A 204047-nucleotide genomic window follows, 5' to 3' on the forward strand; every position below is an offset into this window, starting at 1 on the left:
GAGGGAGGAAAGAAAGGAAAGTGGGAGGGAGAAAGGAAAAATACAATTAGCTTATGCACTGAGCACACAGGAATTACTCTTGGGAGTGACTAGTGACTAGTTAAAGGCTATTGGAACACAAACCTTTAAGATTCTAAGGTAGTTAAACAAAATCGTCTCCAAGTACACACCAGGTCCCAAAACAGAGGTATTAAGTATGTCTATAAATGCATGTATCTCATTTCTCTTCCCATCTTTGATGCAAGTGCCAAAGAACCAAATTTTTTAACTCACAGGGCTGGATGCACAGTAGGCATTCAACAAAAGTTATGACTTGCTTCTCAGAGCAGCAAAGATAAGCATCTGTAAAAGGAAACTCTTTGCTCTCTGAAAGGAATAAACTCCTGTCTATCCCATAGGCAGGTTGCTTTATTTCCAATATCTGCTGCCAGATCTACTGAAGAGTTTCAGTAACAACAACAACAAAATGCCTGCTGGGCATCTACTGTGAGCAGGTGTTCTTTGAGGCAAAGCAAGGGAGGCAAAAAGCACCAGCCTCCCCCTCCAGCCCCACCAAAGAAGCGTGAAGCCCAGTTTAAGCTAAGCAGGACAATTCAAACCTCCAGAATGGTAGAGACCAGCCTGAAATACCACTGTGTTTTAGAATTTAGCATACAGTCTGCAAGCTTTTTCTGTAAAGGACCAGATTAAGAGGCATTTTAGGCTCCACAGGCCACATGGTCCCTGTAGCAGCTACTTGACTGCCACCAGCACACAACCAGCCACAGACAATACATAAATGAACAACCTGGTGGGGAATCCAAGAAAACCTTATTTACAGAAACAGGTGGCACTCTGGCCCACCAGCCAGCTTGCCAACTCCGGATTTAGCACAATGCCTGGCATATCATAGGTGCTCAGATATTTGCTGAATGAATGGATGGATGAATGTATGAGTAAATGAAGATTTTCCTAAGATTACAGCTTGGTGATTTGTCTTAAAGCCCCGGTGTACCATCGTTAGCCATGAACTACAGGGAGTGCAGTGAGTACCTCCTGACCAGAAATAAGCTTGATAGAAATTATCTGACAGTCTTTCCCACTCCGAGTGGTGTGTGTGCATGGTAATTGAACATATACAAACCGCTAACAGCTTTCATAACAGAGATGAGAGCTAGAAGAGTGGTTTAAAGAAGAATTTTTTTCAATCTGTAAATCGTGACTCACAAGTAAGTTGTGGCCTCCATTTTTTTTTTTTTCAAAAAAGGATAAAAGATTTCAAGAGAAAGGAGAAGAGGGCACAACATCAGAATCTATCCCCTGTAGTCAGCATAAGAATTAATTTTAAGGAAACTGCCTGTCAATTACAATGTACTTGTATGTGAGAGTATATTGGCTTCTGAGGTAAAACCTATTTTAAGAAAAGTTTGAAAAACATTCTAATTATTATAATGTCATTCTTGAGGAAATTCAGTGTTTTTGTACATTTGAAGGGGGTTTACTTTGAACAAAAAGATAGAGTGTAGTAGTTACAGGCAAGAGTCTGGAGCCAAAGTTCCAGGTTTGAATCCTGACTTAATAGCTGTGTGATCTTGGGCAGGTTACTTAGCTTCTCTGGGCCTGTTTCTTCAACTGTTAAATGGGAATGTTAATGATACTACTACATAAGGTTATTATGAGAATTAGTGCTTAGAGTAATACCTAGCACATAGTATAAGTTTTAGCCATTATTATAGTGTCACTAACCAACAATGTGACCTTGAGTATGTGACCTAACATCGCTGGGCTTCATTTTTGTTGGTAAATAATCTCTAAAGGCCCTGCTGGCACCAACATTACAAGAAAAGGTAAGAGGCAGTTTCCCAGAGTAGACCTTGAGGGATAAAATAGCCAAATGCAAATCATCCATCCTGTACAACAAAGACCTCTGAGGTCTCAGCAAAGCAGCCTGTTCCAAAGAAACACTCGCAGGCCAACTTGTTATTACCTCTTGAAACTGCATGCAAAGGTGAATTCATGATGGTGAGAGATTGACCGTATCAAGGAAAATGCTTTTTTTTTTCCATCCATCAGACCCGTCATGACTAGCATTGGCTTCCTGTCTCTCCCATTGTCGTGTATTTTATTCCATATACTGGATAACCACAGCGGGGGGTGAAAAGGAAATCTGTTCCCATGTTTGTTTGGCTTTTTATTTCCAACATTCCTGAATGTGAAGTACAATGTGAGGCTGCCCTGCAGTTGGTCTGGTGTTGGTCACAAGTCACCATTCACTGTGGAATTTGAAGTCACATCTAGCACCAAAGATTATGAAAAAAAAAAAAAGTTCCATTAACTTTCACACACACACACAAAACAAGCCAACAGAAAGATAGGTGAAGTTATTACGGATTATTCACAAAGAAATAAAAATGGTCAGTAATAAGGTTCTGTTCAGTGTCATATGTAATTAAAGATATACACAACAAGACGCTGAAATATCTTTTTTTCACTGATAAAAGAAGCAAACTAAAGTTAGGAAATAGCTAATGCTGAAAAGGATGCGAGGAAACAAGCATTCTCATACTCCAGGAGTCCAAATCGGTGAAACTTCTTTGGAGGACAATTTTGCAATAAATAGCAAAACATAAATGTTCACAACTTTTGACCAGCCCTGAAACAATGAAGACATTGAACCAAAGCAACCTATATACAGACTTCTCATTTGGGAAAAATAAGGTCCTATTTGTTTAATCTTTTGTAGTCTTAGACGTGCATAAAATTATAGTTAGGTGTTTTAGTACTTGCAACTTAACACATTCCTAATCGACAAATCTAACAAAGAGGAGGCAGGTGAAGGAGGATGTTTCTGCACTGATTTTAATGTAAAGGTTTTTACTGTTACCCCATTAAGCACGATACTGGCTTTGGGCTGAACTTCACTCTTCTTTTGTCATACTGCAGAAGTGTTTATCTGTATTTGGATGCTGAATTTTGTCTAATGGCTTTTAAGCATGTATGATAATGATCTTTCCATTTTTCTTTTTTGATCTACTTGTGATATAATACTCTTTTGATGTGCAGCTGGGATTCTGTGTTAATTATTTAAGATTTCTGAAACAGTATTCATAAATGAGATTAGTATGTTACTTTTCTTTATTTTCCCCTTTTTAATGAATTATTTTATTGGAATTTTGACTAATACATTATGACTGACTTAAGAAAAAAAGAGTTCCAACCATTCAGGGCTTTTTTATGCAAATGACTAGACTTTTTATTTCAACATATTGTATTTGTAATTTTTCAAATTTGCCTATTCTTTTTTCTTAGTGCTATGGCCTATCATTTTGTCTCTGTAATTATGTTGAAATAACTATTTTATGGTCTTTTTCAAACTGTTCTATTGTCTCAGGTTCTTCAGGGGCTAATTCTCCCGCTTTTTACTGATCCAGTCCCTCAGGTGGTTCATTTCCTAGTTGGGTTTATAATTCCTTATTGTAAGTTCATCTTCAGTGGGAGTTGTTCTATCAGTCAGAGAGCAGAATAAACAGCTGTGTTTTGCATTTGCTCTGACAGGACCAAGGGGATTCATTACTTTGGAACCAGCCTTTATTTTCTTTGTTGAGTTCAGGATTCACCTCACCACATGGGTAGTATAAACTGGGACCTCACACCAAAGTATGGCACAGGAAGCCTAATGGTTTCAATTTCTATAGCAGACACTTTTTAATTCATCCATGGCCCCCAGACAAAGCACAGCCTTCCTTGCTGTGGCCCTGGACGAGTGGGAAACTTTCTTCCTCTGTTATCCAGACATTAATATCCTTCCCAGGGTGTCAGCTTTAGGCAGGGGTCTCAAGTCCAGATTTCTGCCTTTGTAGAACATACAGCTTGAGTAGGTTCCAGCCCCAGTCCTTGGCCATTTGTGCTTATGTTCATGTCAAATACCACTATTTGCCTTTGAGTTCCTTCTTCCTGTCTCACACCTACTGATCCATCTTTCTTCCAATTGTTGATATGGTTTTTCTTTTTTTCCCCCAGCATTTCTGTGTTTGAAGCAGAGGTTCCCTGACTTTTTGGCCTCTAATGTTCCCAGAAGTTTAATCTTTGTATTTTCCTGTCTTTTAAAAACACTTTCTAAATAAGCACAAGTTGCTATGGAAACTAAATGGGAGGGGAGGATGAGCAACCCAGGCATGGGGGTTTGAGGAAGACTTCCTAGAGGAGAAATCGACTCTTCAGAGACCTTAAGACTGAGCACACATCAGCCAGGCAGAAAAAGTGTGTGTGCATTAGCAGGGGGTGACAGGTTGAAGGAAGAGGTGGGGTGAAGGCTGCAGGCAGGAGATAGAGCCCATGTGAACATCCAAGGGAGTGAAAAACAAACCTCGTATCACATTCTGAGAAGCACAAGTTCCAAGAACTGCAAGAGGTTTGGTGTGGAAAATGGAATGAGAAACGCAGTTGGTGAGATAAGTAGAGGCCAGTTCAGGAACGGCCTAGATGCCCAGTTAGGACAGTGGACCAAGTGCCAAGAACAGAGGGGAGATAAAGGTGACCATCAGGTCACAAAGAATGAAAAGAAAAGCAAATTTAATAAATGCTGCTTGTATAAATAAATATACACAGCTGGTCAGAAAATGCTGAAACAGCTTTGCATATTGAATGACGATACCAGAAGGCTTTCAGACGTTAACCTTGGCATTCCACCATGAATAACCCTTAATTCTTACCCTAAGGATTTTATGGAAGCGTAGTGGTTATCAGTCCCCACCTCCCTGGAATTTCCCTCTCCTGCTTTGGGTGGGTGACACCCCACCATCCAACTTGCAGACATTTTGGAAATACACAGACCGTTCAAGAATGTTTCCCCAGATCTCCCCATTCCCAAACTCTCCCCAACAGCCCCCAAAACTCCGTCATAACTGTCCTTGTGTAAGGAAAGAGCTGTGAGCAGCAGCAAACGCTTGAAAATAAGAGTAACCTGGGCCAAGGGCCAGGGGTTCTATTTTTAGAACTTGTTCTCATTGCCTGTTTATCTTTCGGACTCAGCCTAATGTCTTCCAGGCGAGTGTTAAAGCTATTTCGCTGGCTTGCCGAGGAGAGGAAGAAGGTGATCTAACACCAAACATCAGTGGCAATGGTGATAATCATTCGGACAGTGTGTTCTCATAATTTCCCCCAAGGCACTGTCACTGGCGTTTTGAAAGCCGCAAAGCCACTTAGGTACGATTTATTCAAGCCCTTCCCAGCCACTTCTAGTGGCTGTGGAATTTGGGCAGGTCACAAAGAAAAGATAATAGGTTACGGATTTCATAACCCATCAAGAATTACCAGGGTGCTGCTGTCCCCTCCTGGCCTCAGTTCGCTCCTGTCTAAAATCTGGCTCTAACGAACATCCCAACCTTAAACAGGCTTTGGACGCTAAAGCGCCCTCTACAGATAAAAGCATTTAGTCATCATTCTCCTTTGTGTCTGGTTACTCAGGAAAAGGCCACGATGCATTCATTTATCATAAAACCTGGTGAGTTATTTTAATCCATTCACGCCGCAAAAGAGTAATGGGCCGGCGTTGTGTCTCGATTTATATTTTCCTCCAGAGGACAAAACACTTGGCCTCTGGAAATTCCACCGCTTGTAAAACGCGCCGCGGAAAACGCTCCGGAGGCGTGCAGTGCTTTAACCCCTTCTGTCCCGCCCCCCGAGACCGACTTTTAAGGGCGTCCTCCCTGACTCCCCGTCCATTCGCCCCAGGTTACTCCAGTAGCCAAATCCCGTCTCGCCCAATCACCCTCCGGCTCTGTTGTCCCCGCTGGAGTTTCTGGGGTGGCCGATGGGAAGACCTCTGCGGCGGACGCTGGGTGCAGCCCCTCCCTAAGTCTCACGGTCCACCTTAAGGAGCCTCGGCGGACGCGAGTAGAGGCGGGTGTTTTGTTCTTATAAGGAGGAAAAGTTTCTTTGACATCCAGGAAATGAGTAACTCCAAAGCCCTTTAGAGCCCAGCCGACCGAGGCCAGAAGGCGGGAGCGGGCCGGGGTATCGCTGCCCCCGTCCCTCTAATTGCCAGGCGGGACGCTCGGCCGCAATCACCGCCAGACAGCTGATTCGGGGCCCCCGGGACCCGCGTGCTCAGCCGGGGCTCGCGCGGTCCTTCTCGCACCCGGGAGCACGGACCAAGGCTAAACGTAAGTCCCGGGCCCGCAGCCGCCAGGCTCTGCGTCCTCCCTGAGCATCTCGTGTGTTGGAAAAATGAAGGGGGGTCGGGGAGCTGCACCCGAGATGGCGGATTGGAGCGGGATGCCCGCTCGGCCCCCCAGATTGGGGCTAACTTGGGGGACCCTGTTACGGCGCCAGAGCAAAGGCAGGGAGCCTGTCCTCTGCGGTTCCCTGTCCCTCCTCGCGCCACGCGGGGACTTGCACCCCAGCCTCTCCGCTCCAGCCTCTCCCGGGCCGCGGACAGCCGCGGCGCTTTGCTGCAGCCCCAGCGCAGCGGGCAGCTCCTCCTCCGGGCGCCTCGAGCCGCGGCGCCGGAAGCGAGACCACGTTGTTGTCTCAGCGGCCCTGATGATCCGTTACTTTCGATGGTCTGAGCAGAGGGCTAAGGCAGAAAGACTGGTCGGGTCGCCCCGCTCCTTTGCCAGCTCTTTACCCTCCTTCCTTCCCCTTCTGGAAGGAGGGAGTAGGTGTGAAGCCTGTTTTTTTCTCGGTTTAACGTAATGAACCTACTAGGTTCCTGGGGCCAGATGAGGCCCCCGCCGCTTCCTCTTTCGGAGCTATTAGTAGAGGAGACCCCACGTGTGCGGAACTTTCTCTTGGGGCTGCAGTTAGCCTCTGCCACCTGACCCCTAAACTATCCCCGACCCCTTCCCAGTGTTTCTGCCTTCCTGGCTGCCGAGTAGAGAGGGACTCAGAAACCCTAGGGCTGGGCTTCCCATCCAAAAATACTCCTTCTGTTTCAAAACAAAAATGCTGCCGCCCAGGAAGGGAAAATATTTTACTGAACCTCTCAGGGACCGCACTTTGTCTTTTGCTCCTCAGCCTGGAATGAGAACCATCTCCTCACCCCCCTTCAAAGCTAGAAGAGCACCACACTGGGGGATCCTGGGCCCAGGGCTTTTGGACCTAAATTAGTTGCCAAGTCTTATTCTGTTTTTTGGTTCCTCTTTTGGATTTGACCCAGGGCCCTTCCCTTTTACAAACCAGTTGGACCTCGGAAAGGCTGCCAGGTGAAGCTAATCTGTGCTGGGTGCACTCACAGGTCCAAGTTAGCCTTGAAAATGGCACGTCGACAGGTAGAATTGCTGCCCTTCACCTTTTTATTAATGACATAATAGGCTGTGCTTTTGAGTCCTCCTTCCAGCCAAAGTGCCTAAGTGGCTTTCATTGTGTTTTAATTCCCTGTGTGCTTCTGCTGCTCCAGGCCATCCTGCCCTCATACTTTCCACTTGTGGGTAACCACACAGTGGTTATACTGACTCTCCAAGGAAAAGGCTTTGGTTTCAAGTGCTATCCTCTAGCTCCATAATTTTCAAAGATGCAGCAGTTTCAAGCTCTGGCTTTCTGGAGGCAAGGGTCTGAACTTTTAACCTGATGCCATCGTCCCAGAAGTTGTTACCTTACCAAGAAGGCTTCCTGGGCTCCTGCAGCACCGTCCTGCTGCGCCCATAAGGGAAACAAAGAAAAGGGTGTGTGAGTGAACTTTTTTATCTGAGGGCAAGAACGGGGAGAAACTTCTGGTAGAGGCTTCTGGCAAAATTGCTCACCTGAGAAGGTATCATCTGGGAGGAACTTGGTTTTGTATTTTTTTCCTTCTTGGACCCTCCAGGGTGAATAAAGAGAAGGAAGATGGGGGTCTCTGTATGAAGGAGAGGGTGCACGTCTGTGAGGGAGGCTGGTGTGCACAGCGCTGTTCTCACTTGTCTGCAGAGGAGGGGAGGGAATGTCATGGAGGGTCTGAAAAGTGCTTCTTGTGAGGGATAAGGGAATGAAATGGCAGTATTTCCCCCAGGGATGAGAAGCCTAGGGGGACGGGGCTGTGGCCTTCAGGAATCTCCAACTTGGTCACTTGAGAGAAGGAGAAGACTTGCTCTGTCTGGCCTCAGAGACTCACTGGGTGCAAGAAGCAGGAGAAAGATCCTACTCACCCAGGAATAAGGAGGAACCTGCTGACCAGGGGGGCTCCTCTGTATGTAACGCACCACCATCACTGTCAGCAGACACATGGCCATTGACATTTACAAAGGGACGATCCCTTCAGAGTCCAAGACTCTGCGGCTCTGTGTTTCGGGTGGAGCCTCCCCTCAATTGGGATGAGGTAGTAGGGCAACCCCGGTGGGGGGGGGGCGGTCCTGGGGAAGGCTTTACCCGATAAGCATCCTAAGGGAGGGGCTAGTGCTCCAGGTGTAATGGGCAGCTGAGAAGCCGGACCTTACTTGTGGCTGGGACTAATCTAGTATTGCTGCGCAGGGAGGGGGACATAGCCATGAGAGCTGAAAGCTGATAATAATAACTTCCCAGGCTGCTGCTAGCCTGTTCCATCCTTTGTGTGAATTAGAATAAAGCGCTTCCTCTCAGTAAGAGGTTGGCATCCTGGTACCATTTAGAAAAAGGGGCCTCATCTGGGTGGACAGAGCCAAGGCACATAGCTGGGCATGCTGCCCGTGAGCTGGATTCATCCTCACCACCCCCCGAGGCGAGCCCGGTGTTCTTGAGCAGTACACCACCCGTACAACCATACACAGCAGTTGAATTATGGATAACCAGCAATTACTGAGGGCTTAACATTTGCCAGGCTTTTTTTTTTTTCCCCAAAACCACTTTGCCTGTATTAATTCATTCAGTCTTCATGGTCGCCCAGTGACATAGGTATTGGTATCCCCATTTCATAGTTGAGGAAACTGAGGCACAGAGAAGTAAAGTGTTCAGAAACTTAGAGACTGAGCCCCAGTCACTGAGCATTCATAGAGCAAGAAGCAGGTTAAGCTTCAAAAGCTAGTTAGTTTGGGGGCCCTTGTGGGAAAGAGAGGAGAGTGGTTGCTCTTTTATTTTTTTGTCAAATGAAGTCATACCCGCTCTCAGGTCAGAGAGAGGAAGATGGAAAACTCACGTGGCAACTAGAAGAAAGAAAGAGGCAGGCCTGGCCCTGGTGGCTGATAGGAGGCCTGGCCCAAGCCTCAGATGGCTTTCCTTCTTCATCACTGGGCATGTGAGGTGGCAAATCCAGTTTAGGGCCTGGCATGAGGGTGATGAGTAAATGCTACCAGGGCGTGGTGCAGAGGAAAAGAGCCATGCAGGGCCTCTGACCTTGGCAGAGAACGCCCGCAGGAGTGGACAACGGAAGAAGTATCCGGACAGGCTGTCCTGACACTGGCAGCCCCACAGCCCCATCCCTGTCCTGTGCTGTTCACCTGCATACGCCCGCCCCACGCTCGTCCGGGAAGCCTTTCCAAACTCCATTTCACAGCTCCATATATATGATCACTTATTTTCCACACTGTGCACTTTAGTGCTTCATGAGCTGAAACAGGGTGTTTTACTACATGCTGTCCGTAGGTAGTATTTTTAAACAAAATAGGCCTCTCAGCCAATGAGAAAGTCATCATGTCTTCTGGAAAGGGTCGGCTGGTGCCCAGCAGATTGCCTGGAAGGGTGGCGTTTACCTGCACTATGTCACCTGTCCCAGGGGCTGGCCTTTGGCTGTGCCCACTCAGAAACTCTGTCTCCACAGTTTTCAGAACAGTTGGGACATAGGCTACTGAGTCATCTCGAGAGAGCTCCCAGAAGTGGATGTACAAATAAGATTACTAGTGTATGAATTTGAGAGAAAACGGAGACTTTGTGACCATCATCAAGCCTGGATGATACCTGCTTCTTGCATCCTGGCAAGCCATGTGGGAAACCCAAGATCAGAAGGCAACCTGTGCTTGGCAAAGCTGGATTCAGATCAGGGTAGGGGAAGGAGGAGGGGAGTGATGGTCCAATACCATGGGGTCTGTTCCCTTCTGTGGCCCCCTCACCAACAGAGAGCGGGGGGAGGGAAGGAAGGAAGGAAGGAAGGAAGGAAGGGGAGAGAGGGAGAGGGAGAGGGAGAGGGAAAGGGAAACAGAGACCGACCGACCTGCCAGGTAGACCAGTACTCTTGTATGTTGTATGTCCCTCCTTGGCCAGTGCTTCAAGGGCAGTATTTACCAGTAGGGTTTCTCCCTGTCCTCTTTTATTTTGTTTTGTTTTGTTTTACTTATTTCTTTCAGGGCTTTATAAGCATTAGCTCCCATCTACATTGAGTTGCTTTTGCATAAGTTAAATAATTACTGTAAAATTTCAGGGTTGTAGGTTGAGGCCACAGGGGTAAATGCTATATGCGAAATTAGGATGACCCCTCATAGGGCCTGCTTGGAATGCACTCAGCACAGTGCCTGGTGTAGATGGGCTCTTAAAAACAGTAGAGGTCAATCAAGGATCTGCATTCTCTGCCACATGGGGACCCTGGCTTCCCCATTAGTGCCACTGCTGCCTCTGAGGCCTGGGCTAAGGGCAAGGCCACAGGGACCCAGACTGCCCCCATGTGGTGAGAAGGAGACCATCAGGGCTGTTGCATAAGTTCACTCAGAGCCAAGGGCAAAGCTGTCCGTTCAGACTTTTCGACCGACACTGCGAGAGGGAAATTGGGGTTTGAGGCATGGCCGGAACAGGCACCCAGCGGGGAAGGAAGGATGAGCAGGTTTTCTGGGAAGGAAGAGGATCATTTGTGGAGCCCAGGAGGTGTACAAGATCCTCCTGAGCAGTTTGGGACCCGTGACATTTTCCTGTAGGAAGCGCGTTCCCCCTTCATCCACGTGGCCCAACCCATGACATCAGCGGAATGGAAGCACATCACAGGTGACATCACTGTTGCCCAAGGCAACTCCTCCACCTTAAGTTAAACTGGGAGAAACGAGTACCACCCAACTGTAAGACACATATTGAAGGGAAGGCCCCCTGGAGGCGGAGGCGTAACATCCACAGGTGTGTTTCTTGGAGGATGGGTTCGGGGGAGGGTGGCAGGGCTGCAGGTCAGAGGGCTGGGCTGTGAGCCAGCTGGTGGAGAGTCTTCAGGCCTTGGATTTGGCCTGAGGGAACTCACTGTGCTGACAGCTGCCATCTGGTTTAGTTCTCTGAGCTGCAACTCGGAGCAAAAAGCATGACTCCTAAGTGGTTACTGGTGGCCTCCGTGACTCTGGGCCTCCCTTCTACAGCCTGAATCTATCCCTGAAGTGGGTAGGGCAAGAGCAGGCCAGAGCAGGGGTGGGGAGATGAGAAAAGTGGCTTTCCCTTCTTCACCAATGCCCCCAAAGGAAAGTGAGAAACACGGATATCCACGTCTTTCCTATGGGGCTGACTTAAGAGGGAACTACTGTTCATTAATGGAGTGAGTATGTACTTATTTTGCGCCTATGATGTGCTGGACACTGTGCTGGGGCTTCTGTGGCCTCAGGGAGCTTTGTGATCAAATGCACACAGAGGCGGCATGTCCAGAATCCACTCCAGCAAGAGTCTGTAGCAGCTGGAAATAGAAGCAAGGTCTCAGAGTTCACCTCTCACCCATCTGGCATTCCTCATGGACTTCTGGGTGGGCTAAGTAAAACCTGTAGAATCCCTTCCTCCTCAGTAGTTTGTACAGGAATTCAGGGATGTCTGAGATATACCAGAGATTTGGGGAGTGGTATTAGAGGACAGCCATGGGTGTCCACAGAGTCCTGCCAAGGGACAGAGTCCCACAAAGTCTGAGGGTCAAAGGTGAGAAGACACCAAGCAGACCACCAACCTCAGGTCCCCTCTTGCTGTGACTTGCTTTGTGATATTAACAGGCAGGTCTCAGTTTCTCTGTCTGTTTAATGGGGACAGTAACAGCCAGTACAAAATGCTATTCAGAGAACTTTGAGATCCTCAGATGGAAGTCCCTAGAAAAAAAATCAAAGCCCACAATTTTCAAATGACTCACTTCCAGATGAATAACACAGAGGGACACTTAATTTCTGCCCAGGAGGAGGGGCTCCTCATTGAGGCTGTCCTGGAGTTTCCCCCTCCGGCTGCAGCGGATGCAGGAGGGTCTCCTACCAACCTGCATCAAACCACAGGGAGGGCGTAGTCATAATTTTGGCCCTGCTTGTTGGTGCAAAACCACGTGCTCGTAACAAACTGTTCTCCTGGGAGCCTGTTTCAATAGCTTTCTTAGTAGCAGTCAGGAGACCCGCCTGAAGTTCGTGAAAAGGTCCTTTGTTTGCTGAGACTTTGTTCCAGAGTCGCTGAGGAGGCAGGACGGCAGCATGCCTGGGCTGGAGGGGAAGAGAGTGGGGATGCTGGCCCCACCCTCGTGTGCTGCCCCAGAATGCACCCACCCTATGTATCCATGCCTCTTTCTCCCCACTGCCTCACCCCAAAAAAGCACCGCCCAGGGTCGGAAGGGCCTCCACTCTCTTCCTAATCCACTTCAGAGGAGGTTTCCTGTCTTTTCAGCTGAAAAGCCATCTCAGATATCCCTGGTCACACTCCCAGAATCTCTGAGTGGAAGGAACATCATAGATTCCTTAAGTCTAACTCCCGACCTCAGATTTCACCTAAATTGTCACCTGCTTTTCCCAAAACAGTACAGAGAATGAAAGCCCATAAGTGCGTGTCTAATATTTCACAGGTACCAGGCCACTGAGCAGCAGGGTACCATGGGAACACTGGAGGCTTGAAAGTTGGACAGCCCTGGGTTTGAACCCCAGCTCTGTGATGTTGTCGGAGTGGCCTCACCTCTCTGTGCCTCAGTTTTTTTATGAGGATAGTGCCTCCTTCAGAGGTTTATCATGAGGACATTACAGCAACATAAAGCATTTTGCACAATGCTCAGATCTCAGTGAATGCAGTACATTGTTTGCTATTCAACCCTCCCATGGGTGTCAGGGCCATGTGGCTTGTCTGGTGTTCTCCAGAAGGGGAGAATTGCTCTGTGTCACTCTACCAAGGTTCCTTCTCTTCTTCTTCTCTTACATAATTTGCATCAAATCCCGTCATCCTCCATTTATCTACCATTTCTATAGGGATCTCCAGCGAGGAGGTGGGTGCCAAGGGGAGGGGCAGCTGGGGGGTCAGATAACTTACATCAGGGTTCATTCCTGGGTCGTCATCTTGGTCAACGTTGGTGATGAGTCAGCCTGCAGTTAGATGAAGGCTGTCCAGCCAGACCTAATGTGGCTGTCATCTGTCTCCAGGGCTGTGTCCGGAAGGGTTTTTGCTCAGATTTCCCAAGGCCCTTACCACTGTTAGCACTTTGCTTTTCTGATAGGGTGCCGCACGGGAAAAAAGCTTAGGAAGGTTACTTCATCCAGAATGCTCCGCTCCATTCCCATCTCATGCCAGTAACAATGGCTTTTACAGGGCACGACCGTGTGATGAGAGTGCCGTGACGTAGGTGCTGCTGTCACGCAAGTGGGAAAGCCAGGATTCAAACCCCGGTCTCTGATTCCAGAGTTTGGACCCTTCACTACTAAGCTTCTGCAAAGTGTTAAGCTCTTCTGAGCTGAAGAGCTTTGGGATGTTTCTTTCTGGGCAGCCTTGGGGCGGGAGGATGTCTGGATGAACTTGGCAGTATTATCGGTAGCTGCTTGCAACCCGCCCAAGCCTGACCCGTGTGTACCTGCCATTGGTTCAGGGATACCTATGTGCCAGCTGCAGCCTCTGGCAGAAGCCAGGACCGAGCATGGGCATCCACACATTCTCATCATCGTTCCATCCCTGGAGCTAGAAAACCATGTGGTTGTAGGTCATTGTTCTGTGTAATTCCCAGGGAGTCTGATGATTCTGGGGGTCATTTTTCTAACTTCCTGGCCTTACAGTCTAGGCCCACTGCTAACCCTGTGGGAGGAGACCTTTGCTGTGACAGATGCAGCCCTGATGTGGGAGGATGGGCAGACGCCGGCTCTGTTTTCAGCCCAGGTTCCTGCAGCAGAGAGCACAGCCAAGAGGCCAACCGCAGGCTCTTAAGTTTTTTACAGCTGGGTTGGCCTCCCTCTTGCCTTTGTGTCTCTTGCTGTTCCCCTTTATTAAGATGAAAGGGGTCTTTAGATCTTTGCAGGCATAGAGCGTTAGTGACTGAGTGTGTGTGTGTGTGTGTGTGTGTGTGTGTGCAGAAGGCCCAGAGTGCTTCCGTTCCTCCCCTTCTCTCTCCCTGTCTCCCAGCCCAGCTGGGGCCCAGGCATTGTGTCAGGTACGCCCAAGCCTCGGGACCAGGGTAGGAGCACCGCCTGGGAGTCTACCGTGTTGGGGCCAGAATCCCTCTGAGCCAGGACGTGAGTAACAGGAGTAAGGCGTGGGTAACAGGAGTAAGGCAATGGGTGGGGAGGGAGAGAGTGGAGAATCTGCCTTTCTGTGGCCACAGAAAAGCCCGGGGAGCCCACCCCCCAAGCCTGAGAGGCCAGGAAGTCATCCTGGGCTGAGCTCTCCGTGTTCCTATCCGGGGATCGCAGGGAAGGTGGCTGCTGGGCACTGGCCATTTAACCTCATCCATCCCCAGCTCAGCTCTGAGAAAAGGAGCGGTGGCATGTCGAGGGAGGCCCTTGTCTTCCCTTTGTTGTCCTTTGTGTTTACTCTCTGCTTCCTGCCCCACCCCCTCAAGTCCCCTCCACAGGAAGCCCGTGTGGCTGCTGGGGTCTGGCACCCTCTTCCAGACCGCCCTCCCTGCCCCGGGGCAAAAGTGGGGCTTGTCCTGAGCATTTGCCCCTCTGCTTGGGGGCCTGGCGTGTAGCAAACACCGGGTGAAGGGAGAGATGGGGACAGTTTGGGGAGCCCTGGCACACCTGCGCAGAGGTGGGTTTGTGTTCCCTCCGTGTAGCCGCTCTTGTGGGTGAGACGGGGCCCACAGGCTGAGGGGAAATTCCGAGAAACAGTAGTTGGAGCCAAGCCAAGGTCTGACAGTCACGAGGGCTGCTTCGCTGTGGGAAATGGTTAGCACTGTGCTTCTGTTGTTAAAATGCACCCTGTGGTTTCAGGTTTAGGAATCTGACCTGGGAATTGGGGTCAAGGGAGGCCCTTGGTGCACACTCGCTATAGGAAGTGCATCCTTCCTAAGGATGGAGGGCACTGATAGAGGCTTTCTTTAGAAAGTGGGCGTCTCCCATGTGCAGTGTGTGAGCTGGTGGGTCCCCAAGGTTGCGTGTATCCTTAGTGAGCAGACAACCCTGTGTTTGGTCTCTGCCAGGCACTCTGCAGAATATCATGGCAAACAGGCCCACCCGGGCCCTAGAGGAGCTCACAGCAAAGAAGGCAATGGAGTAAGACCAGAACTCAGGCAGCACAGGATACACCGAGGAGCCAGTGGGGTCCAGAGCCACAGGCCCAGCAAGGGGTCTGGCTGCTCTGCTTTCTTTCTACTTGTGTGACCTTGAGCAACTGCTCAACCTCTCAGCGCCTTGGGATCCTGCCTGGGAAACAGGGCTGCTGCACCGGTAAGATGAGCTAAGAATAGAGGCCTGCGGAGCCAGCCTTTGTTGGGTCCCTGCTACGGACACTTCTGTGGAGACACCATCTACAGGAGACACCTGCCTGCACTCGGGTTCAATAAAGATGCTGTCTCCCTCCCCTTGTTCTTCTAGCCCTTTCAAGAAAGAAGGATTTGTCTCAGGAGTTGGGGTGGGGAGATTGGAAGACTTTTGGAAGTGATTTCTTATTTTTATTTATTTTTTTTGAGGAATTGAACCCAGGACCTTGTGTATGTTAAGCATGTGCTCTACCATTTAAGCTGTATGGAAGTGATTTCTGAGTTGGGCTGGCTGTGAGGACCGTTGGGTGGGGTTCTGGCAGCAGAGATGTGAGGCATGGATGTTGCAGGGAATGGTGGGGAAGAGTAGGGGCTTCAGGGCACAGTAGATAATCTGCAGTGTCTGGGCCAGGCAAGTGGGAACCAAGGGGTCCCCGAGGCTGACTGGGACCAGGCTCTGAACATCAGACTTAGACTGTGTCTTATGGACAGGAACTCCCTGAAGTAGGGAAGGGAGCCCTCCAGGGCCAGGGCTTCCTGAGGTGGCTGGGAATTAGGGAGAGCTCAGAAGAGCTGATTCCAAAGGTCCACACCAGGCCAGGAGGGAGAGCCCCAAGAGTGTGGGGTCTCCAGGCTTTGGTGCAGAGCAGAGGCTGCATCAGCGATGGCTCGGGACACTGGAGAGGCCCAGCAAAAATGGGAAAGTCAGTGGGAGAGCTGGTAAGGGAGAGGAGGGTGCATTGTGCTTTGAGGCTGCATTGGTCTCAGACCTAGGGCTGCCATAGCAGAAGATCACAAACCTGGTGGCATAAAACAACAGAAATCGAACCTCTCATAGTTCTCTCTGGAGAACTCTCTGGAGGCCAGAAGTCTGAAATCAAGCTACTCTCGACGGCCCATGCTCTAAGGAAGAATCCTCTTTTGCCTCTTCCAGCTTCCAGTGGCTCCAGGCCTTCCTGGGCTGGGACAGCAGCACCCCAGCTTCTGCCTCCATCTTCCATCACCTTCTCCTCTTTGTCGGTCCTCCACTTTTCTGTCTCTTTATAAGGACACTTGTCATTGGATTTAGGGTAATCCAGAACTGTTTCATCTTAAGATCCTGAATTATATTGGTAAAGACCCCTCTTCCAAATTCCCATTCATAGGGTCCAAGTATTGGCACCAGGGCTTGTCTTTTTGAGGGCTGCCATTCGACCCCCTGCAATGACTGTTGGATTCGAGGTTCCTTGGGAAGTATGGATGAGAGAAAGGGGGGTGTGGGCCTCGACTCAGGGCTGCCAGGGGAGCCTTTCCTTGTCTCTGTGACTTACAGGCCTTCTCATCATCCCTTAGCCTCTGAAACCCCAGGCCTCAGTGTAAGTGTATCTGTCTGTGTCTCTGTCTGTCCCAAGATGCTATGATTTTCCATGACACCCTGTGGTGTCACCCCCCCCCCCTGCTGTGGGGAAGTCAGGCAGCATGCCTGGACAGAAGGACGCCGTGTCCTTCCTGGGAGATTGATGGCTTCCCTGCCTTTTCCATCCCTTGCCCGCCAAGTGACACACGTGAGCTGTGCTGGAGGAACAGGAAGGATGTGGGTTCTCCCACCCTGTCGGTGGAGTCCAGGCCACTGTCCTTCCTGCACCTCGGCTGGCCAGCTGCATGACCCTGGTCCAGAGGATGGGGCTGGCATCATCCTGGTGACTTTCAGAAACCCTTTCCTTTTCTGAGAGTGTCCTTGAGAAAACTTCATGCTTTGGCGAGTGTGACTGGTCACCCTCTGTGAGTCTGGCCAGTGTGGCCACATGGGGGGACAGCTGAGCTCCCCTCAATGGAAAGGCCGCTTCCCTTGCAGTGGACACTTTCCCACGGGCCCATCAGTGGGTCCACCTCCCTGGGCGTCAGGGCGGGGCCTCTCCGCTCTGCTCTCTCCCTCATTCTGTCCTGCTCCCTCACCCTCACCAGGGCCCAGTCTTGACCCCTGGGTTTCCCCTGGGTTAGGGAGGGGCGGAGGGGGTCCAGCTCTTGGTCCTGGCGACCACAGGCTCTAGTCTGTAGTCTGAGTTCTGCTTAGTCCACACCCATTAGGCCAGGTGATCTTTCTTCTAGCTCCTGGAGAGGCCGTGGGGAAGGCATGTGCAGGCATGTGTAAGCATGTGGAGCATATGTAAGCCTCTGGCGCGGACCTGGCACCTAGTCAGCACTCGTAAATGCTGACGATGATGATTCTGAGTGTGGCTGCTGGGGCCGACTGGGAGGCCCCGGAACAGAGTCAGGACTGGGCTCGGAGAGAAAAGTCTAGCCGGTGGGGTACTGGAGGGAGCCTTAGGTGCCAAGGACTAGCAGGTGGTGGTCTGGCTGAGGGGGAAGACTGAGGAGAGTCCCGGGGCCAAGGGCAGCCTTGAGGAATGCTTGGGGTGGGGGCGGGGGGAGGTGGCAGTGGGCAGGAGAGAGGAGGCACATGAGGGGCTGCAGACCAGGGGCCCGCAGGATCTGGGTGGCCCGCTGACGTGTTTTATTTGGCTCCCATGGTTTTTAAAGTATTTTTGAAAGAATAGATGACATTGTAAAACTGGGGGATTTGGATAAAATCCAGATTTCTGGCTTCTCTTTTGGGGAGTGAAAAAGAGGTGTATGGAGCATGCAGTGTGGTAGCTTTCCGCTTAGATAAAGCCTGTGTCACCCAGGTCCCAGCACCTGCAGCCGAGCTCGTTTACTCTGGGGAACTGTCCCCTGCCCAAGCCACCCCCACTCCAGGCATGTCCCCCACCACCTCTCCTGCCCCCAGGAAGGTGAAAGGAGATGAGGGAGGGAGCCCAGAGGCATAAGGGTGACAGGTCCCAGGAAAGTGAGGCTGGCTGGAGGACAGGACAGAGGTCCTGTCTAGTGGGAGGGGTGGAAGGAAATGCCAGGGGCCTGCAAAGACACTGGGGGCCCAGAAGCACACCCTTTCTACCCACTTTCTCAATTATTATGTGTCAGTCCTCTTCCTTCCTCTTTCCTCATTTCCTTTCTCGGCCGGCCTGTCCCTCTCTGCCCAGGCCTGAGGCCTGCCAGCACCCAGCTCCCACCCCCAGTGCTGCTTAGCCTCCCCCTCTCCTCCCCTCTCTGCTAGATCTCCTCTCCCATTCCTGTTTGGGGTGCAGGTGAAGAGAGACCTTAGCCTGAGATGCCCCGGTGGTGGCTTTATGGCCTTGCCTTTGCTGCGCCTTTCTCTCCAGCCTGTGAGCCTGTCCTGGAAGGGTGGGAACTACTGTCTGCAGAGCTGCCCTGATGGACCCATCCGTGCTCAGTCTGTCTGTCCCCTGGCCCTGAGTCGGGCAACGAGGAAGGAGTGTGTGGAGACCGGCCGGCCCCTCGCACAGCTGGCTTCTCCTCCTAAGTGCGTGAGAAGCTAACTCCCACTGGCACACAGGGTGCCTGCAGGTGCCCAGCCCCGTGCCTGGTGCCTGGAGGAGGCGAGGGGGGCTGGCGGTGATATTCAGCCTCGGCTTTGGGACCTTGCCCAAACCATAGTTAGGAAGTCAGGGATGAATGGGTAAACTGACACAGTAAAGAGCAAGGAGGTGGCCTGACCCACAGGGGTTCGGAGTGAGGCTGGCCTGCAGCAAGACCTGGAGGAGGAGCCCCTGAGCTGGCCCCGACTGGTGGGTGCTGTTGCTCTTGGCCGGGAAGGTGGTCAGATTCCAGCATGGGGTGTGGGCTCTGCTTGAGAGAAGTGTGGAATTGGGGATGAGACAGGCCGGACCACAGGAGGAACAGACTGCTCCTGGGCCAAACTCCAAACCAAGACTCAGGGTCAAACTCTGGCTCCGCATTCAGCCTCTCTTTACTTACAGTCCTGTTCCTCCAAGGCCTGGGAAGCTTAGGGGACAGCCAACCTGATGGTTTTGGTCGTCGCCACTGGCAGTGATGCCAGGGAGGTGCCACCGGGCAGGGGGAGGTGGCTGGGCTCACTCAGCTTCCCATCAGCCCCTGGCGGACGGAGGGAGGCCGACTCTGTCGCATACTGCAGACCAGAGAATCTTACAGGCTACCCAGTGAACCTCTCTGACCATCAATCTCTTCACAAGATAGGGATGTTGCAACTACCTAACTGGTGTTCTGAAACTTAAATGATAAAACACGTGCAGAGTACTTCCTGTTGGCTGTTAATGAAAACATCACCACTTTTCACTACTCCTCTCCTGTCTATGAGGGTCCACAGGGTGATATCCAGCCTGCCTGGACCACTTTGACCTTCACCCTACCCTTCCAGTCAAGTGTGTCTCCCCTTTAGGCCTCGGTTTCTTCATCTGTAAAACAGGGCTTTGATTAGTCCAGCTCTAAATTCTGACTTTCTTAAATGTGTAGGTTTATTTCCCCAAAATGATGTATATCTATCTCATTTGCCAGGACTGTGAAACTCTAGCACAAATCCGAGGCACACAGGAGGGGTTCAGCCCACAGTTATGGACAGTGTGGCTCTCCCCTGGCCCCTTCTTTCTTGAGGGGCTCAGAACCTAAGCAATGGAAAAGGGATTCAAGTCACTCCACGAGGCCTGGGCTACAAGTGCCCTCCCCTGCCATCAGCCCACCTCCTATTCCATTTCATAGGGACATCCTTCAGCTGTGAAGATGACGCCAGGGCCTGAGCTACTTTTGCTGTTGTAATTAGTAGAGCTAATTGCATCCGACGGGCTGGGCGTGGGACAAGCCCTTGGCAAGCTCCAGGATCTGGGCTGCAGTGACACTGTTGGAGCCCCACCCTCCTCCTCCCTGGAGGTCTGCCTGGCTTGGGAAGGGTTGGTTCTCAGACTGAAGTGGGCTTTAGAACCACCTGGAGATGCTGGCCTCTTCGCTGGAATTTCTGATGAGTAGGTCTGGGATTCCACCTGAAAATTTGCATTGCTAACAAGTCCCCAGGTGACATTGGTGATGCTGAGCTGTGACCACATTTTGAGAAGCACTGTCCTGGAAGCTGCCCGGGCTGCTGAGGCCACGGTCAACAGCCAGCCCTGGGTGGGGGCAGGTGGGTGACGGGCAGAGGGGTGTTGATGAACATGTGGGTCTGGACACAGGCTCCTGCTGTTCTCAGTTTGTTGGAGGAATTCAGTCTGGAGGAAGGAGAGGGCGTGGTGGATGTGGAGCCAAGCAGGTGGGCGCCGAGCAGGTCTACAGACAGGAGGGGCCCCCAAAAGAACAGGAATGAAACTCTCATGCTGTGACCTTGTAGCCTGTTGCTCACAGCTCATTCTGTCCTGTGAGGGTTCTTACAGGCTATCTGCTTCCTATGTGGATTGTAGTGTTTTTACCACCGAGGATCATGCCCTGCTCATCTTTGCGGGCCCTGTAGCCCCCAGCATGTTCCTTGCACATAGTAGGTGCTCTGTAAACAGCACAGTGGGAAATACTTGGGCTTTGGTGGAGGCAGACAGAGCAGACTTTCTCAGCTCAGCTGTGCCTTTTCTAGTTGTGTGGCCAGAAAATTACTTCTCTTGGGCTTTGGTTTAACCCACCTGTGAAAGAAGGCTAAAACCTACCACCTAGAAGTTTTCAGGGGTCACTGTGTGAAGTGCCCAGCACATCCTAGTGAGGGCGTGATAAACAGAAGCGTGTTGCTATTAGCCAGCTCTTAGTGGCATTCACTGGATTAAGCTGTAGTGGGGGTTCTGGGGGGATCTGGGGGACACAGGAGTGAGGGACCTGCAGAAATGAGGAGCCATCTGGGATTTCTCTCCCAGGGCCTGGGGCTTCCGGCCAGGCTCAGAGTCAGTGTCTCAGTAAACTGCTGGTTGGGGCCGACCACCTGCAACCCTCTGTCGCCGCCCCGCTGCCCTCGTGACCCTGGCCCTTTGCCAGGCTAAGTTTAGCCGTGACCTGCATGGGCTGCCACACTCTGTGGGCAGGGGCGGGGGTGGAGAGGAACTTGGCAGGTTTCCTGCCGACTTCCTGGCAAGCAGACCAACAAAAGCCCTCCAAGTGACCCAGGTTTATTGTCAAACTGGATGTCTCAGACTACAGGTGTGGGGCAGCCTTGTAGAGGTGACAGCTTTGGGCCAAGGCAGAGGTAAAAACCCTTGAAATTGGGGAGAAAGGGGCCCTTTGGTGAGGAGTGTGTGTGTGCGTATGTCTATGGTTTTTTGAGGCTCCCAGCTTCTGTCCTGTCCCTGTGGTCTCCAGGAGTCCAAACACCTGGATTCTCTCCCCTCATTCTTCTGACCCCCACAGCCCCCAGGGTAGTGTTCCCTGTGACTTGGTTTGAGGAGGGGGAGTAGTGGAGGCTTCAAACTCGGTCCCACCTTGTGGGCACTGAGCAGCCACCACTCTGTTCCCCGTCACTTAGGCGCTGCAAGCAGAGCCAGCCTGCACAGAGGGTATCAGGAGCAAAATGACGGGCCGGGATCCCATCCCTGGGAGGGAGGAGGTGGTTTAGGCGGGGAGTGAGTCAGAGGGAACTCCACCTGCAGGAGGAGCCAAAGCTCCAAAGACTTCTCCCCCTTTGCTGGGGGGCAGGGTGGACAGAGTGGCATGCCAAGGGACCGCAGTCCTAGGGGAGCATTTTGTGCTTTCAGAGCGCTTTTGAGCATGTGTTCCTCCTTGGGCAGGGCTGGTGTGTGTGACAGATGAGAAAACAGGCCCACAGAGGCCAAGGGGGAAGCAGCTGGTGTTGTAAGGTGCCTGCTGTATGCCAGGCACCTGAGATGCACGGTCTTGCTTAACCCCTACTTCCCGTGAAGGGGGGCCTGCAATTAGCTCCATCTCATGAGTGAAACGGTGGAGCCCTAGAGATGCCAAGTGACTCACCCTGGACCCCTCAGCAAGGAGCAGTCAAGGTTCAAACCCAGGCCTGTCTGCTTCTACAGCTCAGGCTCCTTTCTGCTTCCCTTGTGTTCCTGTTGTCTTGCCTGTAACCTACTATTGTCAGTGTGCTCGTGGCTGCCTGCATCGTGCCCAGGTCCCTTGCAGGGGCATCTGCCTGGCCCACTGCATTACCAACCCCTGCAGGCGGGCGCGTTGGCTATTCCCATCACATCAAGGCTTCCCTTTTATAGGAAAACCAGCTCAGAGGCAAGCATTTGCTGAGTGCTTCCTCTGCATTATTTCCTTTATAACAGCAAGTATTACTATTCCTATTTTACAGATGAAGAGACAGAGGTTCTGAGAAGTGGAATGATTTGTCCAAGGTCACATACCTAGTAGGTGGACACGCTGGGTACTAACCCAGTCTGTCTTCTCCAGAGTCCATCCTCTTAAGCCCCCATGCACGGTGTCAATTGCTCCAGTTTGCTGGGAGGTTCTGAACCTTGCCTGCCCCAGTACAGGCCATCATCTTCCAGCAGGCATGAGGGTGTACACAGGTAGTCCTGTAGAAACTACTGGTCAGAGAGGAGTAGGACTTCCCAGTCACAGGACTTGGGGATGGTACCGCTTGCCAGCTGGTGGCATCCTACCCTGAGTTGGCATGGAAACTGACCTCTGGAACCAGGTGTTGCCAAGGGCTATTACTGTGACTTGTCCGGGCCTGCTGTGCCCGAATGTGGCTGCCTAGAGCACAGGGGCCCTGAAGGGCCTCACAACCCCCATAGTATCTCCTAACTGGCTGCTGCCTGGTATTCTCCTCGCCTTTATCTTAAAACTCTGATCCACGTTAATCAGCCCACCTTACAGTTTTACTCTGGATCACCCTGGCCAAACTTTCCACTGATGTTTCTCTGACGTCGAAACCGGGGCTGATCTGTTTCTGCAATTATCCAGCAAGCTGCTCCTTGTCTCGGGGAAGGAAAGCTGGCTGGCTGCCCCCTGTACTTTCTCCTCACGCCACCTCCCTTCTGGTCTGAGACTTCCTCCACTTTCTCCCATCCTCCATTTCCTCCTCGAGTGAGTTCACCTCTGATGCCTGAATGTGTCTCCATGCTGAATGCTGCTGCTGGACCTTCTTCCCCACAACCCTTTTCTCTCCTGCTGACATGTGCAACCGGGCGGAGTCACATCTGAGCAGCAGGCCTTGCCCCAGTGTGGCAATTCAGGCCATCTGTATCGTGGCACTGCAGATAGCACCTGCAGAAGTGTCCGTAACTGGTGACAGACACCTGCCTCTTGGCACCATTAGGGTAAGAACTAGAACAGGTGGTTTTCATGGTGCAAAGTCAAGGTTAGGGAATGGGGCTTCTGTCAGGGTATTGGCATGTATTGTGGGGGGAACCCCCTCTGTGTTCTTTGTTGTCCAAAAATGACCTCCTTTGGCCATTTGCTTTCCTAGCTGAGGTCCCAGGCAGGAAGCAGGTGGAGCAAATGTGGAAAAAGCCAGGTGTTACTTCCCAAGATTCCTGCCAGGGAGAAGAGAGGGTATAATATAAGGCTTACAATGTGAGACTGTAACGTGGATGGTATTAAAATGCAGATTCTGGTTCAGTAGGTCTGGGGTGAGGCTGAGAGTCTGCATTTCTAACAAACTCCCAGGAGATGTTGCAGCTGCACAGTCTGAATAGCAAGTATTGTTAAGGGGTTGGTTCTTCCCCAAAAGTCACTTGAGACCTAGAAATCCATTTATCCTGGAGGAGTGGCGTGTCCCCTCTCACAATTAAGAAGTCGGATTTGAAGTTCAGATGACTCGTGAGAGGAAAGCCACGGACTGAGTCAGTCTGGTTGTCTCCTAGATGGTCCTGTGAAAGACCTAGGAGTAGCCAGGAGATCAGTGTCTGAATTTGGGGTGGGGTCTTCCAGATCAGAAGTTTACAGTAGGGGAAGAGCTGCAGACTGCTTCAAAAACAGCGGCTGTTCAGTGAACATACGCTGTGCACCATTCCCTGTGCTGTGTGTGCAGTTTTCATGGATCAGTGCTTCCATCAATACAATGACCCTCTAGGTGCTACGACTTTCCATTTGTACAGTAAGGAAACTGGGGCTCAGAGAGATGAGTTAACATGCCCCAGGTCACACAGCTAATCAGTAAGTGGCAGGGCTGACTTTGGAACCCAACTGTCTTGTTCCTAACCACTAGGCTATTCTGCACTGAGGAAGCAAGCATTCCCTGGAAGGCATTCACTGTAGGGAGAGGGGATATCTTATTCAGGACTATTTGGTTTCAGGTGTTGGAAAACAACTAAAATTGACTTAAATAAAAAGGGAATGTATTGATTTATATGACTAAAACGTCCAAAGGTAATCGCTTCAGGCATGGCTGGGTCCAGCAGGTCTGCTTTCCTCCATGTTGGCGTCTTTCTCTGGTGGACACACACACCTCCGCCCCTACTTTGTGGTAGCTAGAGAGCCACCAGCAGGTGTAATCCTTATTCCCTCAACAACCCTAGGCAACAGAGTGAGTCTTTCTCCCCATTGGTCCCAACAAATCCTACCTCCGTCTCCCACTGACCAGAACAGTGAGGGTCATAAGCTCATCCTTAAACAGTCACTGTGGCTGGTGAGGAGGAGCAGGGAGTAATCTTGGGCTTAGGTAATACCCATACTTCTGCAGCTGGGGGTGGGTTCATCCCAACCGGAGCAGTAAGGCCTGGGAGTAGAAACGGTTTGGTTCTCAGGGAAAGTGGGGTGCTGCTACGGGAAAGAGGACTGTCTGGGCAGCTAGGAACAACTCCACGACTGTGGGCTGTTCACCCAGGACTGCTGTTGAATGGTTCCCAAGGCTAGACCGTGGGTTGGGTGGGTTCACTAGCCCGGTGGGGCAGAGGTCGGTGGGAGGGACCCACTAGGGAAGAAGTGGCTTTGAGGGAAGCTCGGTGTGACCAGCGGTCTCTCTCCCTGTTCCCAGGAAAGCTGCTGCCATGGCGCTGGGGCTCTTCCGGGTGTGCCTGGTGGTGGTGACGGCCATCATCAACCACCCGCTGCTGTTCCCGCGAGAGAACGCCACAGTCCCCGAGAACGAGGAGGAGATCATCCGCCAGATGCAGGCGCACCAGGAGAAGCTGCAGCTGGAGCAGCTGCGCCTGGAGGAGGAGGTGGCGCGGCTGGCGGCCGAGAAGGAGGCGCTGGAGCGGGTGGCGGAGGAGGGCCAGCAGCAGAACGAAAGCCGTGCCGCCTGGGACCTGTGGAGCACCCTCTGCATGATCCTCTTCCTGGTGATAGAGGTGTGGCGGCAGGACCACCAGGACGGACCCTCACCCGAGTGCCTGGGCACAGATGAGGATGAGCTGCCCGGCCTGGAGGGCGCCCCGCTCCGGGGCCTCACCCTGCCCAACAAGGCCACGCTCGAACACTTTTACGAGCATTGCATCCGAGGGGCCACAGCTGACGCCGCCCGCACCCGGGAGTTTGTGGAAGGCTTCGTGGATGACTTGCTGGAAGCCCTGAGGAGCCTGTGCAGCCGGGACTCAGACATGGAGGTGGAGGACTTCATCGGCGTGGACAGCATGTATGAGAACTGGCAGGTCAACAAGCCACTGCTGTGCAACCTCTTTGTGCCCTTCATGCCCCCGGAGCCCTACCACTTCCACCCAGAGCTCTGGTGCTCCAGCCGCTCCGTGCCCTTGGATCGCCAGGGCTATGGCCAGATCAAGGTCGTCCGGGCCGACGAGGACACGCTGAGCTGTATCTGCGGCAAGACCAAGCTTGGGGAGGACATGTTGTGTCTCCTTCACGGCAAGAACAATGTGGCACAGCCCAGCAGTGAGGCAGGAGACCCCCTGTGCGCCCAAGACTCCCCTTACCTGGACACGATGCGAGTCATGAAGTGGTTCCAGACGGCCCTCACCAGAGCCTGGCACCGCATCGCCCACAAGTATGAGTTCGACCTAGCCTTTGGCCAGCTAGACACCCCAGGGTCCCTCAAGATCAGGTTCCGCTCAGGGAAGTTCATGCCCTTCAACCTGATTCCTGTGATCCAATGTGATGACTCCGACCTGTACTTTGTCTCCCACCTTCCCCGGGAGTCTTGCCCCGGGACCTCGGCATCGAGCACCGATTGGCTCCTGTCCTTTGCTGTCTACGAGCGCCACTTCCTCAGGATGACATCGAAGGCGCTGCCGGAGGGCGCCTGCCACCTCAGCTGCTTGCAGATTGCCTCCTTCTTGCTCTCCAAGCAGAGCTGCCTGACCGGCCCCAGCGGGCTGAGCAACTACCACCTGAAGACCGCCCTACTGCACCTCCTGCTCGCCCGGCGGCCCGCCGACTGGAAGGCTGGGCAGCTTGATGCACGTCTGCACGAGCTGCTCCGCTTTCTGGAGAAGAGCCTTCTGGAGAAGAAGCTCCATCACTTCTTCATCGGCAACCGCAAGGTGCCCGAGGCCACGGGGCTCCCTGAGGCCATGCGCAGGGCCGAGCCTCTTAACCTCTTCCGGCCCTTCGTCCTGCAGCGAAGTCTCTACCGAAAGACGGTAGACTCCTTCTATGAGATGCTCAAGAATGCCCCAGCACTCATTAGCGAGTACTCCCTCCATATCCCCTCAGACCACTCTAGCCTGCCCCCAAAAGCTGTCATCTTGTAGAGCATCCAGGACCCAGAGGGCCAGGACTCGGGGCATCCTGCATGTCCACTCCCCTGGGGGCATCTGCAAGCCCTGTCCTGGGAAAATGGCAGGCGTTGTAGGGTGCCGTGGCTCAGCCTGCAGGGGAAGCCAGATCCTATAGCACAGAGGAAATGAAATTTCAAGCCGAAGCTGGTTTGCTTTCATGCCACTGGGGCCTGTTGGTGAAGCTGTTATCTGGATCTGGGGACTGATTCTTTGCAGCTTACTTTTGGATCACTACCAGTGGCCAAGGTGATAACAGAACTCTTTGGACACTGAGTTGCAGACAATGCAGACATAATTTGGGTGTGATTCTTTTTACATCCCAGATTCAATCTCTACTTGAATATCAACAGAGGAGGTACAGGAATGCTAACAGGAACCTATGTTAACACCTGCACCCTGATTTCCAGTAACCCTTGGCCCCAGGCATCTGCAACCAAATGATGGGGACCATTGTGGGAATTTGCAACCTTCCACCTGCAGCCTGCACAATATGGGTCCCCACTGTGGCTGCCATTTTTATCCTATTTGGAGAACAGACCAAGAAAGATTCAAAGCCCCAAGAGGCTAATGTCTCTGTTGCACAAAAGTGGATACTCGGTGGCAGAGAAAAGTTTAAATTGACCGCTTTTCCAACCACAGGTCTCACTCAAGGTGCACCCCCCCCCCGCCTTCTCCCCCAGGATGCTGTGTCCTGAACCCTGTGGGTACCACACATCATGCTAGGTGCAAGCTCAGCGGCCCCTCACCCCAGGTTGTTCTCCCCACAGCTGGTCTCTCTGACCACCAGTATGTTGGGACTTGGAGTCACACACTGGAGGTGGAACATGATAGAGAAAGAGGCAAAGGGCAGAGCCTGGTACCCGGGTGCTGGGGTCTGGCTTGCAGCCTGGCTTCTGTTCGGAGAAGGTCGTGGAGCTGCGAGGTGAGGGGTGCCGTAGCCCTGAGTTTTCCTCAGGGCCCCGATCTTAGAGCACAGTGTGCCCGGAAGCAAGACCTGCTGTAGAAACCCAGCCCCACGCGCAGGCCCCCCGATCCCCTCGGCTCTTTGCTCTAGTGGGGCTTCCTCACGGCACAGAACCCCCTCTTTCTGGTAGGCCTTGCTGGCCACACAGATGGCCATCACCCAAAAGCCAGACAGAGGCCCGGTTGACCGGGACACACAGGGACAGACTGCAAGCACAGCACTCAGGCCTTGGAGAGGCCGCCTTGGCACTGCCGGGCAGAAGTCCCTGGGCAGCCACCAGAGCCTGTGGTCAGAGCTGGCCTTGGGCTGCAGGCCTGCTTCAGCGGTGCTGGGAGGCCGCTCCCTCCTCCATTTGTGGCTTCACTGGCCCTTTGGGAGTGCCTCTCTTGGCATTGCCTCGGTAACCCTTGCAGAAGACCAAGGAGGAAGCAAGAACAGGCGCTCCTTCAAGACCAAGGAGGAAGCAAGAACAGGCGCTCCTTCCCCAGGACTCCCTCCTGGGCTGAAGCTGGCCGTGCCTCCCAGAGGGCATCCAGTTCCTCAGGGGTGTGGGGCTCACCGTGAACTGAAGAAAGGATCCTGTCTCTACTCCAGGAGTGCTCTCACCTGGCCTCAGAGTATTCTAGAAGATGGACAGTTTTGCCTGACAGGGTTGATTCACAGCGGAAGGCTGGTCTGTGATGGGGCCCTGAAGCCCATAGAAGGCCCTCCGTTTGAGCTGGGGTTCGACTGAGCAGCACCTGGGTCTGCCCCTTCCCAGGCCCATGTGGTCCTCCAACCATAGCCCCAAGCGCCCCATTCCACAGGGATTTGTTTCCAGAGTCGGGGTGAATTTCCTTATTTATTGTCACCTGTGCCTTTCCTTTCCCATCTTCATCCTCATTTGATGGCTTTGAAGAGACCCCAGCAACCAAGAATCAGCTTCCAGAAGCTACAACCAAGCCTAAATCTCCCCCCCCCACCCCCAATTTCCCCTCTTTGCTTCCAGGAGAAAGTTCACTGAAAAATTACCTTCTGGCCTCTTGTTTATCCAGTGGCAACAACTCAGAGGGGAAATGGGGATCTTTTATGCACCAAAGCTGCTTCTGAAGCAGAAAGCAGTGGGGCTCTTGGCCTTTCATGCTGCCCTATTTATATTAAAGGACGAATTAAATTCTTGCAAGGAGAAGACACTGGTCACGGTGTTTGTTTTTAACTTCAGGAAATCTGTGAGATTCCCAGGGCAGAGCTGGCGAGGGGGTGGGTTTCCTATTGACGAGCGGAAGCTTTCACTCCCTTTTTATTCTTATGCTTTCAGGAAACTTTAAAACATAGCAAAATAGAATATTTCTGGCCCATCTTTGAAGCAGCCTGCAGAGTTCCAGAAAGGGCCTTTGAAAGCCAGCTATAGGGTGGATTCTGGCACAAAACCTTATTTCACAGAGAGCTGGTGTGTGCAAAGAATGTCAAGCCTGGGAGTAATGTGAAGTTTTGGGCTTGAAGGAAAGAGGTTGTCTTTTAAACAGAAGAAGTTCTAGTCTTTTAGGACACGTTAAGCCTTTCCACTGAGGACAACTTTCTCCGAGGAATCTCTTTCCTTCCCAAAGATGCTAGACTTTACCCAGCATCTGCTCACTTCCTGTGCCAAACGTCCCAGGACTTTTGCTGCGCCTCTTGATAAATGAAATGATTAGGGCCAGCCTGAAGCCACAAGCTTGGTCAGGTTGAAGGAGGGCCCCACCTCCTCAGAAGCCCCAGCCCCTCTCTCGGGCTTGTCAAAGTACAGCCTGGGTTGAGAACTTGGGCCCAGCACTTTGGCTCATAATACAGGGTGTCATCAGAATCATGTGGAGAGTTGGGTCAAATGCCCAGACCCCACCTTGAACCTACGTGGCGCCCAATATGACTCTATTTTTAAAGCTCCCTCAAGTGATTGATGACACTCCTGGTGGAGGATGGCTTTTCACTTCCTTTCCAAATGGAAAGTTAAAGAAAACCGAAGTGGACTGTTTTCCCTACCAAACTGCTGGAAGGTAGGCTCGGTAGAAGCTGGTGAGCCTGCTTGGGATCCGTGGTCCAGGTGGCATCAGCTACATCACAGGCATCCGTGAGCACACCCACACTCACACTAATGGTCTGGGAAACAGAGTGAGGATGGCAAGGTAAAAGCTGGTAAGCATGCCTTTCTAGCAGGTCATGTGTGGTATCACCTGGGTCCAGGTTCCTGGACCAAACTGCAGACTTCAGTGGAATCTGAAGGAGTCGGGCACCGGAATCAGCGTTTTGCCAAGTTCCCTAGGTGATGCTGAGAGTCCAAGAACCCCTGGTACCTGGGGCACGAGGCAGGGCACTGCCAGATTCTGTTTTTGAAAAATGGGTGGGACTGTCCAGGAAACGCATCTCAGCCAGAACCGTGGAGTGAAGGTAGGAGAGCATAATAGACGTAGGCAGCATTTAAGTAGCACCCACTGTGTGCCAAGTACCCAGAGTAAGTTGATGGCATCTGTGGCAGCAGTCAGTGAATGTCCCAGAAATCTTAAGTCACTCTGAAGACTGTGATTCAGAACCTCCTAATGCTCCATCCGGTCTCGTCCTCATGGGATAGAGCGGGAAGTTTGGTTTGGCCAGTGGACCACAGGCAGAGGGAGCCAAGAACCACACGGTGATGGGAGTGTCTGCCTTCAGCTCACTACCCCCCTGCCCTGCCCACTTCACCCTCCTCTGCCTTGTCCCCATCCGCCACCCTGGAGGGACATCTCAGAGTTAACTTTTCTTGTTGCCATCCAAAGATAGCTTGTTTTTCTAACCCTTTTTAAACAAAAACAATACAGTCATGATAAAAAAATTCAACCACTCTCAGAAATATTAAGTAACAGATAAAAGCTCCCACTCCTGATTTCTCAGCTCATTCCCCAGCATCAACCAACAGGAAGTTTCTTATGTATCCTTCCAGAATTTTCCTACGTATGTATCACATGTGTGGATGCATCCCTTTTGTTCTTTTTTATATAAATTGGACCATGCTATCTCACTTTTCTTAGCTATCTTTTTTGAACCTTTGGCTCTACCTTGTTCTTTAAAAGAGCTGCTTACTATTCCTGTGTGATAAATGTACCCTAATCTACCCCTCCTCCCCTGAGGAACACTTAGGTGTCTTATCTTTTTTTTTTTTTTTTTTTTTTGCTATTGTAAACAACCCTGCAGTGAACATCTCTGAAGGGAAAGCCTGCTTTGAAGTGATTCTCCTGGTCAACGCTGTATTATTCTGTACTTGCCAACTTGCTGTCTATGCATTCACTACCAAGCATTTTACTGTAAAAATAAGAATAATTCCTTTATTCTGGGATTTATTCAATCATTACGACTCCAGAATGAAGAAAAGGCATTATTAACTAAGTCCTGAGCAACACAGCTTGTGTTCCACCCTGGGTCAGTGTTATGTGGGAGACAAGTATAAGACAAGGAAAGGGTTCTGTCCTTGGGGAATGGGGTCTCTTGGGAAGACGCATCCAATGGCCACAAAGTAAGCTAGAGAACAATGAAGACTGGTAAGTAATTGGAAGTGGAATCGTGGCTCTGAGGCCTGTGGGGGAGCAGGGGGATGTGAGAGAAGCCAGATCAGCTTTGGATTTGAGCTGTAAGTTTCTACATCATCCAAACATCCCTTCATTCCGTCATTCATCCAATCACACGTTCACGTGTTTGATCTTTCGCAAAACACTGAGTGGCTCTCACTGCTGTATGCCAGCCACTGTGCCAGCTGCTCGGAACACAGAGTTCAAGTGAGACGCTTTGTTTCTTTTGTTTTTTGGTGGGGGGAGGTAATTGGGTTTATTTATTCTTAGAGGAGGCGCTGGGGATTGAACCCAGGACCTCATGCATGCTAAGCATATGCTCTACCACTTGAGCTATACCCTCCCCCCTGAGATGCTTTGTTTTTATATACAGCAAAGTGTGAAGAGCCTCCCCAAAGAAAATCAAATCATCACGATGGTCATTCTGTCACCAGATGCCTGTGTTCCATTCACCTGAGCCCAGGGGTGGTTTATTTCCTCCTGCACAATGTGGGGCCCCTGCTTTAGAGGTGAGAGTGGCATCTTCTATTCCTTTGATGTTCCTCTATAGCCCCACAAAGAAACCAGAAAATAAAACTCAACCACAAATTCTGTCCCAACAGGAGGGAACCATATACACCTCAGAGATGTTCAAAGATACTTCTTTTCTCGATGGTAAAAGGTAGGTCTTAAAAGTGCAAGGTGAGATTGGCAGGACAGGGGTCGGGTAGGGAATTGGGAAGAATTCAGTCCCATCTGTTTCTTTAAAACCCACCGATTAATGATATTTAAGGTTTCTCTTAGGGTAACTTTGTTAAAAATAGAAAAAGAAAGCACAGACCCACTTCCTGCCACTCCTCACAAGCTGTCTTCCCAACTGACCAGAGGTGACTCACAGCCCCCATGGCCTGTTTTCTCACCTGGTCCTGGAGAGTGGACTGAGCTGTGCTAGACCAAAAGTCCCTCGGGACAGTGGTCGGGCCTCCAAAGGCTGAAAATGGCCTCAGCCCTCTCCCAAAAGGCACAATTAGTGCTGAATCAGCCCTGCCGGGAGCTGAACCTGAAGGACTCCCAGCCAGAGACAAGCCTGTACAAACCCCAGATTCCTGAAACCCAGGAATCAGGACCAACCAAGGCAACAACAGAAGACTTATGTGGAGCCAGATTCCAGGTCAAGGAGGTTGGTGGTGTTCAGCCCTCTTGAGAGCTCAGCTTCCACCAAAACAGTTCCTAAGAAGCCCCCTCACACGTTTGTTTCCTCCTCACAGCATTTTGTAATCCACCAGGCAGAGAAGCTACTGAAGCCCCATCCCTCCAGGATGAGACAAGACCCCAAGCAAGACTGCTCAGCCTGGATGTTGAAGGATCCAGAGAGAGGCGAGGAAGGAGGACTCCCTGCCTTGTCTCCATGTGCCCACTCAAAACTGGAGGCGCACCTGTGAGGCTCCGCCCACTGGGGGCCCAGACTGCTCCTACGACAAAGCTGTGCAAAGACCAATGAGACTCAGATTCCATACAGGTCAGATGGCACAGGGGCTAAGAGCTTGGGCTGCGTGTTCACATCCCAGTGTGCCGTGCCCTAGCTCAGCAAGTCTCATATTTCTACGAGCTTTGGTTTTGCCTCGCCTTATTCTGTAAAATGGGAGTAATGCTGCCCGTCTCATAGAGCCATTGAGAAAACTGCACAAGAGAGCACGTGTGAGGCACTTAGCTTGGGGCCTGATGAATAATAAATGACAACAAGATGACAGCGGCTATTACCGCGCTCTAGGAGGGCTCCTTACGCCAAATTCCTGCTTCGTGGATCCCCCGTCAGTGATGAGGCTGTCTCTCAAGTAACTCCTCCCACCACCCTTGACTGAGTGAGTCTGTCTTCCCTCCGGGCTCCCTCAGCGCACAGCGCAGGACCTGCAGGAATGAATTCCTCCCCGCCCAGGGCCAGGTGCATGCGTAGGAAATGTGCACCTAACCAGAGTGGGCCTGGGGCACTGGCTCCAGTTGGGGAATAAGGAGGGGTCTCTTGCCTTGGCCCCTCTGACCCTTCTGCTCTCCTAGTCCCTTTGTGGAAGAGCCAGAGCCCAGACCAGCAGTTCCCATAGCAGCAACAGAGCCAGAAAGAGGGTACCAGGCAGGGCATCCCTGCTTCTCAGGCAATCAGCTGCCTCTTCTGGACAGCAAAGCAGGGAATTAGCTGTGAGAGCTGCCTCACAATGAGCTCCCTGGAAGGGGTCCAGATTTCTGTTATCCGTACGCCCCTTCATTCCATCATTCATTCAGTCATGTATTTATGTGTTCACTCCTTCACAAAACACTACTGAGTAGCTGTCACTACTGTATGCCAGGCACTGTGCCAGGTGCTCAGAAAACAAAGTTCAAGTGAGACACTATCCCTTATCCCTGCCTTAAGAGAGCTCCCAGACTAGAGAGGAAGTACAAGGGGAGGGCAGGAGGCAAGGGGGTTCTGGTGAAGGGGAAGCAGAGGAGTGTAGGGGTTAAGAGCACAGCCTCTGGAGTCAGCTGCCTGTGTTTAAACCCTGGCTCTGCCCATTACTGGCCATGTGACACTTGGGCGAGTTACTGCATCTCTAAGCCTCAGTTTACCCACCTGTAAAATGGGGGTAATTAGTACTTCCCTTAAAGTCTGTGAGGTGTAACTAGTATATGTAAAGCACCTGACAGACAGCAGACACTCAGTAAACAGGTTTCCTATTGTTCTGACTCTACCCTGGGATTCCCTCCACACACTCAAAGCCAGTTTTATTTTTTTATTTTTTTAATTGGAGTCTAGTTGATTTACAATGTTGTGTTCATTTCTGGTGTACAGAACATTGATTCAGATATATATATTCACATATATATATATGTATGTATGTGTGTGTGTATATATATATATTTCTTTTCATATTCTTTATCATTATAGGTTATTACAAGACACTGAATGTAGTTCCCTGTGCTAAACAGTAGGACCTTGTTGTTTATCTGTTTTATATATAGCAAAGTCAGTTGCAGATTAGAGACCTCAGCAGAGCCCCAGCTAACTCTTCCCCTGGCCTCCAGGTTAAGCAGCCCCCTGTCACTGTACCTGGGACATCTGTGTGTGCCCCAGCCCCTGCTGCCATCAGATTATCAAAACAGTGTCCAGGTAAAGTCCTCAAAGGGGGCCTTTCTGTTTAGCACATGAAGTACTGCTTGTTTCAGGATGAAATTTTTTTTTTTAATGGAGGTACTGGAGGTTGAACCCAGCTAAGCACATATTCTACCACTGAGCCATACCCACCATCCCAGGATGGAATTTTTAAAATACCTCCTGCCCTGATCATTTACAGGGTTCCTCCTATGGGAGAAATGCCCAGAAACATGCGCGTGCGCACACACACACACACACGCAAACACAAACACACCGTTGAGAAGTTTTCTATACCCCTGATAACCCAAATATTCCACAGCTTTGGAAGTAGAAGCCCAGATTTAGCAAAGGCTGCTCCTGCTAACAAACATGCACCCTCCTGGCTTCCCAACCCCCAGGTCCGGTGCTGCTGGGAAAGGGCGGCCACTATTCAGGCCCTCCCCAACCCCCCCCCCAACCCCACCCCCGGTGGGCAGCACAGTCAGAGTTTCAATCTCTTAGTCCCTTGGCCTGTAAATGGCTCTTTCCTGCTGGCTCCCAGCCAGGAAGCTGACTTTTGCTCCTCACACCCTCCAAGGGAGGCTGTCTGCTACTGACAAAGTGGGCTGGGACCCTTGCTGTCTGCGAGGGAATTCTTGGCTGTGGTGAATCCTGCAAAGAAAATGACAGGGCAGAGCTTCCCCCAGTTCTTTCCTGAAGCATGTCTGTAATCCTGTCCACAAGCCACAGGGTCCCAGGAGGTTTTGTGTTCCCTGCCGCATCCTAGCTGCCTAGTACCTGGGCAGGCCTGCAGACATTTCAAATCCCTCACACTTGAACCCCCTGATGGCAATAACATGCTCCAAGAGGGCAGAAAAGCTGGATTCCGAGTACTCCTCCATAACACAGGAGAGGATACTGATTTTACCGTCATCAACGTGGCAAGCTTCCAAGATTCACAATATTAAACTAGGCTTGGGGTGAAGAATGCAGAGTAGGGGAGGGATAAAAGTCCCAGCTTCCAAGGCTCACAGGTGATCTGAGACTAAACCCACACACACAAGGCAACCAGAAAGCAACTCCAAATCATGGATTAGGCTGTGTGCAATTGTGGGACATCTTGTTCCACAAAGTGATGAGAGAATAAACGCAGGGTTCAAGTCTGATCAACCGCAGAAGCCTCACCGTGGTAATAGGTTTGCTGGCCATTCACTGAGCAGTTTCCCGGCACGGGCTGAGTCCTTCCATGGATGGACCCATCATTCTTAAACCACCCTATGCGATAGGTACTTAGTGGTCCCATGTTACAGACAAGAAACTGAGGCTCAGAGAAGTTAAGCAACTTGCCCACGGGATTTGATGCGTGTCAGAGATAGGTTGTGAACCGGGTACCTCTGACCACACAGTCCTCTTCTTATCTATGATGGTACACTACCTCTTGGCGCAAAGAAGGATTCTTATCTGAACTTTGCAAGGAAAAAATTGGTTGGAAAAAAAACCAAATAGGAGGCTGCCCTGAGGAAGATTAGAGAGTGGAGGAAACAGCATTTGCAAAGGATCAAGAGCTCTGACAAGCTAGATGCGAGCAAGATATTTGAGAAGACCAAACGCCCAGGCTTCCTGGGACTCACAGAGGTAGATGAATGGGAACTGGGGCTCCTGGGTGGGCATAGTGTTCAGTGTGTGTATGGGGTGGCGGGAGGCCGAGGAGGAGCTGGAGGCTAGTCAGTGAGAATCAGCCTGGGCTGGATATTTGGTTGTTTGTGAACTTTAGATAACACACTTTGGATACACACTTTAGATAAGAGACTTTTGATAACAAAGGGAGCCAGGCTGACATAAACCATGGGAGAGGCCAAGGCAGAGCAGCAAAGTTCCCCCTCCATCAAGAAGGTCATTGACTTTGACAAAGGAAATGCAGACCAGGTGGGACAGGAGGTGAGAAATTAAGGGAGAAACACACCCCCACCCTCACCCAAGCTTGGAGGAGCAATATGGCGGTACGCACGGGACGTTCCTGCAGCAGGGAAGATGCACTGTCTTGGACTTGATCGTTCAGGTTTAATCCGCTCTGATGCTCACAGCCACTCTGCTGTCTGCGCTCAGAGAAGTTTGGAGCTAGAAGGAATCTCAAGTAACATTGAGTCACCACTCCCCCTACACCCCACCACCGCCACTGCCAGCTGTCCTGGCCATCCCATCCCACCCCACCCCATGTCAGGATGTAAGTGGACTCAGCCCAGGTGGGCTCCAGTCCAGGACCTCTATGGAATGGAGTTCATACCACCTCTGGTCATCAGTTTTGATGTTAACATCATCTGGGACAATGAGGCTCTCTCAATGCTGTGGTTTAAACTATTTTTCTCTTTTTCCTTATCTGCAGGACATAGGGGACAGATTTCACCTCAAACCCATAGCTGAACGTGCTTTTGTAAGATACACTCCAGTTGTTAACAGTGGTTATCTCTGGGACATGGGATGATGGAAGACCTCCTGTTTCTCTTTCTTGTATTTTTTTAACCCTTATGTATTATTTCTGTACCCTCCCCCTCAGATAAAAGAGGTGGTATTTTGAAAGCTCCTCATGCCTCTTTTCTCCAGGCTAAATGCTTTGAGTTTCATCCAGAGGTTGACAATTCAGATTCCTCTGTGGCTCAGACGGGTGACATAAAGGAATGAGAAGGAAGTAGAGGAAGGCCCTGCAGGTGACACTGGCCAGCTGCAGAGAGCACATCTGGCCAAAAAGCTTTCAAATCCCAAACTGGGCTGGGGCCCCCAGCCCGCAAACTCCCCATGAGCACTTCTCTCCATCCTTTATTTCCTGGTTCTCCAAGCTTCCTAAATTAGCATGCGGAGCCCCGGAAGAGAACATCTCAGGATTTGGCCACCCAGAGACACGCTTTTATCTGTTGGGTCAACAGCAGTCTCAGTCCCATGCCAAACACTGGCCAACATACAGGATTTACACCTGCAAAGATGATCAGTCCCCGAGTCCCAGGAGAGGCCGAGCAAGCATCCCAGGGAAATGTGACTAGCAGACCTCCCTCTGCATTGGCTCGGGTGCCATGGCAACAGAGAGCTCCATCCCGAGCAGATGGCACGGCAGACTGCCCCATCACGTGGCGCCTGTTCTAGCAGACCAGGCTACCTCCCCAAGCAGGCTTGCTTTGTCCAGCTGGCACAAAGTCACACTGGTAACTATTTACATGAGTCAAAATCCTCCCAGAGGCAGCAGATGGCTGGGCCGGGCTGAAACGTGGGGAGAGACCAGGCTGGTTTGGGCTGGGTCAGAGGCAGGAGCAGCTGACAGCTCCTCTGTGGGCACCGACAAATCCAAACATCACTCCTGCTGCTGCCTGGTCTCTCAGCACAGCTGGAGGCTGGGAAAAGATCTAGCGTGAACAAAGCTGAAATGATCACAGACTGATCCCAAGACCCTGAGATAAAATGGCATTGGACTGGCCTGTCCCACTCCTAAGGCATCTGCTGGCATGCCTGGCTACCCTTTTGGGCTCTTTGTCATCTTCAGTGGTGGGCACTGCCAGATGAACACAGCCAAGGTGCCACATCAGGCCAAGAGAAGCATTCCTGTAATTTGGTGCAGTCCCCATGGAGAACAATATGGAGATTCCTTAGAAAACAAAAAACAGAGTAGCCATCCCAAGCTATCCAGCAATCCTGCTCCTAGGCATATATCCGGTAAAGATGAAAACTCTACTTTGAAGATACATGCACCCCAACATTCATAGCAGCACTATTTACAATAGCCAAGACGGGGGGGGGAGGGTGTAGCTCAGTGGTAGAGCACGTGCCTAGCGTGCACGAGGTCCTAGGTTCAATCCCCAGTGCCTCCACTAAAATAAAGAAATAAGTAAACAAATCTAATTACTCACCCCTAAAAAAAAGTTGAAACTACAATAGCCAAGACATGGAAACAATCTAAATGTCCATCACAGATGAATGGATAAAGACGTTATGGTATATACACACAGTGGAATCTTACCCAGCTATAAAAGAAGAATGAAATACTGACATTTGCAGCAACATGGATGAACCTAGAGATGATCACACTAAGTGAAGTTAAGTCAGACAAAGACAAATATGGTATCACTTACATGTGGAATCTAAAAAAAAATACAAATGAACTTATTTTCAAAACAGAAACAGATTCACAGACACAGAAAAAAAATTTATGGTTACCAAAGGGGAAATGAGGTGGGGAGGGATAAATTAGGAGTTTGGGATTAACAGATACAAACTACTACATATAAAAAAGATAAACAACAAGGACTAACTGAATAGCACGGGGAATTGTATTCAATATCTTGTAATAACCTATAATGGAAAAGAATATGAAAAATAATACAAATATATGTATATCTGAATCACGTTGCTGTACACCTGAAACTAACACAACATTGTAAACTTACTATACCTCAATTAAAAAAAATATTTTTTAAAGGGAGAAGCATTCCCACTGCAAGGCAAGCAGCTTCAATGCTCTAGGTTTAAAACCTCAACCACGACGAGTGGAGAGAGCAGGGGCCCCTGTGTCTCTGTCATCTTTGTCATCTTTATCACCCACATGGACCAGGGCTTGGTACACAATAGAGCAACCAGAGGCATGTGTTGGGATGAACTGAACGCATGTGTGACGCAAGTCCAACAGAATGACCTTTGCCCGTGCCTGGGTTTGGGGCGTGTGTACTTTTTTAAGGCAGGATGTCGGCTATAGAACATTTTGTGAGCCATCCTGAGCCCTGAGAGTACCAGTGAAATTCTGACGTCATTAGTCCAGGGTGATAACGGGTGTTTCATTTCCGGCTTTGGAATTCTTTTAGTCACAAGACCCTCGGCGTCTCCCAGGCCCACGGCCAAAGTTTGAGTGAGAAGGATTCTCATGCACGCCCACGGGGCCTGCAGATTTAATTTGGCAGCTGGAGAGTGTTTGGACTTGAAGTGTTTTCTTCCTCCCCATGTCTAGCTGTCCTCTCTCCAGGAAGTTGTGGAGGGTGCCAGTCTGTCATGACAAACATCAGCCACGGGGAGGCCTCGTACCTCCACGTTAGCGTCAGCATCGATAACCTGCAGGTCCAGATGGGCTGAAGGCCAAGTTACCAGCTGGCACACAGGCTCCCAAAACGTCCCTGGACAGTAGCACTGGGCACTAGAGATTTCTAGAGAGTCATTAGAAGCCATGGCCTAGAGGATTCATACAAATGATGATCAGAAGAAATACATTTTCTGGCTCCATGTTTATTGGGAACCTCAATGAAAATGAACAGAGATTGGCTGCCCCACCAAAACGAGAGCTGACACAGAATTACGACAGGCTTGGTACTCCTGGCTGGTGAACGGGGCGGGCTAGGAGGCGCAGCAGCTTAGCCCGTAGTCAAAGGCATCAGGGTTGTTCTGAAAATAGAGATTCAAGAAGCCCAGGAAGATGTTCTTATCTATAAGAAGAGCGCACACTGTGGGGTCCTGCTTCATGGCAGCGATCCAGAGCCGGAGCGCGGGGGTGTGGTTCACGCAGCTGCAAGACAGGGAAGGAGCGAGAAATGGGCTTACTGGGGCAATAAAGTTATCTTAGGTACCTTATTATCACTGGCGACAATCACTTACTAGAGGAAAATCTCATTTCGGGAATAGCCGTGTGTGCTTTTGAATTGCAAAAGTTGCTGCCTTTAACCTTAAGAGGATTGATTGCTCTAGGGTAATTGGTGTCTGTGCTTCACTGTTCACTAATAAAAAAAAAAACAACCGCCTGAAAGAGACATGCTTCTGTCATTCTCAGATTTTACTTTATGGGGCTTGAAAAAAGATAAAGACGTAGTTTCCAAAAACACTTGTTTAAAATGAGAAAAACAATCACTCAACCTTGAAATAATGGTGCTGACTGGGCCATTTCAAAGACCGGTCAGGATGTTTAAAATGACTTGCTCAGACAGTAAACTGGTTAGTGGAAAACTCCAGGAGTGGAGGTGAGGGTTCCTAACCTGTGGTTCAACCCTCCGTCCCCAGAGGAGACAGGTTCTTGTAATGTCTATGTTGAGACCTAGCTTAAAATATCCAAGTATGTTCTAGCTGACCCTCCCTAAGTGGGAAGCACAGCTCACTCCTGGGTAGACCCAAGCGTGCGTTATGAAGGTACAGACGCAGTTCCACGTCAGCAGGACCGGCTTCCCAAACACCAGATGGTCCGGCACCCACCTCGCGACTGGCTGGGGTTATAGCAGAGCCGGCACAAGTCCCGCTTCTCTGAGCATCGTGGGAACAAAGCACACGATCTTCCCGGGGACCCTCTGCTGTCTTCCTGAGTCTATCGGGTCACTCCTTTTACTTGGAACATCCCTACCCTTCCATGGCGTATGGCTGGCCATTTTGTTTGTTTGTTTTAACATCAAGCATATATTACTTTTAAAATCTTTTTTTTTTAAGGTATTACTATCTGAGGGAAGATTCCTCGGGGAACTCAGGTGTGAGTAAGGTGTGTGATGTCCACTGGGTGACTTGGCAGGACCAGGTGGAGGGCCACGGAGGGGGCTTCAGACAAGGCACCAAGACCCTGTGACTGAGACCTTCCATCTGCTTCTGTTTTTACACTGATCCCGACCCGCGCTGCGTGGGCCGGTGAGGACAGCGGGCTCTGAACCACAACAGGAAGCTTTTGGACACGGTCTTTCTTGCCAAACTCTATGGGTAGAGTTTGGGTCCACAGTGAGTGGCAAAAGAGCTCAGATGCATTTTGAACAAGGAAACACACAGTTTAAAACCTGATCGCATTTCACCTTCACGTGAAACACGTCCAGTGGAGGATCAATTCCTCCACACAGACCGTTTCAAGCACTGTTAACCCAGTGCCCTAGGAACTCACAACCACACGGTTAACTGTCTTACTCGGCTATTCCATATACATCCAGCCGCTCAAACCAGGGCCAGAAGAGGTAATCAATCATGGTTATACAGTCTCCACCAAAGAAGATGGTGTTCTGATAGCCAAGAATCTGAAAATGTAAACAGAGCAAAAGCATGTTAATTTACCTATTTACCTATCAGCTAACATATTTATAGACAGAAAATACAAACATTAAATTAACTCCCAAAGAGGGAGAACCAAGGCTTTGCGTCTCCTTCCAATTTGTTAGGTGAATGCTTCCCCCTTTTTCCTGAGGGTTCTTCCACCTCCTTTAGGGTCATACTCCTGGTCACACTTAGCCCTCACCTCCTTTCAACATTGGAGCCAAGGTGCAGCTCATCTGATTAGAGAATTTGGAAGGGGACAACCCAGGGATTGGGAGCCCAGCTGCTCCCTCTCAGCCCAGAACAGGCTAAGCTTTCCAGAGACAAGCTCAGCCTCTGGAGAGAGGGACCCTGCCTCTGACCAGCACTGCCCCTTGCTGGGAAGGAGGGGGCAGCATGAGGAACCTCACCTGTGGCAGCTGATCCCCATTCTCCAGGATCCTCTTTATCTGTGATAAAGGAGATACTCTAGTCTCCACACATCTTCCTCTTTGGTCTTATTTCTCAATCAGTTCAAAATGAAGGCAGGGGAGAGCAGGGCTATTCAAAGGGCTCCCTCAAACCCCAACACGATCTTCCTATCTTATTTTCTTTTTTTATTTGAGCTATTTCAACAACACTCAATGCTATCAACTTTTCAATTTCAAAACTTCTCGTTCCCAAATGGGGCAAATCAACCCAGACAGATGAACTGTCAACGAAAACAGATAAACTCTTAATAGACATCCAAAGATAGTGGAGAGAAAAAAAAAAAAGGTGCTTGAAGATCTAAAAAGTAACAGTGCTTATCAGAGATTATTCCTGGACCAGGTCTTCCGAAAGAGAAAAGAGGCAGGTTATCTAGCTAAATCAACAAAAGACCCTCTTCGACCTGCCTAACTCATAATCAACTAAATGCTTCCCTGCAACTATAGATCTAGATTCCTAGGTCCTTTATCTAGATTTCAGTTCTTTTCTCTATCACTCAGGCTTGGCTCTGGACTCCTGACCATCTTGCTGCCGCTACGATGCAGTCTAGGGTTCCAGCTGAAGGTGAGCTCTGGAGCTGGCAGACCTGGTCCTACATGGGGCTATGCCCCTGATTCAACATGGAACCCGGGGCAACTTACCTACCTCCTCCTCCAAGCCTCAATTTCCTTATGGTGGTAATGTGCATGCCCACCTCAGAGGTTATGGTGAGGAGTAACGGAATCATGCATGAATAAACGTGAGCTCTTGTGATGAGAAAGCACAGAGACACCAGCCCCCAAAGGTTACACCTACAGAAAGCAAACCCTTCCCGAACAGAAAAAGAAATCAATGGGATTCCCCCTCCCATCACCCCTCTCAGAGGAGAAAGCAAATCTTACTGCCTTAAGGCCTGTGTCTTCATTACCTCCCTGTGTGGCACAGAGGAGCACCCTGCCTAGTGCCCTGGAAATCTGAAAACATGTTAGGTGGCACCACTTGGTTCAAAGAAAGTCTCAGGATGGTACTAAAACAGCAGAGTCCGGACAATGAAACCTCAAAGTAGAGGCTATTTTCAGTTGTGTGTAAATAAGACCTGATTTTCAGGGGAAAGGAACACCTTGTTCATCCTGCATGGATTCCAGAAAGCCCCAAACCTTCTTTATGTTCAGGAACAGAAAATAATTACCCAAACTTTTATCACTGGCTTTAAATCATATACCTCCAGCTTATTATTGGCCTTCATGGCACAAATCAGAACTGAACCTAAACTGAGCAACTCTGGAACTTCTGTATCATTCCTCTGTTTCACAGAGAAGAGGTGAGAAAGTCCTTGTCAAAACAAGCCATATGTGGACACTTACTAGAACCCCGTGATGAGTGCTTTGGTAAAGCGATGAGATATTTTGAAAATGAATAACTGCTTAGTAACTGATGTTTATTTAGTATATATTTTTAAAGCTTTTCATCTACTCAAAGTAGGCGTATCCGTTTAAATATATATGATCTTGTAGATACAATCAATTTTTATATAAGCTCTCATAAAGTAATTCAAGCCTTATCAAGGTGCCCAGTACAATGAAAAGTCAAGATAAGCATGTGGACAAAATGGATGAGGCATCAATGATCTGCCAGCTTCTCCCTTGCTCCTGATACATATGTACACATTCCCTCGGACTTCCTTAAATCCAAGTGTGACACCCAAATTCCTTGGAGTTCTTGATACAGCTGCAGATTCTTGAGCCCTGCCTCAGACAGGCATTTCTCTACCAGATTTCATATGGAGCAAGTCTTAAAAAACCCAAGAGAAAAGCAGTTTTCCTGTAAACCAGCACAAAGTTCTGGCTCCTTTACAGACACATCACAGTGACACAGGAGCACATCCTGGCCAGGTCTCCTTGGAGGTTCATTCCCGTCTTCAGGACCTTCAATAGGAGAGCTCCCTTCTCTGCAAACCTGAGACCTTCTAGACATGTCCAATGACTTGTCCCTTTAGAATCACAGAACTTCAGTACTGGAAGGGACACTGTGACTCATCTAGGGTGAATCCCCTCCCATCTTTTCATCTATTTCTACCATGCTCATTACACAAAGGATTGGAGGTACAGTGTACAAAAAAATATTAAATATGAAAAGTAATATCATGCTAAGATCAAGGAAAACAAAAGTTAGAACAGAAGGTCAAAATAAGGAAGGGAAACGGTATCAAGAGATCAAGCCAAGGCTCCTGCAGGGTTCCTTAATAAATAAAGCTTTGAATTTGACTTGAGTTTCCTGGCAGCTCAAGTGGAGAGGAAAACAGGCTGGTGAGTTGATTCTTGCCTCTCTTGTGGAAGCAGAAGAGCCTCTGGCTTACAAAGGAGGAAGAACTGCCCCAGGGAAGTAAGGGGCTCTCTGGTTAGTGCCAGAGCTAAGACAGAAACACCATTTCCCTAAGCCCCAGACTAGCATCAACCCCGTATCATTAACTTCACCACAGAGGCTTCCCCAAGTCTCTTGTGAATTCTTTGCTTATTCTTTAAAGTTAAGTATCAACAGAAAGCTTAGAATCAGCAAACTCTGAAAGCCTCCTTCCCCTACAGCCAAGGACTGGCCCAGCTCTGAGCTTCCCTGTGAGAACTGCCCCCTAACCTTACTCCTTCTCACTGTCTCTCAGCAAGGGGCTTTGCCAGAGCACCTAACCAACCAGGCGGTGAGACACAATCATGGAAGAAAGAGCTTTTCAGAATCCTCTCCTTCCTGCTTCATTCCATGGATAAGAAGGTCACCTTTACCTGAAATTGCTCTTCTGTGTTTATACTAAGTCCCTTGCTTAGAGCCAGTTAGCTGCTTTGACAACTTTTAGGATAGTTAGAAGCAAAATAAACCGGCAGTCTTAGTGTCCAGTGTCTTATCTCTCCTGAGTGTTCTGTCACCAGAAACAGAACAGGAAGCTGCAACTACACCTCGACACATTTAGCAGCAGTCATGTTAATATCCAATTGTCATTTTTTAAAACTCCATTTTATTTCTGTCAGCCACCTGCCACATATTATGATACTCACCATTCTTCATGTCAGATAGGTTTTCTTACAACGGACTCCATCACTCTTAGAACTATTGTCCTTGGTACGGTCAAGCAAGGCAAACAGCCTGCTTAGAGAAGACGCTTTCCCATCCAGGACTCACACGGCCAGGGGAGGGAACTGAGGCTCGAGCTTCAAGCCCTCACTTTCCTTAATGTATTGACACACCTTCAATTCAGGCTTAAGAATTGAGATATTTTAGGGAAAGCCACTGGATGTTCTGGAATAGTAGAAAGCTCTATATTTAAAACTTTGTTTTCCAGTTCACTGAAAAACGGCTACAGATCCATCCTTTGTTTTGGGGAGTGACAAGGAATAAGGAGTGCGCATGCAAATAAAGAGGGAAGCACTGTTTGGTATGCCGAGAGAGAACACTTTGTCCGCCTCTGAACTTCAAAAGCATGGAAGGGCCGCTCATCTACTGCGAAGGCCTCTGGGGCTCCCCCAGGAGGACGAAAGGAGGTTCGCACTGGAGCGCGGAGAAGGAAGAAACGCGCGGGGCTCCCCCTTGTGGCCATCGTGGTGAGGCGCACAGGCCTGGGCTACGCAGGAGGTTCGCCGAGGAGGAAAAGGAAATCTGCAAAAAATTTTATGAGGCCTAAGATCATCAAGAGACACGAATCCCTGACTTTCTCAAACCAGGCATCCTAAGACGCTTCACTTCTACAGTCTTTGACTCTCAGGTGCAGCTTCAGTAACTGCACTTCAAACCTTGACGCGGCCACCTGCCCCGCATGGGTCATTTACACACCTGCCGAGAAACCCCGGGCCTCTAATCAGGACAGCGTGGTGGCTTTCAGCGGGCGCTGCTGACCTGGCTGGAGGAGGAAGAAAGAGGTTTTTCTTGACGGAAATAGTTCTTAAGAAACAGAACCCCATCGCCCCATCTGCCAATAAAATACACAAAGCCACCTGCCGGTACATCAGCAATGCAGGCCCTTATCCAGAAGCAAAGGAAAGCACTCAACTCCTGGGCAGAAATCTTTTGAGTTCATAAAAGATTAGGGGAGATTCTCAATATTTCAAATTCCACGTCCCTGCTACACTGACATACTGTAGCTGAGGCTGAGTTAACCAAGAACGAACAGATTCCCTTTAGAACAAACTAAGGGAATGAACAGAGTATAGACAAAACCACTTCTCTAGAAAGAAGCCTGAGAACAGGGTGTATGCAGAACACTCGCCTCCTGCTGGCCATCGCTCACAACCTAGAGTCTCCTGTGAAGATTCAGAATGTGGCTTGCCAGCATTTGGGGAAATCAAAGGACCACCCTGAAATTTCTATCCTGGAATCCTTTTCATGGGCTTAATTCTTTTGTCAAAATATATTTGTAAGCAGCAAGAGAAAAAAGCTAGTAGGGCAAGGCTTGATAAATCAAATATCTTTTAAGTGATGGGTAGTGAATGAAAATATAAATGAATATTCATCAAATCTCTGAAGTGGGAGAGGATTTCCTGTGTATAAAAGCAATGGAAGAAATTACAACAGGGAAGGCTTAGAGCATAATATTTTTTAATGTTATATTTCTATATGTAGAAAAAAAGGCAAATTAAAGTTAAAACAAAACAAAAACTATGTCTTAAAAACAGGCCAATATCCTTTATATACAAGGAACTCTTTAAAAAAAAAAAAAAACAAATCAACAAGGAAAATCAGCAATACCTTGACAAACAGATGGGTAATAGACCATTTTCACAAATAAAACACAGAGAACCGCATAGTTTGGGGGAAATACTCCACTTCACTAGCAATCAAACAAATACACATTAAGTCAACAACGAGAAACTACTGTTTCTTTCCAAAACAGGCAAATATCTTTTTTAATGGAATTTCCCAACAGTGAAAAGGGGATGGTACAAAGGGCATTTTCACACACTGTGGGCAGTGGGTAAACAGCACAAGTCTTGGGGGGAAGCAATTTGTCAACATCCAGCTCCAGCCTCTAGAATGTTCATACCCTTTGATCTGGTAATTCCATTCCTGGAAGTCCAGCCTAAGGACATATTCTAAAATAGAGAAAAGGCTTTTTTATGCAAAGGAGCCACTGTTCCCAGCAGCATCCTTCATAATGGTAAGCAACTGAAACAATCTAAATAATCTTAATGAGTGTGCTGAATAAATAGCTATGGCTTTTACATATGGCAAATTATGCAGAATGAAAAGTGCTTTCTTTCCATCTTTAAGAATTACATATGTAATGGAGAAAGGCATTCTTGCTATTTAAAAAAACTCTAACGCAGAAAACAGTATAAAAGGCAAAGATTCTCCCTCCCCTACCCCTGCCCTCAACCACTTTTCTTTCCCATCCCAGTATATATGCGCATATATAGTTAAGTTTTGTTTTCGTCTACAAAATTGGATCATACCACTTGAATTACTGTGTAATTCATTTAACTGTTTCTAGGCAATTTTTTCATCTCAGCACATGTGGACCTACTTCATTCATTTTTATTTGCTCTACAGAATTCCACAAGATGAACATAATTTATTTAACCATTCTCTAACATATATTAAGGTTTATCGTTTTTCACCATAACAAATAATGCTGCTCTAATAAACAGCCTTATACATATAAATAAGTATTTATAGGGTTTATTAAAATACGGGGAAATCCTTATGTCATTAATGGTAATCAATCTATACACAGTACAATTTCAACTACATAATAATATATATAAGAAAGGGGCAGAAAAATAGTAACAGTTTTGTTTCTGGCTAGTGGGATTATAGATTTCTTTTCTTAGTTTCTATATTTTTCTGTGTTTTCCAAATTTTCTCTAATGAACAAGTATTACTTTATAATTGAAGAATAAAATTAATTTTTAAATAAGAATAACTATTATTCTATTATTTACATGGTGGGAGAGGATATAGAAGAAGGTTATTAAAAGAAATGCAGCAAATAGTTTATCTAGTAAGCAACTGTCAGAATTGGACAACTAATGAAGTTACCAAACTAGCAACAACACTAAAACTACTCAACTAGCCATCATGACTGGAAGATCACCAGCTCCCTAGTGTGGAAGAATGGTGATTACAACCAAAAAAAGGGCACGTGGAGTGGACACACTAAATTAACTAGCAAATCCTAAAGAACTGACAACATATATCCAACCCCAAATCTCATACATGAATGTTCACAACAGCATAATTCATGGTAGCCAAAAGATGGAAACAACCCAAGTATCCATCAACTGATGAATGTATAAACAAAATTTGGTGTATCCATGCAATGGAATATTATTAAGCCATAAACAAGAATAAACATCATGCCAAATTAAAGAAGCTCATGAAAGGCTAACAGTAAATGATTCCATGTACATGAAATGCCCAGAACACCGCAATCTATAGAGACAGAAAGTAAATTAATGGTTGCCTATGGCTGGTGGGGTTGGGAAGAGATGGGGATTGACTGCTAATGACTAAGGGATTCTTTTTAGGATGATAAAAATATTCTGAAATTAAATGGTGATGCTGATCACATGACTTTGTGAAAATTCTAAAAGCCACTGAATTGTACACTTGAAAGGGACGAATTTTATGGCATGTAAAGTATATCTCAATAAAGCTGTTATAAAAATAGCTAGTAACAACTAATTTAGTTTGTTGCTATGTTAAATTAGTTGATAAAAAATAAATTTAGATTGTAAATAGTTTGCCACATGCAAAAGGCTATGGAAAATTATTTTCAGTGAACAATTAGCCAGGTGTAAACTTTCTTTCCTTCATGTCCTGGTGACATCAAAGGAGAAATAATTAAACAATATATAAATAATTTCATTATTGAAATTAATAAAAATTTTAAAAGAACAAAAGAAAAACTTAACCAAGACAATATAATCTAATTGAACAAAAGTGTATTATTTTTGGAGAGGAGACAGGACAGATTAAAAATTAAGATGGGTGAAATTTTGAGTCAAGAAAATATTTAATTACAGATGCTCCTGGCTGATGTACATACAACTTGTGCAACTTTGACTTCATACAAACTGCTACCCATATAAGACATGTTATCCAATTTGGCTGCGTGGGAAACTTTGCATGGACATGCAAAGTAAAATACAAGGCAGGTTGGTGAACACCAAGAATTAAAAACTTAACGTGTCCTATGGCCACCAGAAGCTGAAGGCCTCAGTTACTGAACAGGTTCTCACTCCGTCAGTGTTAATCCAGGGTTATCTGTGCGAACCCCCTTCACACTCCCCTTCACTGACTTCTGATGATAACTAGTAAGGGATCAAGCAATAGCCAGGATATAGAATCCCTAAGCACAGGAACACTGAACTAGAGCAAACATCCAAAGCATGGAAGAAATCTGGTCAAATCCCATTCTTTCTTGGGCTTGACTGGTCTACTTCCACAATAAAAATATTTAGAATGAAGGGACTGGACCCCCCGGAAAAGAACCAGCGAAAGGTCTGCCACATTCATGTCTACAAAGTCATAACAAAGGTGCTATTTTGAAATGAAAGCCAATAATAAACATAAAAACAGAATAAAGCTTTAAAAAAGTATGCTGCTAAGATTAATGATTCAGTAACAGGATAGAAAATCAGTTCGAAGACAGAGAACCATGTGGTTAGAGGAGGGCAGTCCAGCAGTTTTAAAACTCATGAAAATGCTATTCAGAACAGGGAAAGCAAGTGGGGAGGCTGCTGGTTTGATTATAAAAGCAGCAGGTATGCATCTCAAAGAACGGTAAAAATAACAGAAAAATGTAGTTATATAACAAGCACAATAAATCTTTAATTTTGATGAAATTGGGTTTTTTAAGAAAAAAAGAAGTCAAACAGAACATTTATTTCAAAAGAAGAAAGTGTCAAAGTTTCCAGCTGCAAAAGTTTAACTGAGCCTCTTGCTTGAGGATCACATGGTAGAAAATTATACCTTGGTATCTTGAGTTGCTTATCACTCAGAAAGCCTGTGGATGTTTAAGACATTTTTAACTCACAGAAAATCCTGATTGTACAAAACTATGGGAAAAAGCTGTACGCCTCAAGGGATCATCTCTTCTATGTCCAGAACTATGGGAAAAAGCTGTACACCTCAAGGGATCATCTCTTCTATGTCCAAAACTATGGGAAAAAGCTGTACACCTCAAGGGATCATCTCTTCTATGTCCAGAACTATGGGAAAAAGCTGTACACCTCAAGGGATCATCTCTTCTATGTCCAAAACTATGGGAAAAAGCTGTACACCTCAAGGGATCATCTCTTCTATGTCCAGAACTATGGGAAAAAGCTGTACACCTCAAGGGATCATCTCTTCTATGTCCAAAACTATGGGAAAAAGCTGTACACCTCAAGGGATCATCTCTTCTATGTCCAGAACTATGGGAAAAAGCTGTACACCTCAAGGGATCATCTCTTCTAGAATTATTTCTGCAAGTTTCAATTTCACTAGAATCTCCTAGAGTCAATATACTGATATTGAGAAGAATGAATCAAATAATTCAGGCTCAGTGGGCATGTTTCAGATCTTGATATTACCTATGACATAGTCATAGTTCCTGCTAACATTTTACGGGATGAAAGCCACATTCAAATCTGGTGGAACAGTGCTGAACTCTCAGTGGTCCTTAACTAGCCCTGGTTTAGGTAGCTCTCACTGATGCTGTTTATTATATCGGAGAGGGTTGTTGGCAAGATTAAATGAGAGGGTGTATGCAAAGCACCTGTAGCATCATGCCAGGCACAAAAATACAGGTTCACTTCTCCTGGAAGAACTCCAACTAAAGAACTGTGTTTCCATCATAACATTTTACATTTGTTGAGCAATCTGTGATTTACAAAGTTCATCCATCATCCAAATGTAGGGCAGGAGGGAGACAGATCAAAATGTGTTTTCAATTATCTTTGAATTCAAAGGGTTTTGTTTCCCAGCTCTTTTCCCTGGCCCAGCATTTATCTGTAAGAAGGTAACCAGGCTTGAAAATCAGTTCAACTAATCTTTGAAATAAAGACCTTAAAAATTCTCCGTAGGCAAGAGCTTTCAAACTTCTTTTGGAAAGCAGAGGGCCCCCTCACTCTCCAAATTCGATCTTGTTAGATGTCTTGTTAATTACACTGTTAAAAGCAGGGCTGGCCTGGGTGAAGCAGGATCTGAAACTGCCCACCAGACCTCCCCTCATTAAGCAGTCCCTCTGCAGTACTCAGAAGCTCTTTGGACACACATTTTAAGACATACTCTCATTCTATAAATGTGGACACCAAGGGACAGAGAGGTCCAGAACTTTGCCCAAGGTTCTGGAATCTGGTAAAGCCAAGCCTAGGATCCAAGACTCTTTCTACCTCATCCTATTTGCCTCCTCAGAGTCCAACTTCTTACACATGACTATTCATCATCCATAAAATACTGCATCTGTATAAATCTAAGATAGGGAGCTGGAATTATAAATAATTTAACTGCTTCCATTGGTCAAATCAAAGAATACTAGTAATCAGCCTTCCTGCAAAGAGGTAAAAAGAGCATTCTCTGGCCACCAACAGAATTACAACCCACCCGTTAAAGGAACTTAGTTTCTAGAACAAAGATAATGGAAGTCAAAGAACCACCTTCTAGATTATTCTAGGGGTACAGGGTAAGTAGCCCTATTACTACCAGATTAATGAAGAATCTGGTAACCTAGATTGTTCCTTGCTTACCCATAGACACTTTCCCCTTCTTTGTTTTAAAAAAATTTTTTTTAATATCATGGGTTTTTTTTTCAGCTTGCTTCTAACTTTATTTATCTAGTTATTTTATTTTGTTTGTTTTGGGGGGAAGTAATTAGGTTTATTTATACATATTATATATATTTTAATAGAGGTATTGGGGATTGAACCCCGGACCTCAAGCATGCTAAGCAGGCACTCTACCACTGAGCTATACCCTCCCCCTCCCCTTCTTTCTTAATTACAGAACTCTGATTTTATGCAGGGTGTTCCCAGCTAAAAGACTCATTTTCCCAGCCTCCTCTGCAGATACTTATGATTCTACAAGTAAGTTCTAGCCAATGAGATTTAAGTAGTCATTGGGTAAGACTTCTAGAAAAGGCCCTTCAAAGGGGTATGCCATTTTTTTTTTCCTTTCTGTTATCCTTTCTGCAACCTGGAACCTGGATGTGATGGCTATAGTTCCAGCAGCTATCTTGCTATTTTGAGGCTGAAAGCTTTGTTGCTAAATATGACAGACCAGAAAAAGAGAAAAAGCCTCAGTCCCTGATAACTCCATGAAGAAGCCATGAAAACACCTCTGAACTCCAGGCTTGTTTTTGTTTGTGTGTGTATGTGAAAGAATAAATCCTTATAAGTAAATTTACAGTAGTTAGGTCCCTTTTGCTAGCAACCAAATACAACCCCTAACTAACACAGACCACAGACTCAGTAGCAGAAGCTTCAGAAGCCGTGCAGTTACTTAAGGAATGCGGTGGTTCTGGGAAAGGAAGAAACTCATCACATGCCCTCCCCAGCTCCTTGCCAGATTTTCAAGAATAATGCCAGAGCAGGTTAATGGAAGGCAAGCAGAAAAAGAAGAAGTCTGTGAAAGAAGAGGGTGTCCAGGTGACCAGGGTAGGGACCTGCATCACTTCTTCCACTGCCTCTGACCAGGAGAGGGGCCCCGTTGTGTACCTCTTCCAGTTTGCAGAACTCCTGACGCAGGGCTAGCTTCAGATCAGAGCATTCTCTCCCGCATCTCAATGCTACCAGACACTCCTTGGTCAAATGTGGGACCTGATCAGAGGACACAGGTTCTTAGTGGAGAAGTCTGAGGGCACTCTGTGCTCCTGCCCTGCCTAAAAATGCAGCCAAAGCTTTGTCACTCCAGCTTAACAGGCCACCACCCACACCCAGGCTCCCCAGCTCCCTCTGAAGACCATGTCTGTGGTTTCCGGAAGCCACTTATCACAGCAGCCTGGTAAAACAAGGTGCTTTAAAGGGGGCTCTCCAGTGTTCCTTACTCGAACAGCTACTTCCATGCTGTACAATCTTAGGTAGGGCACTTACCCTCTCTAAGCCTCAGTGTTCTCATCTGAAAAATGGATACAATAATAGTACCCACCTTAAAGGGCAGTGGTGAGGATTAAATGAGTTAATCTTTATCAAGTAGTTAGAACAGTGCTTGGCATGTCATAACTGCTCAATAGATGTCAGCTACTAATAGCCTTTCATTATTTTTATTTTTATTTTTTTCAAAGAGAACTATCTGAAAATTTCTCCATCATTTTCTCTCCCAATATCAGCATGTGCCCCTTTTCTCTCTTCTTCACATTTCCTGGACAGTCGGCACTCTTGTTCCCCATAAAGGAAAATCCCTTTCTGTGCATTACTTTTTTCACACCCCAATATTTTTTTTACCAGAAAAGTTATAAGTAGTCCCTTCAAAGTATCATCAGTTTTCAACTCTTTCAGTATTCTGATCTCAAGTTACAGTCATAACTATGCTGTAACCATAACTCTTGAGACTGCTAGTTCAAGTGGAAAAGTACCTATCAGCTAAGGCTTTAACCTTTCATATCAGAGGTCCTAGCCCTACTATAATTCCACACCAGTTATCCTTCTAAGGCACACGTGCATATTAAAACAAATCCATTTCACCAATGATTGGGCTTTTTAAGTGGACTGAAGCTTGGGAAAGACATACAAAGCAAAATAGCGTGTAAATCTTTTTTTAAAAATTGGCCCTACCTTATAGAATAGCTCCAGTAGCATCTTCTGGCGAGCTCGCTCATAAGGGTCGTATGGATACAGCTTCTTCCCAGGATAAGCGTCATCCAGGTACTCACAAGCGATGACAGATTCGTAGATCAGCTGACATTTGCTGTTCTCCAGGACAGGAATTTGGCCAAAAGGGTGCTTTGTAAAGTACCATTCAGGCTTGTTTCTCAGGTTAATGTTGACAACTTCATGTCTGACAAAGCAAAGGGAAAACAAAACAGAATAAAACTGAGAGGCTTAGGCAGGCAGATGCTCATCTTGAAAGCAGAAGCAATCAATGCATAAAATTAAAATTTGCAGTAAGTGTTTAAATTTAGGTTTTGTACAAAGGAAAACAGGTAACAACATCAGTATCCTCATCCCTGCAGTAAGATGGGTTAAATGTTTCCTGTGCCTTCTCCCAATTGTTCCTCGTATCCCCCAATGAGATAAACTGGGGAGTCATCATGAGGAGTAAACAAGGTAAGGCAAAGAGAGCATTAAAACCCCCTATGAGAAATAACACTCCTTGAGGTTGAGTCCCTGCCCAATATCACTCACTAAGAAGTGGCAGAGCCAAGATGGGAGCCCAGGCAGTCTGACTTAGAGCTCACAAGCTCAACCCGGGACACCACAGATTTTAGTACATTTTATAGTTTGAAAATACAAATCTGATTTCTGGAGACGTATTTTTGGTTGCCACAGCTGGGGGAGGGAGATTCTACTTCCATCTGATGGGTAGAGGCCAGGAGGCCAGGAATGCTGCTAGACACCCACAGGACAGCTCCTCCCCCTCACCAAACACACAAAGCAAAATGTCAATGGTGCCAAGGGTGGAAAACCCTGTCCTAGAGAAGTATTTACATTGGTTCCTAAGCTGCCACTTCATCACTCTGGGTAAAACATCAGTCTATTGTTATTTTTGTTTAAAAAAAAAAAGAGGTAACCTTGGGGCCAACTAGAATTGAGCAAGAGAAAAGAAACTGGAAATATAAGCCATATACACTCAACAAAGCAGAATTACATAATTTTATTTAAAACATCTCTGTATTAGTCTCTGCATCTCTTTGCCATAAATTGGAGACTCTGAAGTCATCCCCTAATAATGGACTTTCTAAGCCCAGAGTCCAGAGGCTGGAGTAACACTTTCTCAACACTTTAGCTTTGAAGCAGTTGCATCCAGCCATCCCCATTCCAGCAAAGTTGCACTGCCTTCCAAATCCAAATCTCCTTTGCAGGAGCTAGTCTTACAAAATTTCTTCTGGAAGGATATGTACCCATTTCTCAGGTATGTGGGAAATTTCAAGACAAACTTTTACTGTTGATAGTAGTTCCTTCCATTTCATTGTTTGGAATTATTCGTTCATTCATTCAGAAATTAGTTTCAAGCACCTACTATGCTCCAGGCTCGCTTCTAGCCCATGAAAAAAGAGACAAAGTCCCTACCCTAGAGAATTTACATTTGGAGGGGTGGGGAGGGTGGATGAAGGGCTAGGAGTTGTGGAAAAAAGACTGATAAACATTAAAAAAAAAAAAAAAAGTTAGATGTGGTAAGCTCAGTGAAGAATGAGAACAGAGTTGAACTTGAAGATGCCTGTGGTGGGGTGGGGACTACACTCCACGGAGCAGTCAGAGAAGGCTTCAGTAAGCACTAGGGAAGGAACCAGTTTACCAAAGCCATCGTTCAGTTTACTCTGAGTTGTCCTAAAAGTTTCCTGCACAGACCCGCCTCTGCATTTCAAGACGGCCAGTTTTGCTAACCTGCCCTTTGCTAACTCTTTATTGTCTCTGCCTCAGAAGAAAGGTCCAGGGACCCTCTGAAATCTGAGCAGGGTGCCCCAGATTTTAAGCAATCCCGCACGCCTGTGGGGCGCTGGCCTTCGGCTTCTCACCTGATGCCTTTGGCCCGGAGGACCAGGCGCGTCCTGTGCGCGTAGGGGCAGAACCTCATGCTGTAGATGCGGATCAGGCCCTCTGGGACCGGCCCTGGGCGGACGCTCCCTGCGGGCGGAGGCGGGTACGGGGAGGCGGATTAGCCCAGTGGAGAGAGGGGTTCACTGGCCTCCCCAGGACCCCAAGACGGCCGCACGCACTCCGCCTCCCGGACCCCAGAGAGGACACCTTTTTTTTTTTGCACGTGGCTTTTGTGCAGAGGAACTCTTCAAGTCCCTCCTCGCCACGCTCCGCTAGTCTGGGGACCAAGGCCGGGCAGCCCATTCTCCAAAGCCAACACCCAGCCACGCGGCGCCCCCGGCCGGCGGACAGCTGTCAAGGGGACTCACCTTTCCCTAGGGTCCTGGTCGCATCGTCAGACATGTTCTCCCGGTGCCTGCGCAGTGTCCAGCGCTCACAGAGGCTGCCGTGTGGCTTGCTGCAGCTGCCGCAGGGTGCAAGGACAGCTGAGCTCCGGTGCGCCCCTCTTGCCCCAAATTCAACTTTGGAGCAACAGAGCCCTGGCAGGGCAGAGGGAAAGGGATCCAGGATGGCAGCTGGGGTAATTCCACCTGCAGAGACATCGCCCCCAGATTCAGAAGCCAGAGAAGTAGGAGTGGGGAAAGAAAAGAAAGACAAAATTTGAAAAGTACCCCTGGCTTTGAATGCGGGGGCACAACATTCAGTGGAGTCTCTTCTCCACATCAAGAATTGGTGAAGAATGGACATTTAAACTCCATGTAGTTCAAGGGAGTTTAACAAAAATTGACCAGGGTAACACTAACATTTTCTTTCCCATTCTATGCCATCCCTCTTGCATATCTAAGACAATTGGTCATGTCCTCTGTATGAGTAATTTTCTTTTTAAATAAGGCCAAACGTTTTCATGCTGTAGCAGATAAGAAGAAAACATTTATTAGTGTTGAGATCTTACACAACTCTTGAAACAAGTGTCTCAGATTTTGTGGCCTCACTTGCCTCACACTAATTCTGGCCCTATTTATGAGATTTTACCCAAGTGATGAAAAATTGGTAATGAACAGAAACAAGATACCTAAAGGCAAAACCAAATTTGTGCGTTCTCTCCAACCCTCAATATACATTTCAGAGAAGACCCTTTTTAATTACTAAGGACCCACTGCCAACAGGCCAGCAATCCAGGGTCCATTTGGATAATAGCTCTTCCATCTACATGAGGTAAAGGAGGTAGCTAGCCTTTGCTTTGACTCTAAGAAGCTGAGATCTTGAAATTTAGCAGGTGGAAAGATAATTCCTTTAATTTTCACAGGACAGAGCTGAAATGGGAATTGCTTGTAAATGCATTTTATGGGGTTGACAGGTAAAGAAGGAAAAAAAGTATTACATGTTTCACTCACAGTGACTAAATGATTTCCATGGATTCTCTTATTCGATTCCCACAACTACTCAGTTAGTTATTACCATTCCTGTTTTACAAGATAGAGCATAACCTCAGAAAAACAAAATTACTTGCCCAAAGTGAGCAGCTAGAAGAATTAAAGAACTTTAAAAGTTTCAAAGCCTGACTCATTGTCTTGGCCTCTACAGCTGGTAACAGTGTGGAAAGGACATAAATCCCAGAAAAGATATAGCACATAATAGCCACTCAACAACTGTCTGCTGAATCTAAATATCTTTTATTAAAATGATAGAACCTAATCATGGAGCTTATGAATGGGCACCTTTTGGCCTTTGGAATTCCAACCTATCCAGAAATTCTTAGCTAACAGTGTTACCTTTTTTTTTTTCTGAATAAGAATTTTTGAAAATTTTCAGAACAGTAACTCAACTACACTCTTTGTTAAGTCATTCAGAGTGATTTCATGTGAGCTATGACAAGTCACCATTGTTTTACAAGAATTGGGAATGGAAGAATATTTGAATAAATGTTCTCGCAACAGAAAATGCATATATGTCAGCAAGAAATCTGGTATTGGAAAAGGCAAATTGGTTCTTGACTTGCCTTTTTGACAGTTTTGCATCTGGAAGACAGAGAAAGGAAGAGGACAACTACTATTCTGGAGTTAATTTTGATCAAAAAGGACAAACTGGATGGTAAAATGGAAACAACATAACCATGTCATGTGGGAGCTACTGGTAGACAAGGAGCTGACTCCTGATGAGACAAATGTAACACTCACATAAAGAAAGTACATTTCAAATAGTTGAGAGAAAACATACATAGATTCTAAAAGGGAAAGCCATATGTGGAATGTGAAATTCTCAAAAATCAAAATAAATTATTACTAACATGTATCTGGTGCTTTATGTGTATTAACTCAATTAATCCTTAAAATAGTCCTATAAGCGTTCTATTCTCATCTCATTTTAAAAGATGAGTAAAGTGAGGCTAGCAAGGTTAAGTTACTAGTCCAAAGCTTCACAACTAGTAAGAGGTGGAAGAAGGATTATGGAACCTGGAAGTCTGACTCCAGGGAAAGTACTCTAACCAGGATCTTAGTCTACACCAGAGGTAGGCAAACTTTTTCTGTAAAGATCGAAACAGTAAATGTTTCAGGCTTTTCAAGCCATCTTGTCTCAACTATTCAACTCTACCCTTATAGGGAGAAAACAGCCATATATAAATAAATGGGTGTGGCTGTGTTCCAATAAAACATTACTTATGAGTACTGAACTTGAATTTCATATATATTTTTAACTTTATTTTTTAGAACAGTTTTAGATTCACAGCAAAATTGAGCAGAATATATAACCTCCTACCCTCACACATGCACAGCCTACCTCACCATCAACACCCTGCACTAGAGTGGGACATTTCTTACAACTGATGAACCTACATTGACACATCATCATCACCCAAAGCCCATAATTTACATTATAGTTCGCTCTTGGTGAGTTTCACAAAATTTTCACATGTCACAAATTGTAATTCTTCACTTGATTTTCTCCCAATCATTCTTAGCTCTTGAACTGTATAAAAACAAGCAGTGGGCTGGAGTTGGCACACTGGCCTTAGTTTGCCCATCCCTGGTATACATTGACCATGACTGAATTAGCAACGGCCAAACTGAGAAATTTACTTGTAAAGTCCAAGGGTCCTGGATCCACATTTCTACTATGCCAGAAGGGAACATATTTTCATGTGTCTCCTCATTCCCACTTTTTAAAGGAAACCAACTCTGAGAGTTGGAAAATATTATTTATTTAAATATTGTTTATTGTTACATTGTTAAAATACAGTTGACCCTTGAACAATTAGGGGGTTCAGGGAGCTGATCCACCACACAAAAATCCAAGTATAACTTTACAGTCAGCCCTCTGTATCCAGGTTTCTGAACCTGCAGATTCGACCAACTGTGGATCATGTAGTACTATGGTACATATTTAGTGAAAAAATAATCCATGTATAAGTGGACCCTTGCAGTTCAAACACATGCCCTTCAAGGGTCAACTGTATACCTGTATATGGGAAGTCACATTCTGAAATGCAAGTCTACCCGGTATAGTCATGGGAGAATGGACAAAGGGATGGAAACAGTTTTTCCTCTGAAGAGAAACAATATAATGTCAAGGTTCTCACTTGGCACTACATTCAAACCCTAGTGTTGGCACTTAGGCAAGCTATCCAACCTCTTTGACCTTCATCTTCCTCACTTGTAAAATGAGAACACTAATAGTACCTACTTGATGGGTTTTGAGTACTGAATGAAATTGTGCAGGTGGTCATCCTCAGTAGAGTAAGAGCTCAGTGTACTTCAAGATTAATGACTAATACTGGTGAACAAGAACATAATTTTAATAGCATAGTGCATTCTGATCTTGTATCCATCCATACAGATAAAATACACTGCAACTCAGCATTGTCAAGCACATCAGAATTAAAATTCGACCCAGAATACTTATTTCACCAGTTACCAGTTTAATGCCCATTGAATGGGTTGAATGCCACAGGCAACATTTCAGAAATGTAGTTTTTAATCTTACCACTGAACACTATTGCTTCCCTAGAAAGATTTTAATTATGACCTTTAAGTTTAACCCTATTTTCTGTTTAAAACCCAGTAAGTACCTCTTTGAAAGCCTCTTTGCAAATTTTCCTTGTATGTTGTTATTTCATGTTTACACCTTTATTATACTGGTTTACTCAAGCAAGAAATGAATGGTAACAAGGCTATATTAAACCTACTCCAAATTGGCTTCCAGCTACCTGAAATATAATCAGATCTATTTTGACAATGTGGGGCTCTTAGTCATGGGTGATAATGACTTAAGCCTTCTAGGAAAAGAATGCCACCACAGAAATAATCTCTTCACTCTATTTATATGAGTCTCTCTTTGGGGAAGAGGAGAGAAAGTGGGGTTTGCATTTTGCAATTTTTCAAAAGTTTTTAAAATCATACCAATCACTGCTGTTGGCTGAACCTGGATTAGATTGGCTGAACATTCCTCTTAATACTTCAGAAGCCTGATTTACATGATCATGTTACTGGGTGTTCCAGTGTTGTTCACCAAGTTCAAAGATTTAGACAAGTGAGGGAAAAGGTTCTTTTTCAAATGGACCTACGTTTAAAACTTTTTTCCACGAAGTTAGAATCATAGAGAATCTTGTGTTCTAATGTATCTGGGACATTAAATAAGATTACTAAGTTGTCAGAGGAGGAACTTCATCTTTCCACTTGGGAAAGCAGGGTCAAAGGAGATTTTCTTTCTAAGTATTTGATTCTGCTTCCCTATCCCTACTTTACAGCTTTTCCTATCCCTCTTTTACAGCTATTTTACAGAAGGATTCAAAGAAAAAATATTTCAACAGGTTTATATAATAACATTTGAATATGCAAAGGCAGACTTTCAAGATCCTAAAATAAGCCAAAGCCAAACACTTGTAAAATCAAACAAAACACATTGTGTTTCAAAAAGGAACATCAACACTTCCTGTGGCACCCCAGGCATAATAGTTGTGTGTTAAAAAGGTGCACACAGTCTACTTCTGGCTCAGCCTCTAAATCCTAAGAGCTGATGAATAAAGAGATTGGGACAGAGGTATATGTACTCTTATCTCAAGAACTGTCTGAATGACTGTAAGAATGCAGGCTGGATCTGAATCTCTTCTCCAGCATCTAGCTGGGAAGACCTTGGACAAACCACAATTTTCTATGCCCTGGTGTTCTCATCTATAATGTGGAGCTAATGGTACCAACACAGCATGTGGTCTGGGGAGAATTAATTCAGATACTGGATGAGAAGCATTTAATAACCAGAATCTATTACTCAGTAAGCGTTCAACATTAGTTATTATTGTTATTATTTGAATATAGCAGGGAAGACCCACAGTTCCGACAAAACAGAACATTCCTGGGGACCAAACGCCCCTACCTGCCAGTGCCTGTAAATGTAGCTAAACTAGTGGTGCTCAATGCAGGGCTGACAGTTAATGATCTGGGGTCGTCTTCACTTGTTTCCAGTCAAATCAGAAAATGGGAACAATGACTTCTTTTTTTTCCCTTTCAGTTAAAGGCATTCGTTTTAAAGACTTGTTCCTTATTCTTAGATTATAGTCCTTGTGCTCTTTTTTTTCTTAATGTTAAAAATCTTCGATGAAACTCTGATGAAGATAGTTGGGCTTTCTCACGAGTTTTAGGCAAAATTAAAAGCTGGCAATCCTATTCTGGGCCCCCAAATTCGTCAAAAAAAAATCCTCCAATTTAGAATTGACCGCAACCTCCTCTTCCCTTCGAATGCTACCCAGGCCGCAGCGACCCACCCGGTGCAGGTGAAAAGTGAGACGCCCCGAGGAACCTCCAGGTGCGTGGCAGACGGAACCGGATGTGGAGCGGAGGGAGTGGCAGAGGGGGCGGCCGAGGGAGGCGGGGCCCAGGCGGAACCCGCCCCTCAGATAGCGACCCTATCCGCCAATTGGCCGCGGCGCCCGGAGCTTCAGCCAATCCTCGAAATCTTTGGAAGCTCTCTGGCCAAGCAGTGCCGAGCTGAGCCAACCGGCGGCCGCCTTACAGGCTCCTGGGTACCGGAATCGGGTGCCCACGGGTGTCTGTTGCTGGCCAAAGTGGAAGACAGGTAGTGGCTGGCGCGTCGCACTTCAGCTCCCGGGTCTACATCCGACCGAAGTCCGCCTGCAGTCGACCCGGGCCTGTTGGGTGGGGCAGGCGGACGGGTGCAGAGATGGGTCCGCCCGGAGCCTGGGCATTGGTGGCTGCCGGGGGTAGACGGCGGGAGGCCGTTTGTGAAGTCAGCCGGTTTTGAGCTGCCTTTCAGGGCGCGGCTCCCAGGGCGCCTGCATCACCGTGGGGCGGGGGGCTTGTTTGAAATATGGACTCGCCGGCCCACCTGGACCTACCGAATCGGAGAAACAGGGGTGAGCCTTAGGTGATTGTTATGCGCCCTTAAGTTTAAGAGTAAGTATCGGAAACTAGACTGTGTGGGGGCGGTCGACAGCCCCCTAGTTCTGATATAAGAGCCAGGTGCTGGGTGCGCTCTCCAAATCTTTCTACCAGCACCTTAAGGTCTCTTAACCTAGGGACCTTAGTTGATTCGTGTGTAGAATGATGCCCTCCGACCTACCTTTTCACAGAGAGGTGATATGATGATAAAAAGTAAGTAGTGCGACGCCTAAAGGGCTATGGAAGTGATTAGAAGATGACATTAATATTTCTGAATTACTCATCCAGCCTTATATACTTACTCGATGGATGAAGTCTTTAACAGTATTTAATTACATATATGGGACACCTACTGTGTGCCCATCACAGGACTTGGTAGGAAGGATCTGAAGGGGTTAAATGACTGGAGACCAGGAAAACAAATAGGAGGACACCTAGTCACCGGGCTTTAAGGTGATGTGGGTCTGGTCTTCAGTGGCAACAACAACGGGAACGAGAAAGGTAATGATGATACAAAGGAAAGAATGAGGAAAGTTTCTCAACTCAACTTTCAAGACAAACTGAAAGGGCCATCTCTTGAAACACTATATCCAAGTACAAATGTCTTACGAGCAGTTAGAAATCCAGATTGACGTCCCACTCTCACTAGGGACGATTTAGAGGTTTTCAGCACGTACTATGATAGAACCCACAGTCATTTGAGTATCCTGAGACAGAAAACGTGTTTACATTTCTGCAGGAGGGCCTTGAGGAAAGCTCACAGGCCATGGTGTCAAATCAGAGAAGGTGATCCAATGAGGCGTGAGAGCATTTGGTAAAATAAAAGCATGTTATTATTCAGCATGTTATTATTCATATTAGTGAAGGAAAATATATCTCCTTTTCTGACTCCTGTCCCCATCAGAGCCCACAGTCACAGGCCTCAGGGCTGTCCTGCAAGTAGAGGCGGAAAAATTGTTGATGGGTGCTCGGTTCAATGTAAAGTGATGCTACTGCGGGATCTTTCATCATGGCTGCCATCCAGAGCTTAAGATTTGCAGTGTGGTCAATACACCTGTGGGAGATGGAAAGCATGAAGGTGTGAGCGAGGCTAAATAGGAAGGCACTGCAACGTCTCCTATGCCTTATCATTTCCGCTCTGCAGTTTCATTTTGTTTCCCTCTAACCTTTTATAATATTTCTTTTAAAATACTTATTTAAAATGCACATAATCATCAAACATGAGATTTGGAAGATACTGTAGAGGTCTTTTGTCTGTGGAAGAGGAATCTTGAGTGAAGTGACTTGCTCAGCATGAGAACTTATCCAAAATGAGAGACTGATAACTTCTAAAAATGAGAACATGAAAGACTATGGAGAATGTTATATATTTATTATTCTATGGTCAGATTGTGACTAAACATAACCCTGAGTAGCTCTAAGCTCTAAGAAGTTGGAATAAGCCATGGTGGCTGCTGAACTTCAAAACATGGAGTTTGGAAAATAGTGTGGGACTCTCGCTGGTGAATGGGAGGTAGCATTGGTCATACAATCCTGCTTGTTATATTGTTAAGGGTTTTTAACGGGGAGGGAAGGAGTATATTAGTCTTAAAACATTACATATCACAGAACTCCTCAGCCCTAGGGATGGGGAAGAGTGCTGAGTAGGTATATGACCTGCCCTGGTAAGTCCAAGACTCCTCTTGTCTGCTTGTTCCTATTCATGCCAGCTGTATGAAACATTTTAATTTTTCTTCAGGAAAAAAGGTTAATATATACTGTTCCAGTTATCATTATCCCAAATTATGCACAAAATATTCAGATGTCTTACTCATTTAACTCCATGGCTTCCAGCCGTTCAAACCAGGGCCAGATGAGGTAATCAATCAGGGAAGGAGAATTACCACCAAAGAAGGTTGTCTCCTTATTGGCCAGGACCTGAACATTAAAGAGGATAAGAGTACTTCTTACTTATGCATTTGATAAGATTCATCATCAGAAACGATGAAGGCAAGTTAAGTTAAGCAAGTGAGATCAGCAGCTTTTACCCTGACATATCCAAGCTGGCTTTTTTCTCTGATCAGTTTAAGCTTTAGAATCTCTTGTTTTGGGATGAAGCAAAACAATCAACAAAATAAACAGAAAATGAAGAAAAATAAAACAAGCTACGGCGTAAAAGATCTTTGTAATACATGTATCCAACAAAGGACTGGTATTCAGAATATAGAAAGAACTTCTGGGACTCTGTAAGAAAAAGGCAAACAACCCATAAGAAAATTGGACAAGACTTGGCCTTCACAAAAGAGGAAATTCAAATAGTCAATAACCAATTGAAAATGTGCTCAACTTTATTAGTCATCAGGGAAATGCACACTAGAACCAATATGTCATACCACTTCACATCCATGAGATTGGCTAAAATAAACAAGACAAAGTAAGGGTGTGGAACCACTGCTGACAGGAATGTAAATTGGTACAACCATGCTTTAAGAGTGTCTACTAAAGCTGAGTGCATGCATAGTCTATAACCCAGTAATTCTCCTCCTTGGAAATGTGAACATATATTCACCAAAAGATAGGTATAAGAATGTTCGTTGCAGCACTATTTTGTAATAGCCCGAAAGTGGAAATGTTTACTGTCCATCAGGAGTAAAATGGATAAACTGTGCAACAGTCACGTGTTAGAAAACTATCCAAAGAACAGGAATGAACTACACACAACATAGATGAACCTCACAAACCTAATACTGAATGAAAGAAGCCATACCCAAAAGAGTGCACATTATATGATTCTACTTGTATGAAGTACAGAAATCAGCCAAAACTAATATTCTGTTTCTTGAAACGGATGCTAGTTTTATGGCTGTGTTCACTGTAAATTCTTCAGGCTGTACACTTCTGCTTTGGTTACTTCTCTTCATATAATACTTTAATTAAACATTTAGTTCAAATATACTGGAAATAATTGGATTAACTATTAAACAGATGCCAAATAAAATTCTTTGAAAACCAAGCACAAATAGTATATTTCTGAAATTTAAGAAGGTGAATTGGTAATTATGGTTTTGCAAGAAGGAGAACTGAGAATATTATGTGGCTAATGAACACCAAACCATTTTACCCTTTATAAAACGTCCAAGGTTTTTCTCAGGTCTCTCGTAACATTCTGCATGTAGGTAGACTATATTTACCTGAGTATTTGGTTTTGGTCCTCTACCAAACTTACCATCTGAACAGAATGGACCACGTCTCACTTTCTACCTCCCATATCATCCGGCAGAGTGCATTGCAATTATTAGGCACTCAGACTTGTACAATGAACTGATATTATTTGGGTCTATCCTTAAACTAGTGCCTGGTAATTATATTATGCATAAATAAAATTAAGCATGGAAGGTTCAGTCAGAATGAAATACCCTCTTAGCAGCCTGAAACATGGAAGTGGTACTACTCACTTTAAAGCATGACTTAACCTGGACTCTGTGAACTTGGGAAAAAAATTATATGCCCCCACCTAACCCCCAATTTAACAAGTAGTATGCATATTTTCTACTGCTCTGGGGATCGACACCCCTAACCTCCACCTTGCTCAAGAGTCAAATGTAGTTGTATATAGAGATTTTTTTTTAGTTGGGTAAGATGATCATCTTCATGTCTGTATATATGAAAACTTAGATGAAATAGGTAATTGTCAAGAAAAACATAAATTACCAAAGCTGATTCAAGAAGGAATATAAAATCCCCCACATTAAGGAAACTGAACTACTAATGAAAAAAAAAAAAACTGTAAAAGTCAGCAGACTCAAATGTTTTACAGAAGCAGCCAAACCCTGTCAAATGGTTTCAGAGATTAGAGATCCAGACAGTTACCCAATTTATTTTATGAGGTAGAATGTCCTTGATATAAAAACCAAATAAAGCCACTATAAGAATAAAATAATCTACTTTAAGAATAAGCAAAAATCCTTTAAATATTAACTTAAGTCTAGAGTATATATGAATATCAATTGAAAACAAGCAGGTTTTATTCCAGTAATGGTTCAACACCAGAAAAAATCTCTCAATGACACTATACTCACTAGATTAAAGGGGAAAAAATTCTACAAATATTTCAATAGATGAAACAGATGCAGACAAAATATTTAATAAAATGGCACACTCATTTATGACTTTTAAAAAATTAGCAAACTAGTTACAGAATTTTATAAATTAAAAAATTATTTTTCTGAAAAAAAATCTACAGCAAACTTAGTAGTACTTACTGATAAAATGTTAGGATGCATTCCCATAATTATGTAATAAACATTTTAACATAATTGTATTTATATAAGTTTACTATATATTAAGTGGAAAAAATACAGAATGATTTATGTTCTGATTACAGTTGTTAATTTTTTTAAATATATGATCAAGGATTGAAAATAAGCATGGAAAAATGGAAATGGGTGACAAACTGAAAATGGGGGTGAAATTTTTCCTTGATATTTTAATGTCAGTGTATCAAAATGTTTGAAAAGCAAGCCCATGACAAAACATTTTTAGGTGTTTTGGTTTATATCTTAAATGCAACAGCTTACAGCTATCTGTTGCAAACTAAAATTTCCTATCTGATATTATTACTAAGTGATATTGGAGATGGGAATAGGAGGAAACCAGTAGAAGATGAGGGTGGATACAGTGTATGACTGATAAAAGCAAGAAGAAAGGATCGATTACCTCATCTAGCTTGCTGAATTCTTTACGCAGTTCTTCTAAGCCAGAGATGTTTTCCTTCTTTTGCCATCTAACAGAGTCTTTTACCAAAGGTGGTACCTAGAGAGACAATAATTTCTTAGCTTATCAGTGTGAGGCTAACTGTACCAGCCCACTCTTATAAAAGCACAATAGAACCCTGTGGTCCCAGTGTCAGGATGTTCTAGAATCCTCAAAGGTGCACCAATGCCTGTGCTCACGGAGGTCGGGTACTTAGAAACAGTTTTGTGGCCTAAGATGCTGTATTGGTCAGGATTTTATAAATTTCAAATAAAAGAACCCCTTTTGAGTTTGGTGAGTCTGAGTCAAAAATGTCCTAAAAGGACACTGAGTGGCTCATAGAATTGTTCAGAGTCTGAACAAACAGGCTTGGAACTCAGCTGGAACATTCCAAAATCATGCTCGGAACTGACCCGACGGAAAGCACCCACTGCCACCAGTGAGCCAAGGGCTAGATGCTACAGCTTGTGCCGCTACCAGAGTTGGACTCTGAGGTAACCAGTGCCACTCTGGAATTTAATCTTGCAACCACTCTGGCTCCTGAAAGCCAGGAGCTCTACCGCCAGCCACTTTCACCAGCAGAACCAGCGCCCCACACCAAACCTGTTTCCCCACATTGCTCAGGTCTGAATTGAACTCTACCACGTATGTGTCTGAGAGGAAAAACCTAGGGCCCAGGCCTTGGCCCCAGCTGCAAAGGGAGCTGGGGAAGAGGATTTTCCTGATTTCTACCTTGGGGAGGGCATGAGAAGACAGTTCAAAGTGGCTAACTACCTGAAGACTTGTCACGTGTAGTGTCAGATGCTTTAATGCTTCTGGTGGAGGTGTTGGTGTGTTTTACTAAACTTTGGTCTTTGATATTGTCTCACTGCAGGACAGAAGTCCACTCATCCCCAGTAAGTAAACATGCCCTTGTGTACAAGGGAATGTCCTGAAACCCCGTGCATGTGGGTACAGCTTGCCTTCATTAGAATTGAAGGTGTGCAGCCAGCCCTTCCTTCCACATTTCCATCTGCGCCTGCCTGGTCTTTCATCTCTGCTTCTCCTTAATTGTCTGCTCCATATTATTTTCCATGTATCAGTTCCCTCTGCAATGACCTTATTTCCTTGCAATGCTTATGTGGCTTTGGTTTGTCGTGTCTCCAGTGATATACACATGCAGCCCCAAAGCCTCAACACATTTACTGTCTTAGTCTCTCTATCTCACTTCCAAGTGCCCAGGAGAGATGAAGATTGGGCAGAAAGTGTGGGTGGGGACGTTGGTTTGCTGGGCTGTGGCCAGGAGGGCAGGGTCATATGGTACGTAAGGGCACCTCTTCCGTTAATGTGAACAGGCAAGTTATCTGGGCAGCTCCAGCTTTTAGCTCATTTCCTTTCTACACAGTACAATGAATCTCAGTTGTTTTTTTTTTTTTTTAATTCTCAAACACACTTGTTCGAAATCCTATTCCCTGTCCATCATCTTTGACAGCTGCTGTCTCTACCATTCTTTCATTCTCATTCTGCTCAGCTAGACAACGCCCTCTTCCTTTCCAATTGGTTTCCCCTTGCCTTAAGGGCAAAATTTCACCTTAAGATCATGTATCCTTAATCAAAATGTTCTCCCCACAAGTCTCATTTTCCAGTTATTTTTTTCAGCATTTCTTTCTCTAGAGATAAGATATTTCGTTATATGCTTATGTATATCCTGACAAGGTAACAGGATTACAGAGCTATAACCTGACATTGCTAATTGTCTATTGTTGGTCATTTCTTTGTTAATACTAATTGTTTGAACTAATCTGCAAAATTGGTGGTATTAAAACAGAGACAGTTCTTCCACAAGAATACCCTTTACTCAGTCTGCAAGTAGCTACTGCCAACACACTGGAGACGCTCACAGCTAGACAGTGTGGCTAGAACAACAAGAGCTAACACCGAGTATTTACCATGTGTTGGACTCTGCTGTTTGGTGTTTTATATTAACCAATCTTTATCTATGGAGAAGGAATAATTATTATACTCATTTTACAAATGATGAACTGAAACCAGAAGTAAAGTAGTAAGCAACTTGCTCTGACTCACAGTTAGGAAGTGGCAGAGCTGGTCACAAGCCTAGGCAGTGAGCCGACAGTGATGGAAACACAGCCCTCACCCTAAAGGAGCTGGAAGTCCTGGTACAACACAAAAGCAAGAAGATGGGCAGTCACCACAGGGGGAGGCTAGCACGTGTGGGAACACAGAGCTGGGCATTAACCCAGCCTGGACAAGCTTCTGGAAGACAGCAGTATCTGGGCAGAGGTAGTTGTCCCTCAGTTCCTCAGGGGGTTGATTCCAGGACTCCCAGCAGATACCAAAATCCACTGATACTCAAGTCCTTTATATAAAATGACCCAGTGTAGTGGGTTTCAGTATCTGAGGGTTCTCCACATATCGGAGCACACACACTGTATATGAAAAAGGATTTGGAGATAACTAGGCAAATCGAGAAGAGGGAACAGTCTTCCAGCAAGAGTTGAGAAGAAGGTGGCAAGTTTGGGAAAACTGACAACATTCAGCATGGCAGGAATATAAAGTGTCAGGAGAAGAGTGAAGAAGAGGTGTAACTCTGGAGACATAAACAGGATCTGGACCATGAAAGGTCTTGCAGGACATGTCAGAGCTGACAAGAGTATAATCCTGTTTGTTTTCCACTCCCAAATCACTGGACCATAAGTGACAGCGCTGATTTAGCTTAAAAAACAAAGTTGCTTTAAATAGAAGCTGAAATGTCTTAAACACACACCTTAGAAAACAACTCAAAGACCATCTTTTGGCAAGCTTTCTCATAGGGATCATCTGGCAACAGCTTCTTCCCCGGATATGCTTCATCCAGGTACTCGCAGGTGATGGCAGATTCGCAGATCACTTGACCCCGACTGTTTTCCAGAACCGGCACCAGACCAAGGGGATTCTTCTTGAAGAACCACTCAGGCTTATTTTTCAGGTTGATATTGATGACTTCATGCCTGAAAGACACATAGAAGACAGTGAAGAGAGTAACTTTTTTTATTTTTTTGTATGTCTGAATAAAGTCTCATGGGTCCTATCATCCACTTAGCTGATCAGACCCTCAAATTTAGGAGTCAACCGGGCCTTGTTTTTTTTCCCCCACCCTCTCTTCCAGAAATCATATGGATCAGCAAGACCTGTCCGCTAGACCTCCAAATCACATTCTGGATTTATCCACTTTTCAGCTTTAATTCTACCACCTTGTCTAAGACATTATTAGCCACCTGGACCTCTACAATAGTCCCCTGCTGGCCCTTCGGCTTCCACTGTGGCCTCCCTATAGTCCATTCTCCACACATAAGAAAAAATTGGATCAGACCACCATCCTACTTACTTACAACCCCTCTATTGTTGTTCATTGCAATGAGGATAAGCTCTAAACCCCTTTCAAGCCATTTGATCAGGACCCTGCTTACCTGTTACATCTGTTACTGTGACTTTCCCCCTGGTCATTATGATCTGGCCACACTGACCTTTTTTATACACTTTGAATTCCTTCTTCATTGAACTGATGATAAGTATCTGAAATTACCTGGCTCACTTAATTACATGTTTATTATGTCACCTCCTGTAGAATGTAAGCTTCATGAAAGCAGGGATATTGTGTGCCTTGTTCATATTCATAAACAAACATGCAAACGAGCAAAATTTTTTAAGAATTTAAATGCTGTGAAGAAATATAAATAATTTCAGATAGGTATGCAGTACATATTTGTTGGATAAATGAGTGGAAATGCTCCAAGATTATCAGTAAGATACTCCATTTGGGGTTTCTTAATTGTATATTATATGAGGCAATAATTGAATTGTGTTCACACCCCACTTTACGGGGATCACGTTGATAAAGTTCATTTCCTTTTGTTAATTTTAATAGAAAGTTCCTCCCTTTTTACAAGAATATTAGGAAATCCAAAAAATCAATCCACAAAATAATCTTTCAGATTAAATCTCTATGCACTGATTTTTTTTTTTAAATGTTACATGGATGAGTCACACTAAGTAAACCCCTAAAAAAGAAAGCAGGTGAAGTCCAGGCTATGTTAAGAATGTCTTTAGATCTAACTTGCATCTTGCCTGAGAGATTTTAGGGGAAATAAGAAAAAGGAAAGTTTCGCATAATTGTTAAAGCCAGGTCCGTATCATCGTCAAAGCTGAGTAAGTGTTCAATAGAACAGATTAATTACTCTTTGTTTCTTATTTCCCCATCCACTTCAGTAGCTAGAATAGCATTTATCTTGTGGATTTAAATATGTAACCCCCTCCTGGAACAAAGGAATAGCAGAGTAAACATTGGTGTCTGTGTATAGAAAGTTTCATGTGCTGACAGATTACTGGACACTCCGATACAAGCCACTGCAAGAAAAATGAGTCTTCTTGCCAAGGAATTATCAACATTTCTGAAATTTTATACTATGAAAAGAAAAGGTAAATCCTTGGTGTCTGTAATAAAGAGGTTTCTCATAACACTTGAATTTTGGTAACCTGGCATGGTGAGCCAACAAATCAATATACCTTGCCACAGTTTTACAGAAAATCATGCTTGCTTATATTTTGTCATGTGGTAAAATCAAATACCTCTCTAGTCAAAGTCTCCTGGGACTCCAACTTACAACTAATCTATGAACATAGTAGACCCCTGTTGTTTGCACAGCTGTTACCACTCTTTGCCCACTATACACACACTTGTATGGTACAATCACTCAATTTTCCTTTGGAAAACTGTCCCAGTAAGTAAGATAGGATTGTTTTCAGCACAGAGTTCCAGAGGGGCACTAACCCAGGACTTTGTGCCCCCAAATCTAGCTGTGTCTTGATCCTGGATTTTTCAATCATATGAGCAAAAGATGTATCTTTTTCCAATCCAATTAAATTGGATTTCCCTTAAATTCAATAAATGAATTCTGACTAACACAGTCTATATTACAGTATTTGACAAAAATAATGTTTTGGATAAATGTTACTAAATGTTGATTATTTTGTTATGTGTTCAGACCAGTTTCACCCAAAAGAAGATGCAAAGCTTACTGAAGTGATGGCTAATCCAAAAATAGTTTTTTTTTTCTTTAGAATATATCTTACTTTTCTTTTTGGGAAAAGAATTATCTGCCTAATTCTCCCCCTAGAAGACTAAAATTCTTTTATAAACTCTAAGCACATAGATGGAAAATTTCTTCAGATTGAGGGCTATGTTTTAAACTTCCACACTACAGTTATCTAATGTCTATTCAACAGATTCCAAAGGTCCTTGACAGTGGGCAGTTCCAGTGGATATTCAGCTCAGAGAAAAGCCAAATGACTTGCATATTTCCTGTGGATCATCCATATGTCAAAATTTATACTAGTTTCAATGAGGCTTCCCAAAACACCTAATTTTTAGGTGCAGACAATGTGACTCAAGCAACAACTCAAGCAATAGGAATATTCACAGTAGTTAATTCAGCACTCTGCCTTGAGGGTCAAATCTGGACTCTACAGGGGTGAATTATCAACTGCTCAGGAAGAGACCCTATACTTAGAATAACAGCAAAAGGTATTAGATAACCCAGACATGAATGGAGAAGTGGGGTGAAAGCAAAAGAACAGGGCACCTGCAGCAGAGATCTACCAAGTTAAAAGAGCCTTGGCCTGCGAATACCAACCAAGTGTTCTCAGTGTATCATTTACTTTACTAGAGCCCCAGCATTTCTAACGCACAAATCGTTAGGCTAATCTAAATAAGGTGTCCTAGACAGGTGGAGTCTGTGCCATTCCCCCAGCCCCAACCCGGTGGAAGGGTTCGAAACTTTCTATCCCCCCTACCGCCCCCTACCCGAACAAAAATACGGCAGAGAATAGTTTATTTCCGCAGTAAAGGAATTTGCGGGGACCCTACAGGAGATTCCCACCCGTGCCGCCCGCAGCTGCAGCTCGTTCCCGGCTGGGTGGGGAGCTGCCCCCGCATTGGTCCTCACCGAATTCCCTTGGCCTTCAGGACCAGGAGTGTCCTCTGGGCAAAAGGGCAGAATCTCATACTGTAGACGCGGATCAGGCCCACGGGGACCGGCCCTGGGGGCGCGCTTCCTGCCGAGGAGAAGAGGAGGTGGTCACAGACCATATATCGGCGGGGACCTAGAGACTCCTGCCGCCCCGCGGCGGGGCGCGGAGAGGTCTCGCGCTCGGCGGCCCTGGCCCGTTCCCCTGGGTGGGGGCCTTCCTTTGCGGCTAAGCTCCGGAGCAGCAGCACCTGGACATGTGGCCGTAGGGTCGCCCAGATCCCCACACCCTCGGATCGCGGCGGGCAGGTCTTACCCTTCCCCAGGCTCCTGGCTGATGGTCTAGACATCGCGGCGCAGCACAGGCCGAGCTCCCACTCCGGGTTGCGGAAGATTCAGGGAGTCGTTCGCCCCTCCCTCTCTCTTTTCTCCCTCCTATTTATCTCAGAAATGCTAGCCCGCGGCGGCCACCGGCTTGGCCGGGTTGGGTGCCTTAGGGCCGCCGCTGCCCTGTAGCCGAAAACAAGTAGGCGCACAGAATCCCCGTGGACCACCTGACCCCGCTCCCAAGGCCGGATATCCCACCCTATGCGAAAGGAAGGCGGTGCCGTCGCCGATTGGGCGCTAGAAGAGAGATCAGGGCCAGAAGCCCAGCCCATGCACCCTGACCCAGGATCGATCTTCCTTGTTTGTTGAGGGTAAGTCTTAAAACGCCACGTTGAACTGTGCCAAAGTTCAACGTGCTGGCCAAGAGGTGAGCCAAGTTGAGATACACAAAAGAAGCTTGAAATCCCCAGAGCCTTTCCTGGACTCTGACAGATGGTGGTCTCTGGTCAGCTCTGCACAAGGGTCCATGCCTCAGCCCATCCCTGACTCTAACACTGACTCTGACGTCCCAGGCCCGATGCAAGGGCAGGAGTGAGACAGGAGCTCTCCTGCCTCAAGGTTTCCCTAACTTAAGGACCTGTGGCCCAGGGCTCAGTGCTTGTTCAGTGTTCTAGAACATGCTCTCTGAAGGCTCTTTCCTATGGCCTGGGGCCAGGTCGCTCAACCACCTGGACAGCATTTTCTTTTTCTGTCAGAACTAGCTTAATGTGATTACTGGGAGGGCCATTTTTCCTCCTGTCAATCATAGGGTTTTAATTTTAACCTAAAGGAAACAGCACAACTCTAGATATTGTTAACCTCAAAATAATGGTCTTCTTTCAAAAACATATTAAATATGCAGAGTTTGAAGCCCTAGTAGGGGCACGGGCTCAGAGTCAGGCAGGTAGTCTGAGTGAATTTAGTCCCCAGGTATATGAAAAATGTCTGGCCAGACTATGGGCTCCATCAGGCTGTCTTAATTAGGAAAGAGGGGGTTCCAGGGCACATAGTCCAGATACTGGAAAAAAGTAGTCAATGTTTTGTTTGCGTAGATAGCCGGCTGATAGCTCCTGTGTCATTTATTGGGTGAGGAGATGTGGTGTTTTTATTCTGACTAGCTCTATTATTGGATAGGCAGAGTAATAAGATTGTTATGGAAATGACAGGCCAGCCAAGAAACAAGCAACACTCGGAGGGTTGGAGTACTCAGATTTATTACGCTGGCAGGCTCAGAGGGGCTTCTGCTCCGAAGCTCTGAGCACCTCCAAGACATGTGCATGAGGTTTTATAGGGTTAATTACAAGCTTGGGGTATTCGGCCAATAGGCATGAAACAGCTTTAGCAGCATCATTATCACAAAAGTAGAGGCAGGGAGGCAGCAAACCAACATTTCAAGGCCAGCTATGTCTCTTTGAAAATCCAGCAGGCTAGCAAAAAAAAACATGAACAGGGAATCAGCAAACTGACAATTATTAACTTAGATTTACGAGTTAGCCCAGCAGAACTCAGATCAGTAATGCGACACTTGTTATACTTAGATTTGTGACTTAGCTTGTTAGCCCAGCTGGGCTTTTCCTTCACAAGATAAGCACACAACAGCTCCAACAGTTCTAAGTCCTGGTAACCAGCATGTAGTTAACTTCTTCCACCTGGTCGGGGTTTAGCATGTGCAAAACAACTCAAGGATATGGCTCTGGATATTATGTATAGCCCTTGATGAGGAACTAAAGGTCTTTGACCTTATGGCTAAACTATCATTATTTTGTCTTGTTTGACTATTTTGTTGTTGTTGTTGTTTCTCATGTCCCTTCTTAAACTTGCTCTTTGGAACTGGGGGAAAGCCTAGGAGGCTAGCTTTTCTACAAACAAGAGGCAGGAAATATGGGGGAGTCTCCCTGGGAAGGCTCCACAGGGTCCTGCTTGGTTTCATGTGACTAAACCCTTTCCCACTCAGAGTTCTCTGCTTTTGCACTTTGAAACAAGACTGCTTACTGTGTTTGAATGCTGTGAGGTTTGTACTTAGTGCCCCTGCTGACATCGGAGGTGGACACTAGGGAGTGTGGGGAAGATCTGAGTGGCGAAGTGTTTGGATAAGGGAGAAGGCAGGTTAGTGAATTTGTCCACCCCATCCTTTCAGAAAGTATGAATGTATTGCTTCTCTTATAACTAATTATCCTTTCCTAGTGGAATCAGTGAACTATTTTCTAACTTCTCTTGGGTTCCAATTTGTGGTCCCAGAGGTTCTTATGAATTAGTGTAGTATTAGCAATAGTAACACAAGAAGGCTGAGGAATGCTTTCAATAGAAAACAAATCTTATTAGCCTACATTTATTTGGGTATGTTGGTCTAGATGAAACATGTTGAAGCCTGATACCAATTCTTTACTTTTTCAACTAGAATTACACTCTTTATATAAAATATTTTTAAAGATCAAAAATCAAAATTGAAATAAAATTTTTAGCTTTAAACCGTTTCGATCTGTATTTTCACTCTTTCATTCTTGTAATTTTTATTTTGACTTTTAAATTTAAGTAAAGCATTCAAAATAGTTGAGTAAATGGTTTATGGATCTCTTGCCCTGGAATTAGGAATGGGCTTGATTTGACAGTCTCCCTCTCCTCTTCAAACTAACTCCCTCAGTCTCCTTCTTTGAAGCATTATCCAAAACTGTATGTTTAGTGTCTTATTTGCTTGGATGTTGGTTACAAACCCTTTCCATGTTTAAATCTGTTTAAACATATTTCAGCATCAAGATCAAGGTAGGCAAACTTGGGACAAGAAATGAAATCATAAAGCTATTTTCCACATACATATTCAAAGTTAGAAAATAGTTTGAATTGCTTAGATTAAATGCACAACATAATAACATTCAGTCATTTTTACAATCTGGCCCAGAATCTCCATAAAAATGTGACCTCTTCCCATACTGTTTATTCTAAAACTTTCAGGAATTATGAAGGATTCCTTATTTTTTTCTTATTCCAAAAAAATGGTCCATTCAAGTTAAATGCCCAATTCAATTTAAAATTTCAGGTCTGCACATCTCCTAGAAGGAAGGATTCTTTAGATACTTAAAACTACCTAGGTTCAAATCCATTTGAAAGTTGGGAGAATTTGGCCAAAAATCTTAACTTTTCTGAGACTCAATTTCCTTGTCTATACAATAGGTTTAAAATAATCCCTAAGTGTGTAAGACCCCGGGCACAGATAGCAGCTTTCTACAAGTTAGCTCTATTATCACAGCAGAGCAGAGAGGAAATCCGTGCTGGGCACACTGAGACTCCAGAGGAAGGTGGACCCAGGTCTGAATCCAGCTCTGCCACTAACTAAATATGCAAACTGCAGCCTCATACTTCCCCTCTCTGAGCCTGTTTCTTCTGTGGCATGGTTGTTGGAAGGATCAGATTTTATTAAGTTCTTGACACATAGTAGGAGCTCAATAAATTGTGATTTATTGTCACAATTATATAAAAGGGGTCAATTACCAGAGAATAAGTAGATACTTCTAATTGCAATTGATTATTCATTTACTGTAAAAACATTCATTATTTCCATCTTTTTACCCACAGAAACCATGCTCACTTCTTGCTTTTTCTAACTTTTATAAACATTGCCACCTGTCACAAAAAGCAAATAATTGCCTTGTGAAGGAAAAGGCAGGCTGGGCTAACTCATAAATCTAAGTTAATAAGTGTCGGTTTGCTGATTCCCTGCTCATGTTTGTTTTTTTTTTCTAGCCAGCTGGATTTTCAGAGAGACATATCTGGCCTTGGAATGTCGGTTTGCTGCCTCTCGGCCTCTGCTTTGTGATAATGATGCTGATAAAACTGTTCCATGCCTATTGGCCAAATACCCCAAGCTTGTAATGAACCCTATAAAACCTCATGCACACATTTTGGAGGTACTCAGAGCTTCGGAGCAGATGCCCCTCTGATCCCACCAGCATGATAAATAAATCTGAGTACTCCAACCCTCCGAGTGGTGCTTGTTGCTTGGCTGGCCTGTCATTTCCGTAACATTTCTGTAGGTCCCAGTGAGACTCAACCACGCTGGCCCCTTGAGCCACTGGACTGGTGGCTCCAGCCAACTTGGGGACAAGACTCTGATAACGAATGAAGTGGGGCTACCCGACGGTATTCCAGGTTCTCTTTTATGACAGCGACTTGGCACCCCCCTCCCCGCCCCCAGGTGGCTGGGCTACAACCAGAGCCAGACTTGGTGGAGGGACGGACAGACTCACCAGGTGGCCGTCTGGACAAGTTAGGAACCCCTGGGGAGTAAATCAAGTCCTGTCCCTAGTGGACAGAAAAGGCTGATCCCCTCCTACAGGCTCCCCGTCTGACAGTATTCTGGACAGGGAGATCAGGTTAGATTAGGGATGCCCCAGTGATAGGGAGGGGAATGTGCAAATAGCCTCTGTATGTTTGTGTGAGTGAATGTGCGGCCTGTGAAGCATGCGGTCAGGCTCGAGTTTGTAGCGTCAAAGCATTCTGCTACGGAGTTTGACCTCATATAGCTCAGGGTGGTATTGACCCCTTGGGGTATCAATCTGAGTCAGCGGCTTGTACCGACCTGCCAAAGCTAAGAGGCACCTTCATCCCCACAAGGGGAGTGGCCAGGCAGACGCAGCGAAAACCCCCCCTTGTCTTGTCTGCAACACTGGCACAGGGTGGCTACACTGGGAGGGAAAGGGACATAAAACAGCATATAAGTAAACGACCCCTGTGCCCTTGGGGACTAAAAGGAGGCTACTTTAAAAAGGGATGCGACTTTGTCACCAGTCCCCCGGTATATCCTGTCGCGATTAATAAACCAGCCTTAATAATACCCCTCTGTCTAAAATAAAGCCGACAAGACCTGAGCCAGAGGGAGCTACCCCAGGACTGACTGGAACCCTCTTCTGAGGTCCCCTTTTGGTCCATTTATTCTGCCACCAGCCAGCCATCCTGGCCTCATATTTTGTCAATTTAGGCTATAGAGAAGTCTTTGTGCAGGGACCCCCTAGAGCTCATCCAGGCCCAGGAGAGCCTCAGGGACACCTGCCTATCATGGAACCCTAACTCATTGGCAGCACTGACAGCCAAGCAGATAGATATTAGGCCCAGCGAGGCAGCAGAGTTTTTGAGAACTCCACTGTTTTGAGAAGTGAAAACAAAAACAAAAACAAACAGAGATACTGGGATCATAGTCCTCGGTGACAGGAACACACCCACACCTATAGGCCATAAAATCTGTTAACTAATAATAATGGGAACCTCAAAATCAAAGCCGACAGTTCTGGACTGCATGATTAAGAATTTCGAAAAGGGGTTCTCAGGAGACTATGGAGTTTAAATGAGCCCTGGAAGGCTCCATAATTTGTGTGAGCTTGAATGGCCGACCTTCAGAGTCAGGTGGCCCCAGGAGAAACTCTGGACCTAGCGACAGTGCAAGCAGTCTAAAGCAGTCTATCGAATAATCACCAGAACCCCAGGCCACCCAGATCAATTCCTGGCTGAATATCACCCAGACTCTACCCCCAGGGATTTGGTTCTACTCAAATGGACCTGGACAATGCAAGATATTAACAGCTCAACCAGTCTAGGCCAAAAGACAGATAGAGAAAAGCCTATTTTCCAGGGAGACACAGAGGACGAGATGTGCCTGCTCCCTCTGTATGCCCCTAGGGCACCAACACCTCCGGTCCCACTGGAGACACCGCCACCCTCTGTGTTACCACTTCCCCAACCTGAGGACCCAGAGGCAGAGCCCAGCCCCCAGCCTGAGCCAGTAGGAAGGAGACTTCGCTCAGCACAAACCGGGAGACCAATACCTCCAGTCCTCCAAATGCCGCTGTGGGAGACACAAGGGCTGCAGCAAGTTGGGGGAGACGGGACTCTTCAGCCTGGGCACCCCGTACTCTGCTACCAACCCTTTAGCACTACAGCCCTTCTCAATTGGCGCCATCGTACTCCTTCCTACTCTGAAAAATAGCAGGCATTTCAATCACATTATGGTCTGAACATAATTAAGAAGAACTTCCACAATAATAGCAGATGAAGAGCCACTTTACCAACCGGTCAGGATTTTTGGCCTGCCCTCCAAAGAAAAGGAGCGGAAAGAATGTCTGAGAGGTCCACGGATGACGTCATGGGGAGCTGTGCCAAGCGGCGGCAGCAGGTGGAGCAGCGGCCACAGCCTCCCGGCACCACCTCCACCTCAGCCACTGCCCTTGCCACTGCCGCCGCCGCTGCCACCACTGCCACCGCAATGGCAACTTTCAGGGAGTGCCAGTCCCCGCCCAGTCCCGAAGCGATGCTGGGACAGTCATGGAGCTCTGTCATGAAGACATGCCAATATTTGGTCTCTGTCCAGCCCACGATGATTTCTACTTGGTGGTGTATGACGACTGTGATCAGCTGTCAAACCGCAGGCTATGACTGACCTTGTAGAGTCTATCTTTCATTCTCACCGGCCCACCTGGGAAGATGTTTGACAGCTGCTTCTGACCCTTTTCAATACTGAGGAAAACAGACACATTCTCATTGAAACATGAAAATGGCTGCCGGGCCAAGCCCCCAGGGACACACTGGATGTTGAGGGATGGGCCATGACACGGGCCTCTGACACCAGACCAGATTGGGACTTTCTCTCAGAGTCCTGACTCAGAATGTGGGGCCATGGCATTACCCTGTGGCCTATTTATCTAAAAGACTGGACCCTGTGGCATCAGGATGGCCACCCTGTCTGCGGGCCCTCGCTGCCACAGCCCCCCTGGTCAACAAGGCAGACAAACTCACACTGGGACAGACTTTAAATGTAAAAGTGCCCCACTCCGTGGTGGCCCTGATGAATGGCCCAGGTTACAAATGGATAACTAACACAAGGATGACCCACTACCAGGGGCTCCTATATGAAAATCCAAGAGTCCATCTAGAGACCATGCGAACCTTAAACCCAGCCACATATTTACCTGAAGGGGAAGGGCAGCCTGACCATGACTGTGAGGAAATAATCGAAGAAGTTTACGTTAGTAGGCCTGATCTAACCGACAAGCCTGTCAAAACCCAGACCTGGAACTCTTCACAGATGGCAGCAGTTACATGCAGGATGGACAATGGCGGGTAGGATATGCTGTAACAACAACTTGAGAGGCAATAAAGGTAGAGTCCCTTCTCCCAGGATGGTCTGCTCAGTGAGCAGATTTAGGCACTGGTCCAGGCACTAAGGGAAGGGAAAGGAAGACGAGTCAATATATACAATGATTCCAAATACACATTTGCAAAGTTACATGTACATGAAGCCATCTGTAAGGAGAGAGGACTCTTAACTGCTGGGAAAAAAGAAATTAAAAACAAGGAGGAGATCCTACAGTTACTAGAGGCAGTATGGGATCCAAAGGAAGTAGCTGTTATTCATTATAAGAGACACCAAAAAGGAAATGACCCTGTGAGCCAAGGGAACAGGCTGGCTGATCAAAAGGCAAAAGAGGCAGCTGCCTGGAAACACCCAGTAATTAAAGTTATGGCAGCGCCAGAGCTACCCGCTACCCCAGAATATAGCCACAATGAAGACAAGTGGGCACAGGCTGAAGAAGGGAAGAAAGAAAAGGACAGATGGTGGATCGTGATGGATGGAAGGGTTTTCGTCCTGGAACGACTAGCTTATCACATAGTCCAACAACAACATGAAGCCACACACATGGGAAAAACGGCTTTGGAGGCCCTCCTAAAGTGATGTTTCCTGATTTCTCGTCTCCCTACTCTGTGTGCATCAGTCTCCCAATGCTGCTTGCTCTGTGCTCAAAACAATCCAAAACAAGGGCCCACTGGGCCAATGGGAGGACGACGATGCGGATTGTCTCCCTTCAAAGATTTAAAAGTGGACTTTACTGAACTTGGGCCCAGTAAGGGATATAAGTACCTGCTGGTTTTCGTCTACACCTTCATAGGGTGGGTAAAAGCCTACCCCACCGGGACAGAGAAAGCAAGAGAGGTAGCAAAGGCTCTCCTCAGGGATGTCATCCCTCGGTTTGGAATGCCTACCTCCATTGGGTCCAACAACGGACCCGCCTTTGTGACAGAGATTGTACAGCAAGTGGCAAAGACACTGAGAATCTACTGGAAACTATACACAGTATACCGGCCTCAAAGCCCAGGGAAGGTAGAACGAATGAATAGGACTCTAAAACAAATGATAGCTAAAATCAGTCAAGAAACTCAGCTCCCCTGGGTGGACATTTTACCCCTGGCTCTGTTGCAAATTAGATGCATCCCAAGATTTAACATTGGGTACTCTTCCTTTGAAATCCTCTATGGGCAATCGCCACCTTTAGTCAAGATGGGAAATCCCAACCTGGAGACAGGAAATTTAGGGCTCCACCAACAACTGTTGGGACTAGGACAAGTACTACAGGAAGTTTGGGGTTGGGTAATGGAGAGAATCCCCATTTCGTTAGGAGTCCAGGTGCATCCTCATAAGCCAGGCGACCAAGTATGGGTGAAGGATTGAAAAAAGGAGCCTCTCAAACCAACATGGAGAGGACCATATTTAGTGGTATTAACTACCCCTACAGCTGTTCAGGTTGCAGGAATCATCCCATGGATCCACCACTCCAGGGTTAAGAGAGCGACTTCACCTCAGACAGAGGGTCCCTGGAGAATTGAGAGCTTCCTGGGAGGCCTGCTCAAGATCAAGATCAAGAGCGACCAGAGAAAGATCAACAAGCCCTGCTCTAGCCACACCCTGAAGCTGGCTAGTCAACACACAGCCAAAGCTTGAAGAAAGCTCAACAAAACTGTTAAATGTATTCCTCTTGTGCTCCCTTGCCTCTTTCCTTGTTTGCAATACTAGCCTGCTTATTGGCAGTGGGGCTGGCCAGCACTGCCCCACCTGACTGAAATATAGGCCATAAGATTCTGATACCTATTTTATACCTTGTTATAACTGGTGCCATCACCGCAGCATCATGTCTAAGATAATCCTAAGGCTGATGTTACTGATGCTAATGCCCTCACTCCCCTTGCTAGTGGGGCTCGGAGTGGCAACAGGGGTGGGTACAGGAATCGGTGGCATAGCCTCATCCTCTTATTACTATTATCAGCTTACAGGTGAGTTCAGCCAGGATCTCCAATGAACAGCAGAAACCCTGGGAGCTCTGCAAAATCAGACTGACTCTCTGGCCGAGGTGGTCTCACAAACAGAAGGGGTCTGGACCTGCTCACGGCCAGAGAAGGGGGACAATGCCTCTTCCTTAACGAAGAGTGCTGTTTTTATGGTGATCAATCAGGAATTGTCAGAGGGATGGTCCAAGAGTTACAAGACCGAGTGGAAAAGAGAAAACATATTTTAGACAAGGGCCCACGGATGGGCCCCTGGGGCTGGACCTCCTGGCTGGCACCAGTCATAAGTCCCTTGCTCCTAATTTTTGCAGCTCTGCTATTTGGGCCCTGTATCCTAAACTTCCTAACCTGCTTTGTCAGTGAGCAGATAGAGGCTATAAAACTCCAGATGTTAGCCTCCAATTATGAGCCTCTGCAACAGGTCAGTGATGATGCTTACTCCAACAAGGGTTGTGAAAGCATGAAGAGAGGGGAATGTGAAGCCCAGGCTGGGCTAACTCGTAAATCTAAGTTAGTAAGTGTTGGTTTGCTGATTCCCTGCTTTTTTTTTTTTTTTTTTTTTTTTTTTTTTGCTAGCCAGCTGGATTTTCAGAGAGACATATCTGGCCTTGGAATGTCGGTTTGCTGCCTCCCTGTGTCTGCTTTGTGATAATGATGCTGCTAAAGCTATTCCATGCCTATTGGCCAAATACCCCAAGCTTGTGATGAACCCTATAAAACTTCATGCACACAATTTAGAGGTGTTCAGAGCTTTGGAGCAGAAGCCCCTCTAAGCCTGCCAGTGTAATAAATCTGAGTACTCCAACCCTCCGAGTGGTGCTTGTTTCTTGGCTGGCCTGTTGTTTCCGTAACAGGCTAATACACAGGAGGACATTTATTCATCTTCTAATGAACTATATCCTAATATGCTGTAAAATCTTTTCCCATGTTTAAGTGATCCTGGGAAACCTACTGAAAGGGTGAAAAATTTAGCGAAAATTCATCTTTCAGATATGGAGTTTGGCTGGAACTCAAGAGAGGCTGGGAGTGAGATGAACTCTTAGTGGAAAATAAATGTTTCTGTTCTGTGGGTGGTTGTGGACAAGTTTTGGTTTGGGGCTCAATAAATTTGAATTGACAACTGCTCTTTTGGCCTTTAGGACAAGCAGAATTCCCCTACAAAGGTATAAAACCTCATGCTGAGGATTAGGCTCATTCTGTCAGGACTGGTCTAGTGATGGGGGGGGGAGATTTGCAAGGAGAGAGGGAGCTGAGAGGGGTAGACTGGGTTTAGGGGGCTTGGGCACTTCCAAAAATGGTGGAACACACTGGTTTTTCACCTTAAAAAACTCAGGGCTGTCCTTTGGGTCACTGATTAGAGAAAGAACTTGTGGGTCTTAGATTTTGTTTCCAGTACTGGTAAGTCTTTCACAGTGAGAATTGGAACTCATTTTCCTGATTTATCCCTCCCATCCCATTGCCCTTCTAGATTAATAAAGGCCACTCATCTTCTTGTGATCTGCATGGTGCAGAGGTCAGGGCATCTCCTCCTGAATACCAGTCACAGATAACCCCCAGAAACCAAGGTGGAGACCTCGGTTTTCATTTACAACTCAGTCAGGGTTTCAAGAAGTAAGACAGTCCCAAGATTACTTTTTCAATTTGATTTTGTTCAGTTTCTCTTTTGCTTAAGCACAGGGCAAGTTCAGCTTCCCTGAGTCATGGCAGATTCCACCTTCCTATGGCAGCATCTCCTTACTATGTTTACACTTCCTGCCCAGATGACATCCTCTACCTACTGTTTACTCTGGGAGCAGTGGCAAGACTTGCCTTATCACATTTGTCTCTAAAATGCTCAGGTTGTAGTTAAAGGGAAGAAGAAGGGCAGGGAGGGCTTGACAGTAACACAAATAAGCAAACTAGGGAGGGAATGGCAACAGAAACTGCCCAGGGCTTCGAAAGTACTAGAGGAGAAAGCTTGAGTGTTGTCCAAGCCACTTCTCCCTGTGACTCAGCAATATGGGCTATGAAAACAAGATACCAAGAAATACATGCACTCTCATGTTTAGTGCAGCATTATTCCCAATAGTCAAGATATGGAAGTAATCTAAATCTAAACTTCCAGTTAAAAGATGAATTAAGTTCTGGGATTCTAATATATAGTACAATGACAATAGTTAATAATACTGTTTTGTATACTGAACATTGCTAACAGAGTAAATCTTAAATATTCTCACCATACAGCTAAAAATTGTAATTATGAGAAGTGAAGGATTCATTAACTAACATTATGTGGTAAACATATCACAATATATATGTGTATCAAATTATCACATTGTACACCTTAAACTTACACAATATTATATAACAATTATATCTCAATAAAGCTGGGGGAAGAAAAAAGAAATATGGGAGTTTGTCAGCCAGTTTTGTGCAGTCCCTTAATACTAATCACTGCCTGTGTTTGGCACTCACATTTCAGCAAAGAAACTCTTCCAGGAAGAAAGGACTCAAATAGCTCCATTCCTTCCTCACCCTGTCTCAGCAAGGGCACCACCGTCTCTGACTGTGAGCATCCTGGATTCTTCCTTCTCACCCTTCTTTATCAATCTATCAACAAATTCCGCAGAGTTTTACCATTAAAATAATGTTTAATACATTGTCTCATCAGTGGCTTTCAAATGGGGGTGATTTAGCCCCTGAGGGGACATTTGTCAATGTCCATAGACATTTTTGATTGTCACAACTGTGGAGGTGCTTATTGGCAGCAATGCTGATAAACATCCTATAATGCATGAAACTCTCCCCCACCCTCCATCCAGTCCCAAATGTCAGTAGTGCTGAGCCTGAAAACTCTGCTTTGTTTCCCTTGTTAGGATCCAGAAATCAACTAACAGATCTTCCTATTTCTATTCTCCTTACTCTCCATCCCCAATTGATAATCTTCCTGAAGCCAGAATGTTCTTTTATAAACATAAATCTGTTCATGAAATTTCCCTGTTTAAAACCACTTAATGTCTCTCCATGGGTTTTCAGATAAAGACCAGAATTCTCACCTTGGCTGTTACCTGGCCCTTGGCTCTTTCTCTAGCCTTCAGTATGTTCTACTGGTCTCTGTCTTCTCCAGTCATAATGCCCTGCCCAGCTCATACATCCTGTTGTCCTTCCTTAATACCTTTATAAAAACTTCCCTCTGCCCATTTCCCATCCTCTACCCCAGCAATCACTCCTCATCCTGCAAATCTTAATGAAAATAGTGCATGCACTCAGAAACCAGCTCCTAAACTGCACATCCAACTAGGTGAAGACCACAACATAAGCCCTCAGAATATCATGTTCCTTTTTTTCTTAATTCAATCTGTGACTCTACATTTTTGTAATGGAGTGGATGCCTATCGCCCATTCCCTGGGCCCCACCAAGAAGGAAGTTCTAAGTTTCATGAAGGAAGGAATTGTATCTCGTTTGCTCGCTGTTTTGTTCCGAGCGACTAGCTAGCACAATGCACAGGGGACACTTGGTAAATATTTGTGAATGAAATGACGAGAGAAGGTGGCAAGATGGGAAGGAGAGACCTAAAGAAGTGAAGGGGAGAGGACTGGAGGAGAGGGAAGAAAGGGGGTGGGGGAGGGGCAGAAGGCTATGAGAGTGAAGGGAAGAAGCAACGACAAACTGTTGACCTTTTGATCAGTTACTTCCAGACGCTGTCTGCTTCCTTGAAGTAGCGGAGGGTCATTAGAGAGTGTCATATAGTAGTTAAAGGCTTGGAGCTCTAGATTTAGATTAGACCTGGCTTTAAGTCCCACTCAGATTTGTAGCCTTGGACAAATTACTTCTCTTACTCTGCTCTCCTTTTTTGTAAAATAAGTCTGATGGCGGATTTGAATATTAAATGAAATAATATATGGACAAGGCTTGGAACAAAGTATGGCATGGTCACCACTAAATATTAAAGTCTGTTGTTGATATATATTGATACCGCAATTACTTGCCTGGGTCTGGGCCAGTCCAGCACCCACCCCGAAGCCCGCCCCTCGCTTTGCTCGCTGCTCTCCCATTGGTCGAGACTCCCCTGTCCTTCCGCCAATCCGCTTGGCTCGAGCCGGAGCAGCCGAAAGGGCGAAGCCAATGGGAGCAGTGGTTACAGTCTCCCGGATACGATGTAAACTGTGCAGGCTTTGTCCGCGGGGCAACCAGGGGCCTCAGAGTAACCGTCGTAGACCCCACCCGCGGTCCCGCGTTTGTTGCCCGCCGCCCGGCTGAGACTCACACGGCCCATGGCGCAAGGCCGGGAGCGAGACGAGGCCCACAACGTCGCTATCGGCTCGTCCCTGTCCGTGAGGTGCGGCGTCCACGGGCCCGCGACTAACTTACTCATGCGGAAATTCTTCCCTCAGAACTACATCCTCTCCCCACCCTCAGCTTCCTTGCATCCCGTAGACGTGCTCTCCCGCCAACTTCGACTTCTTCTCCTTCACCCCACCCCCACCCCACCCCGTGCCTTCCTCTGACGTCCTTTCTGTGTGACTTCTCTCCATTCCCCCGTCCCCATATTCAAGGACCACATTTCCAGCTCTTTCCCGGCCCCCCTCGGCGCCTTATTATCCCCAACCCCTCGCTCCCTTACCCAAGATTGCTCTCCTCCATTCTTCATTTCTGCCTCTTCTTTCTGGCTCAGTATTACCTTTAGTGATCCGTTTCCTTTCATATGTATTCCCCACCCTCCACCCCCATCCCAACGACGGCCCTCACCCCAGGCTAGTGATCCTTGGTAATTTTCCCCACAGTTAAGGCCATCAGTCCCTCCCTTGTAACTCCCGTCCACTGACTTTGGATTTATTTGCACTTATAGTGGACTTTGAAAAGCTAAAGCGTTGCACAGATGTAAGTGGTATTTCATTCCTTCCACATTCTAGAGTGTTACCTGCACTCTGTCCACACAGCCTTCCCCGCGGGTCCCGGATGTACTCTCCAGTCTCTTGAGTTTCTCTTCCTTCTCTTGAGTTCTTCACCGTCTTTAAGCATATTTTTAAATTGAGGCAGAATCTCCTCTCTTCTCAGACTCCCTCCTTCCATCTAGCATACACCACACACTCTTTACTTAAAAGTGTGTTCCTTTTATTTATTTTTAATGGAGGTACTGGGGATTGAACCCAGGACCTTGTCCATGCTAGGCACACACTCTACCACTGAGCTATACCTCCCCCTCAAAGTGGGTTTTGTTTTTTCTTTTTGTATTCTAACCTTTTTATTCGTGTTGACTTATTCCTTTTTTTTTTCTGCATTTATCTCTAGTTTTAGATCTAAAACATGACTACACAGGCTCCATCTTTGTAAAGAAAGCTATTTTCCTACTGGACTTATAACCACAAAGCAGGCTGCCCTGTTCAAAGTTGTTTTTTTAAGTTTATTTTTAAAATCAAAAGAGTTATAAAGGAAAGGCCCAGAATGCACCTTGTGTTCTATTAGGATCAAACTCTTTTTCTCTCTATGTTGTTTTCACTTTTTCTTTTCACGTATACAAGATCCCAGAATTCCTTCTGAGATTTTCTCAGGTTTGAACAGAGGCTATGCTTCACTAGAAAAGTTCTCAGAAAAAGGCTCTTAGACTTAGGGAACTTTAGGTCTATATTTAAGCTTCTCTATAGTGCCTGGACTCAAACTGGTCTCACAGAAAGTATGCGTGTTCTCTTATCTTGAGATTGTTTTGGGCAGGAAAGGGTTGAAAAGAATAGATGTGTTTCAAAGATTTTTATGATCTTTTTGTTTGCTTTTTAAAAAAAAAAAAAAGAACAGAAAAGTATTTGAAATTCATTATACTGATGGTGACATATCTTTTCCCAAAGATGGGTGCAAGGATTCCCTAAGCAGAATGTTCATTTTGTCAACGACAGTACCATTTGCTACCCTTGTGGGAATTTTGTGATATTTCTCAATATTGAAACCAAGAAAAAGACTGTACTCCAGTGTATGAATGGAATTGTGGGCATCGTGGCAACTAATGTTCCTTATGAAGTTGTGGCTTTTTCTGACCGGCGGCTAAGACCCCTCATCTACATATACAACTTTCCTGGATTGACCAGAAGGACCAAATTAAAAGGTATCCTGCAAGACCCTTCCTCTGCCATAACTGAAGGATTTTGTTTTAAGATGTGAACAGATCTAGTTCTTATAAAGGAAGGGTTTTTTGGGGGGGAGGGTTGGTGAGTTTTTTTGTTTTGTTTTGTTTTTTGGGTTTTTTGGTGGGGAGGTAATACGCTTTTATAAGAAAGGAATCAGACTGATCACAGAGAATTTAATTAAGTAGGCTGGAGCCTTCATACTTAAATTGTGGTCTGCTTACCTTCAACACCGCATCACCTAGGATGCTTGTTATAAATGCAGAAACTCTGCTCCCATCCCAGACCTACTGAATCAGAATTTTCATTTTAGTGATATTGTCCAAGTGATTTGTATGCACATTAATCTTGAGAAGCACTGGGCTAGAACATTGCATTAGATCACTAAATACTGTTTGAAATCCTTTTTCAGAACAATTTTTTTTCTTTCCTGATGGTTTATTGAACATCTAGCTGAATGGATGTTGTATAATTTCTTTTTTATTTATTTCTTAAAAATATTTTTTATTGAGTTATAGTCAGTTTACAATGTTGTGTCAATTTCTGGTGTACACCACAATTCTTCAGTCATATATGAATATATATATATATTCATTTTCACATTCTTTTTCACTGTGAGCTACTACAAGATCTTGAATATATTTCCCTGTGCTATACAGTATAAACTTGTTTATCTATTCTATATATACCTGTCAATATCTACAAATCTCAAACTCCCAGTCTGTCCCTTCCCACCCTCCTCCTCCTTGGCAACCACAAGTTTGTATTCTATGTCTGTGAGTCTGTTTCTGTTTTATATTTAAGTTCATTTGTCATCGTCATCATCTTCCTCTTCTTCTTCTTCCTCCTCTTCCTCTTCCTCCTCTTCCTCTTCCTCTCTTCCTCCTCCTCCTCCTCTCCCTCCTCCTCCTCCTCCTCCTTTGTTTCCACATATGAGTGACATCATATGGTATTTTTCTTTCTCTTTCTGGCTTACTTCACTTAGAATGACATTCTCCAGGGACATCCACGTTGCTGCAAATGGTATTATGTTGTTGTTTTGTGCTAAATAGTATTCCATTGTATAAATATACCACGACTTCTTTATCCAGTCATCTGTCAGTGGACATTTAGGTTGTTTCCATATCTTGACTATTGTAAATAGTGCTGCTGTGAACATTGGGGTGCAGGTGTCTTTTTGAATTAGGGTTCCTTCTGGATATATGCCCAGGAGTGGGATTGCTGGTGTATAATTTCCAAGGACAAGTCTCTGAGCCTCAAATTTCTTATCCATGAAATGGGAATAATGGTATCTACTGTTAAGCTGTGATGATAAATTAAATTATAATATATAAGATATTTAAGTATATAACATATATGACATATGTTGTATATACAATGTCAATCATTGTCATATACACAATATGTCAATCTGTGTTTCCTACCATTTACGTTATTAGTGACTCATTCATAGATACAGCTGACCCACACTGGGCTGCTGCACATCTGTTGGAGCCTCCATATACCCATTCCCTCATTTAACACATCACAGAGAGCTCAGGAGGGCTTGAGGTTGGTCTTAGGTCTTTGGATCAAAGAAGTGTTTGGGTCAAGCCTGGGAACTTCACTGTAATTTAACATTTTATTTGTGGGGAAATTTACCTGTGTTCTCATCAGATTAAAACAACATTTAAAACATAACCCATTCATCACTGGGAACTGTCTACAGGCATATATCCTTTTATTGTGCTTTGCTTTACTGTGCTTCATAGACACTACATTTTTACAAATTGAAGGTTTGTGGAACCCTGCATTGAGCAAGTCTATTGGCACCTTTTTTACAATAGTATTTGCTCACTTCAGGTCTCTGTGTCACATTTAGTAATTCCTGCAAATTTTCAAACTTTTCCCGTTACTATTATATTTGTTGTGGTGATAAGTGATCTTTGATGTTATTGTTGTATTTGTTTTGAGGTGCCGCAAACTACACTCATATAAGATGGCAAACTTAATCTCTAAGTGTTGTGTATGTTCTGATTATTATACCAAACAGCTATTCCCCTGCTTCTCTCCCTCTCTTCAGGCCTCCCTATCCCCTGAGACACAACAGTATTGAGATTAGGCCCATTAATAACCCTACAGTGGCCTCTAAGTGTTCAAGTCAAAGGAAAAGTCGCACCTCTCACCCTTTAAATCAAAAGCTAGAAATGATTAAGCTTAGTGAAGAAGGCATGTCAAAAGCTGAGATAGGCCAAAGGCCAAGACAGGCCACAGGCTAGGCCTCTTGCACCAGTTAGCCAAGTTGTGAATGCAAAGGAAAAGTTCTTGAAGGAAATTCGAAGTGGTACTCTAGTGAACATACAGATGATATGAAAGCAAAACAGCCGTATTGCTAATATGGAAGAAATTTGAGTGGTCTGGATAGAAGATCAAACCAGCCACATCATTCCCTTAAGCCAAAACCTAACCCTAACTCTTCAATTCTATGAAGGCTGAGGGAGGTGAGGAAACTGCAGAAGAAAAGTTGGAAGCTAGCAGAGGCTGTTTCATGAGGTTTAAGGCAAGAAATTATCTCCATAACATAAAAATGTAAGGTGAAGCAGCAAGTGCTGATGTAGAAGGTGCAGCAAGTTATCCAGAAGGTCCTGCTCAGATAATGAATGAAGGTTACTATACTAAACAACAGATTTCCAATGTAGAGGAAATAACCTTGTATTGGAGGAAGATGCCATATAGGATTTTTGTAGCTAGAGAAGAAAAGTCAATGCCTGGCTTCAGAACTTCAAAGGACAGGCACAAGACAGACTGACTCTCTAGTTTGGGGATAATGCAGCTGGTGGTTCAAAATTGGAGCCAGTGCTCATTTACTATTCAAAAAATCCTAGGGCCCTGAAGAATTTTACTGCATTATATATAAAAATATATTATACTATACTCCACCTGTGCTCCATAAATGGAACAACAAATCCTGGATGACAGCACATCTGTTGACAACATGGTTTATTGAATATTTTAAGCCCACTATTGAGGCCTACTGCTCAGGAAAAAAGATTCCTTTCAATATATGACTGCTCATTGACAGTGTCCCTGGTCACCGAAAAGCTCTGATGGAGATGAACAAGATTAATGTTATTTTCATGTCCTGCTAACACAACATCCCTTCTGCAGCCCATAGACCAAGGAGTAATTTCTGCATTCAAGAAATACATGTTGATTTTTCTGATAGATCTGGGCAAAGTAAATTGAAAACCTGGAAAAATTCACCATTCTACATGCCATTAAGAACATTCGTGATTCACATGAAAGAGGTCAAAATATCAATATTAACAGGCATTTGAAAGAAGTTGATTCCAACCCTGATGGATGGCTTTGAGGAGGTCAGGACTTCAGGAGAGGAAGTAATTGCAGATGTAGTGGAAATAGCAAGAGAACTAGAGTTAGAAGTGGCGCCTGAATGTGTGATTGAATTGCTCTGATCTCACTATAAAACTTGAACGCATATGGAATTGTCTTGTGGATGAGCAAAGAAACAGGTTTCTTGAAATCGAATCTATTCCTGGTGAAGATGCTGTGACCTTGTTGAAATGACAACAAAGGATTTAGAATATTACGTAAACTTAGTTGATAAAGCAGTGGCAGGATGTGAAAGGATGATTAACTCCAATTTTTAAAGAAGTTCTACCACAGGTAAAATGCTATCAAACAGCATCGCATGTTACAGAGAAATCATTCATGAAAGAGAATCAAAGGATGTGGAAAACTTCCTTTTGTCTTATTTTAATAAATTGCCACAGGCACCCCAACATTCAGCAACACTACCCTAATCTGTTAGCATCTATTAACACTGAGGCAAGACCCTCCACCAGCAAAAAACATTATGACTCTCTAAAGGCTCAGATGATGCTTAGCATTTTTTTGTAATAAAATATGCTTAATTAAGAGATGTACATTTTAAAGACATAATGCTATTGCACACTTAATAGACTATAGTATAGTGTAAATATAACTTGTATATGCACTGGGAAACCAAAAAAAATTTGAGTCACTTGCTTTACTGTGATATTTGCTTTATTGTGATATTTGCTTTATTGTGGTGGTCTGGAACCAAACCCATGGTGTCTCCAAGGTATGCCTGTATATGGACTAAAACCACTCTACATCTTTAAAATTTCCCCGACTTGATTATTTGGCTGTAGCCCTGTCCAAGCAATTGATAGTTAATTCAAACCAATAGCCAACATTATTATTGAATAATGAAACTCTAAAGGCATTCACAATAAAACTAAGACAAAGTCATTAAGGATACCTGATGTTACACTAGTGTTAAATATCAACCTGAAAGTTCTAGCCAATGCAACAAAATATGAAACAGAAAAATTATAGCTGTGGGAAAGGAGATAATGGGCAATACAATAGTCTACTATGACTGATACAAGAATGCTCTGTAAGATGCTGGTTTCAAAATAAATGTCCACGCAATTAGAAGATTTAAATATTCAGGACTACTCCAAAGAAGAACTTTGATTGTGATGAAGAAAACTACAAAAATCACTGATATAAACATATAGAGGCATATTCTTGCATGGAAAGCCTGGTTATTATAAATGCATTTCTGATATTCTTCACAGAATATAATTCACAGGTTTATGTTTTAGAGAGCCAGGAGAACCTAAATGAAATGAATGTTCTTTCAGAACAAAAAGTGGAGATGGAAATAATTTGAAAGAGATTGATGACAAGGCAGAGGGCCTCTTAGCATTATGGTGCTCTAGTAATTTATGGTATTGGTGCAGGGATCACCTGATCAGTGGAAGAGCTGAAGGCTGAAGACAGACTCTAGATATATAGAGTGAAGTATATGATGAAAGGCACTCCCCTCACCACACAGCAAATAGATGATATGGATTATTCACCAATGGTGTTAAGAAAAGTATTTGGACAAAAGTATCAAGTTGGTTACTCACGTCATACTGTACATCAAAACATATATCCAACAAAAACAGCCAATATAAAAAAACACATTGAAAAGTAGAAGAAAAATGTGGTAGAAAATTGAAACGATTTGAGGATGAGGAAGAACTTTTCAAAGGAAAAAATTAAAAATAGTAAGATTAATATATTTGATTACATACAAATTTAAGCCTTATGAACATTATGAAAAATTAAAAGGCAAATAATAAACAGGAAAATAGTTTGGAACAAATATGGTCAAATATTTTCAGAATGATTATGAGACAGTAAGAAAAAGTGTAGACATCCCATTAGAACAATGGAAAAGGAACTTGCCCAAAGCACAAAACTACCAATGACCAAAAACATCAAAAAATGTTCCATGTCAATATTCTTTTTAAAAAGTGTCATTTAAACCAAGATGAGATTTTTCTGCTTATCAAGGTAAATTTTTTAAAGCTCATAATTGCTAGGCAGAGTACAGTGAAATTGATAGCATTCTTTTTTGTTGAAGGTGGGAGTAAAAATTGATACAAAACCATGAAAATAAAAAGACAGACAAAGGAGAAGGCAAAACTTGGATCTATGGACCACACTGCAAAACAGCAGATAAAAGAGGGAAAACCAGAGTCTCATACAAGGAGGCAGAAGCAGACACGTTCCTGTTTTAGCATCCTCAATACATATTCTAAACATACTGTTGCTAAGACATCTAAAGTCATGTTTCGTTTCTTCAACTGTAGGTGCAAATGAGAATAGAACTTTTTATAGTCTTTCCAAGAACTGGAAGATACTAAGCTGAGATATGTCTAAGGTACAGAGAGATGGAAGTAAGCTAGGATTATTACAACTTTTCAGAGTGTTTCAAGTTGTTTGAATAACTTTTCTAATTACCATGTTTCATATTTATGGAACATCTAATGGTTCTTGGATCATTTCAAGCCATTTGGGAACATACATGATGCAGTGTGCTCAGTTCTGCATTGAAGTGTTGAGTCAGTGACCTCATGGTCTTAATTGGCTCTAAAATATTTTAAAAATGGATCTTAACCTTGCTTTTAGTTTTCTGGTCATAGTTTAGAAATCAGCCAACATATCTCTTATTCCAGGAGCTAAATGCTTTTGAATTACAGAAAATTATTAGATAAGGGAAATTGAACTATAAAACTATCATTAATCTGAACATGATGATGAAATCCTTGTAATGGATTTTATATTTTAGGCAATGTTCTTCTGGACTACACTTTGCTTTCGTTCAGTTATTGTGGCACCTACCTGGCTAGTTACTCCTCCCTCCCAGAATTTGAACTGGCCCTCTGGTAAGTTGCAGGCTCCTGCAGAATTCCTTTCATTGAGTCGCATTTTAATCGTGTCCTTCTGGATTTCATCAAAGGTGATATACAAAGAAAAATGGAAGGAATAAGAGTCCTAATCATAAGGTTTAACATAATTGCTACTTTTAGGCAGAAAACTGGCAGGGGAAAAGCTAAAAGATTAATTACTGCCTTTTTCTTTTTATTAGTATGTCTCAATATTTCCTTTGTCAGGTAAAGAATACACGGATAAATACATAAAGTTTCATCTTTTCTTAAAATAATTGATATCTTTGAGTTATTTTCATACTTTCCACTAATGTTGGAATTAAGATAGTCTCTATATTAGAGCTCAGTTTGAATTAATTATTTTTAGAGACATTAGAACAATTGTATGTTCAGAGGGTAGAACATTAATACCCCATTTGACACCTGTATATGTAATACTTGTGAAAAAGACACATCTGTGGTCTTTGCTGGGTCACTTCATGTGGCCAGCTTCAAAGCTGCACTCAACTACTCCATCCATGATATAAACTCCTTCGGGGGAAATATATCTTATTATAAGGAAATACAGAATGTTCCAGGAATGATTGAGGATACTCTTTATATACCAGCATTTCTCATAGAAAAAGGTAATCTAGATTCAAAGAGTCACATTTAGTTTACTCAGTTTCTCTTTAAAAAAATAGTTTTATTGAGGTATAATTGACATATAATAAATTGCACATATATATATATATATATGCACACACACACACACATACACTCCGATGTTTTGATTTATGTATTATACACCATGAAACCATCACCATAATCAGCACAATGAATATACCCATCATCCCCAAAAGTTTCCTTGTGCTCCTTCAGATCCTTCCTGATTGGCTCTTGCCACACGTACCCTTACATCATCACTGCCCTGCCCCTCACCCACAGGCAACCACTGAGGTATTTTCCCTTACTCTGGGTTAGTTTGTGTTTGCTAGAATTGCATGTGCATTATATACTCTTGTGGTCTGGCTTTTTCCATGCAGCACAATTAGTTTGAAATTCTCTCATGGCAGTGGAGTGGTGGGTATAGCTCAGTGGTAGAGTGCATGCTTAGCATGCAGGAGGTCCTAGTTTCAATCCCCAGTACCTCCACTGAAAGAAAGAAAGAAAAATTTTCTCATGCTTCTGTATTTCAATAGTTTATTCCTTTCTATTCCATGGTATGAATATACCATAATTTGCTCACTCACTTGTTGATGGCTCTGTTAGTTTGCTAGGGCTTCCATTAACAAAGTAACACAAACAGACTGGTTAAAACACAGAAATTTATTGTCTCACAGTTCTGGGGGCCAGGAGTCTGAAATCAAGGTGTCAGCAGGGTTGGTTCCTTCTGAGGGCTGTGAGGGAGAATCTGTTCCAGATCTCTCCTTGGCTTGTGAATAACTGTCGTCATGTTCACATGATGTTCTCTTTGTATGTGTGTCTGGTTCCTAATTTCCCCTTTTTAAAATAAGGATACTAGTCACATTGGAGTGGGGCCACACTAAATGACATCATTTGACTTAGTAAAGACCATCCTTCCAAATAGTCATATTCTGAGATACTGAGGGGGAAGACATCAACGTGTGAATTTTGGAGGACACCGTTCAACCCATAGCAATACTTAAAGGATGAGTAGGAATCAGCCTTGTGAAGAGGAGAAGGAAGGGGATTTCAAGCAGAAGAAAGGCATGTGCAAAGGCCATGAGGTCAGAGAAAACATGGCAGATTAAAGATTTAATTAAAAGATCATAATGATGAGAACAAGAGGTCAGCCCTGAGAGGCAAGCCTGGAGGGACAGTCTGAGGCAAGCTCATGAGAAGCCTTGTAAATAAATTACTGTGTATTTTATCATCCAAATCAGGATACTTGTGAGAGTGAAAGGGAGATGTTATTAATAATTAATACAGAAGGATACTCACCCTATGTACAAGCCATGCTAGTGAGCACATCCTTTATCCTAAAGCTGACGGATGGGATTCTATTAAGCGTTTAAAGCAGGGATGTGACTTGATCAGATCTGCACATAAAGAGACTCCTAGTCATATCACAGAAGGATATTAGAGGGAAATAAGACATGAACATTGCTTTGGAGGGTGTGGTGGTCCAGAGGAGAGACGACTGTGGCATGGACTAGCATGGGAAGGAGAAAAGTAGAGATATTTGGGAGGTGTTTGGGAAGCAGCACCATGGGACTTGGTGAATGACTAAATGTTGGGTGTGGTGCTGAGGGAGAGGGGCAGTTGGGGGTTAACCCAGAGTTATGAGTTGGGCAACTTGGGAACATTATGGTACTCTTCAGGAAGATAGGAGGTCATGGCTGGAGGGAGGTTGGACGAGGCAATGGGAGAAGATGAGTTGGGACAAGCTGAGTTGAGGGTGCCTGAAATAAATAGATGGAGATGTTTAGTCAGCAATTGATGTATGTTAGGATTTAGGTTCATTTGCTGTCACAGAAACCCAAATCACCCTAGAAGTGGCTTAAACAAAACAGAAGTTTCTTTCTCTCAAGTGCAGCAGTCTGGGTGTGAGCAGCCCATGGCTGGTCTGGTGGTTCCCCAGTGTCCAGGGCCTAATTCTCCTATCTCGTTGTCCTACGACTCCTAGGAGATGCCCTCATCTCTATTCTAAAGTGCAGCACCAGCTGTGCATTTTTGGGGAGCCAGTATGGGAAGGGCACAAACCTTTGTTGGAATGCATAGCCTGGGAGTTGCACACATCACTGCCACTTAGTTCCCACTGTCCAGCTTAATCACAAGCCATATCAAGCTACAAGGGAGTCTGGAAATATGGTCCTCACTGTGGGTGACCATGTGCCTGGCTGAAAACCAGGGGTTCTGTTAGTTGGAGGGAGAAATGGAGAATTGATGTTGAGAGACACAATTTGCCTATGCCCCAGATAATCAGGACCAGAGCTCAGGAGAGAGGGGTGGAGACTGGCATCTGGAAGTTGTTAAATTAGATTGGTAATCAAAGTGCTAAAAGTGGATAAAAGCACCTATACAGGAACCTCAGGCAGAACCTAGAGGAACACCAATAAAAGGGACTGAAAGAGGAGGAGGAACCTCATAGGACACTCAGAAGGAGTAGTCATGGAGCGAGATGGGACACTGGGCATGGAGGGTTCCAGAATATGCCTCAGCCTGATTTCCAAAGAAAGCAGAGCCTGAGGCAAAAGCTCATGAGCCACTTCTTTAGAAGGGAGTGAAGTCCCAGGAAGGAGGTGAGCTGGAAAAGGGGAAGGAGGCGGGGAAGGAGGAGAACCAACGTGAGCACGCATTAACTTGCTGGGCACCACTTGGCTGCTGTGTCTCGCAGGTGGACTTCTGAGAGGCTGCATGACGACTGTGAACATGGACAGTCCTCGGGCAGTGACAGACAGTGGGGTGGGAAGGCGAGAGGAAGAGATGGAAACTTACCTACCAACTCCTGTTACCCCGTCCATCAGAGGTTCCCTGCACAGGGTATTCAGTCCGCCACACTTTCAGATTTATTGCAACCCAGGGCCTACAAGATGCCCTGGGCATGTGGGACAGGCATGAAGTGAGGCACAGGCAGTGTGTGCTCATGAAGTTAGTCAAAGCCTACACAGTTGTACCACCACCGGGTCCGCTAGGACAGCTGATCAAGTTCCCAGAATCCGTGTGAGACAGAGGTACGGCGTGTTTCAGAGAGTCCAGGGGTCACTGTGGTGAGCAGGGTCCAATCCTGCAGAAGTAAAATTAGACAAGGACTGAGAAGTGCCTGTTGGATTTAGGATGCAGGTGGATATCAGTGGATCTTGGAGAGAACAGTGTCAGTTGAATGATGGTGACGGGATACAGATATCCCAGAATGAGGAGAGGGCAGGATCGAGGAAGAGGAGACAGTGATTTAAAACAACTCACTCAAGAAGTTAGGCTCCAAGGGGAGGAGAGAGAGACATGGAAGGCTGAGATTGAGGGAGGCCTTTTTTTTTTTTTTTTATAATATAGACAAGCACTTAATTTGAGTGTTGACAGGAAGGAGTCAGGAGAAAGGGAGAGTCTGAAGACGCAGAAGAGAAGGAATAATGGGTAAATTAACAATCCTAAGAAATCAGGACCTGTAGGATCCAAAGCACAGGTGATGAAATTGGCCTTAGGTAGGAGGAAGGATATGCCTAACATTGTAACAAAAGAGAAGGAAAGAATGATACAGATCCTAGCAGCTTGTTTCACCTGATAGCAGAAATTTGGAGAAATTCTCAGCTGATGGCCTCTATTTTCTTCATGGAAATCGAGGCCATTTACTAACAGTAAGAAGGAGGTGAAGGGTTAGAGGTTTCAGAAAAATGGAAAGTATTAAAAATGACCACCTTATAGAACAGGAGAGAGAACCAACCAGAAAGACATAGCAGGAGTGGAGGTTGTATTGAGGGTCCAGGGGAGTGGTAACCACAAATTTATAGCATCACTGACACCATAGTCCTGTGGTCTTTATTCCTATGTCTCAGCAGCCCAGGCTTTCAGTCATATCCACACAGGGTTGATGGGTTTTCCCAGGCCCCTGAAGCAGAAAGTCAAAATATCCAGGGAACTGACAATACCAGCAAGAGAATGATTGAGTGACAGGACCTTTGTCATAGGGTTGGATGGAGGTGGGAGCAGGAGGGAGCCAATAGACAAGGCAAGCTTGACATCTTAGTTCCAGTTTCCTAATCACAACCCTGAATGGAGCACTGGCTCCTTGTGTGAGGGGACAGCTCACATTAATTTTTTCCTGTTCATTTCATCTAGCAAAAGACCTTTTTCATTGTAGGCATTCAGGATATTCTCTCAAATGGGTAAATGAATTATTCCATTTTTAAGATACTAGAACCATGATTTTAAAAACTCAGTGAGTGATCAGTTGGCATCTATGTGTACAGCATACCTAGATCTATGTGGAGTACTCATGTGTAGTACTTAGACATTTAGATACCTACACTTATTTTTCAGCAAATGTGATGATTTATTCCATTTTCCAGATTTGAATGGGTCAAATCCAAATTTAATAAGGAAGATAAAACAACCTTAGTAGCATATGACTAGTATTTTAAAATAGTTATTTTGCTTTCCTAGAAGGATACAGCATAATGATAAGCATAATTATTTATAAATTTGGTATTAAGACCATAGATTAATTAATGATATAAATTATCAATTTATGTAAATCATTTTCAAGTAGTTAGAGGTAAATAGTCTCAAGATATGAAATTCAAATTAATTATTTTTCACCAAACTCAATTTTCGTTTAAGGAACTGGGAATTGGGTGTCATTTTGTGCAAAAAGTCACAACCTGGGACAGATGTGAACCAGATGACTTTTAACCCCATGAACTGGCACCAGCTGTGCTTGTCAAGTCCAAGTGCATTGACTGTGTGGACCATTGAAAGAAGTAACCAGGAGCATTATCTCAAAGCAAAGTAAGAGACATCATTACAACACAATAAAGTGGGCATCTTTGTTTGCATTCATGTAATGTGATTGGATCAATTTGATGAATTAAGTGGCTTTATACATGGATCTTTCTTGGAGTGGTTGTGTTTTGAAAGGATTCTCTGTAATTTGATTTCCCGCTGAGTCTCTTTTAAATATCAAGCTTTTTCCAACATAGTTTAATTTTCCAAAATTTTATTTGCTCTATTTCTAAACATGCCTATTGTATATTTTAAAAAACATCATGTTATGACTTTTTTGCTCCTATTTTTTGATGCCCAACTGGAATCTCAAAAATAAGACATTTTTAGATAGGAGAAGTGTGTAGATTATACTTTCAGCCACATTATCTAGAAACGAAAGGGTAGTTGCACGTACTGAAGTCATGAGAATTACCTGTTTAAATAGAACTGAGTCAAAGAGAAATTCTATGATCAGTGTCCTGGTGATAGTTGATGATAATGGTACCTTTGTTGTAAAGAATTCAAAGACTCAAGGTTCCCCTGAGCTGACCATTCTCACCATACTCCCCAAAGTCAAAGACTAAGGAGACGTTGAACATGCATATCCTTGAAATTGCAGTTTTTGAAAAATTTCCTTCTTAAGAGAAATGTAACACTAGTAAATAAAGTTATCGAAGTAGAGAACTGTAAGAGAGGCACTTTTTTCTTCTCAATATTCTTTATGTCTCAATTGCATTTTTGTAAGAACCCATTGAATAGCCAGATCTGTCTCTAGGCAGAATTGACAATACTGTACTTTTTCATAAAGTGGGTAATGTCTCTATCAGATCATTCCCAGGACAGGCAAGTAATTTATCACATCTTTCTCTCATTTTGCTTCCCTTGAATATTCTTCTCTAGTTCTGAATTTTGAGTTGTGATTTTTCTGTAAGCAAATGAAGTGGGAAGCAAAGTGAGTGGATTGTTCTGGTTCAGAAAACAAGCAGGATTTGAAAACACTTAATTAAGCCTTATATTTGAGTAGTAAGTACTGTTTTTACATGATCATTTTTCAAAATTATTCATCATTCATAAAACATAACCAAAGATGTTTTGGATTTAATGCATAAAGCCATGAATTCTCCAAACTAATTTTTGTAGCCATTTTATGGTTTAAAAGTAAATATATGGTAAATTTGAAAGTGAATTCTTTTTTTTTTTTTTTTTGGTATATATCTTTTTATTGGAGTATAGTCAGTTTACAATGTTGTGTCAATTTCTGGTGTACAGCATAATGCCTCAGTCATACATATATACATTCATACATACATACATACATTCATTTTCATATTGTTTTTCGCCATAAGTTACTGTAAGATATTAAATATAGTTCCCTGTGCTATATAATATGAACTTGTTATTTATTTATTTTATATATATTACTTAGTATCTGTAAATCTTGAACTCCCAATTTATCCCTTCCCACCCTCTTCCCCCCTGGTAAGCATAAGTTTGTTTCCTATGTCTGTGAGTCTGTTTCTGTTTTGTAAATAAGTTCATTTGTCTTTTTTTTTTTTTAGATTCCACATGTAAGTGATATCATATGACACTTTTCTTTCTCTTTCTTGCTTACTTCACTTAGAATGACAATCTCCAGGTCCATCCATGTTACGGCAAATGGCATTATTTTATTATTTTTTATGGCTGAGTAATATTCCATTGTATAAATATATCACAACTGAAAATGAATTCTTAATACTAGAGGTTGTAAAGGTAGCTGAAAACAACCTACATATGTGCTTATTTTGGTCCATGTATTTTAAAATTTGAACCACTTGCCAATATTTAAAATTTGAGAAATTTCTTATAAATATCCAGATTATGATATTCTTGTGAAATTTTGGAACCAAAATTCTCACAAGCTAACAAACCCTCTTGGCTGGAACTAAGTGATGCCTGCCAGCCTTAGGAGGCATGTACAGGGAGAAAACTCAGACTTTTTTTCTATATAGGGAAAAAACTAATTCTCCTCTCCTGTATTTTTCTTCCCAGTGAGTCTTCTATTTTTTAATGTTTTATTATTGTATTACTTATTTGTTTTTATTTTGGCAGAGGGGTAGGGGCAGGGAGGTAATTAGGTTTATTTATTTTTAGAGGCAGTACCAGGGATTGAACCCAGGACCTCCTGCATGCTAAGCACTCACTCTACCACTTGAGCTATACCCCTTTCTCCCCTACCCTGCAGTGAGTCTTCTTTTCTTCTGAGATTTGTGGTAGATCTTTTTCCTCACACCAAGCAATTCTCCACAATAACAGCTAGATGTCATACCTTTTAACTCAATTCTGACACTATCTACCCAGAGATAGAATTAGATTCCACAGACTAAGGGTTCAGTCCTACAAGACTGTCTTCCCCCCTCCTCTTCACCTGTACATCTGACCAACCGGCTGTAGATGGGAGGTTTCAAATCCCCTCCGTGGGTTCCATTAATTTGCAAGAGCAACTCACAGAACTCAGGGAAACACTTAAATTTACCAGTTTATTAAAGAATGTGATAAAAGATACATATGAGCAGCCAGATGAAGAGATACTTAGGGCAAGGTCTTAGAGGTTCTCAAATGAGGGAACTTCTGTCCCATGGAGTTGGGGTGCATCACTATCCCAATGTATATGTTCACCAACCTGGAAGCTGTACAAAATCCCTACCATTGGGATTTTATGGAGACTTCCTCATGTCGCATGATCAATTATTGGCTCCATTTCTAGCCCCACTGCGCTCTCTGGAGGTTGGGAGTTGTGGCTGAAACTTCCAAGCTCCTAGTCGTGCCTTGATCTTTCTGGTGACGAGCACCCATTCAGGAGTCATCCAGGAGCCCACCCAGAGTCGCCTCGGTAGAACAAAAGAGGCTCCTAATGCTCTTGTCACTTAGGAATTTACAAGGGTTTCAGGAGCTCTGTTTCAGAACAGAGACCAATGTTTACTTTTTATATTTTTTCTGTTGTCTCACAGGAGGGAAAACACTTTCCCATTTGCCACAATCCCACCTGGCCACACATCACCTGCCTGACCCCTGTCAGCCTTCAAATCTACAATTCCTGCTTTAGATATTAACTTCAAAAAATGTGAAAAATCCCTATGTACTTAATTTGTAACTGTGTGTTACTTATCCTTTTATGATATATATGTTTAAATCTACTATTTGGCTTTTATCTGTTTTTTGTTAGTTTTTTTAATGAATTATGACACCTCCCACTTTGCTTACCACTGATATGCTGCAGTTACATCTGTGACTAGTTTCTGTTAATCTAATTATTCTCATGTCTCTTTTTTTCCACAGGTCAGTAAAACTGCCTATGGAAGATGGGTCATTCTTTAATGAAACGGATGTAATTTTTCCCCAGTCATTGCCCAAGGATCCTATCTACGGACCTGTGCTCCCAGTGTCGGCCATCGCCGGGCTAGTAGGTGAAGAGGCAGAAACTTTCAGGGTAATGACCTGCCCTTCGCCTTGTTTGCCTGTTTGCTTTCATGACCATCCCATGAGACATGCAGGATAGGGAGTCTCACCCTGGAGGCCACAAGAGATGAAGACTCTGGAGTTTGGGGTTCAAGTGACTAGATGGTGGCAGTGCTAACTGAATCAGGGGCCCAAATGTGATTTCAGTTTTGGACATACTGACTGTGGAGTGCTGGGACGGCATCCAAGTGCAGATGCAAGGTGGCCACATGGACCTAGTGTCAGGGGGGAGAAGACAGGGCTGGAGACACGGAAGTCAGAGTTGTTCACACAGAGAGGTTCGTGGGAGCACTGGGTGCAGGGCAGGGGCGGGGTGGTGAGGAAAAGGAGAGAAAGAGTGTTAGAGAAGAGAGCCAGAGAGGAAAGTGTCTGCCAAGAGACAGGAGGAGGAACAGGAGCCTGAAGAGGAACAGTCACAGAAGGAGGAGCAAATCCAGGAAAGAATATGCCATGGAAAACAGTTTCAAAAGGGAGTTTGCCAACAGTTATACACTCATTTTTTTTTTCATTCAACAGGCACTTATCAAGCTCCCCGTATGCAGTAGGCACTGTTTTAGGCAACAGGGTCACATGGTAACCAACCAGGCATAATCCTACATCTTGGAGCTTACATTCTATCAGGGAGACAGCAATAACACCAACACCAAAAGTAAAGAGATACAGTAAATCATCGCAAAATGTGACAGTGATTGTAACAGGATAAGTGGGAGGTGGGGGGTAGAGGTGAGGAAGGGATTAACACCTGCTGGTCAAGGACGGCCTCTGGGAGGATGATTCTAAAGGACAGGGAGCAGGGTTAAGAGTGTTCAGGCAGAGGGAACTGCATGTGCAAAGGCCCTGAGGGAAGACAAGAGCTCAGAGTGTTTGAGGAGCTGAGAAAAGACTCGGGTGGCCTGGGCTCAGTGAATGAGAGGGAATGAGGTGCAGTGATGGTCAAGAGGGAGGCAGGGAGCAGAGGGCAGCACATGCAGGGCCTTTGGAATGACAGTAAGGGGCTTGATTCTGCTAAGCCTCTGAGCCCGCATTATGCTAATACTTGTGTGAAAGCTCCAAGCCAAGGAGAAAGAAAGTACAGGTTCCCAAATGTTTTTGACCACTGCAGAGAATTACGCTATAGATATTTAAAATAATTCCATGTGATAATTAATTTAAAAATCTCTGGCAAGGAAAAGTAAAGGTTGTATGCTCTTAGTATTTCTTCTAAAGGATGGCAGTTAATTCACTTCTTTAAATTACAGAAAATGATTAATTCCTTGGAAGCCACACTCAGTCACAGTGGGGCAGCAAAGTAAAAACAAACAGATCAGCCATAGAGGTTTGCAACTTGAAAGAATGTTTCTATGCTTAATATTTGATGCCAAGGAACCCATATATTCAACTGTATCAAATCTGTGTGTGTGTGTGCGCGCGCACGCGTGCCCGTGTGCAATAAATTTCTGTGGGAGCCTTCATCATTAACCCTTTGCACCAACTTGATGGGTCCTACATAAGACATTTAGAATTCAGGCTATTGTTCTTGTCATTTGAAATATGCTATGAAATGCTTTCTTTAAATACTTACATGTGGAGTTACCATTTTTTAAAATGTCCTTAAACAGACATCTTTATTTCCTAGGACTTTTGTAACTCAGAGCATTTTAACCTTTTTCTGAAAACAAATTTAATGTTGAAGTTGGACATCTCTAAATTATACACTGAGTATTAGTAAAGCACATACTTTAAATTTAATTAGAAATTAAATTTCCCAGTATTTACTTTTTCATCTTATAGATAAATACAGTGAGAAAAATTGCTGAAACATTGATTAATTTGTGTACAATAAGTGAAAGCATAACCAAAAATAGATCTCGAATGTCTTGATTCTGTTCCTTCCTTTGAATGACATTTCTTGTGGCCCAGGTACCAATGGCAAAGAAATCAGTAATGACTGGACCTATTTAAGAGTCTTAAAAATTGACAAGCTGTGGGCTTTTATAAAATTACAAATATTAAATACTTCCATTATCTTTCTTATGGCTAACACTAGAAAGGCACACAGTAGACCTTTAAACAGGCCTGTGTCACATTACACAACTTATTTAGGGCATTAGAAAAAGTACCCAGTAGTAGCATGGGGGAAATCAAAGGCAGATGTTATCTAGGCAGAAACTGGATCCAAGATAATGAATTTAATCTCAAGTGTCAAGTTTTCTTTTTCCATCTGCCTTTTTTTTAAATTTAAATGAAGTTGCTAAATAGAAATTCCTTTTATAAACTCAAGTATTATGAAACATATTCAGATGCTTACATTTTCTAAACAATATTAAGTTAGACTTGAATTTTTTCATGTTTGATTCCAGAGAACTGAACAAGGAAGTGGTGTTATCAACAAATACTTTTAATCACTACTGGCATATTTTCTTTTAAAATTCTCAATTTCCAGAATTGAAAATTAGTGTTCTGCTTGCACCACATAATATCACATTAAATGGTATAAAACATATTTATTGATGAGAGAAAGTAATAGGAAGACAAGCCTATCTTTAAGTAAAGCCACGCACAATGCTAGTTTAATATACTAATGCAAAAAAAATCCAACTTTTAATCCTCTCCTTCTGTGATATACATACAAATTCACTTGTCTTACGAGAACCAGATATGCGTGGTGGGGTTTTTTTGTTTGTTTTTTTTACGATTTTTGAGCCCATAGTCGTACTAGGTAAGAGTCTGTCTTTTGTGATTTATGGTCTCAGGTTAGATGTCATCAAGACAATCCAGGGAACTTCTAAATAATGGTGATTATATAATGAGTAACTCTTTCCTATGAGTTAAATCTCAGTTAAACACCCCAAAAATGTCATTTATCAGCAGCGGTTTAATCCTTTTGAGTGGTTTTGCCCCTTTGTTTTGGCCCGCTGGATGGCCAGATTGTTACTCAAGTATTTATTTTCTAACAATCTAAGGCTTTGAGGGCATGAAATAGACCAATTGTACAATTAAAAACAATCTATCCTTAAAAAAAATTATCATGATGAGTACTCCTATGTATGATTTCTACCTTAATCATATTTCAAGGTCCATCCCAAATGATAATTCTCTCTCCACTTCCTTCACTCCACCAAGAAGAACCAGTTGCTTTCTTGTAAATGCTCTCATAACATTTAAGTACCCCTCTCCTATAACCTACTGTGTTTTCTGATTCTGATATTTGTTGATACTACTTTTTCCCTTAGTGGGTGATTATCCTATTGAGAAGAGGGATCTCTTAGGAGTTGGCACGATGCCTGGTATATAACCAACACCCAATAAATGTTTGTGGAAATGTCAATTATGCAACAAATTTGTACCAATTGGGAATCCAGTAGAGTAGTTACTTTGGCAGTACCACACCTGCTTTACCTTGAATCTACAAACCTTTCCTAAATTAAAAGAGCAGTATATAACATATTATTCAAACAACTGAGTATTTAATAGAATGGTAGCTTGCATTTATTAAAGAGTTTTGAATGGAAAAAAATGGCTATTTATTTAGATGTACTGTATTTCCCAACTGTGAAACCTATTCCAACTTCCCCTGCTTTATTTTTCTCCCACAGCGCTTTCAACACATAACATTCTATACATTTTTAAAATATTTTCATTGAAGTATAGTCAGTTTACAATGTGTCAATTTCTGGTGTACAGCACAATACTTCAGTCACATAGGAACATATATATATTAGTTTTCATATTCTTTTTCACCTTAAGTTACTACAAGATTTTGAATATAGTTCCCTGTGCTTGACAGTATAAACTTGTTTATCTATCTATATATTTAACTTCTTAACTTATTTTTACTCTGTTTCCCCTTACCAGGATGTAAACCCCATGAGGGCAAGGATTTTTTCTTGTCTGTTTTGTTCACTGCTATATCTCTGTGTTTAGAACATGCCTCTTAATGTAATTGGTCTAATAAATATTTGTTAGATGAATTAATAAAGGAATGAATGAAACAGTGAAATATTGAACTCTCAAGGAATTTAAGAATTCTATTAATTTGGCCATTAGCTTATTAAAAATGTTTTCTGTTCCTATGGCTGTAAGGATGCCTAAAGAAAACAAAGACATTATGTTGTAGCTAATGCAATTCTAAATAATAGAGCATAAAAAACTCAAATAGTACTAAATGTTATGTTATAAAGAAATAAATACATAAATAGATAAATAAAAGTAAGGTAGTATGTTTGACTTGTTTAAGTGGAAAGGAAAGAATGCTGTGTTACAGTATCTTGAATTTAGAATCTTAGTCCTGTGGGGGGCATATGCCTAGAGTAGCTGCCACAGTCATTTTGATGTCCAGGAAGGGGAGCAGGTAGTCCTGGACTTAAAGATCAGCTCTGTGCCAACAGAAAGGGGAAGCAGCCTCTCCCCAGCTGGACAGAGTGTTTAAGGCTGCAGGGAGCATAACACCAAGATATTATTATCCAAGGTACAGATCAACAAACTCTCACCTTCTTTTATATAGCTTCAAGCTAAGGATTTTTTTACATTTTAAAAATTGTTTTTATAAAAAGAAAGAAAAAACAAATTTCTTCTGTATAGCACAGGGAACTATATTCAATATCTTGTAATAACCTTTAATGAAAAAGAATATGAAAACGAATATATGTATGTAAATGCATGACTGGGACATTATGCTGTATACCAGAAATTGACACATTGTAACTGACTGCACTTCAATTTTTAAAAAAAAAAGGAAAAAAAAAAAAGAATATGTGACAGAGGCCTATATGGTCCACAGAGCCTAACATATTCTCTACCTAGTCCTTTGCAGGAAAAATTTGCCTTAGACCCCTGGTTCATTATTTTTAGTCCCGAAAGACTGCTTTTCTTGTAGGTATACATTCCCTACATTTTCTGCATTTCTCTATGAGTTTTCCATGGAATCAAAGTCAGGTAGGATGTTTCATGAACCAAACTAGAGAGGCTGCCAGAATCAGGTCCTCTTCTCATTCCCCATGACAGCTAACTAAGCAGAAGATGGAGACCAACCTCTCCATAGCTGCTCTAGGAAAATAATATTCATGCGCCCTGTAGTATCAGGAGGGAAATTGTTGACAAAAATCTACCTCAAAAGGGGTGATTTTAGCTAGACAATGGCTTTCTTAGATCCAGGATACCAAAAAGTCCACAAAAATACTATGTAGAAGTTATTACTCAAGACTTTCCCCAAAACCCGCAACCCTAGAATTCTGAACATGTTGGCAAAAACACCTAATTTTTTCCCTAGTGAATTAAAAATGTAGAGAGAGAAATAGATCAGGAAGGAGTTCACTTAGTTCTTGGCAGAGGGCGGGGCCAGTTAATGTGTGTAGGCTCATACTCATTTGTTTCTTCTTGGAAATTTTTTTTGCTGGGTATTTCTCTGGCTCTTCAGCTATGACTATTGTCTTAACATAAGGTTTTAAATCTTTCCCTGAAGCCTAAAGATGATCTATATACTTTGCTTCACCCGACTATGCACTGCTGGACTCCAACAAGCGACCTGTACGTTGGCTGTGAAGAGGGTCATCTTTTAATGATTAGCGGAGAAAACTTCAAGGCGACTGTGCTTAACAAGATGGAGGACGAGCCACCAAGGGGTGAGAGTGCTTTGCTTCGTTCTCCCACAAGTGTAGCCACTGGTGATGGTTTTGCACTTGAAAAATTGATGTTTTGTTCCCTATTTTTCTGTCTCTTTCTAGAGATATCTTTGATTCCTCCTTCTTCTTTATCCTCTAGTTAGTTACCAAGTCCTGTGGATGCTCCTCATAGCCAGCTAACGTTTATGGAGTGTTCTGTGCTCTAAGCATTCTGCTATCACCCTATATGCATATTTCACATAATCCTCAAAACAACTTTGTAAGGAAATACATTTTTAATTTTCATGATATAGATGAGGAAATGGAGGCATTGAGAGGTTAAGAAACATGCCTAAATTCACATAACTAGTAAACTGTGAAGCTGACACCTGAACTCAGGCGATAAGACTTCAGAGTCCAAGTCCTTAGCTACTATACCGTATCCTTCCCTGTACATATACCTGTTCTGTTAAATTACCTAATTGTGCCCCTTCCTTCTCTCCACCCCTCTCAACCGCTTGCTCCATGATGACCTTCCTTTAAGACTAATTTCCATCTTGAAAATTACTTTTCTGTTGCTTGGTTAGAATTGCTGCGAGAATCTGGTCTATTCTTCTTAGATCTGGTGTCCATTCCTGGTCTCATCATCTGTGATCAAGGTTAAGCCTGGGTCAGAGAAGCCAGTGTACACCCTGTGAGGGCTCCCTGGAGACATTTTGTGAAGGGAGTCTTGCCAGGACAAGTTCTCCAACCTGACTAATGCACTCTCCATTCCAATTCCCCTTGTTATTTCACAATTTGATTTCTTCAGCAACTTTAGGACTGACTTCATTGACCTTAATCTACAGCTGACCCAAATCAGGCATCTCATTCCTGCCAAAATGCCCTTCTTGAAGACCATTTCCAACACATAACTCAAACACTACTCTGCTTTGATTTCAAGCCCTCTAATCTGATGTTACCTGTGCCATTAATGTTATTTCCTACTACTACCCAGTATGAGTTTTCTGATCTAACCAATCATTTCTTCCCATCATTTCACAGACATGCTTCCCAGCTCTTTCCCTTGCCACCCTGCTCTCTGAATCTTCCAATTCCCAGCTCAAAACCTCCTACAGCAGGTTTTCCCCAACTGCACTGTCCTTCATCTACACCCTCTCCTGTTCCCTGACTCACATTCCACTGATAAAACTAAAGCCATTAGGTTTAGCATTCCTGCCCCAGCCCTCCCTCTCTTCCCTTTACTCTCACCTGTACCTTCAGGCCTGGTCCACCCTCTGATCTCACATCCACAATGCCATCCCTAACTCTCTAAAAAATAAGCCTCTTTTCTGGCTCTCCCACTTGAGACTTAGAAGTTCTCATCATTCCTGTGCTCCCTCCAAATTCTGCCCACTGGCATTTATTTGTATTTACCTTAGTCTAGGATGCCCTTGTCTTCCTAGTCTACCTGAAGGAATTATCCTTTGTGGAGCCTTTCCTATCTTCACCCCAACTTTCCAGCAAGATCAGGAACCCCTTTTGGGGTTCCATCAGACTCACTTCTCTGTTACAGCCTCATCCTGGGCCATTACAATGCCCCACATGCATGTCTGTCTTTCCCACTAGTCATCAACTCTTTGAAGTTAGAAACTGTGTCTTACTCATCCTTTGGCTCCAGAGTTTTAATAGCAATTCAGGGATTGCTAGAGAGTAAACTGGCACCTCTATGTGTTTGTAAAATGGATTATAAAACAATGTTTCTCATTTCCAAACTCCTATCACACTTGCAATATGTTTTACATAATTTAGGACTTAGTGGTATGTAATCTTATATTGTTCACTATTTTCCTCCTGTATACTACTTTGTATCATTTTCACAATGTATTATAAATACTTTTAAATAAGTATTTATCTACAATATGGAATCTTATATAGTGTGGAAGACACTAAGCAAAGTGCCTCAGAGTTGACATAGGTGGCAAATGTATAATCTCATAATCAACACCCTCAAGGGATTTATATTTTATTAAAGAGAATAAGACAAGTTGGCAAATAATTACAGCCAGGAAAATTAAGATGTGAGTAGAACTTCATAAAGTTCTATGGGAATTCAGATGAGGGAAACAGGCCAAGTTAAGCCATTTTGTAGGTGGCATTTGAAATGACCCTTGAAAGATGGGTCACAGGCAGAGATGAGGGTAGGCGGAATTTTGGGCAGTGGTATCTGCATAAGCAAGAAAACATGGGGAAGGTTGAGAAACAAGAAGTGGTCCAGTTTGTCTGGAGCATCGAGGGTCATGCAGGAGTAGTGGGAAACAAAGGGATATCTATACCATATCTGACCTTGAATGTCCTACTAAGGCATTTATACTCAATTCAGCTGTCAGTTGACTGACATCAACTCCTGAATGGGAATGTGCTTAAGGAGATTAATTCAGCCATAGTTCAGGAAAGGACAATCCTGGAAGCAGGTGGCTATAAGCAGTAGGTACCTAGACTAGGCCAGAAGTCATAGCAACCTGGACTCTGTTGGCAGTTGGATTGGAAAACAAGGGACTGCTGGGATGTGAATAGTCTTTGGAGGAAAGGACAGTAAGCTTCTTAGCACCTGGCAAAATGCCAAGCATGTTGTATGCAATAAATAAAAGTTTGATGGATGTTTCTGAGCCTTTGATCTTGTAGTTCTTGTGGTTTTTCTACATAAAAGGTAATATGCTTTTTGTTATTTTCCCCCAGGACAATATTTTATTAATAAGTATTTTTATAGAATATTTTTTCTTTTTACTTTTCTTAATTCACTGTGTTTTATTTATTGATGTATAAATTACATGCTATAAAATGTACAAACTTAAGTCTACAGCTTGATGATAATACAGTTTTGGTCTTTTTTTTTTCTGGCCCCTTAAAATCTCTGACAATGCTTTCCTAAAAAAGAAAATATATTTAGTATACAATTCTACAGTGTTAGTTCCATAGATCTGATGCTACAGAACATAAAAAAACTAGTGTGATTCTTATCAGTGATCAGTGCCTCATTGAGAGGCATCGTAGCATATATTCGGATGTGAAGTTGATTTGTGGAAAGAATTACAAAGAAACGAATAGTCCTAGAAAAGCAAATGAGATTAACTACTCTGTATGGCACTTTTAATTATGTGTCACTTGTTTCACCTTGTTTTTCTTTTCCAAAGTTGGAAGAAATCTTATCAGTCCAGTCACGATGGCATATCAGAAGGGAGGCGTGCTTGCTTCTGGAATTGTAATGTATTTTTTCCTTCAAAATTAATTGTTTTCAAGAAAATATACAATTTCCATTTGCTGCAGTTTACTATGATGAGCCATAATTTGGTATGTCAGACTATGTCAGATTATTAATGAAAATTCTTTGCTTTGGGGATACCATTTTAAAACTTTTCATTATGAAGAATTTTAAATATATACAAAAGTAGAGAGAACAGTATAATGAACTACCATATGTCTATCTTATTGCAAATAAGCAAAAACAATTAAAAAACCCATGCCCCGCCAGAAAACCACACCTAATATCTATCACCGAATTCCATGCCTGTTTGAGCACTTAATGTATCAGGTTCTCAGACCCAAATGGAACCTTCTGTCTAAGCCTCAGCTTAGCCTCTTGTGTGTGCGCCCATTTATCTTACGTGTACGATATGGCTATTGTTCATTTTAGAAGCAGTGTTAATAGCCTTCATTTTCTTGGCGCTTACTTTGTGCCAAGCACTGTGCTAAGTGTTTTGCTTGCGTTATCTTATCACAATAACCCTCTCAAGTAGGAACATCCTCTTAGACAGACGGAGTCAAGTCTTACAGCGTTCTCCAGCCAGTAAGTGGAGAACCTGGGGCTTGAACTGAGGAGTGTCAAACTCCAAAGTCCTCGCTCTCACTTATCAGGGCACACAGCTTCAGGAAGTATGAAAAGGGGCCAGACCATGTTACTTTCCCATGCTGTTGTAGTTGATGCTAAGGTTTGGAGAGGACCTACACTAAAATCTCAGATCCACTGTAGCTGTCCCGAAACACTACTAGTTTTATCTTTTCTGTTGCCACAGATCACATCTCTGGGAATCTGAGGGCAGCTAGCCAATGATGTCAGGGTGGGAGATGTAGTTCCACCAACGAGAAGCAAGCAAGCTGGAGCTCATAAACCTACACTCAGCTCGTAATCTCCTCTCCTGAACCTTGCAACCTCTACCTCCCACCTCCTACATTTGTGGCCTTTTGACTATCACCATTCTCGAGGCCACCCTTGGTGTTTTTTTTTAACCTAGTTTAAAGGAGAGATTGGAGCATCCACCCTGGTGAGAGGTGGAGAACGATGATGAGCTTGGAGGAAGCACCTTGCACGTTTTTCCTCAGGTCCCCCCAGCCATCCCACAAATGCCTACTCTTAGTTGTAATGGGGTCTAAGAAATGATGGGTGAATTTTCCCAAAGCCTTTTCACTAGTGTAAGAATAACTTAAGTTCCCCCTGAGAGTAGTTTAATTACCCTGAATCTGTTTACAACTAACTGATTAACCAACCAACCAGCCCATTTTTGCTTGATACTTGGCCATGTTTCTAGCACTGTGTGAAAAACTGGAAAGGAGGATACAAAAGAAATACACCGCATACTCCCTACCTTTGAGTCATTTATGGAGATAGGAAATGCACATAATAATGATTAAAGAACATACATTAAGGCTAGGGTCCTTTGAAGTCAAAAGACTGCTATATGCCAGCCACATGATAAACTGCCTCATCTGCCCCACCACTATATAGTGAAGAATGTGGGAAGAGGACAAATGCTAAAGAAGTTCAAAGAAAGGAGAGATCAGTAAAATTTTAGGTAATTGAAAAATAAATCACAAAAATAGATAAAACTGAATATTTACCAGGAAACATAGTTAAAGGTTGGCAAAATAAAGGTAAGAAGACAGGGCATTCTAAATAACGTAAACATAGATGATGATTCCAAAATGAACAGTGGATGATAATAATTCTTAGCTTATCTGATGAGGAAAGTGTACTGTGCATTGACTGAGATTGATTTTCTGCATTTATCTCATTGTTTTTGGTCTCTAGGATGGCTTTGTGTATTCTTTTCTTATTAAAGATACAAATTACAAAGTGGAGGATTTTCTTGAGGTTGAAGGGCCCGTGGAACATTTGATGTTTTCTCCCAGTTACAGAATGTTGCTGATTCAGACAGACAAGGTATGCTAGATAGTGATTTCTTGATATGCAATTTTCAGATATTGTTATTATCATCATTGCATGACAGAAATGAAGGGCAGAGTGTGCTGCATAATGATACACTACTAGTCAGGACTCTTTAGTTTGTAAACGAAAAAATACCCAATTTAAAAGACCTAAATAGCACAAGGATGTTTGTTTTTGTGTGTTTAACTAAAAGTGCAAGGAATTGATATGAATCCAGGAGCCTCCATGATGCTACTGGCCTTGTTCTTCTGCCATATCTTGGCTCTGTTTCCTCCCTTTCTATATAGACTCTCCGCTATGATGTCAGAAGAGCCTCCTGCAGCTCTAGTTTTGTGTTTTTATCCTCTTGGTGACCCTGGTGGAAAGATAAACAGCTGGGAAAAAAAGTCCTGGAATCTAGACGCATTGTACTAACTTGGGTCACCTCTCTACCCCGGGTCAGTTACTTTGTCCGGAGGGATTCTAAACTCTTACTGACCAGGCCTAAGTCGCATACCTACCCTTAGACCCTGGGTAGAGTCAATCCACCCAAACATGAACTGAGATTGGTGTCATGGATGGTTCCCTAAGGAAAATAGGGGTTCTGTAAAAGAAGAGAGAGAAATAAAGAATAAAATCATTTTCTGCCTAAAAGAAATTTAAATTTAAATATGGAAAGACTTAAGTTTCTGGTAATTACCAAAAGTTAAAACAACTGTGCTAACTACATTTTAATAAATGACATACTTAAAATGTCTATGCAGAACAGGAAGAAATGAAAAATGCAGCATAGCAGAGGGGAGAAAGTCATAAATAGAAGTTGTATAAGAGAAAACTATACTAATAAAGTAAAAATTAAATGAATATGTCTGACAGAAGACTGGCTACAGCCAGAGAGAGAACTAATGAACTGAAAGATAGATCAGGGGAATTACCCAGAATGTACCCAAGAGACAAAAGTATAGGAAGTATGGAGAAGTGAGGTAAGAGAAATGAATAATATAGTGAAAAGATCTAACATATATTCGGTTGGAATCCCAAAGAGGAGAGAGAGCGGAACAGAGGCAATATTTAAAGAGATATTTTCCAGAACTGATTAAAGATAAGATTTTATAGCTTCAAGAAGCTTAGTGAATCCCAAGCAGAATACATGAAAAGATATTCACACTTAGACGTAAACTAAAATTTTTGAAAAACCAAAGACAAAGAGAAAATCTTGAAAGGAGTTAGAGAGAAAAACAGATTATTTTAGTGGGGAGGCTATGGCTAAAGTGGTAGAGCACATGCTTAGCATACACAAGGTCCTGGATTCAACCCCCAGTACCTCCTCTAAAGATAAATAAATAAGCAAAACCTAATTACCTCCCCCCAAAACAAAAAAACAACAACAAAAAAGAAAAAAAAAACAGATTATTTCAAAAGACTTTCAATTAGACTAACAGCTGAGTTCTCTAGCAATAATGTAAGTAAGAAAGAGTGGAGTGGTATCTTCCATGTAGTGGAGGGGTCAGCAAACTGTGGACCCATGGACCAAAACCAGCCTGCTGCTTGTTTTTGTACATAAGGTTTTATTGGAACACAGTCAGACTCACTCACTTATGTACTGTCTATGGCTGCTTTCACACTACAATGGTAAAATTAAGTAGTTGTGAGAGACCACATGGCCTACAGTGTCTAACATATTTACTGTCTGTCCATTTATAGTAAAAGTTTGCTGACCCCTGATTTAGTGAAATGAGGTTGCTGTCACCTGAAATTGTATATCCAGTGAACATACGTTTCAGTATAGGGGTGAAAAAAGACATTTTTTTAGACGCTCCAAAAATGAGAGTTTGTTAGCAGCACATCATCATTAGAGAAAATTCTAAAGAATGTATGTACATCAGGCAGAAGGAAGATGATACCAGATGGAAGGACTGTGATGCAAAAAGAATGACAATCAGTAGTAAATGTGTGGAGAAGTGTAAGTGGACACTGACTATATAAAACAGCAAAAATAATGTGATGGTGGGTTTTAAAATAACACTGAGTTAAAATCCTAGACAACAAAAATACAAGTTGGAGGAGAAGGAGTAAATAGAATAAAGTATTTCAAATTTATTGTATTTCCCAGGAGGAAAATAAATGTTTTAAGTAACTTCTGACGTTTACAAATTAAGTGTGCATGTTCTGACCTCTAAGGTAACTGTAAAAGAATTGAAACAGCAGATGAAATTTCCACATTATAGAGGGGGAAAGTGAAATGTTTTTTAAAAAAAAAAGCAGCCCAAAACAAGGTAAGAGAAGAGAGAAAAAGAAACACAAAGCAAGTGAGAAAATAGAAAGCATAAATTAAAATGTAATGTTTAAACTCAAATATATTTTTTTAATTGTAAAGAAATTACAGTTAAAGCAAAACAGAATAATTGGTCTAGTTAAAAGTAAAATTACCATATTGAATTTAGAAAAAGCAAAACCCAACTATGCACTGTTTACAAGTGACATATCTAAAGCATAATAATGAAAGTAAATTTAAAAAAATATAGTAACATTGAAAGTAAATTAAAACACAACAGCCAAAGTGAGCAAAGCATTTTTCTCTACTATGCAGAGCCCTCCAGTGATTTCCCATGTTATTCTGAGTAAAAGTCAAAATCTTCATGATGGCCGTTCATGATGTGGCCTCCACTCCCTACCCTGGTCTCATTCCCCTAGTCTTCTTCTTGTTCACCCTGATTCCATCATGCTGTTCATCATGCGGTTTTCTTGTACTCACCAGGCATGCTCCTCCCTCAGAGGGTCTACACTGGCTGTTCCTTCTGTCTAGAATGTGTTTCCCACAGAATCCACATGAATCCCTTCTTCATTTCCTTCAAATCTTTTCTCTAAGGTCATCTTCTCTGTAAAGTTTTTCTTGGACACTCAGTTTAGAGTTTCATCCTCTTGTTTTGCTATGCCATGTCCTCTTTCCCTGCTTAATTATTTTCTTCTCACACTTACTACTTTTTAACTTACAATACATATTATTTAGATATCTTATTTATTGACTGAGTCCACAGTAGAATGTAAGCTTCATGAGGGCAGGGAACTTTTGTTTGTCTTGTCCTCTGGTGTAGCCCCAGCATCCAGAGCTGTTCTTGGCACAGAGTATCCACTCAATATTTGTTGAAGGAATGAGTGAAAGGTAAAATCAGTAAATACCTATCAAATTTTAGACTTTACAGAATTGTATTTTTTAGATAAATAAAAATATTCATGTTTAACTCAAGTAAACTTGAAGAACTTGTGGTCAATTGAAAGCAGACTTCTAACTGCTAATTAAGTAACCATACCATATTACAGTTACTTGGCAGAGATGCATAACATATGGAATAGATTTTTTGGAGAGGTGAATTTGGGAGCTGGGAATGATAAGCAAATCACAGCTTCAGCCACAACTCTACAATTTTCACAAATGGTTATTTAAAAGTTTTCATTAGTGCCTGCCATGGTCTAGTATATGATAGGATTTAGTTCATCTTAACAACTTTTCTGGTTTTCTACATTTTCTAAATTTTCTGCATAAGTAGACATTATTTTTTGAAGTCAGGAAAGAAGTGCTTTGTTATGTTTTGTAACCTAAAAAAACAAAATGCCTGGAAAATGGAGGAAAGAAGAAAATCCTATTTATTGATCATTTTAACTGATGTGTGAATGAATGAATCAATAAAAAAACAAATTAAGCATCTAGATTTTAAGCTCCTTCAAGGTCAGGGCCTTCCTGTGGTTATCTCTAATTTCCCATCACCTATTCCCACACACACAGCGCCTTGTTCTTAAAAAGCTTTTAATAAATATTTATTTGTTGGACTGCACACACAACAGTTGCATAATTTTTTTATTTTTTGATATATTTAACAGGGATCTATTTATATTTACACTTTTGGTGAGGAGCCAACCTTTGAAAAAGTCCTCGAAGCTTGTGATGGGAAGTTTCAGGCAACAGACTTTATCACACCTGGAAATGAATACTTCATGGTAAGGAATATTTTATTGTTTCACAATAGGATTTAAATATGAGATTTTGAAAGTTCATGTGCAACCTGTTGCAAATAAGAGGCACAGATTAGTCTTCAAGATGTGGTAGAAATGCCAACGACTTCCATCATCAACTCTAATCCCTAGTTAGAATGTCATCATCATATTGTGACTTCATGATATTAAATCTCTGAACATGACCAAAGCAATTAAAATCTTAGGAGCCATCCTATTTGTATTCGCCATCCAAGCTTCCCAAGCCAGATCTTTAAACACATTCATTGCTAATGAGTTGTCAACACCCATTAAACTATTAGTGTTTCCCTTCTTTCTGAATGATGCAGCCCTATCTGAGGATGAAAATGAAAGAGTTGCCATACACAGAACATGTATTCAGTCTCCTTAGGAAAAAAAAAAAAAACAAATCCACCCTCTACATTTAGAAAAGAAACGTTTTTTCCTAGTATTTTAACTTTTTACCTTTTCTTGGTCTCAAGAAACATATTTCACTTTTCTTATGATTCATCAACAAATCCATTAAGGTTTTGGAAGTTCTAGCAAATTAAAAAATACATAGAGTATAGAATAGGTAACTTAATGTTTTCTTCCAATCTTAAGATTCTGATTATGTGATTTTTCTTCCAGATGTTCTCTAATAAGAATTATGCCTATTCTTAGCATTGTTTCAACTCAATAAAAAAATTTCATACAAGATTTTCCTGTTTAGGATTTAGATACTTCATCCACATTTTCACATTACCCACTCCCTAGTATTAAAGGAACAGAATTTAAATTGTATTATGTTGCAGTTACTTTAACGTGCTTTTAGTCTTGATCCTGTGAAAAAGTAAAAATTATCTGTAAAAACAAACAATATGAACTTTGGGTTTCTACTCTAGCATGTAAAGAGCCTTATAACAAGAAAAAAGCTGAATAAATTTAAAAGAAAAAATTTTTAGACTCAGCAGAGAATTTAGGTCATAGGGAAAACCACTGCCCCAAAAATTATGGAGACAGACAGACAGATGCAAAGAATACAACTGAATAATCTGCACATCTAAGACCAAAAACAAGAACACCAGAGGAAATTTTAGTTTCTGACACATTGAGCTACAGTAAACAGTAAACATAGTCTAACTCCTAGCCAGATAAATATAAAACCTTACACTACAGCTTATTTAATTTAGATCTTTTTGCCCAGTACATCATGTCCAGGTTTTAACAAAAATTATAAGACACACTAAAAGACTAAAACAACAGAAGAGACAAGCAAGCATCAGAACTAGACTCAGATATGGCAGAGATGTTGTAATTATCAGGCCAGAAATTAATTAACTAATTAATTAATTTATAATACCTATTAAAAGGTATTGAATATAGTTCCTTGTGCTATACAGTAGGACTTTGTTGTTTATCTATTTTATGTAGTAGTAGTATCTGCAAATCCCAAACTTGAATTTATCCCTCCATCCCCTGCTTCAGGCCAGAAACTTAAAACAACTATGATTAGTATACTAAGAGCTCTTATGGAGACAGTGGAAAACATACAAGAATGACTGGGTAGTATGAACAGAGATATGGAAACTCTAAGAAAGAAAAAAAAAAGAAATATTAGAAATAAAAACCACTGTAACAGAAATGAAGAATGCCTTTGGTGGGCTTATCAATAGACTGAATATGGCAAAGAAAAGAATCAATAAGCTTGAAGAAATGTCAGTAGAAACTTCCAACACTGAAACATAAAGAGAAAAAAGAATGAAAAAGAAAGAACAGACTATCCAAGAACATTGGGCAATTACAAAAGGTATAACATACACGTAATGGGAATACCAGAAGAAGAAGAAAGAGAGGAAGGAATAGAGGAAATGTTTGAAATAATAATGGCTGAGAATTTTTCAAAATTTGTGACAACACCAAAAATGCAATCCATGAAAGAAAAGATTTCCACTCTTTAAATAGAAAGAAAAGACATAGGAGAAAAACCTTTGCAAAATATATATCTGATAAAGGACTGGTATCCAAAATATACAAAGAACTATTAAAATTCAACAATACAAAAACAAACAACCCCATTGAAAATGGGCAAAAAATCTGAATAAACACCTTAACACAGAAGATATACAGATGGCACATGAGTATAATTAAAAGATGCTCAACATTATTCATCATTAGATAATTGCAATTTAAAAGAATGAGATGCCACACACCTATTAGAATGTCTAAAATCCAAAACCCTGACAATGCCAATTGCTAGCAAGGATATGGAGCAACAGAAACTCTCATTCACTGCTGAGGCAAAGTGGTACAGCCACTTTGGAAGACAACTTGGCAGGTTCTTTTAAAACTAAACATCCTTTACCATATGATTCAGCAATTGAGCTTCTTGGCATTTGCCCAAATTAGTTGAATCTGCACTAATCTGCGCACTAAAATCTGCATGTGAATTTTTATAGCATCTTTATTCAAAATTGCCAAAACTTGGAAGCAACCAAGATGTCTTTCAATAGGAGAATGGATAAACTGTGGTACATAATACAATGGAATATTAGTCAGCACTGAAAAGAAATGAGCTATAAAACCCTCAAAATACATAGAGGAACCTTAAATGCATGTTGCTAAGTGAAGGAAGACAATCTGAGAAGGCCGTACAATTCCCTCTATAAGACATTCTGGACAAGACAAAATTGTGGAGACAGTGAAAAGAAAAAAATCAGTGGTTGCCAGAGGTTCAGTGAGGAGAGAGAGAGGAAAGAAGAGGTGGAGCACAGAAGATCTTTAGGGCAGTGAAACTATTCTGTTTGATACTGTGACAGTTGGTATATGTGACTGTATGTTCGTCAAAACCCATAGAATGTATAACACAAAGAGCAAACCCTAATGTAAACTATGGGCTTTAGTCAATAATATTGTATCAGTATTGGCTCATCAGTTCTAACAAATATACCACAATAATGCAAAATGTCAATAATAGGGGAAATTGTGTGTACGTTGGGAGAGGCAGGGAGGGAATGAACAATTCTGTACTTTCTGATCAAATTCTCTTGTAATCCTGAAACTGCTCTTAAAGCAAGATTGATTAACTTTAAAAAAATAACAATTATAATTTTCTATTTCTAGACTTATTTGCTAGGCAATAACCTTACTGAATTTCCTAGTAACTTTTATTTCAATTATGTTACACACACAAAATATTCATTTCACTTTTCTAATTCTCATTAGTTATTACATGTTACTCAAATTGTATTAAAGATAATAGTTAATATTTGTTCAAGTCAGAAGTATTGACGCTGAGATTGGAAAGTAATTATAACCCACATAAATAAAATAAAATTTTATGCTAAATCATCAGAGTGATTGACATGCTAGACAGGAATTTAGAACATGCTTCCATAGCATAGTCTTGTTTTCCATTTGAGTTTTATTTTTCTTTCTTTTACAGACACTCACACAGTCAGGGGAAGTTTGTGTTTGGGGTATAGATGATGGTGTTTGTGTCAGCAGGATTTGTCTGAATATGCCAGTAAGTGTGCCTTATAAATGGATATTTTTAAGAACATTGAATTCTACTCCAACTTACTTTCTCATATTCATGTTTGTGGAGATACTCAATGAAGATGACTTATTGCATTTTTACCTTACATACTTAGAGTACATTCCATAGCCCAGAGGGTGGAAAATAAGGTACTATATTAGTGTATAGGAAAGAACAAGTTTTTCTGTGGTGGCAGTTGTTTCTGAGATCTTAGTGGTTTGTATCTCACGCATGCTTTGTGGACTGACAGGGTCTCTCTCTACATGGTCTCTCAGGGAAGGAGGCTGATAGGGGCTCCACCAACTGTCCTGGAGAGTCTTGAATTAGCAATTGAGTGCTTTTACTCAAAAATGAAACATCTTCTTGGCCATAACTAGTTAAATGACCCCATCTAACCTCAAGAAGTTCAGTTAGAAATGAAAGAAAATTGCCACTATAACCAACTTGAGTCAAAAAATAAAAAGTGGGGGTTATTGACTCAATTGACTATAAATTATAGAGTTTGCCTGGGCTCATCTGTGGCTTGATCCAGCAACTCAAATGATACTACCAAGGATCTTGTTTTTCTCTCTGACTGTATACTATGTCTTTAGTTTCATCTTAGGCTTCATTCAGTGGTACCCAAATGCCACAGGTGCCAGCCTCACATCAGATCATCAGGGCAGAAAGCCTCCTACAGTGGGAGGAGGAAGAGAAAAGAAGTTTCTCCTTTTCAGAAGGCTTTGTAAATTTCTCCTAATGTCTTAATAATACCCTGAGCTATCACAGTGGACAGGGGAATGAGAAATACTAATTGGCTTAAACTCAGCCCTGGAAATGGGAGTCAGGTCTATTCCACTCAACCCTGAAAATAGGAGATAGATGGTTTCTCAATGGATATTCAAGAAATTTTTGAGAAAGAAGGTGTATGGATGCTGAGAGCAAACCACAATTACTCACAACACCTACCACAAGGTGTTGGCATTCTTTTCACGATGTTCACAGTGCATTTTACATAAAATAATATTTAAAAAACATGGAAAGACCAAGAAACAATGAAAATGCTATTTCTTCTTAAATTTTCATCATTTTCTATATTACAAAGTTCTAGATGTAATATAGATCTTGGTAGTAGTTAGGGAAGTTACAATTCTGCCCCATTAAAAATTAAAATATCAATTATAAAACAAGATGATGGTGTATAGCTTGTAATACCACCCGACACGTGCCACTCTCCTCATTCTGCAGTCTTTTCAAATACACTGTGGAATTCTTATGTGTAGGAGAGCAGGCTTCATCTTCTGGGAGAGTGAAGTTGAGCATCTGAGGGTTTATTTTTTATTGTTGTGTAGTTGATTTACAATGTTGTGTTATCTTCTGGTGTACAGCATGTGGAATTCAGTATTTTTGCAGATTATACTCCATTATAGGTTATTACAAGAATCAGGGGTATAATTCCCTGTGCTACACAGTATACCCTTGTTGCTTATCTGTTTTAAATATAGTATTTTGTGTCCCATACCCCTAATTTGTCCCTCTCTACTCCTCTCTCCTTTTTGGTGACTTTATTTGGTGAAGTTTATTTTCTACATCTGTGAGTCTGTTTCTGTTTTGCATTTATTTTAAACAGGGAACAGTTCTGGCTTGCTCTCCCTCATCCCTCTCTGCGGCCGTGGGCACCCAGGGTGGCTTTGTCCACTTCCTCGATGTCCGGGATGTCGAATCCCCTCAGGCAATTCACAAGGCCTTTCTCTCCAAATCACCAGTGCAGCACCTCCTGTAAGTATTGCCTGCTTCTGGCAGCAACTTTGTCAGGCCTGTCTGCTGAGAATTCCAGTGAAGCCCTAATTTCTTTTAATTTTAAGTTTTACATGTGTTGTTTTGAAAATTAATGTATTGACTTGGTTCAACATTCAAGAAGTACAGAGGGGTGTATAGTGCAAAGTTTCCCACCTTTGTCCCCAAATACCTAGTTCTCCTCCCTGGAGGCAGCCTATTAGCAGTTTCTCATGTCTTCTTTCTGGAGATATTTTATACACAAACAGGCAAAGAGATAAGTACTTCCTTTTATTATTGTATTATTTAATTATTTTATGTTGTAGGGGAGAGATAATTAGGTTTATTTATTTTTAGAGGAGGTACTGGGGATTGAACCCAGGACCTTCTGCATGCTAAGCATGCACTCTACCACTTGAGCTATACCCTCTCCTGATAAGTACATCCTTTTAATTACACAAATAATTACCAAGTACTTAAGAGTGTGCCAGGCACTTCTGTTGTATTAACTTCATGAGATAGATAGTCTTATTGTCTCCATTTTACAGACAAGGAAGATGAGGCACAAAGAATTTAAATAATTAATATTACACATGTAGTAAATGGCAAATGTCAGGATTTGAACCTTGGCAGTTGGGCTCCAGAGTCATTGCCTTTGCTCTTAAAGGGCAGCAAGCCATATACAACGTTCGGCACCTCAATTTTTTTCGCTTAATGGTATATCTTAGAAAAAGTCTTCTATCCACACATGAAGACCTCCCTCTTTTTTACAGCTACATAATATTCCATCATATGGATATACCATAATTTTAAAAGACAGTATATTGATGGGCATTTAAATGATTTCAAATTTTTTGAAGCTATACTTTTAAGAAGACAACGTAGAGACATTGGATTTGGATGCATGTGGTTTTTTTTCTTTCTTTTGTTAATTTATCATAATAGTAAGTTTAACAAAAAAAGACTTTTATGCCCTGCTTTACAGCTTGAGGTACCATTATATATTATAGCTTATTGAATTTGATACTTGCCACACATTTGGAAAAGAATTATGCTTGTCCGTATTCCACAAGTGAGAAAATCTAGGTTCAGAGAGGTTAAGAGAAGCATTTGCCCAAGATCACTCAGCTAGCACCTGAAGGAGTTGGGTTTCCACCATTTGTGCTATACTGCTTCCAGCCCAGTTGGGAAGGCTCTGTAATTTCCCTCCATTTAAATTCTGCCCCTCTGTACCATATTTTTTGGTGCCTCTCTTTTCTCAGATCCTTCTCTCTTACCCTAATTTGCATTTCCCATTTTTTCTAATTTGATAAAAACGTAGAAACATTTCACTACATTCTTCCTCTTCCTGCCAGGACTGGTACTGAAGGGCATTGGAATGTCCCACTCATCACTAATTTAAGAATTGCTTATTTCCACTTGAAATAGCAAGAAAGATCTGCTGTCATATTTCATTCACTTATGATGAAATAGTTGCCCATCTTTATTGAATCTTCTTGACTGTATACTTGTAAGTTGCAATTTGGAAACAGCATTAGCCTAGAATGTAATGATTACCTTTATATGTTAATCATTTGCCTTTTATAAGGTCAGATAATATTAAAAATCATAAACTATAATAACTGGTTTTGAATGTATCTCCATGCTGTCATTCAATACATTTGTTTACCATCTTATTAGTGGAACAAGTAGACTCTGATAATCAGATTTCTTCTTTTCTAGGTATGACCAGAGAGGCTTATATCTATTAGTTGGAACATCAGAAGGATACATTTTTGTTATCAATGCCAAACCCTCAAGCTTATTTCAGATTCTTGGATTCATAGGTACTACATAGAATGCTTATTAACTTAAATATTGGTCACTTTATTCCAAAGAATTTAAGGTTGTAAAAATGGGGCTATGGTGAAACAGTTATTGAAGCATGTTTTCTAAAAGATAAACATTTAAATAGCTATTAAAAGTTACTTAGGAGGATTCCCACATGGTATTTAGAGGTTTTATTATTATCTTCTTGGTACATAGTTGATGTTAAATAAATCTGTTTTTAAGATTTTATGTTATTTGTTTTGGGGAGGAGGTAGTTAGGTTTATTTATTTTATTTATTTATTTATTTTTAAATGGAGGTCCTGGGGATTGAACCCAGGACCTCATGCATGCCAAGCACATGCTCTTCCACTGAGCTATACCCTCCCCCTAAATAAATCTTCTTGAATTAATTAATGAATAATGAAATTGCAAGTGTTTCTGATGTTACAACAAAGAAAAGTTGGGTTGGTTTATCCCTGAAGTATTTTTAAACAATATTTTATTTTTGTTTAATTATAAAACCTAAAGAAAGTTTTATTACATGTATCTTTAAAGTTTCCTCTTTAAACAAAATGATACACAGCTTTTTCAGTAATGTGCATCCAAATGCCTAGGTAAGCCACCGATCTGGTAGGTAAGGTGACACTTAAGTGATGCATAGTAAGAACTAATACTTTTCTCTCTAGCTTTACATACCAAATATGTATGTATATTTTCCCGCAAAATAGATTGTAAAATCCATTTATTGATTTTTAAAAATTGAGTGCCTACTAGGTGTAAAATGCTGACCCTAGGCCCTGTGGAGCATGGAAAGGTCAAGCAGACAATTAGTGGAGGAGGAATAGCAGAGTGCTGTGTAGGCTCAGGGGAAGAAGCAATTAATTCTGCCAGATGTGAGGAAAGGAGTGAGGTGAAGTGGCAGGGAGGGCACAGAGGACTGGGGGAGAATTTTCCAAGGATTTAAAGTAGTGGAGGATGGGGCTTGTTAGGATTCTAGCTCAGGACAAAAGTCTGAGCAAAAGGTGCTTGGAATGGTCAGAAGTTTGGCATAACAGGTAAATAGAAGAGTTTACTAGATAAGGATCATGGTGACAAAGTCTGAAAGAAGATGGAGGGTCTTGAACATCATTCCAAGGAGTCTGGACTTTGTTCTGTGTTTAATGACATATTGTCAGCTGGGACTGGTGTGATTTGACTTGGTTTTTAGAGGAAGACTCTGGCACTGCTGTGAAGGCTAGAGTAGAGAGGCAAAAGAATGCAGTAAAAAAGATGAGTTAGGAAACTATTATAGTAACTTAAGCAAGAAATGATACTAATTGTAACAATAGCCAACATTTATTAAGGGATTCCTTACCATGGGATAGCCAGTGTTCTAAGTATGTGGCATGCGTTAATTCATTTAATTCTTACAAAGTTTTAGATAGAAACTACTGTTATGCCCAACTGAGGCACAATGAGATTTAGTACTTGTTCAAAGCCATGCAGGTAGGTAGTGGTGGAGCCAGGACTCAAACTCAGGAAGACTGGCTGTGGGGCTTGTGCTCTTATCTACACTGTACAAGGCCTTGCAGCAGTCATAGAAAGAGAAAGGCGGGGACAGCTGTTAGTGATGGAACTGGGAGGACTTGATATTTGATTATATGTGAAAGGGAGGGATCAGCAATGACTCCAAAGTTTCTAGCCTGGATGGTGGAAGTTTATGCTGTCACTAATTGAAGTAAAAACTCAAGAAAAAGACAGTTGTGGAGATTGAGAGATAGGGTGAGCTGACAAGCTCCATAGATTTGAAGCCAATAAGCTCTTCCCTTGGTGATCTTTAGTATAAGTTTGGAATTGGAGATTTGTAATTCAAAGTTTAATGACAGAATTCTGATCTTGAAATCACAGAAGCTGATGAGATGGCTTAAGAAGACAGAGTAGAAGCAAACCCAATTGCTTAGTGTGGTCAAACAGGTAATATGTAAATTAGATGGCATGGAGTGTGGTAGGACCTATTGCTGACCTCAGAATGGGTACAAGCCCAGCCTAAATATTTCATTTTTTAATGTACCTGATTGGTCAGAGTGTGGAATGGGAAAAGCTACTTACTTTGATGTTGTGGATGGAGGAAGATGAGGCAGTGAAGAAAACTGAGGATGGGCCGGGGTAATGAGAGAAATGGGAGTCACCCACTCCAGGAAGAGCATGAAGAAGGAAGGCTGGAGAAGGCAGGGACTGTGGCAGAAGTGTGAGTAGGGTGAGGAGGCATCAGCGTGTGAGCCCTGGGAAAGCTACTTCCCTGGAAAAGAGATAAGGGTTTAAGGAGGGAGTGGTGGTCAGAAAAGGAAGGCAGTAAGCAGCGACGTCTGTTCTGAGAAGTTTGCAGTGGAGGAAAGAGAACTAGGTAGTAACTGGTGGGGAAGTGAGGTTGAAGGAAGGTCCTAATTTGAAGATAGGGGAGTCACAAGAAAATAAAAAGAAGTAATTGATAGCACTTGGTGTAATAGGACATTGGAGGTGTGGGTTCAGAAGCACAGGTGGAAAGGGTTATATTTTGTTCCTACAATAATGTCAGGAAATGAAGGGGGAGGATAGAACAAACAGAGAGAAAATATGAGATTCGGGACAAGAAAGTTGAGGTCAAGTTTGTGTCAGATGTTCTCTGTCTTCCTTGTTAAGTCATAGGAAATGTCATCCACTGAGGGGAGGGGCTGAAATGGGCCTGAGAAAGTGGGCATGCACAGAACAGCCCCTGTGGAGAGTGGCAGTAGTGAATCTGGAAAGAGTCCAAGGTGTGCCCCAGGCAAGGTGCCTTGCCGAGGTCAGATTACCTGGGTTTCTGGAGGACAAACTCATAGAGGCATGTGTATTCCCACCACACTTAAAATACTTTGACTATAGATGCAAAAAAACATCGATACCTGGGTTTATCCAGTTTGGCAAGTGGGCAAATGGCTGGGGTGGACGTTCAAGTGGCCAGAGCAGGTGCTACTGAGTGGGGTGGACAGGGCAGACTCTGGAGGACTCCCTGGCTGAGAAAGAAGCTGGTTGGAATCCGCCAACCCAGACATTTAATGGGGAAAATCCCCTGTCTATTCATCAGAAATGTTTCCATCACTTATGTTTAAAGATCACTTAAATACCCAGTAAATAAATTTGGATCTAAAGATTTGGTGAAGGCAGTTCTATAATTTGATATCTTACCTGGGAAAAGAAAATATTCTATAAATGTATCAATGACCACTTGTGTTGGTTTTCGTTTGCTTTCAGAGGTGGGCAAAGACATTTTACAAATATCCACAGTTTCTCTTCTGGAAATAGACATGGTGAAAGTGATGGTGCTTTCCCCACTTCCAGGAACGGGAAGAAGCAGGCTGGAAATACTTACTTTGCCTAAAAGACTTCCGCAAGGTAAAGAAAAAATAAGCAACCAATTCTGTCCTGAGTGCCCAGTTGAGTGGTTGCTATAGCTTCCTTTTTAATTTTTTTCTTTTCTTTTTCTGGTGATAGCATTGTTTTTCTTTTAACATGTGAAGAGGTTAAAATGGCCACCACCTTTGTGTATCTTACAAAGTGAAATGGCTGCTAAATAATGTGAAATGTGGACTTTCCCCTAGGCCCTGTCATTCATGTGAATCTGTCTTATTGCCACAGAAAAAACCAGAATTGACTGTCACTTTTGTCAAATTGATTTGTCGTTTTATGATCTCTTTTTCGTACCTTTAAATATATGTAGTCAAATACAGATAGGTTACTGTGTAGTCACTTTCACTGATAAAATTATAAAGAAAACTTTCCAGATAAAAAGGTCTGATAAAATAGACACTTCCTTTGTTTTAGATAACAAATATATCTAGGTAGCTATTTTGCAAATATATAATTATAGCATATAAGCGAGTCAAAACCTCAAAGTACTTTTGTGTCTTTTTTTGTTTCATGGAGGTACTGGGGATTGAGCCCAGGACTTCCTGCATGCTAATCATGCTCTTTACCACTGAGCTCTACCCTCCCCTGGTTTTGTGTCTTAAGACTCTCTAGACTCTTATGAGTTTCTCTTTTAATGCTGTCTCTACTTAATTGATAAAATTAACCAAGGCCTTATAAAGATATTTTTACTATTCGTCATTTAATACTCAAGTATTTCTAATGGAGCCAAGTTGTTTTCAAATCATTTTTATCCCCTAATAGCCTCTGTATTAACTGAGCATTTAAGTTTTTTATTTTGCTTTTCATAACAATTTAAAAAATAAAATCATTATATGGTGCAAGTAATCTCTCTTCTTCCTCAAATCTTATAGTTTCTGCAAGCTTTGCCGATCAACGAGGGAGGCTGAGAGATGAATTCGTTCCTAAGTCCGTGTATGAGATAGAGCACACTCTGTCCTCTGCTGTCTTAAGCTTTCGAAGCAACCAGATATATGGCTTCTGTAATCAAGTGCCATACATCTGCAGCTATCTTCTTCCTGAAAAAGTATGCTAAAACTTAAGCATGCTATTATTTATCTTATTAATCAAGATTTACACATTGTATTACCTAGACATGATCCATGCTTTAACATTCTAGTCCAGTCAACAAATGTCTTTATTATAGTAATAAAATTCTTTGAATTGGATGTATATTAGCATGATTCATTAATTCATCATAAAATACATTTGAGCAACCTCACACTTGTGCCACATATATCATACTTGTCAAATAAACATGCAGATGACCGTATTAGTTTAGTGCCTTTAAAAAATATTTTTTAAAAATCTATCATTAGAAAATCTATTCCACAAGTGTTAGGAGCCACAGGATTATTGAATTTCAGTAGACTTCTGTACCTAAGCCCTAGAGAAAATTGCACAAAATACTTGAACAATGTTTCTGGCATCCTTTCATCACACTCTCTTCAAATTTTTCCCATAGTGTGTCATTTCCTACATACACTGACCCAATTATCTACCACCCTTCCTTTCTAAACCTTTTAATCAAAGGCTTTCTCTCTCATTGTCAGCAAAGTATGAGACAGACATTCAAACACGGAAGAAATGATTTATGGTAAGGAGTAGTCAAGAAAAACTTCCTGGAGGAAGTAATAGTTGAACTGGACTATGAAGAATAGGTCAGATTTAGACATGGAGAAATATTGTGTACAATCTGGGCAGAGGAGTGAGTTTGCCAAGGATGAAAAGGATTAATGAGAAATAAAGATTGTCAGTTGTAGGCTGGGATTTTTAATGGCATCTAACTTTTCTCAATTGGCCAAAAGGAACTTTTATTTGCAATCAAAGATGAAAAATGCGGTGCAAATACAGGTACCCATTTTGTCACGTATCAATGTATTTCCAATGACAGTGTTTTCATATTTTAATCTGACTATATGTGCACAACTGCAAACTCCAAGTTACTGCTCCCCTGATCTCTTCTCTAATGTGGTCATTTTCTTTGATTGGCAGGATCATAGCGGTATTTGCATTCTTAAGCCATATCAAAAAGTGCAAAGCAAACAATATGGACCTGGAATGCTCTCTCTGTCTCCACATGGATTGTGGCTCATAACAATAGCTAAATGTGGATTTCTATGTATCCGAGATATTCAAACTTTGGTAAACTCCCTTTTTTTCCTATCATGGAATGTCTGTCTTGATCTCATTTGAGGAACAAAAGCCCTTAGGGAAAGATTTGGAACTCTTTCTTAAGTGAATTAACTCATAACTTACTTACCAGTGATGGTGTTATTGACTTCAACATTGGGTGTATTGATGTGCCATGGTTTGAGTCTCTAAGGGAGGAAACACCAATCCATAGACTTGAAATCTGCAAAGAAGGAGCACTGTGCAGGGATGCAGTAGGGGAGCTCCAACCCAGCTCAGTCACCCCTTAGCTGTGTGTCTTGGAAATTCACTGAGCTTCACCGAGCTTCAGTTGCTCCCTTGTTATGTTAGGGAAGACTTGCTTGCTGTCACTCTGTGGGATTCTGTTAAGAGCCAGTGAGAAAGTATATTCAAAACTTCTTTGAAAATAGTGAATTGCTATGCAAACCTAGGAATAATTGCTGCTAGCTCCTCAGCCTGGGGGACCTCTTGGCTGATTGCTGCTGCTTCCCACCCCCTCTTCACGTGATGCTGGAAGAGCATAATGGAGATGGATGTGGCCTCCCCCATCACTTGCAGACCTCAGTCTTAACAGTACCACTACCGTCTCTGATTTCCACTGCTCTCAGATCTCTGAGAAAATGAACATAGTTTCTTCTCTCCAAAAAATGGAAGATCCTTTTCTACGTTTTGAGACCAAGTTGTTCTGGTTATCAGTGTAATTTAATGTGGTCATTTATTTTTTCCCAAGTTTCTACCCCACACACCTGAAGCATCACAATCACCCACATGACACTCTTCCACAGGGCATGGATAAACTGGGCCCTTGTTGTGCACATCCAGCTCTCCTTGCTCACTGTGCAAGAAAGTGTACTTGGAATACAGTTGGGCAAAAGTGATATTATTATTATTATACCTGAAAAATCTTAAATCCCTCAGAAGTTATTTTTAAGTAAACAAGGTGCAAACTCTGCTACATTGTCTCTTATTCAAATGATTTGTAATGTCCATTACAATTAATAGTAGCATGACATGGCAATGCGTCAGAGTTTTTCTGGGTGATTCTATGCAAAGTACCTCACAGAAGAGGTTATTCATGGCAGTATTGCTTGTAAAAGCAACCCAATGTCCATCAACAGAGGACTGGATAAATAATGGTACAGAACATAAATAAAATAGGGAATATTATGCTATAATACAGAATGAGGAAATCTTTATGCAACAATATGGAATCCCAAGATATGTTGTTAAGGGGGAAAGTCAAGGTGTGTAATGCAAGTATTATGTTATAATTTATGTTAAAAATTGTATAAAAATTTGTTTATATACATTAAAAAAAACTCTGAAAGGATACTGAAGGTATTAATTATACTGATTGCCTTTGGGAGGTGTTGGGGAATGGGGGCAGGAAGATGTCACTGCAAACTCTTTTATAGTTTTTTAATACTGAAATATTTGAATGTATTGCCTATTCAAAAATGTAAATTTTTTTAAAGCATCACAGTTGATAACTAGTGTGACACAGAAATCCCAGTTTTTAGTCAAAGAATTTAAACTTTTGTCCTGTGTACCAGTTAGTGTTGTGTCCGGATTCTAATGAAACTGGTTTAATTGGCATCCGCCTTCATTCTTCACAGTGCCCAATCACTTTCTCTCAGCACACTCAGCCTCTTCGCACATAAAAGGAACTTGCCTAATCCTGGAAGTCACCTGAATTTGCCTGCACTGCTTGTTCAAGACCCCTCCCCTAACTTCTCATAGCCTTCAGCAAGTCCATTCACTTCTCTGTGTCTGATTTTAATATTATAAATTGGTGATAATAATCCCTTCATCCATGTTATACAAATGGGAGAACAAATCAGTACTGGTGAACGTATTTTGTACTAGGAATTTTCAGTGCTACATATTACTAAGAGGCTACTTCCATGCCAACTAAAATGCTGTTAAAAAATAGAAAAACATTTATCCACAAGCAAAAGTGCACATAGCCCCCTTAGAAAAACTGTGTAGTAGAACTGCATTTGTAATTTCTGCACTTTGTTTCTAAAACTATTAAGGAAACATTTGCTCGGTGTCGGAGTCATTCTCCCCAGGGGCATGGGATTCAGCTGGTGAGAATTTCCATGGATGGACAAAACATTCTAGTGAATGGGAGAGATGACGGCACCCTTGTTAACCTAAGATGGAGGTATGTGCAGTATACAGTAAGTGACCTCACATGATACGGTGTTTTAAAATAAAGATTTTGATATTATTTAGGTACAGCAAGTCTAACATAACAGGAGACAACTACCATTGAAAAGATTATTATACTGATGATCCCAAGAGGAAGAGATATGCTATGCTATGTGGGGCCACATGGGGAAGCACCAGGGAGGGTAAGGAGGCAGAGGGAGCAGGGAAAACATAGGCAAGAGTCTTTATTATGTTTTCCATGGGAAGGAGCAGGCAGGTTTAGGATTGGCTAGTTTGGGTAATTCCAGTGGGTTCTGGACCACAGGGGCTGCCTCTGCTTCTCTGGTACTTGACCCAGGGATGATTAGGACAGGGAAACAGTGGCCCCAGTATGAAAGCCCAGTAGAGGAGCTGGTTGGGGGTGTGGTCTCTGGGTTGGTGATTTGCATTTGAAAGGAGAGCTCCAGGCAAGTTGTTTACAATCTCTAGAAATTGCTAGTCCTTGGGGGGGCAGTTCCTCCAGGGTTATTAGCAAGACCCCAGATGTCAAAGCATCAAAATACAAAAAATAAAAAGACACAGTTAAGACCTATGAAGTGATCAGTACTCTCTTTCATAACATCTGTTGGAGGAGCACAAGGAATGAGGACAATTATGAACAGTAGATAACTTTAAAAACTCCTATTTATCCCTAAAAAATCTGACGTAGGTGTGTATATATGTATACACTCATACAGATTTACTTTCCTAATTAGACAATATTAGACAATATTAAATTATTTAGACTTTGCTTAGACTAAAATTAAAATTCTAAATGAACAAATATTAGCCAAACATACAGATGATGGCCAGGGTGTAGGGAGCCCTGGACTTGAAATATTGCCTTGTTTGATCTGTCAGTGATGTCGCTAGTCAATATGCAATTCATTTTCACAAAAATACTGTTTCATGGTGCCTTCTTTGAGTAAAACAATAATAAAGGATGGCTCTTCTCAGTGATGTTGTGAAAATGCTACATATTATGGAGATTCTATATCATAGAAATTTTGTTAGCCACCTATTTCAAAGACTCGTTTGAAGATTGTATCATCATGCCCACTTTATACGTGGAATCCTGAATAAAATATTAACTTGTATCTCACTATATAAGTCCTAATGCATCCTTTATAGTAAGTGCATCTCAGGCAATAGCAAACATATGCTGGAACCCTATTTATGGAAGTAAGCATATTTCCATCCATTGGCAGCTAATCTTGTGGCCCTCTGACTGAAAACAAAGTTGAGTTTGAAACCTTGGTCCAAGACTTAGGCTCCTGACAACCTCTCTAAATCATCCTTAACCGTGTTATTCAAGGTCGAGTCTGTAGCACCTATGAGTTTGTTAGAAATGCATATTCTTGGGCCTCAGTCAGACTTTCCAAATCAGAATCTCTGTGGGTGGGGCCCAGGAATCTGTTTTAACAAACCCCCCAGGCCATGTTGATGTGCCTTGGGTTTGACATGCCCTGTGTATTGAGTGCAAGTAATGATACTTCCATCAATGGGGGAGTGAGGACTGTGAGGACTGAATGTGGTCACGTGACAATGTATGTGTAGCAGCACAGCACCTAGTACACTCTGAGGGTTCAGCCAGAGCTGTGGCTCTTCTGTGCAATGGCCAAGGTGGGTCATCACCCGAGGACATGTCAGGTAAGGATGAGGAGAGCATGAGGAGACATCACCCCAGAGAGGTCAGGATTCTTGTCATGTCCTAGAGCCCATGAAAGGGCTGTGCCCCAAGAAGCAGAGTCCTAACAAGTACAGGGCACTGCAGAGAAATGTCCACATATTTCTCTGTGTAGAAATGGTTAGGTATCTGGAAATGATACTGCTAAATATGTCTTTTTTAAATTGTGATTTTGTAGCCTATGTGTTTTCTTCTTTTATTAATATAGGCGGGTTGGAGGAAACTTAACTAACGAAATTCTTGAGCATAGCCAGCAACTTTTAATTTCTTTGAGGAACACCATGGATGAAGAGAACAATTATTTAAGTATAACACGAAGAGATTCCTTGGATTCAGGGTCAGAAGCTGAATATGCAGTTGAGTTTCAATAGTTTTCTTTCTCCTTCATCCCTTCCTCCTTTCTTCCCTTCCTTCCTTCCTCTTTCTTTCCAAATCAGATATTGGTTTTCAGTTTGTGGTTTTCTTTTAGCAGATATTTTGGTAACATTTCTCTTTATCCAGTTATGTCATGATTTTCAAAAAGAGCATGCACTGCATCTAAGAGAAAATATTCAGCCTTTCTCAAAGCAATCACAAATATTACATCTCAGATCCTATTTAAACCATAGTACAAGGTCTGGGCTTGCTTAGAAAAAAAAACCTTACTACAGTTCTGGTGCTTGTTCAAACTAGTCTCTTTATACTTTTCCATCACATACATTATTTAGGATATGTTTAGCTAGAGAACATTTATTCACTCAATCATTTAACAGATATTTATCGATTGCCTACAAAGTGCTAGGCTTTGGGGGATACAGGCATGAATAAGATAGAAAAAGTTTCTGTTTTCATGGAGCTTACATTCTAATTGGGGGTTCGGGGTAAGCAGAGAGACAGAGATAAATAATCAAATAAATAAGAAAAAGTTAGATAGTAACCAGATCTGTTTACCAAATAAAAATGAGTTGATGCGACAGTGTTTGGATGAACAAGCCTCTCCAATGAGAAGACATTTAAGTTGTGATCTGATTTAAAAGAGCTTGCTAATTTGCAGGGGAAGGGCCAGTACTAGGGCAGAGAGAGAAAGAGCTTGGTGAAGAACTAAAAAAAGGCCTGTGCAGTTGAAGTCAGCAAGGGAGAGAATGATAGGAGATGAGGTCCTTGAGGTCGGAAAAGACCAGGTAATGAAGGGCTTTGTAAACCAGGTAGAGTTTGGATTTAATTTTACATGTAATGAGAACCTATTAAAGTGTTCTGAGCAGAGGATTTACAAGATCTTATTTACTTTTTCAAAATAATTACTTCTGCTATGTGGAGAATGGTTCCTGTAGGGGACAAGAATGGAGGCAGAGAGAGGAGTTAGGAGGCTCAGGTAACAGTGATGGAGGTGGATGAACGTAGTGGAGAAGAGAAGTGGCAGGTTCCAGCAGGTTGCAGAGATACAGCTGGTAGGACTCGTTGATGGATTGGACATAGACAGAAAGGGAAAGAAAGGACTGGAGGATGACTCTTAGATTTTTCACTTGAAGAACTACGTAGAAGAAGGTACCATTTACAGAGATGGGGAAGACTGTGGGGAGGGGAGCCACTGTGGGAAAAAAGGAGGGAATCTGAAATCAGTTACCGGGGTTGAGCATGAGAATCCCATTGAACATCCAAGCAAGAAACCAAGTAGGTGGTTGGATAGATGTTCTAGAGAGAGGCCAGGACTTGAGATGTTGATTTGAGAGTCAAGGGAATATGCATGGAATTTAAAACCATAAAACTGGGTAAGGTATTCATGGAAGAATGGATGGTAAGAAACAGAAGGGGACTAAGACAAAGTATTTGGTCTACAGTAACAGGAAGAAGGCAGAGATTGATTTGGTGAACATGTGGCCTGTCTGATCATTGCTGCTTTCTCAGGGAAAAATGTGGCTAATAATAAGGACAGACTGGAAGGAATTAAATTAATAAGACATTACATCTTGAGCAGGCAAAATGCTTGATATTATTTTTAAAAATGCAACACATGCAAAAGGGATTCAAAGCAATTAAATGGTAGGAGAATTCGATGAATTTTTAATTTAAGCAATGTCTGTCTGTCTTCTTTAAATGAGAATATGAAGTCAAGCTCATCGCAAGAGGAATTAGTCCACGTTGATAATATGGAAGAAATTCCCTGGATAGAACAAAAAAGCCAAGAGGTAATTTTTTTTCCTCTGGGGGGAGGTAATTAGGTTTATTTACTTCATTTTTTAATGGAGGTACTGGGGATTGAAGCCAGGACCTCTTGCATGCTGGGCATGCACTCTACCACTGAGCTATAATGTACCCCTCAAGAGGTATTTATAAAACATGAGAGAGGTTTGAAATAATGCTCTGTAGGTGTGCCAAATAGATTAGTTTCCTATGAAAACCCATTGGAAAGTTAGAAAGTGGAACGAAATACTAAGCAGAGCATTACATTGTGTAAGTGTAACTTTCCTGAAAGCAAGCAAACACGCTAAACACAGCTCAGTCTTTTAGATTAATTTATATGAGCTTTAAGTGCTATACTTAGGCTAATATGAAACCCAAGAAAAGTGTCCAGATAAGCCAAGGAAACAATGAACTGTGATACCTCATGTTGAAGTACATTTGGGGGATGCTGCAAGGTTGGCGTAAGTAAAACAGGTGGGCCAGGAACAGAAGAGACATAGTGGTTTCAGGTATGTCAGAAGGTGACGTAGGTGGCAGCTTGTGTCTGGATTTAGCCTTCTTACCTAGTCTCACTCAAGTTCCCAATAAAATAGCAGACTGGTTTTTCTTTGTCAATTATTCTTTATTTAATTTTTTGCTTGATTATTTTCTTTCTGCTGGCCTTATAATTGACATCAGTTTCAAGCTGCTTCAGTGGTCACTTACATGCTAGCAGCTTAGACATAAGCAAACTACTGCAGTGGTATTATTTCATGTATACTTTATATTATTAGTCTTTAAATTTTTCCTTTATTTCTGTTTCTAGAAAAGTGCTATATATATATGTATGTATCTCTCTATCATCTATCTCTCTCTATCATTGTTGTTTAAATGATATACTTGTTCTATTCCAGGCCATCAAAAAGGAGGTTAAATTGTTTTCCAACAAAAGGACAGAGATAAAAAGAGGAATCAAAGCACTTGTTAAAACAGTAAGTGTTGTGATTTCATATACTAATACATTTGGTCCTCAGTCTAAAATTTCTTTTTGAACTTTTTATTGTTCAACAGCATAAGGAAGTATACCCCATTTTTGTTTGTTTGTTTGTTTGTTTTCTTTACCTGTAAGCTCAGTTTTCTGGGACACTTTAACAGGATATAATTTTATCATATCACACGATATAGAAACAGTGGTTTTCTTCCCTGTCTTCCCCAGTACTGTCTTGTTTAATACATATTTTTGTCAAAGTTATACATCTACATTTTTACAAATTAAATAAGACAGAGTTGCATAATTAAAAATAATGTTTTTAAAGCAGCACTTGCCCTGCTTTTCTTAACTATGATTCCTACAATCCTGAGGTAAATGTTTTCAGTTCTTTCAGCTTTTTTGTTTGGATATCTACCTCCACCTTTGTAATGGTCTTCTTAATACTGTTATTTCTTGATATTTCTATTTTGACACTAACTATGGGCTTCCAGGTATGGAAGATAGGTATTTACGTTCTTTGATACCCTCCACCAATACTGTATATGCATAAATCCATACTATTATATAGATATTTTTCAAAGCTGAGCCACATGGTATATATTATGATTACATTTCTATTTTTACAAAATAGATGGCATTTGTGGGCTCTCTTGCCTCTGGCTTCCATTTGGGTTTAGACAATAAGTGGCATCAGCAGAAATCGGGGGCAGGAGAAGATAAGGCCAGGATTCTTATTCCTCCAGCTTCCTCTCTGTGGTTGTGTGAGTTGGCAGTGACTGCCAGCCCTCTCCTACAGCTACTGATCTCCCCAGGTTCCAGTAACCACTCCCCACACTTGCCTTTCAGACCCGGGAGTGGTGATAGCTTCCCATGGCTGCTAGCCCAAGATGCTTTATCATGCCATGCTGATTTTGCCTACCATGCCAAATCTTTTTTAAAGGTTCCTCTCCCCACTTACCCAATTTGAGCGAGTCATATGTTATATACCAGGATGCTAGTTTGTTTGGGCTTTCTTTTCTCTTTGATGTGCTAGGGGTTGGAGTACTTTTAACAAGAAATCCTTCTCTCTCTCAGGTCTGAGAAATGTTATTAAATTATTTCCTTCCCTTACTTTTTATTTTTCTGATTACTAAATCGGTTGAACATCTTTTCATAATTCTAAAGACTGAATTTCCTCTTCTGTAAATGCCCTGTTCACATCCTTTGCCCATTTTTCTATTGGGTTGCTGGTCTTTTTCTTGTTGATTACAGAAGTTCTTTATTTTTGTTTTTAACCTATATTTACTTATAATAATTAGGGTTAGCTAAGCTGTGATAACAAATAAACTCCAAAAACATAATGGCATAGGAATGAGAGTTTTGTTTCTTTACTATACAGCAGTTGTGCGTGGGTGTCCGGGTCAGCAGGTGCTCTGTTCCATGCATATATTCAGGTTCCCGGGCTGACGGAAACTACTGTCTCTTGCACATGGCTTCTGAGGTTGCCTTGCTTGATCTCATCCCACTGAGCTGGCAGAGGAAAAGAACATGGAAGCACACATGGGGCAAATCTAGAGGTGGCCTTTATTATTAGGTTGAACCACATGAAACTGTTGTTTTATATGGTTCAGCCCAATATACTACAAATATTTTGTTTTGTCTCTTTTATAATGTGCCTTTTTAAATGAGAAAATTTAAAACTATTATCCAAGTGTATTGATCATTTTATTTAGCTTTTGCTTATCTGTATTTTAAAGGCTTTCCAAATCTAATGTATTATTTTCTAATACTCCTTTATTTCACCAGTAATTTATTTTCATGAATGGTGTGAGGTATAGATTTAACTTTATTTTTCCTGATGAATAGCCCATTTACCAATGCTTTTTATTGACTATACCATCCTTTCTCCACTGATTTACAGTGCCTCCTCTGTCAGTCCTCGGATTCTCATGAATATGAATTATTTCTAGACATTCTATATTCTGAAATTGAGTGTTGATCTTTTCCTTAGCCAATTCTAAACTACTTTGATTGCTATAGCTTTATAAAATGTTTTCATATCTTGAAAGTAATTCTTCCTTTGCTCTTCATTTTCAAAATAGCGTTGGCCTTTTTATGCTTACTTTTTCATTAGAATTTTAAAATCAGCTTGGCAAGCTCTGTAAAAAATTGATTTGATTTTGATTGAGAATATTTACAGTTTGATTTGGTGAAGAATTTATTTGCCATCTTTGAAATTTTATATATATTTATAATGTAAATCTTATATGTTATATATTATATATAAATAAATATATATCTTTATTCAGATTTTTAATAAGTTGTTTAGTGAAGTTTTATAGTCCAAAAGTGACTTTGTATAAATTTCTTCTTGGGTTTATTTTAGATATTTTATAGTTTGTTTTGCTTTTGTGAATGGAATATTTTTCTATTACATTTTCTAGTTGGTTACTACTGGATATGAATGTTACTGATTTTATATCTGATCACCTTGCTGAATTCTCTTTTTAGTTCTATTGCTTTGTCAGTTGATTCTCTTGGATTGTCTAAATAGACTACATATCTCTTGAAAGTCACACTTCTTACTTATCAATCTTTATATGTACTTTATTTCTTTTCCTTATCTTATGGCAAGAGCTTCTAACATAATAGTGGCCATGACAGTGGACATGCTTATCTACTAACTTTAATAGAAGTGCTTCTAACGTTTAAGTGTGATGCTTGCTATAGTTTTCATTAGATATCCTTTAAAAAGTTAAAGAAATATCTTTCTAGCCCTTGTTTCCCATGAAATTTTGTTGTAAATTTTATTGTGATATTTATCAAATGACTTGTATTCTTTGTATTACTTAGAGAGACATTGGTTATTTTAAGGGGTACAGCAGATTCAATTTGCTAATATTTTATTTAGGATTTTTGTGTATCTAGTCACAAGTAATGCTGGTCTAATTTTCTCATACTTTGTCTAATTATGGTATCAGAATTATACTACCATTATACTCTGGAACAGTTCGTGTAGAATGGGAATTCTCCTTTTCTTTAAGATTTGATAAACAACCCCCCCACCTACCTCCCTGCCACACACACACACACACAAATAAAACTGCCTCGGGCTGATGTCTGTTGCAGGAGTTGATTCTTTCCTATTGTTTCAAGTTCTTCTATGGTTATTAGTCTAATCAGGTCTTCTATTTCTTTTCAGGTATAGATTTAATAAATTATATTTTCTCAGAAAATTGTCCAACTAAATGTATTATATAAAATTATATAATATTCTAATTTTTAAGTCTCTTCTGATTTTTCAGTTATAGTTCTATCTTTATTCCTAATGTTGTATGTTTATGCCTTTTATCTTTTTTTTGATCACATTTTCCAACAGAATTTCTATTTTATTAATATTTTCAAAGAATCAGGTATGATTTGATTTGACTCTGTTATTATAAAAGAACATTATACATAGTTTTATACCTATGCATTGGATAAATTTAGGATTTGATCAACTTAGAATTCTGTTCATTCTTCCTTGCTTTGTTCAGGTTTATTTTTCCTCATTTTGTTACTCTTTTTAGTTGAAAATGTGATTTATTTCCTATTTTTTTCTATTATGCATGTGGCCATGAATATTCCTTTGAGTACCACTTTGATTATGTTGCACTGATTTTGATATGCAATTTTCTCATTATTGCTTAGTTGTAAGTATTTCTAATTCCATTTTGAACATATCTACCAAAAGGTTTTCTACAAGAGTGAATGTATTTTTCTGTTTTTAATTTCCAGATTGTTTTGTCTATTATTTATAGATTGTTTTGTTTACCTTTCTGTTGCTAACTATGAACTTTATTTCACTATGCTCAGTAAATAAAGCTTATTGAGATTATCTTTGTGGCCTTATATCTGGTCACTTTTTATAAATGTTCCATGTGTTTGGAAAGAATATTTTATTCTCTGGGTTTTTTTGGTTTTTTGGGGGGCGGGTAAAATGTTTTTAAATTCCTACAAAGCAGTCTCTTAGTAAAGTTTATGTTTTTGCTCTTTAAACTGTTTTCTAGACTATGATTGGTGGTTTGCCAGTTTATTCTTGTATTCCTATCATGTTAGGTACAAAAATGTACATGACAGATCACCTCAATAGGTTATTCCTTTTATCTTTATGAAATATTTATCTTTGTCTCTTTAAATGTTCTTAACTCTACATTTTGGGTTTTTTTTTTAATTGAAGTACAGTCAGTTACAATGTGTCAGTGTCTGGTGTACAGCACAATGTCATTTGAGGGAGGTTTATAATGATTTTTTTGCTATATTTCTTTTTGTTAGCAATTGTTTATATGTCTTCTTCCGTTACAGCACAATGTCATTTGAGGGAGGTTTATAATGATTTTTTTGCTATATTTCTTTTTGTTAGCACTTGTTTATATGTCTTCTTCCGTTGCTTAATTTCCAACTTTCTTCTGTCCTCTAGTCAGGATACAGCTAGATTGTTTTCTGTAAATCCTATCTAAGAGTTTTAATAGATGAGTTTAGCTACATTTATTATAATTATTGATATGTTTAAGCTTAATTTCAATCATTTTGTTTTAGGTTTTCTATTTAACCTATTTTCGAGTTTTTTCTTTTCCCCCTTCCCATCTATTTGGATTTCTTTTGCACTTTTTGTTATTATTATTATTTATCACTTGTTCACCATTTTGGGAGTCATAATTTTATTTCTTTTTAAAAATTCTAGCCCACATGCTTGACCTTTTTTTTTTTTAACATCACCTGGTGCCTTCCTACTCAGTGGTACAGCACAGAGAAGCATTAACAATCATCTGGATCTTGACCCCATCCCAGATGTAATGAATCAGAATCTGCATTTTTGACAAGATCCCCAGGTGATTAATAGACACATTAAAGTTAGAGAAACTCTGGTTTAGTGTGACTCATACCTTATCTACCCTCCAAATAAGACAAGAGCCCCAGAGTGCTTATGTTGTTCTTACTTTTTACTTTTTCATTTCTCCTTCTGCTTCCCCCACCTTCTCTTATTGATACTCATTTAGGATTATAGTTCTAAATTGCTATTTTAAGAAACCCTTTGTGTAAATCTTATTTAGACTTAGTCTTCCTACCTGCCATTCCTGCCATTCCTTTGGCTTCAGTACATCCTTAATACTCCTTTCAGAGGGGTAGGTATTAGTGAAATTTCTGAGCCCCTGAATTTTTACAAATGACTTAATTCTCTTTGACCTCATACTTGAATGATGGTTTGACTATAGAATTAGAGATTCAAGGTTTTTCTTCCATTTAAAACTTTGATCCAAAGCTATTGATCCATTGTATTCTTGCACTCAGTGTTGCTGATGTGAATTCTTCTATTACTCTGATTCTTCTATTTTTGTGGTACTGTCTTCCTCTTTGGAAATGTTTTAGGATTTGGTTTTTAAGTTTCACTACATTTCTGTGTCTAGACCTGAGCTGGCTCAACACTTGTTATACTCTTTGAATCTTGAATATTCATGCTTTATTGTGTTTTAAAAAAATTCTCCCTTATTGTTTCTTCAAAGATCGTGGCCCCTGTTCTCTTTATTAGCTCTTTCTAAAAGTCATATTAGAAATAGGTACTTCTAGATATATCATACATGTGTATTAATTTTTCTTTTACATTTTTCATCTCCTTATCCTTTGTTATACCTAGGTAGAATACTTAATTGACTCTTACAGATCATTAATTATCTTCAGCTGTGTCCATTTTGCTATTTAGACCATCTATTGAATTTTTTGTTTCAAAGATTAAACTTTTAAGTTCCATGATCTCTTGATTATTTTTGTGATATAATATTTGGCATCTCTAGTTACTGTAAAATTCTGCTCATCTTAACTTTTTTTTTTTGATAACTAGTTTTCTATTTGTTGAATTTATTGCCTCTCTTCAATGGTCTTGTTCTCTAAATATTTAGTGATTGATTTTTATTTTTATTATTGTAATCTCATCTTTATAATTGAAATTCCCTATTATAATTCCACTACACATATACAAACAGCTCATACATCTTAATATCAAAAAAAAGGACAGAAGACCTAAATAGACATTTCTCCAAAGAAGACATCCAGATGGCCAACAGACACATGAAAACATGTTCAGTATCGCTAATTATTAGAGAAATGCAGATCAAAACTACAATGAGGCCATCATTAAAAAGTCTACACATAATAAATGCTGGAGAGGGTATGGAGGAAAAGGAACCTTCCTACATTGTTGGTGGGAATGTAAATTGGTGCAGCCACTATGGAAAACAGTATAGAATTTCCTTAAAAAACTAAAAATAGACTTACCATATGATTCAGCAATCCCACTTCTGGGCAGGTATCTGGAGAGAACTATAATTCGAAAAGATACATGCACCCCAATGTTTAAAGCAGCACTATTTACAATAGCCAAGACATGGAAAAAACCTAAATGTCCATTGACAGATGACTGGATAAAGAAGATGTGATATATATAATGGAATATTACTTGGCCATAAAAAAGAATGAAATAATGCCATTTTCAGCAACATGGATGGACCTAGAGATTATCATATTAAGTGAAGTAAATCAGACAGAGAAAGAACAGTATCATATGATATCATTTATATGTGGAATCTAAAACAACAATGATACAAATTCTATTTACAAACCAAAACAGACTCACCAACATAGAAAACAAACTATAGTTACCAAAGGGGAAAAGGCAGGGGAGGGATAAATTAGGAGTTTGGGATTAACAGATACACATTAGTATATATAAAATAGATAAACAGCAAGGACCTACTGTATAGCACAGGGAACTATATTCAATTTCTTATAATAACATATAATGGAAAAGAGTCTGGAAAAAATCTATGTGTATGTATATGTATAACTGAATCTCTTTGCTGTATGCTGGAAACTAACACTGTGAATCAATTACACTTCAATAAAAAATAAAATTTAAAAAAAAAAGTAAGTGAGTAAAATTGCACTTGACTCCCCCCCCCCCAGTATAAGTGGAATAACTTCTCCTGAAAAGGAATGAAACAAAAACATTAAAATAAAAATGTTTAATTCTACCCCCTCCCCCCAAAAATAATTCCATTACACCTGTTAAGCAGCTTGGGAGGAAGTTGTGTAGGAGATGTGATTTCAGCAGGTATTCCAATTTTTTGCTGAGTACAGTTTGGGGGACACCAGGGGCTATGACCCATTATTCAGATCCACCTGATTTTCATCTTTCAGATGTTACAGTTTACATGCTACTGAAGGATCCTTTTTTCCCCTTCTTAATGGCAGTATTGGATTTATCTATTTATTATACATTTCTTTCTTTTAGTTTTATGGATTGGGGTAGGAAAGGAAGATTGTAAAGCCCATTCTCAGTCCATTCTGAAACTGAAGTCCTCATCTTTTTTCTATCACAGTGTCTTCCTTATTTTTTTTAATTTGTAAGGGCTCTTTATATTGTGAAGTTATTAATACTTTTTCATATATATTGCAATGTGTATCCTTTAACCCTGAAATTTTTGAAGCTATAAATTTTTAAAGATATTTTTGTTATAGAAATGTTCAAATATATATAAAAGTAGAGGGAATAATAACATATAAATCTAATAACCAGTTTTGTTTCCCTATACCTCATCCATTATCCTCTCCCTTGATTGTTTTAAAATAAATCCCAGATGTTAGATCATTTCATCTTTAATTATGTAAATCTCTAAAGGATAAGAACTCTGAAAACACATAATGGTAACACCATTAGCACATCTAAATATCAGTAATTCTTTAATATCATTCAATGAAGTGATGAATTTACTTTTTGTTGTTTACATATTTTTGTTGTTTTACATATTTTATGTCATTTTAAAACATAATCCATGAGCTTTTATGGATTAAACCTTAAAACTTAAATAAGCCTATAACCTAATTCTTTACTTGATAGTTACATTTAGATAAACAGAATATGTCTTTTTTTATTGATTACTATCTGAAGAGACTCAGAAAACCATCTCTTTAAAGTTTAATTCTTATACTTGTCACCATCCTTTCCTATTGGAAAATTCAGGTTCTGGACATGATGAAAGAAAACAAAGCAGTAGATAATATCGCAAAATTAGAGCAACAAGAATTTGGCCTGGATCTTGAGGAACTGGAAAGGCTCCATGATGAAAGTGAGGAAGAAGTGGCAAAGGTATGAGTCAAGCACTGTAAACATTTAATAAAGTAAAAAGAAAATAGGAAGCAGAATTTTCCCAGGATAATGCAAATAAAACGAAACTTTCCCAGCATGGTGCGAATAAAGCAAACTTAGTGCATATAAATGGAATGAGTCAGAGAATTTCTGAATTTGGGGGAATAGGGGAAAGAAGAGTATCTAGACCAGCCAGGCATCTGTGTTTGTCTCTCCCCCATGACATTCGTGCCAACCATCTTCTACCGTATACTTGAACATTTTTTAGAAATCTCCTCAGCCACCTCGTGCCAACTTTGAGCGTTTTTTGTTCGGTAAGCTCTTTCTTAATTAGAGTTGGAATCTTTATGCCTGTACTCACTGATTGTTGTACTCTTTGAGCACCATCTACTCCATAGCCACTCTGAAAATGGTTAGAGATTAGCAATTACCACATTACCTGTGTATCTTCTCTTATCTAAGCTAGCTGTCCCAGCTCCTGTGACTGTCGTATACTGTACTTAAAATAGCTTCATCGTCACCATGTAGTTTTCCTCTAATTTCATTTTATTTCTTTATGGCACCCACAAAAGAATTCCAATTATTATCTTTCCAGTTTAGAGAAAAGCATAAACTGAAACCTCCATTTTTCTAGATACCATAATTCTGTTAATTTATCCTTTACATCTTTTTGTGGCAGTCACATCACATTGCTTACTCGTATGGATTTTATTTTAGGTAAAAGCTCTAACTGTGTTTTACACAGGATGTTCTTAAGTAACCTCTTTCTCAGTCTGCACATTTGATTTTTTGAGCATGCAAGTATAGAAATATTTTTCCCTCTTAACAAGAGGATGAAATACAGCTGGATTCAAGGACATTTAAGTGGATTATAGTTGATTAAACAACTACACCAAAAAGAGGCTGATTATTTGACAGATGTTTCTAGTAAAGAGATTTCCAATCATGTGCCCCAAGACTCTGTCCTGTTAAACATGTTTATTAATGACTGAAGATATAAAAATGAGGGAGATCTATCAAATTGGCAAATGACATGAGGCTGCGAATGAGAGGAAGTATATTGGATAACAGAATCAAGACCAAAAATACATCAAGGGACTAACTCAAGAAGGTAAAACTTACCTGGATGATCATTCATCCATCCATTCATTCATTCTGCAACACTTACTGAACACCTGTTACGTGCTAGGCACTATTTTAGGTGCTAGGAATACAATGACTAAGACAGACAGGTCCCACCCACATGGGGCTAATCTAGCGGAGAACACAGACCATAAACAAATCTCTATATATGGTATGATGGAAACAAACTGGATATTATGATAGATGTGAGGGCTCTACTTCTGTGATCAAAGAAGACAACTAAAGAGCTGACATTTCAGTTGAGAACTAAGAGAAGAGAGGGAGCTGGCTATGCAAAGATCTGAGGAAAGAGTGTCAGGCAAAGGGAGCAGCAAGAGCAAGGGCCCTAGGACAGAAATGGCTCAAAGCATTCCAGGAACAGAAAGGCCAGGAAGGCTGTAGCACAGTGAACAGGAGAGAGCCTCATGGAATGAGATGGGGGAGGTAGGCAGAGGGGGGCACTGAAGATTTTACGTATCGTGGTAAAGAATTTGGCTTTTTTTATTAAATATACAATAGGAAATTATTAGAAATTATCCCTTTTTCTTATTATAAAAGGTAGGCACCAATCTAGGGGCTTTTTGAATGTTACTTGATTGTTACAACAATCCAAAAAGGTAGGTTATTGTTTTCCCCACTTAAAGAAACTAAACTTTCGGCACTAGAGTCACTTAGCTAAGAATTGACAACTTGAGTCTGAGCCAAGAAGCTCTCCCTGTCTGCCCACCAGGCTTCTGGCTCATCCTCCTTGGCCCTGGCCTCACTCAGGCCTGGAATGCCCCTCCTATTCTGGCATCAGCTTCTCCCAGCCCGTTCATCTTGATTATTCCAAAATGAGTTTGGGGTAGGTACCTGCCCCATCCTTACCCTGTCATTGCTTTTCTCTCCATGCTCAAGTGCTAGATTGGACATGATAGTGGAATCAGACAGTCCAGAACAGAACAGTGTTAGCAGATGGCACCACAAACCCAGCTGGGAGCAGAATACTGTTCCCTGGGAAGAGTTAGGGATCCCAGTCCTAAATGGACCAGGTTACTAGCCAGCCTGTCCAGAATCTCAACAATAGGGACAAAACCAAACCCAGTAATGACCACCTGGACACAGTACTGGTATTTGTCTGGAGGGATTGATCAAATAGCCTCAGGAATGGCAAGGGGAGGTCTAGGGGAGGCTGGGAATCAAGCAGGTTCTGACAATTGATATGCCAAAATAGCTGTTTAGTTAAAAAAAATTGTATTAGCCATTAAGTCAATGGATAAAATAAAAAATAAATGTAAATCAACAAAGTATTTGTTCAGACAATGGATAAAGGAAACATAAATAAATGAATAAATGAATGAATGAATGAATGAATGAATGAATAAAAGATTTTCTAATATGGGAGATATTATTTTTAGCTGATTTGCTAATAATTCTGCCAACAAAGTGAAATGCAAAAATACTTCTGAAGAGGACCCTAAAGACTGAAGATTGTTGAGTGTCGCTTTCAAACCAGCTCTTTGTGCAAACTTTATTAAAATAGGAATACTTAAGGGACAGACTGGGATTTCAAAATGTAGACTAGATAAACAAGATTATACTGTATAGCACAGGGATGTATATACAAGATCTTATGGTAGGTCACAGTGAAAAAAAATGTGACAATGAATATATATATGTTCATGTATAACTGAAAAATTGTGCTCTACACTGGAATTTGACACAACATTGTAAAATGACTAACTCAATAAAAAAAGTTAAAAAAAAGGAATACTTAATCAATTAAATATTAAGCAATAGAATCACTTAAGGAGATAAAACTGATTGAGGTAACACATATGCTTCTAAATGGGAGAAGGTACATCATCTGATCCCCAACAACAGTGGAACATTCATTTCCTGGTGGACATAAATAATAGAAGAATTAAGTGTAATAAAGACCCCAAGACAGAGGTCACAAACTGGCACCTCAAATATACACTGACAAGACTTAAGACAACATTTAGATATCTGGCAGTTTCATAAAATTAAAAATTTCAAACTTTTCTAATAAAACAGGAAGACTTGGCACAGTGGGTTTGCCTCACTGCCCTCCACCAACCAGCCAGGTCTGTGATGATGTGTGTGTTAGCTATCCAACCACTGCAGCCACACAACTGCCTACACACCTGCCTGGCTCCTGTGTAGAACCTGCCTGCCCTTCATGGAGTCTGTATTGGCACCATGGTTCTCAAGGAAGGAAACCCTAAACCTTCAGACTAAACTTTAGCTTCTCAAAGACAGAGAAGTCCTCCTCCAAGTGCATTTGGTTAATGAATTTACAATTGAGATTTTTTTTTTAAGAGGCCATATTTTCATTTTTTTTTTCTTTCATTTGCACTCTTCAAGATAAGAAAGGATGTTGAGATGCAAAACCTAGCCAAGAGATATTTGGCTGAACTTATCAAAGAAGAATGCTGGAATTCGATGGCTGTGAAAGGCCGAGCTCTTAAGGTAACAGATAAAACTCCAGGTATGACACCTTAGCCAATTAGAATTTTCATGGAAAGTCTCATGGCAGAAAATTTTAAAAAGAAAAAGTTTAAGAAAATCTATACATAGGAAAGCATTTGAAGCATGCTTTGTGCCTTCCTGTACTGAATTCCACCTCGATATGTCACTTTCTCTTGTCTCATTCTTCCCTCCCTGCTCAGTCCCCATGTGCTTCTAAGCCAGCATCTCTTATGATTTGTCTCAGCACCTCTTTTCCTCTTTCCTCTATGATGCCACCCATATCCGGGTCTCAATATCTGTTTATTCCAAAAGGCCACCTCACTCACATTCCACAAAGATTGAAAACAAGACATAATATTGTTCACATTTCAACCCGGTGCCTGCCTCCACATTTTTTAAAAGGCTGTTTTTCATGCCTTTTTATTGAGATTCCTCCCAACACAATTTCCCTCTTTGTGTAGGGTGACCAAAAGTCACATTTTATGCCTGTGGTCCTAGAATAACTATTAACAGCATTTTTCACTTTCAAGTATGCTCCCCTGTTTAGATAATGAAGTATTGGTCACCCTATATTTATGTGATTAAGTATTGCTCTAAAACAGGGTTTCTCAAGAGCAGCACATTTGGGGCTGGATAATTCTTAGTTGTGGGGGCTGTCCTATGGATTGGAGGATGTTTTTCAACATCCCTGGCCTCTAGGCCCCAGTAGTATCTACCATGCTGGTTAGTGACAATCAAAAATATTTCTAGACATTGTCAAATGTCCCTGGGTGGCTGGAGAGGACAGGGACAGGGGCAAGCAAAAATCACATCTAGTTGAGATGCGCTGCTCTAGAAATAAATCTTCTGCAAAAGCACGGTATTTTTATACAAATTTTACACCAATACTGATGGAATACATTGTTTTAATTTAAAGAAAACTTCCATCTGCCATTTCACTCATGCATGATGATAACCTATAAATTAATTTTAATCAGGGAAAACATCCTCCACTATGCTCCGGCTCCAAACAATTAACTAAAAATGAATTTATTTCATCTTGCTTTTCTTTTTTTCTCCAAGTGCTTTCACATCCCCTATGTGGTCGAGAACTTCCCAATGAAAGAACGCACAGATGAAGAGTTGAAAGAATTGAAGAGAGTTGTGCAGCAAAAGAATATTGAAGCAGAGTGTCTTAGAGTACAATCTTGAATCTATATATGTTTATCTAAGTGATGTGTTTTGTTTCCAGGTTTCCTAATACATGTTTGAGTTGAAATACTGCTTAAGTTTAGATATTATTTGTATTTATGTTTTTAGTCCATGTTTATGTGTAGAATATATTCTAATGAATATGGGAGCCTATATCCTAACACACTGGCTAGCTGTCAAATACGATGCTATACTTTAAAAAATTAGATTTAGGACTTTGTTCTTGTCGTGGTCAGACATTCTTCATCCACACATACGCCTTTTTATCATGTTATTATCACTAGCAATTGTATTTTGAGATAACTGGCCAAGGATAAAGTAGAATCTGTCTTGATGCGATTTATGGTTTTCCTAAAGCAATCCCAGCTTCCCCCTCTCTGCCCCCAGCAATCTCTGTCAAACCGTAACCAAAACACTGCCCAACGGGTGTAGTTTCATTTTGGCTAGAACTCTGCATCCATTCTTTTTCTGAAACATAAAATGAAAGCATGCTTGATTCTTCTTACCTATACCCACCAGTCCTATGTGAATAAGTGCCTTTGTACAATATGAAGAGAAGGTATATTTTTTAATGCTTAAGTACCAAGAAATACTCAAAATATTTACAAGCAGCTGTCATTCTGACAGAAAAAGATGAATATTACATACTATCCAGAACAATTTTTACTCTTTTGATTTAGTCACAGTTTATCAGTTTCTGAAGCTTTCTCTTCAACAGGTTCAGGAACTATCTATCACTTTAAATTCAGCTGTTGGCGACACAATTAACATCTTAAAATAATTGTTGAAATAAGTAAGTTGCCCCAAAACTGTCCTTTAGAGAATTCTTATTATTGTATAACTTTCATCTTTTTCTATATTTAGCTGCAGAAGGAAATTGTAGAGGCTCAGTCTGGAATTACCTTGGTTAAAAAGCATAATGAGGAGGAGGATGAAGAAGAGGAAGATAAGACAGTAAAAGACAGCAACTTGCCCAATTACCTGCTTGGCAGTCTGAGTACTGATTTTAGGGTACATACTTCTTTGCTGTCCAGCCAGTTGGAGCTTCATTCCAGAGAGGAGAAAATCAACCAAATTATATTACTGAAAGTGAGTGAATTTTTTCTTTATCCTTGAAAATGTCTAAAATTTTCCATGAAGTGTCTTGCAAAGGCTTAAACTGAAATCTAATGCCAATCAAATGATGTCTTTGAAGTACACAGAGATATATCCAGATGGCTAGCATCCATGTTCTTTAAACAGAGTTTGTAGACAAGAGTTGCTTTCATCCATTTGGAGTTAGTTCTGTGATACCAGGTTTTCTAAAAAGCACCCTCCACTGGCTAACACCACAAACCATTTTCCTACTTAGATCTTCAGGAAACTCAAAGATAAAAAGTTATCCTTGAATGACACCTGCTAGATAACCCAGACGTCACTAAGGACCTCCTTGTCAGATAACGATGATTGCTTATCTATCCCCTGAACCTGGGGAAATGTAATTTCCTCTCTAAGATTTCTGTACAGGGGCCCAGGGTTAAAATATGGGGTCCTTCAGGCTTTCAACCAAACAAGTCAGTTTCAGAACACATCTGTACATGCCTACTGAAGGTTTTTGAAAGTTCAGTAACTGAGATTACGCCAGTGCTGATGGTTTGAAATTTAATGTTTGGCCATTCCTATCCCTGAAAATCCTTCAGTCATGTCTGCAATTTGAGTTCTAGCCTCCTGCCAAATCACACTGCTCTCTCTTGCTATCTTTTTCTCTTCTTCATGTCTTCCAATCCCTGAAATTCCTGTACATTTGTATTGAGAACTGTTATCTCTTTTGTTGCTCAGCTTCTGATGACCCATGCCCTCAGTGTCTCACCTTCCTGCTGCTTTATTAAGGCATTTTCCAACAAGATAATTTCAGCCTAAGAGGAATTCTGCTGCCGGCTGTTAAGATCATTTCTCTACCCTGCTTTAATGGTTTTATGTTCAGTAGGCTAGATATATAGACTGAATGCTGATGGTAATATAAAGGCTACTTTTAGCTGACTCACCATTCTGCTCCTCAGCAGAGCTCGGGGCGATCCAGTTGGACCCACAGCCACCTTAGTAACTGGCTGATCCAGCTGGCCAGCCTGGGTTCTCTTTCTACTTGAAAATGACCTGTCCATAAGAGGAAGAATATTGTACATGGTTGTGATTCTTTGGAAGATTCTTCAACCTCACTAGGCCGTCTTTTCCTCACCTCATCCCCCCAAACAAGGATCTAAAGAAAAGACATTTCCTAACTTAAATACTGAATGTTGCTTTTTAACTATTTCATGATGGACATTTTTAAAGAACATACACAAAAGTAAAGAGAATTGGCCAAAGAGCTTCCAAGTATCCATTTCCCACTTGAGCATTTATCAACACACCTGCACACTGAGTTACAACTTACATTTCTGGAAGTAATTTGTGATAGAACAGTTATGCTGTTGCCTTAATCCGAACTAAGAAAGGACTTAATACAAACAGTATTTTTAGAAAGATTAATTTGCCTACAATTTGTAAAATGAGTTTGGGGGGAAAGTAAAACTGTGGGACCATGCCAGTAAAGATAAGATATGTGATGCATTTATAATAATGTATTGATATTTCAGGATATTATTTATAAGGTAAAAACTGCTTTCAATAATGAGTTTGATGCTGCGTATAAACAAAAAGAGATTGAAATTGCCCGTATAAAGGAAAGAAATGTAAGAATTCACGAAATTATTTTAGATCTGGACTTGCAAGAATCAGTCTGGCAACCAGAATTTGAGGACTGTGAGAAGCCAGAGAGAACCCTTGTTGTGGAAAATGCTGAGGTATGATCATCCATACATCATCCCTTCCCTAATTTCCCATGACATTTTTCCAGGCTCTTATGTAGTCATCATCTTGTTTCCTCTACTAGAAGCAACTGTATGAGGTAGCATTCTCGGCTACAAGTAGTAGAACTGTTAACATAACCTGAGAAAATAATGATAATTTCTTTTATGAATCCCATGGAGTCCGGGGACTATGTGGACACTAAGCCTAGAAAGAATCAGGAACCACATGCTGGAGCCTTGTAGGGCTTGTTGGGAGTCTGGAAGTGCTTTTTCTTCATCTCTTGACTCTCTTCTCTCTGCATTTCACCTGCCTCTAGCAGTTTCTATGTTATATCTCCTACATTCAAGAGAGCAATTGGTCCAAGCCATATTCTCTTGACCCTAGTTCTGGATTTTCCTGGGAAGGGGCTCCTTGGCCTGCTTGGGTCCAGCACCTGTACCCAGGGAGATTGGGTCACATCATGGGAGCAGGGCTGATTGAGCTCCAGTAATTAGGTCATTAGAGCAGTGTGAGTCTCAGAGAATGGGGCTCACTGGACAGCCTTCTTAAAAGGCGTTTGGCACAGAGGCAGTTACAGTAAATGCTTAAACAATTCAAATATAACCATATTTCATTTATAAAAAGTAAGAAATGCTAGAGAATACTCAAAGAAAATAACCTTGCTCATATGAAGCCATCTTGATTCCTTTGGGGCAAAAGAAGTAATAGCAAACACTTGCTGTTGAAAGTGTTGAAAGTAACCATCTATTTTTCCAACTCTCTCATTTTAGAACTCATCTTCATTCCAAGATAGGAAATTGGTTGCAAAATCCGGATAGTCCCTCCATGCCCTTAGTCCCTTCTAGCGTCCTGCCAGTGTGTGAAAGGAAAGTTTGGTTTGAGTTTTGTAAGAATAATAGCAGGAAACTATGTTTTCTCTTTCAGATTAGAACTCTGAAACATGTTACTGCATGGCAAAAAGCCAAAACAGAATTGCTTGTGACCCATGAAATGGAGCAATGGCTTGTGTCACAGGTATGCAGTTTTGCCCAAACTACCTAAGACCCTTTTCCCTTTAGGGATACTTGTTCCTAACTTGGTTGAATAATCTTGTACTAATACTGCACTACAGAAATACATCAAAGCATTTGTAATGGTCAGAGGTCACTGGAATCTCAGCAGCCTCCTCTTCTCCCCTCCATGCCACTGCCTACCCTCCCTAATCCTAAATGCAGTCATTCTAACATTGGGTGGGGGCTGCCCCTAGTGCCACTGTCATGTCAGATCTCTAGCTCAGTGACCGTTTCTGACCCTGGCTCTTTCCCAAGGGCTCCAACTTAAGACGCCAAGCCCTCATGGACATGATGGGAGGAGTTCTGGAAGTTAAGAAGGAAGACATTTTGAGAATGGTAAGATTTCTGGCCATCCTTATAGAAGGTGGAATTGGGTGGGGAGAGCTACTTAAATATGACCATTTTTTTCGCATGTGAACCTGAATTTTAGAAATTCTACAGCAACAAATATACAACCTCCCAGTACCTAATAAACATACCACATCAAGCAAATAAGAAGTTTGAAACCTCAGGCTTGCCTTCCAGTCTGACAAAAAGAAAACAAATGAACAAAAACAAGCAACCACAGTGGCTTTGGTCTCTACAGAAAGCAAGGATAGAACTGCACCTGTAATTCTGCAGCTACACCAAGAAACATTCCCTTTAATACCTGACATAGGCATCCCTGAAGCTCAGGCATGGTTCTAGCTATGAAGATATCAACTTACACTTCTGACCTGTCACCTAACAGTCAGGGCACATCCCAAAATGCTCACCTTGCTCAACTCACAGAAAAAAGTTGTAACTTTTTTTTTTTTTTTTTTTTTGATATCCTTTGGTCTAAGTGTTAGGTCATGTGAAGAACTGTCCTTTTTAAAGCCCTTTAAAGGACTCTTTTTTTTTGAACTATGACAATAACTCTTGAGTTTTACTGTACTTCTGCATTTATGTTTGACCTAGACTACATGCTTTCCTTTATATCTTCAGGTGATTCCTCAACCTGCTTTCATGGCAAAACCTGAGACTTTGTGGTCTGAAGAAGAAAGGAAAAAGTTCAAAGAATATGAGAAAAAAGTCAAGGAGTTAAATGAAGAAAGAGATAAGTACAGAAAGGTCAGAAGAGCAAAGAATATAACATACCTTATCAAGGGTTTTGTTTCAGTATCTTTTCAAATGAAGTGTTCTTTATTTTCTCAGTGTGTCAGGATAGTGTTTCAGCTTAAGTTTTCACGGAAATTTGAGGAAATGAGTAGAGATAAATTTAAAGACTTACAACATTTAAAACAGAAAGAACATATAGCAATTTTTAAAGTTCTTATTGATTTCAACATTTCACATCATTAAAATTCATTTGGTCCTTCATTCATTTTTCAAATGTTTAATGAACTCCTAGATGGTATGTTCAAGGCATTGCAAGGTACTGCTCTATATAATCTAGTCAGTTTGAGCAGTATAGTCTTGCTTGGTTTGCTCTCAATTTGAAGGAAAAGACTTGAGAGAAGAATGACACAATCAATACAGTTCTAATTTGAAATTTTTGCAGTGCAGTTCTCCTACTTTTCTTTCCATTGCAAAGAAGTATTCTCACATTAAAATTGCTTACAATTATAATAGAAATGTAAAACGTGATGGTATACAACCAAGTAAATAATATTTATTCTTTTGTGAAGAAAGTAAAATCATACTATCATTTGAGGCAGGACAGTTTGTCAGCTTTGTAGTGGCTTTATCTCTTCGAACCTATTGTTAACCTGGCCCTGTTTAATTCGCTGCAGCCATCTAACAGTGCCCCTGCATTTTATCCTAAGATAGTACTTACCTAAACACCAAAATGAGTAGTCCTGAATGCAGTAAAGATTTCAAGGAGTTATGGAATATAGATGCCTAACGTGGCGGCATTTACCCATGATCTTGCATTGTAAAATAGCCTGCTGCCGACACCTTCACCTCCTCGCTCCTTGGCCAGGCTCACCTGGTAAAACCCCAGCCTTGACCCTCAGCCTTAAACCAGGACTCTGTCTTCTCTGCGCCTGCACCACACAGTGGGTAAAGAAAAAATACTGACTGGTTTCACTCTGATGACCTTTATCTCTATTGGGTCCTTAGAGCTGCTCAATGATGCTATTCCCCCTAGCTTTCAGTTTCCCCTACCTTAATCCACAGCCCCTGGGGGATCTTTTTAAAAATGCAAATTCAGCTTCTGTCATTCTGAGGAAATGGGAGAACTCTGAGATTGTGCATTTCTAACAAGTAACCACACCGTGCAACTGCTGCTGGTCAGTGGACTGCACCTTAAGCAGCAAATCCTAGAGGACCACTTCGTGTGTTTTCTTCTAACAGCTGACCCTCAGCTCACTGTCACCTTATTTTCTATTTCACTGGGAGAAGAGAAGCAGCTGGAAGAGATTTTCCTCACTCTTCTACCACTGCATCTGCTGCTCACCCACACTGCACCCATAGATCCTCCCTGCCTTTCTGTTTGTGGTGGGTGAAATCACATCCGCCCAAGCCTAGACAGATGGAAAAGCATGGAGAAGGGCCTGCCATGTGAAGAGTGTGGGGCATTTGAATAACAGAGCAAAAGGCAGTTTTGATATTATAAAAAATTCCTTTCAGACCAGAGAGCTTCAAAAGCCTGAAATCTCAGTGTTTTAAAGATGGGTGGGTTGGGGACCCTTGGACAATCTGGCCTCAGCAGGCTGAGTCTTTGACCATTTGCCGTATGATGGTGCTCCCATAACCCAGGAACAACTGAGCTTGATAAACAACTACTAGGAGGCCACAATCCATGGGATTTTTCCATTCCTGTGAGATAGTGTCATTATTAGAAGCAAATTGGCCCAGAGGTGTGTACTTGTTTGTTTTATTTTTAATACTTCCTCATTGCTTAATTAGCCTAATTTAGATGCTGTTTCTCCTTGCATCATGTTTCTATACATTTCGCTCAACTTCTCTTTCCATAATCTTCCCAGGATTAGTCTCTTCCTTTATTAACCAGCATAGAGAGAACTTGGTTTTTAAATAAATTTAAAATAACAGCATTATACTATCATAGTAATAATTGATTCAGGTAAGAATTATCAGTGGATGCTAAAACTGGCAGATAAAAGTTTGATGAGGAACAAGATTTTTACATAGTATCAACATATTTTCCCACAAATTAATTACAAATGAAAAAAATGTAACTGTACAATAAAGAAACTGGCAGACACTACTTAAGCCAGTGATCATAGAGCACATCAGCCAGGGTGAAATAAAGCAACATCATGTCCTGGTGTGGTGCATTGAGAAGGATGCAGTATGATTTATGCAGTGTTCCTGCTAGAGATGTATACGCCGGTCTAGCATGAGAAAACACCAAACAGACCTAAACTGAGCAGCAGTTCACAAAATAACTGACCTGTCTTCCAGTGTCTGCAGCTTATTCTCAAATGGTTGAGACCAAAGATGGGGTGAGGGAGAAGGAGGGAAGGAGAATGAGCAAGCAATAAAGCAAATGGGGAAGAATATTAAGAATTGATTAATTTGGTGAAAAGTTTATGGGAATTCTTTGTCCTGTTCCTGGAACTTTTTGGTAAATTTTGAAGCTTATGAAAACTTTTGAGTTACCAAAAAATTTTAAGGTAAAAATAGTTTGTAACACTGTGTCTAGGATTTATCTGCAGATGTTGTTCTCCTTAAAAATGTAAATTTATAGCTTTCCACTTACCTACTGTGTGCTTAGCTCTAAGTCTTGGTAGAATTTTGAAAAAGGAGATAGGACTTTTTTCCCCCTGATGTAGAACTATTTGGAGGGACAAAACATAAGGAAAACAGGAGAGAGTATATATATAGAGAGAGGGAGAGGGAGAGGGAGGGAGAGGGAGACAGAGTTCACCCTAGAACAACTTGAGGGTTCAGGGCACTGACCTCCTCAAAGTCTGTATAACTTTACCATCAGCCCCCCACATCCATGGATTCAACCATCCGTGGGTGGTATAGTACTGTAGTACGAATTTGTTGGAAAAAAATCTACATATAAATGGACATGCACAGTTCAAACCCATGTTATTCAAGAATCAACTGTACTTATGACTTAAAAACAAAAATCAAGATTTCCCTAGGCCAGATTGTGTGCCTGTAAATTTCCATCCTATATAGAGGGTCAGAATTTTCTGGAAGGATTTGCTGCAGTTTGTTTTACTAGGCCTATGTCTGCTTGCACCATTGGCCCTGATCAGTGATTTTAATTTTTTTCCAGTGTAACCTTTTTCAAGCAAAAATCTCAGATTTACAATATAACAGACCCAAGAGTAACATCTCTGGTTGAAGAGGGCACCCCGAACATCTCACAAGACCTGCCCTCTACCTGTTCCTTTTGGCAAAATGTGAACACCACTTCTAGGAACATTTGATATTCTGAAACATTAACTTTGCTGTTGATTTCCTTTCAGTCGTTAGAAGCAGAAATGAAGAAGCTTCAAAATGCTATTCAAGAAAGCACACAGAGTTTTGATGAACATCTGAAAAGACTCTTTGAAAAGAGAGTGAAGGCAGAGATGGTTGTCAACCAGGTAAATAAAAGCTTTACGTAATATGACTTATGCTTTTAAGGGACCTTCAGGGCTTCTCATTGTTCTCAGGATAAAAACCAACACCCTGTCTTGCGCCAAGGTCCTTCACTCGCTGGCCCTGACTCCTGCTCCACCCACATCTGGGCCCCCCTCCCCCACACTAGCCATACTTACTTCTCTGGCACCTGGTTCACACCAGTGTCCTTCCTCCTCCCAACTCTGCCAGTAACACTCTCTGCTGACTTCTTTGCTTCCTAGGCTATATCCACTCATCTGTCAGGCCCCAGACTGGGTTAGATCTTCTTGTTACATACTCTGTTCTTTTACTTCTATCACCTATTACAACTGAATTTTAATTTATGTGAAATTGCTTTTTAATACTCCCAATACTGTAAGCTCCATGAGGGTAGGAACTGAGCCTATCTTGTTCATCCTTGTGTTTCCAGCAACCAGCAAAGAGCTGGGCTCATACTATATGTTAAATGAGTGATTAATCCACAGGCCCCAAAAGATCAGATGAAAAATCTGGCCTAATTTGATTCAGCAGTAAGAATATAAATGAAGTGTGCAATAACTTAGAAGCAAGTAGACCAAGAGTGAAGCCTGTAAATTCTGAGGGAAAATTATTCCTAACATTAGATTCTGTACCTGGTCAAATGATCAATTGAGTGTAAGAGGTGAATAATGATATTTTGAGAAACAGAAGGTCTCAAAAGTTTATATGCACCCATTCTCTGGAAGCTGTTGAAAGATGTGTCTCACCAAAGCAAGGATGGGGAGGTCAACCAAAAAAGATGAGAGAAGTTAAAGAACCTCCAGGAGGATGTTTATATCGTCAGGGTCCCAACAGGAATGGTATCCTAAAAGAGTTAAATGTAAGAGAGGTTAATGCAGGGACTCTTTACTAAGATATTGGCAGAGTTAAGGGAAATAGCAAAGAACAGTGAAACACACAGGAACTAGAAACCAAAGAGGCAAGGATGGACACTACTACCAGGACCCAGCAAGACCTGTAGACATGGGAGAGGGGCTGTTCCTCAGGAGTCATGGCCACAAATAGGTGAACATAATCACCAGCCCAGCAGGGAGGAAACGTGTATATGGTAGTTGGGTAGGGAGAGACTGGGAATGAAAGCTCCAGCATTAGTCATATGAGCACATTAGTTACCAAAAAGTGGGAACAGTCCAAAAGTCCAATGACTATGAATGGATAAATAAAATATGGTTTATCCATATAATGAAATACTATTCATCAATAAAAAGTACTAATGCATTCTACAGCATGGAGAACCTTGAAAACATATTAAGTGAAAGAAGTCAGACACCCTAGGCCACATATTGAATGATTCCATGTATGTGAAATGTTCAGAAAAGGCAAATCCAGAGAAACAGGAAGTTAATTAGTGGTTGCCTTGGGGCAGAGGCAGGAAGGCCTCTAGGAGATGTGAGAAGTGGGAAATTACTGCTAACAGATTTCTTTTAGAAGTGATGAAATATTCTAAAATTGTGATAATGGCTGCACAACTGTGAATATAATTTTAAAAACCATTGAATTACAGACTTTAAAGGAGAGAAGTGTATGTATTGTGAAATACATCTTAAAGCTGTTATTTTAAAAAGATGCTTAGAGCATCTTTTCATATAAGACAATGAGGAAACTATCAAAGACCACTAAGTAATATCAAAAGGACTTAAAGGACAATTTTAAAAGCTTCTGTAAATGGGACAACTTAAGATTCAACAATGATAACAATTACAATTAACTGAAACCCATCAAATTTGTTTAGAATAATGAATTTGTGATATTTTTAAAAGAAAAAATGCCTTCAGAGGATAACAACCAATTATCCAAAAACTAATAAAATGAAAGCCTCAAGTATTTACTCTGCTTTCCTGTATGAAATATACCAATAGGTAACCAAACAGCAGACAGGGAGAAGCATTCCTTTATTAAAGGATTTCAACTTATAAGAAGTGAGAAAGGGATGATATAAATAGAATATCACCATTTCGCAGCTTTCAGTCGATTTAATGGAGCTGGGCATTGAAAATCTACAGCTGCTAACATCTCAAAAAGAAAGTCAACTTGATACTATATTATATTTCCTGATCAAAAAACACAGTATCACATATGATCTTGCCAAAAGGATCCAACATGGATGTGATCAGTCCTCAGACCCAGCTGCTAATTTTCAGGAAATATATGGGATAAAGGACTATGATGAACTCACCATAAGTATGCAGTTAGTACAACCCAGACTAGATGAAACTAGAAATAACTGCAAATACATGTAAGGAAAAGAAAGAGATAGAAGAGAACCGTGGATCATAAGAGACTTTTAAAATGTGATAATTTTCAATGGACAAGTTATACAATAGTACCTAAAGATATATATTTGAGTAATAATACTACAAAGAAACAAAAGGAAGTGGTTACTGTAGAAGTCAGGACAGTGGTTATTTTTGGGGTTGAGATTACAATGGGGACAAATGTAATGGGTTTCTGGCAGTGGTAAAGTTCTAGTTCTTGAACTGAGTGATGATTACAAGAATGGTTTGCCTTTATAATAACTCATTAAACTATACATTTGTTTTACATATTTTCCTATGTATATATTTTATCTTACAATGAAAAATTGAAAAAGATAAAAATAATGGAGTAATTATTGCAACATTTTATATTCCCTTTTTCTTAAAAAGAATTTCTCTTACTTGTATGGCATACACTTGCTTGATAAGTACCAAGTGCATGACCCTGAATAAAAAATCCTTTCTTAGGTAGGAGTATTGATCTTCCCCCCCTTTTTTTTTTAACTATTTCTACAGGAGGAATTGAAAATAAATAACCTTGTTTTTTCTTTACTGTTGGATGAAGAAATAAGCTCCAGAGAAGCATTCCTGAACAACTACCTTACAAGGAAGCAGGAGGAGAAAGTAAGTATAGTGTCTGATAAGTGAGCACAAGCATTTCTGACAAAGGTGCTCTCAGCTAACAAGAGCCCACACGCCTAGACTCTTCCTTCCTTCTCTATTATTACTCAACAGTGTGCATTCTTGGCTCCCTGTCTGGGACCTTGCTCCAGTGAAATTGCCCACTCCAATCTGTTCATAAAGTTATGTGACTCTGCGTCTGCAATCATTCAGTCAAACAAACCGTAACTTTCCTATGACATATGTTTTATAAAACGAGGTCATGTGGCTTCATGGTTGAAGGGGCCTGCTTTTAAGCACTGACTGGCTGGGGGACCTCGGGCAAGACATATAACCTTTAAAGCTAGTTGCAAGCTCTTCTCTAGGGAATGTTGTTCTCTCTGGACCATTCAGCACCGTGTTTCACTAAACATGTAAGTAATGGGTTAGCTTATAGAATGAAAGCTGTCATATTCTGAAAAACACCATCTAATAAATAGAAGCACAAATGGGTATGTTTCATTAAAGAGACAATGAATACAAAATGCTTGTCACGTAATAATTTTCAAAAAATGTCAGCTTTTATTAGTATTAATAATGGATATTTATGAATGAATGATTTGAAGTATTATGTGACATATGTACTTACTTTTGCTACGAGTCTGTTAAAGAGCATATACAAAGCACCTTCTAAATACAGTCCTACTCATAACAGCCCTCAGGGTGTGGGACTTCTTTCACAGATGAGGAGGCCATCTTGGGCAACCTGTGTGATTTGTTTGAGGAACATATTTGGCTTTCTCTGGTTGGTCCTAAGTTGGAAACGATGGCAGAATTTAGGAAAGCTGAAAGTTATTGGCCAAGTGCTGACAGTTTATGGTTGATTCCTGCAGAGGATGTGGTTTCACTTCCTGGCTGGTTGCTGCAGGTTGTGGGTCAGAGTTTTATTTTATCTATACATGGTCTGGCCGTCGTCCATTTATATATTCAGAACCCAGGTCCATGCGATGCCCAATCCCGTGCAATTTCATCATCCATACTGCCCTGCCAAGAATGTAGTGTGCTCCCTAGTCACTTACACACTCATACAGAGCTGGCTGTATTCAAAACAGGTATTGGATATTTGTTCTTTCGAAGTCTCCAGTCAGTTTACTTTCTTCTATAAGTGTTATCCATACTTCACATTTATCTTGTACTAGGGAATTCTTTGTTCTTTTTAGTATCCCAATAGTTTTCTTTATCCTGAAAAATCTCCAGTTCCAGTCTTCTATTCCTGTTGTTGTTATAGAGCCAGACTGCAGAGGCCATCCGGAAAGCTAGAGAAGACCTCGATGTGTACAAGGAGCACTATGACAACTTAGTGGCAGAAGACAAAGTGAGTTCCATTGTCTCACTCACTCATCAATGCAAGAGAGTTGCTACTGCCAGAATTTGGGGAGATAAAGAGGATAGAATTTAATTTCCTCATAGATTTTTCTCTTGCAATAATTCTCAGTTATGTGTGAACTTCACTCTATGTCACTGTATATTTTTAAAAATCACTGTGTGAAATAAGTTTTTGTAAACTTCTCTGGTTTAAGCTTCCTCTTATACAGAAAAAGAGAGAGCTCATCTAGACTTTAAGGCTTTTCAAACTTCAGTTTGCAGGCACCATTAGTTGGTCATGAAATCAATTTACTAGGCTATGACCAGCTAACTTATAATGGAAAAGAATAGGGTAGAAAAGCAAACAGAAGAATAGAACAGAATGGAATAAAATAGAGGTACCTTGCATGTTTTACAGGTAAATATTCTGTGAAACTTCAGTTCTAAATGATTTCTAAGACCTCTTATATGAAATAACATTTTTAATTTACTGAGGTGCTTCTTATTCAAAGTAAGTCTTTGTGAAGTCCTTGCACAGTGAGTGATCACCCTCTAACAAGTCTATGTTATAAACCAAGTTTTCATGGATTTTTTATATTTTTTATTGAAATACAGTCAGTTTACAATGCTGTGTCAATTTCTGGTGTAAGGACTTTTTTAAATCAAAGTGATACAACCCTATATTTTGAAGAGTACTGTCAACAAATAAAAGGTTTCTGAACAGAGTTTCAACCCTGACAATGATATGTTTGTCCTTAGGTTTTGGATCGCAGTTTTAAAAAGGAATTTTCTGAAATTCCCAGTTATCAAGTGGACATACTCTACAAACTTTTTAAACGTCGACCAAGGTTTGTTTCTCCTTTGCTATCATGTTTCTGAGAAAAAGTTTGTAAATGAAAAGGAGTGTTATTAGATTTTGGTTTTTCTCCCAATTAGTTAGTAATATTCAATGTAACATCTTTTTTACATGAAAATGTTCAAATGTCTTGATCATAACTCTATTTTTTAAAGATTATTCTTACATCTTACAGTAAGCAATGCAGACTAAATATTTCTTTTCATTATTTAAAAATAGTTAAGTATCTAGGTAGGTATAGTGCTATTATAGGTTCTATTTTATAAATGAAAGTAGTTCCTTGTAAGTCATAGATAGCATACAGATTTATAAACCGTTTTTCCCAAGATGTGTTCCAGCATGTATGTGTCCCTTGTGGCATGAATTGGAATTACACATAAAAGGGTTCCTGGACAAAACAAGTTTAAAAAAATATTGGATTGAAAAAGAAAAAGTCAAATAATTTTCTTTACTGAAGAACTTTTCGGAAATTGTTTTTAGCCTTTGCATCTCCAAGTATAAGAAATAGAGTAAGCAGTGTTTTCCAAACTCATTTGACCACAAATCCCTTTCCTCAGAGCATCTCATGTAATTGTGTTCAAAAGACAGTTTGAAAAATGCCAGTGTAAATGATTGAAAATAGCCATTATCAAAAGAGTTCTAAAGTATCTGATTTTTATACGGACAGTAGCATCAGAATTACATTTCACAGATTTCCAAATTTTTATCAATTTAGATTTCTATAATTTTTACTCAGCCATAATGTAGAAATCATGGAATTTGTCACAAATATGTATAGACTTCTTTGTGTCTGAGATACAAACTCATTCTCTCACCTTTGACAGGTTACGTGCAACTTGAGGAATTCAACCTAGAACATGCCTCATGTCTTGGCTTCCCTATTTTTAAAGGAATGAGTTATATAAGCCTGTGAAGAAAGAAGTGAGACCTCCCTTATATTGGGAGGCAGCAGTGGAAAAAGCATAAGCTTTCTGTCCAACAGAATTAGCTTTAAATCCCAACTCCACATCTATCAGACTTGTGGCTTGGTCAGTCCCTCCCCTCAGAGCCTCACTTCCTTCACCTAAAGGAAGATGGTAACAGTAGTAACTTCATAGCATAACGTAAAGCACCTTGAGAGTGAGGGCCCGGTACAAAATCTCTGTGCCCTTCTTCTCCCAGTTGCAGGCCAGGGAGACAAAACTAATCTATTAATGCAGATAAAAAGAGGTGCTTCCCCCATTTGCATATATATCTGAACATATTCTAGGCTACTCACCTGCAACAAGGATGCCAGCAGAGAATATATAGGACAGAACCAGGGAACATCCACGCTTCTCTCAGGCATTTACTTGCCTGCTTAAAACACCCAGAAGGGAGATGTCTTCTAGTGCAGGTAAAGCTGCCAGTGCTGACAGCTGTTGGGGACATTGATAGTCCAGCCAAGGGCATGTCTGGTGATCCAGAGAAGATGTAAGGTCCAAGTGGGTGCTTTTCTCTTTGGGGTAATCCACCCACCAGCCCCTAAGTGCTACAGGAAAATGTTATGCAGTGGCACATATATGCCAAGGGTCGTATTATTTAACAGTAATTTTGTGTGCTTGTGAAAATGTGAAAGTTTGACGGGCTTTTATTGGTAATACCAGGATTCACAAACAGAAAGTGCACTCAGATACGAACAGTCTTGTGCCTTTTGGAGAACGACCAGGATCTGGGAAATTGAATAAGGATGCCTTCGCCCAGTTAATGAAAGCCATGGATGACTTGGACAATATTAATAACATGCCAGAAGGTTTGGACCCCTCGGTCTGGGATCATTTCTGCATGACCAGACGAACGAAAGTGGAAAATGAACAGGAAGTATATAATCATATTTTATTATTCTGTTTTATTCATTTCATTTCTTTCAGTGTACTAGTATAAAATACATATTTTATGGGGGTCAATGCTTCCAGAAAAGCTAATTAGATTTTCCTGATAGGAATAGTATTAGTAGTGTTAATAACGATGATGAAGAAATAAAATATTAACCTTAGTGCTACTGAGGGCTAGGTACAGGCCTGTACTTGTAGACCCACATTGTCTACACATGTAATTAGTTTTTACTTGAAATAAATGTGGACAGTCCTAATTAAGATGTACTGTTACTAGAAGACATAGTATGAAAAAATGAATGGAAAATGTCTCAATATTTTTTATATTCTTTACAGGTTGAAATGACAATGTTTTGGATACACTGTGTTAAGTAAAATAAGTCAAATTAACTTTTATAATGTGGCTCCTACCAAATTTAGAATTATATATATGGCTAGCATTGATGGCTCACATGACATTTCTCTTGGACAGCACTGTTTTTAGACACAACCCTTCTCCTCTCTGCCCTGATCTTGAGTAGTCCTCATTTCTTTTTGCATAGATTACAATTGTATTTCACCAGAACCAAGAATATTTTTTTAATGTAACAAAGGGTAACAATTTGAAAATGTGCTTAATTGAGAAGAGAATCCTTCCTCTTGTTGCTTCTTGATCATATGCTGCTTCCTGTCCCCTAGATTCCCTAAATTCAGTGCCACGTGCATCAAGCTGGCATATTCACTAAAGTGTCTATGATTTTAAAATTTTATCTAGGATGACAAGATTTAAGAAAAATTCTAGTTGTTTGCATATTGACTTTCAGCGAGAAGCAAATGTACCATGTAAATTTTATGTTTCTTATATTACATAATGGCAGGGATTTAAATTTTTATTAATGTTTTAGAAAGACGGACTTGTTAAGGCTTTGTACAAAGTTAAAAGATGTATATTTTCTAAAGCTCTTTAAAATTAGTTTTTTATTTTTAAAGCTTGGTATGTTCTGAGATGTTTGTAGTTTGGTTTCTTCAGGTAAAGCAGAAAGCAGCTGGTTTAATGGAAATGGCGGCTTTCCTCCGGAGGAGAACTGACGATGATGAGAAGGTGCAACATGAAATAGAAAAAGTGTTCCATGAGCTCATCCTGTAATTTGAACCTTTCATTCGTGTTCATTTATTCAAAGTCTAAGCTAGGGCTAAGTTAGGTTGTGTTATTGCAGCTGGCACAGACTTACCTATTCAGACTTTATAACTTCTCTTTGAAAAAGTGCATTTTGTTATAGAAGACCTTATTTCAGAAAGGAATTTATCTACATGTTCCATTGTTCTTATTGCACATGGTCAAATTTTTTTTTCACTATTGAATTTCTTTTTTTCCCTTTTTTTAAATTGAGGTATAATTGACTTACAGTATTCTATTAGTTTCAGACACACAACATAGTGATTTGATATTTCTGTACATTATACAGTGACCTCCACAGTAAGTCTGGTTGTCAGCTAGCATCATACACAGTTATTACAATATTATTGACTCTATTCACTATGCTGCATGTTACATCCCTGTGACTTCTTTAACAAATAGGCAACTTTGGGGGAATCTCCTTTCACATGAAATACAAAGAACATGTATCTGCAAGTAAGTACTTTTGGACTCAAGCCACACAAGCAAACTGCGTGGAAAATTAAGCAGATATCCAAGAATTTCCATGTAGACTCCTAAGCAGCTAAGATGTTTTTCTTTAGGGGAGCTTTTTGAATTTTCCTGAGTGATTGGGACACAGTTTTAAGTCCTTGCTTCACTTTTGGCCATATTTACAGCCATGTTGATAAATATTCTTCTCTGATGTTCCCAAATTCATCATTAAACATCATTTTCAGATCTAGGCTAAAGTAGGAATGGGAACTGCTCAAAAATATATTTGATAAGTAGCTTGCAGATTAAACACTGTTAATATAATATCAGAGGTCAATACATAAGGTCAGAGCTTTAGTAGATTTGTTATTTGGTAGCATCTCTGTTTTCTCCCACTTACATTCAAAACCATATTAATCTTTTCTTAATAATAAAGTAAAACTTTTTGAGTGTGTTTCTGTCCATACTGTTCTTTGAGCAGCCCAAGTATAATTCCATATCAGTAACAGGAGGTATCATAGAGACCTCTAGGAAAGCTTGTAAGTGGGAGAATATTTTCCACTTTAATCTCCAGCATGTTTTCCTTTATCGTAAGGAAAATAAAGTCTGAATTTCATATTTAATTTTTATATCAGATATATTAAATTTTATTGAATTTATATATCAGATGATAGGTGAAATGTGGAATATAAATATATTACAACTGCTTACTTTTTGAAGTCTTTTTCAATTTAGATTACAAGAAGACAAAGTGAAATTCCAGCTGAATTTGACAATTCAAATCCTCCTTAAACAAGGACAAGTAGAACTGGAGAATTTCCAGTTACTACTGGATTATTCTGATGCAGTCCTCATCAACAGGAACATAATTGAAGACTTAAATTCTGTGATTCGGGTAATTATCATGTTTTAAGGAGAAAAAAAACAACATACCACCTGCTGTACCAAGTATTTTTCATAATCTCCCATTTCTATGATAAATCACTTTCACTCAGTTAAATCAGTGGTTCCTAACTCTGGCTGTACATTAGAACCACCTGGAGAAGTTTACAAATGTGTCTAGACCCCGCCCCTAGGCATGGGTATTTTTTCAAAGCTTCCCAGATATTCTAAGGTAAAGAAGTCTAGACCACGGAGTTAAACGTTCATTCGAATATACATACCACCATTTTATTAGGCTCAATCTACTCATAAGCTTAGATAATTTATTTCAGACCTTGCTTGTTTTCTAATATAAACACTTAATGTTAGAAATTGCCTTCTAAGCACTATTTTAACTGCATTCTGCAAATTTATACTTTGTATTTTTATTTTCTTTCCATTTAAAATATTATCTAATTTCCTTTGTGACTTCCTACTAGAAGTTACTATGGGTTGTTTAGAAGTGTATTATTTAATTTCAAAATATTTGGGATTTTGTGCTATTTGGGAATTATGTGCTAATGTTGATATATGTTTTACTTTTATAAATGCTCTGAAACCTCAATATGTTATTATTTTTGCTTTAGATAGTTATCTTTGAGAGTGATAAAAATAAGAAAAAAGCATTTTCTATTTCTCTTCAATTTCAGCATTTCAAGAGATCTTTCTTTTTGTGGGTTGAAGTTTCTGTCTTGTACTATATACCTCTACTTAAAGAACTTCTTTTAATTTAACCGAATTGCAAGTCTGCTGGTAAAGAATTCTGTTTTTCTCTGTCTGAAATTATCTTTGATCTACCTTTATTGTTGAAAGATACTTTGTTAGATTCCCTGGATTGACAGGTTCTTTCTCTCTCTCATTCTTTTCACTTTAAAGGTGTTCATCTTCTTCTGGCTTACAGAACTTCTGACAAGATGCCTACTGTATTTTTTAAATCTTTGTTTCTCTTAATGAAGTGTGTCTGTCTTGGAGATTTTCTCTTTATCTTGATTTTTCAGCAGTTTCAACATTTGTCTGAGTTTGTGTGTGTGTGTATATATATGATCCTTTTAATATACTATTGACTTTGGTTTGCTAATACTTTGTTGAGGATTTTTGCATCTATGTTCATCAGTATTGACCTGTAATTTTCTTTTCTTCTGGTATCTTTGTCTGACTTTGATACAGAGTAAGTTGGCCTCATAAAATGAGTTTGGAAGTGTTCCCTCCTTTTCAATTTTTTGTTAAGTGTTTCAGAAGGATTGGTATAAGTTGTGGTATGTTATGTTTTCACTTACATTCATTTGAAGGTATTTTTTAATATCCCTTGTGATTTCTTCTTTGACCCCTGATTATTTAATAATGTGATGTTTAATCTCCACATATTTGTAAATATTCCAGTTTTCTTTCTGTTATTGATTTCTAGTTTCATTCCCTTGTGATCAGAGCAGATACTTTGTATGATTTTCATCTTTTAAAATGTATTAGGATTTGTTTAATGGCCTAACATGTTGTCTATATTTGAGAATGTTCCATTTGCACTTGCAAAGAATGTGTGTTTTGCTATTATTGAGTAGTGCATTCTGTATATGTCTCTTAACTCAAGTTAGGTTATAGTTTTGTTCAAATCCTCTATTTCCTTTTTGATCTTCTGGATACTTGTTCTATCCATTATTGAAAGTGAAATACTAAAGTCTCCAATTATTATTATTAAAATGTCTATTTCTGCTACAATTCTGACAATTTTTGCTTTGGATATTTTGAAGCTCTGTTTTTAGATACATATATATTTGTAATTGTTATATCTTCTTGAAGGATTGGCTTTCTATCATCAACTTTTGTGTTAAATTTTATTTTGTCTCGTATTAGTATAGTCACCCCAGCTGTCTTTGGTTACAATTTACATGGAAGATGTATTTCTATTCTTTCACTTTCAAACTACATGTATCATTGGATCTAACGTGAGTCTCTTCTAGACAATAATTATTGGACCTTTTTTTAATCCATTGTGTCTATCTTTGCCTTTTAATTGTAGACTTTAATGCATTTACATTTAAAGTAATTACTGGTAAAGAAGAACTTTCTGTTGCCATTTTGGTATTTGTTTTCTGCGTATCGTATTTTTTGGTTGTTCATTCCCTATTGCTTTCTTTTGTATATAGTTTGATATTTTTTCCCTTGCAGAGTACTATTTTGAGCCCCTTCTTTTTTCCTTTTCCATATGTTTTCTTAGTGGTTACTCCTGGGAATTACAAGTGACATCTTAATTTTATAACAGACTAATTCAAATTAACATCAACTTAGTTTCAGTAGTATACAAAACGCTACTCCTATGGAGCTTTGTTCCTCCCCTGGTATGTTATTATTATCATGAATTACATCTTTATATACTATGTGTGCATTAACATAGATTTATAATTATTATTTTGTGCATTTTTCTTTTAAACCACACAGGGAAAAAAGAGTACTTAGAAAAATATCAAAATTTAAAAATTTTTAGTTTTTCAAAAGAATACTTACAAACGAAAATGCAATAAATATTGGCTTTTATACTTACCTATATAGTTACATTATTTATTTATTTATTTATTTTTAATTTATTTCTTCTTCTGGCTTTGAGTTAGTGTCACCTTTTCATTTGAGTTTGAAGGAATCTCTTTAGCAGTTCTTATAGAGCAACCCTATTAATGATGGACTCCCTCAGTTTTCGTTTATCTCAGGATGTTTTAAATTCTCCTTCAATATTTGCTGTTAGGGTAAGAGCAAAAATCATCAGATTTTCTGATGGATTGAATGTTAAGAGTAAGGTAAAGAGAGGGATCAAGAATAAATCTTAAAATTTTGGCTTTTGAGCAACTGAGAAGATGACAGTGTTACTGACGTGATAAAGAGTACAGAGGTGTAGCCTTGGCTGAGGGCATCAGATGAAGAGTTTTGGCCTTCGTTAAATCTGAGATGCCTATAGAACACCCCAATGGAAATATCAAGTAGGCAGCCAGAACTCAGGGTTGGGATATATACAGATCACATATATTTAACTACATATGTATTATTACATCTAGATATCTACATATAGATAATTTATGCCATGAGATTGCTTGAGACCACCTAGAAAGTGGGTAGATAGAAGAAGAGGGAGTTTGGGCAAAAACCCAAAGTCCAACTCTGGAAGATCTGAAGTTAAGTAAGGAGTTAAGGAGACTGAGAAAGAGCTGCCAGTGAGGTAGTAGGAAACCTAGAAACTATGAAAGAAATAGTTCCAAGGAGGAGGGAACCATGCACTATGTTAATTACTTAACAAGAGCAGTCTCAGTGGATGGTTGGGGCAGGAGCTTAATAGGTGATGGCTGAAGAGATAATATGAAGTGGGGAAGTAGAGTCTGGGACTATAAATAAATCTTACAAAAATGTTGACTGAAAGGAAAGCAGAGAGGAGATATGGTACTTCTATAGCAGTGTTTCTCAGCCTTGGCACTAGTGACATTTTGGGCCTGATAGTTATTCGTTGGGAGGAGATGTCATGTGTACTGTGTGAAGTTAATCGGCATCCCTGGTTTCTACCCACTGGATACCAGTAGCAATGCCCTCCTTCAATTGTATCAGCCAAAAATGTCTGCAAGCATAGCTGAATGTTCCCTGGTGGGGCAATATTTGCCCCATGTGAGAGATACTGCCTCAGAGAAATGCTTGACCTTAAGATTTCAAGGCTGGTGATAACAAGATCAAGGGTATGATCATGAGAGTTAGGTGGCTGAGCGAGATAGAGAAAAGATCATCAAAAGTGGGAAATTCAAGGAGCTGAGGCCAAGCAGGGATCAGAAGATGAAAATAATTTTTAAAAAGAGTAACAGTTGTTATAGTCTAATGGCATGAACTTGAAAAAGCTAAGTTTTTTAAGGAGGACAGGGGAAAAATATAAAACATTAGCTGATAGAACTTATGTACAGATTTATTTTAGAGATATAGTAGTTTCACTGCTAGCAATCTGCGGGAACAACTTCATGAAAATATTCCTGAACTTCATGCAGGCAATTTGAAATGAAGTACAAAACATTGGGTGTTTGAATATCATATTTAACCCATTCAGTTTTTTGGCTTTTCTGCTAGCTATCAACCAAATACTGTTGTGCTTATCTGCATTAAACCACAATCCTTTATCTGTAGTGTTAAGAAGCAGGGCAGAGTAGGGGTACAGATGCAATCAGATTGGTAGATTGGTGATGGCAAAAGGAGTTCCTGCCTAAATCATTGACAAAAGTAAATTGGTTATGCCATTCAAATGTATTTTATAATCCCTTCTGTTTAGTAACTATTGTGCTTTATAGTGATCAGATTTTGCCCATGAAGTAATTTTTTAAATATTTGCTACATTTTTAAGAAGATAGAATTATCTCTGTGTTCCAAGTGTTTTCTAAGAAAAGCTTTCAGCTTTAAATATTCTGTATTCTATACAAAGAGTCATATTATATGAATATCAGAATGTACTTTTTTTTAGACTCAAGGACAAAAGAAGGTTGCTAGCATGATGGAAAGTAAAGAGGTCCACAAAGGAATATTTCAGATTGAGTGGGAACATAAGAAAATGGAGATGGAAATGGAAGATCTAAATCAGAAGGCTTGGGATATTCAGATGCTGTTTTTTTCAAGAGATCATCAAAAGGTAAATGCTCTCTGTCTGCCCCCCCAATGTAGTTTTATTAATGTATTCATTCATTCAGCCAATATTTAATAAGAAGCCTCTGTGATATCAAGCATATTCTAAGCCAGTAGTATTTCATAATGTGACTATGAATTCTTTTTCTTCTGGTAGTTTACATTTGCTGTCTCTGGTTCTTCGTGACACATTCCTATTTAGCACATTCAGTAGTATAGTTCTGTCTTGCAATTCTCAAGGGTTTCCTAATTGTCAAATCTAGTGTTCCCTTTCCCAGTCATCACTATACCTCTGTAGCATTTGACCATCTTAATTCTTAATTGCCCATTCTTTTGGCTTTAATCACCCCTGTTTTCTCCTGTTTTTCTTCCAACATGTCAGACTACTCTGCTTCTTTTACCCATTTCTCTTTTGCTTCAAAATGTTAAATACAGCTCTTCTTTTAAGATTCTGCTCTCAGCTCTAGGTTTCTTTCCATGCCTCTCCTTTGATGATCTTTTTCTGACTTTCATGATCACTGCTAAAAGACTCATCCAAGGTCTCTGGATTCCAGTTCAATTCCACTTTCAGTTTAAGCTCTCTGACCCTGACCTCTCTTAAGCTCTATTTCTGTATCCCCCACCTCCCAATAGCTCCTCTTATTTTGCTTATTTCTGTTCTTTCAGTCACTCATTTAGGCTTACAGCTGTTGTGCTTCTTGATTTCTCTCTTTCTCTTGTCTTCTAAGTCTTGCCTAGTTTATCCATTTATTCCCTTATTCTCCCTGCCTACAGTCTTTACCATGCTTCAGTCCTTCCTTTTCAATGGTTTAGAGTATTTTATAATAATCTTCTAAGTGGTCTCTTGTCATTGGGTCTTTCTTTTATCTACTTGATACCATATACAGCTATCAGATTAACATTCCGATTTAGCTCCATTACTGTAACATTACTGCACTGCTCAAACATTTTAAACTGCCTCTTCTTACCTGGCAAATGAATTATGAAATCCTTAGGTGGCTTTCAGTGTCCTTCAACCTATCTTCTCAAATTCATTCCTCGTGTTCCTCTTGCACAGCAGTATTCGCAAACCAAATTGATTTTATTTTCTAGGATTCTACCTCTGTGCCTTTGCTCGTACTGGTTCTTCTGCCTGGAATATCTTTCCTCATTTTTTTTCCCACTTCCCAATCTATCCAGTCCAGAGAAACCACATCCCATCCCAGACCACTTTTATTTGCATATCACTATACATATCTTCTGGCAACTAATCATACTACATGTCCTCTTTTTATTGAAGGCTAGTCATGTTATCTATCTTTGTTATCTACTTCAGTGTCTTTAACTGGGACACTGTTAATATGAGACTTATGTGAGATACTCTCAAAAGAGACACAATAAATATTTGGTGAGTTGAATAAATGAATGAATGAGAAAATAAACTCAAGGCATTTGCAATTATTAATATATAGGTGAGTGTATCAATAGTTAAATAAAAGTAAATATTATGACACAAAAGTCAAATCAATCCTAACTTGGATGGATAGATTTTCTTTATGAAAAACAGCAACTTTCAAAACTAAGATAATCTTTACAAAATTATCTGTTGAAAGAAATAGAGAAAAATATCCCTACATATATTGTGGTTTTTTTTTTCTCTCGAAGTACCTAAATGAACCAAACTATGACACTCTGATTGCCGTTCAGATTGGAATAATGGAGCAAACCATTGCTGTTATAGATAAGGTAGGTCTCAAAGATATTGATCATTATAATCCCAATAGTTGTGAATCATTTGAACAAAGTAATAGTTTTCAAATCATCAATTCAAGTAGAACCTACCAAAGTCTTGGTCTTTTATACTGATACTCAGGATGTAATTAGAAGTCCCTGAATAGTGTCTTTGCAACCATAACTAATGTGGTAAACTGAAACAATTCTTTTAACGTTTGAATTAACCCCTTGGGAGATACCTGAGTGTAGGTAAATTTCCTATTTACATTAGGTTATGATTTATGTAGTAGAAGTGTTGATAGTCTTTCCTTGGCATTGTAAAGGCTTTGTTTTACCCTAACTACTTAACAAATGCTCAGTTTTTAGTGTGTAGCATGTATAAGATGAAAACAAAGTAATCTCAGGGCTGTTTTTAAATTTTTCTCTCATTTTTAAGAATATACAAAATTTCTTCTAAAATGTGATATTAACATACCATTCTATCTTTTAACAAATAATTTAAGTACCTGCTATGTGCAGGCATTATGCTAGGCACTAGGGATATGGTGGTAAGATATCTTAATGATAGCAATGTACATAAATTTTAAGAATAATGTCTTTATAAAATATTTTTTTCAAAATTATTTTTGTGGGATGTCATGGGAACAAAAATTTCAGACCCACAAAAAGAATGTGGAAAACTGCAAAAAACTACTTAAAAAGTTGGGAAGGTGCAGCAATCAAAAAGATATAGCAAATTATACTCTAAGCTGCAATTTACGAGAAGAGTTGGTGGCTGTCTCAGAGAGAAAAGACATCTGTAATGCAATGGGTAAGATTTTTTTTTCTTAAATCAATTCTCAATTTCTTTAAAAGTAATCAGAATGCCTAAAATCTATACAGTGGTTATAAAGCTACCAGTATTTTTTCCAAATGTTTAATTGATTCTGAGTGCTATTTCTGTATAGATAATAATACAACTAATTCCTTTCTTCTTCATTTTTGGGATAGGGTCTAAACTGACTTGTGAAAAGATTGCCAAAGAACGCTATGAAAACATGATGCAATACCAAAAGTTAACAAAAATTTCAAGAGAACAAGCTGAGCAAATTTCAATACTACAGGCTGAAGTTGAAAGATTAAGGATGAAAACATTTCCTGCTCTTGTTCAAATGTAAAAATGCTGGCGGGAAACACAAAGCCAAATCAATCACTTTAAAAATAATTTCATTTGGTTTAATGATTTCTTTTTCTTTAATATCAGGAAATTTAAGTAGAGTCTCCTTTTAGTTGCATACTTTTGATGACAAATTGATTTTAGCCTTAATCATTATAAAAATGTTTATCCTGCATGAATAAATGTCTAAAATATTATGAGTTATTTTTATCCAAGAATGAACAAGATTTTTTTTTGCTTTTTTTTTGAGTTATAGTCATTTTACAATGTTGTGTCAAATTCCAGTGTAGAGCACAATTTTTCAGTTATACATGAACATACATACATTCATTGTCACATTCTCTTTCACTGTGAGCCACCACAAGATCCTGTATATATTTCCCTGTGCTACACAGTACAATCTTGTTTATCTAATCTACATTTTGAAATCCCAGTCTGTCCCTTCCCATCCCCCATCCCCCAGCAACCGTAAGTTTGTATTCTATGTCTATGGGTCTGTTCCTGTTTGGTATTTATGTTTTGTTTTGTTTTGTTTTCAGATTCCACATATGAGCAATCTCATATGGTATTTTTCTTTCTCTTTCTGGCTTACTTCACTTAGAATGACATTCTCCAGGAGCATCCATGTTGCCGCAAATGGCGTTATATTGTAGGTTTTTATGACTGAGTTGTATTCCATTGTATAAACATACCACTTCTTCTTTATCCAGTCATCTGTTGATGGACATTTAGGCTGTTTCCATGTCTTGGCTATTGTAAATAGTGCTGCTATGAACATTGGGGTGCAGGTGTCATTTTGAAGTAGGGTTCCTTCTGGATATATGCCCAGGAGCGGGATTCCTGAGTCATATGGTAGGTTTATTTCTAGTCTTTTGAGGAATCGCCATACTGTTTTCCACAGTGGCTGCTCCAGACTGCATTCCCACCAGCCGTGTAGGAGGGTTCCCTTTCCTCCACAGCCTCTCCAGCATTTGTCATTTGTGGACTTTTGAATGATGGCCATTCTGACTGGTGTGAGGTGATATCTCATTGTAGTTTTGATTTGCATTTCTCTGATAATTAGTGATATTGAGCATTTTTTCATGTGCCTATTGGTCATTTGTATTTCTTCCTTAGAGAATTGCTTGTTTAGGTCTTCTGCCCATTTTGGATTGGGTTGTTTGTTTTTTTCTTATTAAATCATGTGAGCTGCTTATATATTCTGGAGATCAAGCCTTTGTGGGTTTCATTTGCAAAAATTTCTTCTCATTCTGTAGGTTGTTGTTTTGTTTTACTTATGGTTTCCTTTGCTGTGCAGAAGCTTGTAATTTTCATTAGGTTCCATTTGTTTATTCTTTCTTTTATTTCTATTGCTTGGGTAGACTGTTCTAGGAGAACATTTTTGAGATGTATGTCAGATAGCGTTTTGCCTATATTTTCAAGAATGAAACAAGATTTTAACTCAGAATGTATTCAACATCTATTTTATTAAGACTTAACTCAATCAAAATTTATTTTCATGATAATAGTATAGAAAGTCTTAAGGACAAAACAAAAATATCCTTAGCCATTACTGGTATTTCTAATTTTAAAAAATAACCAGAAAAGTTATGAGGTTATGTATGATTTTTATCATTTATACTTTTCTGTATTTCCCTTTTTCTTTTGTAAGCATTTCTTTACAACCAGAAAAAAATTAATTCAATATTTAAGATTATTCTCTGTCCTACCGATGAGAACAAGGTGAATTGTTTTATCGAAATCATTTGTAAGTTACAACATATTTTCTTCTGCATAAACATAACACAGTCTTCTCTATTTCATATGTATTGCAACAGAACTTAATTTTGTGCCCTGCTTAATAGAGTTTAGCAAGCAGAAAAGAAGTGTTTTCTCATTTTGTGATATTATGATTTATAATAAGAAATACATATTTGATCTTCAGCCCCATTCTTGGCACAGAGATCCTAAAACCCTTGGAATTTCCTAAGTGATGATAGTGTTGTCTTGTTATGTTAATGAGATGACTATTTGATTGCTCCTAAGGATGGAGTCTGGTTGCCAGAAGAACAAACCACATGATTAGAGGGCTGGAACTTTTGGCCACACCACCCACCCTCCAGGAGGGGCTGAAAGTTGAAGTGATCACCAGTGGCCAATGATTTAATCAACAATGCCTATGTAATGAAGCTTTCATAAAAACCCACAAGGATGAGGTTTGGAGAGAGCATGCATATTCTGAGCCTTTCTTCATACCTTGCCCTGTGCAGCTTTTCCATGTGGCAGCTCTGAGTTATACCCTTTTCTAATGAACTGGTTTTCTAGCAAGTAAAATGTTTCTGAGTTCTGTGAGCTGCTCTAACAAATTAATTGAACCCAAGGAAGGAGGGGGTCATGGGAACTTCTGATCTATAGCCTGCTGGTCAGAAGCACAGATAACAACCTGGGCTTTTGATTGGCATCTGAAGTGGAGGGTGGTCATGTGGGACTTAATTTGAGGAATCTGACACTGTCTCCCGATAGTGTCAGAATTGAATTGAATTGTAGGACAACCAGATGGTGTTCAACAACTGTTTGGTGTGGAGAAACAGACATATACACGAACTTGGCAATCAGAACCCTTACATTTCCATGAAACAGTTTTATCACTTTATTCATGTAGATGATGATAATTAAGTAGTAATGAGAAGATTAACTGGTCAGAAAACTGCTTTGCCTTTCCACAGCCTATGGACTGGTAGATTCCAAGGTGATGCCATTGGAATCATTGACCACAATCTCCAAGTGATGTCAATGTCTCATTGTTCTGCAATTTGCGAAATTGTTAAGTTTAATCCACAGCACCATATCCAATGTACCTACCACTGGTGTAGGTAAAGGAAGACAGCTATATAAAATATTCCATTTAGAAAGAAATTTTTAGAAGATTTAAAATCTTCTATTTAGAAATTGCCATAACTGATCACCCATATAGTGATCAGTGCTGGATGGGAATGGTAAGGAAAATAAAAGAACCGATGTCATTTTTGATAACTCTCCTTAGTACTAGAATGATTCCTGAAGTAGTCAATTTGGTTGATTAAGCAAGGGGTACCCACTGGTAACATTTCCTACATCCAAGGTCCTTCAAAATTATCTCTGACATTGGCTTGTAGGAGGTGCGAGGATGGACCCAAGGGTGGGGAAGTGTACACTGAGGGGTGCAAATACTGTATACTTAGATGGAACATCAGAAGTTGTCCGTCCTGCTGGCTTGAGTCAACCATGGTTATACTAGGCTTTTTTCTTTTTTTTTCCTGGTGATACAAATTCCATGTCACCTAAATTAGCTGCTAAAGGATCCATGTGCTACTAGCCAAAGCCACAAATTCTACTGGACAATGCTCTGTGGATTCCCAGGTCTTAACAAACCAGTGGTTTCTGCTTCCTAGTGTCCACCCTAGATGATTCTGGCAATGCTCCTTGCTTGAATGCCTCAGCTTTGAGGCATAGGTAGAGTGGAGGTTAATAGGAGCTTCTTTCCCCCAAACTGTATTCTGGTAACAGGATTTTCAACAGGAGAGTTTGGGGATGTTAGCAGGTGCTTTGGAAGGGCACATGGGTCATGCACCCCAATCCTCTCTTGATATGTCCATGGTACTGATTCCTCTCAGCTTCTGCTGAGCTAACAGCAATTATATAAATATAATTTAAAATATTATCTATATTATCAAGGAGTAACATAATTAATTGGGTCAAACATAACATGGCTTTAAGGATAGGACTTAAGAGTATGGGCTCTGTTGCTGGGTTGCCTGGGCTCAAATTATAGCTTTGCCCACTTAAGTTTTACATGACCACTCAGTTTTTAAATAACTAAATCTTAAATTTCCTCATCTTTAAAATTGGGGTGTGGATAATTTCAGTATTCAAACAAGTTAACATACTTTTTTTTCACATAATTTGTCTTTATTTGTATTGAAGTATAGTTGATTTACAAAGTTATTTTCTGGTGTGCAGCATAGTGATTCAGTTACACACACATATCTGTACTTTTTCATTGTAGGTTATTACAAAATACTGAATATATAGTTCCCTGTATTATACAGTAGGACCCTGTTGTTTATCTATTTTATATAAAGATAACATACTTTTAAAACTGGCAGAAAGCAAATGCTATGTTAAGTGTTAGATTTCATTTTTATGAATTTAAAATATGGTATTCAGTAGTTCTTAATAAATGTATACTATTAAATGGAGGTGAAATTCAACAGAATTAAAAAGGGGACTGCCTCATGGGCATCCCTAGGTCCCAAACTTTCCCATAGCCCCATCTACATTCCATGACCTACCTTCTCTTGTGGAAGTGCCCACTGAGCTGCTGGAGCCCTAAGCATCAAGCTAATGCCTTGGAAATCTCCATTACTGTAACCCCAACTGCTCCCCAACTCTCCCAGAATCAGACTCCTAATGATGCTTTCGTTCCCCCAAGTGGGTATGTAAGAGGGACACCAGGCGACGTGCTAGTTAGTCTTGAGTAGCTGCAGTCAATTTCAGTACCATCACCAGGGAGATTGCTTCCCCTCCACATTTAGGGCCTCTGGCTGAGTAGCAAGAAGCAGTGGAGGCTGGTCAGCACAAAACGGCACAGCTCCCCAGGGATGCCCACTGAGGAATCCCAGAGCCAGGGAAGGCCCACGTGAGAGCTGGGCCAGTCCTCTTGGGTTCATAGAAGCCAATGACAGTGGCAGTGTCTGGAAGGCAAGACTAGGGGGTGAGGAGGGGTAAGTTACTGGCATGAGCACTAATAACTAGAATGTATGCAAGTGCAGGGTCCTGATATGCTGAACATTAAAAGTTTGTTAGACCGTGGGAGGGGACTGGGCTGAAAGTGAGGAGCACCTGGGGGAGGCGTGGAGCTTAGAGTAGTGGCTGTTTACCAAGTAGTAGGGAAGTATCTTTTTTTAAAGATTGAAAAACACAAAAACAAAAGCTAAGGAAAGCTGTCTTAACCCTTTAAAGGACCCAAGAATAGAAATCCAGAAAGCCCTCACTCAGGAAGATTGGAAACTGGAACCAGGAAGTCACTGATCCACAAAGTTCTCTCTCCATCTATGATCTCTGCCTTTCTCTGTAAGGGCACACACTGCCCTTCTTAAGCACACCAGCTTTTCTGCTTCCAAGTTTACATACAACAGCTCCAGCCACAAAAAGAGATGGGCTTTCTTTTCCTGAGCTTAATTCCAAATTCTCAGGGGCAGCTTGGGTCATATATGTCTATCTATGACCAGGATGACAGATAACGTACAACATGGCAGCCAGAACCCCAACCCAGTGAAGATGGATTTCTGGCTGAGGGGTCACTGTTAATGGAGCAGATGCTAATCTGAACCTATTTCACAGAACAATGTAAAAGGGCTTGTGTGCCATGATGCCTTGAAGTTGGAGATGAGGATATGTGGTTTTATAAGAAATAGATGGTTGTTTCATTAGATGAGATGAGGAATACAAGTAACAAATATTAAGAGACATAAACCAATATAATTTTATTTACCTGAATTTAATTACCTGCTAGGCCATCCAGATGGAAATATATGGTAAATGGATGGAAACAAGGATCATAAACTTAGGAGAGGCAGGGATTTTTAGGCAAGTTCAGGTTTAGACATTCACTAGATGGACTGGTTTTTTTTTTAACATTTAAAACTTTTTACCACAATAAACCAATGTATTAAAACTCATTTCCAGAAATGTCCAAATTATTTTTTTAAACATAATTTAATTTTTTCACATTTGTTTAACTTTTAAGTTTTCTTTGACAAATTTATTCAAAATATTAAATTTTCATTTTAGAACCAAGTTTACATAACACAGGGCCTAAACTGATCCAGGTTCACCAGGATACTTTTCTCTAAGCCCTAATGGTTTATATCTTCCCTTTAAAATGTATAAATGTCTTTTAATTAAGTTGTCATTCACAAAGATATTCTGGAGAAAAAATTATGAATTAAACCCCTATAAACTCTTCCTCATTTCTGTTATAGTGTAGCAATTTGTCGTCTAACCCATAGTGGTCTATCAGCTGAGTAAGGCTTAGTTTCTTGTTCTCCTCAGACATAGCTGACTGCAACTCACAAAGCAACAGCTGGCTACAGCTTCTCCACTTCTTTATTAACAACTGTAACTGAGACAGGTCGTTCTGAAATAGGAAAAAGAAAAACATATATGTATGTCAACTAGATAGTCATCCTAATTTAACTTACTTAATACAAGTTGTTAAATCAGTCGATGAGTAGTAGATTTTAAAGGGTAACACACTTGGACATGAATGGGACTTCTACCCAAGAAAAAAGTAGGATGGTTTTAAGTAGAATGGTTACAGTGTCACTAAAATTTTAAGCCAAAATTCCATAGCTATTTTGTTTGGTCCAATCTCTGGGCCACCCTTAATCTCCAGGAAAAATCAAATCATTAAATAGGGTAAAACAATGTAAAGAAGCAACAATATAGGGGAAAAAAAAACTTTAAAAAATGATGATATTCAACTTAATATTTTTCAACATTCACTATTTCATAAAACCCAAGTCGTTATATTTAGAAAAATCCTAAAAATTCAAGAAAGTAAATAAAACATAGTTTCCATAATTTATTCCACATTGCTGGGAAAGAAGAAGCAATTATAATATATGTGAATGATCCAGATAAGTAAGGGTTACCTTCTTCCAAGTGCCCAAGTTCTATTTATTTCAACCTATCTGGATTGAAATCTAATATATATTTGTTGTTTTCTTAAAGAAAATGCTTGGAACATTTCAGTAACTTGGAGGAACAAAAGATCATTCCTAAAAATACTTTTTATTGTACTCTGTGGCCCATTTTTAGCTTTTTTACTCATTCACTGTCAGCTGTCGCTTCTGTTCTCATTGCACTTGCAACTAATATTTGAAATTTCTAATACTGCTGTGGACTGGAAACTAGAGAGAAAAACTTCAACTGTATATTAAATGAGGGCTAGGACTTTTAAAAAGTTGTATCTGGTGTTTAGAGGCCTCTTCTAAACTATGACTTATATTTGAGTTAAAGTTGCTGGAAGCCAGGTTTCTGGATACTTATCTCTTACTGTGCTAAAATAAACTCATTTTTTTTCTTTTTGAAATTACTTCCCTACCATTTGTCTAAAACTGAAAAAAAAAAAAAAAATCAGGCAATGATTCTGAAATTCTTCCTACCTTTGACCTATACATTTTGACTAGTTTTAGCCTCCGAAGAAGGTCTTCTTTCTCCTGAATCTGCTTCACCAATTTTGCTCTTTCTTTGTTTAATTCTTGTTTAGGAAGATTCTCATTCATAAAGTCATTTTGGAGATCAGTGCATGACTCAGTATCTGGTGATTTAGATTCACACACATTGATATTCTTGAAGGTATTTTTCAAATATGGACTTGCTTCAGATTCACTGTCTATGTGTTTAAAATTTTCTTGAAATTCCAAACAGTTTTCTTCTGTTGAAGATGCTGGTCTCTCTGAAAAGGTCTGATCATTTTCTTCACTCTCTACTTTAAGTCGTTTCACCACACTGTAACAGGAATTAAATGAAGATCTAGCTTTCCTTAATCGTTCTCTAAGGGTTGCACTCATAGGCTGAAAAAGGCACCAAAAGTTAATACTCTTAATCAGGAAAAACATTCTTAAATATACTAGAAATCAAGACGTTACATTTCTATGGCAGACACCACTAGATGGCTTTCTGTCTCCATATATCTCAAGTAATCATCACAAAATGCCTTTAATTCCTGGAAACTCCACTAAGTTTTATTCTTTTTATTTCAATTAGTCAGCACCCTTCTAAAACAGTGTTGAGACACTCATCCCAGTAATCACAAATATTTGTTCAGAAATTAGCCCATACCTGACACTGTTCTAGGTGTTTCGGAGTTACGAATTAAGGAAAAGTCCTAGATCTTTCCACAATAGACCTTCATGATATCACAGATTCAAACTTCCTGTTGGAATGTTGTAATAACTTGAAATTAAATGAAAATAATTGAGTCAAGAGAAAATTAAGGGGAGGGGAGGTCTAATACATTCATTATCTTAGGGGAAAGACCTAAATTCTTTGTTAATAAAATTACTTATTAATCTACACATTATGTTAATTAACAATCATCAGTGGGCTTAAAACCACCACTGCCACAATACTTAGAAATACAGAATAGAAAGAATTAAAAATTTCATACTTGTTTTTTTGAACTACTTGTTTGGGGAGGTAGTGGATTGGCACCGGCCTGTGGAGTGCTAGGTAAAATCACAGCTGAGTCTGATGGGCTTCCCATCTTGATATCTTGGCTTAATTCTACGGGGAAAAAAAAATCAAATTAACCCACACTTCGATATATGCCTCAATTTTTATCAAATAATTTTTTATTGTACATAACATCCACAAGTAATCCGGAGACTTCCTCTTTCACTTAGTTATGATTCATTCTTGCACTTTTTGCAGTTTTCCGTTTACCTTTTAAATCATTGTGTTGGTCCACATGGTGACTACTAATTTTTTCATAACTAGCTAGCACCTCATATAAACAACTCCCCTATTTGTTTTTATCAATCAAAATATCCTCAAAAACTGCGATGTGGAGGGGTCATTACTCAAGGATAACAGTGAAAGGAAATGTAACTGAAACCGTGACTCAGAAAAACCTAATCAGACCTCTCACACTTCTCCAAATCCTAAAAGCTGCGTCACTAGAACGAATGACCCTCCAGGCCTGAGGAGTAAGGCGCTCAGGCACAGATAAATTTACTCCAGTCCGCATCGTTTCTGTGGTGAAAAGGAGAGTCAACTGAAGCTTGTTCCTCAAACAAAGGCCATCGACTTTACCAGAGGGGAAAAGGAAAAAACAAGAGGCAGGAGTCCTCTCTCCCCTCCCGCCACTGCAGAAAACCCGCACGAGCCCTCGAGAGACCCCAGCCCTGAGATGGAGTGGAGCGGTGCCCTGACCGCGGAAAGAGAGCGCTACTCCCCTCCCCATCATATCCTCGGAGTCCAGAGCTCAGCCACCCACGCGCCCACACGCTACCTCCCTCCGCCATGCCCAACGCTGCCGAGCGAGCGCGCTGCCGGAGCCGGGAGCCGGGCGTCTCAGAGGCGGGCCCGCGCGCGGGAGGCGGAAGAGGCGCGCGATTGGCCAGGTTGACTGACGCGCGCAGCTGGGCTCCGCCCAGCGCCAGTGAGCGGCGGGACCGCGCGCGCGCGGCCGCGGGCTTTCGCGGGTGTCGAGCGCGCGCTGGACTGAGCTTCCAAACGACGAACAGATCCTGAGAAGGGCGCTCTTCTCTTCGCGGCTTCCCCCTCCCTCCCCTTTGCGTGCTGCGCCTTCCCTCCCTGTTTCCTGGTTTTTGTGTGGGAAGGACTCCTGAGAACGCCCCTCCCGGTCTGGTAGCTCCCGTCAGTCTCGCCTTCGTGCTCCCCACAGCAGAGACCCTTCTTCTGCCGCTACGGGACCGAGGGCCGCGAGGCCGCCTGTGTGTTAAATTTACTGCTTGTAAACTCCAAGGGCAGAGACCGCAAAAGAGCAGCGCCGGGCTAAATGGCCTGTTGAGAATCAAACAGGTTAGAAATCCCTCCAAGAGTCCCGGCGGATGCAGTTGAGCTCATTTCTAGTCTTTGCTGCCGCAAACTCCACGGTCCCGCCGCGGCTTTTCTGCTGAATCTACCTGAAAAGTTAGATTCCTTAGGTTGGCTTCGAATCTTTTCGTCAAATCTGAGAGGAAATGTAGCCCAAGGAAACTTGTAGTGGTGCCACAATAGGAATCAGATCAATCTCTAAATACGATTGGGTTGGTCCAGAACTGGGGTGTCTGAGGCAGAGAGGGCCCTTGCTGAGTAGTGGGCAGCAGCATCCTTCGTCTAAAATAATCCTGGTTTCCTGTGTGGTGAGGTTCCGTTGCTGTGCAAAACAAAGTTAACTCAGTTGGGTGGAGCACTGGGTTTAGGAAAAGACAGTTGAGTAATTTCTGAGTCACATGGAAGTTGGGAGTTTTAAGGGGCCCGTGTTTTGAATCCCGGGGAATGGCCATTTTAAACGTTGACGCTTTTTACTAACATCTGGTAATTATGGCTTAGAAGTAGCCAGGACCCAAAAGAAATGAACTGAGCCCTAAACAGTGGAAAGTAGTTACAGAACCTGAAGACAGCCTAATGCGGTGATTAAAGACGTAAATGTTGGAGTCAAAGTGCCTGGGTTCAAATCTCAGCATCATTATTTTATGTGCTTTGTAATGTAGTGTCTCTGTGCCCCAGTTTCCTCATCTGTTAAGTGGGCATAATAGTATCAACCTCCTAGGGATTGAAAAATGAAAATTCGTGACAGGCAGTGAGAATGGCTGTAGGTATCTAGGAAGCACTCAATAGTTTTCACGTTATATGTGCAGCTATATTCACCACTCATTTGATTTAAAGGAATGCATTATATAATTCTTTCATGCCTTCACTTATCTCCCCCCGCAAAAAAGCCACAGATTTTTTAAAGATGCTGTTATCTGTAGGATCCCTCACAATTTAAGCTATAAATAGCAGAAAACTTGGAGCCTCCACATACAATTAATAATATATTCTCCTAAATTTTTCAAAAAGTATATAAATTAAGCTCAAAGAATTTACAGAATGAAAGTGAGAACTTACAATTTTGTGATACAGGTGTTACTCACCTCAGCAAGCCACAGGTCTCAGTCTGTACATTTGTTTCTCCATTTACTTATCCATTAGCACCAGTTTTTCATACTGAAAAAAGCGGTGATTTGTCCTGAACTAGAAGCACAGTGCACACTCTGCATATTCTTTACACCTTGGGGCGTAAAGTTGGGTTGTTTTTATGATTCCCGAAAATCAGCTGCTCCAAAAGCCTTTTATCATTACAACCTAAGCTTAGAGCTGTGTTTTTACTGGCTGCATAAAGGAAAACATCTTGCCTTGCAATTGTTCTGACTTGCTTACATGAACTGGTATACTAAATGGGATTGTTTTGGCCAGATTTTCAAAGAACTTCAGAACAAGTACTCAGAAGAACCAGTATTTCAGAAATGTGCATTTGGTGACCTACATTTCTGACTTCCATGTGTTGTTAGAATTGAATGATTTTCCCATATACAAGTTTGCATTTTACTTATTCCCGTCACATGCTAAAATGGAAACATACATTTCACTCTCAATTTAGGTAAGGGATCTGGAATATAGTTCCTATACTTTTCGTTGTACCTTTAGATAAAGCCTAGCAACCATTTCCATGTCTTTAAGAACTGAAGTCTACTGGCCTATAAGGAGTTTGTTGTTTTCGATGCAGGACATTGTGTGTTTCATATGAAACTTTTCAGTCTGGGAAAAATACTGCCCCAGAGAACCAGAAGGCAAGGACTCTACTCCACCATAGAGAACAATTTGAGCAATAGAATTCAATGATAATAGTAATTAATACTAATCTAAGGCAGGCTTTCTCTGTGTTTTTAAATTTATTCAATACCCAAGGCTACTGTTAGACGCTTTATTATTCATCAGGGAGTGGTAAAGTGCTTCCTCCGTTTGTTCTTGTCTATGATTATTGTTGGTGGGATGATGACATAAACCTAAAAACCTTTATGAGGTTTTTTTTTTCCTTGTTTAATAGCAAGAAGAGAATAGTGAATAGTCCCTTTCTGTCTCTGTCTCCATACAACCAAGGGCACACACACTTTTAAGCCACAATTTAAAATTTTATTGCTGTAGATTTTTTTAAAAAAATTCTTGGCTTTTGCATTACTTTAAAAATCTTAACAGTAATCTCAGGGTGACCTAAATTTCTTTCCATTGACTTTTCGGTATTAACAAAAATGTTCGTATCATGTAGACATAGTATCCACAGGTATTCTTTAAACAAAATATAAATACACACTTAAAACCAGAATTAAAATCCACTTGAGTGAAGAACTTTATAAAATCCACATGATAAAGTTGATAAGTCCATTAGGACAAGTTAAACTAAGTGTATAACACTTAAAAGAAAGTCTAGTAAATTCTCTCAACTGGCTTTCAGTATTTCTTATGACATTTGTATATAAGTTGAAAATCACCTTCAAAATCTCTCCTCTGGGTTTCTCTTGTCATGAATTCAAGTCTCAATCTCATAGACCTAGCCATGGTGAAGAAGATGTGTTTTAGTGCTCCATCATCTCATAAATTTTCCTTTGAGTAATTGACAAAATATTTCTGTTTCTTTTTTCTGTTACCTAAATATCTCATATGGAATTCTGTAATGTGTGATTGATTCATCTGTAGAGACTACTGAAGACTTTGATATCAAAGGGTGACCTTTGAGGGTAAACTGTATAATCATCTTTAGGATTTTATTTTGAACTTCAAGATGAAGGAGCCCTTTACTTAGCTCTTAGGCATGCCTGAGAGGTTGCCTTACTGAGTAGGATGACTACTTCAAGCATGGAGATATGGGGAAGGTCAGTAGTATTAATGTGATTTAAAAAAAAAAAAACTGTTCACCACGAGGCAACCAGAAAATTTATCTGGTAATTAATATTGAGGGTAATATGCTGAACAAGAATCGAAAGAGCTCCTTTCACCTGAAGTTCCTGTCCTTTTATTCTATTAGCTCTGGCATTTTGTCAGGTCCATTAGAGACTAGGGAAGCAAGAGTGGCTGTGATTCACTGCTGTTAGTGGGGTGTGTTCTCTTGAAGAAGAATAGAGTGATTCACATGAAATTAATAATGGTGAGGAAGAGGGTAGGGTGTGGGTGAGTGGGAGGGTCATGGCAGAGGAGTTAGATTGTGGAAAAGTAATGGTAATAAAAGTATTGCTCCAGGCCACATCTTTCTTAGATCCTTTATTAACTCAGAAATGTCACCCCTGCATTCATTTGGAGAAAAAAAAGGCAATAGATGTCAGCAAATCCTTAAGCAACAGAACATGTCTTATAATCATCTTTAACCACCTGAAGTTTGAGAGATAACAACTGCCAAGATAATTTCACAGTATTGAAATCTGTTTGAAGTGCCGGTGAAGTCAACTCAGTTTTCTACTCTTGCCTCTCATTACTGTTTTAGTTTTGAGAATATAAAAGGTTTCTTTTTGGTGATGCTTTTTTAAGATGGGGGGGTAAGAGTGTCTATGAGTACGAGGAAAATAAGGAGTTAAAAGACCATTCTGCCATGTTCTGTTGAGCTTTGGCTTCTGCTCTTCCTCCCCTTGGCAAACTTTGATGCTAAGTATAGTAAGTAGAGAAAATCTGTGAATCAGCCTATAACCAGGAATTTTCTGGCCCAGTTCAGGATCTGAGAGCTAGACTGACACTTAATCCCTTTCCCACCACTGTCAAAGACAACGTAAAATGTCTTAGATTTTCATCATGGACCTTTATGAACAGTACCATACCCACTGAATGCAGAAACCCTGACAGAGAGGTCTGAATCCCCAGGGAGGATCCCTTGGCGAGGCATGATCAAAGGTGGGGGAGGCAGCTTGAGCAAAGTCATTTCTTCCTTGATCCTCTCCATTCCACCTCCAAGGTCATGCCTAGCGCCCATGTCTCCTGCACTGTGTCGTCTAAGTTATACTGCTTGTCAATAACGTCAACATTACTCAGCTCTCCATCTCTGCCACACCTCTATAGCTGCTAAAAAACAATGTGAGAAGTTTAATAATGATTCTGGTGGCCCACAATCAGCAAATGATATCACTATTTTTTATAGTGAAAAATATCTTTCCCACGGATAGGATCCCGGAAATGAAACATACAATACAGCCTACATTCACCCTGACGTGGTTCTCCAAGATTTCACCCAGCTATTTAGACTTTAAAATTAAGACAGATAATACTTTTCCTTTAACAGTGTACACCTTTAGCTCAAACTCTTCCCAACCCTTCCACCTCCCAAAATTTCCCCTTTGTGCCACTCTGGTTATTATTATAGCAGCTCTCAAGTACCTAATCATCTCAATTATTTTTCACTTGATGTAAGTGACTAGCTCTGAGTCAAATTATCCATTTCTTACAGCTGCTTTCAGACTTTTATTTTTTTTAATCAAGAGAGAGTTACTTAATTGTTTTCCAATACTCCATAGTACATGGGAATGATGGCTTACTCTATCCCCATTGTACTGTTAACTCTCTTCTTTACACTCTTTTGTAACCTGTGAATCGATGCCCTTTTATAAATGCTGGATATTGAAAACTCAACCTTTGTGTTGCTGAAGATCTGCTGTAAGTGCAGTTCATACCAAGTGCAGGGATAACATTTAGCAGCAAAGATGGTCTTGAATTTTGAAAGCCTGTCACTTGGCAGATAGCAAAGAACACAGATTTGGGTTTTGGTGGCAGGCAACTAATCACATCCACATTTGTTAAGCAAATTTCTATGAAACTATAAATTATAAACCACCCATACATTTGAAAAAAAAAACAAGCATTACTACAGGTTGGCAATATCTGAAATGCTTTCCTAGCCTAACACTAGGCCATTGAAATAGGGTATTTTGAACCTGCATGTACAAGTTTAAGATTTTTGTAAAGCTGCCAAATCTTTAATATAACAATAATTAGCATAAAGCTTGTGCAATTAAGCTGCCCCAAAAGGAATGAGTTTGAATCTTTGGCAAGATGTTCCTCTTTTTAAAAAAGCAGTTTCCCAGTACATACTATTTTCACTTAGAGCTGTTTTATTCAGGTTTTGAAAGTATGTAAAGCTGACCTTGTTTCATTCCAATAATCGTGAAGGTACTGGGTATTGACCCAGGACCTCATGCATACTAGGCTAACACTCTACCACTGAGCTACAGCCCCCTCCCCCAAGCAATTTGTTTTTAGGATAAATCAATCAACCAGTTTCACCCAGCACTACAACCCTGTCTGCTATGAATATTTTCCATTTTTATAGTTTGAAAGAATCAGGCTTACTGCTCCCCTCAATCTGGATAGACTTCTTCTGTACTCAGAATGGGATTAAGTCCCCAAATTAAACTCTAGAAAGAGAATTCATTTCAGAAAAAGAAATCCATAGATATCAAACAGTAGATGCAGTGAGCCAGTACCTGAAGTGACTTGATTTTAAAGAGTGAAAAATAGCATGTTATCACAGATTTGAAAGACTGCAGGTGAGAATTATGTAGACTATTGAGAATACCTATGAGGCTGAAATTGGACATTTACACACTAATTAGCAGCTCTCAAGGCAAGCCTTCCAAGCCCATCACCTTTCAATCAATAACTGCTGAAGCTAAGATTACAGGAAGCTTTCCTGGACCACTGCGTTTGTAGCTGAAGCTAAGATTACAGGAAGCTTTCCTGGACCACTGCATTTGTAGCTGAAGCTGTCCTCAAGAGCTCAAAATTCACAGCCAAGAATTATGTAGGAGAGTAAGGGAAGGGAGGGAGACATCTTTACTGTATGTGTCTTTCCCTTAAAAAAGCAAAACAAAACTTGTATTTTAAAGCACTATTTTTTATAATGAGATTTCTGATTATAGGCTTGTTTACTCCATACCACAAATTATCCTACAGGTTTAACCTGGGTTTTGAGGTCCAAATAGCAGATCAAACACCACAAAAACTGAGCCCATTTAACTGGGGTTGAATTCTGAGCATATCATGATTTCTTAACAAGAAATGCATTCTTCATATTCTTAAGACCCTTTGATAGAATCGACTACAAAGGATTATGGAAGTTCGAGATTTTATGATTAATGAAGATGTAAACATGCATGATAGACATAGGTATACTTTCTTAGGACTGATAGAGTATTGTAATAATCAGGTTAAATTTGATTATATTTTGTAAGTGAGATAAGCCACATTTTACAGTTGGTGAAGTTTTAAATGAGTAAGGCTGTAAAGCCACAGACCTCACTCACTTGATCTTTCTTTGGCCTTCCAAACCTTTTCTTTGCTGATTTTTGTTGCCGTATGCAGTGACCCTGACCCACCACTTGCCAGTTGAGAATGAAATGGGCTGTGGTCACAAATTGTGAAGGTGAGGTTGCTTAAATCTGTACTAAACATGACATAATCACGGGTTAGTTTAAATTGGGGAAAATGGGGAAGCCATTTGGGATTTTTATTTGAATACAAGTTTGGTGAATACAAATGACCCACATTGATGTTTACAACTCTTTTTCTCTGATTCACCCATTTCAATGGAAATTATGGCTGCAGCAGGGGTTCAGACTGAATCAGAGCAGCGAGTTCTTTATTGACCCTACCACTGACAATTATCGAGCTATGTGACTGGCAGGTTCAGTTAAATTCTATGGCCTCATTTTTCTCATTTATGACCTTATCAAAACTACCGTTATGATGATACTGTGGAAGATGTACTGGTGCTGAAGATGGAAAAGTAAATATATATTTTTAGGAGTTTACAAAATCCAAGGACACGTAAATTCAATCAGTGCCAACCCTGGGGAAAATTGTTACATGGAGGACTTTTTTCTTCAATGACCTTTCCTTCCTCTTAGCAGCCCTCCCACATCAGCTGAGTCTCACTCTCCCAAGCCCAGGGTAGGCTCACTCCCCTGACCCACCACTTGCCATTGCAGGACACACTCCTGCTTTACTCTGCTTGCTTTTACTGTCATCTTCTGGAACTCAAGCCCTTGCCTTTATTAACATTTGATGCTTACCTGTAGATACTCAACAAATGTGTTTTTAATGGATAAATGTAAGGGTGAATGGGTTAATTATTTAATTAGTAACCCAAAAGGTGAGAATTCCAAACAAGATAAGAAGAGTGACAATGTAGCAGTCTAATACAGGGAGGGACAGAAGGAGTATTAACAGGTGTCAGACCTTTTATTGTGCCCTTCAAATTACTGACAAATTATTCAATGTATCCCTCTTTAAAAAGATAAATGATGATAAACTAAATACGGTCAATACAAGTGAAATGCCTAGTGACTTTAATGACATGGTGAATGAAGACTGAGTTTTGGGAAAAGCAGTTGTAAACCCCCCAGGCAAAATCCTGTATTTTTAAAAAGATCTTGCATTGGTGGTGGGAATGTAAAATGATACAGCCACTGTGGAAAACAGTGTGGTAGTTCCTCAAAACACTAAGCATGGAATTACCATATTGTGAGACAATAGAAAAAAATGTATGTTGGTCTCTGCGTACCCCCAGACCCTCATTTCTCTAGAGAGGAGAGGAACTGGAAATGGTGTTAGTAACTGATCAAGCCTACATAAGAAAGCTCCATAAAATCCCAATTAATAGGGGGTTCATAAAGCTTTCAGGTTTATGAACACATCCACATACCAGGAGGGTGACACACCCCAACTCCACAGGGACAGAAGCTCCTGTGCTCAGGACCCTCCCAGATCTCACCCTATGCATCTCTTCATCTGGCTGTTCATCTGTGTCCTTTATCATATCCTTTAATAAGCTGGTAAACTTAAGTGTTTCCCTAAGTTCTGTGAGCTACTCCAGCAAATAATCAAATCCAAGAGGAAAGAGGACATGAGAACCTCCAATTTGTAGCCAAATGCGTCAGAAGTTGTAGGTAACCTGGGGGCCTACTAATAGCAATTGGCATCTGAGGTGGGGGAACAGTCTGGTGGGACTGAGCCCTTAAACTGTGGAATCTGATGTTATGTCCAGGTAGACAGTGTCAGAATAGAGTTAAATCATAGGACACCCAGCTGCTGTCACTGAGAACTACTTGGTGTGGGGGAAAAAACCCACTGTTTAGTGACTGAAAGTATTGTGTGCACGGTAAGGTGTGAGAGTAAGGAGAGACACAGGCAGAAAGGTTGGATTTTTTTTCCTAAAACACATATGATCCAGCAATTCCATTTCTTGGTATAAACCCAAAAGAACTGAAAGAAGGACTTGAACATATTTGTACACCAATGTTCATAGCAACATTATTCACAAATAAACAAAAGGTGGAAACAACCCAAATGCCCGTCAGCAGATGAATGTATTAAACAAAATGTGGTATATACATACATGTATTACTCAACTTTATAAAGGAATGAAATTCCAATATATTTAGCAACATGATGAACCTTGAAAACATTATGCTAAGTGAAATAAGGCAGACACAAAAGGGCAACTTATATAAATCTATTTATATGAGATACCTAGGAGAGTCAAATTCATAGAGACAGAAGGTGGAATAGTGGTTACCAGGTGCTGGGGGGAGAGGAGAATAGAGAGTTTTTGTTCAATGGGGACAGAGTTTCGGTTTGGGATGATAAAAAAAGTTCTGGAGATGGATGGGTGTGGTGATAGTTGCACAACAATGTGAATGTACTTAATGTTACAGAAAATACACTTAAAAATGGTGAAGATGGTAAATTTTATTTTATGTATATTTTACCACAATCTCAAAAAAAATCTCCAGAGAAGAATATTCTCTGGCATAACTAATATCCATATTGAACAGTGTCTCTTTCGGGAAAACTCAAATCTAAAGCTTTCAACTGCATGTCGTATGATTTCTTATGGTTGCTTCTGTCATTGGACCGAAAAAGGCTACTTTCACCGTGGTGGAAACAAGCACTAAGATGGTCTGCCATTCTGGTTGATGCCACCAGCCCTCTGGAAGTGGTACTTTTGAGTTGCTTTGTTCACGATGGGTTAGGTTTTAACAGGTTTGTCTTTTTTGTCCTTTACCCAATCCTCGTGTGAAAGACAGCATAATTTTCAGTCTATGTGGCCAGGGAAGAGAGTAAAGGTTAAATCAGGTCCATGGAAATCCAACCATAACTTCAGCTTCAGGGAAACAAATCAAGTAGTTAAACAAGAAGTGAGTATATGTTGGGCTACATTTAAAGAACGCTTTTATTTCCCTCCTTTGCGTCTTCTAGCTACAGTTAAATGATTTTCCTTTTCTAAAGCACCTTGTGAGTATCATAATACATACTTTGCCATGGGCTGTTTGAGAGCAAGGACTGTGTCTTTGATCTCTGTGTCCCCAGCATCTGCACAAAAGGCTTAGCAGATTTGGGGGATTCAGCTGGGAGATAAAGTGCCAACAGTACAGGGAAAGTGCTTACAGAGTCCCCAGAAGCCTAGGAAAGCTTCATGGGGAAAAAAGCTATATTAGAGCTATATTTTATTGCCTTCACAACAATCCAAATAGACTCTTCCTTCTTCCTTTTTGATCAACATCTTTTTTTTTTTAACAACTAATTCTGTAAAAAAAAAATATATTCTGTAAGTATATAGACCTAATTACAGGACAGAGATACTCCTTGGGTAATACAGTGATAGATTTACGACTGAGAAGTTTTTAAACACCTGATTAAAGGACCTAGGGACAGGTTTGCAAAATACAATGAGTTGTTATTTTCCACTCTTGTTGCTGTACATTAGGTCATAAAGAAGGAAGTATAGGTAGCAGTTAAGAGAATGGACAGTGGAGTCAGACATACCTGGGTTTAAATCTCAGCCCTGTCTTTATAAGCCGTATCAGTGGTGGCATCACTTAAATTGTTTCCTTATACTATCTAAAATGGGGTAATAATATCTACTCCATTAAATGTAATGAAGCAGATAATGTGCTCCATATGGAACTCAGCAGGTAGCAACACTCAACATAATGGTGGTGAAGGTGGTGATTACCTTAAGCTGAGGATAGAGGCACGTGGCAGGCACAGGACAAGAGAGCTACTTGATGAAAGAACTCTTCTCCTCTCTTTCATTTAGCCAAAATTTCTCAAATTGTGCTTTAATATTACAATGGTATTCTGTGAGCCACAGATAAAAATCAGATTAGGGTGATATTTTCTAAATGTGTAGGAAAATGTAAATAAGAAGTAGAATGCTTCCAATTATAATTTTTTTCTATATACTCTTCTGAAAACTTTAGTGTCTGCTAATGGATGACAGATAACAGAATGAAAAGGTAGAAATAAATATTAAGAGGAAACATTGATAAACTGATATATTTGAAATGTTTATTCAACTTTCAACAAATATTTGTTTTATGAAAGGTTTTCTTTTTTGTGTATGTGTATAGACTTGTAAACATGTAGGTTGGTCACTTTTCTTGCTAACATTCTTGCTCCCAGTGACAAAATTAAATGTGGCTTTGTTTCATGCTGTTCTGCAAAGAGCACCATATCATCTCCATGCTCCAGCACTTGCAGAAGCACATGGTCTGTTAGTGCTAGAACCCCATCTTCTGAAGCTTGAGAGTCCTGGTTTTTAGGGCACCCTTAAGATTTTACTGAAGTATCCATGCAGAGCCCAACTCTTCATCTCCTAACTCCTCTTATATTAGAGGAGCAGTGCCTTACAAATACAGAATGTATCTTTAAAAATCTCAGTTGCTATACATTTCTGTTATTTATGATATATACTATGAATGAGTGCATCTGTACCTCCTGGAGTCACTGTATATGAGGATAGCCCAAAGAGTGGGAGTAAGAAATGGGAAATGTGGAGGAAACATGTCCTGCTTTATCCTGTGCTCGTCACCAGTCATCCTCAAGGAGACACATTGGTGAAGCTCATAGCTTCAGCAATGAACAAGGTAGCTATTCAAATTTTGGAAAACACAGATGATTAGATCTTGACTCATCTCTGTCTCAGAACTCCTCTGAGGCTCAGAGTAACTTGTCTATTGCTTGTTCTTGACAAGTAGGTGAGTTAGCACATTTCTAGGTATTGACTGTCATGACTGATCTCTGAGGACTACAGGAAACCAATCCGCTGAGTAGCCTTGGGCAGCCCTCACCTCATGGTGTGGCTGCCGTGTTACTTCTTCCATGTTTATCCTACTAAGTTTTCCATGTTTATTTAGAGGCATGGAAGAAAAGGATTTGGAAATTTCATTATCCAGACACAAAATAGCTCAAAGAATATGGCATGAATTTTGGAACCCAAGTCTAGGTTTCTCCAGGTAGTCTCCTAGTGTTGAAGGCCTGGATGAACACTTCAGTTCAAGTTTCATTGTTGCAAGTCACGCTTCACATTCAAGCACCTGTCATAGTCATAATTTTAATTATTTGTATTTGTACTAGTTGCTTATCCCAAGTGCTTGTTTCACTGCTGTGAAGCGGAATCTGAAATGCTAAAAACAATTAGGAGGAGCAATCTCTCTTCTAAAGGCTTCTGTAACCCAGACCACAGTTTGATTTATAAGAAAAGCTTGATGGTTAGCCCTAGTTTTAAGGTAACAATAAGCATTTCTACGTATTAGCCATACATACATGTATATGTATATGTATATATAATTTTTTTAAAAATCCTTGTAGGAATAGAGCTATTCTTAGAGCACTTTTAGGTTTACAGAAATATTGAACAGGAATTACAAAGAGCTCCCATACACCTCCTCATTTCCTCTTCCCACCAACCACACAGTCTCCTCCATTATTAGCATTTGTGTCATTAGTGTGGTACATTTGTTACAGTTGGTGAATCAGTATTGGTACATTATTATTAACTAAAGTCCATGTACATTCTATGGATTTTGACAAATATATAATGACATATATCCACCACTACATTTGAATGGATTTTTAAATTTATTTTTAGTTTAATTTGTTATTTGGTTTCTTAGCTTCATGCAGTTTCCATGATATTTCTTTCCCATTACTGATTGATTTTGTCTTCTTTACAATTACAGCTACTTCCCAGTTATGATGTAAATTTCCTTTAATGCCATTAGCCAACGTTTTGAATCAAATAACATCAAGTTAAGGATTTAGGGCCAAGTATTTGGGCAAAAGAAGTTGCTTCCCCAGCCTAAAATTTTAAGGATTGCCTACTGTCCACTTATCTTTGGCAGCTAGAAGATGCATCAACATTCTGGTGAAAGATTCTATTATGTTTCAGGGAAGACTGCTGTGGGCCATTCTACCCTCAGCCCCCACAGTGAGGAGCACTGAGTCACTCTGAATCAACACAAGGTTCAGGACAGGATGTGCAAGTTCTTACTCCTGGAACAGTCATCTCAAAAGGCTTAGTACACCCTACCACACGAATATCAATCATACTCCACCTGGAGAGGGTCTGGACAACAGATTTCTTCTCCGCTTCTCCCTCTGCATTTCTCAGGGCAGCACCTCAGAAATGACTAACGTTATGACAGGAAAGGAAGATAACTGTTCTCACCTGCCTTTGTTTACAAAGAAGCAGCAGGCAGTGGTGACTTCTAGTAAGTATATGGGACTAACGGGGAAAATCTAATGACTGCATTTTGGTCTTAGAGTGAACTTTGTTGGATGTGTAATTATAAACACTGGATTAGAGAAAAATCCACTTTCTAGTCATTGAACAACATACTCGGGGTGTCAATTATATGTTAGAAGAAGAGAAAGCAGATACACTCAAAGGTGTTCAGAATGACCAAAAGCCCTGTCATATAAACACGATCCAGGGAGTTCTCAAAGTATCCTGAATTATATTTTTTCCCTCTATCACCCATCTTTGTTGTCTCCATCCACCAGATCATAAATCTTGTTTAGAAACAGCAAATATATAGACTTCTTTTCTGAAAACATTCTTCCCTGATAAGAATACATCATGACCTGTTGGTTCAGATGTGGCTGAGAAGGTCTCTGAGATACTGACAAGCTTCTCCACTCTGAGGCCAAATCTGTCCTCTGATGAACGCCAATAGCTGCTTCCTGAAGTGCAAGGTTCTCAGATGTGTTTAGGTAAATAGAGCTGCACAGATATAAACACTGGTAACAGAATGCAGGGTGCATCCGTGGAGGCAGTGATTTGTGGAATATCAGGATTCATCTAAAAATTAGCTGTCTGCTCATTTCATTTGCTTTATTAAGAATGAATGTGTTGTTCTTCTCATGTGAAAATGATTCTTGTCTCTGAACTCCAATTTTTTAGGACAGTCTTCGGAGTTGTATGGGGTTGTTCTGAGCCCTAATATGTACTGTTGCCTAATTGCCTTGTGAGCACCATGCCTGAAGGCAACAACCTGAATTGTGTTTTCAATATTCACTGATACTAGAAACCTACAGAAGACTCTCAGTGCAGTTTGCACTGGGTGAATAAGCATGTATCAGTGCTTGTACTGTTTTGTTTAAAAGATTGCACAGAAGAATATTTCAAGTCTCTGCTTCAGAGATTTCAGCTGGAAGGGAATCTTCTGTTGCTGGTTTTCACATCCTGCCTCACATGCAGACTGAGGGTGTTAGTTCACAAATGCTTGCTCATTTATATTTCAGTAAAATTCTACATTTCAATAGAAAAACCTCTCCCAGGCGTGCCAGGAATCTGGGGTATATAGACTAATATTCAGCACAGAGGGCAGGTGCCTTGGGAATAGCAGGTGCTTTCACTGGAGTCCTTTAAGCCTTTTTTTGGAACAAGTGTTGAAAAAAATAATTCTCTGGAAAATGCTCTTTTCATTGATCTAAACACCCTTCAAAATTACCAGATGTCAGCATGATTTTTACCAAGCCCCTTACAATGACGGAGTAATTCTAACACATTTCCCTGTAGGCTAGAACATACCTCCCACAAATAAAATCAAGGAGTGTCTGCATCTTGCCTTTACCTGAAAATGTCTTGGGGGTACAGTTATGACATATCATCACTTAAAGAGATTAGCGCATCAGATTTAAAATAAGCTGGCAACAGAACCCAAAAAGAAAACATACAAAAAGTTACAAGACTGTAAAAACTCTAGGACCAGAAGAGCAAGTAAGATCTTGTCCTTTCAGCTACCTCAGGCAAAAGAGGGAAACATTCCCCACGGGAAAAACAAATGCATCTCAACCCCAGATCTCTGTTTCAGAGCCTTGTGTTGAGAATTATGAGGCTGGGAACAAGCGTCTCATCACATCTGTATTTTTGCCAGCTGGTACACAGAATCATGCTCCGTAGTGGAAAATAGCCCAGCTACTCCTATTATCTGCATGTGTGGGAATGGCTGGAAAGGTGGAAACATGCCCATTAGCCCCTTCTCTCATTATGCTCACAAAACAAGGAGAGTCAAACCCAAATTGGAAGCAGCTAATACAAGCTGGAAGGGAAAAGGAATACATTGGAAAAGCATTCTAGCTCTTCCGTAGAGGGCTCGATATGTATTCTATCCCTCCTAACTGGGAGGGATCCAGTCCAAAATTCCTTCTCACCATCCCATCCACCGTCCTCCTCTCCTCTTCCCTCTTTCCTCTTTGTTACCTTCATGATTCCCTTATTTTACTATTTTTCCCTCATACTTCTTTTCGGTTCTCTTTTTCCCCACTTCTCTCCTCATTCCACTTTGAATACATTCTGGATTCTTACAGAGAGCATGATACAGGCTGATACAGTATTCAGACCCGCCCTGCAGACACTAAGATGACTACCACACCAGGGCCATGACTGAGGGTGGAGGTAGGGGGAGTAACAGGTCTGGCTTTTATCACGTTGAGTTTGACGAGCCAGCGGGACGTTCATGGAGGTAGACAGTAGTAGTTGAGAATACTAGTCAGGACCTTGGAAGAGAGAAGTTTTATTGAATGCCTGTTACACCATAGGCACTGTGTTTGGTGTTGGGAGTACACTGAAAAGATAAAACCCAGCCCGTTTCTCCAGGGACTTTAAAAAGAAGAAAAAAAAAAAACTGGTTAAAGTGTTTCAAGAAAATTCAAATGTTAGAGGTGCAGAGAGAAAAGTATGAGCAGGTGCTGAGGACATACAGAGCTCAAGTGGTTAGAGGATGTACCCCAGGTTGGGGAATGGGGAAATGTCAGACCCTCAATTTCATTAAGCAGACCAGCCAGGATGGTGTCCATAGACATTGAATTTGGGCTTGGACTTTGAAGCTCTATTGATACCGAATCATTCCAGCCTGTCTCACCCATGGGGTGTTAGCTTTTCTGCTTGCGTTCATTGTTCTCTAACTGGGTACTGATCTCACAGTAGTAGAACGGTCTCCATCTTTACGTGGGGAGGGGAAGTCCATGGCTACCTGTAAGGCTTCCTTCCCAAATTTTCGCAAGAATCCTGAACTTTTTAGCTTCATCGCCAGACTTAACACCATGCTGATTTTGCAAGATAGCAGATCCAATGATTTCTTACACTTCTTCCCGTGAATTTCCTGGGCCCTAAAACAAGCCTGAGGGTGTTCTGGAGTGATAAAGCTGGCAGTCTAATGGGCTGCAAGAACTTCTTGCGAGCACAAGTAGGTCATAACTGTGGGGATTTTCTGTTGTGTGAGATCAGATGAAATTAACTGTCTATTTCAGAAACATTTTCCAGCTTTTGTGATGAAATCTCCTTTGACTATTAACTTATCAGATCATGGAACTAATGGAGATCCCCTTGCACCCTACCCCAGCCCCATTTGTCTGAGCATCAGAGGAAACTCTCCCATCTTTCATCAGTCTCCCATTTGTGTATTTCTCTCCTAACCTAAAAAAATCGTCAGTGGCTGATTAAATAAGTTAAGGTTTACATAAATAACTTAAGTCGCCAAGTCCTTTCTCAGATGCCTGAGTTAACCCAGACAAACCAAAAACGGAAATCCAAAGGCCACATACCTGCAGCATTTTTATCCCTTTAAAGGGAAAGTACCCTTTAGTGCTTTTCCTGTGCCAAGAAATTTGCTCTCTACCCACAAGTTAATCCCTAAGAAAACAGGCAGCCTTGAATATTGGCAGAGCTTCTATATATAGGAAATCAATATGGCTGCCGTCAACTTGGGTATTTATTCTCAGTCTGGGTTTGTTTTCCCAGGTTTTCAATTTAGATTGTCAACTTCCTTCCAAAACTACCTAATAAAATGTTATTTAAACTATAGTAATACATTATTAATTAATCACTTCTTGAACCTTAAGATACTCTTGCAAGCTACATAGGATTATTATGAAATACTTAAAAGTTGCTTCTTGTTAGTTCAGAGGGGAAAAGGAGGACCTCTTATTGGATCTTTATCTTTTTGGGGGGCCATTTAAAATTTTAATTAAATTCTCAAACTACAGGCCAAAGAGGTGAAGTATTAGAGATAATCAGAAATGATTGAAATGATTAAATTTTAGTACTCCATTTCAGGTGCTCTCCCTGCTGTGGAAGTTCTATTTAATATGAATGAAATGAACACAATCTGATAAACATAAGGTAGGTGACAAAAAACTACCTTTAAAACATAACTGACTTAATGCCACACTAACTATCCTGCCCTTTCAAATATCCTGTTAGTATGTCAGATAGCTGAGTGTTCTTTTTCCAAGAGAAAAGAGTGGTAGTAAAAATCATCAATTTTCAGGGTTATTCTGTGTAAGTTCATAATTAAGAATTGTTAAAACTTGCACAGAATTTTAATGGCATAGATTTGAGCCACAAATTTTTGGTAATTTTTAAAGTTCCTTGGCATTTAGAATACTTAAGAGGATCTTGAACAATTTTCCCAAATGCCATAGCAATAAGATGCAAACAAAAAACCTATATCCTAGTCCTGACTCTACCATTAACTACTTTCACCAACTTATTTAGTTTATTTGGGTCTCAATTTTCTCACTTGCATCATCATTAGTTGATCTCTAAGGCCTCTTTGAGCTCCAAGATTTTATGTTAATATTAGAATTAATGCCCATTTTTAACTAAAATTAGTCTCAAAGAGTCTAGCATCTTCTGAGAATATTTAATCTCTTCATGGTACTTGTCAAAAGTGGGTGTCTATGTGGTCTTCACAATGAGGGAGCGACATTTGAGTCTTTACATTTGAGTGAATCACTCTCAACCTTTGTAAATGTAAATATTTCTTCTTAAGGCCAAAATATTCTGTAGAGTTCCAAATGATGATGCTTGTACTTTTGGAATCAATTGAAAAAGTGGGCAATGCCAGAGGGCTACTTTGACTCTATTAACAGTAAAAATGAATTTGTATTTTATTATTCACAGCAGCATCTACATATATTTAATGAATACTATTACTTATTATTATATATCTGTATTTGGAGAAAACTATTATTTATTATTAGGTGTGAGTGAGGATGCTTTCAACTTCAATAACCAACTCAAATTGGCTTAAATGATAAGTAAGTTTTTGTTCTCACATACAAGGGACCCAAAGTAGAGTGACTCTGTGACTGTTTATTCAGATGCTCAGTGTTGCATTGAGGAGCAAGGATGTTTCCAATTCCCATCACCTCACTGTGGGGTTTTGCCCGGTGGCTGTAGTGCTTTAGCAGTTCCACATCAAAGCCGGATAACAATGTCCTAAAAAAGAAAAGGGCTGTCTCTTTTTTGTCTCCTTAGAAGCCATAAACCTTTCTTAAAAGTCCCTGGACAGGTTTTCTTCACGTACCAATGGCCAGGAATGGGTCATATTTCCTTTAATAAATCCATCACTAACAAAGGCAATGGATTAAGAATAACAGTTTGGGAGAGAAATAAGGAGGCAACCACCACGACCACCATAACAGATAAATGAATGCATTCCCAGGCTACACGGTGTGCTGTGCACAGACCTGTGGTAATAACTCTACATGTACTGCACACTTCTGGAAATCCTCGGTCAATTCCTCTCTGTAAGACCAAAGTCCATCAACACTCACCACACTACTGATGATTTGTATTCTTCTATGGGGGAAAAAAATGAAATGAATAGTTCTGCAGAAAATTACCCTAACTTGTGTGTGCATCTTTCCTAAGGGACAAATCTCAGATATTGCAACAAATAGAACATGTACTGCTTTCTTACTATTTAATGTTGCTACTGAAAAAAAAACCCCAGAAATCTGCCCACTGAACCAAGTCTCAAATGAGATCACAGAGGTTATGGTTAGATGTCATCACTGGGAATCATTTCTGCCACAAGAGTAGTAATACAAGAGGTCAGAACATTTGTTTTTTTGAACCAG

General features: G+C 41.2%; 5 protein-coding genes, 1 long non-coding RNA gene and 1 other non-coding gene across 31 annotated transcripts; 3 read left to right on the top strand and 4 right to left on the bottom strand.

The window, feature by feature from the left end:
- The first annotated feature begins 5894 nt into the window (after nt 1–5894).
- Nucleotides 5895–37069, top strand: ITPRIP (inositol 1,4,5-trisphosphate receptor interacting protein). Of its 12 annotated transcripts, none has more exons than XM_032490989.1 (5): nt 5895–6143; nt 15179–15425; nt 25188–30001; nt 31778–31913; nt 32007–33123. In XM_032490989.1, the coding sequence occupies exon 3, from the start codon at nt 25201–25203 to the stop codon at nt 26857–26859; it is 1659 nt and encodes a 552-aa protein (XP_032346880.1). In that variant the 5' UTR covers nt 5895–6143; nt 15179–15425; nt 25188–25200; the 3' UTR covers nt 26860–30001; nt 31778–31913; nt 32007–33123. The 12 variants fall into 12 exon arrangements, with proteins under 12 accessions (XP_032346880.1, XP_032346881.1, XP_032346870.1 ...); XM_032490990.1 differs by lacking the exon at nt 15179–15425 and adding an exon at nt 36873–37069 and having other exon boundaries at nt 5897–6143; nt 32007–32065; XM_032490979.1 differs by lacking the exon at nt 15179–15425 and adding an exon at nt 36873–37066 and having other exon boundaries at nt 5897–6143; nt 32007–33245.
- A 2660-nt stretch (nt 37070–39729) lies between these two features.
- Nucleotides 39730–62220, bottom strand: LOC102523663 (glutathione S-transferase omega-2). 2 transcript variants are annotated; one of them, XM_006182998.3, is made up of 7 exons: nt 61370–62220; nt 55980–56201; nt 55590–55698; nt 53689–53911; nt 52633–52734; nt 41387–41493; nt 39730–40022 (listed from the first exon to the last, which is right to left on the bottom strand). In XM_006182998.3, exons 2-7 carry the CDS (start codon nt 56011–56013, stop codon nt 39854–39856), a joined length of 744 nt encoding a protein of 247 aa, XP_006183060.1. In that variant the 5' UTR covers nt 56014–56201; nt 61370–62220; the 3' UTR covers nt 39730–39853. The 2 variants fall into 2 exon arrangements, with proteins under 2 accessions (XP_006183060.1, XP_032346882.1); XM_032490991.1 differs by lacking the exon at nt 52633–52734 and having other exon boundaries at nt 61370–61498.
- A 593-nt stretch (nt 62221–62813) lies between these two features.
- On the bottom strand, nt 62814–73294 carry LOC102523245 (glutathione S-transferase omega-1). The gene is made up of 6 exons (XM_006182996.3): nt 73053–73294; nt 72716–72824; nt 69499–69721; nt 66699–66794; nt 63814–63920; nt 62814–63057 (listed from the first exon to the last, which is right to left on the bottom strand). Exons 1-6 carry the CDS (start codon nt 73084–73086, stop codon nt 62904–62906), a joined length of 723 nt encoding a protein of 240 aa, XP_006183058.1. The 5' UTR covers nt 73087–73294; the 3' UTR covers nt 62814–62903.
- A 2-nt stretch (nt 73295–73296) lies between these two features.
- Nucleotides 73297–77078, top strand: LOC116667026. The gene is made up of 2 exons (XR_004323801.1): nt 73297–73434; nt 76841–77078. It is a non-coding gene; the product is annotated as an uncharacterized LOC116667026 (long non-coding RNA).
- Nucleotides 77079–86321: 9243 nt separating this feature from the next.
- Nucleotides 86322–176523, top strand: CFAP43 (cilia and flagella associated protein 43). Of its 9 annotated transcripts, XM_032490995.1 has the most exons (39): nt 86342–86523; nt 87034–87065; nt 88028–88281; nt 94452–94548; nt 99832–99999; nt 103294–103444; nt 108914–109073; nt 112226–112293; nt 114118–114249; nt 118114–118230; nt 121670–121750; nt 123372–123520; nt 125240–125343; nt 128577–128717; nt 129605–129777; nt 130746–130895; nt 132941–133071; nt 134993–135140; nt 136863–136949; nt 137838–137915; nt 145950–146075; nt 149565–149669; nt 150732–150848; nt 151725–151949; nt 153473–153679; nt 154611–154700; nt 154994–155074; nt 155705–155830; nt 159151–159270; nt 162097–162204; nt 163469–163555; nt 164305–164393; nt 166027–166240; nt 167264–167376; nt 168599–168758; nt 173259–173423; nt 175061–175141; nt 175787–175940; nt 176120–176522. In XM_032490995.1, exons 3-39 carry the CDS (start codon nt 88152–88154, stop codon nt 176284–176286), a joined length of 4800 nt encoding a protein of 1599 aa, XP_032346886.1. In that variant the 5' UTR covers nt 86342–86523; nt 87034–87065; nt 88028–88151; the 3' UTR covers nt 176287–176522. The 9 variants fall into 9 exon arrangements, 7 of the variants coding, with proteins under 7 accessions (XP_006183057.1, XP_032346883.1, XP_032346885.1 ...); XM_006182995.3 differs by lacking the exon at nt 87034–87065 and having other exon boundaries at nt 86322–86523; nt 176120–176523; XM_032490992.1 differs by lacking the exons at nt 87034–87065; nt 121670–121750 and having other exon boundaries at nt 86322–86523; nt 176120–176523.
- Nucleotides 87314–87385, bottom strand: TRNAA-AGC. The gene has a single exon. It is a non-coding gene; the product is annotated as a tRNA-Ala (tRNA).
- A 5241-nt stretch (nt 176524–181764) lies between the features above and the next one.
- On the bottom strand, nt 181765–186207 carry SFR1 (SWI5 dependent homologous recombination repair protein 1). 5 transcript variants are annotated; one of them, XM_032490999.1, is made up of 5 exons: nt 185323–186207; nt 184953–185063; nt 184480–184595; nt 183473–183883; nt 181765–182442 (listed from the first exon to the last, which is right to left on the bottom strand). In XM_032490999.1, exons 1-5 carry the CDS (start codon nt 185333–185335, stop codon nt 182251–182253), a joined length of 843 nt encoding a protein of 280 aa, XP_032346890.1. In that variant the 5' UTR covers nt 185336–186207; the 3' UTR covers nt 181765–182250. The 5 variants fall into 5 exon arrangements, with proteins under 5 accessions (XP_032346890.1, XP_032346892.1, XP_006183056.1 ...); XM_032491001.1 differs by lacking the exon at nt 184953–185063 and having other exon boundaries at nt 185327–186203; XM_006182994.3 differs by lacking the exon at nt 184953–185063 and having other exon boundaries at nt 185323–186203.
- Nucleotides 186208–204047: the final 17840 nt, after the last annotated feature.

This window comes from Camelus ferus, chromosome 11, assembly GCF_009834535.1.
Source record: "Camelus ferus isolate YT-003-E chromosome 11, BCGSAC_Cfer_1.0, whole genome shotgun sequence".
Lineage (NCBI taxonomy): Eukaryota > Metazoa > Chordata > Mammalia > Artiodactyla > Camelidae > Camelus > Camelus ferus.

Excerpts from the sequence above, each read along its gene's own strand:
- CFAP43 (XM_006182995.3), top strand. The coding sequence starts at position 86,459 with ATGGCGCAAGGCCGGGAGCGAGACGAGGCCCACAACGTCGCTATCGGC. Across the intron at positions 159,271-162,096 it reads CAGAGATGGTTGTCAACCAG|GAGGAATTGAAAATAAATAA; the intron begins GTAAATAAAAGC and ends CTATTTCTACAG. Across the intron at positions 168,759-173,258 it reads ACTTAAATTCTGTGATTCGG|ACTCAAGGACAAAAGAAGGT; the intron begins GTAATTATCATG and ends ACTTTTTTTTAG.
- LOC102523245 (XM_006182996.3), bottom strand. The coding sequence starts at position 73,086 with ATGTCTAGACCATCAGCCAGGAGCCTGGGGAAGG. Across the intron at positions 63,921-66,698 it reads AATTCAGCAAGCTAGATGAG|GTCCTGGCCAATAAGGAGAC; the intron begins GTAATCGATCCT and ends TTTAATGTTCAG. Across the intron at positions 63,058-63,813 it reads GAAGCCATGGAGTTAAATGA|GTGTATTGACCACACTGCAA; the intron begins GTAAGACATCTG and ends CATCTCCCACAG.
- LOC102523663 (XM_006182998.3), bottom strand. The coding sequence starts at position 56,013 with ATGTCTGACGATGCGACCAGGACCCTAGGGAAAG. Across the intron at positions 53,912-55,589 it reads CTCCGGGCCAAAGGCATCAG|ACATGAAGTTGTCAACATTA; the intron begins GTGAGAAGCCGA and ends TTGCTTTGTCAG. Across the intron at positions 52,735-53,688 it reads TACTGGAGCTATTCTATAAG|GTCCCACATTTGACCAAGGA; the intron begins GTAGGGCCAATT and ends TCCTCTGATCAG.
- ITPRIP (XM_032490989.1), top strand. The coding sequence starts at position 25,201 with ATGGCGCTGGGGCTCTTCCGGGTGTGCCTGGTGGTGGTGACGGCCATC.
- SFR1 (XM_032490998.1), bottom strand. The coding sequence starts at position 185,277 with ATGATGGGGAGGGGAGTAGCGCTCTCTTTCCGCGGTCAGGGCACCGCT. Across the intron at positions 184,596-184,952 it reads GATTTGGAGAAGTGTGAGAG|AATTAAGCCAAGATATCAAG; the intron begins GTCTGATTAGGT and ends TTTTCCCCGTAG. Across the intron at positions 182,443-183,472 it reads TCAAAATGTATAGGTCAAAG|AACGACCTGTCTCAGTTACA; the intron begins GTAGGAAGAATT and ends TTCCTATTTCAG.